Raw genomic sequence first — 288,358 nt, forward strand, 5'->3', positions numbered from 1 at the left:
TATTTTATACATAAATATTAGATCACAATAATTTTTTTTTAAAATTAGCTATTTTGTGTATGATTTCAAGCTTGATATTTCTTATCCTTTTTTCCATTTTTTTCATAGTGTTTGAATGCTTAAACTTTATTTAGTAGTTTATTTGTATTGAAAACGCATCTGTCTTTAAGCACAGAAAATGCATGTAAAACGCGGTAAAAACGTGGCAAAAACGCACAGTCTAACTGCTCCATAAAGGTAACAATGTCCCAGAGGGGAAAAAAATGATAATTTTCACTAGCCTTACCTGTACCAGTGCAGCATCCGAATTCTGTTCTAAAGAGTTTTTGGGCAATCATATGCCGCACAATGAGATTATGTCATCACCCAGGCTGCAGTGGGACACTGATGTCCTGTACATGGCCACGCTACTCTGTAATATGCAGGCCCAAAGAAGCCAAAGAACTATGAGACACGGGCTAGTAGGACTGAGAGCCCATAGATCACTTTTACAATATATTTTAAAAAATAAAGGTGGAGCCTGCTAAGGATCCTGCCAAACTCAATCATGGACGTCAGGCTTGTAAAGTGCAGGCAGCACATGGGATTCTTAGGGGTACTTTACACGCTGCAACATCGCTAACGATTTATCGTCGGGGTCACGGTGTTTGTGATGCACATCCGGCGTCGTTAGCGACATCACAGTGTGTGACACGTACGAGCGACCTACAACAATCGCAAAAGGGGTAAAAATCGTTTGTGTTGGAGAGGTTGTCCAAACACCAAATATCGTTGTCTGGTGAGTAGCGAGGTTGTTCGTCGTTCCTGCGGCTTCACACATCGCTATGTGTGACACCGCCGGAGCGACGAACATCTCCTTACCTCCGTCCACCGGCAATGAGGAGGGAAGAAGGTGGGCGGCATGTTCCAGCCGCTCATCTCCGCTCCTCCTCTGCTATTGGATGGCTGCAGTGTGACGTCGCTGTGACGCCGCACGAACCGCCCCCTTAGAAAGGAGGCGGTTCACAGGCAACGGCGATGTCGTTAGGTAGGTAAGTACGTGTGACGGGTGTTAGAGATGTTGTGCGCCCGTGACGCACAACCGATGGGGGCGGGTACGCGCGCTAGCGATATCGGTACCAATATCGGAGTGTGTAAAGTACCCCTTAGACTGATGACCTGACCCGATGATGGCACTGACTGAGCCACACCAATATTGACTCTAGTAACATCATTTGCGTATCAATTAAACTGCTTTTTATGCACATAATAAGCAAGGTGTGCTACACCAAATGCAGGAATTTTTTTTTTAATGTATTTTTATTGTTTTTTTAAGATAGCGATACAAGTGTTGAGCCAATAAAAGAAACATTTCCAAACAGTTGCAAACATATAAATTCAAACAGTGTAGGCCAAGTCCACTATATGACCATGTGGTTAGAATAAATAGTGTTTTTCAGGGGGGAAAAACTCCCTTTTAATATTCTTTCTTGCACACATGATTTTTCAACTCGTCAGTCAGCTGCAAATGATGGAACAAATCTCTCCATTAGCCAAAACTAATCACTATACCATAATATGCATGGACACAAACATACAAGTGTCCCTATCACAGACCATCTTCTGAGAGAGGGTTAAGGCAGCTTTGTTGCATTAAGAATTCAATTTTGCTACAGGATTTGTGCTGTTTGTGCGTTTTATCCACAGTTGGCTTACCTATCATTGCAGCCTTGTGTTGGGGCCTTTCAACATTATATTGATTTTCACTTAATGAACCAGGGGCCTTAGGTTGATCCACAGTTCCAGGGACCTCTGAGGACTGTTATATTGCAGTGTAAGCTTTCCATGTAACTTCTTATTTTCTAGCTTAGAAATCTAGTTAAATTAATCAATATGTTGCTGCATACAGAAAATGCTAAGTATCACTTTTATTAATCAATAGTTATTTATGTGTATTTGTGTTATTACATCTATCTATCTATCTATCTATCTATCTTCAAACATCTATCTAATCCTATATATTTTAAGAAACATAAAGTAATATAAAACAGTATAAATAAACCAGTAAAGTGATCTCTCTACCTTTTTTAAATGCAGGAATATTATTAAAAATTAAGCATGGAGAGTTGAGTTGGAAGCAATATAGACAGACTTTATACATTTTTTATAAGCTTCCTGTAGTGATGTTAAGTAACCGTACATACCAAGATGTACATACTTTCACAAATTCCAAAAACAAGCAAAAGCAACAGTTTTATATTAGTGGATGCGCATTATTGCATCTTAAAAATGCTAAAACAGAGCATGAAAGCATGACTTTTTGTATACATAAATGATTACACTATAAACACAAAAGAAACTGAAATAACCTAGGCTATGTTATTCTACATTAGGGGTGGGAACCTTTTTTCTGCCAAGGGCCATTAAGAAATTTCTCCATCATTCGGGAGCCGCACAAAATTATTAACTTGAAAATTACCTTGCTGTGTATGGATAAACAATTAACTAACTCACTCTAATGTGATGGCTGGATCTTCTTCTCTATGGTGAGGCTATTATGTTAGATGATATTTATCATGTTGCTTCTCAAAACTGCTTTTCCAGGTTTGTCAGTCACGTGCACAGTCAACTCTTTGTGATAATAAGTTAGTAGTTGATGCTGAAACTGCGGTATATACATCACATAGGAAATGCTGGGACTGCTGTTTATACATCACAGGAGACATGGGGGCTGCAGTATATACATCACAGGAGATACTGGGGCTGTTGTACCTACATCATATAGAAGATGCTGGAACCGTTTACATATCACATAGGAGATGCTGAGAATGCGGCATATATATGACATAGGAGGCGCTGGGACTGCAGTATATACATCACATAGGAGACACTAGGACTGCTGTAGACAACACATAGGAGACTCTGTGACTGCTGTATATACATCACATAGGAGATGCTTGAACTGCGGTATCTACATCACAAAGTAGACCCTGGGACTATGGTATATACATCACATAGTATATGCTGGGACTGCAGTATATACATCTCACTGGAAAACGCAGGGACTGCTGTATATACAGTATATCACATAAAAGATGCTGGGACTACTATATATATATCACATAGGAAACACTGGGACTGCAGTATATACATGACAGGAGACATGGGGCGGCAGTATATAAATCACTGGAGAAGTTTGGACCATATACATCACAGGAGGGACTGGAACATATACATCACAGGAAATGCTAGGAGCATATACATCACAGAAGGGACTGGGGCAAAAATGCTTAGGAGGGGCTGAGGCATATATATCACAGGAGATGATGGGGCATATACATCACTGGGGAAGGTTTGGAGGAATATACATTCCTGGGTTGGGGGCATAGACAAGACTGGAGAGGCTGAGGTGCACAAAAATCACAGGAGATGATGGGGGCTATACATCACAAGAGATGCTGGGGCATATACATATACCATGTATTTAATTCAATAGAAAAAGAGAACCCTTGTTTGCAAATACAGAGGTTAGACGTTTCCTCGTTTCCTATAGTTCTTTACCAAGTTCACACTGCAGCAGGGATTTTGGCCCCCTCCTCCATTCAGATCTTCTGCAAGTGTGCTGCCCCGTGCTCGGTAGCAGCCGAGCCACTTGGATCCGGACCTTCAGTGGGTGGCTCGAGGGTCTCTGGACCCGGGAATCCAAGGTCACTCCAATTTAAAAGGGGTTGGCTGTTTTTGGGGACGTAGGTGTACGGCCGGAGCCGTATTTGAGTTTGTGACGCCACCCACGGGTTGTGGTGAAGGTGGACTCCACCGCTGCAGTTATGGGGCACCCGGGGGAGATGTTGCACAGCAAGTTGTTAACCCCTCCATGGGTAGGTATGGTGGCCCCGAGACCCGTTGGGGAGAGTTGGGCGGTGCAGGGAGATGGGTGGCCGGAGGGCACTAATGTAGTCACGATTAGTAACACACACAAGTCTCTGGTAAACCAAGGTGATAGTGGTCGGTGCCCGCAGCCGGCTGCAGTCTGGTCCCCCACTCGGTTGGTGGTCTCTGCCTTTCTCCTGCACCGATTATGTGATGGTGGACTACCTGCGCCTGCAACATCAGGAGTCCGCTCCCCGGGTTGTGGTTGCTTAAGGAGCCCTTTTCCTGCAGACGCTGGCCCGTGGGATCTCTCTGCCGTGGCGATGGCTTTCTATCCCCCTCGTTGGGCTGTTGTCTTCAGTCGGGACTTGGGGTGGGACAGAACCTATAGTCCTGGCCGCAATCAGTTAATTAGCTAGCCCCCAGTAGCTTCTGGACCTAGCTTCAGGGTCTGAGTACCGACCTTTGTGCTCCGGTTTCCGAGTCGGTTCCCCAGGTCGGTACCGGCAGGCCACTACCCTGTCCCGGTTCACCACGGTTCCACTGAGTCGTCTTTACGGCTACTGCAGACTGAGGCCTCCGTATGCCTCTTAGCCAAAGGTGCCCGGGCTTCAACCCTGGCACCTGTCAGTTAATTGCAGACCTGACACACAGGCCTGCTTCCACTTTACTTCACCTCCTAAACTCATCTGACTACTTTTCCTGCCCCAGGCCATCCGAACTCCTCAGTGGGCATGTCCAAACGCCTGGCTCCGCCCCCTGGTTTGTCCATCAAGCACTGAGGGGGCGACTAGGGTTTAAATGTTTGGCTGCTGTCACCTTGTTAGGGGACTGGTGTAGTGCGGGGCCCTATCTGTGACTACCTGGCCCGGCAAGGGCATCACACAAGTCTTCCAGGTTTCGGACAACCACTGGGCAACATTGAGTTTCAGCTTCATCCAAAGATTTTCTATTGGGTTCAGGTCTGAAGACTGGTAGGCCACTTCAGGACCTTGAAATGCTTTTTACGGTGCCACTCCTTAAAGGGGTTGTCCGACATAAACTCAAAAATTTTTGGTAAGCTAATCTGTGCTGTATTGTCATATATAACACCCCTACATTGATATTTTTTGTTTTCTAACTTTTGTTCCTCTTGAATTCACCCTTTAGTCTCTGCAGCGCTCTGTTTACATTTAGCTCTAGCAAACTGACCACTTCCTGTGCAAAACCTCAGTCAGAGCTGGCACCGCCCAGTCTCACTGTCCAGCCCCTCACCAGTGTCCAGCCTCGCCCCCTGCACACCCATTCCCTGTCAGTATTCTTCCCCAGCACCTGACCTGTTATCAATTCAGCATTGCAAATAACAGTCGCACATCGGACTCTGCACCGCACCCGTACACCGGACTCTGCACCGCACCCGCACACCGGACTCTGCACCGCACCCGCACACCGGACTCTGCACCGCACCCGCACACCGAACTCTGCACCGCACCTGTACACCGGACTCTGCACCGCACCCGCACACCGGACTCTGCACCGCACCCGCACACCGGACTCTGCACCGCACCCGCAAACCGGACTCTGCACCGCACACGCACACCGGACTCTGCACCGCACATGCACACCGGACTCTGCACCGCACCCGCACACCGGACTCTGCACCGCACCCGCACACCGGACTCTGCACCGCACACGCACACCGGACTCTGCACGGCACACGCACACCGGACTCTGCACGGCACACGCACACCGGACTCTGCACCGCACAAGCACACCGGACTCTGCACCGCACACGCACACCGGACTCTGCACCGCACATGCACATCGGACTCTGCACCGCACACGCACATCGGACTCTGCACCGCACACGCACATCGGACTCTATACCACAAACGTACATCGGACTCTGCACCGCACACGCACATCGGACTCTGCACCGCACACATATGGCTCTGCACCGCACACGCACACATATGGCTCTGCACCTCAAACGCACACATATGGCTCTGCACCGCACACATATGGCTCTGCACCGCACACGCGCACATATGGCTCTACACCACACACGCGCACATATGGCTCTGCACTGCACACACGCACATATGGCTCTGCACCGCACACGCGCACATATGGCTCTGCACCGCACACGCGCACATATGGCTCTGCACCGCACACACGCACATCGGGCTCTGCACCGCACACATGCACATACACACACAGTGCTCTGTACCGACCCCCTACCCCCATAGGGAACACTTGTAGGGAATACATACTCACCCGACCTCAGTCCCCGCCGCTCCTGCACGTTTGTCCGCTGTCTGGTCTGGACATATCAGCACAGTAGTGACGTTACCGCTGTCCTGATCTGTCAGACACAGACAGCGGGACCAGTGATGAGCAGCAGCGCTGAGCTCCCTCTCATCAGCGCTTTCAAATGTACCGGCATCTGTGATCTTTGAACCCGGTATATTTGAATGTGCGATCCTGAGCAGGGGGCCCGGTGCTGGTGGTGACACCACGGCAGCCACCGCCAGGCCCCTCCCCCAGGTCACGGACCCCACAGCAGTGCAGGGGGAGGTTGCGGGGAGAGTAAGGGGTGCGGGGGAATGTGTGGGAGGGTGCGGGAAGGGTGCGGGGCTCATCGCACTGTACCCGCCCAGGAGGGCGGCAACATGCTGTTCCAGATTTGCATGCCAACATAGTCCTGCCCATGTTGACATGAAATGACCGGAAGCAGCAAAATTGCGGCAGGAGCGGTCACATGACCACTCTGAGCCGTGGGAGAGGGGCTGACAGCAGGGCAGGTAAGTGCTCTCTATCTACTTATGTCACGGGCAGGGAGGGAGCCGTTGCTGCTGCGCTCTCGCTGGCGCTCGGGTCCGGCGCTGCTGCTGCTCGGTGGCTCGAGCGGTGGGCCGGATCCGGGGACTCGAGCGGCGCTCCTCGCCCGTGAGTGAAAGGGGTGGTTTGGTTTGGGGATTTGGTCCGTGACACCACCCACGGTTTGTGGTGAAGGTGGACACCACCACTGCTGGTGACGGGGATCCCGGGAGCGTTGTTAGGGAGCAGCTGAGATGTTTTCCCCCTCCGTGGGTAGGGGGTTGGTGGTCCCGGTGCCTGGTTGAGGTGACGGGGAGGCAGGGTTGGCAAGGTGCAGGGTCGCTTGGCTGCGCAGCGCGGTGCCGGACGGCACGGTAGTACTCACTCAGCCACAAATGGATGCAAGTCTCTGGTAAAAGAAACAGATGGATGGACGGGTCCCGCAGCCGGCTGCTGTGGCTTCTCCCGGATGGTTGGTGGTGGCTGCCTTTCCTGCACCTTTTGTGTGTGTTCGGTCCCGATGGCTTCCCACCAGTAACCCGCTCCCCAGCGTGGATATGTGCCGGAGGAGCCCTTTTGCCCGCAGGCTCTGGCCCTGGGAACTCTAGCTGTGGCGGTAGCTGTATTTCCCTTGTGCCAGTTGGACGGTTGCCTTCAATCGGGTCTTGGCTGTTTGGAAACCCCTGGGGTTCCGGTCACTAACGGATTTGACCTGTTGAACGGCGACTCCAAGCCTGGTCGGGGTCCACAGGCCCTGCCGGTTTGTGCTGGCTTCACTTCGCTCCCCGGTTCGGTACCGGCGGGCCACCACCCATCCCCGTTCCTACGGTTCCGCGTTGATCTGCCTCTCCTGCAGACGGCCACCACCGTCTGCCAACCTTGCTCTCAGTGCCCGGGCCACGTACCTGGACACAGTCAGTTTGCTCCTCTGCTACCACTTCCCTAACTGCACTCGAGCTCTGTCCAAGCTGAACTAACTTCCTTTTCCGCCTCCAGGACTGTGAACTCCTCAGTGGGTGGGGCCAACTGCCTGGATCCACCCCACCTGGTGTGGACATCAGCCCCTGGAGGGAGGCAACAAGGATTTGTGTCTGACTGATGTGCCTATCTGGGGTGGGGATGTTGTGTTGCAGTACCTGTGGCGACCTGGCTAGTCCAGGGCGCCATATTCCCCCTTGGTTAAATGCAGACCGTCCGCGGGCTGCCCGTCCATCACCGGTTTTATTTTTAACTGAAAAAGATAAATAACATTTAAACATTCAACAAAGCATTTTTATGGATCTTCCCTTAACGGGAGGCATGGTACTTTAACGTTACAATACATTTTTATTAATAACGGTCGGCTTCCACTCTCTCACCCAAACAACCTGGCCCTGATGCTGCCCCTAAGAAGTGGGCAGCACCCCTTGACCCCAGTCCAGATCCAGGCTGCCCGAGCGGGAACGGGTACGATGTTTTGCACCCTACGGTCACTTCAGGGGACCCCACGTCCAGGGGGACCCCTGACCCCCGGAGGATGGCCACCAGTCCAGGTGGTGGCCGGGCCCCAGCCTACTCTGCTGCGGGCCCTTCCTCCAATCTGCCTCTCCGGAGGCGGCAATGGAAAATTGCCAACATATTTACATTTCCACTAATTTGTGGGTGCCCTGCTAGTTCTCAGGCATGTCCATAAGTAGTTTCTTATGCACGGTAACAAAGGGTCCCTACGGGGACAACTTGCCGGCAACGGCCGGGTCAATCACAATCGACAATCAGGTGACATCTTCAGTTGATATCTTTCCATTTAACAGGTAACGGTACTGGTGGTCCCAACGGGGACAATGGTGCAACGGACGGACTGCTGACTTTACTTTAGATCTACACCGCAGGCTGGAGAAGGGGACTGGGCCAGCTCTTGGGCCTCCTGGCCTCCTCTCAACTTGGCATCCAGGGCAAACCAGCCCCTCTCTCCACAGTGCCGCGTATACATTACAAGGTCGACTGGGATCAAGTTACGGCCCAGGTGGCCCTCTGGCAGATGGGCATTAACGTCCCGGCGGGCCACAAACACCTCGGCCTCCAGGCCTGGCTCGAAAATAAATCCATATCCCCGATGGATATCAAACCTTCTTACTTGCCCGTCGTGGACTGGGCCCCGTACCCGGAAGGTGGCTCTGCGGAAGCTCTCCTTTTCTTGTATGGTGCGGGCTATCAGCTCTGCCTTCCACTTCTCCCTCTCTGCAATCTCTCGGCCCAGCGGGGTCGGTTCCCTGTCCCAGTAAGGGGCAGCTGCTTGCCCCTGCGCACGGGTCAGGCCCCGTGGAATTTCCACTACACTGGCCACTACTAGCGCCCTCGGTGGAAGATCCCGCGGTGACATGGCCTGGGGTGCTGCCTTGCAGCAACGACCCGGCGCAGCCTCAGCTGAGGCGTGGGGGATGGCTACAGGGGTCCTTTCCCGCTTGACCTCTGCCTCCTCCTGCACGGAACGGATCACCAGAGCCGGAACGGGACTAGGCAAGGTCACTTCTGGTGCCACTGGTACGTCTTCGCCGACAGGTAATGCCTTCGGAAGCTTCCAGGGAAGCAGCTCGGGGCGGCTACGGGCTTCAGCTGCAGGCTGGTCCGCTTGGGCGGACAGGCAGGGTTCCGCTACCGGTTGCGGGGGTAGTGGGCCTAGTGGCGGGGCAGCAGCAGCCAACACGGGTAGTGGGGGAGGCAGCAGGGCGAGCGGGTGCAGACCGGGCCCCTCAGCCGCAATGACCGATCCGGTAGGAATACAGGGGCGTGGGTCGCTTACCCGCTCTTCCAATTCTTCCTCCACCTCGCGTCTCCGTATGGCCGCCACCACGTCCGCCATGTCGGCCTCCCACTCCTCCAGGAGGAGCTGCATTTGGACCTGCAGGCGGCTGCTCAGCTGAGCGGTCCTGATCTCCACCCACGCCGCAGTACCAGGCGCGGGGATTGCGGTGTTACTGGACGGACGGTGCATACTGGAAGCGGTATCTTCCAGGAACCAAATATGGCCCCAGAGTCCTGGCGTCCCTGCTTTTATAGCCGTGGTTTACATGCGGCCGGACGCCATCCGTCCCCCCTTGGTCTTTTCTCAGCACCTCCTCTTCAGGGGCGGGGCTTCGGCTTTCGCGCCTCCACTGCTAGAGAAGACGCTCGAGCGGGAAAATCTTTGTGCCCAAGATGGCGGATTCTGAAATTTTTCGGCCGGACACCGCCAGCGGGACACAAGGCGCACTTCTACCAGCCAGTAGAACGGTAAGATCCTGTTCGTGACGCCAAGTTGTCGCGGGCGGGGAGGGAGCCGTCACTGCTGCGCTCTCGCTGGTGCTCTGGTCCGGCGCTGCTGCTGCTGCTGCTCGGTGGCTTGAGCGGTGGGCCGGATCCGGGGACTCGAGCGGCGCTCCTCGCCCGTGAGTGAAAGGGGTGGTTTTGTTTGGGATTTGATCCGTGATGCCACCCACGGTTTGTGGTGAAGGTGGGCACCACCACTGCTGGTGATGGGGATCCCGGGAGCGTTGTTAGGGAGCAGCTGAGATGTTTTCCCCCTGCGTGGGTAGGGGGTTGGTGGTCCCGGTGCCCGGTTGAGGTGACGGGGAGGCAGGGTTGGCAAGGTGCAGGGTCGCTTGGCTGCGCAGCGTGGTGCCGGACGGCACGGTAGTACTCACTCAGCCGCAAATGGATGCAAGTCTCTGGTAAAAGAAACGGCTGGATGGACGGGTCCCGCAGCCGGCTGCTGTGGCTTCTCCCGGATGGTTGGTGGTGGCTGCCTTTCCCTGCACCTTTTGTGTGTGTTCGGTCCCGATGGCTTCCCACCGGTAACCCGCTCCCCAGCGTGGATATGTGCCGGATGAGCCCTTTTGCCCGAAGGCTCTGGCCCTGGGAACTCCAGCTGTGGCAGTAGCTATATTTCCCTTGTGCTGGTTGGACGGTTGCCTTCAATCGGGTCTTGGCTGTTTGGAAACCCCTGGGGTTCCGGTCACTAACGGATTTGACCTGTTTAACGGCGACTCCAAGCCTGGTCGGGGTCCGCAGGCCCTGCTGGTTTGTACTGGCTTCACTTCGCTCCCCGGTTCGGTACCGGCGGGCCACCACCCATCCCCGGTCCTACGGTTCCGCGTTGATCTGCCTCTCCTGCAGACGGCCACCACCGTCTGCCAACCTTGCTCTCGGTGCCCCGGCCATGTACCTGGACACAGTCAGTTTGCTCCTCTGCTACCACTTCCCTAACTGCACTCGAGCTCTCCCCGAGCTGAACTAACTTCCTTTCCCGCCTCCAGGACTGTGAACTCCTCAGTGGGTGGGGCCAACCACCTGGCTCCACCCCACCTGGTGTGGACATCCGCCCCTGGAGGGAGGCAACAAGGATTTGTGTCTGACTGATGTGCCTATCTGGGGTGGGGGTGTTGTGTTGTAGTACCTGTGGCGACCTGGCTAGTCCAGGGCACCACACTTACCTGCCCCAATGTAGCCCAATAGGGTAATAAAAAAAAAAAGTCAAAAGAAGCCGGATAACCCCTTTAATTGTCTTGTGTATGTTTCGGGTCATTGTCATACTGGAAGACCCAGCCACGACCCATCTTCAATGCTTTTACTGAGGAAAGGAGTTTGTTGGCCAATATCTAGCGATACATGATGCCGTCTATCCTTCCTTCTAAACAGTGCAATCATCCTGTCAATTTTGCAGAAAAGCACCCCAAAGTATGATGTCCTACCCTCATGCTTCATGGTTGGGATGGTGTTCTTGTGGTTGTACTCATCCTTCTTTTTCCTTCAAATACAGCGAGTGGAGTCGATACCAAAAAGTTTTATTTTGGTCTCATATGACCACATGACCTTATCCAATGCCTCCTCTGGATCATCCAAATAGTTTTAGGCAACCTTCAAACAGACCTTGACATGTGCTGGCATGAGCAGGGGGACCTTGCCCTGCATGATTTTAATCCATGGCAGCATAGTGTGTTACCAACTGTGATCTTTGAGACTGTAGTCCCTGATCTATTCAGGTCATTGACCAAGTCCCCCGTGTAGTTTTGGGCTCATTCCTGACCTTTCTCAAAATCATTCATACCCCACAAAGTGAGCTCTTGCATGTAGCTCCACACCAAGTAAGACTGAGAGTCATCTTTTGTTTCTTTCATTTTCTAATAATTGTGTCAACAGTTGTTGCCTTCTCACCAAGGTGCTTGCCTATTGTCCTGTAGCCCATCCCAGCTTGTGCAGGTCTATAATTTTGTCCCTGGTGTCCTAAGACAGCTCATTGGTCTTGGCCATGGTGGAGAAGTTGCAGTGTGATTGATTGAGTGTGGGGACAGGTGTCTTTTATACAGGTAATGGGTTCAAGTAGGTTCAATTAATACATGTAATGAGTGCAGAGTAGGAGTGCTTCTTAAAGAAAAAGCAACAGGTCTGTGAGAGCCAGAATTCTTGCTGGTTGGTAGGTGATCAAATACTTATTTCATACAATAAAATGCAAATTAATTATTTAAAAATCATTCAATGGGATTTTCTTGATTTTTTTAGGGGTGCTTCTGTCTATCACAGTTGAAGTGTACCTACAATAAAAGTTACAGACTTCTCCATTCTTTGTAGGTGGGAAAACATTCAAATTTGGCAGTGCATCAAATCTATATATATAATTGTAGTATTCTGTCTGTCTGTCTGTCTTGCTCCAAAATGATGTCATTACAGTGACAACCGTTGCATTGGCCACTCGGCTCGGCCCGGCCACGCTCCCCGCACACTTTGCATGTTCGACCACGCCCCCTGCACACTTTGCCCGCTTGGCTCGGCCCAGCCACGCCCCCCGCACACTTTGCCCACTCGGCCACGCCCCCCGCACACTTTGCCCACTCGGCCACGCCCCCCGCACACGTTGCCCACTCAGCCCGGCCATGCCTCCCGCACGCTTTGCTCGCTCGGCCACGCCCCCGCACACTTTACCCGCTCGGCCACGCCCCCCACACACTTTGCCTTCTCGGCGCGGCCCGGCCATGCCCCCCACACACTTTGCCCGCTCGGCTTGGCCTGGCCACGCCTCCCGCACTCTTTGCTCACTCAGTCACGCCCCCCGCACACTTTGCCCGCTCGGCCATGCCCCCGCACACTTTGCCCGCTCGGCCACGCCCCCCACACACTTTTGCCCGCTCGGCCACACCCCCGCACACTTTGCCCGCTCGGCCCGGCCCCCTGCACACTTTGCCTGCTCGGTCATGCCCCCGCAAACTTTGCCCGCTCGGCCACGCCCCCCACACAGCTTGCCCGCTCGGTCACGCCCCCGCACACTTTGCCCGCTGGGCCACGCCCTCCACACACTTTGCCCACTCGCCCACTCCCCCCAACCCATTGGGCACCTTTACACCTCCCCCCAGGACTACTCCACCTATTAGACACCTCTTCCCCAGGACAACTCCAACTATTAGACACCTCCCCCCCAGGACTACTCCTCCTATTATACTCCTCACCTCCAGGACTACTCCACCTGTTAGACTCCTCCCCCAGAACTACTCCTCCTATTAGACTCCTCTCCCCCCAGGACTCCTCCTCCTATTATCCTCCTCTCCCCCCAGTACTACTCCTCCTATTATCCTCCTATCCCCCCAGGACTACTTCTCCTATTATACTCCTCTCTCCCCAGGACTACTCCTCCTATTATCCTCCTCTCTCCCCAGGACTACTCCTCCTATTATACTCCTCACCCCCCAGGACTACTCCTCCTATTATTCTCCTCACCTCCAGGACTACTCCTTCTATTATACTCCTCTCCCCCCAGGACTACTCCTCCTATTATCCTCCTCTCCCCCCAGGACTACTCCTCCTATTATAGTCCTCACCCCCCAGGAATACTCCTCCTATTATTCTCCTCACCTCCAGGACTACTCCTTCTATTATACTCCTCTCCCCCCAGGACTACTCCTCCTATTATACTCCTCTCTCCCCAGGACAACTCCTCCTATTATCCTTCTATCCCCCCCAGGACTACTCCTCCTATTATCCTCCTCTCTCCCCAGGACTACTCCTCCTATTATCCTTATCTTTCCCCAGGACTACTCCCCCTATTATCCTCCTCTCTCCCCAGGACTATTCCTCGTATTATCTTCCTCTCCCCCCAGGACTTCTCCTCCTTTTATACTCCTCTCTCCCCAGGACTACTCCTCCTATTATACTCCTCTCCCCCCAGGACTACTCCTCCTATTATACTCCTTTCCCCCAGGACTACTCCTCCTATTATACTCCTCACCTCCAGGACTACTCCTCCTATTATACTCCTCTCTCCCCAGGACTACTCCTCCTATTATACTCCTTTCCCCCAGAACTACTTCTCCTACTATACTCCTCTCCCCCAGGACTACTCCTCCAACACACACACACTGCACAAAACATACCTCCCCCCAAAACACACACACGCACCCCACACACACACACGCACCCCACACACACCCACACAAACCGTGCAACACACACACACAACGCTGCAGACACACAGCGCTCCACAAACAATGCAACACACACAACACAAACAACACCGCTCTCACACACCCCCACACCCAGACAACACCCAGAACATTTACAGCGGCCTACACAAACACTTGGCAACTACACACAACAACATCTATATATATAACACAAATCATACATTACACAATAAATTCTAGAATACCCGATGCGTTAGAATTGGGCCACCATCTAGCATACATATATTAGTGGTCAGCACTGTTGCTTTGCAGCGCTGGGGTCCTGGGTTCAAATCCCATGAAAGACAAAATCTGCAAGGAGTTTGTATCTTCTTCCGTATGTGTCTGGATTTCTTCCAGGTTCTCCGGTTTCCTCCCACACTCACAGAGACATACTGATAGGGAATGTAGATTGTCAGCCCCAATGGGAATGGTGATGATCACATCTTTAAAGCACTGTGGAATTAATAGCATTGTGTAACTGAGTAATATATATATATATATATATATATATATGTATATATATATCTTACTTTTATATCACTCTGGTTATACACTGTGATATAGTATTTTGCATACTCCTGCCATAGCTCCATTAACTGGTAGTCAGGAAAGCTTTAGTTCTTTGTACATATCCTGTTTTGACTTGTAATCCTGCCAAAATGGCTGGCAATTTCTAATATATAAATTTTGGCTGCACATTTGGCAGTACCTGGACTTAAAGAAGGAAGTTTCATTTTTAAAATTAAATTAACTTCCTTATACCGTTATTCTGGTTTCTGCTTAAATGGTTTTGGCTGATGCCCATTGTACAAGAAATAGAAGAGGTTTGATGAAGTTAAATGGTAATGTATATGTTTTATTGTCTAATGTGAAGTTGTGGCATGAATTCTGTGCAGTTATCAGTAAATATCACTTAGATGGGTAGTCCGAGGAAAAAGTGACTGCCTATCCTCAGTATATTGTAGGTAATAACTTTTTGATGGGACCAGCAATGATGAGCAGAAAGAGGAATCAGTAGGGGTTTGACAACTTGCAGTTCTATTGTTCAGTTGTTACCGGCTCCGGAAGTGACGTCATCTAAACAGTGAAGAAAAGGGCCCAGGCCCATACTGTGTTTGTTCGTAGCTCCCAAGCACTGCAAATTAGTTCCTATTTAATAGATATGATCCAACCTGATAATCAATAATAATAATAATGGAGAATCCCTTTAAGAGGAAGGACAATGCTCCAATAATTTTCTTAGTATGATTTAATAAAAATACATTTCCTCTATGAGCAATATTATGCGATCTGCATGAGATTAAGTAAATGTGTTTTTAAAAAGACATCTTATTGCTACAATTATTATGATTTAATGAGGATCTGAACCAGGTCATAAGTGGCCAGGTTTTTTTTCCTATTTTGTTCCTGATGCCATAACTAGAGTTTTTCTTTTATATCTGCCATATGGTTTCAGAGATATGAGCCTTTTTAGTTAGTGCTGATTGTTATGGGGTTTTTTTTTTAACCAAGGGAGCATGGCACACAGAATGCTATGGGGGTATTTCTTTAGGCTGTTCTGTAGTAATACTCTGTGAACAATACCCCTCTGTAAGGACCATACGCATTAGCACTAAATAAAAAGATCCACTTCTTTGTTATGTGGATAACTAAAAACAAATAATAATACACAAAACCTTGGGAACAGCAGGTATAAAATAAGAACAATAAGGGGTCACTCTATGATGGTAGTCTTTGATGTTCCTGAACGCTGTTAATCTGCACACGTGTGGTTAATCTGCAGGTTAATAGTGTTCTAAAGCTGTGTGGTTGCTGCACTGAAAGCCAGCTACTGGGAGAAAATAAACTTTATTCTTCCCAGTAGCCTCGGGATTTCACTCGGCTTTCAGATGAGCGGCTGAACGGCTTCAGTCACCACTCAGTACGCATTGAGCGACGACAGTAACCCGACCTGACACTGACTGACACCTGTCTCTTTAGTGATGCACTGTGAGTCTGTGCCGGGGTGAGGTTATAGCTGCCGCTATTATGTACTAAGCATCATCACATCATGGTCATCACATCAATGATCAGGGCTCAGATCCTAGCCCTCTCCACATGTCCAAATAGACATGCATATACTTGGCGCGGGCGGAGGAGGGGACGCTGCGCTCTCCCTCTGCTCGGGTCCGGCCGCCGCTGCTGCTGCGGCCTCTGCTGCTCGGTGGCTCGAGCGATGTGCCGGATCCCGGGGACTCGAGCGGCGCTTCTCGCCCGTGAGTGAAAAGGGGATTGGTTTTGGGGATTTATTGTCCGTGACGCCACCCACGGTTGTGGTGATTGTGGGGACACCACCGCTGCTCTATATGGGGATCCCGGGAGCGGTGAAAGGGAGCAGCAAAGTTGTTAGTTCTCCCCTCCGTGGGTAGGGGGGTGGTTGTCCCGGGGCCCAGTGATGAGGTGGGGCGGATGAGAGATGGCAGGGCCGGTGCAGGGCCTGGTGAGGTGCAGGGTCGCGGGGGCAGCGCTGTGCCACACGGCACGGTGGTACTCACTCAGCCTGAGACGGTGACACAGTTCTCGGTAAAACACACGGCTGGAAAGACGGTTCCCACGGACGGCTGCTGTTGCTTTTCCCCGGTAGTTGACGGTGACTGTCACTTTTCCTGCACCTAAGTTCACTGTTGGTAGCGATGGGTTCCCACCGATAACCCGCTCCCCGGCTTGGATATGGGCCGGAGGAGCCCCTCTTTGCCCGCAGGCGCTGGTCCTGAGAGACTGGTGCCCTGGCGGTGGCGGTGTCTCTCTCCTACGGTTGGATTGTTGCCTTTAATCGGGACTTAGTTGATGGGAAACCCAGGAGCTCCCCTTCACTGACGGATTTGGCAAATTCACGGCGACTCCTAGCCTTGCCGGGATCCGAAAGGCCCCTGCCAATGGTGCTGGCTTCTCTTCGTATACCGCTCCGGTACCGCCGGGCCACCACCCGTACCCGTTGGGCTGCCCGTCCAACACCGGTTTTATTTTTCTGAAAAAGATAAAAAAAAACACAATACAAATAGAATGACATCATCCCACAACGGGAGGCACTTTTTCTTAAACGTTACGGTAACATTTAAACGGTTGCTGCTGCCGCTCTCTCCCACCCAAGTAACCTGGCCCTGATGCTGCCTCTAAGAAACAGGCAGCACCCCTTGACCCCAGTCCTGAACCAAGTTACCCGAGCGGGATCTGTCCTTCCCCTCCAGAGGGTAGCCACCGGTTCCTGTGGTGGCTGGGCCCCAGCCTGCTCCACTGCGGGCCCTCCCTCCAACCTGCCTCTCCGGAGGCGGTAACGGTAGCTGCAACAAACATATTTTATTTACATGCCACTTAACATTTGTGGTTGCCCTGCAAGTTCTCGGGCCTGTTCATAGAGAGTTCCCTATGCAAAACTTGTAAAAGGGGTCCCAACGGGGACCAGTTGCCGGCTACGACCGGTTCAATCACGGTTCAAATCAGGTTACTCCATCAGTTGATCATTTTCATTTTTAAACACTGGTGGTCCCAACGGGGACAACTTTTAGGCGGAGGACCGCCGGCTTAGCAGTCCATCCTCAATCGCGGGGCTCTAGTGCCACCTTCACATGGTGCACCGCTGTGGACCCCGATGGTAGCTCGCTGCGGTTCATCTTCCTCCATATTCAGGCGGGCATGCACATCCGCTCTACACCCCTCTCGTGCATCGATCTCCCTGCGCAGCTGCTGTTGCCGCCGCTCCCAGCCGGGAGCACTTTCTGTTTGCTCCGGTTCAGCGTGTGCGGGGGACGGACCCAGCCAGAGTCCCTCCGTGTTGGCTACGATCGACACCTTCAGTAATGAGGGACCCCGCTATGACATGGCCTGCTCTGCCTCCTGGCAGCTGCATCCCCGCCGTACCTCCGGTGCATCTTTGCTGACGGCCTCAGCCTTCGGCTTCTTCCATTGAAGCGGATCAAGGTGGTCACGAGTTTCTGCTGCAGGTCGGTCCGCCGGGGCGTATTGGCAGGGTACCACTACCGGTGGTGGTGGTAGCGGGCCTAGTGGCGGGGCAGCAGCAGCCAACACGGGTAGCGGGGGAGGTAGCAGGGCGAGCGGGTATGGACCGGGTCCTTCAGCCGTGATGACCGACCCACTAGGGGTACAGGGGCATGGGTCACTTACCCTCCCTTCCAAGACTCCCTCCACCTCGCGTCTCCATATGGCCGCCACCACTTCCACCATGTCGGCCTCCCACTCCTCCAGGAGGAGCTGCATGCGGACCTGCAGATGGCTGCTTAGCTGGACGGTCCGGACTTCCACCCACGCCGCCATGCCGGGCGCGGGGACCACGGTGTTGTTGGTCGGACTCAGCCTCTTTAGCAGCGGCCTCTTCCAGGAACCAGTCAATGGCCGCAGGGTCCTGGCGTCCCTGCTTCTATAGCCGCGGCTACATGCGACCAGTCGCCATTTCGTCCCCCTTAGCCTCTTTTTTCGGCCCCTCCTCTATCGGGGCGGGGTTTTGGCCTTCGCGCCTCCACTACTCGAGAAGACGCTCGAGCGGGAACTTTTCGCGCCAAAGATGGCAGCTTCTGAAATTTTCTGGCCGGATACCTCCAGCGGTAACAAGGCGCACCTCTACCCAACGGCAGAGTGGTAAGATCCTGTTCGTGACGCCAAGTTGTCGCGGGCGGAGGAGGGGACGCTGCGCTCTCCCTCTGCTCGGATCCGGCCGCCGCTGCTGCTGCGGCCTCTGCTGCTCGGTGGCTTGAGCGATTTGCCGGATCCCGGGGACTTGAGCGGCGCTCCTCGCCCGTGAGTGAAAAGGGGATTGGTTTTGGGGATTTATTGTCCGTGACGCCACCCACGGTTGTGGTGATTCACCCACGGTTGTGGTGATTGTGGGGACCCCACCGCTGCTCTATATGGGGATCCCGGGAGCGGTGAAAGGGAGCAGCAAAGTTGTTAGTTCTCCCCTCCGTGGGTAGGGGGGTGGTTGTCCCGGGGCCCAGTGATGAGGTGGGGGGATGAGGGATGGCAGGGCCGGTGCAGGGCCTGGTGAGGTACAGGGTCGTGGGGGCAGCGCTGTGCCACACGGCATGGTGGTACTCACTCAGCCTGAGACGGTGACACAGTTCTCGGTAAAACACACGGCTGGAAAGACGGTTCTCACGGACGGCTGCTGTTGCTTTTCCCCGGTAGTTGATGGTGACTGTCACTTTTCCTGCACCTAAGTTCACTGTTGGTAGCGATGGGTTCCCACCGATAACCCGCTCCCCGGCTTGGATATGGGCCGGAGGAGCCCCTCTTTGCCCGCAGGTGCTGGCCCTGAGAGACTGGTGCCCTGGCGGTGGCGGTGTCTCTCTCCTACGGTTGGACTGTTGCCTTCAATCGGGACTTAGTTGTTGGGAGACCCAGGAGGTCCCCTTCACTGACGGATTTGGCAAATTCACGGCGACTCCTAGCCTTGCCGGGATCCGAAAGGCCCCTGCCAATGGTGCTGGCTTCTCTTCGTATACCGCTCCAGTACCGCCGGGCCACCACCCGTCCACAGTCCTTTCGGCAACCTCCGATCAGCCTCTCCTGCAGACGGTCACCGCCGTCTGCTAACCTTGCTGTCTCAGTCCGGGGCACACACCCGGACCAACTTCAGGCTTTCTCAACTGTCACTTTCTCTGTCACTACTCTCACTGTCCTCCTTCTCCTTCCTCTCACTTTTAACTCTCCAAACTCAACCCTCTCTAACTCTGCCTGGTTTTCCTGCCTCCAGGACTGTGAACTCCTTGGTGGGTGGAGACCAACCGCCTGGCTCCACCCCCTGGTGTGGACATCAGCCCCTGGAGGAAGGCAACAAGGATTTTTGGTGTAGCTTTGGTGTACCTATCCGGGGTGTAGGGTGTGGTGGTGTCATTACCTGTGACCCCTGGCTTGCCCAGGGCGTCACATACTTATTATTGGATAAGGGGAATTTCTTAGCAGGCACATTTCTACACTTTTAGCAATAACTATGCTTGGTATTGCAGCTTGATCCACTTCATGGCAATGCAATGAAGATTTAGTTAACGATGATACTAAGAATATATTGACTGCGTCTCCTAAATAGGGAACATACATTTTATAAAGCTGGGCATCCCCTTTAAATAATATCAACTATCTTATAAGAAACAAATTAAGTAAATAATGGAACGTTCACTTTTTATGAACCTGATCTATTAACCAGATCGAAGAAGGAAAACAAAAAGAATCGCTCACTCTGGATGAATAAATATGTCGGTGCATTACATGGAAAGCACATTGATTTTAATAGAAATTGTGTAATGATTATTTTTTTTCCTGTGGAGGCACTGCAGGAAGATTGAACATCGCTGCTGAATATTACAACTGAATATTATATATTACAACTGACCTAGGGGAGCAGAGTTGCTTACTTGATTTTATATTTTTTTTTGGATGGTTTATCAAAATAATCATGAACAGTCAACATTTTTATGAACACATTGGAAAACTATAATAAATCATTAAGATTTGAAATTGGTTGTTGACTACTTGGACAATTCCTTCTCATCCTCTTTAAATAAAAAAAAAAATTATACTCACCTCCAGTGCTTTCATCATTCCAGTGGGGTTGGCACTTGCTCTTTTGGGGCTCACTTGAAGCTGTTACATCACAAGAGTCCTGTGCCCAATGAGCGCTAGCATCACTCTCCCCACTGTTGGGTGAACCAAACATCAATATCAAATGAGCAGCAGGCTGCTGCTCTGACTTCCTCTTCATGTTTGCTTTGTCCGAACGCAGGGAGAGTGAAGCCGACGTTGATTAGACGCAGGGATCTTGTGACATAAAAACTTCAAATGAGCCTCAGTAGAGTAATTGCCGACCCCACTAGAATGATGACAGTGTCAGGCTACCACCAGGGGGAGCTGGAGCCCTGCAGGAAAAGACACTACATAGAGCTGAATCAGCATGGAGGTGGGCACACAGTGTGTGCTGGAGCACTGCCCTGCAGAGTCAGTCAGAATACAGAGGCCACGGGGCGTGCGGGGGATGGTCAGGCAGGCCAGGTCATACACAATACAGTAAGAAAGAAAACTGGAGGAACGAGCAAAAGCAGGGTCGAGGTCAGGCCAAGATCAGTACCAGAGGAAGCAACTGAGTGGTGAGGTAGGAGAAGGGGGAATGACTGGGGCTATTGTGGGAAGGAAGGAGGTGGGACAGAACACAGACAGAGCACACGGGAAGGACGGATCAGGAAACACTTACAGGGACCAGCAATCACAGGCAAAGCAGTGCTAAGCTTATAGCTGGCGCAGGTTCAACAGAGATGACAGAATTTAAAGCATCCAAGCTCCGGAAGTGAGGCCCAAGAGAAGGCTCCGCCCCCTAGCCATGTGGACGGGGAGGTGGAACCATGACAGAAAGCACAGGAGGTGGGTATAAGTTTTTTAGTGTTTTTGTTTTAATGGACGCAAACACTCAGATTTGGAGATGAGCGAACCTGAACTCTTACATAGTTACATAGGTTTTAAAAAGACCTAGGTCCAACTAGTTCAACTTTCCTCCAACAATTATACATTTTGTCATTAAGTCATTTCTAACAACAATGTTGTGTGTACTGAGGAAATCATCCAACCCATTTTTAAAAGCCGTTATAGTATCCGCCATTACTACCTTTTGTGGTAGGGCATTCCACAGTCTGACTGCTCTAACTGTAAAGAACCCTTTCCTATTTAGCTGCCGAAATCTCATTTCTTCGACTCGCAATGAGTACCCCCTGATCCTCAGTAATGTCTTTGGAAGGAATAAGTCATGTGCCAGTCCTATATATTGATCACGCATTTATTTATATATATAAATGAGATCTCCTCTGAGACGTTCTTTTTCTAAGCTAAAGATAGTTAACTTTTTCATCCTCTCATCATATGGTAGGCCTTCCATTCCTTGTAATAATCTAGTTACCCACCTTTGAACGGACTCTAACGAGTTTACTTCCATTTAATGTATACGCAGCTATAGGATTACTCTGTCCTAGGTGCATTACTTTACATTTATCAACATTAAATCTCATTTGCCAAGTGTCTGCCCATTTTAACATCTTATCCAGATCGTTTTGTAACATTGTACTATCAAGGTCAGTTTTTAATATCACAGTTTGGTGTCATCGGCAAAGACTGACACTTTACTATCAATCCCAACCACAAGGTCATTAATAAAGAGATTAAAAAAAATTGATCCTAGTGTGATGCCCTGGACACCCCAGGGGTCACAGGTCACTACATCACACACACACACACACCCCCAACACTAGGCAGGTAACACCCATCAACCACAAAGACCTGATTGCCTCCCTCAGTGTTGGACAGGCACACCAGGTGGGCGGAGTCAGGCGGAAAGACACGCCCACCGATGAGTCTGCTGGCCTGAGGCAGGAAAAACACAGGGAGTTGACTTCTGCCCAGGGCAGAGAAAGGAAAGTACAGTTGAGGAGTAGTGGAGTGAAGTGCAGTTCTGCGCGGGGCCTGGGTTGGAGCCTAGGACCCCCAAACAGTAAGGCAGGCAGACGACAGGGGCCGCCTGCAGGAGACCGTGAACACGACCAGTGGAACTGTAGGGACGGGGACAGGGTTGGAGCCCGCCGGAACCGAACCGGGGAGTCAACAGTATCCCAGAGCACCAGGACGGGTACTCAGACCCTGACTAGGCCGTAGGCCACCACCATAGTCAAATAGCCATAGTCATAGCCACCATAGTCAAATTCACTGATTGAGGATCTGGACCTCCCGGGGTTCTTTCCCACCAAAGTCCCGATTGAAGGCAACAGCCCAACCCGACCTTTGAAGTGCACTCTGTCCGCATCTATTCTCCTTCCAACCTCCAAGTGGCCATCATATACAGACCCCCAGGCCCTACCACTTCCTTTATCGACCAGTTCTCTGCCTGGCTTCTACACTTTCTCTCTGGTTACATTCCCACTATCATCATGGGTGACTTCAACATCCCCACTGACACCCGCCAGTCAGCAGCCTCCAAACTCCTCTCCCTTGCTTCATCTTTTGGTCTATCTCAGTGGTCCACCTCTGCCACCCATAAAGATGGACACACATTAGACCTTATCTTCACCCGTCTCTGCTCTCTATCTAACCTCACTACCTCCCCTCTCCCTTTATCTGACCATCATCTATTGACCTTCTCTGCTCTGTCCTCCTCACCTGCCCCTCCTGCCCAGCACGTATCACACCCTCGCAGAAACCTCGCACACGTCAACATACACACCCTTTCTGACTCTATCCTACCACTGTCCTCCATATCTTCAGTGCATGACACGAACAGTGCCACCACTTTCTACAACTCCACTCTCACATCAGCTATTGATTCAGTCGCTCCTCTTGTGCATGGCAGAGTGAGACAAATCAATAGACAACCCTGGCACAACAGCCTCACTAAAAAGCTTCGGCAAGTGTCTAGGGCCGCAGAGCGGCGCTGGAAGAAAATGCACTCCCAGGAAAACTTCACCACATTCAAAAATGCAATTCACACATTTCGCTTGGCCCTTACCTCGGCTAAACAGGAATACTTCAGAAACCTCATATCCTCTTTAACACACAACCCCAAACAGTTATTCAATACTTTAAACTCCATCCTTCGCCCACCACTGCCCCCTCCAACCTCCCTCATTTCCGCAGAAGAATTTGCCACATATTTCAAAGAAAAGATCGACCAAACCAGACAAGTCTTTTCTGCTCAACCACCACAACCCCTTCATATAACAGACCACTGCTCCTCCCCCATAAATGTCCTCTCTACTATCACCGAAGAAGAGCTTGCACATCTTCTCTCAAAAGCGCACCTCACCACCTGTGCACGTGATCCCATCCCAACCCACCTCCTCCCCAACCTCACCACTATCCTAATTCCAGCCTTAACCCATCTCTTCAACCTATCTTTAACGACTGGTACCTTCCCTTCTGCCTTTAAACATGCAACAGTCACACCCATCCTAAAGAAACCTTCCCTCGACCCAACCTCTGCTGCCAGCTATCGCCCCATATCGCTACTCCCATTCGCCTCAAAACTCCTGGAACAGCACGTCCATGCTGAACTCTCCTCCCACCTCTCCTCTAACTCTCACTTTGACAGCCTACAGTCCGGCTTCCGTCCACATCATTCCACTGAAACTGCCCTGACAAAAATCACAAATGACTTACTTACTGCCAAAGCTAACAACCACTTCTCTATACTCCTACTTCTAGACTTATCCTCAGCTTTTGACACTGTTGACCACTCCCTCCTACTACAGATCCTCTCTTCCCTTGGTGTCAGAGACCTCGTCCTCTCTTGGATCTCTTCATACCTCTCCAACCGCACTTTTAGTGTCTCCCACTCCCACACAACCTCTTCATCCCGCCATCTCTCTGTTGGTGTCCCTCAAGGCTCTGTCCTGGGACCATTACTTTTTTCTATCTATACATTTGGCCTGGGACAACTCATAAAGTCCCATGGCTTCCAGTACCACTTATATGCCGATGACACTCAGATCTACCTCTCTGGCCCAGATGTCATATCTCTGCTGTCTAGAATCCCAGAGTGCCTATCTGCTATATCTTCCTTCTTCTCCTCTCGCTTCCTAAAGCTCAATGTGGCCAAAACTGAGCTGATCATCTTTCCTCCATCTCACCTACACTCTCTACCTGATCTATCTATTACAATAAATAACATCACGCTCTCCCCAGCACCCAAAGTTCGGTGCCTCGGAGTGACCTTTGACTCTGCCTTGTCCTTCATACCACACATCCAATCCCTCACCACCTCCTGTCGTCTTCAACTCAAAAATATTTCCAGAATCCGCCCCTTCATCAATTCTCAATCTACAAAACTGCTAGTGCATGCCCTCATAATCTCCCGCCTCGACTACTGCAACATCCTCCTATCTGGTCTCCCTGCTAACACGCTCGCCCCTCTCCAGTCCATCCTTAATGCTGCTGCCCGACTGATCCACCTCTTGCCTCACTACCACCCCGCTTTTCCTCTCTGCATGTCCCTCCACTGGCTCCCAATCTTCCATCGTATCCAATTCAAACTACTAATACTGACTTACAAAACCATCCACAAATTGTCTCCTCCATATATCTCTGAACTAATATCTCGCTACACTCCAAAACGTAATCTCCGGTCCTCCCAAGATCTCCTTCTCTCCTCCTCTCTCATTCGCTCCTCATGCAATTGCCTCCAAGACTTCTCCCGAACATCCCCAGTCTTCTGGAACTCACTGCCTCAACACGTCAGACTATCTACTACACTTGCAAACTTCAAACGGAACCTAAAGACTCATCTGTTCAGAAATGCCTATAACCTTCAATGACCTCACTGCTTCACCACCGTGCGGAGCTGCCGCCCCACCACCGCGCGGAGCTGCCGCCCCACCACCGCGCGGAGCTGCCGCCCCACCACCGTGCGGAGCTGCCGCCCCACCACCGTGCGGAGCTGCCGCCCCATCTACACCCCACCTACTGTCTCCTCCCCATAATCCTATAGAATGTAAGCACGCAAGGGCAGGGCCCTCTTCCCTCTGTACTAGTCTGTCTACTGTAACTTTTATATGTATTTTGTATGTAACCCCCTTCTCATGTACAGCACCATGGAACTAATGGTGCTCTATAAATAAATAATAATAATAATAATAATAATAGTAGCCACCGCCAGAGGCCAGAGATCCAAGGGCCAGCGCCTGCGGGCAAAGGAGCTCCTTCAACACACCCGCCGGGGAGCGAACCACCCGTGCTTAGGCACCGTGGTCCATTTACATTTAGGTGCAGGAGCAAGGTGGACTCTGCCAACCCGTCTAGTGGACTACAGCCGGCTGCGGGCCTCCAGTCTATCACCATGTTTGGTTTAGCAGTGACTCTGTGTGACTTAATCGTGAGTACAACAGTGCCATCCAGCACCACGCCGCACCACAGAATTGCGCCCTGCACCAGCTCCCCGCAACCGGGCCCTGGGACACACCGCCCCTACCCACGGAGGGGTTAACAGCAAAGCTGCACCCTGACACCGCTCCCGGGAGTCCCTCACCTCTACCGCAGCGGTGGTGTCCACCATCACCACGACCCGCGGGTGGCGTCACGAGCAATCACCCCGACACCCGAAATCCTCGCATCCCCTGCATGTAGCACCAGCCTCCCTTGCAGAGCGAAGTGACCCCTGGGTCCGTGAGAGGCTCGAGCCACCGACCGCAGAACGAGCACGGATCCAAGCGGCTCGGCGGTCGCAGCCGAGGCCGCGGGGCGGTACACTAGCACAGATCCCTTTTAAGTTTGGTGTTTGGACTGAACACAGACTTTGCAATAAAGTCAGTGTTTGAGTTTGGAGTTCTGGTGCTTTAAGTATACTAACCACTTGTTGGAGCATTGCGGTGCTCGGGTACGCTCGGTGCTCGGCCCAGTACAAGACCCCTGTAGTCTCTGAATGGCTTGCACTCGGGGTAAAAATAGCATTATTGGATGTAGTGTGTACAAAAAGAAAATGAAAACACCCCGCCGTCCCTTTCCCGGAAGTGCTTTGTTTATGGTTGGCTGTATGTGGGAGGATAGCCGAACTGCCCAATCAGAGACTTCCAATGGGGTTCTGGTCAAGTTCAAGTCCAGAAAAGAACTTTATCTAAAGTTTGACTGAACCCGCCAAAACTGAACTTCCATGGGTCTGCTCATCTCTACTCAGATTGAAAAGAGGTTGTCTAAGTAGTGGACAACCCCTTTTAGTGATATACAGTATGTATGCAGTCTGTAATTCTGATACGAGGTCATTACATTCACTGTAATCTGTAAAATTAGATATAATAATCTTTACAAATGTATCCAATATTAATAAATTTAAGGACACATCAAAGTTTTGGGATGGACAGGGGAAAAAAGTGTCATATTTTTGTATACTTTCCAGGAATTTCTGGATAGTTGGCAACCCTGCAGTGGACACCCTATCAACAGCTTGTTGCCTTGGGAAATTTCTAAAGAAAATGTCCACAGCGGACAACCTCTTGAAAATGATTACCGACTTTTCCTTAGTAAAGTATTAGCAATCTTGATGGGTGGACCTGGACTGTAAAAGTCCAGATCCAAGCGGGTTCAAAATAACTCAAGCACCGACTCCGGGCCTGGAGTTCCCAGAGAAATCTGGGTAATGATACGGATCCTAGTACCCTGGTAGGAAAAAATAATTTCAAAGAAAAAAGAAATAAAATAAAAATAAAGCAAATGCTTCATACTTACTATTTTCTGCTCAGCTGTAAACTGCTTCTGGGGCCGCTTACTCTACTTTCGGGGCCTCTGATTATTTTCATCTATATGGACTGCTTCTTCCACCAATCGGCAGTCCCCGTATCTCTGATTGGTTGAAGTCAGACAGTGCCCCCAGCCTGTGTGGCAGCTTGTGTGACTGCTTTCAATCACATACGCTGTCTGAGTCTAGGTTGGTGTAAAAATAAATAAATAAATTAAAAAATTGGAGTAGGGTCCACCCATACTATAATACCCAGCCATGATAAAGCATACAGCTACAGGCTGCAGCCCCCAGCTGTGCATGTTATCTTGGCTGTGTATCAAAATAAGAAGAACCGCATGCGGCTTTTTTTCCAAATTATTTAAATGAATAACTTTAAAAAACAGCTTGCGGTTCTCCCAAATTTTGATATGCAGCCTCAGGTGAGGTAATTTAGTTCAATGAGGTCACCTGCGTTCACAGGTGAAGGACCATGGGATCCTCCAGCTGTGACCACAAATAACCTGAGTGATATCACCGCACATCGCGGCAGCTCAGTCTCGGCCTGAAGCTCACAGCCGGCGGTTATAGTCTATGCCCGTGTGCTGTTACTTCAAATGTAGCAGAGCTAGAATTGTCGTGGAATATGATGTGGATTACGTCATGCCTGGGTCTTTTGGAAATTAATAAAGAGGTGGAAAACGGTGGGGTTTTGTATTTTATTTTAAATAAAGGATTGTTTTGCGTTTGTGTTTATTTGTTTTCACTTTCAGATTAGTATTGGGGGTCTCATAGACGCTTCCCATTACTAATCTAGGGCTTAGTGCCAGCTGTGAGCTGCCATTAACCCCTTGTTAACCCAATTGCCACCGCATCAGGCAATCGTGATGAACTGGGTAAAGTTCCAGGATTGTCGCATCTAATGGTTGGATGCAACAATCCTGGGCAGTTGCAAGCTTGCTATTTTTAGGCTGGGGGTCCAATAAGCATAGGTCTCCCCAGCCTGAGAATATCAGCTCCCAGCTGTCAGCTTTATCATGGCTGGGTATAAAAATTGGGGGAGGACTGCACTCCGTTTTTCTAAATTATTTATTGAAATTAAAAAAAGCTGCATGTGGTTCCTCTAATTTTGATACACAGTCATGATAAGCACACAGCTGGGAGCTGCAGCCTGTAGCCATATGCTTTGTCTGTGGTGGGTATCATAATATCGGGGAATCCTATGTCAATTTTTTAATTTATTTATTTTTATACCAATATAGATGCAGACGGCATGTGTGATTGAAAGCAGTCATACCCGCTAGCACACAGGCTGGCATTGTCTGACTGCAACAAATCAGAAACGCCAGGACTAACGCTGGGCGGGGGAAGCAGTGCATATGAATGAAGATAGTATAGTAAGCGGCACCGGAAGTGGATTGAGCAGCCCCAGAAGAAGTGCACAACCTAGCGGAGACTGGTAAGTATGAAGCACTTGCGTCAATACCCCTATCTCTTCTACCTCCATTTTTAAGTGCCTGATTCGGGTCCTCTAGACGTTTGTAGGGACTGGCATCTGGCCAGATATTCGGGATCAATACCGGGCCCAGACTGGGTTTTTTAAAAAAAAAATCCGATCCTGGGTATAGACCAATCCTGGGCAAAATAAATTGCTATGTCCTATTACTAACTGAACAATGTAGCACAATGGTCACTATATCAATAGCATTATTATGTGATTCTCAATCACTTTGATATAAAGTTCAAGAACAAAAAAAAAAAATATTCTAAGGTAGAAGATCGATTGATTGATTAATTCATTCATTTATTCAATGCAAGCTCAAAATATTGCTGATATAACTTAAGCCTAAAGCTAAATTTGCTGAATAGTAAATCAACGTAGTAGAAACTGTCTATAAATGGATTTACAATCAATCTTTACTATGGCTCTGCAGGAAGCCTTTTGATCTCTTCATTATGCACAATAAAGGCAATTTCCCTAATGCATCAAGAACTGGTATGGTAACTTCTATATAAAACAACAATAGCAATGCAATATACTGAGGCCAGTTTTACACATATTTTTTTTTCTCCTATGGAAAAAAGAGTCCAAGTTTTTTTTTGGGTGCTGGATCAATTTTTAGTCAGTTTTTACAATCCTTGCTGCATCGCATTTTCTTGTATGAAAAATGTAAGATTCTTCTATCCATTAAACAGTAAAATATGGACAGTAAATGGATGACAAATGCAGGTTGTATTATGCAGCCGAGATAAATAATAATTTACTATATTAAGTGTGATACTAGCAATTACTGTGTTAGATCACAGTGTCAATTCCTCTAATGGAACAAAAAAAAACTGTTAATAAATTAAAAAATAAATTCAAGTTAAAAAAAAAATCCCAAATTCTTTATCATGGCAAGAAAAAAAAACAAAAACAAAAAAAACAGAAAATAAAATATATATATATTTAATATACAATAAAGTAAAATGTTATTTTTCTCAAAAAGAAATATCAAATCAGTTGAGGTATAACACGCAATGTTACCTGCTCCTGCGAAGGATGGATTTAAACATTGAATTAAGCTCCTGTGTGGCTCCAGTCAAGGGCTAGATGCCGCTGTTGAGAACTGCATGCCACAGTTGAAGGGGATACGATGTGCACTGCTCGCCAGCAACCACTGTGCATTGAACAGAACTGTGCAGTGAAGCTCCGTTCAGTGGACGAGAGAACTCTCTTAAAGGGAATCTGTCAGCAGGTTTTTACTATGTCATCTGAAACCACAGAATTGTGTCACATGTCTAGTTCTTGTGCTGTTATTTACTTAAACTAAGTATTTTATCACTAAGACATTATCAATGCTGTGACTAGCCAGCTCGTGCCATGTTATCCGACTCCACCTCCTCTTGTGATAAGTGCTCAATATTTATAGAAATGTACATACAGAACCTGGCGTGAGCGGGGACAACTCCCCGGGCTCAGCTACATGACTAAATCTAAACTAAAAACTCTGACTGTGTCACAACGGCTGCGCCTAGTAAGCTAAGTGATACATTGTTGGATTCAGGGTCTCTTTGCCTACATCATGCTGCTCTAAGCTGAGGTAGTAAAAACCAGCTGACAGCTTCCCTTTAAAGCTTTATTCATGTGGCAGTTTTTGTTGTTATTGTGATGTCAGTATTTTTAACTGACAGTATACTGTTGCACACTGTGACTATTCACTTCCACTAAATGATAGCTTGCAAAAAAAAAAAAAAAGAAATGTCCTACTCTGGTCTGTTTTGCGAAAAGCACTGTCCCATTAAAATAATTAGGTCAATAGAAAAAAAAAAGGACAGCAGACTGATAACTTGTGAAGCTTGGGAAACCTGTTCTTCTTTTCTGGTTTCTGTTTTTGCAAAAGAGACAAATATATAAAACAGGGATGGTAAAAATGGATATTCAGCTCAAAAATGGATAAAAAAGATATCTCACACACTGATTGAAAAATGCTCTATATGTTACGGACGTGAATGTGTGAAAATGGTTCTAAAACTACATTTTATATCATGTACAAAACAAATTCAGAAAAAAATAATATTGCTGTTTGTTTCCAGTCCTTCAAAAAGAAATGAATAAAAGTTAATAAATTATATTTACCCTTTAAATACAATATATGTACAGCAATGAAAACTAACATTTTCCAAAATAAAAAAGTCCCATGAGACTAAGTTAATGCTAAAATAAAAAATAACTTTACTATTAACCCCTCAAAGCACCTCTCCAGCGTTTGTTTTTTTAACTGCTGAAGTGGTGCTTTAAATTTATATCTAGTAACCCCTGTCTTATACTCACCCTCTAGTGGCTTTATTTTTTTTCACTTTCTCCCTGGAAAAAGACTACACGTCGAAACGTGCGTAGGGCTCTCGGACAGGACACGTTTGGCCAGGTAATGTTTACCAAGTTTGATTAATTTATCACTTAACCTCCTTTCTGAGACCGTTTTATGCACTAGCGTCAGCAAGTACATATTGGCGTAATAGGTAAACGGGGTCCCTATGTTTACCACTACTTATAGGTATACTATCTATATACTCTTGTTTATTATTAGATATATATCATGATGCTGGGCAATATGATTATTATTCTCTCACGGTATTGGTTGTTTGCACAGCCTGTATTTACTATTGATATATATTATTATGCTGGGCAAAATTATTATATTTTCATGGTACTGTTACATCTATATAGCCTGGGAGGTTGTATGAACATATCTGGATGTCAGATTACCTTGTTTATTATATCCACTTGGAGATTTATTTTGTTGTATTTTTGGGTTTCTACTTCAATATCTGATATTGTTCATTGATTGTGTTTCCATTGTGATTTGATATTATTGTCAATGGATCATTCCATCTGTCATTATATTTACCTGTCCATATATGTGTTTTTTGTCCTTATTTTCTCTGCTGTTATCATGCTCACCTAAATTTTCAATACATTACTAATAAAAAAATATTTTTTATCTTCACTATGTTTTTTGTGCAATTTTTTTATATGATTTCTAGTGTACCTGGATGAAGACTAGAGGGATCCGGCTACAGTACATTATGCCACCCCACACCATAATCCCAGGAGGAGGACCGGTGTGACATAACCCTGTAATGGCATCTTCATGGTGCTCCCCAATTGGTCTAGAAATCACTTATTACATCCAAGGCAAAAGCGGTACTAATTGCTGAAAAGTATAGATCTTCCTATTTCCTATTATCCATTAAAGTTTTTTGTGAGGAAAGCAATGATGTAAGTTTAATGAGCGAATCAGTCCTATTCCTGTTATTATGATGTGTTGTGGCATAATGTATGGTAGTTGGAACCCTTTAAAGGGAAGCTGTCACCAGGTTTTTTCCAAAGACAATGCCACTACCAATATGCTCTTATATGCAGCATTCCATAATACTGTATATAAATGCCCAGGCCGATCTGCATAACATAAAAAAGACCTTTTATTATACTCACCTGTGGGGCGGTCGAGTCCAATGGGCGTCACTGGTCTTGATCTGGCGCCTCTTCTTTCTTCATGTGGATGATGTATCTGACGTCATCCACGCAGTGTCCATTGTGCTCCTACATATGCGCACTTCTCACTGCCCTGCCAAGAGCAGAGCAAAGTATTTTAGTGCACATGCGTGAGTGGTCTTTGACCTTTCCCCTCACCTGTGCATTACAGTACTTTGCTCTGCCCTCGGCAGGACAGAAGTGCGTGTGCACAAAAGTGCAATGGAGGATGCTATGTAGATGACGTGTAACACATGATCCACGAGAAGCAAGTAGACAGGAGTATCAAAACCAGTGATGTTCGTCAGACCGGACCACCCCTCAGGTGAGTATAATAAAAGGTCTTTTTAATGTTATCCAGATCGGCCTATGGATACACTATTCTAGAATGTTGTATATAAAGGCTCACTGCTGGTGGCCGCATGGTCTAAACAAGCTACCACAACCTTCAAAATAACCAGACTTGTCTCACATCGAGCACAATTGAGATGACATTTTTCGGCAATTGCAAAAGGAATATCTAACAGCGGACTCTGATGAACCCAGTGTATTCTGACATTTATTAAATAACCATTAATAATCTCATTAATAACATGCCAAGGAATGTAAGTGCATGTATTCCGCATGTGGCACTCATACTCAATGCTGAATAAATTGAGATGTTTAAGAAAAAATGTCACCTTACGCGTTTCACTAACATGTCTGTCTATCCTGTATTTCCATAACGCCACAACTTTTCCTTCTTGGTGTTGTAATTTCAATATAGAAGAGAATAGATAGGTCATGAATTTGTTAGTCCCTTTCAGGGTTAAAGAAAACCAAACATTGAATTTAGTCTGATTGCTCCTAAAGACAGCCTATGACACTTTCCTCTGTGTCTATATAATGCCCCACTGTTATACAGACCTGAGTATAAAAAATCATTAGACAGATCACTTAATTGACCTCTAATTCTTCATTCTGACGCTTATGTTGTATGTTGTTATTTAAAAAAAAAAAAAAAAAATTGGACAGTATACACCAAATGGGATTATCTATTATATCATTTTTCCCATGAAAAGATCATTTAAAATCTGGCATTTGCACTATCTGCCTTAAAAGTTATTAGTCAGATTATCATTTACATATAATGATTTACTGGAATAGAACATCTGTGGAGGAAAAGTGTGTAGCCAAAAACAGGGGAGATGAGAACAAGATAGAACGTCTACCAGTGACAGATTCTGAGCTATATGTGAAGTGAAGATGGGAGAAGTTTTAGGGAAATCTATTCATTACATATGTATTTATTTATTGTATATCTTTTTACTGGTTTCTTGACAATTTTGTTTGCAGTATAACACAAAAATGAGTACACCCTCACATTTTTATAACTATTTTATTATAACTTTTCATGGGACCACACTGAAGATATGACACTTTGATACAATGTAAAGTAGTCAGTGCACAGCTTGTATAACAGTGTAAATGTGGTGCTTTCCAAATAAGAGCACACATCCATCAATGTCTAAAGCGCTGGAAACAAAAGAAAGTAGACCGTTAAGTGAAAATAGCCAAATTATGCCCAAATATCCATTTTCCCCACCTGGTGTCATGTGACTCATTAGTGTTACAAGGTCTCAAATGTGAATGGGGAGCAGGTGTGTTAAATTTGGGGTTATCGCTCACACACTGTCTCATACTGGTCCTTGGAAGTTCAGCATCGCACATCATGGCAAAGAATTTTTTGAAGTTCTATAAAAAAGAATTGTTGCTCTACATAAAGATGGCCTAGGCTATAGGAAGATTGCAAATACCCAGAAACTGAGTGGCAGCACAGCGGCCAAGACAATACCAGTTTAACAAGACAGATTCCACTCAGAACAGGCCTTTCCATGGTAGACCAAAGAAATTGAGTGTACGTGCTCAATGTTATATCCAGAGGATGTCTTTTCAAAATAGATGTATGAGTACTGCCATCGTTGCTGCAGAGGTTAAAGGAGGGTAGGTGGTCAGCCTGTCAGTTGTCAACCATATGCCGCACTCTGTATCAAATTGGTCTGCATGTCTGTCATCCCAGAAGGAAGCCTCTTCTAAACATGATGCACAAGAAAGCCCACAAAAGGTTTGCTGAAGACAAGCAGGCTAAGGACATGGATTACTGGAACCATGTCTTGTGATCTGATAAGACCAAGTTAAACTTATGAGAGTCGGATGGTGTTAAGCATGTGCGGTGGCATCCAGGTTAGCAGTGCAAAGACAAGTGTGTCTTGTCTACAGTCAAGCATGGTGGTGGGAGTGTCATGGTTTGGGGCTATATGAGTCCTGCTGGCTATAGAGAGCTACAGTTCAATGAGGGAACCATGAATGCCAACATGTACTGTGACATACTGAAGCAGAGCATGATCTCCCCCACTCAGAAACTGGGCCATAGTGCAGTACTCTAACATGATAATAACCTCAAACACACCTCCAAGATGACCACTGACTTGCTAAGGAAACTTAGGGTAAAAGTGGTGGACTGGCAAAGCATGTCTCCAGACAAACCCTATTGAACATCTGTGTGGCATCCTCAAACAGAAGGTGGAGGAGCGCAGTCTCTAACATCCACTAGTTAAGTGATGTCATCATGCAGGAGTGAAGAGGATTCCAGTGGCACTTGTGAAGCTCTAGTGAACGCCATGCTCAAGGGAGTTAAGGCAGTGCTTGAAAATAATGGGGGCCACACAAAATATTGACGTTTTGGGCCTTTTTCACTCAGGGGTGTACTTGCTTTTGTTGCCAGCGGTTTAGACATTAAAGGCTGTGTGTTGAGTTATTTAGAGCAGGGTTCCCCAACTCCAGTCCTCAAGGCCCAACAACAGTGCTTGTTTTCAGGATTTCCTTAGCATTGCACTGCTGTTGGAATCATCGCCTGGGCAGGTAATTACATTATCACCTGTGCAATACTAAGGAAATCACAAAATCCTGCCCTGTTGGTGGGCCTTGAGGACTGGAGTTGGGGAACACTGATTTAGAGGGTACACAAAATTTACACTGTTATACAAGCAGGACACTGACTGCTTTACATTGTATCAAAATGTCACATACTCAATGTTGTCTCATGAAAAGATGAAAAAAAAATTTACAAAAATATGAGGGATATACTCCCTTTTATGATGTACTATATTTCAAGTTGGGTATATAGTGCCAACATATTCCACATTTCTGTACATTTGTGCTTCTAATAGAGCATACAATGAAATCTCCCTATCAATACATGGACATTAGGGCCAATTACCTATGTCCTTGGAGCACCAAATGTACCTGGTTTTGTAATCATCAATCTCTATTGCTGCCCTGTAGCTGTATTTGTAGACTGATGTGAAATTTGAAGCCAGTGATAGAGAATCATAAGTCACTGTTTCCACTTATTTATTTAGGCAAGAGTTGTAATTCTGTTATAATGTGCAGTAATGCATGTTCAGCCTACACTTTTACAGAAGGTTAGATCTTTGAGCTGGGATCCTGAGGATGGCCTCTTCAGCCTCTGCTGTTATGTTTCTGAAGAATCTCCACAAAGGTTCTAGATACACTTAATGGCCGTTACTTTTTGGAAGAAGACTTTTCATAAAACCTCTTTAAACAGAATATATTTAAGGAGTAATCTGACTATTGACTTCCTCCTTATTAGGAGTTGGCAAGTGATATCACGTCTACAGATATCTACTGTATCACACACCCATCCTATTGTGCAGCAGTCCTAGTGAATAGGACAGGTTAATGATACCTGCAACTCGCATATGTGAGCCGGTAGATCTGTACATGACACATCAGTGAACACTTCTTCAGCTAAGCAGGACCAGAGTCAGATGTTTCCTTTGCAAACGCTATACCATAGAGAAGTTGTCACAAACTATAGGCATGGGGGTCAAATGTGGCTTGAAATCCCAAACTAGAGGTCTAATGGGCATTTGCACTTGAAACTTGCAAATGTTAGCAAATTTGTGATTTCTCGTTTGTCCATATTTATCAGGCCACTACTTAATTTTTGAGTTATATGTAACTCACAACTATAACCCAAAGTTAAACATAGATCAGAAGATACAATGGGATGGGGACCTCTGGCATGAAGAGATATCTACAACTATTTAGTCCTGCACAGTTCAAAATGTGTATCCATCAAATATGATTGATTCCATAATTTTATCAATACTGTATTTTCTGGATTATAAGACCCACTTTTTTCCCCCAAAACTGGGGGGTAAAATGGGGGTGCGTCTTACAATACGGATATGGCTTACCAGGGCAGCAGTGGTGGAGTGGGATCATAGGAGGCAGGGTCGGCAATACTGAGGGCTCGAAGGAGGAGTGGAATGGCTCAGTAGGGTCACAGGAAGGGGTGTCTCGGCATTGGGTGCATTGATTTAACTGTAGACCCATTGAATCGCCTGCGTTTGATGCGCTGGACTTCAAGAAAATGGCCACTGAGTCCTATCTGCGCATGCTCCACCTACATGGCCATTTTCTTGACATCCATCTTGTCAACCATGGGCAATTCAATGGAGCCTGCAGTCAGATCAATGGCACCCGCCGCCGAGACATCTCGTTCTGTGACCCTCCTGAGTCGCTCCACTACAGTGACACCCTGCATCCCGCCAGCAGATCAATGGTGCCCACTTCCGCCGCAACACTCCCGAAGCCAGCCGACAGATCAATGGCACCTGCCACTGCCGTGACACCCCTGAGCCCGCAGTATTGCTGACCTTCCTGAGCCACAACACCCCCTCCTCCAAGCCCTGCTCCTGTGACTTTCCTCAGCCGCTCCACCACCGCCGCTTCCCCTGGTAAGCATTAAGATTAAGACGCTCTAGGATTATAAGACAGGCCCTCATTTTAAAATTAAAAGTTATTTTTTCCTATTTTCCTCCTCAAAATTTGGGGTGCGTCCTATATTCCGATGCGTCTTATAAAACAAAAAAATTGGTAGATGTAATGTTAATAATGTTTGTCCATCTATTTTATTCTTTCTCCTTCTCTAACGGTCTCACTAAGGATTAGTGACCAAAGGAAATCTGACCACAATTCGCCAAAAATCAGTGTTTTGTTTTTTCTTCTCATTTTTAGATGAAATATTTTGTCTTTTTTTATTACTACACATAATGTGAAGCATTATTTATTCATACTTTGCAGAATTCATTATGCCTTTTCTGTCTTAGTTTTCTTGATTTTGTAAATAATCCTAAATATTGTCTGAAGATATTTGCATCCCATACTGTAAATAAATAATAATCTGATTTCATTTTTTAATATTCTGCTGAAATAAACCTTGGTAAACTGTTTGCCTTCACGCTGTGATCGATTCCGGTGACTTTAACGTCTTAAGACCTTAACAAAAGTTGCTTGATCAGCTTAGATGTTGGCAAAACATGATTTTATTAAAATAAGATTTGGCAAGGCCGCTACTAGTGCTATCATTAATTTTATTGTCTACTAAATCCATTTAACCAAGCAGAAAGAAGGTCATTCAACCTGTATCCTGCAGTAGAGATGTGCTCCACTTATTACTATTTGCTCACTTATAATCTACAGATTAAACAAAATACGACTGACATATTAGAGTCGTGGGTAGAAAATCATAAGTATGACATTAAATAAAAATGGACAAGTGCACATTGCAGTATATGGAGTCAGAGGTGAATGAGGTTTAGTACCTAAGATACCAATAACATCTTCCTGCTTGTGATATCTTTCTCGTCAAAAATCCATGGAAGACTTCTCACATATCACTTAGATGATGAACTATTTTGATTGGAAAAATAGAATAAAATCATGAAATTGTTACATATTGATTTGGTAAAATTAGTGGAAACACTACTAATTATACCCAATGGTCTAAAATTGAGAAATACGTCTCTCGATTTCATAAAAGGATATAAAAAATTATGTAAAAGTATTTGCTATTACATTCATTTTAAATAGACTCCTTTCACCTGTAAAGGTGTGTTTTTAATTTTTTTTTTATCATTTTGAAATTCTTTCATCAGTTATACAAATATGAGAATATAAAAAGTAGCATCTCGTTACGTATATTACCGGCTGGCACAGGTTCGTTTTTGTATCTCCCAGTGTTGGGCTCATACCATTCCAATACATAAAGGGTGTCACAAATGTTAGTGACTGTCATGGAGCTTACTGACTACTATTAGTCCTATGGAACTTTACTGACTTCTCTACTAACTACTAATATATGTCCTATAGAGCTTTACTAACTACTCTACTGACTACTAATATTAGTCCTATGGACCTTTACTGACTACTTTGCTGACTACTAATATAAATGCTATGGAGCTTTACTGACTACTTTACTGACTACTAATATTAATTCTATGGAGCTTTACTGACTACTACCGGTAATATTAGTCCTATAGAGCTTTACTGACTACTTTACCGACTACTAATATAAATGCTATGAAGCTTTACTGACTACTCTACTGACTACTAATATTAATGCTATGGAGCTTTACTGACTACTCTACTGACTACTAATATTAGTGTTATGGAGCTTTACTGACTACTAATATTAGTCCTATGAAGCTTTACACACTACTTTGCTGACTACTAATATTAGTGCTATGGAGCTTTACTAACTACTCTACTGACTACTAATATTAGTGTTATGGAGCTTTACTAACTACTCTACTGACTACTAATATTTGTCCTAAGGGGGGTTTACTGACTACTTTGCTGACTACTAATATTAGTGTTATAGATCTTTGCTGAATAATAATATTAGTGTTATGGATCTTTGCTGACTACTAATATTAGTGCTATGGAGATTTACTGACTACTAATATTAATGCTATGGAGCTTTACTGACTACTAATATTAGTGCTATGGAGCTTTACTGACTACTAATATTAGTGCTATGGAGCTTTACTGACTACTACCGCAATGAAAAATTTCCAAAGGATGAGCAGGTTGAACAGTATGAAAGATTGTGCTTTAGGTCATGCTAAAGACCAATGAAAAAGTAAAAAATATTCTGGTTAATTCTATATTAATAATATTATAATTGTGACAGAACAGACCCACCCTGTAGACTGTGACCTCTCGCGGGCAGGGTCCTCTCTCCTCCTGTACCGGTCTGTGCCTGGTATTGTTCATGATTATTGTACTTGATTTTATTATGCATACCCTTTTCACATGGAATAAATGGTGCTATAATAAATAATAATAATTTGATAGTTTGTATAATGGCAAGACCAGCTCTTTCCCTCTGCACTATTCATTAATGTGATATTTAAGAATGCAAATATTGTTACCCTACATTATCCCAAGAAGCATATTCTAACCTCTCACCATTAGATACCCTTACAGGCAGGTCACGGCCTTCTTTCTTGTGTGTATCATGCTGTATAGTTGTGAACATTTTCCCTATTACCAATGTGAGCAGAAAACACATTGAACCATTAACTTTAGCGGGTTGCAGCTTTTTCCAATTGCTCAAGGTCATTTCTAAGGTCAAACCTGGCCTATTGTATAAAGCAAAATGAGTCTACCAAAAATGGACACATATTTTTACTGCATCATGGCCAGTTTTTGCCTATGAAATAGAATGCCAAGCAAATATTTAACTTTTATTAGGGTTAAGGAATTTTACAGTTTTAGTATATGGTACCGGAATCCAGAATAATATGGCGCTGATTTATTGTAAACTTTTAGGTAAGCAATTGTTTTCATTGGAGGTGAACTGGCTTCTGCTTGCAGTAATATAAATTGATCATTCTAATCATTATCCACTGTCAGCCACATACAGACGCATCATTCTCACATGTATTCATAGCACAGGCGTAATTAAGAACATCTATGCCCTAATCTATGGTGATAATGAATTGCATTTCGTACAGCCATAACCAGTTCCTCATGACCTGACATCACGGCTCCGATACTCATTCAAGTTCACAGGCATAAATTTCCCTTGTCAGTTCTGTCAATAGAAGTCAGGAAATGTGCATGCAAAATGTGAAACGCATTCCTTTATTTCAGCGTAAAGTTTGAGGACATCAGTGATGGGGGGAAAAAAAAATCATGTTAGGAATTAGAAAATTAACAGAATTATTCGTCTACATTTTGCTTAAAGTGTCCAAAAAAAAGTAACAAATCCAAACATCACAACAATAAAATACTCTCACTTTCAGTAAGGTTAATACACAGGTAAGAAAGACAAGGCTGAGACACGTTAAAAAATGTTTTAATACTCATGTGTAAAAAATACATATGAGATTACAGTAGAAACTGCAGGAAAATTTCTGCTTGTCTCCCTCCATCAGCTTAGATACAGTTAGATAGAATACAGTAAGGTTTCCTTTGGTTGCAAGCAATGAACTGTCTGCTTACCTAGCACAGGGTCCACTGAGAAAATCCACACAAAGGAAGAGAAAGAAAATGCTTTTTGCCTTTTAACCCCCCCAACCCCCCTCGTTACAAATATAATAGCACCAATGTGTACTTGGAATTACGACTCTGAAATTAGGATTTAACCCTCTACAATGGAATAAAATCAGAGACTGAAACAGTGGGACTAAATGACCATAATTGGCCATATTCATAAGATAATTGAATACATGCAAACCAAGGAATGAACAAGGAAGAAGACTCTGCCTTAGAGACTAATGGGATTATGTATAGCAAGGAGTCAGATTTTATTCCATTTGCACTGCGCGCACCAATACGGATGCCAAATTCCGCACATTGGAACGACGAGGACATATATAGTCATTTTAATCAAATGCAACTTCTCTTCCCACAAAACAAGACCGGTCTCTGTTTATTTGCAGGGACCCATTGCTAAGCAAAGCCAGTTATGGCAATGCGGATGACAAATATGATGTATTTGACAAGTATATGGTGACAGGGTGTTATACACAATCCGAAAGGTGGGCAGAGATCGAGGGCTTAGAAAGTGAGACAACCCAGTGTTTACTAAACAAGTAACAGTAAATATTGGATTTTCTTTTGTAACACTGACAATATATTAATGCAGAGGAAAAAAAAAATCAAAATCACTTTTAACAACCCATATTCAGCAAAGTTTAGAGAGACATGAAAACATTTCTTCCTTCCCACTTTTCATTGGGTATAACTGAGTGCAAAGGTGATGATTACAGAATTTCGTATAAATATATATATATATATATATATATATATATATATATGTATATATCTACATACATATATACTGCTCAAAAAAAGAAATGGAACGCTAAAATACCATTTAGCGTTTTTTTTGTTTAAGTGTTCCCTTTATGTTTCTGAGCAGTATATATACATACACACACATATATATATATATATATATATATATATATATATATATTTATTTATTTAGGCCAATTCACAGCTTTGGGACAGTGAATAACACTTTAGGATACAGTTTAATGTTGAGTTCTAGACTGAACTAAGGTATACATTAAGTCAATCATCTGATTCAAGTAAGTGGGAAGTTACAAGTCCATCCTTTCATGTCTCTTCAGTTAATCATTTATTTATTCTTTATTCTTATGACAAATTAAAAAACAAAATCTAAATCCCCTGGGACAAAACAAAAAAAAAAAGACACATTCATATTTACACAAAATATTTAATTAAAAATACTTCATAATTACAGTAGTCTATTAAAGCATATACTTTGTATCACTTACACTTATAGAACATCTCTATATATACAGTATGAAATGTCACTCATGTTTTCTTCTATACAATATGTAACATTCCTGCAGGGAGAAGAAAATTCCCCGGAGAGATAAAATCATCTATTTTAAACAATAGATGTAAAGACAAAATATCTACAATACTCTGGTATATTAGTAAAGCTTCATATTGAGTTCTTCATTTGATAGTATATTCTCTCTAAGACGTGTCCCCTATGCCATCAGGTCAGGGACTTCCACAGTGCATGTCTGATGATACAAGGTGGACACATGGTGAAGGATTGGATTCTCCGTGTAGTGTGGAAAAGCGAAGTGAAGGATGTTTTTCCCCCTCTTTTGTCTGGTGGCTGTTTTTCATTCCCCTCCCTTATTCTCTAATTTGTCTCTCTTCCTCTGTGCTCCTCCTGGCTCTGGATTTGCCTGCTGCACACCTGTGGAAGAGGAATGAATAGAGGGGGTGTGTGAACCATTCTGCTCCAGACTTACTGGCGCCACCAACAAAACACAAGACATGCTTGATCAACAACCCAAAACAAACCAGGTCAAACTACAAGCACAGCTCCCAAGCTAGTCCAAGCATAGGAACGCAGCTGCAGTGGACTGCTCAGTCCCTGCTCCCATACAGAGCTTTGGGCTATCATCTGTGACCCTCATCCCTCTCCAGACTCGTGATAGGAATACGAGAAGAATAATGATAGGCAGACTCTGCGTTTACCTCCTATTAGAACTGGCCATAGAAATAATAGATTTTCCGCCAATATTAGGTATAATAAGTGAGGTACGATGGGTTTATGAACAGTTAAAATCCCTCACGATGCAATTTATTACATCACAATGAAAGAAAGCTAAATATAAAAGGGAAAAAATATATAATTTCACTTCAACTATCACCATATGGTGACTATAAGGCAAATAATAAATGACCACAATATAGTCTGTATAATATCCAGTCCAATGCTTACCTTAAGGGCACACTAGCGACACAGTATACTGTCTCCTTCCTTGTTCACCACTGCCGCAGCCTGGGAAAAAAGACATAAAATATATATTAATTAGGATTGGGGATAGTACACATGAAATAATGGGGAAGCAAAGAGAGAAATAATAGAGCGATAAACAAAAGGCTCATTGGTAATGTTGCGGTCATTGGTCTTGTAGAATGGGCACTGGCTGCAGAGGCAGTGACAGGTCACACTTCACGGATCAGAATAAGACACACAAAAGACTGATCACCTTCAGGCTGCTGCTCCTAATTAAAATCTGACATACACTTAACTCGCAGGCAATTGGCCTGTAGCAGAGGGCTTCGCAGTATCAGCACTGGGGAGAGGGCGAGGGGGATAGCTGCCTATTCTCTTCAGCTGGGAAAAGGCCATCGCAGGCTGTGCGCCGGTGGATTTATGGCATTTGATAATGATGAACATGATTGCAACACATTTTCTGTGCATAAACAAGGAAGAGACAGCTGCTTTCCACTCATCAGGAACACAACTACTAAGAGGAAATGACAAGAATAAGCCATAACAGTGAACATCACCTGCCATCTGGACAGAGTCACTACATCTCCGAGTGCTATGATCCCTGTGTGGGACTGATATGAAGCAGTGGAGCGCTGTCAGGTGGATCTGTCCTTCCTCAGATGCCAGAGCTGTCATCACACTCTACTGAGATACCACGGAGTCCAGTGGGCACCAATACGAGAGAACTGATAGGACATACCAGGGGCGGACATATCATTGGTGCAACCGGTGCAGCCGCACAGGGGCCCAAGAGGTAAGGGGGCCAAATTCTACCTCCAAAGCAGGTGGAATTGTGCATTATGATGAGCTATTGGACTGCAAAGGGCCCATATATTGTTCTTGCACAGGGGCCCTCTTCTGTCTGTGGGACATACATAACAGCTAACATGTGGCATGCTTACTCAACACACGTAGAGTATATAGAAGGGGACGCCTCTTACCGGGTCTATATTGAGGTCTGTCAGAGGGGTCCGGGCAGGTGCCTGCTGCCTAAGCAGCACAGGGTGTGTGTCCAATGCCAGTTGAAGGTCCAGTATATAGTCTATAACATGCTGCAGGATCTCCACTTTGCTCACTTTCTTGTTCTGGGGGATGGTGGGCACCAACCTCTTGAGGCGGCTGTAACAGTCATTCATGTCATATTGCAGACACAAGGACTCCTCTTCTTCCATCTTGTAACGAGCTACACCAAGGCTGTGTTCAGAGAGGCAGTGCAGTGCCAGCTCCCCACACACACCCCCCGTCACTGGGGCTCTCCGGCTGTGGGGACGCACGGGGCTCACAGCTTTCATTGCAGGCAGCGACCACGTATTATCTAGTAAGACAGTGAAGAGCAGCAAATATACAGCATGCAAATGTTATATCCAAGGAGGGGAGTTCGTCTATGATATACAGGATCACTGCGTGGAGTCTTAGGTCCTTGATAGGATAGAGCCGGTACCAGGCTAGAGATAACCGGCACTGGTTCTGGGTGACAGAAGGATGGACACAGAAGGATGGACACAGAAGACGACAGCAGTGTCTCCAGTCAGCCAGTCACTCACGACTCCCTGCTCTGCAGCCTCTGTGCTCACATATTTATGGCAGGGATCTAGTAGGGAGGGCGAGAGCTGGGAGGGAGGGCGGGAGCAGTGATGGTGGGTGGAGAGCCATCCAGCATGAGCACACTGGCAGCCTCTCACTTATCACAAGTTCTCCTCTATACATAAACCAAACACTTCCTAGAAAATATGCAGCAAAAAAAGTGAATATAACCATCAACTGTATTACCAAAGCTGCCCCTACACCAAAAGGTGTTCTGTCCGGAAAAGGGAAGGCACTGGCCATCCTCATTAAGATATCCGCACCAATGCTGAGACATCTGCCAGAACAGTGAGCAATTCCAGGGACTTATCCCATCAGATTCCATTAGAATGTAAAAAGATTCTCCCACGTATGCGTTCAAAAACTATAGTATTTTCCCATATATATATAGATAGATAGATAGATAGATCTATAGACATAGCAATATACAATATTTATCTTCCCTGGAAATGTTTCTACTTTCCCTCTCTTACGACATAATTAATACAAGGACATTTCAATAGAGGACCACCATTATCAGCTGACCCTTTCAGAAAGTCTTCTTTTGGACATGTAAAATGACAGTGTGCTGTATTGTTTGTTATATTTAATTGTCCGGGAAGGTCAGAACATTACGTGTGTTTTACAATATTCATTCTGATATTGTTGCAACAGTTCAATACATTAAATATTAACAATATATACAAAAAAGTCCCAGTATTTTCACTATTAAAAGAACTATTTATTTATAAATTCAAATAGGATTTCTGTGTCTGTTCTTAACATATACACCCAGTAATGACTATATATATATATATATATATATATATATATATATATATATATACATATACATACATATATATATATATATATACACATATATATACACATATATATATATATATATATATATATATATATATATATATATATATATATATATATATATATATATATATATATATATATATATACAGACACATAATTTGCATTATTTTTTTTTTTTTTTTTGAAAAGCAAAGAATCCATGACAAGATAAAAGCAATCGAGATGAATGTTGGTGGGTTATCTTTTGAACCATGTCATTAAAGCATGCCAAAGGGAAGACTGAATGATAGATGCTCCTGTTGTCAAGCACATATCACTAAGAGGGGTTGAAAATGTAGTGTTTGGTGTGCAGGTGAAACATAATTACATAGTAATGAGACATTACTTCCCAAGGAGCAGGGGGCTGTTTAGTGCCATTTGTGGTGACACACATGTCCATGTCATGCTTTATTTACAAAAAGGTTTTTTGTGGACAGGGAAGCACCTGCCTCTTAAAAGCTCTGGTCTATATTTCATGCTTCAACGTCTTTGATATATTTAATACAAAGATAATAATTGACTAGTGTGTGTGTATGTGTGTGTGTGTGTGTGTGTGTATATATACGGATAGATACATATAGATATTATATATAAAAAATAGAATTATTATAACAAGTCCACACACCCTTTTCAATATGCCAGGTTCTTGTCATCATCTAAAAAAATCATACCAAGAAGAATAATTAAAAAAAATGTTTCTTTTATTACTGTTATCCATTTTCTGCCCGACTCAATTAAAAAACAAACTCTTTATGGGTGGAAGCAAAAAAATAAAGAACTAACATTACACCTTTAAACTAATACTTTGTTGAAGCACCCTTTACATCAAGTCTGCATTCAGTCTTTTTTGGACAACATCTATTAGCATGGCACATCTAGAATTGGCAATCTTTGCCCACTCTTCCTTGCAGTAGTGCTCCGTATCTTCCACATTATGAGGAACTCTCATATATACAGCCTTTTGCGCTCTGGCTGTGCCATTTCAATACTTTGATACTTCTCTGGCAAAGCCATTCTTTTGTCGATTTGGAGATATGCTAAGGGTATGTGCGCACGTTGCTTTTTACCTGCTTTTTACCTGCTTTTTTGCTGCTTTTTCTTCTGCGCTGTTTAATGCCAAAATGGATGTGTTCTTCTATTCAAGCAAAGTCTATGGGAATTTGGGTTTCTTGTTCACACTATGTTGTTCAAAATGCTGCCTTTTTGTGGCAGAACTTTGGTCAAAAACTCAGCTTTGCAGTGCAAAACCCAAATGGCAAAAACAATTGACATGTTGCTTCTTTGAAAAGCTGAGTTTTTGACCAAAGTTCTGCCACAAAAAGGCAGCATTTTGAACAACATAGTGTGAACAAGAAACCCAAATTCCCATAGACTTTGCTTGAATAGAAGAACACATCCATTTTGGCATTAAACAGCGCAGAAGAAAAAGCAGCAAAAAAGCAGCTAAAAAGCAGGTAAAAAGCAACGTGCGCACATACCCTTAGGGTCATTGTCATGTTGAAAGGTGAAATACCTCTTCATTTTCAGCTTTTTAGCACAAGCCTGAAAGTTTTGTTGTAAAATTGACTGATATTTGGAACTATTGATAATTTCTTCAGCTTTGATTACCCCCAGTGCCAAAATCAGCCCCAAAGCATACCTCCACCATGCTTCACTGGGAGTATAGTATTTTATTTGGTGATGTGCAGTGTAGGCTTTGTGCCAAACAGGTTTTCCATAATCCTCTTGGCAGACTTGATGTTGTTTTTTGCAAAACATAGCCAGGTTTGGATGTTTTTGTTTGTAAGGAAAGGCTTCCCGCCCTACCACAAACACTAGACATGAAAAATACAAAAGATTGTTGTCAAATGTAGTAGTACGTACCAGAAATTCTTGCAGCTCCTTCAATATTGCTGAAAGCCTATTGTCAACCTCCTAGACCAATTTTCTTCCTGTCTTTCCATCAATTTTTGAGGGACGTCCAGTTCTAGGTAATGTCACTGTAGTGGCAAACTTAAGCCACTCCTTAATGATCATCTTCACAGTGTTCAAAGGTATATCTAATACCATGGAAACTTTTCTGCATGCATCAACTGAGTTTTCTACAATGAGATCCCTCTGCTGTGTTGTATGCTGGTTAAAGACCCTAGATTTTACTGTAAAAGCAAATATATATATATATATATATATATATATATATATATATATATATATATATTTACATATATATGCTAAATGTATTCCCAATTTAAAAATATATATATACATATATACTGTATACATATAGATGGATAGATAGATAGATAGATAGGTATTTTATACTGGGCATTCAAATTGTCTCTCCAGGGAGGAAGGAGACAAACTCTAGTGCCACCTATTGGAAGTAGCAATCCTAAAAGTAAAAAGTAGCTTTTTAACAATCCTTTTCAGATGACATAGGATTTATGTCAGATCAGAACCTCAATTTGCAGACATGGTGTTTCGGGGTGATTGCCCCTCGTTAGTGCAAAGTATGGGTATCTGATCTGGCTATACTGTATATACACAGTATATACAGTATATATGCAATGAAATAGTATTACTTACAGCTACTTACCTTCTTGTGGACCGCCTAATGTCCTTGCCCTTGCAGCTGCATGGTGTTTGAGGAGCTGCAGGAATCAGGAGTGTGATAAATATACACTGTGTATACAGTCTACAGAGCACTGTCAGCCTTGTCTACTTTTTTTCTAATGATCATATGATCGCTGGGTGCGAGAGGTAACAGAAACTGCTGAATCTTAGCAGATCAATGCTGCAATGCAGGCAGGAAGCTGACTTTGCCCTGTAGCTGGGATTAATATGTTATGGAGTAAATTAGCTTCATTGTTTAAATGCTCTTAAAGGCCTTATATGATGTTATAGGCGGAATAATGTGTGCAATAAATGAAAAAGAAAGAAAAAGAATGAATGAATAAATAAACAAACAAATAAAAGAAAGGAAAAAAGTATAAATTCTCTGTCAGTCAGAACCCCCATTAAAGCTTTGCTCTAGAAAAACCTCTCTCTATATGGCCAATATATAAAAATAATTGTAACCGCACGAGAACTGTATTTTAATGTTTTTTGTGGTCTGAAAAAAATTTGAAAAAAATTTGAAAACAGACACGTATATTAGTTTATTTTCTTTATACTTCTCCCCAGAAAAAAAAGATGTAGAAATTAGACCCCATATATCATGAAAACAAGAAGCAAAAATTGATGAATGTCCAAATTAGAATGTATGTAAAATGCTGTGGAATTCATAGCGCTATATAAGTGAATAATAATAATAACAATAATAATAATAATAATTATTATGTTTAGTACTATTATTATTATCTATATATGTATATATATATATATATATATATATATATGTATATATATATATATGGATATTATCATTATCTAGATATATATTATATATATTATATATATATATATTTTATATATATATATATATATATATATATATATATATATATATATATATATATTATGTATATATATATATATTATCTATATATGATCTATATATATATACTGTATTGGACTGGTTAAATTGAAAGTTTTACCTGAAAACTTGAATTGTGGTCTTCCAAAAGAAGAAAGTATGTGTTGCTCTTGGGATTGAAGCTTAGTTCTATTCCAATTCTATTCCAGTGAATGCAAGGGAGTTTCAAGAATGGGTGCAGCACATATATAAACTCCATTTGACGCAACTGTTCAATACATGTGGTGCGCACCACCTGAGTCAGTTTTTAGGAATGTCTTGTTTTATGCCCAATGATATTCATTTCAATGGTCCCACGTTAGTATATGTGTATCTCTGCGGCATGATATTAGAATCACCGGACACAAGCTGAAGAAGACTCCAGTACAATTACAGTATAAGGACCTTTTTGTAGTCTAATAGCTCATTATAATTCACAATTTAACCTGCTTTAGGGTTGACAGTGGGTCCCCTTTACCTATTGGGCCCTTGTGTGGCAGCACAGGTTGCTCCAATGTTATGTCTGCCTTATCGTCTACATTCATAAGGTTTGCCCAAAATTGGAAATAAGGGTCTACATTTTACCAGAAACTCCACTGTAGTGCAATACCAGACCCAACCCATTGACACTTGTGGCACTGTTTAAGAATAAAAGAACTTTTTACCAATCTCAGATGACCCAAATAGCAATGGGCCTGTCTGTGAATTGCCGGATTCATTGATTTCTTAAATACAATTTCCGGCTCTAGATTCCTGTATTTTGTATTCGCGCTTACATGTAGTCACATAAATAGGGCAGAGCAGTATGGTTGCACTGTACAACAAATAATCAGAGCTACAAAAACAATTAAATGACATGTAAATGTATAATGGAATGAAGTGTGCCAGAACCAATAAGGCTGGGGCAACACGTGCATTACTGCGAGTGCATCGCATCACACTCAGCTCCCACTCTGCTGTGAGTGTAAGCCAAGTGTCAAGCCACTGTGATGCGATACTGCGATTGCAACACAGCCGCGGAGAAGAGGGAGGGACTACTCTCCCTATCTCCTCTATTGTCAGCTGATGTGATTATTGCACTGCACTCCGGTGTCATCCGAGTGCAGTGCGATGTTTCTCTTGCACCAATAAACTTGTATGGGTGCAAGAGAAAACAAATCGATTCCACCCGCAGCATGCTGCGATTACGGCTGAAAAAAAAAACGCACATGGGAGCAGCCCCATAGAGTAACATTGGTCCGAGTGGAATGCGATTTTTTATCGCATTCCACTCTCTCCGTATTACTCACCGTATGTCCTTAGTCTTACAGAACAATTATGTAAAATGAAGAATTCATGCTTGGAGAATTCCCAATGTAATGCTTTTAGATTGTAGCCTTTACATATGAATAGACAGTTTGCCAGGTACTACCATCCTTTCGTATGGACATATAGTCCCTTAATCACAACAGATTTTTTGTGGGCACTCCTCTGCTGGCATGGTAAGGCAGAATGGCATCAACAAGCAACTGCCAGGACCTCCATTTTGTCTTTTTCTGTATCTAGTTCCCCAATTAGATCAATCCAGTAATAACCTTGTAGTGTTACGGGGAATTATAATCCCCCCACCGCTGAACCTGCAGGCTCCATTATCAAAATATGGTGTCTGTATCTGAATGCACTACAGGAATATTACTGGATCAATTTCCCTTGTAAAGGAGGCATTTGTGAGAATATCACGGTATGAGGGAACGCTACATGTCTATCGCTGCTAGAGGTTTTATTTTAATTAAATCTGATGAAACTCATCAATGTTAAGATGCATAAAAAGAGAAATGTCCTTACAAAGGAATCAGAAGCCAGTGCCTTGCTTACAAGAGCCCTATACTGCAGGTACGTGGACAGGGAAATGATCGGCTACATGTGCTAATTATGGCCAGAGGCAGCACAGACAATGCGCAGGTCCCATGATTTTCTATATTGTTTGTTCAATGGCTGTCACAGAGCTGTGTGTGGAGAAAATGTATTCTGACAGACAGAATATTTATGGTGGAGAGGGGCTTTTACTGATTGTATTATGGATAATGTACAGTAATGGTAAAACACCATGCATATAAGGATCAGGAACATACATGTAAATATATATAGTATGGAGAAATACTGTATATAGTGCTGAAAATATTCCATAATATCTATATACAAAAAATGGAAAATACAGTAGAACCTTGGTTTAAGAGTAACTTGGTTTGAGAGCATTTTTCAAGACAAGCAAAGCTTTTTACAAATCTGTAACTTGGTTTAAGAGCAACGCTTTGCAAGAAGAGCAAATCATCACCGTGCACACTTCCTTTAACCATGCTCTGACCCGCTCTGGAGGTAACTTTCTGTACATATGTACTGTATACAGTATACCATTGTACAGTACAGTATATACTATATAGCATGTCTATCAATTTGCATTTGTGGATACAGCATTGTACTTTCTTATTGATAACCAGTGCAGCACATTGCTTATACTGTATCTCCCGCACACCAACAATTTTATTGTGAGCTAAAGTGCAGTTTAATTTGTTTGTATGTTTTTTACTGTATTATACAGTATTTTGTATCAGTGTACTGTAATAATTTTATATGAACACAGTACATTATTTTGTATTATTGTAATAAGTTTGTATAAATACAGTAACTATTTTTGGGTTGTGGATCGAATTGTCTGTGTTTCAATTATTATCTATGGGAAAATTTGCTTTGATGTAAGAGTAACTTGCTTTAAGAGCTCACTCCCAGAACCAATTATGCTCGTAATCCAAAGTTACACTATATATCGTTATTAAAGACTAGAAGGTGGCCCGATTCTACGCATCGGGTATTCTAGAATTTACGTATTGTGTAGTTCATGTATGATTTTTGTTATATATATATATATATAGATGTTGTTGTGTGTAGTTACCAAGTGTTTGTGTAGGGCGCTGTACATGTTCTGGGTGTTGTCTGGGTGTGACGGGGGGTGAGAGCGGTGTTGTATGTGTGTTGCGTGTGTTGCGTTGTTTGTGGAGCGCTGTGTGTCTGTTGCGCGGTTTGTGTGTGTGTGGTGTGTTTTGGGGGGAGGTATGTTTTGTGCAATGTGTGTGTTGTGCGGTATGTGCGTATATTTGTGTGTGCCGCGGTGTTTGTGTGTTGGGTGTTGTGTGTGTGCAGCGTTGTCTGTGTGTGTGGGTGTCTGTGTAGGGCAGTTGTTTGTGGTTCCCAGTGTGTGTGTGTGTGTGGTGTGTTGTGCAGTGCGCGCGTGTGTGTGTGTGTGTGTGTGTGTGTGTGCATCAGCCTCTCTTCTCTCAGCCTACCTCTCCCAGCCTCCCTCCTCCCAGCCTCCCTCAGCATCAGCTTCCCTCTCCCAGCCTCCCTAAGCATCAGCCTCCACCAGCATCAGTCTCTCTCCTTCCAGCCTCCCCCAGCATCAGCCTCCGCCAGCATCAGCCTATCTCCTTCTAGCCTCCTCCAGCATCAGCCTCCCTCTCCCAGCCTTCCCCAGGATCAGCGTCTCTCCTCCCAGCCTCCATCCTCCCAGCCTTCCCCAGCATCAGCTTTCCCCTCCCAGCCTCCCTCAGCATCAGCCTTCCCCAGCATCAGCCTCTCTCCTCCCAGCCTCAGCCTCTCTCCTTCCAGCCTCTCCCAGCATCAGCCTCTCTCCTTCCAGACTCTCCCAGCATCAGCCTCCTCTTCCCAGCCTTCCTCAGGATCAGCCTCTCTCCTCCCAGCCTCCTTCTTCCCAGCCTCATCCTCCCAGCCTCCCTCAGCATCAGCCTTCCGCTCCCAGTCTCCCCCAGCATCAGCCTCCCCAAGCATCAGCCTCCACCAGCATCAGCCTCTCTCCTTCCAGCCTCCCCCAGCATCAGCCTCTCTCCTTCCAGCCTCCCTCAGCATCAGCCTCCTGTTCCCAGCCTTCCCCAGGATCAGCCTCTCTCCTCCCAGCCTCCTTCCTCCCAGCCTCCCTCAGCATCAGCCTTCCCCTCCCAGTCTCCCCCAGCATCAGCCTCCCCAAGCATCAGCCTCCACCAGCATTAGCCTCTCTCCTTCCAGCCTCCTTCTTCCCAGCCTCATCCTCCCAGCCTCCCTCAGCATCAGCCTTCCGCTCCCAGTCTCCCCCAGCATCAGCCTCCCCAAGCATCAGCCTCCACCAGCATCAGCCTCTCTCCTTCCAGCCTCCCCCAGCATCAGCCTCTCTCCTTCCAGCCTCCCTCAGCATCAGCCTCCCGTTCCCAGCCTTCCCCAGGATCAGCCTCTCTCCTCCCAGCCTCCTTCCTCCCAGCCTCCCTCAGCATCAGCCTTCCCCTCCCAGTCTCCCTCAGCATCAGCCTCCCCAAGCATCAGCCTCCACCAGCATTAGCCTCTCTCCTTCCAGCCTCCCCCAGCATCAGCCTCCCCAAGCATCAGCCTCCACCAGCATCAGCCTCCCTCGTCCCAGCCTCCCCCTCCCCCTCCCAGCCTCCCCCAGCATCAGCCTCTCTCCTCCCAGCCTTCCCCATGATCAGCCTCTCTGCTCCCAGCCTCCTCCAGCACGCCGTGCTCCTCTGCCGACACTCACACACCCGATCGCATCCACTCACACACACCCGATCGCATCCACTCACACACACCCGATCGCATACACTCACACACACCCGATCGCATACACTCACACACAAAGACACACACACTGACGATATTGCACATACGCGCTGATACTCACAACATCCGGGGATATCACATGCTTCTGGCCATGTGATCCCCCGGCAGGTCCTGGAAGCTCACAACAGCACAGTATCGCCGCCGAGAAGCAAGCGATATCCCAGGATGCTGTGAGTATGTGGATGCGATGTGATGTGTGAGGTGTGTGTGAGTGTGATCTGATTTGTGTGTGTGTGTATGTGTGTGTGTGTGTGCTGTTATGTGTGTGTATGTTCCGCAGCTGCAGGACCTTGATGTGTGGATGCGATGTGATGTGTGTGTGAGGTGTGTGTGAGAGTGAGTGTGAGCCGGTGTACACTGGTAACTATGATACACATCGGGTAACTAAGGGACCTTAGTTACCCGATGTGTATAATGGTTACCAGCTTTCACGGCCTCCGTCAAGATCCCAGCATCGCAAGGTTATGTCTGGCGCTGCCGGGATCCTGACGGAGCCGGTGTAGAAGCAAGCGATATCCCAGCATGTTGTGATGTGTGAGGTGTGTGTGAGAGTGAGTGTGAGAGTGAGTGTGATCTGATGTGTGTGTGTACTCACCTGGGAATCGGAGCTCCGTGTCAGTTGGGCCAGAGCGAGCGTGCATTGCGTGAGGGGGGCGGGGCCTGCAGAGAGCCGGGGCGAGAGGCCAATCCGTGTGGGGGGGCGGGGCCATGGCGAGCCCAGCGGCCAATCAGCTTTGTGTCACCGTAAGGACATGTCACGGTGACACAATTTTGGAGCATGACAGACAGACAGACAGAATAAGGCAATTATATATATAGACTAGAAGGTGGCCCGATTCTACGCATCGGGTATTCTAGAATTTACGTATTGTGTAGTTCATGTATGATTTTTGTTATATATATATATATATATAGAGAGAGATGTTGTTGTCTGTAGTTACCAAGTGTTTGTGTAGGCGCTGTACATGTTCTGGGTGTGACGGGGGGTGAGAGCGGTGTTGTATGTGTGTTGCGTGTGTTGCGTTGTTTGTGGAGCGCTGTGTGTCTGTAGCGTTGTGTGTGTGTTGCGCGGTTTGTGTGTGTGTGGTGTGTTTTGGGGGGAGGTATGTTTTGTGCAATGTGTGTGTTGTGCGGTATGTGCGTATATTTGTGTGTGCCGCGGTGTTTGTGTGTTGGGTGTTGTGTGTGTGCAGCGTTGTCTGTGTGTGTGGGTGTCTGTGTAGGGCAGTTGTTTGTGGTTCCCAGTGTGTGTGTGTGTGTGTGTGGTGTGTTGTGCAGTGCGCGCGCGCGTGTGTGTGTGTGTGTGTGTGCATCAGCCTCTCTTCTCTCAGCCTACCTCTCCCAGCCTCCCTCCTCCCAGCCTCCCTCAGCATCAGCCTCCCTCTCCCAGCCTCCCCAGCATCAGCCTCCGCCAGCATCAGCCTCTCTCCTTCCAGCCTCCTCCAGCATCAGCCTCCCTCTCCCAGCCTTCCCCAGGATCAGCCTCTCTCCTCCCAGCCTCCGTCCTCCCAGCCTTCCCCAGCATCAGCTTTCCACTCCCAGCCTCCCTCAGCATCAGCCTTCCCCAGCATCAGCCTCTCTCCTCCCAGCCTCAGCCTCTCTCCTTCCAGCCTCCCCCAGCATCAGCCTCTCTCCTTCCAGCTTCCCTCAGCATCAGCCTCCCCTTCCCAGCCTTCCCCAGGATCAGCCTCTCTCCTCCCAGCCTCCTTCCTCCCAGCCTCCTTCCTCCCAGCCTCCCTCAGCATCAGCCTTCTTCTCCCAGTCTCCCCCAGCATCAGCCTCCCCATGCATCAGCCTCCACCAGCATCAGCCTCTCTCCTTCCAGCCTCTCTCCTTCCAGCCTCCCCCAGCATCAGCCTCCCCTTCCCAGCCTTCCCCAGGATCAGCCTCTCTCCTCCCAGCCTCCTTCCTCCCAGCCTCCCTCTCCCAGCCTCCCTCAGCATCAGCCTTCCGCTCCCAGTCTCCCCCAGCATCAGCCTCTCCAAGCATCAGCCTCCACCAGCATCAGCCTCTCTCCTTCCAGCCTCCCCCAGCATCAGCCTCTCTCCTTCCAGCCTCCCTCAGCATCAGCCTCCCGTTCCCAGCCTTCCCCAGGATCAGCCTCTCTCCTCCCAGCCTCCTTCCTCCCAGCCTCCCTCAGCATCAGCCTTCCCCTCCCAGTCTCCCCCAGCATCAGCCTCCCCAAGCATCAGCCTCCACCAGCATTAGCCTCTCTCCTTCCAGCCTCCCCCAGCATCAGCCTCCCCAAGCATCAGCCTCCACCAGCATCAGCCTCCCTCGTCCCAGCCTCCCCCTCCCAGCCTCCCCCAGCATCAGCCTCTCTGCTCCCAGCCTCCCCCATGATCAGCCTCTCTGCTCCCAGCCTCCTCCAGCACGCCGTGCTCCTCTGCCGACACTCACACACCCGATCGCATCCACTCACACACACCCGATCGCATCCACTCACACACACCCGATCGCATCCACTCACACACACCCGATCGCATCCACTCACACACACCCGATCGCATCCACTCACACACACCCGATCGCATCCACTCACACACACCCGATCGCATACACTCACACACACAGACACTGACGATATCGCACATACGCGCTTATACTCACAACATCCACCGCCGTGCTCCTCTGCCGACACTCACACACCCGATCGCATCCACTCACACACACCCGATCGCATCCACTCACACACACCCGATCGCATACACTCACACACACCCGATCGCATACACTCACACACAAAGACACACACACTGACGATATTGCACATACGCGCTGATACTCACAACATCCGGGGATATCACATGCTTCTGGCCATGTGATCCTCCGGCAGGTCCTGGAAGATCACAACAGCACAGTATCGCCGCCGAGAAGCAAGCGATATCCCAGGATGTTGTGAGTATGTGGATGCGATGTGATGTGTGTGTGAGTGAGTGTGATCTGATTTGTGTGTGTGTATGTGTGTGCTGTTATGTGTGTGCTGTTATGTGTGTGCTGTTATGTGTCTGTATTTTCCGCCGCTGCAGGACCTTGATGTGTGGATGCGATGTGATGTGTGTGTGAGGTGTGTATGAGAGTGAGTGTGAGCCGGTGTACACTGGTAACTATGATACACATCGGGTAACTAAGGGACCTTAGTTACCCGATGTGTATAATGGTTACCAGCTTTCACGGCCTCCGTGAAGATCCCAGCATCGCAAGGTTATGTGTGGCGCTGCTGGGATCCTGACGGAGCCGGTGTAGAAGCAAGAGATATCCCAGCATGTTGTGATGTGTGAGGTGTGTGTGAGAGTGAGTGTGAGAGTGAGTGTGATCTGATGTGTGTGTGTGTACTCACCTGGGAATCGGGGCTCCGTGTCAGTTGGGCCAGAGCGAGCGTGCATTGCGTGAGGGGGGCAGGGCCTGCAGAGAGCCGGGGCGAGAGGCCAATCCGTGTGGGGGGGCGGGGCCATGGCGAGCCCAGCGGCCAATCAGCTTTGTGTCACCGTAAGGACACAATTTCGGAGCATGACAGACAGACAGATAGACAGACAGATAGACAGACAGATAGACAGACAGACAGACAGACAGACAGAATAAGGCAATTATATATATAGATGATTATAAAGATTACAAGACCTGATACAGTGGCCACGTTGGTAGTCTATCGCTGATCACTAGCTGACCTGATTGGTAGGTCCGGTGCAATGTCATCATTGTGGCATGATGCATAGATGACATTGTGCTAGGCCTATATATTAGAAGAAACATGGGGGATGCTGGCGGGTAGGGGGAGATTCACTGAGTCCACAGGGCTTAAGTCTAGTAGCCACAGGCTATCCACATGAGCTCTAGACTTGGCTCATTTTGATAATTTCAAAGCTTTATGACTTGTAGTTACTATCCATAGATCAAAGTATAAAAATTACATGTGTGAGATATACTGTAAAAAAATATATATTATTTTATCTAAGCAGAAAATTCTAAGCGCCATTCCAGGGTTTTTTTCAGAGCTAGCGTGGTGCTTTAAATGTAAGTCCCCTGCCCCCTTCTGGCGGGTTCAGCTTTTAGCTCCGGTCCAATCTTGTGACTGTAACTGCTGATTGGCCAGAAGTCAGAAATTATGTCATAAGCTCCCAAAGTAACTTAATGAGAGCCAGAACAAGACCGAATGAGCTCTCATGGATTCACTTAGTTGTGACCTGCAGCTTGCTCCATTAAAAAACTGAAGCTGAGGTCACAAATCACTGGAGACCAACAAAAGCGCCGGTGTTAAAAAGTGAATACTGTATAAGACCGGGGACAGGGGAATTAGATTTAACCCCTTCACCACCCATCAATTTTCATCTTTTTGTGTTCGTTTGTTCAACCCTTTTTTCCAACAACCTTAACTTTTTTATTTTCCTGTCTACATAGCTATATGAGGGCTTGTCTTTTTGCAGGATGAGTTGGGCTTTTGAATGAAACCATCAATTTTACCATATACTGTACTGGAAACCATGTTCACTATATGGTAAATCTGACCTGGCCGTATGATTCTCCATGTCAGTATGAATATGTACTGTAGATACAAACATGTATAGTTTTTCTTTTATTTAGTTGGTGAAAAAAATTCTGAAGTTTGTAAAAAATAAAAAATTGCTTTTGGTGCAATTTTTCGAGACAGTAACGTTTTCATCTTTTGGGATCTGGGGCTGTGTGAGGGCTTATTTTTTGCATTCTGAGCTGCTGCTTTTCCTGATGCCATTTTGCTATTTTTGAGTAGCTGTGATATTTTAATCACCTTTTATTGTATTTTATTGTAGAGTTGTGGAAGCCAAAAAAACCCAATTCTGGCATTTTGAATTTTTTTTCTGTTACGCTGTTTACCAATCGGAATGATTTATTTAAGTTATATTTTGATATTACGGATATTTCTAAACAAAGCAATGGCAAATATGTGTATTTGTTATTGTTTTATTCTCAGTGAGGCAAAAGGGGGATTGGAAATTTTGTAGGGGTTTTTCATTTTTTTAAAACTTTTTTCTCATTTTTTTTTTGTATTTATTAGTTCTCTTAGGGGACTTAAAGCTGCAATCATCTAATCAACCATGATGTTCAGAGCAGAGCATCATCATGACAAACAAAGGGGTCATCAGCTAACACGACAACCCATTGGCACCCCGCGATCATGTCACGGGACTGCCAACAGGTGAGGGGAATGATGTGCTCCCCACTGGAGTGTGTTAAATCCCATTTTCAGAGATTGACTGTGGGATTTAACCATTTTTTACGATTAAGGACGTACTGGTATGTCCTTGGTCACCTCCCTCCTGTTACTGCAGGCTCCACCAGCAAGTGCGCTGTAATCCCCGCACAAATCTGCTGATCTGAGCCTGTTATCCCTTTAGATCACGCTGTCAAACACTGACAACATGATTTAAAGGGCCATGGCGGGGATCGCGCCGTTCCCCGCCGCCATAGGTGGCCCCGCGATATGATCACGGGTAGTGTTGAGCGAGTAGTTCACTATTCGTAATCACTATGCTATTAGCGAGTACTGTCTGCTACTCGCATATTCGTTATGAGTAGCGGGCACAATGTAAGTCAATGGGAAATACTCGCTAATTAAAAACACAAATTTTTGGAGTTTTGTGTGAAATGATCACTGATTTGATTTTTGTTTCATTCTCTTTTGTGTTTTTTCATTGCAAGCAAAATAAATGAAGTTAATAATACCAAAGAATTTGTGATTGTAATCATTTTCAAGGATAAACTGAGTATTATCTGACAGAATTGCAGGGGTGCTAATACTTTTGGCCAGCACTGTAACTTCTGCCTACAAGCAGAATTTTTATATCATTTTCTAATGACCTCTTTTACAGAATATACTTTCTATACTGGGAAGCAAATATATTTCTTTCTGATTCTTTTTATCTTCATTTTTTACAAACTGAATTTTGTTATATTATTCTGAGTATTTAATGTTAATTTTTCATGATTTCAAATCAATGAGGATTTTTCTCTTCCTTGCAGACAACATTAATAACTCCTGGTGAGGGCTCAGTCTTAAGGCCGCTTTACACGCAGTGATATCGCTAACGAGATATCGCTGGGGTCATGGAACTCGTGACTTACATCCAGCCTCGTTAGCTACGTCGTTGCGTGTGACACCTACGAGCGACCGCTAATGATCAAAAATACTCACCTAATCGTTAATCGTTGACAAGTCGTTCATTTTCAAAAAATCGTTGCTGGTGCTGGACGCAGGTTGTTCGTCATTCCTGAGGCAGCAACATCACTACGTGTGACACCCCGGGAACAGCTAACAGCAGCGTTCCTGCGTCCTCCGGCAACAAGGTGGGCATGTCGTTAATGCGGCTGGTCTCCGCCCCTCCGCTTCTATTGGCTGGCCATTGTGTGACGTCGCTCTGACGGCGCACAAACCTCCCCCTTAAAAAAGAGGTTGTTCGCCACACACACCGACGTCGCTAGGAAGGTAAGTACGTGTTACGCGTCCTAGCAATATTGTGCGCCACGGGCAGCGATTTGCCCGTGATGCACAAACGACGGGGGCGGGTGCTTTCACGAGCGACATCGCTAGCGATGTCGCTGCGTGAAAAGCAGCCTTTAAGGCAAGGAGTCTCAATCATGCAGCCCAGGGGGAGAGGGGAGCCAGCACGATCTGAAAATGGCATGCATCATATAAAAAGTGCAAATTCACAGATTTATTCCAACTGTACTGTAATATAAATGAGATTTTTAGCAAATAATTGATCAATTCTTTGAGCCACCCCTGCCAACGTCACGGCAAATCTCAATAGGGGGGTCCTACTCTATATTCTGTATTTCATGTGCCATGCAGCCTCCTAGATATGGTTAAAAGCAGAACCATAATGGAGCACACATACCTGTAACCTGTATATATAACCGCTTCTATGTTGCAAAAGAGGCAATTGTGGATAGAGGCCAGCCCAGGTCCCAGCATGTGGAGCAAGCTCTACACATACCAGGACTATATCAGAACTGATCCTCCTAGTGCCAGACAGCAACCATTGATAAAGGTGGACCAGATCCAAGTATGGTGCTGAGCAATGCCTGTGGAAAGGGTGAGGCAACTGAATGTGTACAGCTACCAACAGGAGGAATATATTGCAAACCAAGATCAGGCGTGCATAGCATGGTGGTGACCAGCCACCAGACATTTGTAGCATAACTACAACCAAACAGAGAGAGAGGGGAGCCAGCACGATCTGAAAATGGCATGCATCATATAAAAAGTGCAAATTCACAGATTTATTCCAACTGTACTGTAATATAAATGAGATTTTTAGCAAATAATTGATCAATTCTTTGAGCCACCCCTGCCAACGTCACGGCAAATCTCAATAGGGGGGTCCTACTCTATATTCTGTATTTCATGTGCCATGCGGCCTCCTAGATAACTGCACCAAACCCCTGAGGCTGTCATTAGTGGTTAATGGGGCACTGGAGCTTTTGAGACCTCCTCAGGATGACAGAAAGGAAGCCAAAGGAGGAGGAGCATGACTGCATCCCTTAAAGGGGTTTTCCCACAAACAAGGTTCATTTTTATCAATAGTTCTTGGAATAATAATAAAAATTTCCACGATTGGATGTGTTTAAAAATGTTTTCCTGTGTTGAGATAATCTTATATATATGTCCCTGCTACTGTGTAATGGACGTGTGTGACAGGGACATTGTCTGATCATGCCACATCTCCTGGGACGGGGAGAATGTAAAAAAGTATACAGACATTACAGCTGGGGATCAGAAATAATTCTTTTTTTGAGGTAAAAAAAAAATTAAAATAAGGCAGGGAATATGTTGTAACTCACAAAAATATTCAGCTGGGATCCTGTGCTGTCCTGTCCTGTCTGTTTTAAATCCTCCCCATCCCAGGAGATGTGATATGCTCAAAGCATGTTCCTGTATGGTCAGACACGGCCATTACACAGTACACAGTAGGAGCACAGATATAAGATTATCTCAGCACAGGAATGTTATTTTTTTACACATCTAATTGTGGAACTTCTAACTATTCCACAATCTATTGATCAAAATTAACTTTGTTCTTGCGAAATCCCCTTTAGTGACATCATGCCGGAGCATAGTGTGTCATAGCGTAGTGTGTCAGAGTGTGATCATCTCTTTCCTGTACTGCTAGATCCCTGGTGGTAAGTAAATACATAGGGAAGGGTTTTTTCAATCCCTTCCCAACATCCACGTTACATATACTGTACAGCATGGGGTGACCTCCCACAAACAGCCATACATGTACAGGGCGAAGATTGGCATGTGACGCTTCTCCGTCCCGTATGTGTGTGACACTCAGGGTGAGTCGTGGTAGCGGCTGATGCCCAGTTCCGCGACCCTGGGGGTCAGCCCAATAAAAAAGGGTTAAAAATACAGTAAAAGGGGAATAAAAATAAAAGTAAAAGAGTTCTCGACTACGCCACTTGCGATGTGCGGCCAGGTTATTGGAGCCGCCGCTGCAGGGTCCTGCTGGGCCTGATGGAGTGGTGCAGCCTAGGTGTTTGAGCCCTGCGCAAGCAGGGACAGGCCCCAGCAGTGAATGATGGGGATTGTAATGGGGAACCGTCTATGTGAATGCACGGGGCGATAATAAACAGTCCACACCAGTATCCCAGCTTCAACTTGCTTTTGCTTTTACTTGTGGTTCTTGGACCCGCTGGTGCCGGTTCCAGGTGTTCCCGCTCCCCTTGTTCTCCATGCCAGCTGTGACCTGGGTTGGCTGTCCTCCGTGCACACTTGTTGTGAATGGACTCCCGTGGCCTGGAGCTACTTGGGAGTCCCTTCTCTTCAGTCTTGTAATGCAAGCAGCCTGGACTATTTAAGGGGTTCAGTCCCCAGTCCCCTCTTTACTGCTTGTGCTTCAGACTTTTTGGGTTGGCGATGGACCCTGGAGATCTTCTCGCCTGGCAGAGTTAACAGCCGACCATAAAGTGTCCCACTGTCCTAGGGTCTGAACCCTGCCTTGTGCTGAGTCCTATGAGCCTTGGTTACAAACTTCCACAGGCGTCCCGTGGTTCCTGGAGTCTTACACTTCCACAGCTAACCCACGGTTCCTGTAGTCCTGGTTCCGTACTCCACAGTCCCTCAATCCTTTTACAGCACTCCGGTGTCTCTTCAGGTCTTTTCTGTACTTTTCATTTTCTACTACTTCACTCTTCTCCTTCTTGCTTCCTTCTCCTCTCCCTTCTGACTCTCAACTCCTTCAGTCTCCCCTGAACTGAACTGACTACTTCCTCCCACAAAATTCTCAACTGACCACTGGCCCATGCCCCTCGCTGGGTCTCTCCCTACATTTGGGGTAGCTACCATCCAATCAGTGTCCCCCCCCCTTTTACCTGTTACTAGGCAGTCTCTCAGTCTTGTGTTGGGGTTGTGTATGTGGCCTAAGGGTGCTGGTGTAAGTCGTGTACAGGGTGGGCTCCCCAGTATACAGCAAAACCATGCACCAGGAAAAGGACTCTAGGCAGTTGGTTGATAAATGATTGTTTTACTTTACCAAAACAAAACAAAACATGCAGAAAACAAAAAGAACAGAACAATATATTCACAAGGCCAAAAGCCTACACCCCTATGCTGCGCCACTCGTAATGGAGATTTATACCGCCTTCTCACCAACCTTTGCCTAACCAAGGGGTTGTCTAAACAATCGCCTAATACCTGGTAATCCCTCTGGGTAGCAGGAGTAAGGGGTACTTCACACACAGCGAGATCGCTACTGAGATCGCCGCTGAGTCACGTTTTTTGTGACCTCATTAGCGATCTCGCTGCGTGTGACACTGAGCAGTGATCTGGCCCCTGCTGTGAGATCGCTGCTCGTTACACACAGCCCTGGTTCATTTTTTTATTGTTGCTCTCCCGCTGATAAGCACACATCGCTGTGTGTGACAGCGAGAGAGCAACAATCCTGAATGTGAAGGGAGCAGGAGCCGGCGTCTGACAGCCTGCGGTAAGCTGTAACCAAGGTAAACATCGGGTAACCAAGGTGGTTACCCGATATTTACCTTCGTTACCAGCCTCCGCAGCTCTCATGCTGCCAGTGCCGGCTCCTGCTCCCTGCACACGCTAAGTTAAGCGGTGTGAGCTGGTAACTAAGGTAAACATCGAGTAACCATACCCGATGTTTACCTTAGTTACCAGTGTCCGCAGCTTCCAGACGCCGGCTCCGTGCAAGCGCAGCGTCGCTTGCACGTCGCTGCTGGCTGGGGGCTGGTCACTGGTCGCTGGTGAGATCTGCCTGTTTGACAGCTCACCAGCGACCATGTAGCGATGCAGCAGCGATCCTGACCAGGTCAGATCGCTGGTCGGATCGCTGCTGCATCGCTAAAGTGTGAAGGTACCCTAATTGTGTGTGTGTGAACATGCCCTACCAGTGGTGCAGCATAAAGGCCCAGTCACACACAACGACTTACCAGCGATCCCGAAAACGATGCGCCCTGATAGAGATTGCAGGTAAGTCGCTGGGAGTTCGCAGGTGAGATGTCACACAGTCAGATCTTACCAGCGATGCAGGAACAATACAGGTCGCAGTAGCGACCTGTATAACGACATCAGTAGTCACTGTGACCCTGTCACACAGTGTCAAACACAGCGATGTGTCCTGCCCAGCAGGACATAGTCTTTGAAGAAAATGGCCTGGACCATTCTGCAACGACTAGAGATCTCACAGTAGAGGCCTGATCGCTGGTAGGTGTCACACATAACAAGATCGCTAACGGGATCGCTACTGCGTCACGGAAACCGTGACTCAGCTGCGATCTCGCTAGCGATCTCGTTATGTGTAACGGTACCATTAGAGCTTACAACTTATCTATCTAAACATAAACAAAACCCTCTAACCCCCCTGAATACCCTTGATTGCTGAAGCCTCACAGATAAGGCAGATGGTAAAAGTGGAAAGGCAAACCACACAGCTAGCAACACAGTCCTGTAAATCTTCTAAAGCAACAGTCAATGCAAACAGGTGGCGCTGTACCTTTAAGGTTTTAACTGTAATTGGCAAACTGACAAGGCAGAGACAGCAAATCCCACTGTGTATATAGTCGGCCTAAGGGGTACTTCACACACAGCGAGATTTTGCTACTGAGATCGCTGCTGAGTCACGGTTTTTGTGACGCAACAGTGACCTCATTAGCGATCTCGCTGTGTGTGACACTGAGCAGCGATCTGGCCCCTGCTGTGAGATTGCTGCTCGTTACACACAGCCCTGGTTCATTTTTTTATTGTTGCTCTCCCGCTGATAAGCACACATCGCTGTGTGTGACAGCGAGAGAGCAACAATCCTGAATGTGCAGGAAGCAGGAGCCGGCATCTGACAGCCTGCGGTAAGCTGTAACCAAGGTAAACATCGGGTAACCAAGGTGGTTACCCGATATATACCTTCGTTACCAGCCTCCGCAGCTCTCATGCTGCCAGTGCCGGCTCCTGCTCCCTGCACACGCTAAGCTAAGCGGTGTGCGCTGGTAACTAAGGTAAACCTCGGGTAACCATACCCGATGTTTACCTTAGTTACCAGTGTCCGCAGACTTCCAGACGCCGGCTCCGTGCAAGCGCAGCGTCGCTTGCACATCGCTGCTGGCTGGGGGCTGGTCACTGGTCGCTGGTGAGATCTGCCTGTTTGACAGCTCACCAGCGACCATGTAGCGACGCAGCAGCGATCCTGACCAGGTCAGATCGCTGGTGGGATCGCTGCTGCGTCGCTAAAGTGTGACGGTACCCTAAGCAGAACAGATATGTGTTTTGGTACCAAAACAAAGTGTTGCATGCACGCACTCCTGGGCCCAGCCTACAGTACCCGGGTACTGTGGTGTCCAGCTGTTATAAATGGAGACTTGAAGATCCTCTCACTGTGATCAGTATAGCCAGCAACTGAAGAATGGTGATCTCTGGCACAGGATGCTGCTCACACGCGGCACGGTCTTCCTTACCAAACTCTAAGGGGTACTTTGCACACTACGACATCGTAGGTGCGATGTCGGTGGGGTCAAATCGAAAGTGACGCACATCCGGCGTCGCTGTCGACATCGTAGTGTGTAAATCCTTTTTGATACGATTAACGAGCGCAAAAGCGTCGAAATCGTATCATTGGTGTAGCGTCGGTCATTTCCAGAATTTCGGAAGGACCGATGTTACGATGTTGTTCCTCGTTCCTGCGGCAGCACACATCGCTGTGTGTGAACCGCAGGAGCGAGAAACATCACCTTACCTGCGTCCCGACTGCAATGATCAATGATCAATGCTCATCTCCGCCCCTCTGCTTCTATTGGCCGCCTGCCGTGTGACATCACTGTGACGCCGCACAACCCGCCCCCTTAGGAAGGAGGCGGTTCGCCGGCCAGAGCGACGTTGCAGGGCAGGTAAGTGCATGTGAAGCTGTCGTAGCGATAATTTTCGCTATGGCAGCTATCACAAGATATCGCTGCTGCGACGGGGGTGGGGACTATCGCGCTCGGCATTGCAGCAATCGGCTTGCGATGTCGTAGTGTGCATAGTACCCCTAACACGAGTCTTCTCACAATCCACCTAAGTATTTCTGTGGTGGCTTCTTTCTGTTATGCACACCTTTCGTTTTCCCTTCAGCTCACAACCAGCACCTCCTCCGGTCTCTCAGACCACAGCCGAAAACAGTTAGCTGCTGCTATAGTGACCAAACAGTTAAAGGCAGATGCAAAACAGCGGACCCTTGTGGCCGGTCAGCAACAATGCATACAATGGACAGTAAATAAGCATTTTGCATTCACAGTGAATAAAGGTCATTAATACACTCTTACTTTATTACATATCAATAACAATGCATACAATGAACGGCAAATAAGCATCTTGCATTCACAGTGAATAACATTCGTCAATACACCCTCACCTTATCACACTGGTGTACTTGCTGGCGCGGGTATTCCAGGGTTTGGGTTTTCCATGAGTTACATTTGTGGCACATGGTACCATAATGGTGCTAAAAGCACATGGGTACACGAGTAGATAAGAGCTTAGCTGGCAGCCTGCTGCAATGGCCAAGATCAATATTAGAACCAATCGCGGCCATTGAACCCTCTAGATACTGGTGTAAATTGTGACAGCGTTAGTTAGATATATATTTGAGCATATTGGCACTCACACAATGGTGAGGTGCCAGTGCAATTTCATCCCAGGCCCAATGCTGGATGTAGTATTAAGTGATTCCTCTGCACTGCCATGTGCTGTGCCAATGGGGTCAGGGGGGTTTACTCGTCACCGGGCCGATGTAAGGGGTTTGGGATGTCACAGTAGCCAGGCCGGGTTCCGTGACTCTGATGGTGTCAATAAAGATGGAGGGGTTATTTCCAGGGGAGTAGCGTTTGTATTCATGATGCCACCTGTGGTTTACGGCTATTTTAGGAGCCGCCGCTGCCAAACGGTTTCCTCTGAGGGCAGGTGGTAGTGCAGCTAGGTTGGTATCCCTCTCCACAGGCAGAGCTTAGGCCCACATGGAGGTTGGGAGTAGTAGTCCACGCTATTAGAAGAGCGCAGGGCACGAGAAGGATTGGACGACACAGGGGTTGCAGTTTAAGATCTTTACTCACGGAGATGTCGCCGCCCTTGGGATGCCGAACTCCACTGTCATGGGCTCCAGCTGATGCCGGATAGTTCAGAGGTCAGAACTGGTGTTTCTTGATGTGAGTCCTTCCTACTTGCGCTGTGCTGTGTGAGTCCCTGCGACTTGAAGCTACGCTGGCACCCGAGTCCTTTAATGGGCTCTGTTCCTATCCCATATGGCAGACAGCGTGAGTCCGTTACTATTGCCTCTCTTTTGTCACGACTCCTGGCTCTATATGATGGTGTGCCCCAAGCACTTTGTGTGGGCCAGAAGACTTGAATTCCTCTGCCCAGCGGATTCTGCTGGTGGGATGTGAAGTACCCACCAGCCTGGGGCTCCGCACCGTGTAGTGTGCGATCCTGAGGGAGCTATGGCGCAGCTCTCCCCTCAGCGACCGTGTTCTCCCCACGTCTCACTTGTTTCATGCCTGTCACTATCTAGTGTCAGCGTCTAACTGTCTGAATGTGCATGTGTCACCTCGCTCCCTGTGTCAAGCTCATCCCCCCCGGGTTCCTGAACTAGTGAGCAGAGGGTCCATTACATTAGTGATGGCCACCGCCCAAGTCTCTACCCTAGCCCATTCCCAGTGAGAAGGCATGTATCTGTGTGTTGTGGTGGATTGTAGTGGTTTACAAGTAAGTGGCAATGATTTCCTCCGTACCCAGGATCAATACTGCACCTCTGGTGAGGTGCAGTACTCTGTGGTGACTAAAGCCTCAGGGGCACCACACATGCATAACCAGATGAGATAGGTCCTAAAAATATTCAGAATGATGTAAGGTTATCTATGGTTTTAACTTGATGAAGAGGCAAGTGGGCCTTGAAACGCGTAGATTAATAAACTTTACAGCATTCTGAAGGTTTTTAGGATCTATCTTGTGTGGTTATTTACGGTAGCTCAGAGGAACCACTTAACACTCCATCCAGCAGTTCTTCAGACATGAAGTTCTTCAGTTTATGGATCCCGCAGCAGCCTTCCTCTATTTATCAGTAGTGATGTCCCACAACTCTATCAGGTGAGAAGCTTTCCTAGTTTTGTTACCTCTATTATAACAGTTAAAACCATATTGTCCTGTTTTTTCTGCCTTAGTCATCTTCTGTATCCCAAGCCCAAGAAATTGCCTTCAGGCCAGTCAGCCACAGTGGCCTGTAAAGCCCTGCAATAAGCAGAGTCTATCACGCAAAGTGTCCGTGTAAAATTGACATAGTGTATCTAGTGACCTGCAGTAGAGAAGTATTGCAGGATATTAGATCATCAATCAAGCAAGTACAGTCATGGCCAAAAGTTCTGAGAATGACACCAAAATTATATTTTCACATGATCTGTTGCCCTCTGGTTTTTAATTGTGTTTGTCTGATGTTTACATCACATACAGAAATATAATTGCAATCATATTATGAGTACCAAAAGGTTATATTGACAGTTAGAATGAGTTAATGCAGCAAGTCAATATTTGCAGTGTTGACCCTTCTTCTTCAGGACCTCTGCAATTCTCCCTGGCATGCTCTCAATCAACTTCTGGACCAAATCCTGACTGATAGCTGTCCATTCTTGCATAAGCAATGCTTGCATTTTGCCAGAATTTGTTGGTTTTTGTTTGTCCACCCGTCTCTTGATGATTGCCCACAAGTTCTCAATGGGATTAAGATCTGGGGAGTTTCCAGGCCATGGACCCAAAATCTCTATGTTTTGTTCCATGAGCCATTTAGTGATCACCTTTGCTTTATGGAAAGGTGCTTTATCATGCTGGAAAAGGCATTGTTGGGCGCCAAACTGCTCTTGGACAGTTGGGAGAAGTTGCTCTTGGAGGACATTCTGGTACCATTCTTTATTCATGGCTGTGTTTTTAGGCAAGACTGTGAGTGAGCCGATTCCCTTGGCTGAGAAGCAACCCCACACATGAATCGTTTCAGGATGCTTAACAGTTGGCACGAGACAAGACTGGTGGGAGCACTCACCTCTTCTTCTCCTAATAAGCTGTTTTCCAGATGTCCCAAACAATCGAAAAGGGGATTCATCTGAGAAAATGACTTTACCCCAGTCCTCAGCAGTCCACTCCCTGTACCTTTTGCAGAATATCAGTCGGTCCCTGATGTTTTTTCTGGGGAGAAGTGGCTTCTTTGCTGTCCTCCTTGAAACCAGGCCTTGCTCAAAGAGTCTCCGCCTCACAGTGCGTGCAGAAGCACTCACACCAGCCTGCTGCCATTGTTGAGCTAGCTCGGCACTGCTGGTAGTCCGATCCCGCAGCTGAAACCGTTTTAAGATACGGTCCTGGCGTTTGCTGGTCCTTCTTGGGCGCCCTGCAGACTTTTTGGCAACAATGGAAGCTCTCTCCTTGAAGTTCTTGACGATGCGATAGATTGTTGACTGAGGTGCAATTTTTGTAGCTGCAATACTCTTCCCTGTTAAGCCATTTTTGTGCAGAGCAATGATAGCTGCACGTGTTTCTTTAGAGATAACCATGGTTAACTGAAGAGAAACAATGATACCAAGCACCAGCCTCCTTTTAAAGTGTCCAGTGGTGTCATGCTTACTTAATCATGACTGATTGATCGCCAGCCCTGTCCTCATCAACACCCACACCTGTGTTAATGGAACAATCACTAAAACAATGTTAACTGCTCCTTTTAAGGCAGGAATGCAATGATGTTGAAATGTGTTTTGGGGGTTAAAGTTCATTTTCTTAGCCAATATTGACTTTGCAAGTAATTGCTGTTAAGCTGATCACTCTTTATGACATTCTGGAGTATATGCAAATTGCCATTAGAAAAACTTAAGCAGTAGACTTTGTAAAAATTAATATTTGTAGCATTCTCAAAAATTTTGGCCATGACTGTAAATATTAGACCCATATAGGGTCTCAGTAGAGTAGGGTCTGAGTAGAAAAAACATTAAAAAAATCAAAATAAAGCAAGAAAAAAGAACAGAAAAATGTTTTGCCACTAAAAATGCAGTTTCAAGTAAAAACAAAAGTAAACAAAAAAAACATGTTTTGTATCGGAAAGTCCAGAATGATCAAAGTTATAAAACGGTACCATAATTCATTTAAAAAGAAAAGTGGCTTTTCCATTATACTGACACACAAGCAATGAAATAAAAAGTGATAAAAAAGTTGTTTAGAAAAAAATAATGTCACTAAAAATGTAATCTCATCCCGCAAGTAATGTGGTCTGTCAACTGCAGATTTATTTCAATGTGTGGTCTATTTAGCCTGCCAAGTTTGAGATCCCTGCTGTAAATGTCTAGTCACTGGTAGACACAGACAGAAGAGGACCCGTGCAAAAACAGTATATGGGCCCTTTCAGTCCAATAACTCACCAAAATGCACAATTCTACCTGCTTTGGAAGTAGACATGGGCCCCCCAAACCTCTTGGGCCGCTGTGCGGTTACACAGGTTGCACCAATGATATGTCCGCCTCTGTGTCTAGCCACATTCACAGTTACCTATACTGATGTCAACAGCTATGTGTTTGAGTAAGGATTGAAATAAATTAAAGAGTATATATAAAAATATTGATGTAGCTATTATCACAGGTGTAAATGGAAACTTGTGACCCCTCTCCATAGCAACTCCCAACCCATGTTTTAGTAAGGACACGGTCAAACGTTGAGTATTTGGTGAGTTTTTACCTCAGTATTAGTAAGCCAAAACCAAGAGTGGAGGAAAAGTATAATATAACAACACGGGCACCATTTGTGCATTATTTTTTACCTACTCCTGGGTTTGGTTAACAAATACTGAGATGAGAAACTCACAAAATACTCAACATGTGCACGAGGCCTGATGTGAAAGTCTGTCTTCACTGAATACAGATTTTACAGATTTAACCCATTAGTTGAGATGGAAAGATCAAACTAGGAGCAGAAAGACGCAGATTTCTCTGATAAGATATCTTACAAAATTGCTTACTTTCATACAGTATGTACTATTGATTTATGAAGTAAAAATTAAAATGATGTTTACTCTTTTTAAGGTACATATACACTGCAAGATTATCATGAATGAGTGTTCAAATGAATGTTTGTTTCCCAGTAATCGTGCTGACTAAAACGTCTTCCAACAAACAAGCAAAATGCTCCTTCATCAGGTAAAATCATTTGGTTTGCCTCAATGTCAGCAGTGTATCATCCTTTATAAGCAGGATGTGTCCTGCCGAGAACAACTTTCTGGGTACATCCATAGAGCGGTCTGTCTGTCTATAAAGGCTGTTAGGCCACGGTCACACGTTGAGAGTTTGGTGAGTTTTTTTACCTCAGTATTTGTAGCCAAAATGAGGAGTGGTGACGGGTTTCTATTCTACTTTTCCTGTGATTGTTCCACTCCTGGTTTTGGCTACAAATACTGAGGTAAAAAACTCACCAAATGCTCAGAGTGTGACCGTGGCTTAAAACGATGATTATAAGGGAGCAAGTAGCTGATTGGCGGTCATTTAGTGTCAGGTGCAAGCGCACCTTTACCCTTTGATAGATATTTTTGGTCGCATTCAATCGTAGAACCAAATGCTGATAGCATTGGTAAATTCCATATCAGGTCACAAGTTCTTTGGTCAATGTGAAGACATGGCATTTTAAGGGTAGTTTGTATGTCAAAGAATATGTTTCTGCCATCACACACAGGACTGAATTCATGCCCACCAGATAGTATTCTTGTGCTTATTTGTAGATCTGGGAAGAGGTATCATAGGAGAGCTCACTTATCATTGATGCAATAAAGCACCTTATCTTGACCCTTACATCATATGTTTAATCAATGGCGGTGAGGCCACAAAAGCTATAGCAGATTAACTGGGGTCTGCAAAAGTTGCTGTTCTTGATATTTTCCCAGTGTTTTAAAAAGGGAATGTTTTGAACTTAATGCATGCAAGGAAGATTTTCATAAATTTTTTTTGATCTACGAAGAGAAATTTTTTGAATACTAATGTCGAAGCAGGATAGTAGAATGTTTCAGGGTCAGCTACCAGGATAGCACATATTGATTAAGAGGAAAGACAGAGGTGTAGTCAGGTCACAGTCTGGAGTCAGAATACCTGCAGGGTAGCAGATTAGAGCAAAAAGACAGGGTAAAAGGATGGTCAAATGAAGTCAGAGTTCTGGCAGTAGAAGATCAATCCACAAAGCACAGATAACTGGGGTGAACAACCCCCCCAAAAAATAGAACGCTAAGACGGGCAGTGCCCTGGGATAAACGGCTCACCTAAATAGCTGGGCAATAACAGGGAACACCTGCAGAAACCTAGCACCTCCCATTATGAGATTGGATGACTGAGCTGTCACTCAAAAAACTGACAACTTAGCACGCCCCAGCTCCAGATTGGACGACTGAGCTGTCACTCACCCAACTGACAGCTCAGCATGCCCTGATCATTGAGCGGAGGTTCGTGACAGTACCACCTCTTCAAAAGGAGGGCCACTAGACCCCAGATTCCCAGGAAACCTCCAATGGAAGACCTTGATCAATTGATCGGCCTTTGCAAAACAAGCCGGAACCCAGGATCTCTCCTCGGGTCTGTATCCCTTCCAATTAACCAGATATTAGAGAAAATTCCAGACATTCTAAGAATCCCCAATCCTCTGCCCTCATGTTCTAAACCCCATCAACAGAAACAGCAGAAGGTGAAGACGAGGGCAACAACACTGAAGAGACAAATTTCTTTAACGGGGATCTGTGGAAAATGTTAGAGGATCCAAAAAGACTCACAAAGGTTCAATCCAAAGGCAATCGGATTGACTACCTCCAAAATTTTATACCAGCCAATAAATAAATTTAGTAACCAACTTCATTGATGGCACCTTCAGTTCAATATTTTTGAAAGATAACCAAACCTTATCTCCATCTTTGAAGATGGGACCTGCCGAACGCTGAAGTTGAAGCACCTCAATATTATTTTGAACTTTCCTCCAAACATCTCTAAATGGCGATCTCTATTCCAGAACACCAAGAACTTTTCCTAGAAAATTTACCAAAATGAGATTAAAACCATAATTACAAAAGAAAGGTGAGATACCAAAGGACTGATTGACCAGACTGTTAAAGGTGAACTTAGCAAGAGGTAAATGTGTCGCCCCCGCGACAGCCGACGGGCTAGTCAAATCTGGATCCGCAGTGGCTCGAGGGGTTTCCGAACCCAAGGCAGGGTCACGCGGCCACTCGAAATGAAAAGGGGGGTTAATATTTACAAGGGGTGTAGAAAATAAAGTTCGTGACGCCACCCATGGGTCGTGGTAATGTGGGATACCACCACTGCTGCGTTTGGGGGAGTGCCCGGGAGCGATGGGATGGCAGCTTGTGATGTTAACCCCTTCATGGGAAGGGGGAAGGTGTCCCGGGGGGTGATGGAAGGTTGGGGACCTGTCGGCAGGAGAGGGGCACAACATACTCCCACAGTCCAGAGATTCTGACACAGACAGCGGGTAAACCAAAGTCTTGAATGCCCCGTAGCCGTTGTTGGAGCATGCTGGGTCCATGCCCTTTTAGCGTTGCTGGTTGGTCTGAAGCCTTGTTTCTTGGCACTGTGTTTACTCTTTGTGCATCCCTTTTGCCTGAAACTACTCATGTCCCATTCACCCGCGTGGCTAGCGGAGTGAGCTTGCTCTCAGGGTTCACGCTTGGGATTTTCTGGATGCTTTTGGGAAGTCCTTTCCCCCTCGTTGCGCTAGTACCCTGATTCTGGAGCAGGTGGAGAACGGCTCGTGAAGACTCCATCCTCGTTGGGTGAATTACTGGGCTGCGTAAAACTACTTCCCAGCCTAGGGTCCGTGTACCCCGTCGTGCCCGGGCCCCTGCCCAGTTGTAGCACAAGGCTATCAAACTGCCCTCTGTGGCAGTACCGTGCCCCCTGTCACTACCCCCTGCGACCGGGGTTCCAGCTCTTTCCAGGCCAGGCCGTCTGGCACCTGGGACGGGTACAGGAGCCCAGCTCCGCAGCGTGACCTTTCCCTGTCACTGCTGCACTCAAACTGACTTCTCACTGACACTTATGGCCCTCCTTCTACCATTCCTGCATCTAGGCGGCATTATTCCCCTCAGGCTGCCCAATGGTGGGTGTGGTGCAGAGTGTTCCTCAGGATTTGTGTATACCTGTTCTTAGCAACACCAAAGGGACAGGACCCGTAACCAAGGAGGAGCGGGTACCATGCAGAAGGGCAGATTGCACGGCACTCTTGTGATGACCTGATAGGCCAGGGCGTCACATAAATATGAGGAGCAGTCCTTCTACTGAGGACCATTCAGTCTGATTGTTTGTTTCAGGGTGATAAGCAAAAGATAATGACAACTCAATCCCCATTTTTTTTACAAAACGCTCTCAACAATTTGGAGACAAATTGCAGATACACTTTTCAGAGGGATTCCATGCAATCTTTGATTGTTAAACAACCAGAGAAGCATTGTTGTATGAGATAACTCAGATAATGGAATGAAGTGGGTTTGTTTAATGAATTGGTCGACTTAAGGCCCCTTTACACACTGCAATATCGCTAGCGATATCTCTGTAAAGTTACCCGTATTGTGACGTAATAGCGACCTCCCCAGCGACATTGCAGTGTGTGACACACATCAGTGACCTGGCCACCGCTGTGAGGTTGCTGATCGCTACAAATCTTTCAGGACCATTTTTTGGTCCTTTGTTTCCCGCTGTGCAGCATGCATCGGTGTGTTTGACACCGTTACAACGACATCGATAGCGACTTAGAACCCAGCACGCTATAGCGTCCCCTGCTGTGTGACACATCCCCAATGACCAGCGAGGTCGTTCTGCAAGTCCATATCGTTGCTGCGTTGTTGGCCAGATCTGCCTGTTTGACAGCTCACCAGCGACTTTCAGTGATCCCGGCCAGGTCGGGATCGCTGGTGGGATCGCTAGAAAGTCTCAGTGTGTAAAGGGGCCTTAACACTTAACAGTTTTCCCACCAGACAAAGGCAAATTAGTAATGAAATTCATAGACAACTGAGTCCATGGTCTTTCTGGAATTGTCAATGGAGCCAATTTCCCAGCCGGTAGGCTATGACAGACCTTAGCGTGTGTGCAAGTTTCACAAGCTGATACAAACTCTTTAAAATCATTATGCAATGATGACCGCCACAAAAGTCTAGCAATAGCTTTTTGAGTAGCTGTGACTCCAGGGTGACCACTGAAAACTAAGTCATGAAACTTCTGCAACAGTTGTAATCTCAAAAACACAGGAACAATTTGGACCCAGGAAAGAACTAACAACAGGGCTTCACGGATCTCTGCTTCCAACTCTGAAGATACCACAGAAACCACAATACCCTGAGAAAGAATGGAGTATAGAGATTCTGGAGAAGAAACAGAATCAAGGCTGCATGACAAAGCATCAGGCCTCACAATCTTAGACCCTAACCTAAACGTGATAGAAAAATTAAATCTAGAGAAAAACAAGAATCATCTGGCTTTCCTTGGGGGTCAACCGCTTGGGGCAGATTCTATCTAAGCTACATTTTTATGATCCGTCACAACAGTGATTTGATGAATAGAAACCTCCCAAAAATGTCCCCATTCTTCAAAAGCTAATTTGATGGAAAGCAATTCATGATTTACAATATCATATTTATTTCTACAGATGAGAGTTTCATTGAGAAAAAGGCACATGGCTGCAAGTTGGTCAATGTTTTGGGATCTTGAGAAAATACAGCCCCTTCCCTGATTTCAGGAGCACATACCTCCACAATGAAAGGCTTATGGAGATCTGGTTGGATAAGAACTGGAGAGGAAATAAAACCCTTTCTAAATTTATTAAAGGCCCCAACAGCATCTGGCGAGTAAACCTTAAGATCCACCCCCTTATGTGGGAGATCAGTGACAAGTTTGATGATCTGAAAAAAAAACCTAAGGCCTCTGACACACTCATGTGAAAATCACGCACGTGCCGAGAGACACGTATTTCCCCTGCGTGTTGCGTGCAGGTTAGTACGTGTCTCTGGTACGTGCGTGCCACGTGTGTTCTCCGCATGCTATCCGTGATAACATACGGAGAACAGGTTATTTACATACTCACATGGTCCTTCCTGCTGTCCGTGGTGCTGATCTTCGGTCTCCAGCCCTCCCGTCTCCCCGCTGCTGCTGCTTCCGGCCGCAGTGAAGTGAATATTACATGAGAATAATGAGCGGCGGTCGGCAGCAAGTGGCAGCAGCGGCAGAGACAGGAGGGCAGGAGAAGGTGAGTTAAGGTTTTTTTTTTTAATTTGACACGTGTGTTTTCTCCGGTGTGTGTCACACGGGACCGCATCCACACTACACCCGTGTGGTATGGGTGCGGGCCGTGTGACACCCGTGCTGCCGGAGAAAACACTGACATGTCAGCGTGTAGAAAAACGCACACACGTACAAACGCACACGGACACACGTTCCGTGTGGTTTTACATGTGTGTGCCTGCTACAATAGGGTTAGCATTGCTGAACGTGTCTCCATGCCGCCGGTACGTGTAAAAAATGGCAAACACGTACCGGCGGCACGGATGTGTGTCGCAGGCCTAATACATTTTCTGTAGTAATTGGTGAATCCTAGAAATTGTTCCAATGCTTTAAGGTCCCGAGGTTGAACCAAATCAATTAATTATGGCCTGTATTCTCCCAGGATCCATCTTAAACCCTTCAGCAGATACAATGAACCCCAGGAACAAAATGTCTTGCACAGAAAAAGTACATTTTTCCAAATTAGCAACCAAAAATTTTCTCTAGGTTTTGTAAGACAAAATCGACATGTTCATACTGTGATTCCAAATCAAGTGAAAAAATTAGAATACCATCAAGATAGAGTATGATTTTACATGACTTGATTTTACATGATTTTACATTGATTATTTCATGGCAGTCCATTCAGGACCCGATAGAATATGCAAGCAAGCTTTTAGTAATTTGGCATTATGGATAAGATTTATAGCACAGTCTTAGGCGGGCTTTACACGTTGCGACATCGCTAGCAATTGCTAGCGATGTCGAGCGCGATTGCACCTGCCCCCATCGTACGTCCGATATCTTGTGCTCGCTGCTGTAGCGCACATTATTGCTATAGCAGCTTCACAGGCACATACCTGCTCTGCGACGTCACTATGACCGGCGAACCGCCTCCTTTCTAAGGGGGCGGTTCGTTTAGTGTCACAGCGATGTCACAGCAGCGTTACTGAACCTCCGCCCAATAGAAAAGGAGGGGAGGAGATGAGCAGCCGGAACATCCCGCCCACCTCCTTCCTTCCTCCTTTTCCGGCGGACGGAGGTAAGGAGATGTTTGTCGTTCCAGCGGCGTCACACATAGCGATGTGTGCTGCCGCAGAAACGACAAACAACATCGTACCTGCAGCAGCACCAATATTATGGAAATGAACGATGTGTCAACGAGCAACGATTTTGCATGTTTTTGCGCTCGTTGATCGTCGCTCATTTGTGTTACACGCTGCGATGTCGCTACTGGCGCCGGATGTGCGTCACTAACGACGTGACCCCGATGATATATCGGCAGCGATGTTGCAGCGTGTAAAGTACCCCTTAAGGATGATGGGGAGGTAATATCCCTTCTTTTTTTCTAAGAACACATCTTCAAAGTCCTTCTGGTAACCTGGCAGACCCTTCAGACTAGTGGAGAAAACCTTTACAGAATTAAGACATTTCTTATGACAATAGGGACTCCACTTAACAATATCCTTCTGACACCAATCAATGACAGGATTGTGAATACGCAACCATGGAATTCTCAACATCAACCCAGCAGGTAAGTTATCTAATACATAACAGGAGATAGACTCCGAGTGAAGTATTCCCACTCTGAGTGTGAATACTGATGACCCCCTAGCAGTAGGAACACGATTATTTCCACCTGCTGGGACTCATTCCCTGATGACTCGGGTCGCTCAATAAAACATAGCTTGCAGCTCTCTCTGCACACCCTAAACTGTTTTTTCCCCTGAAAATATGTCAGAGAGGGTCATTACATGTTTGGGAGAATCCAACTGCATATCGGGGATGAAGGTAACACAGTCACAGCCAGGAGTGGAGTGTTATAGGGAGTTTTCATAAAGCTAGAAACCTATCCCTGCAACTGTTATTGTGATGTTTCAAGATTCCAATATTCCATCGTCAGAACCTGAATTATTTGTGTCAGCTTCGCTAACTGTTCACAAAGTATGTGAACAGGATCCATGCTGGCAACACTGGAAAAAAAGTTATGGCTAGTCTTAATATGACAGTAGTCACTGCACGGACTAGACATGAGGCAGGATAGTCGAATGTTCCGGTGTCATGTGCCTGCAGAGCACGTCAAGATTAATGTGATAGGCAGGGGCGTAGTTAGGAAAGAGTCCGCAGTCAGAATACCTAGAAAATAGATAATTGGAGCAATGGAACAAGACAGAAGGACAGTCAAAGTAAGAGGTCTGGCAGCAAAAGATCAATGCACAGAGCTCAGATAACTGAGGCCAACAAGCACCAGTAAACAGAAGGCTAAGACTGGCAGTGCTCTGGGAGAAACTGCTGAGCTAAATAGCTGGGCAATTACTGGCAAGATCTGCAGAAACCCAGCACCTCCCAGTATGAGATTGGATGACTGAGCTGTCACTCAAAATACTGACAACTCAGCACGCTTGAGCTCCAGGTTGGATGTCTGAGCTGTCACTTACCCAACTGTTGGCTGAGCAGACCCTGATCACTGAGCAGAGGAATCGTGACAGGTATACAAAATACCAAACAAATCATCAAAACTCTGCCAGAGTCCAAGGGCTTTTTCTTTAAATAATTAAAGTGAGAATACAGTTAAAAAGAGTCTATCAATATGCTATCTAAACTATTCATCCAATCATTTAGGGAACTTATCCCATATTAAAATCATTACTGTAACTATAGCATACAGAGGTTTAGTTGGTTTTAAAAACTTTTGTGCAAATTAATGGGACATAACTGTTGGTATGGCCAAATGGCTCAATGCACCATTATGTCCCATTAATTTGCACACTGAACAGTGTCATATCTGAACAGTGCTCTTTGGAACTGTGCTCACACAGTGCTATTGCCGGCACCTTTTTAGGACCACTAGAAGGTACTGTACTGCAGCCAGGGGCCAGCAATGATAGCCGGCAATGACACATTGTGAATACGATTACAAAGTGTCTTACCCAGATATGACAGTGTTTAGGGTACAAATTAAGGGGGGGCGGAATGGTGCACTGAGCTGTTGGCCATACCAAGGGTGCACCAAAGCTCCTTATCTGTACATGAAATAAATTATTTTTAAGCCAATTAAACTACTAAATGTTATATAAGAGGTATGGTTGCAATAGGCTAAAGGTCCCATCACACACAACAAGATCGCTAACGAGATCGTTACTGCGTCACCGTTTCTGTGACGCAGTAACAATCTTGCCAGCGATCTCGTTATGTGTGACACCTACCAGCGATCAGGCCCCTGCTGTGAGATCGCTAGTCGTTGCCAAAGGCTCCGGACTATTTTCTTCAAAGGTGATGTCCTGCTGGGCAGGACACATGGCTGTGTTTGACACCTAACAATGACCTCCTATACAGGTCGCTCATCATTATACAGGTCGCTCACCATTACTGCATCGTTGGTAAGGTCTGACTGTGTGACATCTCACCAGCGACCTCCCAGCGACTTACCAGCGATCCTTATCAGGTCTCATCGTTTTTGGGATCGCTGGTAAGTCGTTAAATGTGACGAGGGCTTAAGTCTACAGCTTACCTGTATAAGTAGTTTAGTTAAGTAGGTGATAGAATCCTTTTAACAAATAATATTTCCAGTACTGACTCCTTATGGTGAATGGAAACATACTATACCTGTGCAGATTACAGTTTCACAACAATAGATATATGTTGTTCTGTCAGAGTTTATTTTGGATGGACAATAGCCAAAATAGTCTGAAAAGTCAACATTTTATCCAGTAGATGTATGAAAAATATAGAATCTATAGAGAAGGAAACAAAAATGTGAAGACGAAATTAACTTGCCTAATGATAATTAACTGATTGCAGCTGTATGATTTACAATAGATAACCGAGAGCGATAATGAGAACCAAGATAATAGATGTCTGCAGGAGAAATCCATCAATCTATTGATCCCTGAAGTAGGTCTGATATCTCATTGCAAACATGACTCTTTTTTTAGGGCTGCTCCTCAAGTAAAAGATTGGTATACACTCATTCAATACCTCTGCTCATGGAAGACATAATTAAGCTTTTTCTTTCACCTTTTCCCATAATGCATCAATTTCCTTTTGCTGCTATATCGTATGTGACAAATTGTAAATAAATTACACTTGTCCTATGTATCATTCTACGGTCTCTATGTTCTCGAACATGTCCTGAGATAAACGAAGCATCACATTACATCCTCTACAGTTCCTCAATTTACATCCTCCTTTGTGCTGCTATCTTCTATGATCAGATCATCTGAACTGGTTCCTGTAGGAATTCGCCATGCACTTGTGATTTTATTTTGTGTGGTGAAATGTATGCATTTAGTATATTAGAAATGTGCCTAAGATTGTGCCCACTGGATGCAAGGATTGTCATAGCAGACCTCCAGGGCTTATACACTGTGGGTTACGAATAATATCACTAGAGTGATTTTTTTTCATTGTGCAAGTAACTACATCATAAACATATTCCGCTTTGACAGGTCTCAGTTTAATTAAGCATAATTAGTTAATAACAAATGTGCATATTGTTATATAATGCTATCGTATGCGTAGGATATCATTAACCCCAGCAAACTAGCCTCTGGGCTGGGAACCTTTTAAGGTATTTATATTGATCTCTTTGCTACACATGGGAAATAACAGAAGTAAAGTATTTTTAAAATAATGATCACATCATCAGTTGATATTGGTACATGGACCCTAGGTGTCTTCCATTAATACATCAAAGATTAGCTAAACCAACAGTATCAAGCAGATAAGTCAAATCATGGTACCACTCACTGTTATCTGCGCCATACTAGCCTGAGTGCAGGACAGGGTCTGATGTCAAAACAGGAATGGGAAGCCATTGTAACGAAACACAGACATGCACTAGAAAAGATCTATTTAGAGGTAAGCCTATATCTACTAATTGCCATTTAGATTGGAATGGCGACCAGCTAGTCAGTAAGGAGCTGACCACTTGGAATTAAAGATGTTCCTTTGATTTAATAACCATTCTTTTTTAAATATATAGATTTTTCATCTATTTTGATGATAATATCTAACAATTGATGTGTTGCAAAACCTCATTTTTCTTCCGATCTGGTTCTATCTTGAGAATCCAAATACATGCCAAATATTTTTAAAAATCATAAAAATAAAATTCTTTTTGAACAGATATTGACTTATTTTTATTGTGCTGAAAGGAATAAGATCCTTAATTTTTCTTTTCTTTTTAACAAAACATATGCACAAAAAAACCCCACTACAATACACGTAGCCTTATAATGCTGTAAAATCCCTTTCAAGTGCTATACAGCTCATAACACAATTTAATAAAACATGATTGCAATCTCCCAGCGCTGACAACGGTAAGAAATGACCCTTGTGTGGGCAATTAAGGAGAGAAGGAAATTCCGCAGCTTTAGTGTTTCTTATACATATTAGCTTGAAGATCCGTATGGGAAATCCATTCGCACTATTTGAAGGTATAGATTTTAGAATCAATCTCCGAACCATTCTGACAATTTGCTTCAGGTCAGGTAGCCGGGTATATATTTCATATGGTACTATTATCATTGAATATACTTACTGGTGCAGATGCATAGGAAAATAAGGAATTGACAAAAGATAACTAATGGCAACATATGTTTTTTAAAGTAGGGGTAGTATTTGTAAATAAAGCAGATGTTCTTGTTACACTTAATGGAAGACATACTGAGAATTTTACAGATTAATATGTAACATTTGGATGAATTAACCCTAACAATCATATAAATAAACACAATTACCTTTATATCATATATGCTATTGCTTATTATCACCTTTATATCAAATTTGCTGCTGGGCATATATGAGTATTCAACACTCCTTTCCACATATATCACATAAATTATTTTATCTTTCCAATGCATCTTTCTGAAGCATATTGGAAGACTGTAAATATATATCAGCCTTTTACAGAGCTATATTCATCATGCTCTTTGTCATACTGTGATATATAAGCAGCCTTACTCATTTTTATGGCTTTGTCACCGTAGGTAGAGTTCAGTATCCTTTGTGAAGTGGAACAAATACTACATAATTGAGTCCCATTAGAAACGGCTAAAGTGAACAGGTATCTCTACATATTTACTAGTATATTTACATGTGTTTTATGGGATATAGCAAATTATGTGCCATTATTTCTACAAAGCCCATTAGGGCTATAATTCCGGTACTACAGTATATGAACATTCATTAGCATGGACAACTGGTATAGCTGCAAAATTATCAGTATAAGATCACTCACAATTAAAGATCTGAAAAGTATTGTAACAATTTGATGGCTCCTAATTGCAAGAAGTAAGTGCACCAACAAGTACCCTCTCGATGTCACACCAAAAGAGGCTCACCAGATGAAATGCAGCCAAGAATTACGGAAACAGATTCAATCACAGTAATCATTTTACCGCAGTAAGAAAATAGACAAATATCTCCGCTTATATACGACAATAAGGGGAAACAAAAAGACTGGAAGGAGCTACTAACGTTCCAGGATGACAGGATTGTCAATTAATTTTGCGTCGGAGTGCTCAGATGAAGTCCGCCAAGGAAGACATAGATACTATGAAAAAGTAGCAAATCCGGCACATCCTATGTTTAAAAAATCTTTTCTTCTTTATTCAACACATAAACCAAAAATTAAAATATGGTGCCGAGGCACCCACCACATGTGTGGTGGGTGCCTCGTCACCAAGTTTTAATTTTTGGTTTATGTGTTGAATAAAGAAGAGAAGATTTTTAAACATAAGATGTGGCGGAGTTGCTACTTTTACATGGTATCTAATGAGGGGAAACGTTTTCCAACTAGTGCTACAGAAAAATCTTTGCCCCTGTTCACGTCATCTGTAAACGGCGAAGTCAAAGCACAATTCAGATAATGTCATTTTTTTCTGCCTTTTTTCTTTCTTTCTTTTTTTGTTAAATCAGACAGTTTGGAATATTTTATGCAAATTTAAAAAAAAAAATAACTTATATAACGTGCAATATTTCGTGCATTAATGGAGTATGAAGTACATATGCTTCCTATATACGTCGGATGAATATGTATGGAGTGCTTATACTAAAAGGTTTTTTTTCCCCCATCTTATCAGAGGACTATTAGGCCATTAGTGGCAAGAAAATTGTAATAGACATGACTGTGTCAGATAATATAAGCTAAAGAATAGACCTCATCTGCAATACCTCTTATTAAGGAGATTCAGAAACAAAGAATAAAAATATGCAAATGTTTTCAGGAGGCATCCTCATTAGCATGTTGAGACAAGTATGCCATATAGAAATATATATGTATATGCAAATGTACATGAAGCACTGTATATGTAAATGATATGCAATGATCCAGTTTAGTATTATTATTTTTTTTCAGAAATGAAAGGCAATGTAGATGCATGCTGTTTTCTTGTATTGTCTAAAGGGTAGAAAACCCTACATCACAGAAAGCAATCTATCTCCTGGCTTTTAGTGACAAATATAAATCACCTAAGTCTCGCTTGGTGGTTTATAAATGTCACCACAGTCCCTCTAATAAATTATAGCTTTTAATGCACACTTGGATGCACTTCACTTCATCAAACATATCCCTTGCACTACATCTATCTCTGCTTTTGTGATGGGTTTATGCACACAAGAGCTAGGCTTTCTTCTTTTGTTGTTTTATTTTTACATATATTATTTGCATGATGTGTACAAACGCGAGCCACAAGCAGGGAAGGAAAGCAGCAAGAGCGGCTACCTATACGCACTTCTCCTTCCTCAATTTTATAAATTTAATGATCTGGATTTTTTTTTTTTAATGATGATCATATATTCTTTTCCCCACAGGCATCTATTTCCCAGAGTCAATTCTATCATTTATTCATAAGGGTATGTCTCAAGTACAAGGTAGCATTACCAGGCTGGCTTGACAGTACCTCCATACACATGAGCAGCATTTATAATTTATGAAATTTTCTGTGGTTGTGAGGGCTGAATAAACCTGAGGTCACATCTCTGGGAAAAGCAAAGCATGCCATTATACCAGATGAGGGATAACTGCATTTAAAATGAACCCCATCGCTGCCAGAATGACGTGACGTTCATTGGAATGTGTTGGATTGCTTTGTTTTAGCACATTAGTAAAAAGCCATACGTATTCTTCTTGTACGCTGAGAATATATGCATACATTGAGTATTAAGTCCTGCAAATCTACTTCCAGCCCCCTCCTATCCTCTTTATATCCCTCTCCCCAGCCTCTTGCTTGATTTTTAATCGTTCTACAAAATCTTGTTAGGGCAGGTTAATGATTGACCTCTGAGAAAAGTACATGCCATTCATGGTTTCCTAGCAGATAGGGAGCCTGTGGAGGAGAGCAGAAAATAGGATTTAACTCCTGCTTTTGCTAGGAGAGTTGAAAATTGAGTTTCTCAAGGCATCCCTTCTCCACGCCTAGTCTACCCACCCCCAAGTATTCTGAGGCTTTCTCTTCATTTATCAGACAATTGCGCTACAATTTGGGGACGCTGTCCTGTGGTTGTGACTAATGTAGACTAGCAGTATTAGGATTTCTTGCGATGCTTTACATAACTGCTTTTGTTATTCAAATGTTTCCTTTCTAAGGAATCTGGCAGGCATCGCACCACCTCGAATGTCAAGCTAACATGTCTGTATACCTGAATGGAGCTGACTGCACCAAGGTAGTTATAAACAAGGAAATATATACAATTGTTTATTTAAATGAGAAACTTATTGGAAATATTTACTTTAAAAGCAAGACATACTCAAATAGTGTCCAACCAATATTAATGTTAAAATGTGACTTCTTTTCTACCATTAATTTAGGCGTCAGCTCTGAAATTACTTTTGGGAATTAAAAATGTTCATTATCTTCTAAATATCTAACTGTTAATTATTCTTAAAGGGAACCTGTCATGTGCAATATGCACCCAGAACCACGAGCAGTTCTGGTGCATATTTCGAATCCCTTGCCTAACTGTCCCTGTATACACTAACCTACATAAAGAGATCTTTAGAAAAAAGTAATTCTAAAGATCCTTTATGATATGCTAATGAGGCCAGAAACTAGTCGCAAGGGCATTAGTTCATTCCACCCTCTTAGCATGTTAGCATGCCCATAGAGGCATGCTAACATGCTATTCAGCGCCCACTGCCCAGCGTCATCATCAGCAGTGACGCACATACCTGTGTCCATTGCACCACCTCGGAATGCTGGGCATAGGGTCAGCACACAAGATCAGAAGTCTCTGGCACTTCAGGTCATGCGCACTACACCAGTTTGAAGCCAGGATGCGTACACCCGGCTTCATAGTGCGCATGACCGGAAGTTCGGGGATCATGCGCACTGAGCCAAAATCCAGCATCGGTGCAGGGGCAGCAGAGGTGAGCGCGACCATCCACTGACACTGCTCATGCATTAGCGTGTTAGCACACCCACAAGGGAACTAACGACCTTGTGACTAGCCGCTGGCCTCATTAGCATATAATGAACGATCTTTAGAATTACTTTTTCTAAAGATCTCTGTACCTATGCTGCTACTATAGGCTGGGACGGTTAGGCAGGGATTAGCAATATGCACCCAGAACTGCTCTTGGTTCTGGGTGCATATTGCACCTAACAGGTTCCCTTTAAAACCTTAGCTTAGGGCTAAGGCCTCGCTTTCACCCCTTTATAATTCAGACGAGCACTATCTGATGTCATATCGGACAGCAATTGGACCAGAGTTACACTATTTGGCAGTGCACATCTTTGTTTCTTTTTTCATGCCAATTCGGCATGAGAAACAAATTGCAGTATGCTATGAATGACAGTGAAATTGAATGGTGAGCACCCATTCAAATCTATGTGTGCGTGAAAATCATCGGACTGCACTCGGAGGACATCCAACGACAGTTTTATTTTCATAGACTAACAGAATGGAGAAGATGGAGACATTTTGTTCTTCATGTTCTCCTCACCTGTGATGCAATTCTCTCCTCCAAGAGCTGACAGTCATCAGAGAACAGATCAGAGTTGATTTGAGTGTTATTAACATAATTGATCCAGATTTCTTGCATGAGAGAATATACAATTGTGGGACCGGAGCCTTAAGGCCCCATCACACGCAGAGATAAATCTTTGGCAGATCTGTGGTTGCAGTGAAATCATGGACATATTGTTCCATTTGTGCAAAGCCACAAACCTGGCACTGATTGTCCACAATTTCACTGCAACCACAGATCTGCCGCAGATTTATCTCTGTGTGTGACAGGCCCTTTAGACTCATGCCCCTATTAGGGATTGATTTGGTGCAGAACCATAATAGACATTCCACAGGGATAAGCCTTCTACTGCTTGCCTACAACTTCAAAAATTTTGTGTTTATTGTTACATTTTGTAATTCCTCATAGTAGTAAATTTAGGACTAATTTTTTTGTGTTTATTTGGGGAAATATCAGAAATTTAGTGAAACTTAAACATTTTGCAATTTTCAAACTTTGAATTTTTACGCCATTAAACCAGAGAGTTATGTCACACAAATATACCATTCTAAAACCTGCAACCCTCAGTCTGCTCAAAACCACATCCAAGAAGTTTATTAACCCTTTAGGTGTGTCACAGGAACTAAAGCAATAAGGAAGGAAAAAATGAATATTTTAATTTTTCCCACAAAAATGTTAATTTAGCCATAAAATTTTCATTTTCACAAGGGTAACAAGAGAAAATGCACCATACAATGTGTTGTACAATTTCTTTTCAGTATGCCAATACCCCAAGTATGGTGGAAAGCTACAGTTTGGGCACACATGGCATGGCTAGGAAGGGAAGGGACGCCATTTGAATTTTAGAGAACAAAATTGGCCAAAGTCGATAGCAGACACCATGTCACCTTTGAAGAACCCCTAATGTGCCTAAACAGTGAACCCCCGGACAAGTGACCCCATTTTAGAAGCTAGACCTTTTAAGGAATATATCTAGGTGTTTCGTGAGCGCTTTGAAATCCCAGGTGCCTCATATATTTTTATAACATTGAGCCGTGAAAATGAAAAAATACATTTTTAGCACAAAATTGTTGCTTTAATAACAAATCTTTCATTTTCACAAAGGTAACAGAAGAAAATAGACAGATAAATTTGTTGTGCAGTACGGCAATGTCTCATATATAGTGTAAAACTACTGTTTGGGCGCATGGCAGGGCTCGGAAAGGAAGGAGTACAATTTGACTTTTTGAACGCAAAATTAGCTGGAATCGATAGCGGATGTGATGTCATGTTTGGAGAGGCCCTGATGTGCTTAAACAGTAAAAATTCCCCACAAGTGGCTCCATTTTGGAAACTAGACCCCTCAAGGAATTTATCTGGATGTTTGATGAGCACGTTTAACCCCCAGGAGATTTTCAAAATTTTATGACATTGAGCCGTAAAAATGAAAAAATACATTTTTACAGCAAAAATGTTGTTGAGCTCCAAATTTTTCATTTTTACTAAGATAACTGGAGATCATGGACCATTCAATTTGCTGTGCAATTTCTCCTGAGTTTGCCAATACTCCATATGGGGTTAAAAACTACTTTTGAGGCACATTACAAAGTGAGGAAGGGAAGGAGCGCGATATTTGAGTTTAGCGTTAGTTGCACTGGTTTGGGGGTGCCATGTCACATTAGCAGAGTCTCTAATGTGCCAAATCAGCAGTGACTCCATTTTACAAACTGCACCCCTCAATAAATTAAAATAAATTAATCTGGGGTGCAGTGAGCATATTGACACTACAGGTGTGTCAGAAAATTTTATTGTCACCAAAGTTTTGCACAAACTTCATGGACTGTCATAGCAGCATCGGCCTCTGTTCAGATTACAGATTCTGACACTGCATCTGTTGGTTTCTCTGGTGTGTGGGATCAACACAGGTAAACTCGGACATCAATCTGCTATGTGCTGATTAATTGGCAGGCTAGCAAGAGTTAGGGGTACTTTGCACGCTGCGACATCACTACTGCGATATCGTCGGGGTCAAATCGAAAGTGACGCACATCCGGCGCTGGTAACGACGTCGCAACGTGTAAAGCCTAAATGCGCCGATAAACGATCGCAAAAGCGTCGAAAATTGGTGATCTGTGTAGCATTGGTCATTTTCATAACGTCGCACCAATAGGAGATACGATGTTGTTCCTCGTTCCTGCGGCAGCACACATGGCTGTGTGTGAAGCCGCAGGAGCGAGGAACATCTCCTTACCTGCCTCCACCGGCTACGCGGAAGGAAGGAGGTGGGCGGGATGTTTACGTCCCGCTCATCTCCGCCCCTCCGCTTCTATTGGCTGCCTGCCGTGTGACGTCGCTGTGACACCGCACGACCCACCCCCTTAGGAAGGAGGCAGGTCGCCGGTCAGAGCGACATCGCAGGGCAGGCAAGTGCGTGTGAAGCTGCCGTAGCGATAATTTTCGCTACGGCAGCTATCACAAGATATTGCATGTGCAACGGGGGGGTACTATTGCGCTTGGCATCGCTAGCCAATGCTAGCGATGTTGCAACGTGCAAAGTACCCCTTAATTTCTGCTGGTCTGCTTGGTCCTTTGATCACATGCTGTGGGGAGGCCTATCACATTTGCTCCCCTGCTCTTTATTTGTGGTTGAATACTTGCACCCATGCCAGCTATAAAGAAAAGAGAGGAGGAAATCCAGCAGGCAAGGTCAAAATCTTCATTAAAATCCATGGAAAGGGTAAATGCGGCATTAACAGTCTGACAAGGAATGCAGTTGTCCAATGCTGGACTGGTCAGGAGCAGGGCCAGGAATGAAAATAAGGCATCTCCACCATCAGAAGCAGTGGCGTAACTACCGCGGTCGCAGCGGTCGCGATCGCGACCGGGCCCGGGCGGTTTGGGGCCCGCGGGGACCCGGCAGATCAGCAGCCAGCTCCTCTCAGTGAGAGAGAAGCTGCGCTGATCTATCACAGTGCACGCGCCCACTATATGACCCGCTGCCGCCCCCGACACCGGGCCCTCCTGCCCGATGTCAGCGGCGGCACCGGGGCCCCCCTCCCCCGTCACCGCGCACAGTAATAATGAAGCAAAGAGCGGCCGGCGCCGCTCTGCATCATCATTCTGCCCCTGTGCCTGTGCGGTGACCAGGGCCGGCGTCAGCACCCGGCATATGCCGGGGCCCTGGAGAGCAGGGGGGGCCCACTCGGCCTCGTCAGCTCTGGTGCACCTTGGCCGGGGCCCACTCTCCTTAGTTCTGCGGTCCCCGGGCCGAGTTCCGGGGACCTCAGTCCTCGGCAGGAATCTGCGGCGCTGTCTCTTTAAGGCGCGCAGACTTCCTGGTTTGAACTTCATCTGTGGGCGGAGCTACAGACCGGCATCCTGCTCAGTCCCACAGATGAGAGTTGCAGTGCCAGCCAGCGACCCCCAGCACAGCGTGTCCCTCCGGCGCTGTGTGGGCCCCCTCTCCACCGTGACCTGAGCGGTATGTGCCCTCCCCAACCCCGATTTATGCCCCCCCCCGGAGCCGCGCGTGTCTGTCTCTGTCTGTATGTAGCAGAGCTAGGTGTGTATGTATATAGCAGAGCTATGTGTGTATGTATATAGCAGAGCTATGTGTGTATGTATATAGCAGAGCTATGTGTGTATGTATGTAGCAGAGCTAGGTGTGTATGTATATAGCAGAGCTATGTGTGTATGTATATAGCAGAGCTATGTGTGTATGTATATAGCAGAGCTATGTGTGCATGTATATAGCAGAGCTATGTGTGCATGTATATAGCAGAGCTATGTGTGTATGTATATAGCAGAGCTATGTGTGCATGTATATAGCAGAGCTATGTGTGTATGTGTGAAGCCCCACAGGTGTTGTGTCGGTGTCGGTGCGTTACCTTCAGGGACTCCACGTTGCTGGATCTCCGTCACTGGTAGGAAATCTTCTGTTTTGATCGTGACGCCACTCTCAGTATTGCGGTCAGTGGGGACCGCCACTGCAGGTTAGGGGACGCCTGGGGCTGATGGTGTGTGCAGTTAGTTGGAATAGCCTCCTGAGAGTGAGGCAAGCCCCAGGGCCCGGTGTAAGTTTGTAGTACCACAAGGTGCAGAATGACCACACAGGCAGGAATGTCTTTCAAGGGCTTTACTCACATTTGATGGCAGGGTGAGTAGCCCGGGCGTAGCTGAGATGAACCAGGTGGGAACCAGGTATCCTTCAGGCTGACTTTATGAGGGTGACTACTGACTCGCCTTCCTTAGCCCTTGGTGGTTTGGGGTGACCCCGACTTTGAGTCCCTATGGGGGTCGCCCAGGGAAGATGCTGCAGCCTCTCTCCCCCTTTTGTTTGCCGTTTGCTTGTTCCCCGGACCAGGCCACTCCAGCTTCTTGCCTCCTGTGAGCTATGGGCCCTCACTGCGGTTACGTGGCTGCGGCTTTTGTGGTGTTGTGGTGTGGGCTTTGAGAGCCCCACACCGGCAGGTTTAGCAGAAGAAAGCTGGATCTATCTTCGCTTCGGGATCTGCCGCCCGGTTGGGCCTGGTGCTCTCTAGCAGTCTCCTTACTTCCCACTCCGTTGCACTCCCTAGCTGAAGCTGGCTTTCAGGTAGCACTCCTAGTTGACCGTTCTCCCCCGTCTGTAGCCACTGCGCGGACGCTGTCAGATTGCACAGCTCCAGGGATCTGCTCCTCACTTGAGCTCCCTGGACTCTACACTGAACTGGCTCACTGCTCCTCCTCTCCTGTTCTTGCCTACGCCACCTAGCAACCAGACTCTCCACCACACCCCTTGAGAGGAGATGGAGGCTCTACCCCCTCCACTATTCCAGTGAAGGTGAAGGCTTGCCCCCTCCTGGGATCCCCAGGGGTCCTCTCATGGGTACATGTGTGAGACCTGATCACTATGCGCCTGTGTTCCACACCCCGGTCAGCCTTCTGGATTACCTGTATTGTACTGTCCCCAGCATGGGTGCAGTACTCAGTGGTGCCTGACCAGGTCAGGGGCGCCACATTCCCCCTTAGTTATCACCAGCACGTCCTCGGGCTGCAAGACAACATTTTAAAATGCATAAAACATTAAAACATGTAAAACATTTTTAAAACCACCAGGTATCAGACATCACCACCCTCCACCCACAAGTCCGTTAACCCACCCAAAACCCTCTCAGGAGGCAGGTCACCGGTCCTGTTGGTAACCAGGTCTGGGCCATCCGTTTCCCCAGACCTTTCCTCCAATCTTCCTCTCCCGTTGGCCGCGACTTCAGCCACTTCTGGCAGGATGTAGAGGCGGCTTTCATGGGCTGGTGGTTTCAGGGTATACCTGGCCTGGTGGATCCGCGCCGTCAGCCTCTTCTGGCAGGTTGTAGAGGCGGCCTCCACAGTTGGTGCTGACCAGGTACCCTCTTTGTGGTGGTGAGCCAAGGCCCCATAAACAGGCGTGCTCTCTGGTCGCAGGTGAGCCAAGGCCCTATATACGGACGGGCCCCTCCTGGTTGCAGACGAGCCAAGCCCCTAAACAGGCTGGCCCTGGTGGTGGTGCCACTGGTGTAACTATTTACACTGCGAGAGTTTGTGGCTATAGCAAGTTCATAGCCTTAAAGTTTATTTCTCACAATAGTTTTTGTGGGCACATGCTTAAACAATAACGTTGCAAACTTTTCAACTTGTCAAACTGGTCAAACTTTCGGTACTTCTTTCTTTACTTTACTCCTCTTTACCAGGGCTTTGGCCTATTGGGCTACGGCACCTGCTGCTTTCTTGCTCCTTGTCATCCTCTGAGGTAGTTTCATCTGTAGGCTCTTTGTCTTTCCTTTCTTGATCTTCATCTGTTTCCTTTTCTGCATCTGTTTCTTTATCTCTGTCTTTGGGACATGGTGCTACGTCTAAGGCATAGTAGCCCCTTTCTCCTTGATGCAAGGTGAACTGTACTGCGTCTCCAATTTTCAAATTTCTGCCTGAATGTCCTCTGGGCAGGTGGGCTTGAACATCTCTCCGATTCACAAATATGCCCTCTTTTATTCCTCTTGCTACAATAAAGCCGTATCCGCTTTTCAAATTGAAGTCCTCTACTACTCCTCTGTAAAGGGGTCCTCTGACCTGGGCTCTAGACCTTCTCAGTAATCTTTTCTCCTGCAGGTCTCTGGCTGTGACCTCTCTCTGCTCTGGAGACTGTGGTGTTGGAGGATACTCTGCTCTGCTGCGCCGTGTCTTGCGGGCTGGGTTCTGCTGGGTGCAGCTCACAAACTCCCAGGTAAGGCTTTTGGGCAGTTCTTCATCTGCAGACGGTGTCAAATCCTCTTCATCCCAGCGGGAATAGGGCAACATCTCCGGTTCTGAGTATAGATCCACTGCTGGTGGCTCCGGAGTCAGCTCCTCAGCTTCCTGGCCTCCTCTCCCCCTTAGTTCTTCGCTGCACTCTGGTTGTGGCAGTGCTGGGGATGGGCTTTCTTCAGCTGGTCTGGGCGGTGGACTCTCCGGCGCGGCTGCAGGGGTTGCCTGAATCTCCTTGGGGGTATGCGGAGGGAGCAGATACCGATCCACCATCTCTTGTGGGAACTGGGCCTCTAGGTCAGCCTTCAGCTTCCAGTATTCGGGGTCCTCTCCTATCAGGGTCTTCCTAGCAGGGACCTCTCTGGACTGGGGAGCGGTGTCTGCTCTGGCCTTGCAGGCCGGGGTAAATGATGAGGTAATCTTTTCTTGGCGGGCCGCGCCTGGCATGGCGGCGGCCTGGTCTTGGCGGGCCGCGCCCTGGATGGCGGCGGCCTGGTCTTGGCGGGCCGCGCCCTGGATGGCGGCGGCCTGGTCTTGGCGGGCCGCGCCCGGCATGGCGGCGGCCTGGTCTTGGCGGGCCGCGCCTGGCGTGGCGGCGGCCTGGTTCAGCACCTCACTTGCGGCGCGGACGAGCGTTGCTGCGGCGGTGGGGTCTCGGCGGGCCGGGCCTAGCAGGGCGGCGGCCTGAGTCAGCGTCACACCTGCGGCGCGGATGAGGGTCGCGGTGGCAGCCGGTTCTTTGCGGGCTGGACTGGGCGTTGCTGCAGGGACCGGGTCTTGGTGGGCCGAGCAGGGCATCGCTGCGGCGGCCGGGGCTTGGCGGGCCGCACCTGGCGTGGCTGCGGCCTGCTTCAGCGTCGCCGCACCGGACGCCTCTTCGGGGACCGCGGACGTGGCAGCAGGGGTCGGGGCACTTGCACTGGCCGGGGCATCACTCGACTCACCCACCGGTGGCAGCATCGGGGTCTGCGTCATCGCCGTCCGGTCTGGCACTCGGCGCGCGGCTCTCCTTTCATAGGCCCGAACCGCGGCAGCCATCTCCAGCAGTTCCATTCGTTCTTCCCGGATCTGCTCCACAACCCGGTTCTCCAGTCGGTCGCAGAACTGGGCCAGCTCCCGATACCACCAGGCAGCGGAGCCCGGTTCTGGATTTCTGCGGTCAGACGCCATTTCTTCTGCGCCGTCTTCTGCACGACTCTCCAGCTGTGGACTCGCCGTTGCCTCTGATAACAAGCTGTTCAGTTTTTGCTCTGCTTCTTTCAGCAGCTCCTCTCCCAGCAGCAGGCTTGTGGCTCTCTTTCCTTCCCGCCGTCTCTGGACGCTTCCACTCTCATAGCTGGCAAGGTCGGAACTCTGCAGGGGATCTCTGGGTAGCCACACCTCTTCGTGGGCGGTAACTTCTTCCAGCGCGGGCTGCTGTTGTTTTTCAGCGCGCTTTTCATGGTGGCAATATGGCGGCGCTTCCAATTTTTCAAGCGGACCGCCCAGGCACATGGTCACCTGTCTGAACAGGTCTAGTCCTTATCCTGTTCGTGACGCCAGATGTGAAGCCCCACAGGTGTTGTGTCGGTGTCGGTGCGTTACCTTCAGGGACTCCACGTTGCTGGATCTCCGTCACTGGTAGGAAATCTTCTGTTTTGATCGTGACGCCACTCTCAGTATTGCGGTCAGTGGGGACCGCCACTGCAGGTTAGGGGACGCCTGGGGCTGATGGTGTGTGCAGTTAGTTGGAATAGCCTCCTGAGAGTGAGGCAAGCCCCAGGGCCCGGTGTAAGTTTGTAGTACCACAAGGCGCAGAATGACCACACAGGCAGGAATGTCTTTCAAGGGCTTTACTCACATTTGATGGCAGGGTGAGTAGCCCGGGCGTAGCTGAGATGAACCAGGTGGGAACCAGGTATCCTTCAGGCTGACTTTATGAGGGTGACTACTGACTCGCCTTCCTTAGCCCTTGGTGGTTTGGGGTGACCCCGACTTTGAGTCCCTATGGGGGTCGCCCAGGGAAGATGCTGCAGCCTCTCTCCCCCTTTTGTTTGCCGTTTGCTTGTTCCCCGGACCAGGCCACTCCAGCTTCTTGCCTCCTGTGAGCTATGGGCCCTCACTGCGGTTACGTGGCTGCGGCTTTTGTGGTGTTGTGGTGTGGGCTTTGAGAGCCCCACACCGGCAGGTTTAGCAGAAGAAAGCTGGATCTATCTTCGCTTCGGGATCTGCCGCCCGGTTGGGCCTGGTGCTCTCTAGCAGTCTCCTTACTTCCCACTCCGTTGCACTCCCTAGCTGAAGCTGGCTTTCAGGTAGCACTCCTAGTTGACCGTTCTCCCCCGTCTGTAGCCACTGCGCGGACGCTGTCAGATTGCACAGCTCCAGGGATCTGCTCCTCACTTGAGCTCCCTGGACTCTACACTGAACTGGCTCACTGCTCCTCCTCTCCTGTTCTTGCCTACGCCACCTAGCAACCAGACTCTCCACCACACCCCTTGAGAGGAGATGGAGGCTCTACCCCCTCCACTATTCCAGTGAAGGTGAAGGCTTGCCCCCTCCTGGGATCCCCAGGGGTCCTCTCATGGGTACATGTGTGAGACCTGATCACTATGCGCCTGTGTTCCACACCCCGGTCAGCCTTCTGGATTACCTGTATTGTACTGTCCCCAGCATGGGTGCAGTACTCAGTGGTGCCTGACCAGGTCAGGGGCGCCACATATGTATATAGCTGTCACGCTCCCCGGGTCCTCACCCCCGCTCCCCGGCTCACCTGCCACGCTGCCCGCTCCTCAGCCCCCGGATTCCGTCCGTCCCAGGCCCCCTGGTCCCCGATCCCGGCGCCCGACGGCTTCCCAGGACCTGGCCGGCTCTCCTGCGTCCTCCTCTCAGCCTCCTTCCCTGGCTTCTGGCACCCGGGCGGCGCGCATGCGCGTTAGGGCGCGCGCGCGGTCACTGACCCTTTCTTAAAGGGCCAGCGTCCATTAACAGGAAATGAGGTTGAACAGGTACTGGGTATAAAGGGGGTTATTGTCCAAGGGGGCGGGGCCTGATCTTCGTGTTCCCTGAGCTAGGAGTCAGGTCTCCTGGTGTTTATGTGCCTGTACTCACCTATCTCTCTTTGTAGAGCCGTACCTGCCTCGCCATCCAGTCAGCCGTATCCTGAACCCCGCACACTGTCCGTCTGCCATCTGACAGTCCGTACCATCTCGGATCCCTGCGGTGACCCGTCATCTCGCTCCTGAGGTTCCGGACCCCGCCTGATATCATCTCGGCTTCCGAACCTGAGCTACGTCACCAGGACTACCATCTGTGACTCCGTGGTCCCAGGGACTCCTCCGCTGCCTTCACTTGCACGGACTGTTCTGCTGCCCATCAGTGCTTCAGCTGCCGGACTCCCTACCACCATCTTCGAGTTCGGTCCAGTGGATCCACCTCCTGGGTCTGCCCGACCGCCCGGCCGTGACAGTAAGATCAGGCCATGGATCCCGCTGCAGCACTAGCGGCCTTGCAAGAGGAACTCCAACGTCAGCATGAAGTCCAGACCCGCATGTTGCAATTTATGACCTCCGTGGACACCCGCCTGTACACGTTACAAGCATCAATGACGCCTGCGGCACCCAGGTCCCCAGCTAGGCAAGCCATGGCTCCCGCACCAGTGGCAGCCTCTTCAGATGCTTCCCGTCTCCGTTTGGCGTCACCACCTCGTTATGCTGGAGATCCCAAGACCTGCAGGGGCTTCATAAACCAGTGTTCCCTTCATTTCACGCAGCTGCCACATCTGTTCGCCTCTGACCAAGCCAAGGTCGCCTTTATAATGTCTCATCTGGAGGGCGAGGCGCTGGCGTGGATGAACCCCTTGTGGGAGAAGGAGGACCCCATGACCAAGAACCTTCAAGACTTCCTGCAGGCCTTTCGCAGCACCTTCGACGAGCCGGGACGCGCCTCTGCGTCTGCTTCATCCCTCCTCCGCCTACGTCAAGGAACACTGACGGTGGGCCAATATGCCATCCGTTTCCGTACTTTGGCTTCTGAACTCGGGTGGAATAATGAGGCCCTGACAGCCGCCTTCTGGGAAGGACTCTCGAGTCGCATCAAGGATGAGTTGGCGGGCCGTGACGTGCCCTCCACCCTGGATGCCCTGATTGCCCTAGCCACTCGAGTGGACATTCGTTTCCAGGAACGCTCCAAAGAGCTGTATCGTGAGAGACGTGCAGTACGGCACTCCCCTCCTCCACAGAAGTCCTCTGTGCCTCACTCATCAACAGCAGGGATTCCTGTCCACGAGCCCATGCAGGTTGACCGAGTACGACAGTCTGACCAACGTAGAGCAGAGCGGCTCGCCAAAGGCCTCTGCTTTTACTGCGGAGAGGGCACTCATCTCTTACGCTCCTGTCCGGAAAGGCCGGGAAACTCCAAAGCCTAGGGTTGGTAGGAGAGGCCACCCTAGGTGCTGGGACTCTCTCAGACCCAGTTATGTGGACGGTACAAGTGTCAACAGGAGAGACGCGCTTCACGGCTGAGGCATACCTCGACTCCGGAGCAGCAGGCAATTTTATCCAGCAGGCCACGGTGGACAAGTACCAGCTGCCTGTTACTCCACTCGATAAGCCCCTAGTGATTGCCTCGGTGGATGGGAGACCCCTCTCTGATACCATCTCCTGGATCACCAAGCCGGTGGAATTGCGTATAGGTGCTCTGCACACCGAGAACATCGCTCTCTACGTCCTTCCACACATGTCCCATCAAATCCTGCTGGGACTTCCTTGGTTGCGGACACACGAACCATCAGTCAGCTGGGGTACTGGCGAAATCACTCGTTGGGGCTCTGCCTGTCATGAGAGATGTCTAAAGTCCCTACAACCAATCCGACGTCCCCCGGCTCCAGAGAACCTACCGGAACTGCCCTCGGCCTATTGGTCCTTCGCGGACGTTTTTGACAAGAAGGAGTCTGAGGTACTTCCGCCACACCGTCCCTACGATTGCGCCATCGACCTGCTCCCAGGAACAACACCACCTCGAGGACGGATATATCCGTTGTCTCCAGCTGAAACCAGGGCCATGTCCACATACATCACGGAAAGCCTGGCAAAGGGATTCATCCGGAGATCCTCCTCTCCTGCGGGAGCAGGCTTCTTCTTCGTTAAGAAGAAAGAGGGTGACCTTCGCCCATGCATTGACTACCGGGGCTTGAATCAGATCACCATAAAAAACAAGTACCCCCTACCGCTCATCCCCGAATTGTTCGACCGGCTCAGAGGAGCCCGTGTGTTCACCAAACTGGATCTTCGGGGTGCCTACAACCTAGTTCGTATCCGCTCTGGGGACGAATGGAAGACCGCGTTTAATACTCGCGATGGGCATTATGAATACTGCGTGATGCCCTTCGGTCTGTGTAACGCTCCTGCCGTATTCCAAGAACTGGTGAACGACATTTTCCGGGACCTCCTCTACCTCTGTGTAGTAGTTTATCTGGATGACATCCTTGTCTTCTCTCCGGACCTCCAGACCCACAGAGAGAACGTAAAGCTGGTTCTACAAAGACTGAGAGAGAATCGTCTCTACGCCAAATATGAGAAGTGCGTCTTTGAGCAGTCTTCTCTTCCTTTCCTGGGATACATCATCTCGGGTACTGGGTTGCAGATGGATCCAAAGAAGGTCTCCTCCATACTCAACTGGCCTCCCCCTTCTGGACTGAAGGCAATCCAACGGTTCCTGGGATTCGCCAACTACTACCGCCAGTTTATCCCGCACTTCTCCGCCCTGACTGCTCCTCTCTCCGCTTTGACCAAAAAGGAGGCTAAACCAAAGGACTGGTCACCTGCGGCCGACGCCGCGTTTTGCTCGTTGAAGCGAGCTTTCGCCTCCTCTCCTGTACTCCACCGACCGGAGTTAAACCGCCAGTTCACCTTGGAGGTGGATGCCTCCTCCTCAGGAGCCGGAGCAGTGCTCATGCAAAAATCCTCCTCCGGGAAGATGGTGACTTGCGGTTTCTTTTCTAAGAGCTTCTCAGCACCTGAACGGAATTACACCATCGGTGACCGAGAATTATTGGCGGTCAAACTAGCTCTGGAGGAGTGGCGTTACCTCCTGGAAGGAGCAGTGTACCCCGTGACCATCTACACGGACCACAAGAACCTGGAATACCTGCGGTCCGCTCAGCGACTGAACCCACGGCAAGCCAGGTGGTCCTTATTCTTTGCCAGGTTTGACTTCCAGCTCCACTTCCGACCCGCGGACAAGAATGTACGCGCCGATGCCTTGTCTAGGTCCCTCATGCCCATGGAGCAGGAGGAAGAGACTACCCAACCTATCATCCCTCCTAGCAAGATTGTTCCGGTGGCTCCCGTCACTCTGGCCCAAATACCACCCGGGAAGACCTATGTCTCGGAGACCGACAGGCTAAAAGTGTTACACTGGGGTCATGCCTCAAAAACAGCCGGCCATGCAGGCCAGAAGAGAACATGGGGTGCGATTGTACGCCATTACTGGTGGCCATCCCTTCGCACTGACGTCGCCGCCTTTGTCTCTGCCTGTTCCTCTTGTGCCAGGAACAAGACGCCCAAACACCTGCCCTATGGCCGTCTTCTGCCTCTACCGATACCCTCAGTTCCGTGGCAACACATAGCTATGGACTTTATTACGGACTTGCCATTGTCATCCGGACACACAGTCATATGGGTCGTGGTGGATCGGTTCTCTAAAATGGCCCATTTCGTCCCTATGGCAGGACTGCCCTCTGCTCAGGAACTCGCGGACGCCTATATACAACACATCTTCCGCTTGCATGGCTTTCCATTACACATCGTATCAGACAGAGGAACTCAGTTCACTTCCCGCTTCTGGAGGGCTCTCTGTAACCATCTGGGAGTGACTCTGGACTTTTCATCTGCATACCATCCTCAGTCTAATGGCCAGGTAGAGAGGGTCAATCAAATCTTGACCTCTTTCTTACGTCACTACGTCAATGCCCATCATGACGACTGGTCCGCCCTTCTACCTTGGGCTGAATTCTCCCACAACCACCACTTCAGTGAGTCGTCCTCCAGCTCTCCCTTCCATGTTGTCTACGGGCTTCAGCCTTCCATCCCATTGCCTGTATCCCCCTCTTCGGATGTCCCTGCTGCAGATACAGTAGCCCATGACTTTGCAAACATTTGGGACTCTGTCAAATCGTCCCTTGGGCGTGCTTCCCTGCGGATGAAAAGACACGCCGACAAGAGACGTCTGGACCCTCCGTGTTTCTCTCCTGGAGACCTCGTCTGGCTTGCTTCCCAGTACGTCCGCCTGAAGATACCATCATACAAGCTGGGTCCTCGCTACATTGGGCCGTTTAAAGTTCTCAGTAAGATCAATGAGGTTTCCTACAAGCTACAGCTCCCGGCCACGATGAGGATACCCAACTCATTCCACGTCTCCCTGCTCAAGCCGGTTATCCTTGGTCCCTTCTCCGATGCTGCCAGTCCGGCCCCTCCACCTATTGCCGATGACGACATCTATGCGGTAAGGGATATCGTGGCCATGAAGACTGTTCGAGGTCGGCAGTTCTTCCTGGTGGACTGGGAAGGGTATGGTCCTGAGGATAGGTCTTGGGAGCCCAGGGAGAACGTGGGCACTCCTCTTATCCGTGCCTTCATGTCCCGGTTGCGGGGTGGGGGGCGTGGGGGGGGGGGTACTGTCACGCTCCCCGGGTCCTCACCCCCGCTCCCCGGCTCACCTGCCACGCTGCCCGCTCCTCAGCCCCCGGATTCCGTCCGTCCCAGGCCCCCTGGTCCCCGATCCCGGCGCCCGACGGCTTCCCAGGACCTGGCCGGCTCTCCTGCGTCCTCCTCTCAGCCTCCTTCCCTGGCTTCTGGCACCCGGGCGGCGCGCATGCGCGTTAGGGCGCGCGCGCGGTCACTGACCCTTTCTTAAAGGGCCAGCGTCCATTAACAGGAAATGAGGTTGAACAGGTACTGGGTATAAAGGGGGTTATTGTCCAAGGGGGCGGGGCCTGATCTTCGTGTTCCCTGAGCTAGGAGTCAGGTCTCCTGGTGTTTATGTGCCTGTACTCACCTATCTCTCTTTGTAGAGCCGTACCTGCCTCGCCATCCAGTCAGCCGTATCCTGAACCCCGCACACTGTCCGTCTGCCATCTGACAGTCCGTACCATCTCGGATCCCTGCGGTGACCCGTCATCTCGCTCCTGAGGTTCCGGACCCCGCCTGATATCATCTCGGCTTCCGAACCTGAGCTACGTCACCAGGACTACCATCTGTGACTCCGTGGTCCCAGGGACTCCTCCGCTGCCTTCACTTGCACGGACTGTTCTGCTGCCCATCAGTGCTTCAGCTGCCGGACTCCCTACCACCATCTTCGAGTTCGGTCCAGTGGATCCACCTCCTGGGTCTGCCCGACCGCCCGGCCGTGACAATAGCAGAGCTAGGTGTGTATGTATATAGCAGAGCTAGGTGTGTATGTATATAGCAGAGCTAGGTGTGTATGTATATAGCAGAGCTAGGTGTGTATGTATATAGCAGAGCTAGGTGTGTATGTATATAGCAGAGCTAGGTGTGTATGTATATAGCAGAGCTAGGTGTGTATGTATATAGCAGAGCTAGGTGTGTATGTATGTAGCAGAGCTATGTGTGTATGTATATAGCAGAGCTATGTGTGTATGTATATAGCAGAGCTATGTGTGTATGTATATAGCAGAGCTATGTGTGTATGTATATAGCAGAGCTAGGTGTGTATGTATATATAGCAGAGCTAGGTGTGTATGTATATAGCAGAGCTATGTGTGTATATAGCAGAGCTATGTGTGTATGTATATAGCAGAGCTATGTGTGTATATAGCAGAGCTATGTGTGTATGTATATAGCAGAGCTAGGTGTGTATGTATATAGCAGAGCTAGGTGTGTATGTATATAGCAGAGCTATGTGTGTATGTATGTAGCAGAGCTATGTGTGTATGTATATAGCAGAGCTATGTGTGTATGTATATAGCAGAGCTAGGTGTGCATGTATATAGCAGAGCTAGGTGTGTATGTATATAGCAGAGCTAGGTGTGTATGTATATAGCAGAGCTAGGTGTGTATGTATATAGCAGAGCTAGGTGTGTATGTATATAGCAGAGCTAGGTGTGTATGTATATAGCAGAGCTAGGTGTGTATGTATATAGCAGAGCTAGGTGTGTATGTATATAGCAGAGCTATGTGTGTATGTATATAGCAGAGCTAGGTGTGTATGTATATAGCAGAGCTAGGTGTGTATGTATATAGCAGAGCTAGGTGTGTATGTATATAGCAGAGCTAGGTGTGTATGTATATAGCAGAGCTAGGTGTGTATGTATATAGCAGAGCTAGGTGTGTATGTATATAGCAGAGCTATGTGTGTATGTATATAGCAGAGCTATGTGTGTATGTATGTAGCAGAGCTAGGTGTGTATGTATATAGCAGAGCTATGTGTGCATGTATATAGCAGAGCTAGGTGTGTATGTATATAGCAGAGCTAGGTGTGTATGTATATAGCAGAGCTAGGTGTGTATGTATGTAGCAGAGCTATGTGTGTATGTATATAGCAGAGCTAGGTGTGTATGTATATAGCAGAGCTAGGTGTGTATGTATATAGCAGAGCTAGGTGTGTATGTATATAGCAGAGCTATGTGTGTATGTATATAGCAGAGCTAGGTGTGTATGTATATAGCAGAGCTAGGTGTGTATGTATATAGCAGAGCTAGGTGTGTATATAGCAGAGCTAGGTGTGTATGTATATAGCAGAGCTAGGTGTGTATATAGCAGAGCTATGTGTGCATGTATATAGCAGAGCTATGTGTGTATGTATATAGCAGAGCTATGTGTGTATGTATATAGCAGAGCTATGTGTGTATGTATGTAGCAGAGCTAGGTGTGTATGTATATAGCAGAGCTATGTGTGTATGTATATAGCAGAGCTAGGTGTGTATGTATATAGCAGAGCTAGGTGTGTATGTATATAGCAGAGCTATGTGTGTATGTATATAGCAGAGCTAGGTGTGTATGTATATAGCAGAGCTAGGTGTGTATATAGCAGAGCTATGTGTGCATGTATATAGCAGAGCTATGTGTGTATGTATATAGAAGAGCTATGTGTGTATGTATATAGCAGAGCTATGTGTGTATGTATATAGCAGAGCTATGTGTGTATGTATATAGCAGAGCTATGTGTGTATGTATATAGCAGAGCTAGGTGTGTATGTATATAGCAGAGCTAGGTGTGTATGTATATAGCAGAGCTATGTGTGTATGTATATAGCAGAGCTAGGTGTGTATGTATGTAGCAGAGCTAGGTGTGTATGTATATAGCAGAGCTAGGTGTGTATGTATATAGCAGAGCTAGGTGTGTATGTATATAGCAGAGCTAGGTGTGTATGTATATAGCAGAGCTATGTGTGTATGTATATAGCAGAGCTATGTGTGTATGTATATAGCAGAGCTAGGTGTGTATGTATATAGCAGAGCTAGGTGTGTATGTATATAGCAGAGCTATGTGTGTATGTATATAGCAGAGCTATGTGTGTATGTATATAGCAGAGCTAGGTGTGTATGTATATAGCAGAGCTAGGTGTGTATGTATATAGCAGAGCTAGGTGTGCATGTATATAGCAGAGCTATGTGTGCATGTGTGAAGCCCCACAGGTGTTGTATCGGTGCATACCTTCAGGGACTCCACGTAGCTGGTGCTGGTCACAGGTAGGGAATCTTCTGTTTTGATCGTGACGCCACTCTCAGTATTGCGGTCAGTAGGGACCGCCACTGCAGGTTGAGGGTCGCCTGGGGCTGATGGTGTGTGCAGTTAGTTGGAATAGCCTCCTGAGAGTGAGGCAAGCCCCAGGGCCCGGTGTAGGTTTGTAGTACCACAAGTCGCAGAATGACTCACACAGGCAGAACTGTCTTTCAAGGGCTTTACTCACATTTGATGGCAGGGTGAGTAGCCCGGGCGTAGCTGGGATGAACCAGATGGGAACCAGGTATCCTTCAGGCTGACTTTATGAGGGTGACTACTGACTCGCCTTCCTTAGCCCTTGGTGGTTTGGGGTGACCCCGACTTTGAGTCCCTATGGGGGTCACCCAGGGAAGATGCTGCAGCCTCTCTCCCCCTTTTGTTTGCCGTTTGCTTGTCCCCCGGACCAGGCCACTCCAGCTGCTTGCCTCCTGTGACCTATGGGCCCTCACTGCGGTTACGTGGCTGCGGCTTTTGTGGTGTTGTGGTGTGGGCTTTGAGAGCCCCACACCGGCAGGTTTAGCAGAAGAAAGCTGGATCTATCTTCGCTTCGGGATCTGCCGCCCGGTTGGGCCTGGTGCTCTCTAGCAGTCTCCTTACTTCCCACTCCGTGCTTTCTCTCTAGCTGAAGCTGGCTTTCAGGTAGCACTCCTAGTTGACCGTTCTCCCCCGTCAGTAGCCACTGCGCGGGCGCTGTTAGACAGCAACAGCCCAACAGGTCTGCTCCTCACTGAGCCCTCTGGAGTTCTGCTCTAACTGACTCACTGCCCCTCCTCTCCTGTTCTTGCCTACGCCACCTAGCAACCAGACTCTCTTACCACACCCCTTGAGAGGAGATGGAGGCTTTTGGCCCCCTCCACTATTCCAGTGAAGGTCAAGGCTTTTCCCCCTCCTGGGATCCCCAGGGGTCCTCTCATGGGTACATGTGTGAGAGCTGATTACTATGCGCCTGTGTACCACACCCCAGTCAGCCTTCTGGATTACCTGTATTGTACTGTCCCCAGCATGGGTGCAGTACTCAGTGGTGCCTGACCAGGTCAGGGGCGCCACATTCCCCCTTAGTTATCACCAGCACGTCCTCGGGCTGCAAGACAACATTTTAAAATGCATAAAACATTAAAACATGTAAAACATTTTTAAAAGCACCAGGTACCATACATCACCACCCTCCACCCACAAGTCCGTTAACCCACCCAAAACCCTTTTACGTTGGCCGCGACTTCAGCCACTTCTGGCAGGATGTAGAGGCGGCTTTCATGGGCTGGTGGTTTTCAGGGTATACCTGGCCTGGTGGATCCGCGCCTTCAGCCTCTTCTGGCAGGATGCAGAGGCGGCCTCCACAGTTGGTGCTGACCAGGTACCCTCTTTGTGGTGGAGAGCCAGGCCCCATAAACAGGCATGCTCTCTGGTCGCAGGTGAGCCAAGGCCCTATATACGGACGGGCTCCTCCTGGTTGCAGACGAGCCAAGCCCCTAAACAGGCTGACTCTGGTGGCGGTGGTGCCCTTTTGGTGTAACTATTTACACTGCGAGAGTTTGTGGCTATAGCCAGTTCATAGCCTTAAGGTTTATTTCTCACAATAGTTTTTGTGGGCACATGCTTAAACGTTGCAAAACAAAACTTTTCAAAACTTTAACTTCTGTACTTCTTTCTTTACTTTACTTTACTTTACTCCTCTTTACCAGGGCTTGAGCCTGTATGGCGGTGGCACCTGCTGCTTTCCTGCTCTCTGTCGTCGTCTGTGGTCGTCTCATCCGTAGGTTCTTTTTCTCTGCTTTGTCTTCCTTCTCTTTCTTTAGGACTTTGTGTTACGTCCAGGGCATACAATCCTCTTTCACCTTGATGCATAGTAAACTGGACTGAATCTCCCATCTTTAGATTTCTGCCAGGGTGTCCTCTAGGCAGATGAGCTCTCACATCTCTTCTGTTGACAAATATCCCTTCTTTGATACCAGGTGCTACGATGAATCCATATCCACTTCTCAGATTAAAATCCTCCACTACTCCTCTGAAAAGGGGTCCTCTGGCCTGGGCTTTGGACCTTCTCAATGCTCGTTTTTCTTGCAGGTCTCTGGCGGTGACTTCTCTCTGCTCTGGAGATGACGGTGCAGAGGATAGTTGCATTCTGTTGCGGTGTGTCTTACGGGCTGGATTCTGTAGGGTGCAGCTCACAAACTCCCAGGTAAGGCTTTTGGGCAGTTCTTCTTCTGCAGATGGTGTCAGGTCTTCCTCATCCCAGCGAGAATAAGGCAGCATCTCTGGCTCTGGGTATGGCTCTGGAGTCAGCCCCTCAACCTCCTGGCCTCCTCCCCCCCTTAGTTCTTCCTGGCACTCCTTGGGTAGCAGTGCTGGGGATGGACTTCTTTCTGCCGGCCCAGGTGGGGAACTCTTTGCCGTGGTTGCTGCGGGAGCTGTCGGGATACTCTTTGGGGTGTGCGGAGGGAGCATGTACCGCTCCACCATCTCCCGTGGGAACTTAGCTTCCAGGTCGGCTTTTAGCTGCCAGTATGCGGAGTCCTCACCTACCAGGGATTGCCTAGCAGGGACTTCCTGAACCTGGGGAGCCTTGTCTGCTCTGGCCTTGCGGGCCGGGGTAAATGGTACGTCAGCCTTGTCTTGGCGGGCCGCGCCTGGCATGGCGGCGGCCTGGTCTTGGCGGGCCGCGCCTGGCATGGCGGCGGCCTGGTCTTGGCGGGCCGCGCCCTGTATGGCGGCGGCCTGGATCGGCGTCGCAGCTGCGATGGGATCCGTGCAGGCTGGGCTGGGCGTCGCTGCAGGGACCGGGTCTTGGTGGGCCTAGCAGGGCATCGCTGCGGCGGCCGGGGCTTGGCGGGCCGGGCAGGGCATCGCTGCGGCGGCCTGGGCTTGGCGGGCCGAGCAGGGCATCGCTGCGGCGGCCGGGGCTTGGCGGGCCGGGCAGGGCATCGCTGCGGCGGCCTGGGCTTGGCGGGCCGAGCAGGGCATCGCTGCGGCGGCCTGGGCTTGGCGGGCCGCACCTGGCGTGGCTGCGGCCGGCTTCAGCGTCGCCGCACCGGGCGCCTCTTCAGGGACCGCGGGCGTGGCAGTAGGGGTCGGGGCACTTGCGCTAGCCGGGGCATCACTCGACTCACCCATTGTTGGCAGCATCGGGGTCTGAGTTGTCACCGCCCGATCTGGCACTCGGTGCGCGGCTCTCTCCTCGTAGGCCCGAACCACCGCGGTCATCCATAGGAACTCCTCGCGTCCCTCTCTGATCAGCCTTCTGACCCTGGCTTCTAGTTGATCGCAGAACTCGGCAAGCTCCCGACACCACCAGGCAGCGGAGCCTGGCTCTGGGTCTCTGCACTCAGACGCCATTTTCTCTAGCAAGCTGCTGGCTTCTCTCCTGCTCCGCCGTCTCCGGACGCTTCCGCTCTCCTCGCTGGCAAGCTCAGAACTCTGCAGGGGATCTCTGGGTAGCCACACCTCTTCGTGGGCGGTAACTTCTTCCAGCGCGGGCTGCTGTTGTTTTTCAGCGCGCTTTTCATGGTGGCAATATGGCGGCGCTTCCAATTTTTCAAGCGGACCGCCCAGGCACATGGTCACCTGTCTGAACAGGTCTAGTCCTTATCCTGTTCGTGACGCCAGATGTGAAGCCCCACAGGTGTTGTATCGGTGCATACCTTCAGGGACTCCACGTAGCTGGTGCTGGTCACAGGTAGGGAATCTTCTGTTTTGATCGTGACGCCACTCTCAGTATTGCGGTCAGTAGGGACCGCCACTGCAGGTTGAGGGTCGCCTGGGGCTGATGGTGTGTGCAGTTAGTTGGAATAGCCTCCTGAGAGTGAGGCAAGCCCCAGGGCCCGGTGTAGGTTTGTAGTACCACAAGTCGCAGAATGACTCACACAGGCAGAACTGTCTTTCAAGGGCTTTACTCACATTTGATGGCAGGGTGAGTAGCCCGGGCGTAGCTGGGATGAACCAGATGGGAACCAGGTATCCTTCAGGCTGACTTTATGAGGGTGACTACTGACTCGCCTTCCTTAGCCCTTGGTGGTTTGGGGTGACCCCGACTTTGAGTCCCTATGGGGGTCACCCAGGGAAGATGCTGCAGCCTCTCTCCCCCTTTTGTTTGCCGTTTGCTTGTCCCCCGGACCAGGCCACTCCAGCTGCTTGCCTCCTGTGACCTATGGGCCCTCACTGCGGTTACGTGGCTGCGGCTTTTGTGGTGTTGTGGTGTGGGCTTTGAGAGCCCCACACCGGCAGGTTTAGCAGAAGAAAGCTGGATCTATCTTCGCTTCGGGATCTGCCGCCCGGTTGGGCCTGGTGCTCTCTAGCAGTCTCCTTACTTCCCACTCCGTGCTTTCTCTCTAGCTGAAGCTGGCTTTCAGGTAGCACTCCTAGTTGACCGTTCTCCCCCGTCAGTAGCCACTGCGCGGGCGCTGTTAGACAGCAACAGCCCCACAGGTCTGCTCCTCACTGAGCCCTCTGGAGTTCTGCTCTAACTGACTCACTGCCCCTCCTCTCCTGTTCTTGCCTACGCCACCTAGCAACCAGACTCTCTTACCACACCCCTTGAGAGGAGATGGAGGCTTTTGGCCCCCTCCACTATTCCAGTGAAGGTCAAGGCTTTTCCCCCTCCTGGGATCCCCAGGGGTCCTCTCATGGGTACATGTGTGAGAGCTGATTACTATGCGCCTGTGTACCACACCCCAGTCAGCCTTCTGGATTACCTGTATTGTACTGTCCCCAGCATGGGTGCAGTACTCAGTGGTGCCTGACCAGGTCAGGGGCGCCACACATGTATATAGCAGAGCTATGTGTGCATGTATATAGCAGAGCTATGTGTGCATGTATATAGCAGAGCTATGTGTGCATGTATATAGCAGAGCTATGTGTGTATGTATATAGCAGAGCTAGGTGTGTATGTATATAACAGAGCTATGTGTGTATGTATATAGCAGAGCTATGTGTGTATGTATATAGCAGAGCTATGTGTGTATGTATATAGCAGAGCTATGTGTGTATGTATATAGCAGAGCTATGTGTGTATGTATATAGCAGAGCTATGTGTGCATGTATATAGCAGAGCTATGTGTGCATGTATATAGCAGAGCTATGTGTGCATGTATATAGCAGAGCTATGTGTGTATGTATATAGCAGAGCTATGTGTGCATGTATATAGCAGAGCTATGTGTGTATGTATATAGCAGAGCTATGTGTATGTAGCAGAGCTAGGTGTGTATGTATATAGCAGAGCTATGTGTGTATGTAGCAGAGCTATGTGTGTATGTATGTGGCAGAGCTATGTGTGTATGTAGCAGAGCTATGTGTGTATGTATATAGCAGAGCTATGTATGTAGCAGAGCTATGTATGTAGCAGAGCTATGTGTGCATGTATATAGCAGAGCTATGTGTGTATGTATGTGGCAGAGCTATGTGTGTATGTATGTAGCAGCGCTGTGTCTGTATGTATGTATCCAGCAGAGCTGTGTGTGTGTGTCTGTATGCATGTATGATGTGTATCTATGTATGTCAGTGTATATGACTGTATAGATGTGTCAGTTCTATATGTATTTTTGTGAGTTTGTCGTTAAATATGTATATGTATGTGTACGTATGTGTGTCTGCGTGTGGATGGGGCCCACTGGGACTCTTCCGCCCGGGGCCCACAAAAAACTGGAGCCGGCCCTGGCGGTGACGTCACTCCTGTGCGACTGCTGTGCTGAGTGCACAGAGCGCAGGGAGGGAGGACGCCGACCGCAGCACCGGGAGGACGAGCAGCAGTGGAAGGAGGAGAGCAGGGAGTACAGCATCAGTGGAACAAGGAGACGTCAGGACAGAGCAGCAGTGGAAGGAGGAGAGCGGTGAGTACTTGTTTTTTTTTTTATATATATATATGAGTACACGGTGGTCAGAGGCCTGGAGTGGGGAGGCTGCATTATACTGTACATGGAGGCCTGGGGTGGGAAGGCTGGATGATACTGTACATGGAGGCCTGGGGTGGGGAGGCTGCATCTGTACATGGAGGCCTGGGGTGGGGAGGCTGCCTGATACTGTACAAGGAGGCCTGGGGTGGGGAGGCTGCCTGATACTGTACAAGGAGGCCTGGGGTGGGGAGGCTGCATGATACTGTACATGGAGGCCTGGGGTGGGGAGGCTGCCTGATACTGTACATGGAGGCCTGGGGTGGGGAGGCTGCCTGATACTGTACATGGAAGCCTGGGGTGGGGAGGCTGCCTGATACTGTACAAGGAGGCCTGGGGTGGGGAGGCTGCCTGATACTGTACAAGGAGGCCTGGGGTGGGGAGGCTGCATGATACTGTACATGGAGGCCTGGGGTGGGGAGGCTGCATGATACTGTGCATGGAGGCCTGGGAGGCTGCATTATACTGTACATGGAGGCCTGGGGAGACTCCATTATACTGTACATGGAGGCCTGGGGAGGCTGGCAGCATTATTATACATGGAGGCCTGGGGAGGCTGGCTGCTATATTATACATGGAGGCCTGGGAGGCTGGCTGCTATATTATACATGGAGGCCTGGAGAGGTTGGCTGCATTATTATATATGGAGGCCTGGTGAGGCTGCATAATAAACATGAAGGACACCTTATACATTGAATATAGAGGTGTAATATACATAGAGGTCTATGAGGCTGCATTATACTGGAGGTCTATAGGGCTGCATTAAAATGGAGGTCGGGGGGGGCTGTATAATACAAAATGAAGGGACACCTTATACATGGAATATAGGGGTGAATTATACATGGAGGAGTATGGGGCTGCATAATACCATCTGAAGTTTTATGGGGTTGTGTTATAATACATATAGGACTATGGGGGCTGCATTATAATATATGGAGGACTATGGAGGCTACCTTATACATGGACTATGGAAGTGCATTATAAAACATGGAGGACTATGTGGTGCAGTATAATATATGGAGAACTATGGGGTGAATTTTAATACATGGAGAACTATGGGAAATGCATTATAATTGAAGGGCTACTTTATACATGGAGGATTATGGGGGTGCATTATAATATATGGAGGGCTATGTATCTGCATTCTAATATATGAAGGGTTATGTGAGACCCTTTATACAATTATTTGGAAGGCTATGTGGGGGCTGTTATAGTATTTTGAGAACTTTATACAGGGGGGACAAAGATACAAGTATGGGATGGAAATGTTTTGTGCTGAGGGAAAAAGGCTCTTTCCCTCAGCAGCCAACTTTCCCATGCTCTGCTATACATCTCTCAGCACCCAGCTTTCCCATGTTCTGATATACATCTCTCAGCACCCAGCTTTCCCATGTTCTGATATACATCTCTCAGCACCCAGCTTTCTCATGCTCTGATATGGGAAAGCTGGGTGCTGAGGACAAGATAAATATCAGAACATAGGAAAGCTGGGTGCTGATAGAGGGAATTCAGGGTGCTGTGGGTGAGAGCCAAGTGTCAGCGTCATTATCCTGTACCCCGAGTGTCAGTGTCATTATCCCTTACCCCATACCTCCCAACCGTCCCGGATACAGCGGGACTTTCACGCTTTACGTTGTTTGTCCCGTTGCCACGATCGGGACGGCCGGCTCCCGGGCTCCGCCCACCCACTCTCTCTCCGCCTCCCTGCTTTTCCCTCCTACCATCCCAGTAGACGTGGCATAACAGAGAGGAGCGCTGCCTGTGCTGCTGCTGGTACAGTAAAATCTCCCCAGCGCTGATTTCCCTCCCTCCCCTCCCTCACCCCCGGCCGGAGCCTCTCTGTGCGGTCGGCCGGCCGCCTGTCTGTGCGGTCGGCCGGCCGCCTGTCTGTGCGGTCGGCCGGCCGCCTTTCTGTGCGGGCGCCCCCCGGCCGCCTGTCTGTGCGGGCGCCCCCCTGCCGCCTGTCTGTGCGGGCGCCCCCCTGCCGCCTGTCTGTGAAGGCGACCGGCCGCCTCACTGTGGCTCCCTGCGTGTCCATGCTGGAGGCCCGCCGGCTGCCTGCGTGTCCATGCTGGAGGCCCGCCGGCTGCCTGCGTGTCCATGCTGGAGGCCCGCCGGCTGCCTGCGTGTCCATGCTGGAGGCCCGCCGGCTGCCTGCGTGTCCATGCTGGAGGCCCGCCGGCTGCCTGCGTGTCCATGCTGGAGGCCCGCCGGCTGCCTGCGTGTCCATGCTGAATGGGTGTGGATGGGGAGTGGATATGGGCGTGACTGTGAAATGGGTGTGGTTAGGGGGCGTGGCCTAAAAATTTGCCGCGGCGCGCTACGCGCGCCGCAAACTTTGTCCTTCTTTTCCTTCTTTAAAAGTTGGGAGGTATGCCTTACCCCAAGTGTCTGTGTATGTGGAGGGGGGGCCCAGGTCTAAACTTTGCACCGGGGCCCATCCAACTCTAGTTACGCCACTGATCAGAAGTATTCTAAGACTAGTAACAACATAGGGCTGCCTAGCTTAAGGGACAGCTTAGGACACCTGTTACCCGCTATTCCATAGTTATTGTGACATTTATACTTTTGGAAAGTGAGCAAAAAATAATTACAGTTTTACAACTAAAATATTGTTTTAACCTCAGATTTCCAATTTTAGCAAAGGGAAAAAATAAAAAAGGCACCATGATATGTTACACAATTTCTCCTGAATGTTGCAACGCTCCACATGTGACTGTACAGTACTGTTTGGCCACCCCACAGGGCTAAGGAGGAAAGGAGCGCCATTTGACTTATGGAGCTAAGATTTTATTAGATTATTTTGCGGACTCAATCTGCAGGACCCCAAAGTGCCAGAAAAGCAGAAATTCCCTCAAGTGATAAAATTTTGGAAATTACACCCCTCTGGGAGTTCATCTACGGGTGTAATGACGATTTAGTCTCTGGAAAATACCATGAAGTCAAATGCAGTGAATGTTGCAGAATTGAAAATTGCAAATACAGTGGAACCTTGGATAACGAGAACAATCCGTTCTGGGAGTGTGCTTGTTAACCACGTTACTTGTTCAGCAAAGCAAGATTTCCCATAGGAAATCATTGCAATGCAGACAATTCATTCCACAACTTGTTAAATATCCCATCCTGGTCCCCTGTTGTGCCATTCCACACATGCACAAACACACATAAACACACACAAACACACACAAACACACACAAACTCACACAAACACACACAAACTCACACAAACATATTATATGCTCACCTTACCTTCCGTTCCATCGCCGGCCTGCTGGGACTTGCTGTTTGCTAGCATGGGCTTTGTATTGGGTAACTATGACGACGAGGGAGGAACTTACGCACCCAGAGCGCTGACGTCGAAGGGAAGAGCTTCTGATTGGTGAGCGCGCTGCCTTTGAGTAGCATCTGACAGCGGAAGTTCCTGCCTCATCGCCGATGGTTACCCGATACACAGCCTGGAGCGGCGACCTACAGGACCCAGGAGGCCGGCGATGGAACGGAAGGTACACATATTATGCTCACCTTACCTTCCGTTCCATCGCCGGCCTCCTGGATCTTGTAGTTTGCTGCGAGGATTCCTCACTCGTCGCGATGCACCGGCGAACTACAAGAACTATGAGGCCGGCGATGGAACGGAAGGTAAGGTGAGCATAATACTGTATATGCGTGCGTGTTTGTTTGTGTGTATTTGTTTTGTGCGTGCATGTGTGTGTTTGTGTGGACTGCAAGAGCGGGTCAGAGCGTGGTGGATGTACGGAACCGTAAGTGTGTGCGGTGAATATTTTGCTCGTACAGCAAAGCTTTCTCGTAAACCGAGTTACAAATTTACAGAAAGCTTTGCTTGTTAAGCGAAATTCTCGTTAACTGGGTTACTCGTTAAGCAAGGTTCAACTGTAAGCCCTTGTAATGCTCAGAACATTGTAGTTCTCGTACATTGTGCCCAGCTTGTGTTTCTGAAGACACTCTTAAGTGGGTTCCTCATCCTCACTACAATAATGCCATACATGTGGACATTAACTGTGGTTTAAGTACATTGTGGACCTCAGAAGGGAGGAGTGAATTTGGATTTGGGGGTGCAGAATTTCCTGAATTTCTCATAGAGCTTTTCCAGAGCTTTTGTGTTATCAGTAACGTGGAAGCCCCCTATATTTCTGTTATCAGATGAAGGACCTGTGTGGGGAATTGTCTTTCTGAGGGTTGAGTTGAATGCTTTTGGTGGTGATTTGGGGTACAGAACATTTTAGATCACTTCACATTTATCCTGTGCTCTATGCTAAGCACTTACATTAGGGTTTTTATCCACATCTCTGAAATATATGATTCAAGTGAAACACCCAATGAATCCAATCACTATAATGAGGCAGCAGCATTACTCCAGACTCTGTTTGGCCTTTGTCCAGCAGGTGCACAAAACTGTTGATGACTGCACTTTTTAGGCGTGCACAAAAGATGGAGACCGCTGGACCAGAGGACAGATGGGAGTTCAAATTGACTCTGCCTCATTACAATGAATTTCCCTTTGGGAATTTTGTTTGAATCACATTTTCCAGAGATGTGCACTAACTACCGATGTAAGCCCTCAGTGTAGAGCACAGGATAAATGTGAGCCGTGTCGCACTGTGATCTTTGGAAGGCAGAATAAAGAAATCAACAGCAGTTGAAAAATTGGTTTCATTACTAGTTTTTACGCTGTACACCATGCAGTATAAGTGATTAGGCAGCTTTATTCCTCAGGATTGTACGATTACAGCAATAACAGGTTTATATAGTTTTTTTAGGTTTGACTACTATCACACTAAAAATTGTTTGTTTTTTTTACAAAATAAAGTTTTTTTGCATCACCGAATGTTGAAGGCTATAGATTTTTTTTTCTTCGGGCAAAGTCATGTGAGGGCTTCTTTTTTGCGGGAGGAGTTTAAATTTTTATTGTTACCATTTTGGCTACATAGTATTTTTTTGCCTTCTTTTCTGCTTTTTTGCAAGGCTTTTTGTGAGGCAGAAGCAAGAAGAAATTCAGGAATTGAGGAATTGTTTTTTTTATATCCTGTTTACCATGTTGTTAAAGTGATAAGACTTTATTCTTCATGTGAATACGATAATAGCAATGCCATATTTATATATTTTTTATGTTTTGCTGCTTTTACACCATATAGACAAATTTTATAGAAAAAAATAGCTTTTGCAATGCTGTATTCTAACAGCTATAGCTGTTTATTTTTTGTCGACAGAGCTGTTTTTTGCGGGACAAGATTTCGTTTTTAGTGATACCATTTTTATTTACATGTGACTTTTTGATTGGTATTTGTTTTTTCATTTTTTTGTTCATGTTTGGATTTTTTTTTTTAAATATAACTTCTTTTAATTATTTTTTTACTTAGTCCCAATTGGGACACTAACTTTTATTGCCCTGATAATGGCTATAATGAATTGTACTGCACCTGGATTGCAATACATTATAGCTAGCTGTCAATGCAGCACTGACAAAAGCCTCTGAGATCATGCTCGTAGCTGTCCATAGCTTGGCGACCCTGAGGATAATCATCACCTTGATCTGGCTTTTCCGATGTCTTCGCGGATGCACCTATTGCAGGGGAGAAAGAGTGCAATCCCCCTCCCAACCTACTAAATGCTTTAATCGATATTGATTGTGGCATTTAAAGGGACAAAACCAGGGATGGAGATGGGACCATCCCTGGCTGTTAGAGCTGAGGCTTGGCTGTCAGTCAAGATGAGTCTGTGGCGATGATCGCATGAGCACAGCTCCTGTGTCCTCGCCAACACATACTAGGTATGTCCAAGGTCAAGAAGTCTCCAACACGCAGGACAAACCCAGCACATCCAAAGTCGGGAAGGGGATAAAAGGAGTGTGTATCAGCAAATGTCCTATTATTTACATAACGTTGTTTTTAAAATTGAGTTTTTTAAATATTGTTTTACAAATAAAATTCAAAATGTTGCAATTTTCACAATGCCACTGGGACTTTTCTAGTAAAGTATAGAAGCACGGTCTGATAGAGCACTAAGGAGGCCACAGTATTAGATTAATTTTTTTTTTTTAGAATTTATTGTTTTCTATCAGCCACAACGCTGGGACTTTTCTAGACTCACATTTACTGTTGTTTCAATACACTTATTGGTAACTATCCATATCTGGCCAACCGGGTAATTAAAAAAATAAAATGAAGGAAAAAAAGAATAAAGCAATACTTACCAGTCTTCCATGTAGCTGCAACACTACTTCCATGGCTGCTCTTTACACTCCTGCATATGCACTGCTTTCCCCACCTGCCAGCAGTCCCGGCATCTGTAATTGGTTGCAGTCAGACCATGCCCCCACCCTGTATGACAGTGTGTCTGACTGCTTGAAATCGCTGTGTGCATTCCTATTGTGGTATAAAAATAATAATTAAATAAAATTATTTGTGTAGGATGCCCCATATTATGATACCCAACATAGGTAAAGCATACAGTTATAGGCTGAAGCCCCCAGTCTTGTGCTTATTTTGGCCACGTATCAAAATAAGAGGGACCCCCATGGGGTTTTTTTTTTTTAAATTATTTAAATATATTATCAAAAAACTTGTCCAGTCTCCCCCAATTTTGATACTCAGCCGAGATAAAGCCGACAGCTGCGGACTGGTATTCTTAGGCTGGGGAGACCCATGGATTTTGTCCCCCTCCAGCCTAAAAGTAGCAGCCTGCAGCTGCACAGATTTGTCGCATCCATTAGATGTGACAATCCTGGCACTTTACCCGGCTCATACTTATTGTCCTGTTGCGGTGGCAATAGGGGTAAGATGTTAATGACACGTCACAGCTGCCACTTAGCCCTAGATTAGTAATTGGGAGGGCTACCATCCGAATCAAATAAGTTTATCTTGGTCTCATGAGACCCCAGAATCCATGTCCTTAGTTTGCTTGTCTTCAGCAAATTGTTTGCAAGCTTTCTTATGCATCATCTTCACATTTTAAGGCAGTGTGCGGAGTGTGGTCTGAGCACTAACAGGCTGACCCTCCATTCTTTAACCTCACTAGCAATGCTGGCAGCACTCATACATCTATTTTAAAAAGACAACACCTGGATATGACACTGAGCACTAGAGATGAGCGAACCGGTCCCGGTTCGGCTCGAGGCGGTTCGCCGAACGGGGGGTCTGGCTCGAGTTCGGCTCGTCGAACGTTCGACGAACCGAACTCGAGCCCATAGGAAACAATGGCAGGCAATCACAAACACAGTAAAACACCTAGAAAACACCCTCAAAGGTGTCCAAAAGGTGACAAACAACTCACAACACAACACAAACACATGGGAAAGTGACAAGGACATGTACTCATGCGAAAACAAAACAGCTGGACAAGGAAAAAGAGGAGGACACACAGATATAGGCATGGCACGCCCTTCTAAAGTCATGTAAAACACCGCAAGGTGACTCCAAGCGGAGTCTCCCTTTTTTCCAAAAATTGGGCCCCACACACCCACCCCTTCAGTGGCAGCAGTTGTGCCCCAGTTGTACACTTCACAGCTAGATTTGCATCAAGCACATTCAAAAATACGCCATTCTTATCCGTCCCCAGGATAACACCGGGGTAGGTAGCAAAGTCTTTCCTGATCCCAGCTCTGTTCATCTTGGCTTCTTTTAAAAACACAGCAAGCAAGGGTTACTCCAAGCGGAGTCTCCCTTTTTTCCAAAAATTGGGCCCCACACACACCCACCCCTTCAGTGGCAGCAGTTGTGCCCCAGTTGTACACTTCACAGCTAGATTTGCATCAAGCACATTCAAAAATACGCTATTCTTAACCGTCCCCAGGATGACACCGGGGTAGGTAGCAAAGTCTTTCCTGATCCCAGCTCTGTTCATCTTGGCTTCTTTTAAAAACACAGCAAGCAAGGGTTACTCCAAGCGGAGTCTCCCTTTTTTCCAAAAATTGGGCCACACAGACACCCACCCCATCAGTGGCAGCACTTGGGCCCTAGTTGCAAACAGGATGTTTTGATTTGCATCAAGCACATTCAAAAATACGCTATTCTTAGCCGTCCACAGGATGACACCGGGGTAGGTAGCAAAGTCTTTCCTGATCCCAGCTCTGTTCATCTTGGCTTCTTTTAAAAACACAGCAAGCAAGGGTTACTCCAAGCGGAGTCTCCCTTTTTTCCAAAAATTGGGCCACACAGACACCCACCCCATCAGTGGCAGCACTTGGGCCCTAGTTGCAAACAGGATGTTTTGATTTGCATCAAGCACATTCAAAAATACGCTATTCTTAGCCGTCCCCAGGATGACACTGGGGTAGGTAGCAAAGTCTTTGCTGACCCATGACTTGTTCATCTTGGCTTCTTTTAAAAACAATGTAAGCAAGGGTTACTCCAAGCGGAGTCTCCCCTTTTTTCCAAAAATTGGGCCCCACACACACCCACCCATTCAGTGGCAGCAGTTGTGCCCCAGTTGTACACTTCACAGCTAGATTTGCATCAAGCACATTCAAAAATACGCCATTCTTATCCGTCCCCAGGATGACACCGGGGTAGGTAGCAAAGTCTTTCCTGATCCCAGCTCTGTTCATCTTGGCTTCTTTTAAAAACACAGCAAGCAAGGGTTACTCCAAGCGGAGTCTCCCTTTTTTCCAAAAATTGGGCCACACAGACACCCACCACATCAGTGGCAGCACTTGGGCCCTAGTTGCAAACAGGATGTTTTGATTTGCATCAAGCACATTCAAAAATACGCTATTCTTAGCCGTCCCCAGGATGACACCGGGGTAGGTAGCAAAGTCTTTGCTGACCCATGACTTGTTCATCTTGGCTTCTTTTAAAAACAATGTAAGCAAGGGTTACTCCAAGCGGAGTCTCCCTTTTTTCCAAAAATTGGGCCACACAGACACCCACCCCATCAGTGGCAGCACTTGGGCCCTAGTTGCAAACAGGATGTTTTGATTTGCATCAAGCACATTCAAAAATACGCTATTCTTAGCCGTCCCCAGGATGACACCGGGGTAGGTAGCAAAGTCTTTCCTGATCCCAGCTCTGTTCATCTTGGCTTCTTTTAAAAACACAGCAAGCAAGGGTTACTCCAAGCGGAGTCTCCCTTTTTTCCAAAAATTGGGCCACACAGACACCCACCCCATCAGTGGCAGCACTTGGGCCCTAGTTGCAAACAGGATGTTTTGATTTGCATCAAGCACATTCAAAAATACGCTATTCTTAGCCGTCCCCAGGATGACACCGGGGTAGGTAGCAAAGTCTTTCCTGATCCCAGCTCTGTTCATCTTGGCTTCTTTTAAAAACACAGCAAGCAAGGGTTACTCCAAGCGGAGTCTCCCTTTTTTCCAAAAATTGGGCCACACAGACACCCACCCCATCAGTGGCAGCACTTGGGCCCTAGTTGCAAACAGGATGTTTTGATTTGCATCAAGCACATTCAAAAATACGCTATTCTTAGCCGTCCCCAGGATGACACCGGGGTAGGTAGCAAAGTCTTTCCTGATCCCAGCTCTGTTCATCTTGGCTTCTTTTAAAAACACAGCAAGCAAGGGTTACTCCAAGCGGAGTCTCCCTTTTTTCCAAAAATTGGGCCACACAGACACCCACCCCATCAGTGGCAGCACTTGGGCCCTAGTTGCAAACAGGATGTTTTGATTTGCATCAAGCACATTCAAAAATACGCTATTCTTAGCCGTCCACAGGATGACACCGGGGTAGGTAGCAAAGTCTTTCCTGATCCCAGCTCTGTTCATCTTGGCTTCTTTTAAAAACACAGCAAGCAAGGGTTACTCCAAGCGGAGTCTCCCTTTTTTCCAAAAATTGGGCCACACAGACACCCACCCCATCAGTGGCAGCACTTGGGCCCTAGTTGCAAACAGGATGTTTTGATTTGCATCAAGCACATTCAAAAATACGCTATTCTTAGCCGTCCCCAGGATGACACCGGGGTAGGTAGCAAAGTCTTTCCTGATCCCAGCTCTGTTCATCTTGGCTTCTTTTAAAAACACAGCAAGCAAGGGTTACTCCAAGCGGAGTCTCCCTTTTTTCCAAAAATTGGGCCACACAGACACCCACCCCATCAGTGGCAGCACTTGGGCCCTAGTTGCAAACAGGATGTTTTGATTTGCATCAAGCACATTCAAAAATACGCTATTCTTAGCCGTCCCCAGGATGACACCGGGGTAGGTAGCAAAGTCTTTCCTGATCCCAGCTCTGTTCATCTTGGCTTCTTTTAAAAACACAGCAAGCAAGGGTTACTCCAAGCGGAGTCTCCCTTTTTTCCAAAAATTGGGCCACACAGACACCCACCCCATCAGTGGCAGCACTTGGGCCCTAGTTGCAAACAGGATGTTTTGATTTGCATCAAGCACATTCAAAAATACGCTATTCTTAGCCGTCCCCAGGATGACACCGGGGTAGGTAGCAAAGTCTTTCCTGATCCCAGCTCTGTTCATCTTGGCTTCTTTTAAAAACACAGCAAGCAAGGGTTACTCCAAGCGGAGTCTCCCTTTTTTCCAAAAATTGGGCCACACAGACACCCACCCCATCAGTGGCAGCACTTGGGCCCTAGTTGCAAACAGGATGTTTTGATTTGCATCAAGCACATTCAAAAATACGCCATTCTTATCCGTCCCCAGGATGACACCGGGGTAGGTAGCAAAGTCTTTCCTGATCCCAGCTCTGTTCATCTTGGCTTCTTTTAAAAACACAGCAAGCAAGGGTTACTCCAAGCGGAGTCTCCCTTTTTTCCAAAAATTGGGCCACACAGACACCCACCACATCAGTGGCAGCACTTGGGCCCTAGTTGCAAACAGGATGTTTTGATTTGCATCAAGCACATTCAAAAATACGCTATTCTTAGCCGTCCCCAGGATGACACCGGGGTAGGTAGCAAAGTCTTTCCTGATCCCAGCTCTGTTCATCTTGGCTTCTTTTAAAAACACAGCAAGCAAGGGTTACTCCAAGCGGAGTCTCCCTTTTTTCCAAAAATTGGGCCACACAGACACCCACCACATCAGTGGCAGCACTTGGGCCCTAGTTGCAAACAGGATGTTTTGATTTGCATCAAGCACATTCAAAAATACGCTATTCTTAGCCGTCCCCAGGATGACACCGGGGTAGGTAGCAAAGTCTTTGCTGACCCATGACTTGTTCATCTTGGCTTCTTTTAAAAACAATGTAAGCAAGGGTTACTCCAAGCGGAGTCTCCCTTTTTTCCAAAAATTGGGCCACACAGACACCCACCCCATCAGTGGCAGCACTTGGGCCCTAGTTGCAAACAGGATGTTTTGATTTGCATCAAGCACATTCAAAAATACGCTATTCTTAGCCGTCCCCAGGATGACACCGGGGTAGGTAGCAAAGTCTTTCCTGATCCCAGCTCTGTTCATCTTGGCTTCTTTTAAAAACACAGCAAGCAAGGGTTACTCCAAGCGGAGTCTCCCTTTTTTCCAAAAATTGGGCCACACAGACACCCACCCCATCAGTGGCAGCACTTGGGCCCTAGTTGCAAACAGGATGTTTTGATTTGCATCAAGCACATTCAAAAATACGCTATTCTTAGCCGTCCCCAGGATGACACCGGGGTAGGTAGCAAAGTCTTTCCTGATCCCAGCTCTGTTCATCTTGGCTTCTTTTAAAAACACAGCAAGCAAGGGTTACTCCAAGCGGAGTCTCCCTTTTTTCCAAAAATTGGGCCACACAGACACCCACCCCATCAGTGGCAGCACTTGGGCCCTAGTTGCAAACAGGATGTTTTGATTTGCATCAAGCACATTCAAAAATACGCTATTCTTAGCCGTCCCCAGGATGACACCGGGGTAGGTAGCAAAGTCTTTCCTGATCCCAGCTCTGTTCATCTTGGCTTCTTTTAAAAACACAGCAAGCAAGGGTTACTCCAAGCGGAGTCTCCCTTTTTTCCAAAAATTGGGCCACACAGACACCCACCCCATCAGTGGCAGCACTTGGGCCCTAGTTGCAAACAGGATGTTTTGATTTGCATCAAGCACATTCAAAAATACGCTATTCTTAGCCGTCCACAGGATGACACCGGGGTAGGTAGCAAAGTCTTTCCTGATCCCAGCTCTGTTCATCTTGGCTTCTTTTAAAAACACAGCAAGCAAGGGTTACTCCAAGCGGAGTCTCCCTTTTTTCCAAAAATTGGGCCACACAGACACCCACCCCATCAGTGGCAGCACTTGGGCCCTAGTTGCAAACAGGATGTTTTGATTTGCATCAAGCACATTCAAAAATACGCTATTCTTAGCCGTCCCCAGGATGACACCGGGGTAGGTAGCAAAGTCTTTCCTGATCCCAGCTCTGTTCATCTTGGCTTCTTTTAAAAACACAGCAAGCAAGGGTTACTCCAAGCGGAGTCTCCCTTTTTTCCAAAAATTGGGCCACACAGACACCCACCCCATCAGTGGCAGCACTTGGGCCCTAGTTGCAAACAGGATGTTTTGATTTGCATCAAGCACATTCAAAAATACGCTATTCTTAGCCGTCCCCAGGATGACACCGGGGTAGGTAGCAAAGTCTTTCCTGATCCCAGCTCTGTTCATCTTGGCTTCTTTTAAAAACACAGCAAGCAAGGGTTACTCCAAGCGGAGTCTCCCTTTTTTCCAAAAATTGGGCCACACAGACACCCACCCCATCAGTGGCAGCACTTGGGCCCTAGTTGCAAACAGGATGTTTTGATTTGCATCAAGCACATTCAAAAATACGCTATTCTTAGCCGTCCCCAGGATGACACCGGGGTAGGTAGCAAAGTCTTTCCTGATCCCAGCTCTGTTCATCTTGGCTTCTTTTAAAAACACAGCAAGCAAGGGTTACTCCAAGCGGAGTCTCCCTTTTTTCCAAAAATTGGGCCACACAGACACCCACCCCATCAGTGGCAGCACTTGGGCCCTAGTTGCAAACAGGATGTTTTGATTTGCATCAAGCACATTCAAAAATACGCCATTCTTATCCGTCCCCAGGATGACACCGGGGTAGGTAGCAAAGTCTTTCCTGATCCCAGCTCTGTTCATCTTGGCTTCTTTTAAAAACACAGCAAGCAAGGGTTACTCCAAGCGGAGTCTCCCTTTTTTCCAAAAATTGGGCCACACAGACACCCACCACATCAGTGGCAGCACTTGGGCCCTAGTTGCAAACAGGATGTTTTGATTTGCATCAAGCACATTCAAAAATACGCTATTCTTAGCCGTCCCCAGGATGACACCGGGGTAGGTAGCAAAGTCTTTGCTGACCCATGACTTGTTCATCTTGGCTTCTTTTAAAAACAATGTAAGCAAGGGTTACTCCAAGCGGAGTCTCCCTTTTTTCCAAAAATTGGGCCACACAGACACCCACCCCATCAGTGGCAGCACTTGGGCCCTAGTTGCAAACAGGATGTTTTGATTTGCATCAAGCACATTCAAAAATACGCTATTCTTAGCCGTCCCCAGGATGACACCGGGGTAGGTAGCAAAGTCTTTCCTGATCCCAGCTCTGTTCATCTTGGCTTCTTTTAAAAACACAGCAAGCAAGGGTTACTCCAAGCGGAGTCTCCCTTTTTTCCAAAAATTGGGCCACACAGACACCCACCCCATCAGTGGCAGCACTTGGGCCCTAGTTGCAAACAGGATGTTTTGATTTGCATCAAGCACATTCAAAAATACGCTATTCTTAGCCGTCCCCAGGATGACACCGGGGTAGGTAGCAAAGTCTTTCCTGATCCCAGCTCTGTTCATCTTGGCTTCTTTTAAAAACACAGCAAGCAAGGGTTACTCCAAGCGGAGTCTCCCTTTTTTCCAAAAATTGGGCCACACAGACACCCACCCCATCAGTGGCAGCACTTGGGCCCTAGTTGCAAACAGGATGTTTTGATTTGCATCAAGCACATTCAAAAATACGCTATTCTTAGCCGTCCCCAGGATGACACCGGGGTAGGTAGCAAAGTCTTTGCTGACCCATGACTTGTTCATCTTGGCTTCTTTTAAAAACAATGTAAGCAAGGGTTACTCCAAGCGGAGTCTCCCCTTTTTTCCAAAAATTGGGCCCCACACACACCCACCCATTCAGTGGCAGCAGTTGTGTCCCAGTTGTACACTTCACAGCTAGATTTGCATCAAGCACATTCAAAAATACGCCATTCTTATCCGTCCCCAGGATGACACCGGGGTAGGTAGCAAAGTCTTTCCTGATCCCAGCTCTGTTCATCTTGGCTTCTTTTAAAAACACAGCAAGCAAGGGTTACTCCAAGCGGAGTCTCCCTTTTTTCCAAAAATTGGGCCACACAGACACCCACCACATCAGTGGCAGCACTTGGGCCCTAGTTGCAAACAGGATGTTTTGATTTGCATCAAGCACATTCAAAAATACGCTATTCTTAGCCGTCCCCAGGATGACACCGGGGTAGGTAGCAAAGTCTTTGCTGACCCATGACTTGTTCATCTTGGCTTCTTTTAAAAACAATGTAAGCAAGGGTTACTCCAAGCGGAGTCTCCCTTTTTTCCAAAAATTGGGCCACACAGACACCCACCCCATCAGTGGCAGCACTTGGGCCCTAGTTGCAAACAGGATGTTTTGATTTGCATCAAGCACATTCAAAAATACGCTATTCTTAGCCGTCCCCAGGATGACACCGGGGTAGGTAGCAAAGTCTTTCCTGATCCCAGCTCTGTTCATCTTGGCTTCTTTTAAAAACACAGCAAGCAAGGGTTACTCCAAGCGGAGTCTCCCTTTTTTCCAAAAATTGGGCCACACAGACACCCACCCCATCAGTGGCAGCACTTGGGCCCTAGTTGCAAACAGGATGTTTTGATTTGCATCAAGCACATTCAAAAATACGCTATTCTTAGCCGTCCCCAGGATGACACCGGGGTAGGTAGCAAAGTCTTTCCTGATCCCAGCTCTGTTCATCTTGGCTTCTTTTAAAAACACAGCAAGCAAGGGTTACTCCAAGCGGAGTCTCCCTTTTTTCCAAAAATTGGGCCACACAGACACCCACCCCATCAGTGGCAGCACTTGGGCCCTAGTTGCAAACAGGATGTTTTGATTTGCATCAAGCACATTCAAAAATACGCTATTCTTAGCCGTCCCCAGGATGACACCGGGGTAGGTAGCAAAGTCTTTCCTGATCCCAGCTCTGTTCATCTTGGCTTCTTTTAAAAACACAGCAAGCAAGGGTTACTCCAAGCGGAGTCTCCCTTTTTTCCAAAAATTGGGCCACACAGACACCCACCCCATCAGTGGCAGCACTTGGGCCCTAGTTGCAAACAGGATGTTTTGATTTGCATCAAGCACATTCAAAAATACGCTATTCTTAGCCGTCCACAGGATGACACCGGGGTAGGTAGCAAAGTCTTTCCTGATCCCAGCTCTGTTCATCTTGGCTTATTTTAAAAACACAGCAAGCAAGGGTTACTCCAAGCGGAGTCTCCCTTTTTTCCAAAAATTGGGCCACACAGACACCCACCCCATCAGTGGCAGCACTTGGGCCCTAGTTGCAAACAGGATGTTTTGATTTGCATCAAGCACATTCAAAAATACGCTATTCTTAGCCGTCCCCAGGATGACACCGGGGTAGGTAGCAAAGTCTTTCCTGATCCCAGCTCTGTTCATCTTGGCTTCTTTTAAAAACACAGCAAGCAAGGGTTACTCCAAGCGGAGTCTCCCTTTTTTCCAAAAATTGGGCCACACAGACACCCACCCCATCAGTGGCAGCACTTGGGCCCTAGTTGCAAACAGGATGTTTTGATTTGCATCAAGCACATTCAAAAATACGCTATTCTTAGCCGTCCCCAGGATGACACCGGGGTAGGTAGCAAAGTCTTTCCTGATCCCAGCTCTGTTCATCTTGGCTTCTTTTAAAAACACAGCAAGCAAGGGTTACTCCAAGCGGAGTCTCCCTTTTTTCCAAAAATTGGGCCACACAGACACCCACCCCATCAGTGGCAGCACTTGGGCCCTAGTTGCAAACAGGATGTTTTGATTTGCATCAAGCACATTCAAAAATACGCTATTCTTAGCCGTCCCCAGGATGACACCGGGGTAGGTAGCAAAGTCTTTCCTGATCCCAGCTCTGTTCATCTTGGCTTCTTTTAAAAACACAGCAAGCAAGGGTTACTCCAAGCGGAGTCTCCCTTTTTTCCAAAAATTGGGCCACACAGACACCCACCCCATCAGTGGCAGCACTTGGGCCCTAGTTGCAAACAGGATGTTTTGATTTGCATCAAGCACATTCAAAAATACGCTATTCTTAGCCGTCCCCAGGATGACACTGGGGTAGGTAGCAAAGTCTTTGCTGACCCATGACTTGTTCATCTTGGCTTCTTTTAAAAACAATGTAAGCAAGGGTTACTCCAAGCGGAGTCTCCCCTTTTTTCCAAAAATTGGGCCCCACACACACCCACCCATTCAGTGGCAGCAGTTGTGCCCCAGTTGTACACTTCACAGCTAGATTTGCATCAAGCACATTCAAAAATACGCCATTCTTATCCGTCCCCAGGATGACACCGGGGTAGGTAGCAAAGTCTTTCCTGATCCCAGCTCTGTTCATCTTGGCTTCTTTTAAAAACACAGCAAGCAAGGGTTACTCCAAGCGGAGTCTCCCTTTTTTCCAAAAATTGGGCCACACAGACACCCACCACATCAGTGGCAGCACTTGGGCCCTAGTTGCAAACAGGATGTTTTGATTTGCATCAAGCACATTCAAAAATACGCTATTCTTAGCCGTCCCCAGGATGACACCGGGGTAGGTAGCAAAGTCTTTGCTGACCCATGACTTGTTCATCTTGGCTTCTTTTAAAAACAATGTAAGCAAGGGTTACTCCAAGCGGAGTCTCCCTTTTTTCCAAAAATTGGGCCACACAGACACCCACCCCATCAGTGGCAGCACTTGGGCCCTAGTTGCAAACAGGATGTTTTGATTTGCATCAAGCACATTCAAAAATACGCTATTCTTAGCCGTCCCCAGGATGACACCGGGGTAGGTAGCAAAGTCTTTCCTGATCCCAGCTCTGTTCATCTTGGCTTCTTTTAAAAACACAGCAAGCAAGGGTTACTCCAAGCGGAGTCTCCCTTTTTTCCAAAAATTGGGCCACACAGACACCCACCCCATCAGTGGCAGCACTTGGGCCCTAGTTGCAAACAGGATGTTTTGATTTGCATCAAGCACATTCAAAAATACGCCATTCTTATCCGTCCCCAGGATGACACCGGGGTAGGTAGCAAAGTCTTTCCTGATCCCAGCTCTGTTCATCTTGGCTTCTTTTAAAAACACAGCAAGCAAGGGTTACTCCAAGCGGAGTCTCCCTTTTTTCCAAAAATTGGGCCACACAGACACCCATCACATCAGTGGCAGCACTTGGGCCCTAGTTGCAAACAGGATGTTTTGATTTGCATCAAGCACATTCAAAAATACGCTATTCTTAGCCGTCCCCAGGATGACACCGGGGTAGGTAGCAAAGTCTTTGCTGACCCATGACTTGTTCATCTTGGCTTCTTTTAAAAACAATGTAAGCAAGGGTTACTCCAAGCGGAGTCTCCCTTTTTTCCAAAAATTGGGCCACACAGACACCCACCCCATCAGTGGCAGCACTTGGGCCCTAGTTGCAAACAGGATGTTTTGATTTGCATCAAGCACATTCAAAAATACGCTATTCTTAGCCGTCCCCAGGATGACACCGGGGTAGGTAGCAAAGTCTTTCCTGATCCCAGCTCTGTTCATCTTGGCTTCTTTTAAAAACACAGCAAGCAAGGGTTACTCCAAGCGGAGTCTCCCTTTTTTCCAAAAATTGGGCCACACAGACACCCACCCCATCAGTGGCAGCACTTGGGCCCTAGTTGCAAACAGGATGTTTTGATTTGCATCAAGCACATTCAAAAATACGCTATTCTTAGCCGTCCCCAGGATGACACCGGGGTAGGTAGCAAAGTCTTTCCTGATCCCAGCTCTGTTCATCTTGGCTTCTTTTAAAAACACAGCAAGCAAGGGTTACTCCAAGCGGAGTCTCCCTTTTTTCCAAAAATTGGGCCACACAGACACCCACCCCATCAGTGGCAGCACTTGGGCCCTAGTTGCAAACAGGATGTTTTGATTTGCATCAAGCACATTCAAAAATACGCTATTCTTAGCCGTCCCCAGGATGACACCGGGGTAGGTAGCAAAGTCTTTCCTGATCCCAGCTCTGTTCATCTTGGCTTCTTTTAAAAACACAGCAAGCAAGGGTTACTCCAAGCGGAGTCTCCCTTTTTTCCAAAAATTGGGCCACACAGACACCCACCCCATCAGTGGCAGCACTTGGGCCCTAGTTGCAAACAGGATGTTTTGATTTGCATCAAGCACATTCAAAAATACGCTATTCTTAGCCGTCCCCAGGATGACACCGGGGTAGGTAGCAAAGTCTTTCCTGATCCCAGCTCTGTTCATCTTGGCTTCTTTTAAAAACACAGCAAGCAAGGGTTACTCCAAGCGGAGTCTCCCTTTTTTCCAAAAATTGGGCCACACAGACACCCACCCCATCAGTGGCAGCACTTGGGCCCTAGTTGCAAACAGGATGTTTTGATTTGCATCAAGCACATTCAAAAATACGCTATTCTTAGCCGTCCCCAGGATGACACCGGGGTAGGTAGCAAAGTCTTTCCTGATCCCAGCTCTGTTCATCTTGGCTTCTTTTAAAAACACAGCAAGCAAGGGTTACTCCAAGCGGAGTCTCCCTTTTTTCCAAAAATTGGGCCACACAGACACCCACCCCATCAGTGGCAGCACTTGGGCCCTAGTTGCAAACAGGATGTTTTGATTTGCATCAAGCACATTCAAAAATACGCTATTCTTAGCCGTCCCCAGGATGACACCGGGGTAGGTAGCAAAGTCTTTCCTGATCCCAGCTCTGTTCATCTTGGCTTCTTTTAAAAACACAGCAAGCAAGGGTTACTCCAAGCGGAGTCTCCCTTTTTTCCAAAAATTGGGCCACACAGACACCCACCCCATCAGTGGCAGCACTTGGGCCCTAGTTGCAAACAGGATGTTTTGATTTGCATCAAGCACATTCAAAAATACGCTATTCTTAGCCGTCCCCAGGATGACACCGGGGTAGGTAGCAAAGTCTTTCCTGATCCCAGCTCTGTTCATCTTGGCTTCTTTTAAAAACACAGCAAGCAAGGGTTACTCCAAGCGGAGTCTCCCTTTTTTCCAAAAATTGGGCCACACAGACACCCACCCCATCAGTGGCAGCACTTGGGCCCTAGTTGCAAACAGGATGTTTTGATTTGCATCAAGCACATTCAAAAATACGCTATTCTTAGCCGTCCCCAGGATGACACCGGGGTAGGTAGCAAAGTCTTTCCTGATCCCAGCTCTGTTCATCTTGGCTTCTTTTAAAAACACAGCAAGCAAGGGTTACTCCAAGCGGAGTCTCCCTTTTTTCCAAAAATTGGGCCACACAGACACCCACCCCATCAGTGGCAGCACTTGGGCCCTAGTTGCAAACAGGATGTTTTGATTTGCATCAAGCACATTCAAAAATACGCTATTCTTAGCCGTCCCCAGGATGACACCGGGGTAGGTAGCAAAGTCTTTCCTGATCCCAGCTCTGTTCATCTTGGCTTCTTTTAAAAACACAGCAAGCAAGGGTTACTCCAAGCGGAGTCTCCCTTTTTTCCAAAAATTGGGCCACACAGACACCCACCCCATCAGTGGCAGCACTTGGGCCCTAGTTGCAAACAGGATGTTTTGATTTGCATCAAGCACATTCCAAATCCACAAGCATTTACTCTCCCCAGGATGACACAGGGGTAGTAAATTCCTTCTGGATCCATGACTTGTTCATTTTGATGAACGTCAGTCTGTCCACATTGTCACTGGACAGACGCGTGCGCTTATCTGTCAGCACACACCCAGCAGCACTGAATACACGTTCAGAGACAACGCTGGCAGCTGGACACGACAAAATCTCCAAGGCGTAAGTTGCGAGCTCTGGCCATTTTTGTAGGTTTGAAGCCCAAAAGGAGCAAGGCTCCAGTTGCACAGTCATGGCATCGATGTTCATTTGGAGATACTCCTGTATCATCCTCTCCAGCCGTTGACTATGTGTCAGACTTGTTGTCTCTGGTGGCCTTGCAAAAGAGGGTCTAAAAAAATTATGAAAAGATTCCATAAAATTGCTGTTACCGGCACCAGAAAAGGTCCTACTGGTACGGGTAGACTGTTGAAGATGACGAGACCGTCCCATGTTTGTCAAGTTACAACTGGGAGATTCACTCCCTGCACCTGCACGGTTGTTTGGTGGAAAAGCCGAGCTAAGATCTAGTAACAGCTTCTGCTGATACTCCTGCATACGTGCGTCCCTTTCTATGGCTGGAATTATGTCACAAAATTTGGACTTGTACCGGGGATCTAATAGTGTGGCAATCCAGTAGTCATCATCACTTCTAATTTTGACAATACGACTGTCATGTTGGAGGTAGTGCAACAAAAAGGCACTCATGTGTCTTGCGCAGCCATGCGGACCAAGTCCATGCTGTGTTTGTGGCATAGAGGTGCTACCCGTTCTTTCTTCCTCTGACATCTGACCCCAACCTCTTTCAACTGAAATTTGACCAAGGTCTCCCTCATCCGCTGAGTCTTCCATGTCCATGGACAGTTCGTCCTCCATTTCTTCATGTTCTCCTGCACCTTGCTCAACATTTCGCCTGCTACTATGCGCCCTTGTCGATCCCTGTCCCCCATGGTCCCATGCCTGCTGCGTTGGTGATGATGAACGTCTGGACCTTCGTGATGTTGTTGTCCCTTGCGCATATGAATCCTCCTGTAGTTCCTCCCCTTCATGTTGTCCCACCCCCTGACTCCGAATAGTGTTTAGCGTGTGCTCCAGCATGTAAATGACTGGAATCGTCATGCTGATAATGGCATTGTCAGAGCTAAACATATTCGTCGCCATGTCGAAACTGTGCAGAAGGGTGCATAGGTCCTTGATCTGAGACCACTCCATCAGGGTGATCTGCCCCACCTCTGCATCTCGTTGGCCCAGGCTATACGTCATGACGTATTGCACCAGGGCTCTGCGGTGCTGCCACAGTCGCTGTAACATGTGGAGAGTTGAATTCCAGCGTGTCGCCACATCGCATTTCAGGCGATGAACCGGCAGGCCGAAAGACTTCTGGAGCGATGCAAGTCGCTCTGCTGCGGCGCTTGAACGGCGGAAGTGAGCTGACAGTTTTCGTGCCCTGTTCAGAAGGCCATCTAGGCCGGGATAGTGTGTTAAAAATTGCTGCACGACAAGGTTCAACACGTGAGCCATACAAGGTACGTGTGTCACCTTGCCCAGGCGAAGTGCCGCACCCAGGTTTGCAGCATTGTCGCACACGGCCTTACCAGGCTGCAGTTTGAGTGGAGACAACCATTTATTAAACTCGGACCGCAAAGCTGACCACAACTCCTCAGCTGTGTGACTCTTATTACCAAGACATGTCAAGCTAAAGACCGCCTGATGCCGTTGCGCTCTGCTGCCAGCATAGTAATGAGGGGTGCGTGATTCCTTCTGCGCAGTGAGAACGCTGGTGGCCTGACCAGGCAGGCTTGGGGCGGAGGTGGAGGACCCAGATGAGGTGGAGGATGCAGAAGCAGTGGCGGAACTTGGACAGACAGAGGATTGACACACAAGTCGTGGGGACGGCAAGACTTGTGCAGCAGACCCTTCACCATCTATCACCATAGTTACCCAGTGCCCAGTCAGCGACATGTAACGTCCCTGTCCATGCTTACTGGTCCAAGTATCGGTGGTGAAATGCACCCGTTCACACACAGAGTTTCTCAAGGAAGCGGTGATGTTGTGTGCGACATGCTGGTGTAGCGCGGGCACACCTTTCTTAGAGAAGTAGTGGCGACTAGGCATCTGGTACTGGGGCACAGCGACAGACATAAGGTCTCTAAAATCCTGTGTGTCCACTAGGCGGAAAGGCAGCATTTCGGTAGCCAACAGCTTACAGAGGGATAGAGTCAACCTCTTAGCTTTGTCATGGGTCGGAGGAAGTGGCCTTTTATTTGACCACATCTGAGGGACAGAGATCTGGCTGCTGTGTGTAGACGGTGTTGAGTAGGGTGTCCCTGGAAAAATGCAGGTTTGTGAGGAAAGTGCAGGCGGAGACATGATGTTGCCTTCATCCAACGTTGGTGCTATCGATGTCTGAGAGAGCTGTACACACTCACTTGTTTCCCCTTCCAAACCAACTGACGACCTTACAAGCAAACTGCCTGTTGCGGTTACAGTGGTGGAAGTTTTGCGTGGAAAAACAGGTGTGGCAGCTGTCCCCACAGTCCTAGAAGATGAAGAGCGCGCGGATGCAGTGGAAGGGGCGGGCGGTGGATGGTTCGCTCCGCTAGGCCGCATTGCAGCACGGTGAGCTTCCCACCGGGACTTATGATATTTATTCATGTGACGATTCATGGAAGAAGTTGTCAAACTGCTGAGCTTTTGACCTCTACTAAGAGAATCATGACAAATGTTACATATCACATGAGTTGGGCGATCTTTTTCGATGTGAAAAAAGGACCAGGCTAGGCAAGGCTTAGAGGCCATGCGACCTGTTGATCCACCCCGAATAATGCTCATAGGCAGAGTGGTGGCTGAGGATGCAGTTGTAGACGTGCTACCAGTGCTCCGACTCTGTCCAGGAAGGCGCAAGGTAACTTCGTCGTCGGTTGCATCCTCCTCCACCGCCTCTGTTGACCTCCTCGAGTGCCTGACTGGGGGTTGACAGTAGGTGGGATCTAGAACGTCATCATCAATTGTTGTGTTTGCACTCCCCTCCCCCTCAGACCGAGCCTCTTCTTGCCCTGACGGAATATTTAAGTTGTCATCCCAATCGGGTATCTGCGTCTCATCTTCATCAGTATGTTCCTCATTGTCTATAACCACAGGTGTTACAGTTTGTGACAAAGGGTCAACATTATGCTCAGAAACTTGGTCCTCACGGCCTGAATCTGAGTCACAAAGGTTCTGGGCATCACTGCAGACCATTTCCTGTTCTGTACTCACTGTAGCTTGGGAGCAGACCTCTGATTCCCAGGCTATAGTGTGACTGAACAGCTCTGCAGACTCAGCCATCTCAGTTCCACCATACTGTGCAGGGCTGATGGAGACTTCAGAGCTGGGAGAAATCAAGTGTGATTGGGATGACAACTCAGAGGACTGGTGTTTTTTGGATGCGGTACTTGAAGTGGCTGAGAGGGCACTTGTTGGACCACTTGAGATCCATTCAAGCATTTTCCTTTTTTGCCCATCATCTACCTTTCTTCCTGTTGTTCGTGTCCGTAAAAAAGGGAGCACATCGGATTGTCCACGGTAAGTAGTAGACATCTTACTTTTGCTGGTAGATGGTCTATCTTCAGCAGATGATAATGGAGCTTTGCCACCTTCCCCACGGACAAAACCTTTTTTGCCTTTTCCACCACGCCTCTTCCCCTTTCCACCAGCATCTGTCATTTTGCCACTCATGTTGATTGCGACAAGATTGTGGACTGAAAATGTGGTAGTAAAAATTGAGAGGTGGTGAAGATTGCAGTGGTGGTCTAGCTTTATTAACAGCAGAATAATAAAGAATAAATATCCCTGACAATGCAACTTAGTTATAATTAGTTGGAGTGTGCAACGCAGGCAGACGTGCTGCAAATGTCTTTGCACTAGTGGGACTATAGCAAAGTCCAATAGCCACGTATAGGATGCCACTAGGTACACTGAGTGTTTGCTAGTATAATGGCTTGGTTAGAATGAGTTGTAGTGTGCAACGCAGGCAGACGCGCTCTGCAAATGTCTTTGCACTAGTGGGACTATAGCAAAGTCCAATAGCCACGTATAGGATGCCACTAGGTACACTGAGTGTTTGCTAGTATAATGGCTTGGTTAGAATGAGTTGTAGTGTGCAACGCAGGCAGACGCGCTCTGCAAATGTCTTTGCACTAGTGGGACTATAGCAAAGTCCAATAGCCACGTATAGGATGCCACTAGGTACACTGAGTGTTTGCTAGTATAATGGCTTGGTTAGAATGAGTTGTAGTGTGCAACGCAGGCAGACGCGCTCTGCAAATGTCTTTGCACTAGTGGGACTATAGCAAAGTCCAATAGCCACGTATAGGATGCCACTAGGTACACTGAGTGTTTGCTAGTATAATGGCTTGGTTAGAATGAGTTGTAGTGTGCAACGCAGGCAGACGCGCTCTGCAAATGTCTTTGCACTAGTGGGACTATAGCAAAGTCCAATAGCCACGTATAGGATGCCACTAGGTACACTGAGTGTTTGCTAGTATAATGGCTTGGTTAGAATGAGTTGTAGTGTGCAACGCAGGCAGACGCGCTCTGCAAATGTCTTTGCACTAGTGGGACTATAGCAAAGTCCAATAGCCACGTATAGGATGCCACTAGGTACACTGAGTGTTTGCTAGTATAATGGCTTGGTTAGAATGAGTTGTAGTGTGCAACGCAGGCAGACGCGCTCTGCAAATGTCTTTGCACTAGTGGGACTATAGCAAAGTCCAATAGCCACGTATAGGATGCCACTAGGTACACTGAGTGTTTGCTAGTATAATGGCTTGGTTAGAATGAGTTGTAGTGTGCAACGCAGGCAGACGCGCTCTGCAAATGTCTTTGCACTAGTGGGACTATAGCAAAGTCCAATAGCCACGTATAGGATGCCACTAGGTACACTGAGTGTTTGCTAGTATAATGGCTTGGTTAGAATGAGTTGTAGTGTGCAACGCAGGCAGACGCGCTCTGCAAATGTCTTTGCACTAGTGGGACTATAGCAAAGTCCAATAGCCACGTATAGGATGCCACTAGGTACACTGAGTGTTTGCTAGTATAATGGCTTGGTTAGAATGAGTTGTAGTGTGCAACGCAGGCAGACGCGCTCTGCAAATGTCTTTGCACTAGTGGGACTATAGCAAAGTCCAATAGCCACGTATAGGATGCCACTAGGTACACTGAGTGTTTGCTAGTATAATGGCTTGGTTAGAATGAGTTGTAGTGTGCAACGCAGGCAGACGCGCTCTGCAAATGTCTTTGCACTAGTGGGACTATAGCAAAGTCCAATAGCCACGTATAGGATGCCACTAGGTACACTGAGTGTTTGCTAGTATAATGGCTTGGTTAGAATGAGTTGTAGTGTGCAACGCAGGCAGACGCGCTCTGCAAATGTCTTTGCACTAGTGGGACTATAGCAAAGTCCAATAGCCACGTATAGGATGCCACTAGGTACACTGAGTGTTTGCTAGTATAATGGCTTGGTTAGAATGAGTTGTAGTGTGCAACGCAGGCAGACGCGCTCTGCAAATGTCTTTGCACTAGTGGGACTATAGCAAAGTCCAATAGCCACGTATAGGATGCCACTAGGTACACTGAGTGTTTGCTAGTATAATGGCTTGGTTAGAATGAGTTGTAGTGTGCAACGCAGGCAGACGCGCTCTGCAAATGTCTTTGCACTAGTGGGACTATAGCAAAGTCCAATAGCCACGTATAGGATGCCACTAGGTACACTGAGTGTTTGCTAGTATAATGGCTTGGTTAGAATGAGTTGTAGTGTGCAACGCAGGCAGACGCGCTCTGCAAATGTCTTTGCACTAGTGGGACTATAGCAAAGTCCAATAGCCACGTATAGGATGCCACTAGGTACACTGAGTGTTTGCTAGTATAATGGCTTGGTTAGAATGAGTTGTAGTGTGCAACGCAGGCAGACGCGCTCTGCAAATGTCTTTGCACTAGTGGGACTATAGCAAAGTCCAATAGCCACGTATAGGATGCCACTAGGTACACTGAGTGTTTGCTAGTATAATGGCTTGGTTAGAATGAGTTGTAGTGTGCAACGCAGGCAGACGCGCTCTGCAAATGTCTTTGCACTAGTGGGACTATAGCAAAGTCCAATAGCCACGTATAGGATGCCACTAGGTACACTGAGTGTTTGCTAGTATAATGGCTTGGTTAGAATGAGTTGTAGTGTGCAACGCAGGCAGACGCGCTCTGCAAATGTCTTTGCACTAGTGGGACTATAGCAAAGTCCAATAGCCACGTATAGGATGCCACTAGGTACACTGAGTGTTTGCTAGTATAATGGCTTGGTTAGAATGAGTTGTAGTGTGCAACGCAGGCAGACGCGCTCTGCAAATGTCTTTGCACTAGTGGGACTATAGCAAAGTCCAATAGCCACGTATAGGATGCCACTAGGTACACTGAGTGTTTGCTAGTATAATGGCTTGGTTAGAATGAGTTGTAGTGTGCAACGCAGGCAGACGCGCTCTGCAAATGTCTTTGCACTAGTGGGACTATAGCAAAGTCCAATAGCCACGTATAGGATGCCACTAGGTACACTGAGTGTTTGCTAGTATAATGGCTTGGTTAGAATGAGTTGTAGTGTGCAACGCAGGCAGACGCGCTCTGCAAATGTCTTTGCACTAGTGGGACTATAGCAAAGTCCAATAGCCACGTATAGGATGCCACTAGGTACACTGAGTGTTTGCTAGTATAATGGCTTGGTTAGAATGAGTTGTAGTGTGCAACGCAGGCAGACGCGCTCTGCAAATGTCTTTGCACTAGTGGGACTATAGCAAAGTCCAATAGCCACGTATAGGATGCCACTAGGTACACTGAGTGTTTGCTAGTATAATGGCTTGGTTAGAATGAGTTGTAGTGTGCAACGCAGGCAGACGCGCTCTGCAAATGTCTTTGCACTAGTGGGACTATAGCAAAGTCCAATAGCCACGTATAGGATGCCACTAGGTACACTGAGTGTTTGCTAGTATAATGGCTTGGTTAGAATGAGTTGTAGTGTGCAACGCAGGCAGACGCGCTCTGCAAATGTCTTTGCACTAGTGGGACTATAGCAAAGTCCAATAGCCACGTATAGGATGCCACTAGGTACACTGAGTGTTTGCTAGTATAATGGCTTGGTTAGAATGAGTTGTAGTGTGCAATGCAGGCAGACGCGCTCTGCAAATGTCTTTGCACTAGTGGGACTATAGCAAAGTCCAATAGCCACGTATAGGATGCCACTAGGTACACTGAGTGTTTGCTAGTATAATGGCTTAGTTATCAGTTGGAGTGTGCAGAGGACAAGAGGGTACAGTGGCAGGATTGTGGTGCTCTGGGTAGAGGAATGGAAGACTGCCTTTCTATTCCCTCCTAATGGTGAAATGCAGGTAGGAAATCCCTGACCTGGGCTACACAGACGCTGTTGCTGTTTGCAGGACCTGTCACCTATGGCTCTCTGACCCTGCCGGTTGGAGCCCTTAAAAGGACTGCTATAAAGTGCTCTCCCTAAGCTGTCTAACGCTGTGTATGCAGCGCATACAGCTGTATCGGCTATAGGACTCAGGAAGACGGAGCTGCGACAGTGATGTCTGACACCAAAGACGCAGAAGGCAGATAATGGCGTCCGTGAAGAAAATGTCCGGTTTTATAATGCAGGGACATGTGACATGCAGATCCTATCACACATGCCGTTGCTTCTCTGGCTCAAAGTCCACTTAGCTGTGTGTGTGTCTGGGATTGGCTGACATGCTGGCCCGCCCCACAAGACGCGCGCGCTTAGGGAAGGAAGACAAGAAAAAAAAAAAAAAAAAATGGCGATCGCCATTATAGAAACAGCAGTGATCTGAAGGCGCTGTTCACGCACACTATACACTGAAATGTGATAATAGTTTGATTCACAGAGTGACTTACACTATTACAGCAGAAACCAAGCTATGATTTAGCTGTTTTTTGGCTGCTAGAACCGTTCTCGAACGTTTCTAGAACTACCGAGCTTTTGCAAAAAGCTCGAGTTCTAGTTCGATCTAGAACATGCCCCAAAATCACTCGAGCCGCGAACTGGAGAACCACGAACCACGAGCCGCGCTCAACTCTACTGAGCACATACACTCAACTTCTTTGGTCAACCATGACAAGGACTGTTCTGAGTGGAACCTGTCTTGTTAACTGGAGTATGGTCTTGGCCACTGTGCAGCACTTCAGTTTCATGGTGTTAGTATGGTGTTGCTACTTTGGTCTAAATGGAGTCAGCTCAACCATACACACTATAAGGCCTTGTCTACAAGTTCAGTATTTGGTCAGTAGTTTATATCAGATTTTGTAATCCAAAACCAGGAGTGGGTGAAAAATACACAAGTGGTGCACATTTTTTGATCACACTTTTCCACTGGTTGTTCTGGTTTGGCTCACAAATAATGGTGTAAAATACTGACCGAATACTGAACATGTAAACATGGCCAAACAGGAGTGATTTTCCCAATTGTCTTTTCTGTCTTTGATGGAAAAATTATACACATAAACATAAAAATACCAACAAAGTAAAACATATTAAACAATACACATACAATAACTATTCCAAATAGACAACACTTCTATGAGGAATTGTCATCAGTTACCCTAGGCATAACACAATTTCTCTTAACCAGCTATGCAATATATCAGATGATACAAAGATAACATACAATGATGGTACAAAATTACAAACACACCAAACAAATCAGATAAATAAACTGGAATGTTACAAATATTGTTTTAATAAAAAAGTAAATATTGTGCATTTATGTTTATATATAAACAAAGAGAGAATGAGAAATCTTTACTTGTCAGAAAAAGCTGCAAAAACCTCGTCATCCCAGAATATAAAAAATTATAATAATAATAATCTTTATTTACATAGCGCCAACATATTCCGCAGCGCTTTACAATTCAGTAGGATCATATACAAGCAAGTAACAGTTATGAAAAATACAATATTTAGATGGGATAAAAAGACAACCCTGCTCGTGAGAGCTTACAATCTACAACGAGATGGGGGGGGGGGTTAAGGTACAAGTGCTTATTTACCATGACAATCCAGCCATCTCAAGGAAATGGAGGATAGATAATGGTTTCCTGGACCAGTTGCCCAAAACCTTGAGATGCATTTGGGTGCCATGGAGTTTGACGTGGAGTTATGTTATGAGAAGTTGTAGAGGGACTATGTGAATTTAGTTTGGCTACGGAGTGTGATAGGCCGCCCTAAAAAGATGCGTTTTTAGGGTGCGTCTGAAGCTGAGTAAGTTGTGATTTGTCCTAACTTCTTGGGGTAGAGCGTTCCAGAGGGTTGGTGCAGCTCGGGAGAAGTCTTGGATCCGGGAGTGGGAGGTTCGAATTAGTGTGGATGTTAGTCGAAAGTCATTATAGGTATTAAATATGGACTAAAATAAGCAAAAATGTTTGGCACTGTAGACACAAAATTCCCGGACTGTACCGGCACCAGTGAAAATACATAAAAAATACATCAATGACTATACTTATGTAAGATGTTATTTCAGAAGATACTTTTCATACTTAGAGCAAAACATATAACATCCTTAATAACTGCAGTGACTGGAGCTACCTAGATACTATATACCAGCTGAAGCCATAGGCAGTTTGCAGCTGGCTCTTTCTTTGCTATTTTTGCCTGAACTTCTACCAGCATGCCACCTGATTATCCTTTTGTTAAAGAAAGTTCCTTAGAGAAAAACTGGGGTAAACAACAATCTTGTTTGTTGGCAGGTTGCCATTGGATTGGACATTCGTTGACCTGGTTTCTGATCCTATGTACTCTTGGTTTCCTTGATTTCCTAGTTACCTATTCAGACTGTTCAGAATTCTCTCTCATTCACTCCTCCTTTTTTTCTGTTTTATTGGATCTTTTGTTCCCGACCCAGTTTTGCTATCTACTTGGAAGTCTCTCTATGACTACTTTGCTTTTTCTTCCTTTTTGTCCTTTTTTCTAGCAGTTCCTGGTTTTTTTTTCCACTCAGTAATGCATTGACTTCTTTCATAGTTGTTCATTTTATGAGAACTACATACTACTGTATGAAACATTTCTGTCTTATAGAATAAGTTTATTTCATAAGGATTATAGAAACACTATTGTTTTTTATGTACCATATTTTTCGGTTTATAAGATGCCCCGGATAATAAAATGCACCCCAAATTTATAGGAGGAAAATAGGAAAAAATAATTTTTAATGTTAAAATTAGGGCCTGTCTTGCAATCCTAGTGTGTCTTAATGCTAATGCTCATTAGGGGGAGCAGTGGTGGTGGAATGGCTCAGGAAGGTCACACGAGGCAGGGTCAGTGATGCTGCAGGCTCAGAGGAGGTGGTGTTGCGTCTCAGGAGGGTCACTGAATGGAGGGTCAGCGATACTGCTGCTTCGGGGGTGATGCGGCTGCGGGGGTGACATTGCAGTGGAGCGACTCGGGAGGGTTACAGGACAGGGTGTTGGGGTGTTGCTACGGCGAAACGGAGCCTGATCTGGCAGCAGGCGCAGAAAGGCCTCTGCGACCATTTTCTTGAAGTCCATCACTTCAATCTGTGCACATGCCACCTCCGCAGCCATTTTCTTGAAGTTCATCGCATCAACCAATTCAATAGAGCCTGCAGTCAGATCAGGTGCCCACTGCCGCCGCAATACTGCAGCGACACCCTCAGTATCGCCGACTCTGCCTCCTATGACCCCATTTCACCACCGCCGCCTTGGTAAGCCATATATGCATTGTAAAACGCACCCCCATTATACCCCCCAGTTTTGGGTGAGAAAATCCGGAAAATCCGGTATAATAGTCAGAACCTGAGACCTGTCGAGAGACAGTTTAGTACTAGAGATGGGTGAATTTATTCAAGGGTAATTGAATTCTACAACAATCTGTGCTCTCCAGAATATGGATTATTTGTCATTTGCTCCCCACGAATTTATCAAACTAGCGACCACCATGCCACCATTTTCTGAAACATAACAAAAGATAAAAACAACTAACCCTTAATCTGCAACAGACCCCAAAGCATAATAGGGAACAGTCAATGCACTGAGAATAACTTCACTATAAATTAATTTCCTGAGAAAATATGCTCAATAGAGTGAATTTGCCAGATACACTCATCTTCACTTAGTATTAATGGAGAACAATGAGATTTTCCATGTTTTCTGGAAATATTACTGTACGGAAAGCTTATTTTCTGCCATTTTGCAGTCAACATTTTCATTAATGTCTTCCGGAACTGAAAAGTGATAATATTTGTATTCAAGTTTATGTAGCTGACTTATGTAAAATAATTTAAAGATTTATTAGCGCTCATTATATCATATGTACAGGGACTTAAAAAAGTATTTATACCCCATGAACTTTTCCAATTTTTTTCACTATATGCCCAAAAACGTAAATGTATTTTATTGGAATTTTATGTAATACTAGAAGGTGGCCCGATTCTAACGCATCGGGTATTCTACAATTTACGTATTGTGTAGTTGATGTATGATTTGTGTTTTTTTATATATATATATATATATTATATATATATATATAGATGTTGTTGTGTGTAGTTACCAAGTGTTTGTGTAGGGCACTGTAAATGTTCTGGGTGTTGTCTGGGTCTGGGGGTGTGTGAGAGCGGTGTTGTATGTGTGTTGCGTTGTGTGTGTTGCGTTGTTTGTGTAGCGCTGTGTGTCTGTAGCATTGTGTGTGTGTGGTGCTGTGTGTGTTGCGCGGTTTGTGTGGGTGTGGAGTGCGTGTGTGTGTTTTGGGGGGAGGTATGTTTTGTGCAATGTATGTGTTGCGCGGTATGTGCGTATATTTATGTATGCCACGGTGTTTGTGTGTTGGGTGTTGTGTGTGTGCGGCGTTGTCTGTGTGTGTGTGGGTGTCTGTGTAGGGCGATGTTTGTGGTTCCCAGTGTGTGTGTGGTGTGTTGTGTGGTGCGTGTGTGGCGGTGTGTGTGTTTTGGAGGGAGGTGTGCACCCCCATCGTGCTGCATCCCCAATGCTGCGCACCCCTCATCGTGCTCCATCCCCCATGCTGCGCACCCCTCATCGTGCTCCATCCCACATGCTGCGCACCTCCCATCGTGTTCCACCCCCCGTGCTGCGCACCCCCCATCGTGCTCCATCCCCCATGCTGCGCACCCCCTATCGTGCTCCATCCCCGATGCTGCGCACCCCCCATCGTGCTCCATCCGACATGCTGCGCACCCCCCATCGTGCTCCATCCGACATGCTGCGCACCCCCCATCGTGCTCCATCCCCCATGCTGTGCACCCCCCATCGTGCTCCATCCCCCATGCTGCGCACCCCCCATCGTGCTACATCTCCCATGCTGCGTACCCCCCATCGTGCTCCATCCTCCATGCTGCACACCCTCCATCGTGCTCCACCCTCCATGCTGCACACCCCCCATCGTGCTCCATCCCCCATGCTGGGGCCGCCGGGGGCGGTTCCGAGCGTGGCAACATGTGCCGGGGGCGGGGCTGAGCGGGCAAAGTGTCAGCGTATGCCGGCTCCCTGCACATGTGTACTGGGAGCCGGTGTACGCTGGTAACCATGATACACATCGGGTAACTAAGGGAAGCGCTTCCTATAGTTACGCGATGTGTATCATGGTTACCAGCGTACACCGGCTCCGTCACGATCCCAGGATTGCAAGGTTTTGTCTGCCGGGGGCGGGGCCGAGTGTGCCAACGTGTGGTGGGGGCGAGCGGGCGAGGCGTCAGCGTATCTCGGCTCCCTGCACATGTGTACCGGGAGCCGGTGTAAGCTGGAGCGGGCGATGTGTGCGGAGGGCTGGGGCGAGCAGCCAATCCATGCGGGGGGGGCCAGGCCGAGGCGAGCGGCCAATCCGTGGGGGGGGCGAGGCCAGGCCGAGCCCAGCGGCCAATCCGACAGTTGTCACTCTAACGACACTGTCACGGTGACACTGTCACGGTGACACAATTTTGGAGCAAGACAGACAGACAGACAAACAGACAGACAGAATAAGGCAATTATATATATAGATAGCAACACAAATAGCAAGTATTGTGTGAAATGTAAAGGAAATTATACATGATTTTACAAATATTTTAAAAATATAAATCTGAAAATTGTGACATGTATTTGTAGTCATCCCCCCTGACTCAATACTTTATAGTATTGTACCGCCCCGGTGTTGGTCGGGCTGCTCGGATCCGGGATCGTGGTGGCTCGAGGGGCCCGGACCCGGCTTGGCGGACACTTTGATCCGTGAAAGGGGATATTTACAGGGGATTAGTTCGTGATGCCACCTGCAGGTTGCGGTAATGGGAGTACCGCTGCTGCTGGAAGGAGTATCGGGGCAGATGGTGTCAGTCCCTCTGCAGGTAGGGAAGGCCCCGGACTCAGGGTGTTGGTGCTTTGGGAGGACAGGGTGCAGGGGACCAGGGTACTCACTATGGGTAGTCATAGTCGTGGTTCTGGATGAGGTTTAGAAAGGAGACACACACACTGCAGGTAAACGAAAATCTCTGTGTACAGCTGCCGCTGCCGGGAGTCCATCCAAGTACCCAGTCCCACCGATGTCACTTAGTGATCCGGAGCCTGCCTCCGTTCACAATTTGTGGTCCGTTAGTGGTCCCCGTGACTTGAAGCTGTTGGGGGCCCTGCTCACTATTTGTAGTGTAGCTGTGCTCTTGAGGGCTGGCACGCGGGATTTTAGTGGATTACTGTGTCTGGATACACCCCTATCCCCCTCGTTGTGCTGATGCCCTTAACCTCTAAACTCATATGGAAGTCCTTGGAGGTCCTCTCCCTTATAGGTGAATTGCCAGGATGTTGAATCAGCTCCTGACCTAGGGTCCTGTACCCAGTCGTGCTCGGTACCGGTCAGTTCTTTTGGGCCTTCTGGTGCCGACAGTCCTCCAAGACTATGTCCATCACACCATCGTCCAATGTCCCTGCTAAAGGTCCCCGACTCATCTGGACCCGAATCACCACTTGCGACCCAACCTGTGTTCTAGCTCCCAAGGAGCTCACTCTCCCAGCTCCTCTCTCTTTGGAGCCTACTTCCCTTCTCTGTCTCCTTCTCACAGTCTGCTCAGTCCCCCAGTGGCTGGCCCATTTCCAGTTTGTCCATCCCCCTGGTGTGTCTGGCAGTGACTGCTGTGAAGTGATTGGGTTTTGTGGTGCAGATGGGAGTGACCGGCTGCTTGGATACCTGGAGCCATGGGGGGTGGGCCCTGCACCCTGGGTAAGGATGCAGTACCATGTGGCACCCTGATGTATTCAGCGTTGCCACAGTATCACCTTTCACTGCAATTATAGCTGTAAGTCATTTGGGTTATGTAGCCATCAGTTTTGCACATCTAGAAGCTGAAATTTGTGTTCAAATCTCAGTGAGATTGGATGGAGGTGTTTATGAACACCAATTTTCAAGTTTTGGCACAGATTCTCAATGGGATTTAGGTCTGGACATTGACTTAGCCATTCAGACATATGAATATGCTCTGCTGTTGAGATAGTTTTCTTTAGCAGGGACAGGGAAGCTGGTCAGAGCTGAGGAAAGATGGAATAGAGCTCAATACAGGACAATCCTGGAGAAAAATCTGTTAGAGGCTGCAAGATCTTAAGTTCACTTTCCAGCATTACAATGTAACACTTGCAGCTGAAGATGGTAAGGCAACAAGCAGGACTAGACCCAGTGGACCACAGGGAGAACCCAGGCTTACCCTTTAGAGGAAGGGGCTTAACTACACACCCACTGCAAGGAAGATGCCAGGTGCCACTCCCAGGGCAGAGATTGGGACTGTGGCAGCTGATTTCCAGGGGAAGGATGGACTCAGATGCAGATAGGCAGAGTCACAAGTGTAGCAGATACAGCCGGGATCCCGAAGGCAGATATTATGGCCAGGCTGGATATACAGAGTCACTAGTGTGGCTGGTGAAGCCAGGATGGTTGAGGCAGATGGGTCGGCCAGGCTGGATGGACAGAGTCACTAGTGTAGCGGGTGCAGCCAGGATGGCTGAAACAGGTGAAACAACTGAAACAGACCAGTAACAAGGGAAAAGGAAAGGTAATACACACTGAAACAATGATGCAAAGTGGACAAGGGGACCTGACAACTAGCTGGCTAGGGCACAGACCACTAACTAACTTAACACATTGATCAGGCTCCTCCCCTAGTTGGAGGGTGCCTTAAGTACCCAGTGCCTCTCAGCGATAGGTTGAGAGGCACTTCCAGGAAATAGCACGCTGGCCCTATAATAGAAAGGCAGCGGTGAGCGCACATGTCCTAGGTGCACTCCCGGAGGATCTGTGCAGCGGGTACAGGCCCTGGGAGTAGAAAGCTGGGAAGACCCACTTGGAGGACTGCTGAGAAGCCATGCAAGGCAGAGTGGCTGGGCGCGGCAATGAGTCGGCATCCCTGCAGGGAAGAGGGTAAGGAGTGCAGGCATGCCCGCGCTGCCTATAATTCCCCTAACCATACTGCCAGAGATACAATGGAATGGTGTAGATCAAAGCTTATTGATGTGTTTGAATGACCCAAAGTGCAGACCTCACACCCATTGAGAATCTGTGATAAGATTTGAAAATTGCTGTTCACAGACGCTCTCCATCGAATCTCTTTGAGCTAGAGCTATTTTGCAAAGGAGAGTGGGCCAAAATTTCCGCCTCTAGATGTATAAAGCTGGAAGAGACATAACTCGAAGGGGTACTTTACATGTTGCGACATCGCTAGCATTTGCTAGCGATATCCAGCACGATAGCACTCGCCCCCATCATACATGCGATATCTTGTGATTGCTGACGTAGCGAACATTATCGCTACAGCAGCGTCACACGCACATACCTGGTTGGTGACGTCACTGTAACCGCCAAACAATCCCTCCTTCAAGGGGAGGTGCGTATGGCGTCACAGCGACGTCACCGCGACATCAATAAGCGGTCAGCCAATAGAAGCGGAGGGGCGGAGATGAGCAGGACGTAATATCCCGCCCACCTTCTCCCTTCCTCATTGCTGGTGGACGCAGGTAAGGAGATGTTTGTCGTTCCTGCGGCTTCACACACAGCGATGTGTGTTCCTGCAAGAATGACAAACAACATCGTCTCTGCAGCAGGAGCGACATTATGGAAATGAACGACGTGACACGGATCAGCGATTTTTTTACGCTTCTGTGCTCGTTCATCGTTGCACTTAAGATTTACACGTTGCGATGTTGTCACCGGCGCCGGATGTGCGTCACTAACGACGTGACCCCGACGATATATCGGTAGCGATGTGACAACGTGTAAAGTACCCCAAAGACTTGCAAATGGAATTGCAGCAAAAAGTGGTCCTACATATTGACTCAGCGGGCTGAATACAAATAAGCGTCACAATTTTTATATTTATATTTTTTAAAAAATTGAGAAAACCATCTATCATTTTCTTTACACTTCACAAATAATTGTTACTTAGTTTTGGCATGTCACATCCCAATAAAATATATTTATGTTTGTGGGTGTATCGTAGAAAAAAATTGGAAAAGTTCAGGGGGTATGAATACTTTTTCAAAGCACTGTAATTGTCCCATAGACAAATAGTAATTTTGCATTGGGTAAGACAGATTTTAGCCAAGCAACAACTTTAGCTAACAATTACCCACAGGAAAGATCACCACCTATGTAGATGACTATAATCCCAGAAGATGTTAGGTTTTGTATCAATGCCATTTGCTGTTGTTTACTGTTATTTTACCTTCACTTGTTACATATATTATCCCTTTATTGGGTCTGCAGTGTGATGATACCTTGTAGACACCCTGCATGGTCTTCTGACTACTAAGTAACTACATGTATCAATAACTATATGGGTCTGATATTTTTCATTGTACAGTGGAATTATTCAGTCAAGGTATGTTGGTATTGTTTCAACACTCTATAGTTCTGTTATATTAAGAGTACAATAGAGTCAGGGGCGGACATAAAATTTGTGCAATCTGCATTATGATGAGCCACTGGACTTGGAGTACCCTGTGGCGATACACAAGTGACCCCCACCGTCCCAACGGCACAACCCTGTCCTCACCACCGAGTCCCGGGGCATTTCCTTCCTATCCGTGGAGGGGTTAAACACCTGGCCGCTCCAAATCACAGCGGTGGTACTCCATCTTACCACGCACCACGGGTGGCATCACAAACTCTTCACACCATCCCCTGTAAATAGCCTCCCCCCCTTTATTATTCGAGTGGCCGCATGACCCCCGGGTCCGGAGACCATTCGAGCCACTGCGGATCCGGATCCGAGCAGCCCGGCTGCTGGCACGGGGGAGGTACAGTGGTGTTTTTAATAGTAACTTACAAATATGAGTGCATTATATCAATGCCCTTTAAGAGCACTTGCTGCCAGAAACGTATCATATGTATGTGTCGTGCCCTGGAGCAGCCAAGCTGCTCGGATCTGGGTGGTCCGTGGCTCCAAGAATCCCGGACCTGGGGGCACCATTGAACAGTTTTTAAATGAAAAATAAAAAGAATATAAAAGTCCAACTACGCCACTTGCAGTTTGCAGCCAGGGATAGTAGGGCCGCTGCTGCAGGTTGCCACTGGGGATAATGGATGGGGGCAGCTTGGATGGTGGAGTCCTCCACGAGCAGGGCTTTTCCCCAGGGAGATGAAGGGTTAACATGGAGGCGCGCAGTAATGAAGCAGTCCAGACAAAGAGGGCAGTTTGATGGTGTTTACACACTGATTCGACGCCCTTAGATGTGCTGGATTCCAGGTGCGCCCTTGTCCTGATGGCTGTGCCTCCAAACCTGGTGCCACTCTCCACCTGTGGACTCTTGGGTATGTGGGTCCTCCCTGGCATGGAGCACTTGGAGGTCCTCCTGGTGTCTGGGTCCTGCTGCAGGCAGCTTGGACTATTTAAGAGTATATGTCCTGGTCCCGCTTTGCTGCTAATGCCTCAGATGTTAAAGGGTGGCAGATGAGTCCTGGAAACCCACCCGCCTGGCAGAGTTAACAGATGGCTTGAAGTCCGTGTCTGTTCTGGGGATCTGCACCCCTGCGTGAAAAGTACTGTGAGCTTTGGATGTCCACCCCACAGGGTCCCTCTGTCCTTGGAGCTTGCTCTCTCACTTCACAGCTACTTTCCCCCTCTGAGTGGCACTTCTTACTACTCAGATTCTTTGCAGTCTCTTTACTACCACTCAGCCAACTTTCTTAATTCTCACTTTCCTTTCTGTGTCTCAAGAGTCTATGGTCTGTCTTGACACCCTTCCTCTTTCACTGTCTACTGCAAACTGACTACACTTCCTGTCTTCTGCAGACTACCCACACTCCCAGGTCACTTTCTCCTCCCCCAGGTCTGGCCTCTTCTTCCCAGTTGGCTGCCTGTTATCTACAGTGCCCAGCCCTGTCATCTGGCTAGGTGAGGCTCCCAGCCGGGTACAGCGAGTGTAAATGTCCTGGTGTGCCAGTGTGTGTGTAGCGGCTGGCACAGTTATGCTGGACTTGGTCTGTTACCTTAATTGTTACCTTATTTTTGTGACACCTGGTTACCGCAGGGCCATCACATATGTATTTCTGATCTAGTTAAAAGTATAGACTTTGTTATTTTTCTGTGCATATACTAAAATATCTCTTTTTGTGTTGATTCTGGAATGTTTTCTTTTCGCCTGTGTAATCTAACACTGCATGTGCAGTATGTATGCTTTTTTGTTTTTTTAATAAATATATATATATATATATATATATATATATATATATATATATATATATATATATATATATATATATATATATATATATATATATATATATATATATATATATATATATATATATATATATATACAGTGCCTACAAGTAGTATTCAACCCCCTGCAGATTTAGCAGGTTTGCACATTCGGAATTAACTTGGCATTGTGACATTTGGACTGTAGATCAGCCTGGAAGTGTGAAATGCACTGCAGCAAAAAAGAATGTTATTTCTTTTTTTATTTTTTTTTTAAATTGTGAAAAGTTTATTCAGAGGGTCATTTATTATTCAACCCCTCAAACCACAAGAATTCTGTTTGGTTCCCCTAAAGTATTAAGAAGTATTTCAGGCACAAAGAACAATGAGCTTCACATGTTTGGATTAATTATCTCTTTTTCCAGCCTTTTTTGACTAATTAAGACCCTCCCCAAACTTGTGAACAGCACTCATACTTGGTCAACATGGGAAAGACAAAGGAGCATTCCAAGGCCATCAGAGACAAGATCGTGGAGGGTCACAAGGCTGGCAAGGGGTACAAAACCCTTTACAAGGAGTTGGGCCTACCTGTCTCCACTGTTGGGAGCATCATCCGGAAGTGGAAGGCTTATGGAACTACTGTTAGCCATCCACGGCCTGGACAGCCTTTGAAAGTTTCCACCCGTGCCGAGGCCAGGCTTGTCTGAAGAATCAAGGCTAACCCAAGGACAACAAGGAAGGAGCTCCGGGAAGATCTCATGGCAGTGGGGACATTGGTTTCAGTCAATACCATAAGTAACGTACTCCACCGCAATGGTCTCCATTCCAGACGAGCCCGTAAGGTACCTTTACTTTCAAAGCGTCATGTCAAGGCTCGTCTACAGTTTGCTCATGATCACTTGGAGGACTCTGAGACAGACTGGTTCAAGGTTCTCTGGTCTGACGAGACCAAGATCGAGATCTTTGGTGCCAACCACACACGTGACGTTTGGAGACTGGATGGCACTGCATACGACCCCAAGAATACCATCCCTACAGTCAAGCATGGTGGTGGCAGCATCATGCTGTGGGGCTGTTTCTCAGCCAAGGGGCCTGGCCATCTGGTCCGCATCCATGGGAAGATGGATAGCACGGCCTACCTGGAGATTTTGGCCAAGAACCTCCGCTCCTCCATCAAGGATCTTAAGATGGGTCGTCATTTCATCTTCCAACCAGACAACGACCCAAAGCACACAGCCAAGAAAACCAAGGCCTGGTTCAAGAGGGAAAAAATCAAGGTGTTGCAGTGGCCTAGTCAGTCTCCTGACCTTAACCCAATTGAAAACTTGTATATGTATATATACATATATATATATATATATATATATATATATATATATATATATATATATATATATATATATATATATATAAAATAGGCCTCTTTTAATGCATCCCATGATTTTATTTGCCTTGGCAGCAGCTGCCAGGCACTGGTCAATGAATTTGTTGCCATCCACCCATATATCCAAGTTTTTATCAGTGACAGGTTTACCCAGTATTTTACCATTTAGCACGTAATCATACTTTTTATTTCTTCTGACCAAATGCATGACCTTACTTTTGCTATTTCTCAGGTCAATCCTCCAGCTTATATAAATCCCTCTGTACCATTAAATTAGCCTCCTATGTGGTGATTACCTTGCAGAATTTAGTATCATCTGCAAATAACAAAATTCCACTCTGTATGTCTTTTTTTAAATGAAAAGGGCCCAATAAGGACTCCTGTGCTACCCGACTGTTAACCCAATCAAAGTATGTTCCAGTAATCGCTACCCTCTTGTTCCTATTTTTGAGCTTGTTGTTAACCCATTTACACATATTTTCCCTTAGTGGCACTGCACTCATGTTATGTACCAACCTTTTATTTGTCACTATAACTTTGAAAAGTCCAGATACAGGACATTTATAGCCATACCCAGGTTCAGTCTGGTACTTAGCTCTTCATAAAAATTGTTCATATTAGTTTGACAAGATTGATCCCTCAAGTTAATGTTGGGTTATGAGGTTAATCTTATTAAGACACTACAGGATAGCAACTCTTAGAAAACTCTCAAAGATTTTGCCCACAGTAGAGATTAAAGGGAATCTATAGTCCAGCATATTCATTAGTTTTTTATAACTGCTAGATCTGCAGCAGAGAAAACATTGATTTTATCAAAATGACAGCAATTGACACATTGCTGGAATCAGGGTCTCTGTCTCTACATTATTCTGCTCTCAGATGGGGCAGCAAAAACCTGGTGACAGATTCCCTTTAAATTTACCAATCTATAATTTCCAGTCTCAGCATTGGTTCTTTTTCAATATTGGCACCACATTTGATATGTGCCAGTCCTACAATACAGGATCACTGAATATTACAAATAATGGTCTATGTTTATTAGTACTTTATTCTTGCTCTGCTTAGGCCAGAATGCCGTCTGTGCCTGGTGATCTGTCTATTTTAGTGTTTTTGAGGCGGTACCAGACTTCTTGCTGGGTTATGAAGTTGACATTTAATCGAGAATATATGGTATCTCTGATCATGTCATCAATCATGGGATTTTCCTGTGTAAATACAATAGAGAAGGAGACATATAGTACTTGACCTTTCCCTCAACCTCTTCCACTGGTTAACCCAGATTATTTTTGAGTTTCTTAGGCGGGCTTTACACGTTGCGACATCACTACCGATATATCGTTGGGGTCACGTCATTAGTGACGCACATCCGGCGCCTGTAGCGACATCGCAATGTGTAAATCCTAGGTGTGACGATGAACAAGCGCAAAAGCATAAAAAATCGCTGATCTGTGTCATGTCGTTATTTCCATAATGTCGTTACTGCTGCAGATACGATGTTGCTTGTCGTTCCTGCAGCACCACACATCGCTATGTGTGAAACCGCAGGAACGAAAAACATCTCCTTACCTGCGTCCTCCGGCAATTCGGAAGGGAGAAGGTGGGCGGGATGTTATGTCCTACTCATCTCCACCCCTCCGCTTCTATTGGCCGGCTGCTTAGTGACGTCGCGTGACGTCGCGGTGACGGCGAACGCACCTTTCCCTTGAATGAGGGATTGTTTGGCGCTCACAGCGACGTCGCTGACCAGGTATGTGCGTGTGAAGCTGCTGTAGCGATAATGTTCGCTACGACAACAAGCACCAGATATCGCATGTACGACGGGGGCGGGTGCTATCGCGCTCGACATCGCTAGCAATTGCTAGCGATGTCGCAGCGTGTAAAGCCCGCCTTAGTGTTTATGTAGTATGATATGCAAAATATTTTCACTTCCTTAGGCAATGTGCTTCTATTACTCAATGTTTGCTACCTTGATATTTTTTTTTAAATAATTTATTTTTCTCTCTATAATGATTAAATGGATCATCCCACCCCCTTGCTTTAATTCCCTGAACACTTTATTTTTGTCATTTATTGAACCCACTTATTTTTTTTTATGCTAGAGCCTCTAGCATTTCAGAGAATGCTACTTTTCGAGATCCATGCCTTAAGCTTTACACCTAATGCCCTAAAATAATTTTTAAGGACCTGACACTTACCTCTAACTTTGTCATTGGTGTTGATGTATACCATGACCACAGGATCCTCACCAACTCCTTCCAGGAATCTGTCAACCCGATTCGCAATTTTTGAACTTGAGCTCCAAAAATACAACACTCTGTCTGACTATCTCAGTCTTTGTGACAGATTGCCTTGACTGTTTCTCTAATATAATTAACTAACATTACTTGAACACTGTAGAATTGGTGGAGGAAGGTTGAACTAGATGGACCTAGGTCTTTTGTTAACCTATGTAACTATGTAACTGCGCATCAGTTCACAATATACTAATAATCTTTATATAGCACTATTAATTTCATAGCGCTTTACCTACATTAGAAACTCTGTCCTGTTGGGCTCACAATCAAATTCCCTATCAGTTTTTGGAGTGTGGAAGGAAATTAAAGAACCCAGAAGAAACCCATGCAAACACATACTAACTCCTCTAGATGTTGTCCTTGGTGAGATTTGAACCCAAGCACTGGTGAGATTTGAGCCCTAGCACTGCAAGACTGTAGTGCTAACAGTAGTTACAAGACTGTAGTGCTAACCCTAGCACTGCAAGACTGTAGTGTTAACTAGGGATGATCGAATACCTCAAATATTCGGCTACGCCCATATTCGACAAATAGGTCGCCGCTATTTGATTGTTTGCGAATATTCGATGCAGAATGTAAGTCTATGGGAAACCCGAATAGTTGCCGAATAGCAACTTTTCGAGCTTCCCATAGACTTAAGGGGGCTTTACACGCTACGACATCGCTAATGCGAAGTCGTTGGGGTCACGAAATTGGTGACGCACATCCGGCCGCATTAGCGATGCCATTGCGTGTGACACCTATGAGCGATTTTGCATCGTCGCAAAAACGTGCAAAATCGCTCATCGGTGACATGGGGGTCCATTCTCAAATATCGTTACTGCAGCAGCAATGAAGTTGTTCCTCGTTCCTGCGGCAGCACACATCGCTCCGTGTGACACTGCAGGAACGAGGAAGCTCTCCTTACCTGCCTCCCGGCCGCTATGCGGAAGGAAGGAGGTGGGCGGGATGTTACGTCCCGCTCATCTCCGCCCCTCCGCTTCTATTGGGCGGTGAATCAGTGACGCAGCTGTGACGTCGCTGTGACGCTGAACGAACCGCCCCTTAGAAAGGAGGCGGTTCGCCGGTCACAGCGACATCGCCAGGCAGGTAAGTACGTGTGACGGGTCTGGGCGATGTTGTGCGTCACGGGCAGCGATTTGCCCGTGTCGCACAACAGATGGGGTGGGTACCCACGCTAGCGATATTGGTGCCGATATCGCAGCGTGTAAAGCCCGCTTTACATTGCGCATCGAATATTCGCATAGCGGCGACCTATTTGTCGAATATTCTCAAAGTCAAATATTGTCGAATATTTGAGATATTCGATCATCCCTACTGCTAACCACTGAGCCACCGTGCAATGGAAGGATTCCCTGCTCATACTTTGATGGCATTATTTGATCACTTTTTTGATGTTTTATTTAGTCATTATACAGCATGATGGTGTTTTTGGTTACATTAAGCATATTATACTTGAACCTATATATCCAAACATCTGTGTTGGGAAATTGGTATTGTGCCCTCATAAGAGCATCCTTACCAAGAACAGTGCTATGTTACTATGTAGCCTCCATTTTGATACAAGTAAAATATATCTTTGTACCGTGTTAGCCAGTAGAGATAAAAAAATTGTTTAAAAGAACAGAAAGTCCTCAGTGGTTGATACCTTTTAATGGCTAACTGAAAAGATGGTAATAGTTTGTGACTCTTCAGATTTTGTGTTATACCATGCCTGATGAAGAGACCTGAGTAGTCTCGAAAGCTTGCAATTATTACCATCGTTTCAGTTAGCCATTAAAAGGTATCAACCACTGAGGACTTTCTGTTCTTTTAAACAATTTTTTTATGTAGCCTCTCTAATCCACAGTACAATGCTCTGCTCCATCAGTACTGGTAGAGTCTTAGGAATGCCCTAATTCAGTGCCCATATGTGTAGTTTCAACAAGGTCTATGATTTAGTGCATAGATCTTTATCCATTGGATCACTATATATGAACAGGGCAGCCAAAATGTCTTATCACCATTGGATTTTCTACTCAATGCACGTACAGACATGGTGGAGCCTTCTACCCCTGCAGAATCGGCAACAACAACTGTATCATTGCTTTTTATAGGTGTCGTGTCCTCCACACAGCAAGGGGACTCCCACAAAGCACTGATTATGATTTAGGTATATTGACTATTAACATATATTTCGCTTTAGATCTCCTTTTTTTCCACACAGTAGTATCTATTTGTACTGTATTGTAAAAATAATAAAACAGCTATGAGGCTAGAGGATTTTATTAAGTAATACTGTACGTTCCAATTCTTGTATAACAATGTGTATGTTGGCGGTGTGACTGATCAGCAGACTCGTGCATCTGCACTAACTGAATACATGTGTAATGTAAATTTATATTGCAACTGACAAGAGCTTGATACAAGGTAAGCGGGAGCTTATGGCAGACAGGTCAAGGGACTTGATATAATTGATGAAGTCTTCGGGAATGCAATCATTGAATTATATTGTTTAACCCCTTCATAGCTTTAGAGTCAAGAGATAAATTGCTGTACAGTTAATAATCTAGCCTATGGCAAGAGAAGAAAGTCTGCTACAGTCTATGCTAACAAATAAAAAAAGCAAAAACAAAATAGAATACTTTCAAGTTAAAAGGATTCAGTCAATAGGTCAAAATTTGCCGCTTTTGCTCTTATTTTACTCCCTGAATATGCCATATTTTCCTGCCATACGAATATAGAAATATAAAGATTTTTATTGAATGCTAATTTTTATGCTTTTTCCAATGTGAAATGGCTCACAGGGTATCATATTTTTTGTTTCATAAGGCACACTGGATTATAAGGCGCACCCCAAATTTAGAGAAAAAAAGGCGGTCCATCTTACAATCTTGTGGTGTCTTACCGGGTAGAGGGGACGTCAACGGTGGTGGAGCGGGGTCACAGGAGGCAGGGGTGGTAGTAGAGCAGGGCAATGCTGTCAGTGGTGCGGCGGGAATCCCTGATGCTCTGTACGGGTGCTCTGAATCAGGCTGGCAACATCCAGAAACTGTCAGTAGTGTGGGCTTTAAAGAAATGGTGCCTGGGGCCAGCGAGTGTGCAGATTGAGGTATCAGCTCAATGACAAGCCGAGATCTCATCTGCGCACGTGCCACCTCCAGGCGCCATTTTCCTTAAGTCTGCTGCTGGAGATCAGACGGACAGAGGCAGCGCATGCGCAGATGAAATCTTGAGCTGAGAGCTCCATCTGTGCATGCGTCGGCTCCGCACTACCGCCATTTTCAGGATGGCCCCTGCCAGTGCCTCACCGCCCACAGCCAATCAGCACGCAGCCCCAGTAGCACAGTGCCCGCAGCCCCAGCAGCACAGCACACACTGCCCCAGCAGCGCAGCACCCGCAGCATTTCCGCTGCCTCCTGCTACCTCTCTCCAGCACCCCCCGGTAAGCTCCATTCGAATTATAAGATGCACCCATCATTTTCCTCCCAAATTTTTTTTTGAGAAAATGCATCTTATAGTGCGTAAAATATGGTAATTATGATAGAAAACTGAAGACACCGTAACATCCTCTTGGTAAAGACAATAAAATTAGCATTAAAGAACTCTGGAACCGCATGGCAGATTTTTTTAAATGGCAGATTTATGGGAAAAAGTTTTGACGAGGTGACAGATCAGCTTTAACTTGAAACTTTATATGAATACCAATTTAAGATTTCATACGTAAAGCTGCATTGGAGCATATAATAATAATAATAATCTTGTAGTGTGCCAAATTTCAAATTATCCATGGCCTTTATAGCACAGACTACACAGGGAGGCAACATATTGCAGCACTCTTAGCTATCTATTTACATTGTTTTCAAATTGTAAGTTTGTTGCAACCCTTTTCATATGGTGGCGGGAGAGTAGATGATGGCGGAAGAGTAGATGGTGTCGGGAAAGTAGATGGTGGCGGAAGAGTAGATGGTGGCGGAAGTGTAGATGGTGGCAGGAAAGTAGATGGTGGCGGAAGAGTAGATGGTGGTGGAAGAGTAGATGGTGGCGGAAGTGTAGATGGTGGCGGGAGAGTAGATGGTGGCAAGAGAGTAGATGGTGGCAAGAGAGTAGATGGTGGTGGGAGAGTAGATGGTGGCGAAAGAGTAGATGGTGGCGGAAGAGTAGATGGTGGTGGAAGAGTAGATGGTGGCGGAAGTGTAGATGGTGGCGGGAGAGTAGATGGTGGCAAGAGAGTAGATGGTGGCAAGAGAGTAGATGGTGGCGGGAGAGTAGATGTGGCGGAAGAGTAGATGGTGGCGGAAGAGTAGATGGTGGTGGGAGAGTAGATGGTGGCAAGAGAGTAGATGGTGGCAAGAGAGTAGATGGTGGCGGGAGAGTAGATGGTGGCGAAAGAATAGATGGTGGCGGAAGAGTAGATGGTGGCGGGAAAGTAGATGGTGGTGGAAGAGTAGATGGTGGCGGAAGTGTAGATGGTGGCGGGAGAGTAGATGGTGGCAAGAGAGTAGATGGTGGCAAGAGAGTAGATGGTGGCGGGAGAGTAGATGTGGCGGAAGAGTAGATGGTGGCGGAAGAGTAGATGGTGGCGGAAGAGTAGATGGTGGCGAAAGAGTAGATGGTGGCGGAAGAGTAGATGGTGGCGGAAGAGTAGATGGTGGCGGAAGAGTAGATGGTGGCAAGAGAGTAGATGGTGGCAAGAGAGTAGATGGTGGCGGGAGAGTAGATGGTGGCGAAAGAATAGATGGTGGCGGAAGAGTAGATGGTGGCGGGAAAGTAGATGGTGGTGGAAGAGTAGATGGTGGCGGAAGAGTAGATGGTGGCGGGAGAGTAGATGGTGGCAAGAGAGTAGATGGTGGCAAGAGAGTAGATGGTGGTGGGAGAGTAGATGGTGGCGAAAGAGTAGATGGTGGCGGGAGAGAAGATGGTGGCGGAAGAGTAGATGGTGGCGGAAGAGTAGATGGTGGCGGAAGAGTAGATGGTGGCAAGAGAGTAGATGGTGGCGGGAGAGTAGAATGCAAACAGCCTCTTCAGAGTGGATGAGCACATGAACTCTAGTGCCACCTACTGGAAGTATCAGTCATAAAAGTCAATATGGACTCTTTAACGAGCCATGTCACATGGTTAGGATAAAGTCAAACCAGAATCACTACTGGCATGTCAGGCATGTCACGTTACTCCATAGACCCCAGGGAGGGTAGTGCTACATGGCAGCCATTTTACATGAATGGTCATCAATGTACTACATTGTCCGCCATAATGGGAGCAACTCTCTATTTTGACTCACTGTGGGGAAGGGGGTCACCAAGAACCCTCTATAAGATATTCATGTGATCTAAGAAGGGGTTATCTTCATGAGACAATATTTTAAATTCCCAAGTACGGTACAAAACAGGAACGAACATGATATTTTATAACGTGTATTTCACATGAAGTCCTGTGATCTGTGCAGAAAACATAAATATTTTCAAATATGCAAAAGTATAATCTTGTGATGCAAATGCTGCTCTTAGTTTTTTTCCATGTTTTAGTTTCATGATGTCACATGTTTAGCTTTTTAGAGAAGCTGTGCACAAGGCAGTTTAACAATGCCAAGTTATATGTCTCTATGATCTCCGAACCAAATCTTAACATTAAATAATAAGTATAGTGGGAGTCTGATTGTCTCCCAGCATCTGCTTATCTGAAAGCAGCATGATATAGGCAAAGAGATTGTGAATCCAAAGATCTATCACTTAGATTACTGGGTGCAGCTCTTGTGACACAAAGCGTTTTTAGCTTAAGTCATGTAGCAGAGTCCAGAGGGCTTTCAATAGAGATTCTACCTTTGACTGTGTGGTGTCAATCACAGCAGGGGGGCATGTTATACTGCCATGCACTTGAGTTGATAGTCCTGTAATGATAGGGGTCTTGCTGCTTAAACAAAAATAGCAAATAAACAATAGATCGGACTGTAACAAGACAGGCATGCCTGAACTTTTTGTGTTAACCCTTGCAGCCTGCTGTCTTTAGCTTCATAGCAAAAACCTGCTGACAGATTCTCTTTAAAGGGAAACTATCAATAGAAAATGATGTATTGTTTAAATCAGGTTTTTGTTACACATGTATGCTTATTTGGCAATGTTTTTCTTTTTGATATCACAGTTGGGAGATATTTTTTTTTGTAAATCAGCAGTTGAGATAGAAGAAAAGTCCAAATTAGCATTGAGGGGTTTAATACTGTCCTCCTTGTTTACAGTGAAGAATACAAGAAAGCTGTTATTAAGGTACTGTTTATGCAGTATATAACAAATCAGTCAAGTCAGTCATATTGAGTGACTGTGCAGGCAAAGACCCTCCCTATATTACTTGACTCTTTGGATAAGTATTCACAGATTGAGACCACCATTCCCATTTTCAAAGTGGTTTAGCACTGTGCTGTAGTAGTACCCCCAATATCAGATGAGAACTTTTTCTTTCCCGAGGGGGAATGAGGTATGCACTCATAAATTGGCACTCCTTGGTTGGCTCCTACCTTTGATAAGGACTGCGATAAGCCTGGCTGTATTACAACCATGTGATGCCATAGCTGTGGGGCATTAAGGGATGGTCTGCATGGCCATGCAATTCACATTATTTGCTTTTTTCTTTGTTATACCAAAGTGTTTGAATTACCAGGGACCTACAAATTTCAGAAAATTCAACTCGTAGTTAATTCTCCGCTGATCAGTCCGCTCATCACTAATCACAATCTTTACTGGAGAGACAATTTGAATATTTCCCAGAGGGGCGTGGCAGCTATAAGTCCCCTTACGGGCAGCCAGACTGGCTTGCAAAGTCTCCTTAAGGAGAATAGTGTTCCCCCGTGGTCCCCACATAGCTTTCTCATGAGCCAGATCAGACACCTCATACTTTGCACTGACGATGGGCAAGCACCTCAAAACACCATGTCTGCAAATTGGGATTCTGATCTGGCATATACAGTCATATGAAAAAGTTTGGGCACCCCTATTAACCTCTTCAGCCCCCGGTCACTTTCCGTTTTTGCGTTTTTGTTTTTTGCTCCCCTTCTTCCGAGAGGCGTAACTTTTTTATTTTTTCATCAATCTTGCCATATGAGGGCTTATTTTTTGCGGGATGAGTTTTACTTTTAAATCAAACCATAAGTTTTACCATATAGTGTACTGGAAAACAGCAAACAAAATTCCAAGTGCGGAAAAATTGCAAAAAAAGTGTGATCGTACAATAGTTTTTGGGATATTTTATTCACTGTGTTCACTATATGGTAAAAACTGAGGTATCTATGTGATGCCTCAGGTCAGTGCAAGTTTGTAGACACCAAACATGTATAGGTTTACTTGTATCTAAGGGGTTAAAAAAAATTCACAAGCTTGTCCAAAAAAAGTGGCGCACGTTTTGCGCCATTTTCCAAAACCCGTAGCGTTCTCATTTGTCGGGATCTGAGGCTCAGTGATGGCTTATTTTTTGCGTTGCGACCTGACATTTTTAACGGTACCATTTTTGCGCAGATGCTACGTTTTGATCGCCTGTTATTGCATTTTGCGCAAAATTTTCGGTGACCAAAAAACGTAATTTTAGAGTTTGGAATTTTTTGCTGCTACGCCGTTTACTGATCAGATTCATTGATTTTATATTTTGATAGATCGGGCATTTCTGAACGCGACGATACCAAATATGTGTGTATTTTTTATTTTTTTAACCCTTTAATTTTCAATGGGGTGGAAAGGGGGGTGATTTGAACTTTTAGGTTTTTTTATTTTTTTTTAATTTTTTAAAACTTTTTTTTTAATTTTTTTTTATTTTACTAGTCCCCCTAGGGGGCTATAGTGATCAGCAATCCGATCGCTCTGCACTATCTGCAGATCTCAGCTACAGAGCTGAGAACTGCAGATTTGCTGTTTTACTTTCAATGCCGGCTGTATTCTGGCATTGAGAGGAAGTGAGTCATGTTAGCTGCAGGCATCATCACATGACCCTGTGCTACCATGGCAATCACCGAAAGTCACATGATCATGTCACGTGACTTCCGGTTGGGGCGGGGTAAGTGACTGTCATGGCGGCGCCCATATACATCTCGCTGCCAGATTTTGGCAGTGAAATGTAAGGGGTTAATGGCCATGGGTGGAAGCGATTCCACCCGCGGCTAGCAGGCACACATGTCAGCTGTTGATAACAGCTGATATGGGCGCGGATCGCCGCTGCATGCCGGCGGCAGGGGGCGGGCCTTACCGGCACATGATCCATGACATACCCAGTACGTCATGGGTCGTTAAGGGGTTAATGTTAACATTTTTCTTTATAACTATTTGGGTTTTTGCAACAGCTATTTCAGTTTCATATATCTAATAACTGATGGACTCATTAATATTTCTGGATTGAAATGAGGTTTATTGTACTAACAGAAAATGTGCAATCCGCATTTAAACAAAATTTGACAGGTGCAAAAGTATGGGCACCTCAACACAAAAGTGACATTAATATTTTGTAGTTCCCCCTTTTGCAAAAATAACAGCCTCTAGTCGCTTCCTGTAGCTTTTAATGAGTTCCTGGATCCTGGATGAAGGTATATTTGACCATTCCTGTTTACAAAACAATTCCAGTTCAGTTAAATTTGATGGTCGCCGAGCATGGACAGCACGCTTCAAATCATCCCACAGATATTCAATGATATTCAGGTCTGGGGACTGGGATGGCCATTCCAGAACATTGTAATTGTTCCTCTGCATGAATGCCTGAGTAGATTTGGAGCGGTGTTTTGGATCATTGTCTTGCTGAAATATCCATCCCCTGCGTAACGTCTACTTCGTCACTGAATCTTCCACATTCTTGTCAAGAATCTGCTGATACTGAGTTGAATCCATGCAACCCTTAACTTTAACAAGATTCTCGATGCCAGCATTGGCCACACAGCCCCAAAGCATGATGGAACCTCCACCAATTTTAATTTGGGTAGCAAGTGCTTTTCTTGGAATGCCGTGTTTTTTTGCCTCCATGCAGAACGCCTTTTTGTATGACCAAACAACTCAATCTTTGTTTCATCAGTCCACAGGACCTTCTTCCAAAATGTAACTGGCTTGCCCAAATGTGCTTTTGCATACCTCAGGCGACTCTGTTCGTGGCGTGCTTGCAGAAATGGCTTCTTTCGCATCACTCTCCCATACAGCTTCTCCTTGTGCAACGTGCGCTGTATTGTTGACGGATGCATATTGACAACATCTGCAGCAAGATGATGCTGCAGGTCTTTGGAGGTGGTCTGTGGATTGTCCTTGACTGTTCTCACCATTCTTCTTCTCTGCCTTTCTGATATTTTTCTTGGCCTGCCACTTCTGGGCTTAACAAGAACTGTACCTGTGTTCTTCCATTTCCTTACTATGTTCGTCACAGTGGAAACTGACAGTTTAAATCTCTGAGACAACTTTTTGTATCCTTCCCCTGAACAACTATGTTGAATAATCTTTGTTTTCAGATCATTTGAGAGTTGTTTTGAGGAGCCAATGATGCAACTCTTCATAGGGGATTCAAATAGGAGAACTACTTGCAAGTGGCCACCTTAAATACCTTTTCTCATGATTGGATACACCTGCCTATGAAGTTCAAAGCTCAATGAGGTTACAAAACCAATTTAGTGCTTTAGTAAGTCAGTAAAAAGTAGTTAGGAGTGTTCAAATCAAGAAATTGATAAGGGTGCCCATACTTTTGCACCGGTCAAATTTCGTTTAAATGCGGATTGCACATTTTCTGTTAGTACAATAAATCTCATTTCAATCCAGAAATATTACTCAGTCCATCAGTTATTAGATATATGAAACTGAAATAGCTGTTGCAAAAACCCAAATTGTTATAAAGAAAAAAGGTTAACATTAATAGGGGTGCCCAAAATTTTTCATATGACTGTATCCTGAGTCATATTGCAAAGGATTGTTAAAAATCCACTTGTGACTTTTAGGATCGCTACTTCCAATAGGTGGTGCTGTGCTAGAGTTTGTCTCCTTTAATGGAGAGACAATTTGAATATTTCTCAGAGGGGCGTGGCAGATATAAGTCCCCTTACCGGCAGCCAGACTGGCTTGCAAAGTCTCCTTAAGGAGAATAGTGTTCCCCCATGGTCCCCACATAGCTTTCTCATGAGCCAGATCAGACACCCCATACTTTGCACTGACGAGGGGCAAGCACCTTGAAACACCGTGTCTGCAAATTGGGATTCTGATCTGGCTTATATCCTGAGTCATATTGCAAAGGATTGTTAAAAACCCACTTGTGACTTTTAGGATCGCTACTTCCAATAGGTTGCGCTGTGCTAGAGTTTGTCTCCTTTACTGGAGAGACAATTTGAATATTTCCCAGAGGGGCGTGGCAGCTATAAGTCCCCTTACCGGCAGCCAGACTGGCTTGCAAAGTCTCCTTAAGGAGAATAGTGTTCCCCCGTGGTCCCCACATAGCTCTCTTATGAGCCAGATCAAACACCCCATACTTTGCACTGACGGGGGGCAAGCACCCCGAAACACCGTGTCTGTAAATTGGGATTCTGATCTGGCATATATCCTGAGTCATATTGCAAAGGATTGTTGAAAATCCACTTGTGACTTTTAGGATCGCTATTTCCAATAGGTGGCGCTGTGCTAGAGTTTGTCTCCTTTACTGGAGAGACAATTTGAATCTTTACTAAAACACTTTCAGTAGAAGGCTTTTTTCATTTTTGAACTTTCATTTTTTCTTTCATTTCTTCTAAAAATCATCACTTTTTTATTTTTTTTATATAACTCTATTGTTTTCCTATTGTTGTAGCTTTGAAGGACACTGTTACTGTGCAAAGTATTGAATAATGGAAAAAATTAAAGTGCGATGAAATGTTGAAAAATATGCAATTCCAACATTGTTTTTTGGGTTTTGTTTTTACAGCTTTCATTGTGCGGTACAAATTACCTGAAAAATTGATTGTACAGGTCAGTATGATTACGTCAGTACCAAATTTATAAAAAAATTAAAAAAAAAATATTGGTTTGTGTCTCTATTTTCCAAGACCGGTAACATTTTTACTTTTTCATCAATGAAGCTGTGTGATGGATTGTTTTTTTGCATTGCGAACTGACATTTTCATTGATACTATTTTAGAATATGTACCACACTTTGTTTGTTTTTTATTGCTTTTAATATATGTATTTTTTAGAAAGGTTTGGTGATCAAAAAAATGTAATTCTAGAGTTTTGACTTTTTTCCTCATTACAACATTTATAGATTGGTGTTTTACGAATGCAGCAATATCAAATATGTTTATTTTTTTATTTATTTCTAATTAGGAAAATAGGGTGATTTTGAATTTTTTAGATACAATTATTTTATATTTTTATAACTAATTTTTAAATTTGTTTTTTTAGGTCACTTAAGGGAATTTAACCTGCGATCATCTTATCGATTATAGTACATATTGCAATACCATCGGAACCTTGATCTTCCTGTAGATACTTAGCTAATGATGACAATGCCTCTGCAGTGCTATTGGAGCTTTATTCCCCCAATCCATAACCTTAGGCGAAAGCATGGTAGATAGATTTACCACGTGTCCGAAAAGCCCTTTTCATCAGTTTCTTCTTGGCAGGACAACCCATCTGTGTTTCTATGGTCCTTACTGATTTTATGTTGAATAGTAAGGTAATACTTTTGTAAAGCTAGGAAGGGGTGGAGTACTTTGTGCATCTAGGCTTTCTGGCCTTTTGTAAGCTTTGGTTAAAGGGACCCTGTCAAGTGTAAAAATGAAATTAACCTCTAGATGTGGGGTTAATCTACAAATTAATGGCATTTGAAACCTGGTTTATGCCTACACCCTCAACCCCACTGCCAGGAGTAAATGAACTTTAATCCTCCCGGCAGTGTTTGGGTTTCAGTCATCGAGGCGGCGTCAGCGCAAAATCAGTCACTGATCTGTGTATGTAGAGTGGTGGCTGTATCTGTGCCCCACGAACTGACTTACAGCTGATTTTAATGCTAAACAGCTGTCAGTCAGTGTGAAGGATAGGCACGTTTGCAGCCGCCACTCACTATACCGAGACTAGTGTCTGAACACATGCCGGCTCCTGACTAAAACCCAAAAACTGACACTAGGATTAAAGTTATCAACATCTCCAAGGAGTTTATATGTTCTCCCTATGTTTCCGTGGGTGTAATCCATTTTCCTCCCATACTCCAAAGACACATACTGATAGGAAATGTAGATTGTGAGCTCCAATGGGGACAGTAATGATCACATTTGTAAAGTGCCTGGGAATTAATAGCACTATATAAGTGAGTAAAATAAATCTATATATATAATTGCCTTATTCTGTCTGTCTGTCTGTCTTGCTCCAAAATTCTGTCGTTACCGCGACAAGCTTCTCATTGGCCGCTCGCCTCGCCTTGGCTCCGCCCCCCGCACGGATTGGCCGCTCACCCAGGCTCCGCCCCCCACACGGATTGGCCTCTCGCCCCGACCCCTGCACGCATTGGCAACTCGGCCACGCCCCGCCCCCTCACGCATTGCACGCCCGCCCTGGCCCCGCCCCCTACACGCATTCCCCGAACCGACACGGAGCCCCGACTCCCAGGTGAGTGCTGTACCCCCAGGAGCCCACACCAGCGTACGCCGGCAACCCAGCCGACACATACCCTCTCATTGCTGGGGTTGCCGGCATACGCTGGTGTGGGCTCCTGTGCGTGCGGGGGGCGGGGTATGCTGGTAACCATGGTACACATCGGGTAATATTGTGTAGCATGGTTACCAGCGTACACCGGCTCCCGGTACACATGTGCAGAAGAGAGAAGACAGAAGAAAGAAGACCCCCGATCATACTCACCAGAAGCCGACCGGGAGCAAGTGAGCGCATCAAGGTCCTGCAGCGGTGGAACACACACACACGCACACACATAAGAACAGACACACACACACACACATCAGATCACACTCACTCTCACACACACCTCACACACACATCAGATCGCATCCACACACTCACAACATCCAGTGATATCGCTTGCTTCTCGGCAGCGATACTGTGCGTGCAGTGACCTTCTAGGACCTGCCGGAGGATCACATGGCCGGAAGCATGTGGTATCTCCGGATGTTGTGAGTGTGTGAGCGCGTATGTGCGATATCGTCAATGTGTGTGTGCGTGTATGCGATCGTGTGTGTGCGATCGTGTGTGTGCGTGTATGCGATCGGATGTGTGCGTGTATGCGATCGGGTGTGTGCGTGTATGCAATCGGGTGTGTGCGTGTCAGTAGAAGGCAGAGGAGCATGGCGTGCAGCACAGCTGCTGGGACCGCCCAACGGAGGGCACAGGCAGAAGTGGGGTGTGAGTGTATGCGATCAGATGTGTGCGTGTATACTGTCTGATGTGTGACTGTGCAGCACGATGGGGAGTGCGCAGCATGGGGGATGGAGCACGATGGGGAGTGTGCAGCATGGGGGATGGAGCACGATGGGAAGTGCACAGCATGGGGGATGGAGCACGATGGGGGGTGCGCAGCATGGGGGATAGAGCACGATGGGGGGTGCGCAGCATGGGGGATGAAGCACGATGGGGGGTGCGCAGTATGGGGGATGGAGCACGATGGGGATGCGCAGCATGGGGGATGGAGCACGATGGGGGTGCACACCTCCCCCCAAAACACACACACACACTGCCACACGCGCACTGCACAACACACCACACACACACTGGGAACCACAAACACCGCCCTACACAGATACCCACACACACAGACAACGCCGCACACACACAACACCCAACACACAAACACCGCAGCATACACAAATATACGCACATACCGCGCAACACACACACATTGCACAAAACATACCTCCCCCAAAACACACACACACACCCCACACCCACACCCACACAAACCGCGCAACACACACAGCACCACACACACTACAGACACACAGTGCTCCACAAACAACGCAACAAACACACAGCGCTCCACACAAACAACACCGCTCTCACACACTCCCACCCAGACAACACCCAGAACATTTACAGCCCCTACACAAACACTTGGCAACTACACACAACAACATCTATATATAGATAACAAAAATCATACATTAACTACACAATAAATTCTAGAATACCCGATGCGTTAGAATCGGGCCACCTTCTAGTTAAATATAAATATCTGCAGGCTAATAGCATATTTACACATGACAGCCAGGTTCCCTTTAAACTACTCCTCTTCCTGCAAACTGTGCACTTACAGGGCACTGACTTCTTTGTCATAATGGAGCTTTACTATATAGAGATGGAAAACCGTCATTTTTTTTCCTTACATGATGATGAGTGATCACATACAGTGCCTTGCGAAAGTTTTCGGCTCCCTTGAATTTTTCAATCTTTTCCCACATTTCAGGCTTTTCCCACATTTCAGGCTTCAAACATAAAGATAAAAAAAAAATTAATTTTATGGTGAAGAATCAATAACAGGTGGGACACAATTGTGAATGTGAACGATATTTATTGCTTATTTAAAATTTTTGTAAAAAAAAAAATCTGAAAATTGGGGCGTGCAATATTATTCAATATTGAATAATATTGACTTAATCAAGTCTCCATATAAATGCACCTGATCTGTGATAGTCTCAGTGTTCTGTTTAAAACACAGAGCGCATCATGAGGACCAAAGAACACAACAGGCAGGTCCGTGATACTGTTGTGGAGAAGTTTAAAGCCAGATTTGGTTGCAAAAAGATTTCCAAAACTTTAAACATCCCAAGAAACACTGTGCAAATGATCATATTGAAATGGAAGGAGTATCATACCAATGCAAATCTACCAAGACCCGGCGGTCTCTCAAAACTTTCATCTTAAACAAGGAGAAGACTGATCAGAGATGCAGCCAAGAGGCCCATGATCACTCTGGATGAACTGCAGAGATCTACAGCTGAGGTAGGAGAGTCTGTCCATAGGACAACAATCAGTCGTACACTGCACAGATCTGGCCTTTATGGAAGAGTGGCAAGAAGAAAGCCATTTCTCATGGATATCCATAAAAAGTGTCGTTTAAAGTTTGCCACAAGCCACCTGGGAGACACACCAAACATGTGGAAAAGGTGCACTGGTCAGATGAAACCAAAATCAAACAATTTGGACACAATGCCAAACGATACGTTTGGTGTAAAAGCAACACTGCTCATCACCCTGAACACACCATCCCCTGTTATGATCTGGTATTTGTGGATGATTACAAAAATCCCATTAGCAAAAAAACACAAAAAAACACAAGAGTATTTGGATCCTGAGCTGACCGCAATTTCCTATCTGTCAGGCCACTGTAGAAGTAGCCGTGGAGCATTCCTAAAGACACCTAGATATCTCGTCACAGCCAGAGAAACTTACTGCACCTCACAGATAGAAATGAGGAAACCTATCTTGCCTCAGAGCAGTCCTCAAAGGAATAGCAAGCCCCCAACATATAGAGCCAACGGTGATGTAAGAAAACACAATACACAGATAGGAAATATATATTAGTAAAGGTGAGGCCTGACTTCCCATGTGAAAAGAAACGGAAGGCACTCACTAGATATATGGTAAAAAGAGCTGTTTTATTCGACCATCAGGTCAGGGGGAAAGGCGTGAGGGAGGTGGGTACACACAATCTGTCGGACGATGGCCGTTTCACGTCTTTACAACCGACGCTTCCACGAGTCCATACAAACTGACATGAGTGTACTATTCTTAAGCACATTCAGGATACACCAGATCAGCAATGCCAATTAGTAAATTTAAAACCAGTGTTTTAAAAACAACCAAACATACAGAATGCAATGATAGAAGTAAAGTTGGACAAACCAAAATACTATATATTTAAGTTCAATACATTTATCTGTAATATCCACAATGCTATAGCACTTAGATATATTTTAGACATTGTTTTTACCATGTGCAGCCACAAAATAGAGAAAGGAAGGGAAGACCTTCTAAGCTAAAAAAAAAAAATAAAAAAAACTTTTTTCCTTTGATTATAGTATGAGAGAGAATTTTTTCCACAAGGAAAAATGTATATATATTCAAAAGAGGATAATTATACCTCAGAGGAAGACTGTCAGGTCATTCCTCTCATTCAATCCTAGTGGTCCCAATGCACCTTATTTCATAATATACTGAGATTCTCTCTGTAAAAGAAATTTATGAAGGTCTCCTTGCTCTATTTTCTGCTCCACTCACTCCAAACCCGCAAATCTTAGAACTGTACTATCTGCCTGATGTGCCTCTCTAATATGATTGATCAATTTTGTTGCTCCTATTCCAGTTGTTATTGAATTTTTATGCTCTCTAAAACGAACAAACATGGGACGAATGGTCTCCCTATGTAAAACATCCCACAGGGACAAAAAACGATATATACTACCATTCTTGTCCTGCATGTAATTAATTGATTTACCACATGCCAATTTCTCCCCACCTTGAAACCTCTGGCCAGCACACCGAACCTACAAAAGGAACAATGTCCACATCTGTGGTTACCTTTGGGGCTAAAAGAATGCAGCCAAGTTTGAGGGGGTATATATCGCTTTTTGATTAAAATGTCTCCCAAATGTTTGCATCTCCTGTGTGATATAATGGGTTTCTGTTTGCCTAGTTCCATGAGATCTTTATTCCTTTCTATTAAATACCAGTTTTTATTAATGATGGTACGAATTTGACTATCCATTGGACCAAACCGAAAATTAAAAAGATACCTGGAGGGACCCTCTTTATCCTTCTTATTAACTGTACTACCAATACTCGTGGCACAAGCCAATTAGCTCTTTTACTAGCCTCTTCTATATTCTTTCCTGGGTAGCCTCGTTCTAAAAAATGATTTTTTAATTCAGTGGTCTGTTCACTCAGTTTTAATGGGTCATTAGTAATTCTATTTAACCGTAAAAACTGGCTGAAGGGGACTGACTTTTTGACATGTTGTGGGTGTGCACTTTTAAAGTGTAGGAGCATGTTCCTAGCGGTCGGCTTTCTGAAGATTTCCCTAATGATTTTACCTTCTTTGACTGACAATCTTACATCTAGGAAGTCTATGGTTTCCATATAAAACTCATGTGTAAATAACATGTTAAATGTATTAACCGTGTTGAGATAAGAAATAACAAACAAAACAAATTCCTCCTCTGTCCCATCCCAAATAATCAGGACGTCATCCACATATCTAATGAATTTTTTAATGTGTCTGATAAAGGGATTGGTGGGGCTATACACTAATTCCATCTCTAGTCTTGCCAGAAATATATTGGCTAATGTACATGCCACCGGTGTACCCATGGCCACCCCGCTTTTTTGTCTGAACCAATCATGTCCGAATTTGAAGGCATTGTGCTCCAGAATAAAAGAAAGAGAGTCACGTACAAAGTCAATTGTCAGTTTTTTCTCACCTAATTTTTCTAAAGTGTCCACCACTACATTAACCCCCAATTTTTGCGGGATCCATGTATACAGGATCTCTATATCCAGAGAGGCCCATCGGAACCTCGTTTGCCAATTAAAACCCTCCAGATGCTTTACCAAGTCCCCCGTGTCTTGCACAAAAGACGGAATAGATTTTAAAAGCGGGTGTAAAACCCAATCTAAGTATCTAGAGAGGGGCTCGGTCAAAGAGCCCACCCCTGACACTATGGGGCGACCTGGTGGCATCTGCAGAGACTTATGTATTTTGGGCACGAAGTACCAATGGGGCCTCTTTGGATATGATGGTAGCAGTTTTTCCGCTTTCTTTCTTGTTAACGCTCCTAAAAGCACTGGTTTATTTAAAAGGCTCCGCAGTTTTTCTTTATAGGAATTAGTGGGGTCACTTTTTAAAGGATCATAAACTAATGTATTATTTAATTGCCTCTGAGCTTCCTTTAAATAATAGTGGGTATATCTAGCAGCACTGTACCTCCCCCCTTATCAGCATTTCTGATCGGTACATTTTTAAGTTTTTTAATTCTTTGCAAGGCTTGTTTTTCTGCTGTGGACAGATTGTCAGGTAAGCTTGGATAATGCAGTGCTTGCACTTCACGTAGAACTACCTCCTGGAACAAGTCCACATTATTACCCGCTACCACTGGTGGGCAAAAAGTAGAACTAATGCCTCCTGTGAATGCTGGTCTACTGACATCAACCCCACTGTCAATGTTCGTAACATCTTCAATGAGGTTGAGCAGTAAAACCGCATCCTGTCTGACCGCATTCAATGTGGGCTCACTATGATAAAAACTTAAGGGACCTATATTTTCGAGGGGTCCGCCCTGCACCCCAGATGTTACTTGCTCTATTGTTTGTTTGTTATTAAAAAATTTACGCAGATGTAACTTTCTACATGCCTTAAACAAATCTATTTCAAATTCAACAGGATCAAAATGTTCTGGAACACAAAAGTTTTAACCTTTTTCTAATACAGAAATCATATCACTATCCAATGAATGTTCTGTCAAGTTGAAAACTTTACAGGTATTAGGGGGGCTCAGGCTCTCTATGACACTTGTTTTCTCTTTCCTGCAGCCATGGTGCTTATGCTTGCCTCAACCCTTTCTTGTTCTCGACCTAAAGGGGCAGCCTCCTGTAATATAACCTCTGACTCCACGCTTAGTCTCCTTTTCTGAGAGGGAGGCTCGTCCATGCTACTCGAGTCAGAATTCGTGGTCCACCCGTTCTTTGCATTCCTATTTTTATTCTTATTTTTGAAGGATTGCTTAAACGGACCCTTCTTGGATTTATATTTATTAAAAACTGGTGGGCCATCCACATTGTTACTCCAGTTAAAGATTTTACTCGAGTTATAATCTGACTTATCTTTGAGGAATTTTTCCTTTTTTCGTTCCTTTATAGTGGCTTGCAACAGAATTAACTTCTTGTCAAGATTTTTTACAAACAATTTCCATTGATCTGACATTAATCTGGACTCCAATTCTCCTCTAAGTCGTATAACTCTTTTGTGACCACATCATGTTCCAGTTCATTCTTAGACAATACTAGATGTAAAAATCTCAGTGATCAATCGGCTTGTACTGATTCCCATTTCTGTTTAAAAACTGGGTTGTCCTGGTAAAAGGAGATTTTCTTTAGGATTCTCAGTCCCCTAGGGATGCGATTACAGTCATTATATGAACGTAGAGACTGCACTGACTAAAATAGTCCCACTTCTTTCTCTGCCAGGTTAGAGATTCGATGTTTCAAATTCTTAGTGCTCATAACATCTATGTCCTTCTTCACATTGCACTCTGTAAAAAATGTATCGGCGTCCAACCTCCCAGCCAAAACGCCTGTATCTCCCCCGCAGGTATCTCCTGCTGCAACAACTTCCATTTCTGCCATGCGTTTGATTTACCACCTGTCTTGAGGCCTGACTTCCTAGATACAAAAGGAAAGGAAAGAAAATGGATTGTGGTAAGTGCAAAACCCTGTGGAAAAATACCAATCTCCTGATATACAAAACCCTGAGACCACACGGTCTCTCCCCCACTATATCAGGTACTCTTGTAAATAATGGGAGACACAAAATACAAAAAAAAACAAGAAATACAAAAGTGCAAACAATCAAGTAGAACAGGGAGAATCTCCCTTTTTTTACGGTGGGGCTTGCAGAGGGGGAACCCCCATCCTCATCAAAACAGAAAAGACAATTCCTTTCCTGCAAGAAAATAGACCTTAAGCAAAATGAAAAGAAACACTAACACCCTTAGGTGTGGATCAGGCAATAAAGCAAAGAACTTGCAACTTATCTGGAATGGTACTTGAACAGGATAAATGGAAGGACAAACTCAAAGCCAATTCAGAGACTGAGGAAAAACATCTATCACCGGCCCAAGCCAGCAGACACTACTCCTCTATATAGCCCAGGCTGATCTGCAATTGGACTTCCCAAACTCCCAATCAATTCCCACATCTGTTGAGTCACAGTCAGCTTCACATATCGTTCACATTCACAATTGTGTCCCACTTGTTGATTTTTCACCATAAAATTTTAAATTTTTATCTTTATGTTTGAAGCCTGAAATGTGGGAAAAGGTTTAAAAATTCAAGGGGGCCGAATACTTTTGCATGGCACTGTAATTGACGAAATATGGAAAATTGAGAGTCCACAAGGGTTGATACTTTTTAATGGCTAACTGAAAAGATGGTAATATCAAGCTTTTAGGACTACTCAGATGTAATCATCAGGTATAATGTAACAAAATCTGAAGCGTCACATATTGATACACAACAGGAGCGACATCGCAGCGTGTAACACTAATTAGCGATCAACGATCACAAAATTGTTCCAAAATGGTGATCGTTGACACGTCGTTAATTTCCTTTATATCACTGCTACCACCGGTACAATATTGTTCGTCGTCGTTCCTGTGGCATTACACATCGCTATGTGTCACACCGCAGGAACGACGAACATCTCCTTACCTGCGTTCCACCGGCAATGTGGAAGGAAGTAGGTGTGCGGGATGTTACGTCCCGCTCATCTCTGCCCCTCCGCTTCTATTGGCCGGCCGCTTAGTGACGCCACAGTGACATCATTATGATGCCGAACGCACCTCCCCCTTGAGGGAGGGATTGTTCGGCGGTCACAGCGACTTTGCTAACCAGGTATGTGCGTGTGACGCTGCCGTAGCAATGATGTTCGCTACGGCAGTGATCACGAAATGTCGCACGAACGACGGGGGCGGGAGGTATCATGCTTGACATCGCTAGCAATCGCTAGCGATGTCGCAGCGTTTAAAGTACCCCATAGAGTAGTGCAGTAAATAAGACAAGTGATCTGAAACTAAATGATCAGTATGAGAAGAGGAGAAACAGTTGTGGCAGGAAATATATTGGAGTAATTCATGGATAAGCAGTGTGAAAGTTTTATTGTCCACTAAAAAAAATTGTTTAAAAGAACTGAGAATCTGATAATGTGTTGAAGCTTACAAAATTCATCCTCACCCATAATTACATTGCATTTGATAACAACATATATTTACAGGAGACTGGAACAGCAATGGGAAGCAAAATAGCACCACAATATGCAAATCCTTTCATGGCCAAGCAAGAATTGACCTTTTAGGCTCTTGTCCTATAAGGCCTCTAGCCTATTACCAGTACATTGACAATATTTAAATCATCTCGACAGTCTGCGCAGCAGCTGAAGTCATTCTCTGAACACTTTAATTAGTTTAATCCAACCTTAAACTTAACACTCAACTACTTTGCACTGAAATCAACATTTTGGATACCATGATCAAGTTACAGAACAATGAAATAAAGATATCCCTGTACCAGAAGCCAATTGACCATCCAATTATACCTTAAATTAGACAGTTTTCATCCAAAACACATAAAAAAAACCTATTGTGTACAGCTAAGACATCAGATACAATCGGATATGTTCCAACCCTACAGATAGAGACAATCATCTTCAGGGCCTTATAAAGACCTTTTTGATTCAGGGCTACCATCCAAGAGCAATTGAAAACCAGATTACAAAGAGCCACCAGAATATCAAAAAACATCTTCTACATTATAAACTAAAGAAGAAAACAATAGGGTACCTCTTGTGATCACCTACAATCCAAATCTACAGGTGTTAAGAGGAGCTGCACAGAAACTACAAACATTACTGCAAAAAGATGTCTGATTAAAATCTATTTTTTCAGACACCCCACTTCTGTGTTTTAGGCAGCCCCCAAATCCAAGAAGTATCATTCTCAGACGCTCACTGTCCTGTTGTGAATATAATGAGATATGGTGCTGTTCCCGAGAGTGTTTCTGGGCTCCCTCTGGTGGCTAGTGCTGGTAGTGAGTCTGATTCTGCATCTGTCGCTCAGACAGGTGCAGGGGATGTTTACTGTTCCAGGAAACCTATGGAATCCAGACTGGGGGAATAAAGAAAGGCAATTTATGTCTAGCCTTTGCCGGTGATAATTGTTTCTGCTTCATGAGAAAATGTCCTGAATTTTGTTCTCCAGCTTTGAGGCTTTTGCCTTTTCCTGTAGGTTCTGTTTTTTCATTTTTTTCTGCTCCTTTTTGGATTCTCTAGGAATTATTTCTGCAGTTTTTTTTAGTTCTTTTGCATTGGTTTTGTTTCCATGTCATCCTGGTCTGCAGCTATGCCTGATAAGTATTTTTGATTTTTCCTTCTGAGATTTAATTAGTTATCATGCACCTTTTTGTTTCTTGCATGTGAATAAGAGCTCTCCCTGCACTTTGTTTGGAGGATGATTTATTCCCAGCAAGAAAGGGAGTTTTGCTCCCAGTCTGATCTAGTGTTTGTATTTTTTGTATCTCATGTATTTGCACACGCGTTCCTGATATAGTGGGAGGAAAGTTTGTGTGATCTTTTATAGGAATTTGTGATTATCAAGTGTTGGCTTTTTTTAGGGGTTTTACTGGCTGCAACCAGCAAATCCATCCTATCCTTTTGTATCTAGCTAGTAGGGCCTCAATTTGCTTAACCCTATACTTTCCATCTGTGTGTTGTTTTTTTTTTTTATATCACCGTCGTTATATGTTGGGGGATTGTCTCTTTCCTTTGGGGCTATTCTGAAACAAGTCAGGATTCCTCATTTCACCTTTGAGTTTAGTTAGTTCTCCGGCGCTGACGAGGCATCTAGGTCGGTTAGGAACGCTCCACTGCTACTTCTAGCTGTGTTTTTGTAGTCAGTAGATTGCAGCCAGCTACATTTCCAACTACTCTTGTGCATTATCTTCCATCATTTTTTATGTTTTTGCAAGATCTTTAGTGGTCTCCTGACCATAATACTGTCCCCTCCAACAACAGGAATGTTTCCCTGCAACGAGAAAAAATGTAAAAACTGTCCATTGATACTGACAACTGACAAGATAAAGATTCCCAGCTCACATCAAGACTACAAGTTCCCAGGCACCTTTTGCGGCAGTAAAAAAAATCAATGGGGTGTACTTAATTATATGTACCAAATGTCCACTGGTGGTCTGTATGTAGGAGAGACAGGACAAAAGCTTAGAACAAGGATTAATTCTCATAGCCATACAATTAATCAAAAAAGGATAGATCTACCTGTGGCCAAGAATTTTTGGAACCCTGGCCACAGAATCATGGACATGAAAATGTTGGTATTGAAAGAAAACTCCCAGAGAGATAGAAGAGTCTGGGAGTGAAAACGTATGATGGCCTTTGATGGATGAGATGTGTGCCCTCCCATGCAGCCTGCAGCTTATTTTGGGTCATGGGGAGCATCACCCATACTTTCTGACCCTCTTCATAATTCGTTCTTATGCGATTATAACTATGCTTCTGGCTGGCTTGGTATTGTACCATGATCTTCTACACAAACCCAGACAGAATATACATCTTTTCTCTGAAACTCATGACATATTCTATCACTGATTCCACAGGAGTGGGCAGTTCTACGTCCCAGGATTCCTTAATCGTTTTTAGGTTTCCTCTATATGTAGATCACATATCAACTCAAAAGAGAAGAAAATTCTTGAGGCCTGCGGTACCTCTCGGTAAGCAAACTAAATGTGTTGGAGATACTGCTCAGAGTTGCCTCCCTGAGACAAGAACAAGATTAAGATCCCATTACATCCCATTATATCGCCCACACAGATCTTTAGTGTGTAGATGTGAATGGTAAATGTAAGGCCATCCCACCGCGACAAGGTGTACACAAACTGGGATGGTACCTAACTCCCTCTAGTATTAAAACCTCACCATGTGTCAACAGACATCAATCTGAATAAGGGCAAAGAGTGACTGGGTCCTGACTATGGACACACAGCCATGGGAGGCACTATAGATGAAATGTCTCGCTCCATGAAAAGGGGGCAGCACCCTATTTGTTCTGAATACAAGAAACTAAAGAAAATAACAAAAAGCTTAAACATGAGTAGGTATACATGCAACGTATAAGCGCATGTTCAGACTTGCCATTAGATAAAGAAAACCCAAGATGAAAATATCAATGAAACATACCCTGCTGTAAATAAGTAAAGAGCAAGGTTTTGTACATGCAAACTTTTAGAGAGGCACTGCATCAAGTTGAACATAAAGTGGGTACCTCCTTCGGAAATTCTACATAAGGAAATTATACACTGTGTGCATAATTACTCAAGTGAGTATTTTGACCATCTCAAAAAGACTTACAGAAGGATGCAGTGCTCTAGAAACTGCTAAAATATTGGGCATGATCACATAAACATCAAAAGCTTTGCTGTAAATAGTCAATTGGGTTGTAAAAATGTTTTGAAAAAAAAGATGCACATAACTGACAAATATTTGAGAAGAATGAAACATGAAGCAACAAGGAACCCATATGCTCCAGTGCTGCTTTATTCCAGGACTGCAAACTCTCTGAAGTGCCCAGAAGCTCAAGGTGTTCAATGCTCAGAGACATGGCCAAAGTAAGAAATGCTGAAACCTGACCACTAGCAAGACACATAAGTTGAAACGTGAAGACTGGGCAAAACAAAAATATAAGATAGATTTTTCAAAGCTTTTATGTACTCATGAGATTGTGGATCAGATGGATGGGCCGATAAGTAATGGGGACATACCTCCATTTTATATGCCAAAAAGGTGGCAGTGGGGTATTGCTATGGGCTGGTATTATTAAACATGAGCAAGTTACACCTTTTTGGGCTGGATGTGGACTCAAAATCAATTCCCAAACTTATTGCCAGTTTTTAACTTACTTTGAACATTTTTACATGTTCAATGAAGAAGTGACAATGTTAAACATAAAAAAAATAAAAATATACAGGGGAAAAAGTGCTATGTGATGGATAGAATCATAAGGACCACAGACAGAGAAAAATGTTGATGAAGTCCCATATACATCAAATTAAACAGGGACTGCAGTACCAAACACCTACATATCAATTGTTTACATGGAGTGAGGGGTCACAGACGGTTTTTCTACCACCTACCATACTGGTAAATATACTATCAGAATTATGTGTTATTGCCTCCCTATGTACCATTATATTGGCATGCTGTTTTCTTGAGATTGGCTGTAACCCATAAAATGATCATTTTAATATTTATCTTATTATTCTTATACTATTTATTTATTGATTATTTTGGGTGCCCCTTTGAATTATTATCGTTTCAGCACATTAATTGTGGAATTTCCTAAGGCATTTAACCCATGTAAACAATTGATATGTAGGTGCTTGGTACTGCAGTCCCTGTTTACTTTGATGTATATGGGACTTCATCAACATTTTTCTCTGTCTGTGGTCCTTATGATTCTATCCATCACATAGCACTTTTTCCCCTGTATATTTATGTATTTTAATATTTATTAATAAAATACTGCTTTTAAACTCTTTAACATTGTCACTTCTTCATTGAACATGTAAAAATGTTCAAAGTTGGTTGAAATATGGTACCGAAGTGCGGTTAAATTATTTGGACAATTGGTTGAGTAACCAGTTTTTAACTTAGAAGATATTTTCTTCAAGCAGTAGTGCAACAAAAATCTTACATCCTTCAAGAAAAACATTATTTTTATGAAGGACAATGCTTTATTACATACATCAAAGTACTCCACTGCTTGGCTACCTAGTAAAATGCCTTAAATATTAAGGAATAATGACATGACCCACTTCCTCACCTGATCTAAACCTCATTGAGAATTATGTTCCCTTTTTAATGGGAGATTTACTGTGAAGGAAAAGGGAGCCTGTGGTTGATGTTGTCCAAAAAGTTGATTATCAACAGATTAAGAAACAAATTCAACAGCTGAAATCTTTACATGTCTCTAGAGCATTGCTGACTGCAAATTACTAAATGTTACCTTAATGCAGAGGCACAGAACCTATTTTGGCCAAGGGCTACATTATCATATTGAACCAATTCCAATGTCCGCAAGTTTTAAAGAGATATTTAAATGAATACATCACCAAAATGACCATCAGTTCATGACTGCAGTACATCACCGGAACCCAGTTTTGAAAAGTTGTGAGATTATATTTCTGCTCAAGTTTTGCTTTAAAAATGCAACATGAACATACCCTAACTTTCATTACGTTTTAGAGCAGATACTGTGCATAATCCTCCTCATAATATAAAAAAAAGTTTTGATTTTTAATATAGCACATCATCTGACAAATTATGAATTGCTACATCTATAAGAGATCAGAACCACCATAAGAACATGAATGCAGAACTACAGAAGGTACGTGAACACAGCCCTAGAACCATCAGCAGTACATGATGGTAGTACCAAGCTTAATATAGTAATCAATTGCATTGTTAAGTCAGCAACATATACACTTGTATTGCATGAACCTACAAGTCTCAGTATGTTTTTAACAGTGGTAAAAAGATACTGGGAGTTATTTTTACCAGCCATCATCACACTGCAGAGCATATAGGAACCACAGTATTGATGAGACAGTCTCTTTCACAAATAAACATTTTCATTCAGGTACTTTATAGGTGACATTCTCTGATTAAAGTAATTCCCATCCCTTTTGTCTCCAGACACAATGATGATTTTACATATCTGCAACTCATCTCTCCAGATTTTCCTGTTTTCTGGTCTTCTGAAACACATTCCAACACAATGCCATTAAAAATAACAGTGTATTACAATGCTCCATGCATACAAATAACTGCTCTTCACTACCCCCCTGATTAAATAATTGCCTCCCAAATACATATACACACACACACTGCTCCATTCTATAATATCCTCCGTTGCTGTCCATCACCATAATGTCCCCCCATGTTGCCCCTCTCCATAAAATCACCCCTTGATGTCCCTCTGCATTGTATCCTTCCACACTGTCCTTCTGTATAATATCCTCCCACACTGCTTATTTCCATAATATTCTCCCATGGTGCCTCTCCCCATAATATCCCCCCCAGCATCCCTCTCCATAATATCCTTCCACACTGCTCGTTTCAGTAATGTCCGCAGTAGAGTTGAGCGCGGTTCGCGGTTCGAGGTTCTCCAGTTCGAGGCTCGAGTGATTTTTGGGGGTGTTCTAGATCGAACTAGAACTCGAGCTTTTTGCAAAAGCTCGATACTTCTAGATACGTTCGAGAACGGTTCTAGCAGCAAAAAGCAGGGCTTTTTACAGCTACAGTGTGCAGGAGCAATCGCTGGCAGCCTGCCACAAGCTGGTAACCAAGATAAACATCGGGTATCCAAGCAAAGCGCTTTTGTTAGTAATCCGATGTTTATCCTAGTTACGTGCAGGAAGCCCACACTTCCCCGCTCAGCTCACTCCACCCCCTCCTGCCCGCGGCATGTACACACGTACACACACACACACACACACACACACTGCACTCTGCACACATGGTCCCGCTCGGCTTACCTGCGGTGATGAAGTCCCGCCATCCCGACCTCAGCGCTGTCACTGTCCTCCATGGCCGCCGCTTGTCACATCACCTTCTCTCGCTTCCGACCCGAGACTGACTAGAGGTGACGTCACGGGCCTCTCGCGATGCTTGGCTGTGAAGGCAGCGGTCATTGAACTCAGTGACAGGTGCTGTTAGCAGTGCTGGAGATCAGCGCAGGTAATGTACCTTGCTGACAGCAGCACTTGTCATGCCCTGCAGTGACCTGGGCTGACCCATTGATGTTAGCTCAGGTCACTGCACTGCTCTCCCAGCCAATGGGGAACATCCTGCTCTTCATTGACTGGGACAGTGTGGATCGTCATGGCAACCCCTTGGATTACACCAGACCTGGATTTGTTTTTCTTTCTAATAAATTGGTTAAAGAGGGAATGTTTTGGGGAGTGTTTTTTCAAATAAAAATGTGTTTGTCGTCTATTTTTTTTTATTACTGACTGGGTTGGTGATGTCGGGTATCTGATAGACGCCTGACCTCACCAACCCCAGGGCTTGATGCCAGGTGACATTACACATCTGGTATTAACCCCATATATTACCCCGTTTGCCACCGCACCAGGGCGCGGGATGAGCTGGGGCGAAGCACCAGGATTGGCGCATCTAATGGATGCGCCACTTCTGGGGCGGCTGCGGCCTGCTATTTTTAGGCTGGGGAGAGTCCAATAACCATGGACCTCCCTAGTTTGAGAATATCAGACCCCAGCTGTCTGCTTTACCTTGGCTGGTGATCCAATTTTGGGGGGACCCCTACGTGTTTTTTTTTTTTTAATTATTTATTTAATTTAAAATAACAGCGTGGGGTGCCCTCAGTTTTGGATTACCAGCCAAGGTGAGGTTGCCAGCTGTGGTCTGCAGGCTGTAGCCGTCTGCTTTACCCTAGCTGGCTACAAAACTAGGGGGAACCCTACGTCATTTTTTTTTTTTCCATTTTTTTGGCTAAATACAAAGCTAAGCACCCCTTAGTGCCACATGAAAGGCACCAAAGGGTGCAAAATTACAAAATGCAGGAGAGTGGGACATTATGTGTCTTTCTGCCATTATAATGACAGAAAAGACTGATATGAAGTGCACAAGCACAAGAAAATCACCAGAGCGCTCTACGCTGTGAAAAGCAGTAGAAAATGGCACTGGAGTGAACATGTGACCGCCTCATGTAGGATGAAGCTATGGATCCTGGGTAAATTTATGCATTTACCCTCCTTCAGTTTTTTTGCAGTACACAAAAAAAACGGAAGGCACATGGATGACAAACAGATGACATACGGACCGTCTACGGAACGGAAACGGATGCCACACGGATGCACCCGTGAAAAAAAACGGACTGTTTTTTGCAGACCGCAAAAATGGATCGGTCGTGTTAATGTAGCCTTATTCTGATCTGCCGTTTATAAACAGCAGGCAGAAATAAGTGAATAACGCCCCCCGGCGTCAGAAAATCTCCGGGGTTTCAGGGCTAGCTAAGACCATGGATATCATGATTCAGGACAGTTTTTCCGGTCCCCGCTCACGTGATCACAGGTATACACCGTACACCGATGATCACGTTACATTAAATGACAGTGCCGGTAAAAAATTATTTATCTCCCATTTGGCATGAACAAACACTTCTTCGCCACTTCTTCTCCACTTCTTCTCCACTTCTTCTCCACTTTTTCTCCACTTTTTCTCCACTTCTCCATTTTTTCTCCATTTTTTCTCCACTTTTTCTCCATTTTTTTCTCCACTTTTTCTACACTTTTTCTACACTTTTTCTCCGTTCTTTTTCTATGGTCGGTCTACCCATTAGCTCTGCCATGCATAGTGTAGCTCTACACCTACTGCACATGTTACTTTATGATTGACATCTCTTTCGTACCAGAGCTGTCTAAGCCTACTCTGACCCCATATTTGTCATTACTATATTGTCCTTGTACTGTATTATGACATTTGTATCATGTGTTTCATTTCTTGCTGTGTTGCAATTTTTTTGCTGCATCCCAATTGTACCTCTACATTGTTCGAGTTTATGCTATTGTTCTCTCACTCTTATGTGATACTGATTATTGTCATTTTTCAGGATTACATGCAGATAAGTCCAATCTGACGAAGGCTCAGGCCGAAACGTCATTTGTAACTTGTTTTGGACAAAAACATATATGCTTATGAAAAAAAAAATTTTCTTAATACGGACCAATAAAGAGTGATTTTGCATTACTATCCGTTGTGACTTACTGACTTAGTCTGGGAGATTTAGAGTGCCGAGGTTACTCACTAATTTTATCTATTATTACCTCTGAGCACCTATATACCAGTGAGCAGAGCTTCCTCTACAGTAGTTCTCCTGATTAGGCATGCCCTTACCTCATAAGCAGGGCATTGCAGCTTTGGTAGCAACCATTACGACATGGACTCTGCTGCTGTGGATCCGGGGAGAGTGAGTGCAGATTCATTGCACCCACACTCCTCACATAAAGGGTCCGCACTCCTAGAAAATGGGGGATACGTTCCCTGAGTGTCTCCCCCCCCCATATTCTAGACGATCCAGAGTCGTCGTGGGACCCCTTTATTTTTTTTCTTACAATAAATTGGTGAAAGAGGAAATGTTTTGGGGACTGTTTTTTCAAATAAATTTCTTTTGTCGATTTTTTTTTTTTGTTAGTACTGACAGTTTATAATGTTGGGTATCTAATAGACGCCATGACATCACAAACTGCTGGGCTTAATCTCAGGTGACTTTACAGCTAGTATCAACCCGATTTATTACCCCGTTTTCCACTGCACCAGGGCACGGGATGAGCTGGGGTGAAGCGCCAGGATTGGCGCATCTAGTGGATGCGCCACGTCTGGGGTGCCTGCGGCCTGCTATTTTTAGGCTGTGAAGGCCCAATAACTATGGACCTTCCCACCCTGAGAATACCAGACCACAGCTGCCCGCTTTACCTTGGCTGGTGATCCAATTTGGGGGGGACCCTACTTTTATTGTGTAATTATTAATATTTATAAAATAATTATAAAAAAAGAGCCTGAGGGGACCTCCACATTGGATCCCCAACCACGGTAAAGCTGCCAGCTGTGGTTTTCAGGCTACAGCCGTCTGCTTTACCCTAGCTGGCTATCAAAAATGGGGGGACCCAACGTCATTTTTTTTTTAACTATTTTTTAAATAGAAAAAATTAATGGGCTTCCCTGTATTTTGATTGCCAACCAAGGTAACGGCAGGGAGATGGGGGTGGCAACCCATAGCTGTCTGCTTTATCTGCGCTGAGAATCAAAAATACCGCGGAGCGCTACGTCATTTTTTTTTAAAGATTTATTTTTACAGCACTGTGATGTCCAGCAATCAAAATACAGGGAAGCCCATTTTGTTTTTAGGTATTGAAATAAATAATTAAAAAAAAATATATATGGGCTCCCGCTGCATTTTTTGTATTGCTAGCTAAGGGTAATCCAAGCAGCTACTGGCTGCTAACCCCCACTGCTTGGTGTTACCTTCACTGGCAATGGAAAATCCAGGGAAGCATTTTTTATTTTTTTTGCCAAAAAACTACAAAAAAAGGACGTGAGCTTCGCCATATTTTTGTATGCTAGCCAGGTATAGCAGGCAGGTGCTGGAAGAGTTGGATACAGCGCCAGAAGATGGCGCTTCTATGAAAATGCCATTTTCCGAGGCGGCTGCAGACTGCAATTCGCAACAGTGGGGCCCAGAAAGCTCAGGCCAACCTGTGCTGCGGATTCCAATCCCCAGCTGCCTAGTTGTACCTGGCTGGACACAAAAATGGGGCGAAGCCTACGTCATTTGTTTTCTAATTATTTCATGAAATTCATGAAATAATAAAAAAAGGGCTTCCCTTTATTTTTGGTTCCCAGCCGGGTACAAATAGGCAACTGGGGGTTGGGGGCAGCCGTACCTGCCTGCTGTACGTGGCTAGCATACAAAAATATGGCGAAGCCCACATAATTTTTTCAGGGGGCAAAAAACTTCTGCATACAGTCCTGGATGGAGTATGCTGAGCCTTGTAGTTCGCAGCTGCTGTCTGTCTGTATGGAGAAGAGCAGACTGTAGCTGCAGAACTACAAGGCTCAGCATGCTCCATCCAGGACTGTATGCAGAAGTTTTTTGCCCACCAAAAAAATGACGTGGGCTTCGCCATATTTTTGTATGCTAGCCAGGTACAGCAGGCAGCCACGGGCTGCCTCCAACCCCCAGTTGCCTATTTGTACCCGGCTGGGAACCAAAAATATAGGGAAGCCCGTTTTTTTTAATTATTTCACTTATTTCATGAAATAATTAAAAAACAAATGACGTGGGCTTCGCCCCATTTTTGTGTCCAGCCAGGTACAACTAGGCAGCTGGGGATTGGAATCCGCAGCACAGGTTAGCCCGAGGTTTCTGGGCGCCTCTGCTGCGAATTTCAGTCCGCAGCCGTCCCAGAAAATGGCGCTCTAATAGAAGCGCCATCATCTGGCGCTGTATCCAACTCTTCCAACAGCCCTGGAGCCGGCTGGCTTGTTGGGTAATCATGAGTTAATACTGGCTTTGTTTTACTAGCCAGTATTAAGCCAGAGATTCTTAATGTCAGGCACGTTTGACCCGGCCATTAAGAATCTCCAATAACGGGTTAAAAAAAAGACACCACACAGAGAAAAAATACTTTAATAGAAATAAATACACAGACACATTAGAGACTCCATCTTTATTACCCCCTGTCAGCCCAATAAATCCCCAATAAACCTTGATGAGCTGGGGCACCTCATCCTCACTACAATCCTCACTAGTGTAGTAGTAGTGATGATTGTAGTGAGGATGAGGTGCCCCAGCCCATCACTTGATGGGCTGGGGCACCTCATCCTCACTACAATCCTCACTAGTGTAGTAGTAGTGACGATTGTAGTGAGGATGAGGTGCCCCAGCCCATCAAGTGAAGGGCTGGGGCACCTCATCCTCACTACAATCCTCACTACAATCGGGAAGCAGCGTGCAGCCTTCACTCCGTGAGTGATCAGTGCTGCTAGCGGTAACAGCGGTAACGCTGACAGACGCATTACCATAGCAACGGTGCTCCCGGAGCCGCGGTTAGCGGTGACATCACCGCTAACTGCGTTGCTATGGCAACGGTGATCTCCGTTAATGACCGGCTGTGTCAGCCGGTCCCTAACGGAACAGGGAGTCGACCGTGTGCTAGAGCATATCGCCGGTACACGGCGATACACAAATGTGCACCGTGTACCGGAGAGATGCACTCGCAGGTCCTACATGACGCGTCATAGTCATGTGACCAGTCTGTAGCCAATGAGATAATAGCCACGTGACTGGTCACATGGCTATTTTGACGTCACGATAGGTCCTGCTTCTCTGCTGGCAGTGCCGGTCACCGGGAGGATTCAGCGATCATCGGATGGAATAGCGGCAGGAGACAGAGTGCAGGAGGGATCGCGGGGACCGGTAAGTGTTATGCCAATGTTTATTTACTGTATGTGTACATTTATAATGCATTTTTGTGTGTTTGTGATTGCCTCCCATTATAGCCTATTGGTTCGAGTTCGGTTCGTCGAACGTTCGACGAATCGAACTCGAACGGGAGCTCCGTTCGGCGAACCGCCCTCGAGCCGAACCGCGACCGGTTCGCTCATCTCTAGTCCGCAGCACTGACCCTCTCTATAATATCCTCCAAGATTGCCTCTCCCTATTATCCCCCACTGCCCCACTCCTTGATATCCCCCTACACTGCCCTTCTTCATAATATCCTCCCACTCTGCTCCTGCTCTCACAATTTTCCCCTCAATTTCCCATAGTGTGTCCAAACAGTAACACCCCCTTTACAATAATTATACAGTGAATACATGGCGCGTTTACCCCTGCTATTTTTCTGCATCCTTGTTGCCTCTCTGGTGACAGCAGCAGTGTGATGAAGTCAGTAGCATGATGACCTCATCACACTTGTAAATTGGGGAGAGAGCTGATGAGAAGTGATCAATGAACGTGTAGATACCTGGGATCAGCGAGTCTAACCAGATTGAAAAGAAAAAAAAAAAAGGTTCAGACCCGGACTTAATTATGGATATCTGCCCAAATACTGATCCCTGTAACATTCTATGGGCACCCGAATCATGTGCTTTAAAATGTTGGTAGAAAAGGCTAGGGGAATCAGAGAAGGCATGTTATACTTAGAAGTCTCCGTTTGGCTGTAACACTACTTCTGTGGCTGCTCATTATCCATCATGCATATGGACTGCTTCCCCCGCCCAAAGGCAGTCCTGGCGTCTGTGGTTGGTTGAAGTCAGACAGCGCCCCCAACCTGTGTGACAGCATGTCTGACTGCTTGGAATCACAGACGCTGTGTATAGTGGCGTAAAATTAAATAAATAAATTGGCATAGGGTCCCCCTCATATTATGATATCTTGGCTGTGTATCAAAAGAGATCCCATGTGGCTTTTTTAAAATTATTTAAATAAATAATTTAAAAAAATGACATGCTGTTCCCCCAATTTTGATACTGAGCCATCATAAAGCCGACAACTGGGGGCTGATATTCTCATAAAAAATAGTTTGCAGCCACCCAGAATTATCGCATGCATAAGACTTTACCCAGCTCATCCCGATTGACCTGGTGCAGTGGCAATTGGGGTAATATCAGGAATTTATTACAACTTACAGCTGCCTCTAAGCCACAGAGGAGTCTATGAAATTTTCAGTTTTTCAGATTTTTCTATTTATAGGTATATTTTTGATTGAAATGTAAATTGTTCTTTTATTCTATAAACTACTGACAACATGTCTCCGAATTTCAAAGCAATACATTTTGTATTTATTTTCTGAAAATGAGAAATGGTCAAAATAACAAAACAATGCATTGCTTTCAGACCTCAAACAATGCAAAGAAAACAAGTTCATAATTATTTAGAAACAACAATACTAATGTTTTACCTCAGGAAGAGTTCAGAAATCAAATATTTTGTGGAATAACCATGATTTTTAATCACAGCTTTCATGCATCTTAGCATGCTTTCCACCAGTCTTTCACACTGCTTTTGGGTGACCTTATGTCACTCCTGGCACAAAAATGTAAGCAGTTCTTATTTGTTTGATAGCTTGTGACTATCCATCTTCCTCTTGATCATTCCAGAGGTTTTCAATGGGGCTCAGGTTTGGAAATTGGGGCGTGACAGAGTTTTAGTGTGGTGTCCTTCATCCACTATGGGTACCCCCGTATCTTGTGCTATGGCAAATTTTTTTCTCGACATCCTTGAGAGCCGGTACATTTTTGCGAATGCCAATCCATTTTTGAAATTCATCAAACACTACCTGAGATATGTGGATGATATATTTATCGTGTCGGATGGATCGGAGGATAAGTTCTCTGAATTTGTATCCCATTTGAATAACATCAACACGATGAATATGACCTTCACATCTCTTTTTGGTGGAGAATCTTTAAGTTTCTTGGATGTTGAGGTTACCATCCAGAATGGGAATATTAATCACAAAAGTTTTTAGAAAGCCAACCGCTTCAAATTCTTTGTTGCACTTTCAAAGTGCTCATACCATGCACACAAAAACCGCGTTACCGTATGGCCAGTTTCTGAGGCTTCGCAGGATCAATAATGATGAGAAAACTTTTGTTGAACAAGCCTGTGTTTTGAAATTAAGACTAAGAAATAGAGGCTATCCAGACTCTATTATTGATGCCACATATGAAAAAGCTGTCTCCAGATCTTCATGCTCTGTTCCGAGAAAATCTAGGAGTGAACCTATAAAAAGATTCATTTTCAATTTCAAATTTGGCCCCCTCGAGGACACCATAAAAAAAGTGCTTTACAAAAACTGGCACATTTTGGAAAGGGATACTGACTTAGAGGACATGACAAGTTTAAAACCTATGGTTACTTACCGTAGGTGTAATAATCTAAAAGATATGCTGGTTAGAGACAGATTGAATAGCCCTAGTACATGGCTGGATAAATATTGTCCAACAGGCAATTACCTTTGTGGGAATTGCAGATTTTGCAATCTGCATCTAACCAGTGATCCACTTCGGATTGGCCAGTATTCACACTCTGTCAAACAGTTTATCTCTTGCAAAACGAAATTTGTCGTTTATATCATTTACTGCCTGTGTGGCCGGTTTTATATCGGCAAAACAATAAGGTTTCTTTATATACGCTTCAAGGAGCATTTCAACTCTACTTTGACAGGCAAAGGCTCTCCCCGGTTGATTGAGCACATTAGGGCTTGTCATGAGGGCAATCCTGAAACATTACATTTTGCTGGTCTACAAAGGGTTAAGGCCACTTTACACGCTGCGACATCAATAGCATCAGCGATAGCACTCGCCCCTGTCGGTGGCACGATATGTGGTGATCGCTGCCGTAGCGAACATTATCGCTACTGCAGCGTCACACGCACATACCTGCTCTGCAATGTTGCTGTGACCGGCTAACCGCCTCCTTTCTAAGGGGGCGGTTCGTTCAGCGTCACAGCGACGTCACAGTAGCGTCACTAAACCGCCGCCCAATAGAAAAGGAGGGGCGGAGATGAGCGGCCGGAACATGCCGCCCACCTCCTTCCTTCCTCCTTTTCCGGTGGACGCAGGTAAGGAGATGTTTGTCATTCCAGCGGCGTCACACATAGCGATGTGTGCTGCCGCAGGAATGACAAACAACACCGTTACTGCAGCAGCAACAGTAATTGGGAAGAGGGGGGCATGTCACTGATGAGCGATTTTGAACGTTTTTGCGACGATTCAAAATCGCTCATAGGTGTCACACACAACGACATCGCTTTAGCGGCCGGATGTGCGTCACAAATTCCGTGACCCCAACGAGATCGCTTTAGCAATCTCGTAGCGTGTAAAGCCACCTTTAGTCTTCCTCCACAAGGCGGCAATCTGCACAAACTGTTGTTGCAGACCGAAGCACGCCTAATTATAAAATTTAGAGCTCAGGGTGATCTGGGTCTGAATGACAGGAACGATCTTTCTGTGTTCATATAGTTCATTGCCCTGCTTCTGTATTTCAAGTGTTTTGTTTTTCTTTTGTAATGGATTTTATTGGGTCTAAAAAGAATTGTTTGGACATTTTATATGTATGTTGCACTTTCTTTGAGATTATTGCATTTCTTTCATGTTTTTAATGGTAGTGACGTGGACTGGGTGCACTGCTTTTAAGGAGCCGTTTCCTGTCTCTCCATGTGGACCAGTCGAAGCGTAATCAGTAGTGATAAGCGAGTACTAAAAAGCTCGGGTGCTCGAGGCTCGGGCCGAGCATCCTAAGATACTCGTGTACTCAGCCCGAGCACCGAGCCCAATGTTATCCTATGGGAGACCCGAGTATTTTTATGAAATGACCCCCGGCAGCATGTAGAAACCCTAAAAATGTCACAAAAGTCTCAGAAGAGTGCTCAAATGACATGGCAACAGCATGGGGAAGACCCCTTGAAGCATTTATCACTCAAAAGTCACAGCTGTGAACAATTTTGTCCGCGTTTTACGCCATTTTTACGGACTCACCAGAAAACCTTCAAAAATGACACCAAAATGAATTTACATGGCGGAAATGTTAGGGGGACATACCCAATAGTGAGATACAGCTGGTGTATGTTACTTTTTGAGATTACATGAAAGATTTTACGTGAAACATTGTGTGTCACTCCGATGTCCCTGAGAAGAGACGTACATGAAGGCCTCTTGAGTCTAATGTGCCCATTTTGAGGAAGTGAGTCTTTGTAGTATTTTCCTTTGCCAGGGCAGTCCAAAATTGTGAGGTTCACCAATGCCCCTGCATACAGACGTGCATGAGGGCCTGTAAGCCTGAAGTGCCCATTGTAAGGAAGTGGGTCTATTGTAGTATAGCCCTTTGGCAGGGCAGCCAAAAATTGGGAGGCTCCACGTTGTCCCTGGATAGAGACGTGCATGAGGGCCTCAAAACATTAAGTGTCCATTGTCAGGAAGTGGGTGTATTATAGTATAGCCCTTAGGCAGGGCAGCCAAAAATTGGGAGGCTCCACGTTGTCCCTGGATAGAGACATGCATGAGGGCCTCAAAACATTAAGTGTCCATTGTCAGGAAGTGGGTGTATTATAGTATAGCCCTTAGGCAGGGCAGCCAAAAATTGGGAGGCTCCACGTTGTCCCTGGATAGAGACGTGCATGAGGGCCTCAAAACATTAAGCGTCCATTGTCAGGAAGTGGGTGTATTATAGTATAGCCCTTAGGCAGGGCAGCCAAAAATTGGGAGGCTCCACGTTGTCCCTGGATAGAGACGTGCATGAGGGCCTCAAAACATTAAGTGTCCATTGTCAGGAAGTGGGTGTATTATAGTATAGCCCTTAGGCAGGGCAGCCAAAAATTGGGAGGCTCCACGTTGTCCCTGGATAGAGACGTGCATGAGAGCCTCAAAACATTAAGTGTCCATTGTCAGGAAGTGGGTGTATTATAGTATAGCCCTTAGGCAGGGCAGCCAAAAATTGGGAGGCTCCACGTCGTCCCTGGATAGAGACGTGCATGAGGACCTCAAAACATTAAGTGTCCATTGTCAGGAAGTGGGTGTATTATAGTATAGCCCTTAGGCAGGGCAGCCAAAAATTGGGAGGCTCCACGTTGTCCCTGGATACAGACGTGCATGAGGGCCTCAAAACATTAAGTGTCCATTGTCAGGAAGTGGGTGTATTATAGTATAGCCCTTAGGCAGGGCAGCCAAATATTGGGAGGCTCCACGTTGTCCCTGGATAGAGACGTGCATGAGGGCCTCAAAACATTAAGTGTCCATTGTCAGGAAGTGGGTGTATTATAGTATAGCCCTTAGGCAGGGCAGCCAAAAATTGGGAGGCTCCACGTTGTCCCTGGATAGAGACGTGCATGAGGGCCTCAAAACATTAAGTGTCCATTGTCAGGAAGTGGGTGTATTATAGTATAGCCCTTAGGCAGGGCAGCCAAAAATTGGGAGGCTCCACGTTGTCCCTGGATAGAGACGTGCATGAGGGCCTCAAAACATTAAGCGTCCATTGTCAGGAAGTGGGTGTATTATAGTATAGCCCTTAGGCAGGGCAGCCAAAAATTGGGAGGCTCCACGTTGTCCCTGGATAGAGACGTGCATGAGGGCCTCAAAACATTGTGTCCATTGTCAGGAAGTGGGTGTATTATAGTATAGCCCTTAGGCAGGGCAGCCAAAAATTGGGAGGCTCCCTGTTGTCCCTGGATAGAGACGTGCATGAGGGCCTCAAAACATTAAGTGTCCATTGTCAGGAAGTGGGTGTATTATAGTATAGCCCTTAGGCAGGGCAGCCAAAAATTGGGAGGCTCCACGTTGTCCCTGGATAGAGACGTGCATGAGGGCCTCAAAACATTAAGCGTCCATTGTCAGGAAGTGGGTGTATTATAGTATAGCCCTTAGGCAGGGCAGCCAAAAATTGGGAGGCTCCACGTTGTCCCTGGATAGAGACGTGCATGAGGACCTCAAAACATTAAGTGTCCATTGTCAGGAAGTGGGTGTATTATAGTATAGCCCTTAGGCAGGGCAGCCAAAAATTGGGAGGCTCCACGTTGTCCCTGGATAGAGACGTGCATGAGAGCCTCAAAACATTAAGTGTCCATTGTCAGGAAGTGGGTGTATTATAGTATAGCACTTAGGCAGGGCAGCCAAAAATTGGGAGGCTCCACGTCGTCCCTGGATAGAGACGTGCATGAGGGCCTCAAAACATTAAGTGTCCATTGTCAGGAAGTGGGTGTATTATAGTATAGCCCTTAGGCAGGGCAGCCAAAAATTGGGAGGCTCCACGTTGTCCCTGGATAGAGACGTGCATGAGGGCCTCAAAACATTAAGTGTCCATTGTCAGGAAGTAGGTGTATTATAGTATAGCCCTTAGGCAGGGCAGCCAAAAATTGGGAGGCTCCACGTTGTCCCTGGATAGAGACGTGCATGAGGGCCTCAAAACATTGTTCCCATTGCAAAGGAGCGGGTCTCCTGTCGTTGTAATGTCCATTCTGCAAAGAATGGGCGAAAAAATTTACCACTGGGGGTATACCTGAAACAAAGGCCTAACTATTGTAATGGTCATCATGGTGGCGCATGAGGAGAAGGAGGAGCAGTCCAGCGATTATCCAAAGTCCAGAAGTGTGTACCCATGGGTGAGTGGAGGTACATGGCAAATTCCCGTTACAAACTTTAAATTCCGCTCTCATTTGCTGGTGGTGTGGTGAAGTCTGGCCCAATCCAACCCTTGTTCATCTTGATCAGAGTCAGCCTGTCAGCATTTTCAATTGACAGGCAGGTGCGTTTATCTGTAATGATTCCACCTGCGGCACTAAAAACACGACAAAACGCTAGCGGCAGGGCAGGCCAGGACTTCCAAGGCGTAGAGAGCCAATTCATGCCACGTGTCCACCTTGGATACCCAATAATTGTAAGGCACAGAGGAATGTCGGAGTACAGTTGTTCGATCTGCAAGGTACTCCTTGAGCATCTGGGCAAACTTAGGATTTCTTGTGGCACTACCCCGCACCTCAGGGGCTGTGGTATGTGAGGGGCTGAGAAAACTGTCCCACATCTTAAAGACTGTTCCCCTACCTCTGGCGGATTGGACTTGTGCCTCTCTCGGCTGTACGCCTTGGTTGTCCACTGATTCCTGACCTATGCCGCTAGCGTTTTGTGAGGGGAATGCTTTGCCTACTTCCGTGACTATGGCCTTCCGGAACTGCTGCATTTTGGTTGACCTCTCCGCCTTGGGAATAAGAGACATAAAGTTCTCTTTGTAGCGTGGGTCTAACAGTTTTACCAACCAGTAATGATTGTCGGCCAAGATGTTCTTAACGCGAGGGTCACGAGACAGGCAGCTTACCATAAAGTCAGCCATGTGCGCCAGACTCTTAACAGCCAGGACTTCAGTAGCCTGACCAACACGATGACTGAACATGCTGTCCTCCTCCTCCTCCTCCTCCTCCTCCCCATCTACCCTGTCCTCTGGCCAGCCACGCTGAACCGAGGATATGACTGGTGTGCATGTCATATCCTCAATTTGGCCGGAGAGTTGCTCCATGTCTTCATCCTCCTCCTCGTCATAGTCCTCCACTGCACGTTGTGATGAGACGAGGCTGGGCTGTGTGTTATCACCCACACCCACTACTGTTTCTTGCTGCAACTCATCGCGCTCCGCCTGCAATGCATCATGTTTGTTTTTGAGCAGAGACCGTTTTAGAAGGCAGAGTAGCGGTATGGTGACGCTAATAATGGCGTCATCACCACTCACCATCTTGGTGGAGTCCTCAAAGTTTTGGAGGATGGTACATAGGTCGGACATCCATCTCCACTCCTCAGGTGTTATGTGTGGAGTTTGACCCATTTAGCGACGGCTTAGGTGATGTAGGTACTCAACAACTGCCCTCTTCTGCTCACATATCCTGACCAACATGTGCAGAGTTGAATTCCAACGCGTGGGGACATCACACACCAGTCTGTGAGCCGGAAGATGCAAACGGCGCTGAAAGCCGGCAAGGCCGGCTGAAGCAGTAGGTGACTTTCGAAAATGTGCAGACAGGCGGCGAACTTTTACCATCAGATCAGACAGCTCTGGGTATGACTTTAGAAACCGCTGAACCACGAGGTTGAGCACATGGGCCACGCATGGAACATGTGTCAGCTGGCCTCGCCTCAAAGCCGCCACCAGGTTCCGGCCATTGTCACACACGACCTTTCCTGGCTTTAGGTTCAGAGGTGTGAGCCAGTGATCTGCCTGCTGTTTCAGAGCTGTCCACACCTCTTCTGCATTGTGGGGTTTGTCACCTATGCAGATTACCTTCAGCACAGCCTGTTGCCGCTTCGCCGAGGCAGTGCTGCAGTGCTTCCAGCTTGGGACTGGTGTGGAGGGTAAAGTGGATGAGGATGCGCAGGAGGAGGAGGAGGCTGAAGAGCATGACATTCCGGAGCTGTAGAGTGTGGGTGAAACCCTGACTGAGGTAGGGCCTGCAAACCTTGGTGTGGGAAGGACGTGTTCCGTCCCTCGCTCAGACTGGGTCCCAGCTTCCACAATATTAACCCAGTGTGCCGTCAACGAGATGTAGCGGCCTTGCCCACAAGCACTTGTCCACGTGTCTGTGGTTAGGTGGACTTTGGGTGAAACAGCATTGTTCAGGGCACGTGTGATGTTTTGTGACACGTGGTTATGCAATGCGGGGACGGCACACCGGGAGAAATAGTGGTGGCTGGGGACCGAGTAACGTGGGACAGCTGCCGCCATCAGGTCGCGGAATGCTTCTGTCTCCACCAGCCTAAAAGGCAACATTTCCAGCGCAAGCAGTCGCGAAATGTTAGCATTTAGAACTGTGGCATGTGGGGCGTTGGCAGTGTATTTGCGCCTGCGTTCAAAGGTTTGCTGAATGGATAACTGAACGCTGCGCTGGGACAAGGACGTGCTTGATGATGGTGTTATTTCTGCGTAGGCAACTGCAGGTGCAGGACCGGAGGAGGCTTGTTCGCAGGCAGCATGGACAGGGGATTGGCTCGCATGCACAACCAGCGAAGACGTAGCAGTGACATCAGCAAGCACTGCTCCTCGACTCTGTTGTACTTCCCACAAAGTCGGGTGCTTGGCTGACATGTGCCTGATCATGCTGGTGGTGGTCAGGCTGCTAGTTTTGGTACCCCTGCTGATGCTGGCACGGCAGGTGTTGCAAATGGCCTTTTTAGAATCATCTGGAGCCAACTTAAAAAACTGCCAGACTCGGGAAGACCTAACATTTGTACAGGCACCTTGTGTCATGTTGTTGTTCCGGGGAACGGTTGCCTGACTTCTGCCTGGAGCCACCACCCTGCTTCTTACTGCCTGTTGGGATGCTACGCCTCCCTCCCCCTGTGCACTGCTGTCCTCGCTCTGCATATCCTCCTGCCAGGTTGGGTCAGTTACTGGATCATCCACCACGTCGTCTTCCTCTTCCGCACCCTGCTCCTCCTCCTGACTTCCTGACAATTGTGTCTCATCATCGTCCACCCCTTGTTGAGACACGTTGCCAACTTCGTGAGAATGTGGCTGCTCAAATATTTGGGCATCTGTACATACGATCTCCTCATGACTCACTTCAACATGAGCTGGCGAGAAGCCAGAATGTGCGAATGGAAACGTGAACAGCTCTTCCGAGTGTCCAAGTGTGGGATCAGTAATGTCCGAGGACGTGTACTCAGCCTTGTGGTAGGAAGGAGGATCAGGTTCTGAAATGTGCGGTGCAGTATCACGGCTACTGACACTTGACCGTGTGGAAGACAGAGTGTTTGTGGTGGTGCCAATCTGACTGGAAGCATTATTCGCTATCCAACTAACAACCTGTTGACACTGGTCTTGGTTCAAGAGCGGTGTACTGCTGCGGTCCCCAAGAATTTGGGACAGGACGTGCGAGCGAGTAGATGTGGCCCTTTGTTGTGGCGAAATTAGAGCTTGCCCACGACCTCGGCCTCTGCCTGCACCACCATCACGTCCACTTCCTTGTTCCTTGCCAACGCCCTTGCGCATTTTGCAATACTGTGCTGACGTGTATTCACTAGACTTGTGCGTTATATCCCAGTTTGTGCAAATCGTGCACCTGTACGCTGCCACCGACAGGCACACACGTGCAGTTTTTAAATGCAAGCACGGACGCACTAAGAACCTAACAGGTTTTTAGGAGCGACAATTACTGAGAAGTCTGACACTATCAGCCACTGCTGACTGACGTGTATTATACACTACACTTGTGCGTTATATAATAGTTTGTGAAAAACGGACACAAGTGCACCTGTACGCTGCCACCGACAGGCACACACGTGCGGTTTTTAAATGCAAGCACGGACGCACTAAGAACCTAACAGGTTTTTAGGAGCGACAATTACTGAGAAGTCAGACACTATCAGCCACTGCTGACTGACGTGTATTATACACTACACTTGTGCGTTATATAATAGTTTGTGAAAAACGCACACAAGTGCACCTGTACGCTGCCACCGACAGGCACACACGTGCGGTTTTTAAATGCAAGCACGGACGCACTAAGAACCTAACAGGTTTTTAGGAGCGACAATTACTGAGAAGTCTGACACTATCAGCCACTGCTGACTGACGTGTATTATACACTACACTTGTGCGTTATATAATAGTTTGTGAAAAACGCACACAAGTGCACCTGTACGCTGCCACCGACAGGCACACACGTGCGGTTTTTAAATGCAAGCACGGACGCACTAAGAACCTAACAGGTTTTTAGGATCGACAATTACTGAGAAGTCTGACACTATCAGCCACTGCTGACTGACGTGTATTATACACTACACTTGTGCGTTATATAATAGTTTGTGAAAAACGCACACAAGTGCACCTGTACGTTGCCACCGACAGGCACACACGTGCGGTTTTTAAATGCAAGCACGGACGCACTAAGAACCTAACAGGTTTTTAGGAGCGACAATTACTGAGAAGTCTGACACTATCAGCCACTGCTGACTGACGTGTATTATACACTACACTTGTGCGTTATATAATAGTTTGTGAAAAACGCACACAAGTGCACCTGTCTGCTGCCACCGACAGGCACACACGTGCGGTTTTTAAATGCAAGCACGGACGCACTAAGAACCTAACAGGTTTTTAGGAGCGACAATTACTGAGAAGTCTGACACTATCAGACACTGCTGACTGACGTGTATTATACACTACACTTGTGCGTTATATAATAGTTTGTGAAAAACGCACACAAGTGCACCTGTACGCTGCCACCGACAGGCACACACGTGCGGTTTTTAAATGCAAGCACGGACGCACTAAGAACCTAACAGGTTTTTTGGAGCGACAATTACTGAGAAGTCTGACACTATCAGACACTGCTGACTGACGTGTATTATACACTACACTTGTGCGTTATATAATAGTTTGTGAAAAACGCACACAAGTGCACCTGTACGCTGCCACCGACAGGCACACACGTGCGGTTTTTAAATGCAAGCACGGACGCACTAAGAACCTAACAGGTTTTTAGGAGCGACAATTACTGAGAAGTCTGACACTATCTGGACTGTTTTAGACTGTGTACACCAGCCCCAGATATGATGAAGGCTGGTATACGGTCACCACTAGGAATGGCTATATACCCTGCGTGCCTGCCTGCCTGTATACTGCTACAATAGTCCTGACAAGGACTCTTCTGGTCACTAGCCTGTATTCCGACCTGGCTATACCCTGCCTGTATATAGCAACAATAGTCCTGAGAAGGACTCTGCTACTGTACTCCGACCTGGCTATTCCCTGCCTGCCTGTATACAACTTATTGTATGTCCTGAGAAGGACTTCTGGTCACACTGTTTGCAGCCCTGCTACGGAAATAACTATAAAGGGCCGCAAACCTTTCCCTGAAGCAGCAACACTCTCCCTGCACTGACTGTCTGGATGGCTGTGTGCAGAGCACAGCGTGCCCGCCGGTATAAAGGCTCGGTCACGCTGTGCAGGCCGGCCAATCACTGCAATTCCACAACTAACAGGGCTGTGGCATTGCAGTGGTCTGCCAGCCAATCCCTGCATGAGGGCTGGCTCTCAAAAGAGCGCCAACATGCAGGGATGAAGACCACGAGTACAGCACGAGTATCGCGAGATTACTCGGTCCCCGCCGAGTAGCCCGAGTACAGTGATACTCGTGCGAGTACCGAGTAGTAACAAGCATACTCGCTCATCACTAGTAATCAGACGTGAAACGGCCGTCGTCCCTGCGAGGACCCTGCACCCAGCTTCTTCCCTGCCTTTTATGCTACACCATGTGAAATAAAGAAGAATCACTGGCTTTGAGGATTGTGCGGTCCCTTTTTTCTTTAAGAATGTCCTTCATCCACACATTGATTGACCTAGCTGTGTGGCATGGCGCATTGTCCTGCTGGATAAACCAGTCCTCAAAGTTGGGGAACATTGCCTGAGCAAAAGGAAGCAACTGTTTTTCAGGATAACCTTGTATGTGGCTGGATTTATATGTGCTTCGAAAAGTTTCATCTGCCCAACTCCAGCCTTGCTGCAGCATCCCCAGATCATCACCGATCATCCACCAAATTTCACAGTGGGTGCAAGACACTGTGGCTTCTACGCCTTTCCAGATCTCTGTCTAACCATTAGACGATCAGGTGTTGGGCAAAGCTGAAAATAAGACTCATCAGAGAAGATTACCATACTCCAGTCCTCTATGGTCCAATCCTTATGGTCTTTGGCAAGCTTCTGCCTGGCTTTCCTTTGCTTCTCATTGATGAAATGCTTTTTTTCTAGCTTTACATGACTTGAGCCCTGCCTCTAGGAGCCTGTTACGAACTGTTCTTGCCGTGCACTTCACCCCAGCTACCATTTGCCATACCTTTTGTAGGTCACTTGCTGTCATCCTGCGGTTGCTGAGTGACATTCGAATAAGATGACGGTCATCCCGGTCAGTGGAGAGTCGCTTTCACCCTCTGTCAGTCTGTACTCTGGTTAGAATTCAACTGACACTGGAATAAAATGGCTGTCAGACATGTAGAAAAGCTGATTTTTATAAAACTGTGCAGTGGTCTCTTAATTCAGTACAGACCAAAAGTTTGGACATACCTTCTCATTCAAAGAGTTTTCTTTATTTTCATGACTCTGAAAATTGTAGATTCACATTAAAGGCATCAAAACTATGAATTAACACATGTGGAATGAAATACTTTACAAAAAAAGTGTGAAAAAACTGAAAATATGTCTTATATTCTAGGTTCTTCAAAGTAGCCACCTTTTGCTTTGATTACTGTTTTGCACACTCTTGGCATTCTCTTGATGAGCTTCAAGAGGTAGTCACTGGAAATGGTCTTCCAACAGTCTTGAAGAAATTCCCACAGATGCTTAGAACTTATTTGCCCTTTTGCCTTCACTCTGCGGTCCAGCTCTCCCCAAACCATCTCGATTAGGTTCAGGTCTGGTGACTGGAGGCCAGGTTATCTGGCGTTACACCCCATCATTCTCCTTCGTAGTCAAATAGCCCTTACACAGCCTGGAGGTGTGTTTGGGGTCATTGTCCTGTTGAAATATAAATGATCATCCAACAAAACGCAAACCGGATGGAATAGCATGCCGCTGCAAGATGCTATGGTAACCATGCTGGTTCAGTATGCTTTCAATTTTTAATAAATCCCCAACAGTGTCACCAGCAAAGCACCCCTACACCATCACACCTCCTCCTCCATGCTTCACGGTGGGAACCAGGCATGTAAAGTCCATCCGTTCACCTTTTCTGCATCGCACAAAGACACGGTGGTTGGATCCAAATATCTAAAATTTGGACTCATCAGACCACAGCACAGATTTCCACTGGTCTAATGTCCATTCATTGTGCTCTTTAGCCCAAACAAGTCTCTTCTGCTTGTTGCCTGTCCTTAGCAATGGTTTCCCAGCAGCTATTTTACCATGAAGTCCTGCTGCACAAAGTCATCTCTAGAACAACTGTTAAGAGAAGTGTCTGCTGCTAGAACTCTCTGTAGTATTGACCTGGTCTCTAATCTGAGCTGCTGTTAACCTGCGATTTCTGAGGCTGGTGACTTGGATAAACTTATCCTCTGCAGCAGAGGTGACTCTTGGTCTTCTTTTCCTGGGGCGGTCCTCATATGAGCCAGTTTCTTTGTAGCGTTTGATGGTTTTTGCTACTGCACTTGGGGACACTTTCAAAGTTTTCCCAATTTTTCGGACTGACTGACTCTCATTTCTTAAAGTAATGATGGCCACTTCTTTTTCTTTACTTAGAATTTGTATTATGGCAAGAAAAAACTAACTGTCAATTCAGTAGGACTATCAGCTGTGTATCCACCAAGACTTCTGCACAACACAACTGATGGTCCCAACCCCATTTATAAGGCAAGAAATCCCACTTATTAAACGTGACAGGGCACACTTGTGAAGTGAAAACCATTTCCGGTGACTACCGCTTGAAGCTCATCAAGAGAATGCCAAGAGTGTGCAAAGCAGTAATCAAAGCAAAAGGTGGCTACTTTGAAGAACCTAGAATATAAGCCTTATTTTCAGTTGTTTCACACTTTTTGTTAGGTATTTCATTCCACATGTGTTAATTCATAGTTTTGATGCCTTCGATGTGAATCTACAATTTTCAGAGTCAAAGTCAACTTTTGGTCTGTACTGTGTATATATATATATAGATAGATAGACACCCTAAATACAGTCGTGACATATGGAGACATGATATAAAGTGACTATATATCCCTTGTAGACTGAGCCCTCGTGGGCAGGGACCTCTATCCTCCTGTACCAGTCTGTGCCTTGTATTGTTTATGATTATTGTACTTGTCCCTATTATGTATACCCCCTTCACATATAAAGCGCCATGGAATTGATGGCGCTATAATAATAAATAATAATAATATAGACACATTGTTACGAACCGGCGCCGCCATAGCCGCAAGCAGCCTGCTGCGATTCCTGTTGCGCCCAGGTGCCGGCTGCCGTTCTTGGCCATGCCTCGGGTCGTCTAGTTGGCTGCTCCTTCCACCACGTCTAGGTGTGGAGAGGCAGCTAGTGCGCATGCGCGCTCAGATTGACCTCAGCCAGAGTCTAAGCCCGGTGTTTTGCCTAGTGAGCATGCTCAGCCTGATTGTGTCATTTCTGAGACTAAGGGCGGCTTTGCACGTTGCGACATTGCACGTGTGATGTCGATCGGGTCAAATCGAAAGTGACGCACATCCGGCGTCGCAGACGATATCGCAACGTGTAAAACCTTTTTGATACGATGAACGAGCGCAAAAGCGTCGTTATCGTATCATCGCTGCAGTCTCCGACATTTCCATAATGCCGGTGCAGCGACAGGTGCGATGTTGTTCCTCGCTCCTGCGGCAGCACACATCGCTGTGTGTGAAGCCGCAGGAGCGAGGAACTTCACCTTACCTGCCGCCGGCTGCAATGAGAAGGACGGAGGTGGGCGGGATGTTTACATCCTGCTCATCTCCGCCCCTCCACTTCAATTGGCCGCCTGCTGTGTGACGTCGCTGTGACGCCGCACGACCCGCCCCCTTAGGAAGGAGGCGGGTAGCCGGCCAGAGGGATGTCGCACGGCAGGTATGTGCGTGTGAAACTGCCGTAGCAATAATAATCGCTACGGCAGCTTTCACTAGATATTGCACGTGCGACGGGAGCGGGACTATCGCTGCAGCATCACATTGTTACCGATGTCACAGCGTGCAAAGCCCATCTAAGTCTTCAGTTCAGGCTACTGAGCATGCTCCCATAATTAATCCTAACAGCCTCTTTGCACAGGTACTTGGACTTGGTGCTGTGTCTAAGTTCTTGGATGTGCCTACTGAGCATGCTCAGGCAGATAGTCTGATTTCTGAGTCTGTTGTTCAGGCTACTGAGCATACACAGGCACATAGTGCATCAGAGGCTAGGTCCTGTAAAGGACCTCACTGAGCATGTCCGTAAGGTGGCAGGCCCTGATAGCGCAGAGGGTGTCAGGTGTCCTGATGACGTGGCCACTCCGGACTGGCTCGCAGAGGCCCGCCCCTATGATCTGGCACCTCACCATTGGTCGTCAGACGATGACTGGTGAAGTGTTTGGGGCGTGGCTGCCATGAGGTCATCTATGACGTGGTGGTTCCGGATAGGCCGCTGGTGACGTCGCTGATGACATGGCACTCTGCTATTGGACCTTGGTGGTTCCACCCTGGGTTTGGGGCGGATCTAGGTAATAAAAGGGGATGGAGACAACATGGAGGGGTGCAGTCTTCACTCATATTCACTTAGAATTCATGGTTGCATAAGCCTTGTTGGAAGCGGTAGGTAGGGCTAGGCGAACGGTGCCTTTTACGCCAAGATTCGTGGCTCAGCACATGAGAGTCAGGCGCCGTGCTTTCTTGCTACCGTTCCTGTTGTGCAATAGCAGTCCAGTGGCATTAACTGGGCTGCGGCTGCTGCGTCACCTGTCCAGTTGTGCCTCCTACACACACAGACAGCATACCTGCTGCGTCACCTGTCCGAGAGTGCCCTCTACGCACACGGACAACGCACCTGTTGCGCCACCTGTTCGGTTGTGCCTCCTACGCACATGGACAGCATACCTCAGGACCCCTGTGGCGTTAACAGGGTGTTCCAGGATTGGGTGTGTGAACCTATTATCCTCCTTGGCTTCCCAGTCAACGCTACTGGTGTGATGCCTTGGCCTGTCATGTCCTATACACACGTGGCCATTCGATTAGTGACCAGAAATGGTAATCGAAGGAACGCTCGGCCTGTCGTGTCTGACACACGTGGCTGACAGGGCGCTGTCGCAGCGGTCTTCTCGGTCAACGCTACCTGGTCACCATCCGGCCTGACGTGTTCCCTGCACACGTGGTCGGAGTTGGGCCAATTACACTGAAACGCTAACTGGGTTGTCGTCCGGTCTGACGTGTCACTACACACGTGACCGGTTCCCTGGGTTATCTCTGAGTCATCAGTCCTACAGTCTCCGCCTAACCCACAGGGTGCCAGCAGCTCCATTACCATCTGGAGCACGGTGGGCCCCGACTGACGATTGGGATATATACCCCCTGGTCCTAATCTGCCGGTTCCCCCGTAACACACATGATATACAGTAGACATATATACTAATATATATATATATATATATATATATATATATGACACATCCTGCATACAGTATGACACCTCCTGCATACGGTAGTGATGTAAGGACAAATTATACACAGTAGATCTATATATATGTAGTGCCCCTGAGACCATCAAGGTGCTACAAGGTTCTGCATCCTCACAAGGATGCAGGGCCTACCCCCTTAGGGACCCAGAACCCTAGTGTCGGTAAACAAAAACCCAGGTAATCCCAGTTTTCCCCAACAATCCCCCATACAATGGTACCCAGCTAGGGTGGGACCAATGGATGGCCGCCTAGAGGTGGAGCCACTCCAGTCCACTAGTTGACCAGGTGGGAGGGGCAGACTGTGAAGAGTAGTCAGGAAGACAGGACACAGAACGGGTGTGACTGTTGAAAGTGTCAGACTGCAGGAGTGTGAAGCTGGAAGCGAAGTGACGACCTGACTCGGGTTGACGGTGACCAGGTACCCAGGAGAAGTAGTTGCCAGTGGAGTACTCTCAGAACTATGCACCGACGGGGTACAGGACCCTAGGAGAGTAAAGAGCTTCAAGCTGACCGGTTAACACCTGCACAGCAAGGGGATCATCAAGGACCTTGCTGACCCTAAAGAATCCGGAGATTCAGTAGCAAAGGAAAAACTGGGGACAGGACCAGAGACTCCAACCCCACAGGGTTCACGCTTCCGTCAGGCAGACAGAAGTGGACAAACCACAGAACGGGGACCCCAGTTGTTCTATACCACAGGGACCCACTTACCAGAGACAGGTGCAGGGGAAGAAGGTACCTGAGATACAGACTGGCACTGGGACGAAGGGGACCTGGAGGCGAAACCAGACACCCTCGGGCAACCAGTTAACATCTGCAGAAAGTGAGTAAACCAGTTGCACTGAACATCTGTGTGGACTACCTTCTTCCGACGCCCACTACACCATACAACCTCTGGGGCAAAACCCTACTTGCGGAGGGACTACCATACTAGCTGCCAATACCATTAGCCCCAGTGGAGACATTCTGCAGTGGCGGCTCCCTACACTTAGCCGCAACACCGCAAGTGGCATCACATGTGAACATTATCATAATTCTCCCCAGTAAATATCCTCATTACAAAAAGGGCCCAGGGCACGGAACCAGGTAACGGTCCCCAGTGTGACATCCCCAAGAGAGACACTGCTCGGAACTGAGTACCCCATATCCCTGGGTGTGACATATACATAGATATATAGATATATACTGTACAGTAGATTTTATATATATATATATATATATATATATATATATATATATATGACCAAATCCTCCATACAGTAGTGATGTATGGGCACATTAGTAGATATATAGGCATCATATTCAGTAGATATATACGCATCCCACATACAATAAATATGTATACACACGTCCAACATACAGTAGTGAAGTATGGACACATATACAGCAGATATATACTGTATATGCACGCATCCCACATACGGTAGATATGTATACACACATCCCACATACAGTAGTGATGTATGGACACACACACATATATATATATATATATATATGACACATGCTATAGATATATATATATATATATATATATATATATCTATAGCATGTGTCATGTATATATATACAGTTAGGTCCAGAAATATTTGGACAGTGACACAATTTTCGCGAGTTGGGCTCTGCATGCCACCACATTGGATTTGAAATGAAACCTCTACAACAGAATTCAAGTGCAGATTGTAACGTTTAATTTGAAGGTTTGAACAAAAATATCTGATAGAAATTGTAGGAATTGTACACATTTCTTTACAAACACTCCACATTTTAGGAGGTCATAAGTAATTGGACAAATAAACTAAACCCAAACAAAATATTTTTATTTTCAATATTTTGTTGCGAATCCTTTGGAGGAAATCACTACCTTAAGTCTGGAACCCATGGACATCACCAAACGCTGGGTTTCCTCCTTCTTAATGCTTTGCCAGGCCTTTACAGCCGCAGCCTTCAGGTCTTGCTTGTTTGTGGGTCTTTCCGTCTTAAGTCTGGATTTGAGCAAGTGAAATGCATGCTCAATTGGGTTAAGATCTGGTGATTGACTTGGCCATTATAGAATGTTCCATTTTTTTGCACTCATGAACTCCTGGGTAGCTTTGGCTGTATGCTTGGGGTCATTGTCCATCTGTACTATGAAGCGCCGTCCGATCAACTTTGCGGCATTTGGCTGAATCTGGGCTGAAAGTATATCCCGGTACACTTCAGAATTCATCCGGTTACTCTTGTCTGCTGTTATGTCATCAATAAACACAAGTGACCCAGTGCCATTGAAAGCCATGCATGCCCATGCCATCACGTTGCCTCCACCATGTTTTACAGAGGATGTGGTGTGCCTTGGATCATGTGCCGTTCCCTTTCTTCTCCAAACTTTTTTCTTCCCATCATTCTGGTACAGGTTGATCTTTGTCTCATCTGTCCATAGAATACTTTTCCAGAACTGAGCTGGCTTCATGAGGTGTTTTTCAGCAAATTTAACTCTGGCCTGTCTATTTTTGGAATTGATGAATGGTTTGCATCTAGATGTGAACCCTTTGTATTTACTTTCATGGAGTCTTCTCTTTACTGTTGACTTAGAGACAGATACACCTACTTCACTGAGAGTGTTCTGGACTTCAGTTGATGTTGTGAACGGGTTCTTCTTCACCAAAGAAAGTATGCAGCGATCATCCACCACTGTTGTCATCCGTGGACGCCCAGGCCTTTTTGAGTTCCCAAGCTCACCAGTCAATTCCTTTTTTCTCAGAATGTACCCGACTGTTGATTTTGCTACTCCAAGCATGTCTGCTATCTCTCTGATGGATTTTTTCTTTTTTTTCAGCCTCAGGATGTTCTGCTTCACCTCAATTGAGAGTTCCTTAGACCGCATGTTGTCTGGTCACAGCAACAGCTTCCAAATGCAAAACCACACACCTGTAATCAACCCCAGACCTTTTAACTACTTCATTGATTACAGGTTAACGAGGGAGACGCCTTCAGAGTTAATTGCAGCCCTTTGAGTCCCTTGTCCAATTACTTTTGGTCCCTTGAAAAAGAGGAGGCTATGCATTACAGAGCTATGATTCCTAAACCCTTTCTCCGATTTGGATGTGAAAACTCTCATATTGCAGCTGGGAGTGTGCACTTTCAGCCCATATTATATATATAATTGTATTTCTGAACATGTTTTTGTAAACAGCTAAAATAACAAAACTTGTGTCACTGCCCAAATATTTCTGGACCTAACTGTATATATATATAATTCACACACATCATATGCAATATACATAGACACATCTTATACCGTAGATACACTGTATATTCACATCCTGTATACAGTGGTGATGTATAGGCACATTATACAAGGTATACTAGCTATATATAGTGTGTGTATTTATATATAGACACATTATACATATTTCATATATATATATATATATATATATATATATATATATATATATATATATATACACACACACATCATATACAGTAGTAAATATATAGACTCATCATAGACAGTAGATATAGACATTCTTCGTGAAGTAGTGATATATGGACACATATACAGTAGCTATATATAGTGTGTATTTATATATAGACGCATTATACATGGTAGATATATATAGACTCATGATACACAGTGGATATATATAGACACGTCCTGCACACAGGGCTATCCCCCTCTATCACACAGGGACCCCTTGCAGGCAGCAGCTCGCCCTCCCTGCTCTCCAGCTGTGTATGTGGGGCACATTCCGTGGTCTCCTCCTTTCTCTCTCACACATTGCAGTACATTGCAGTGCACTCAGCCCTTCGCCCTGACAGCTGATTCATTGGCTCTGCAGCCCAGACTGCCTGGCGCCGGCCCCGTGATGTCACCCATTCACAGTGCGGTCCAGCTGGTGCCGGCAGGGCGGTCTCCGGAGCAACGAAGACGCCAATCTCACAATGACTTCCAGCTGGATACACAGAGCAGCGCTGAGCACATCCACCCTGTGCAGGCAGAGGAGAGCCTGGGAAGAGACGCCAGCCATTCTCAGCCCTGCACACCTGCGAGTGAGACCAGTGCCAGAGAAGCTACGGGGGAGGGGAAACCTGTCAGAGCAGTGCTGCAGCTATGTGGGCGAGGCCGCCGGGGCAGCTCTACCTGCGGGCATGGCACGTGGGGCAGAGGCACTGAAAAGCACGAGCTATTTCTGAGCTATTATGAGGGGAAAAAGTGCAAGTCTGGAGCTCATCTTCGACAGAACCGCGACAGTCTGAGGAAGCACTGTGGAAATCCACAGTGATAGGGAAAGCCGGCTGTGGAAATCCACAGTGATAGGGAAAGCCGGCTGTGGAAATCCACAGTGATAGGGAAAGCCGGCTGTGGCAATCCACAGTGATAGGGAAAGTCGGTTGTGGAAAACCATAGTGAATGATAGGGGAAGCCGGCTGTGCAAATCCACAGTGATAAGGGAAGCCATTTGTGGAAATACACAGTGATAGGAGAAGCCGGCTGTGGAAATCCACAGTGATAAGGGAAGCCATTTGTGGAAATACACAGTGATAGGAGAAGCCGGCTATGGAAATCCACAGTGAAAGGGAAAGCCGGCTGTGGAAATCCACAGTGACAGGGAAAGCCGGCTGCCTAAATCCACAGTGATAGGGAAAGCCGGCTGTCTAAATCCACAGTGATAGGGAAAGCCGGCTGTGGAAAACCATAGTGATATAGGAAGACGGCTGAGGAAATCCACAGTGATATAGGAAGACGGCTGAGGAAATCCACAGTGATATGGGAAGACGGCTGAGGAAATCCACAGTGATATGGGAAGACGGCTGAGGAAATCCACAGTGATATGGGAAGACGGCTGTGGAAATCCACAGTGATATGGGAAGACAGCTGTGGAAATACACAGTGATAGGGGAAGCCGGCTGTGGAAATCCACAATGATAGGGGAAGTCGGCTGTGGAAATTAGTGATGGGCAGTCTGGCTCTTTTTGGTGATCCGGTTCCCATGGCTCCGCTCACCAAAAAGAGCCGGCTCTTTCAGCTCGTTTTCGGCTCCTTATTAGGACACATATTTAAGATTATAGTAATGCCGCCAAAGCCCCGCCCACCTGCAGCTAAACCCCACCCACTTACAAGGGGCCAATTAGATTGCCGAGTAGGCGGAGTTTAGCCACGGGTGGGTGGGGTTTTGACGGTGAAAAGAGCCATTTAGATATTTTAGTGGCTCACACTAGTGATCCGGCTCCTGTCGTTCACAGCAGGGAGCCGGATCTTTGTGTCGGATCGTTCGCAACCGACACATCACTAGTGGAAATACACAGTGATATAGGAAGATGGCTGTTGAGATACACAGTGACAGGGAAAGCCGGCTGTAGAAAACCATAATAATAGGGGAAGTCAGCTGTGGAAATACACAGTGATAGGGGAAGTTGGCTGTGGAAATACACAGTGATATGGGAAGCCAGCTGAGGAAATACACAGTGATAGGGGAAGTTGGCTGTGGAAATACACAGTGATAGGGGAAGTCGGCTCTAGAAATACACAGTGATAGGGGAAGTCGTCTGTGGAAATCCACAGTGATATGGGAAGACGGCTGTGGAAATATACAGTGATATAGGAAGACGGCTATAGAAATCCACAGTGATATGGGAAGACGGCTGAGGAAATCCACAGTGATATGGGAAGACGGCTGTGGAAATCCACAGTGATATGGGAAGACGGCTGTGGAAATCCACAGTGATATGGGAAGACGGCTGTGGAAATCCACAGTGATATGGGAAGACGGCTGAGGAAATCCACAGTGATATGGGAAGACAGCTGTGGAAATCCACAGTGGTAGGGGAAGTCGGCTGTGGAAATACACAGTGATAGGGGAAGCCAGCTGAGGAAATACATAGTGATAGGGGAAGTCGATTGTGGAAATTAGTGATGGGCAGTCCGACTCTTTTTAGTGATCCAGTTCCCATGGCTCCGCTCACCAAAAAGAGCCGGCTCTTTCAGCTCGTTCTCGGCTCCTTATTAAATATGTGTTCACCCCAGGTGAACACATATATAAGATTATAGTAACGCCGACAAAGCCCCGCCCACCCCCGACTAAACCCCACCCACTTACAAGGGACCAATTAGATTGCTGAGTAGGCGGAGTTTAGCCGCAGGTGGGTGGGGTTTTGACGGCGAAAAGAGCCGTTTAGATATTTTAGTGGCTCACACTAGTGATCCGACTCCTGTCGTTCACAGCAGGGAGCCGGATCTTTGTGTCACAAATACATAGTGATAGGGAAAGCCGGCTGTAGAAAACCATAGCAATAGGGGAAGTCAGCTGAGGAAATGCACAGAGATGGTGGAAGTCGGCTGTGGAAATACACAGTGATATGGGAAGCCGGCTGAGGAAATCCACAGTGATATGGGAAGACGGCTGTGGAAATACACAGTGATAGGGGAAGTCGGCTGTGGAAATACACGGTGATAAAGGAAAATGGCTGTAGAAATACACAGTGATATAGGAAGATGGCTGTAGAAATACACAGTAATTGTAATGGAAATAAACAGTAATAGGAAGCCGGGTACCCAACATATTGAACACATATATAAGATTATAGTAACGCCGCCAAAGCCCCGCCCACCCATGACTAAACCCCACCCACTTACAAGGGGCCAATTAGATTGCTCAGTAGGCGGAGTTTAGCCGCAGGTGGGCGGGGTTTTGATGGCGAAAAGAGCCGTTTAGATATTTTAGTGGCTCACACTAGTGATCCGACTCCTGTTGTTCACAGCAGGGAGCCGGATCTTTGTGTCGGATCGTTCGCAACTGACACATCACTAGTGGAAATACACAGTGATATAGGAAGATGGCTGTGGAAATACACAGTGATAGGGGAAGACGGCTGTGGAAATACAGTGATAGGGAAAGCCGGCTGTAGAAAACCATAGTAATAGGGGAAGTCGGCTGTGGAAATACACAGTGATATGGGAAGTCGGCTGAGGAAATACACAGTGATAAGGGAAGTTGGCTGTGGAAATACACAGTGATAGGGGAAGTTGGCTGTGGAAATCCACAGTGATATAGGAAGCCGGCTGAGGAAATCCACAGTGATATGGAAAGACGGCTGTGGAAATACACAGTGATAGGGGAAGTCGGCTGTGGAAATATACAGTGATATAGGAAGATGGCTGTAGAAATACACAGTAATTGTAATGGAAATACACAGTAATAGGAAGCCGGGTACCCAACATATTGAACACATATATAAGATTATAGTAACACCGCCAAAACCCCGCCCACCCGCGACTAAACCCCACCCACTTACAAGGGGCCAATTAGATTGCTGAGTTGGCGGAGTTTAGCCGCAGGTGGGCGGGGTTTTGGCGGCGAAAAGAGCCGTTTAGATATTTTAGTGGCTCACACTAGTGATCCGACTCCTGTCGTTCACAGCAGGGAGCCAGATCTTTGTGTCGGATCGTTCGCAACCGACACATCACTAGTGGAAATACACAGTGATATAGTAAGATACCTGTGGAAATACACAGTGATAGGGGAAATCGGTTGTAGAAATACACAGTGATATAGGAAGCCGGCTAAGGAAATCCACAGTGATATGGGAAGACGGCTGTGGAAATACACAGTGATAGGGGAAGCCGGCTGTAGAAATACACAGTGATAGGGGAAGTCGGCTGTGGAAATACACAGTGATAGGGGAAGTCGGCTGTAGAAATACACAGTGATAGGGGAAGTTGGCTGTGGAAATACACAGTGATATGGGAAGACGGCTGTGGAAATCCACAGTGATATGGGAAGACAGCTGTGGAAATACACAGTGATAGGGGAAGTCGGCTGTGGAAATACACAGTGATATAGGAAGACGGCTGTAGAAATACACAGTAATTGTAATGGAAATACACAGTAATAGGAAGCCGGGTACCCAACATATTGTGGGATTTTTTTTAGTTTCCTTTTTGTCTTTTTATTTTAGTTTTCAACATTAATAGGAATTTGGGAATTCTAGTTTTTACAATTTACCATGAATAGAAGGGAACACAGCAGAGCTCTAATAGCAGTTTTCTGTTATTGTTTCACAACAATCATAAAGATAATTTCTCAGCATAAGGTCTCATTCAAAGAGCAGGAATTTTTCTTGTAGGCAAACCACCTGCGTGGTGAGACGTGTTCCACACGGAGACTAACATTTTTTTACGGCAGCACAGATCAAATACGGACATCACACCGATGGCATCTGAGTGACATCTACCAAAAAAAATACAGCCATATGAGGGCTTGTTTTTTTGCGGGATGAGTTGTAGTTTGAATGACACCATTCATTCTGCCCCATATTGTACTATAAAACAGCAAAAAATTTCCAAGTGTGTTGAAAAGAAGGTACAATTACACAATTGCTTTTTGGGTTTTTTATTTACCATGATCACTATATGTTAAAATTGACCAGGCATTATGATTCCCGAGGTCAGTATGAGTTTGTAGATACCAAACATGCATAGTTAAACTTTAAGCTAAGTGGTAAAATAAAATCAGAAGATTGTAAAAAAAAAAAAAAAATTGCGCTTTTGTCTCTAATTTCCGAAACCTATATTGTTCTCGTTTTATGGGATCTGGAGGTCGGTGATGGCTTATTTTTTGCATCTTGAGCTGGCATCTTTAATTATACCATTTTTGTGTAGATCCACTGTTATTATTGCAAGTAATTGCTTTTTAATGCAATGTTGTTGCGACCAAAAGACATAATTCTGGCGTTTTGATTTTTTGTCGCTATACCCTTTACCGATCAGATTAATTGATTTTATATTTTGATAGATCAAGCATTTTTTTTAATTGTTTAATTTTCAATGGGGCAAAAGGGGGTGACTTAAACTTTTAGTTATTGGGTTGTTTTTTCACATTTTTAAAAACTTTTTTTAACATTTTTTAAGGATTTGACTAGTCCCTCCCCAAGAGACTTTATGCCTACACACTCCGATCGCTTCTCCTGACTAGAGCGATACTTCAGCTTCAGACATTTGAAACACGCACTGTAGGTGAGTTTACGCAGTGTAAATAAAAAGACTATTGGGTATTAGATTTCCATAAATCTCGTCCACTTTGCTGAAACTGTAAGGCACTGCAAAAATATACAGTGTCAAAAACGTATCGTGAGTAGTGATGAGCGAGTATGCTTGTTACTGCTCGGTACTCGCACGAGTATCACTGTACTCGGGCTACTCGGCGGGGACCGAGTAATCTCGCGATACTCGTGCTGTACTCGTGGTCTTCATCCCTGCATGTTGGCGCTCTTTTGAGAGCCAGCCCTCATGCAGGGATTGGCTGGCAGACCACTACAATGCTACAGCCCTGTTAGTTGTGGAATTGCAGTGATTGGCCGGCCTGCACAGCGTGACCGAGCCTTTATACCGGCGGGCGCGCTGTGCTCTGCACACAGCCATCCAGACAGTCAGTGCAGGGAGAGTGTTGCTGCTTCAGGGAAAGGTTTGCGGCCCTTTATAGTTATTTCCGTAGCAGGGCTGCTAACAGTGTGACCAGAAGTCCTTCTCAGGACTATTATAGTTGTATACAGGCAGGCAGGGTATAGCCAGGTTGGAGTACAGTAGCAGAGTCCTTCTCAGGACTATTGTTGCTGTATACAGGCAGGGTATAGCCAGGTCGGAATACAGGCTAGTGACCAGAAGAGTCCTTGTCAGGACTATTGTAGCAGTATACAGGCAGGCAGGCAGGGTATATAGCCATTCCTAGTGGTGACCGTATACCAGCCTTCATCATATCTGGGGCTGGTGTACACAGTCTAAAACAGTCCTGATAGTGTCAGACGTCTCAGCAATTGTCGCTCCTAAAAACCTGTTAGGTTCTTAGTGCGTCCGTGCTTGCATTTAAAAACCGGACGTGTGTGCCTGTCGGTGGCAGCGTACAGGTGCACTTGTGTGCGTTTTGCACAAACTTGGATATAACGCACAAGTCTAGTGAATACACGTCAGCACAGCATTGCAAAATTCGCAAGGGCGTTGGCAACGAACAAGGAAGTGGACATGATGGTGGTGCAGGCAGAGGCCGAGGTCGTGGGCAAGCTCTAATTTCGCCACAACAAAGGGCCACATCTACTCGCTCGCACGTCCTGTCCCAAATTCTTGGGGACCGCAGCAGTACACCGCTCTTGAACCAAGACCAGTGTCAACAGGTTGTTAGTTGGATAGCGGATAATGCTTCCAGTCAGATTGGCACCACCACAAACACTCTGTCTTCCACACGGTCAAGTGTCAGTAGCCGTGATACTGCACCGCACATTTCAGAACCTGATCCTCCTTCCTATCACAAGGCTGAGTACACGTCCTCGGACATTACTGATCCCACACTTGGACACTCGGAAGAGCTGTTCACGTTTCCATTCGCACATTCTGGCCTCTCGCCAGCTCATGTTGAAGTGGGTCATGAGGAGATCGTATATACAGATGCCCAAATATTTGAGCAGCCACGTTCTCACGAAGTTGGCAACGTGTCTCAACAAGGGGTGGACGATGATGAGACACAATTGTCAGGAAGTCAGGAGGAGGAGCAGGGTGCGAAAGAGGAAGACGATGTGGTGGATGATCCAGTAACTGACCCAACCTGGCAGGAGGATATGCAGAGCGAGGACAGCAGTGCACAGGGGGAGGGAGGCGTAGCTTCCCAACAGGCAGTAAGAAGCAGGGTGGTGGCTCCAGGCAGAAGTCAGGCAACCGTTCCCCGGAACAACAACACGACACAAGGTGCCTGTACAAATGTTAGGTCTTCCCGAGTCTGGCAGTTTTTTAAGTTGGCTCCAGATGATTCTAAAAAAGCCATTTGCAACACCTGCCGTGCCAGCATCAGCAGGGGTACCAAAACTAGCAGCCTGATCACCACCAGCATGATCAGGCACATGTCAGCCAAGCACCTGACTTTGTGGGAAGTACAACAGAGTCGAGGAGCAGTGCTTGCTGATGTCACTGCTACGTCTTCGCTTGTTGTGCATGCGAGCCAATCCCCTGTCCATGCTGCCTGCGAACAAGCCTCCTCCGGTCCTGCACCTGCAGTTGCCTACGCAGAAATAACACCATCATCAAGCACGTCCTTGTCCCAGCGCAGCGTTCAGTTATCCATTCAGCAAACCTTTGAACGCAGGCGCAAATACACTGCCAACGCCCCACATGCCACAGTTCTAAATGCTAACATTTCGCGACTGCTTGCGCTGGAAATGTTGCCTTTTAGGCTGGTGGAGACAGAAGCATTCCGCGACCTGATGGTGGCAGCTGTCCCACGTTACTCGGTCCCCAGCCGCCACTATTTCTCCCGGTGTGCCGTCTCCGTATTGCATAACCACGTGTCACAAAACATCACACGTGCCCTGAACAACGCTGTTTCACCCAAAGTCCACCTAACCACAGACACGTGGACAAGTGCTTGTGGGCAAGGCCGCTACATCTCGTTGACGGCACACTGGTTTAATATTATGGAAGCTGGGACCCAGTCTGAGCGAGGGACGGAACACGTCCTTCCCACACCAAGGTTTGCAGGCCCTACCTCAGTCAGGGTTTCACCCACACTCTACAGCTCCGGAATGTCATGCTCTTCAGCCTCCTCCTCCTCCTGCGCATCCTCATCCACTTTACCCTCCACACCAGTCCCAAGCTGGAAGCACTGCAGCACTGCCTCGGCGAAGCGGCAACAGGCTGTGCTGAAGGTAATCTGCATAGGTGACAAACCCCACAATGCAGAAGAGGTGTGGACAGCTCTGAAACAGCAGGCAGATCACTGGCTCACACCTCTGAACCTAAAGCCAGGAAAGGTCGTGTGTGACAATGGCCGGAACCTGGTGGCGGCTTTGAGGCGAGGCCAGCTGACACATGTTCAATGCGTGGCCCATGTGCTCAACCTCGTGGTTCAGCGGTTTCTAAAGTCATACCCAGAGCTGTCTGATCTGCTGGTAAAAGTTCGCCGCCTGTCTGCACATTTTCGAAAGCCACCTACTGCTTCAGCCGGCCTTGACAGCTTTCAGCGCCGTTTGCATCTTCCGGCTCACAGACTGGTGTGTGATGTCCCCACACGTTGGAATTCAACTCTGCACATGTTGGTCAGGATATGTGAGCAGAAGAGGGCAGTTGTTGAGTACCTGCATCACCTAAGCCGTCGGGAAATGGGTCAAACTCCACACATAACACCTGAGGAGTGGAGATGGATGTCCGACCTATGTACCATCCTCCAAAACTTTGAGGACTCCACCAAGATGGTGAGTGGTGATGACGCCATTATTAGCGTCACCATACCGCTTCTCTGCCTTCTAAAACGGTCTCTGCTCAAAAACAAACATGATACATTGCAGGCGGAGCGCGATGAGTTGGAGCAAGAAACAGTAGTGGGTGTGGGTGATAACACACAGCCCAGCCTCGTCTCATCACAACGTGCAGTGGAGGACTATGACGAGGAGGAGGATGAAGACATGGAGCAACTCTCCGGCCAAATTGAGGATATGACATGCACACCAGTCATATCCTCGGTTCAGCATGGCTGGCCAGAGGACAGGGTAGATGAGGAGGAGGAGGAGGAGGACAGCATGTTCAGTCATCGTGTTGGTCAGGATACTGAAGTACTGGCTGTTAAGAGTCTGGCGCACATGGCTGACTTTATGGTAAGCTGCCTGTCTCGTGATCCTCGCGTTAAGAACATCTTGGCCGACAATCATTACTGGTTGGTAACACTGTTAGACCCACGCTACAAGGAGACCTTTATGTCTCTTATTCCCGAGGCGGAGAGGTCAGCCAAAATGCAGCAGTTCCGGAAGGCCATAGTCATGGAAGTAGGCAAAGCATTCCCCTCACAAAACGCTAGCGGCATAGGTCAGGAATCAGTGGACAACCAAGGTGTACAGCCGAGAGGGGCACAAGTTCAATCCGCCAGAGGTAGGGGAACAGTCTTTAAGATGTGGGACAGTTTTCTCAGCCCCTCACGTACCACAGCCCCTGAGGTGCGGGGTAGTGCCACAAGAAATCCTAAGTTTGCCCAGATGCTCAAGGAGTACCTTGCAGATCGAACAACTGTAATCCGACATTCCTCTGTGCCTTACAATTATTGGGTATCCAAGGTGGACACGTGGCATGAATTGGCTCTCTACGCCTTGGAAGTCCTGGCCTGCCCTGGCGCTAGCGTTTTGTCAGAGCGTGTTTTTAGTGCCGCAGGTGGAATCATTACAGATAAACGCACCCGCCTGTCAACTGAAAATGCTGACAGGCTGACTCTGATCAAGATGAACAAGGGTTGGATTGGGCCAGACTTCACCACACCACCAGCAAATGAGAGCGGAATTTAACGTTTGTAACGGGAATTTGCCATGTACCTCCACTCACCCATGGGTACACACTTCTGGACTTTGGATAATCGCTGGACTGCTCCTCCTTCTCCTCATGCGCCACCATGATGACCGTTACAATAGTTAGGCCTTTGTTTCAGGTATACCCCCAGTGGTAAATTTTTTCGCCCATTCTTTCAGAATGGACATTACAACGACAGCAGACCCGCTCCTTTGCAATGGGAACAATGTTTTGAGGCCCTCATGCACGTCTCTATCCAGGGACAATGTGGAGCCTCCCAATTTTTGGCTGCCCTTCCTAAGGGCTATACTACAATAGACCCACTTCCTGACAATGGACACTTCAGGTTTACAGGCCCTCATGCACGTCTCTATCCAGGGACAATGTGGAGCCTCCCAATTTTTGGCTGCCCTGCCTAAGGGCTATACTACAATAGACCCACTTCCTGACAATGGACACTTCAGGTTTACAGGCCCTCATGCACTTCTCTATCCAGGGACAATGTGGAGCCTCCCAATTTTTGGCTGCCCTGCCTAAGGGCTATACTACAATAGACGCACTTCCTGACAATGGACACTTCAGGTTTACAGGCCCTCATGCACGTCTCTATCCAGGGACAATGTGGAGCCTCCCAATTTTTGGCTGCCCTGCCTAAGGGCTATACTACAATAGACCCACTTTCTGACAATGGACACTTCAGGTTTACAGGCCCTCATGCACTTCTCTATCCAGGGACAACGTGGAGCCTCCCAATTTTTGGCTGCCCTGCCAAAGGGCTATACTACAATAGACCCATTTCCTCAAAATGGGCACATTAGACTCAAGAGGCCTTCATGTACGTCTCTTCTCAGGGACATCGAAGTGCCACACAATGTTTTCACGTAAAATCTTTCATGTAATCTCCAAAAGTAACATACACCAGCTCTATCTCACTATTGGGTATGTACCCTTAACATTTCCGCCATGAAAATTCATTTTGGTGTCATTTTGGAAGGTTTTCTGGTGAGTCCGTAAAAATGGCGTAAAACGCGGACAAAATTGTTCACAGCTGTGACTTTTGAGTGATAAATGCTTCAAGGGGTCTTCCCCATGCTGTTGCCATGTCATTTGAGCACTCTTCTGAGACTTTTGTGACATTTTTAGGGTTTCTACATGCTGCCGGGGGTCATTTCATAAAAATACTTGGGTCTCCCATAGGATAACATTGGGCTCGGTGCTCGGGCCGAGTACACGAGTATCTTGGGATGCTCGGCCCGAGCCTCGAGCACCCGAGCTTTTTAGTACTCGCTCATCACTAATCTTGAGTGCACAGTCTTACGCCTCCTTCACATGTCAGTGATTCTGGTACGTATGTTACTGTTTTTATACAGTGGGTAGGGAAAGTATTCAGACCCCTTTACATTTTTCACTCTATTTCATTGCAGCCATTTGGTAAATTCAAAAACATTTTTTTTTCCTCCTTAATGTGCACTCTGCACCCCATCTTGACAGAAAAAAACCCAGAAATGTTGAAAATTTAGCAAATTTTTTTAAACAAGAAAAACTGAAATATCACATGGTCATAAGTATTCAGACCCTTTCCTCAGTATTAAGTAGAAGCACCCTTTTGAGCTAGTACAGCCATGAGTCTTCTTGGGAATGATGCAACAAGTTTTTCACACCTGGATTTGGGGATCCTCTGCCATTCTCCCTTCCAGATCCTCTCCAGTTCCGTCAGGTTGGATGGACGTCGGTGGACAGCCATTTTCAGGTTTCTCAAGAGATGCTCAATTGGGTTTAGCTGTGTGCTTAGGGTCATTGTCTTGTTGGAAGGTTGGAACCTTCGGCCAAGTCTGAGGTCAAGAGCACTCTGGAAGAGGTTTTCTTCCAGGATATCTTTGTACTTGGTTGCATTCATCTGTCCTTCAATTGCAACCAGTCGTCCTTGCTGCCACCACCATGTTTCACTGTTGGGATTGTATTGGGCAGGTGATGAGCAGTGCCTGGTTGTCTCCACACATACCGCTTAGAATTATCACCAAAAAGATCTATCTTTGTCTCATCAGACTAGAGAATCTTATTTCTCATAGTTTGGGAGTCCCTCATGTTTTTTTTTTTTTGCAAATTCTATACGGGGTTTCATATGTCTTGCACTGAGGAGAGGCTTCCGTCGGGACACTTTGCCATAAAGGCCCGACTGGTGGAGGGCTGCAGTGATAGTTGACTTTATGCAACTTTCTCCCATCTCCCTAATGCATCTCTGGAGCTCAGCCACAGTGATCTTGTTGTTCTTCTTTACCTCTCTCACCAAGACTCTTTTCTCATGATTGCTCAGTTTGGCTGGACAGCCAGGTCTAGAAAGAATTCTGGCGGTCCCAAACTTCTTCCATTTAAGGATTATGGAGGCCAGTGTGCTCTTAAGAACCTTGAGTACTGCAGAAATTCTTTTGTAGCCTTGGCCAGATTTGTGCCTTGCCACAATTTTGTCTCTGAGCTCCTTGGACAGTTCCTTTGACTTCATGATTCTTATTTGGTCTGACATGCAAATCAAGTACTATCAGTTTAATTAAACACAGCTGGACTACAATGAAGGAGTAGAACCATCTCAAGGAGGATCACAAGGAAATGTACAGAATGTGACTTAAATATGAGTGTCTGAGCAAAGGGTCTGAATATTTATGACCACGTGATATTTCACATTTCTGGGGTTTTTCCTGTCAAGATAAGGGGCAGAGTGCACATTAAGGAGAATTTTTTTTAGTTTTTAAATTTAGCAAATGTCTCCAATGAAACAAAGAGTGAAAAATGTAAAGGGGTCTGAATACTTTCCATATCCACTGTACGTACCAGAATCACTGACATATGCAGATCCATTAAAATCAATGGGTCTGATATTTCACTGTAGTGTTTCCAAGCGGCGCACACGCGTTTCCGTGTGTTCCGCACGGAGACAAGTCTGTTTTTTTTTTGGCATCACTGATGTCCCATAGTCCACACTATGGTGTGATCCATGAAACATGTACCAGAAAAACACGTACATTTTAAAATAAAAAATTTTTTAAACTCACCAGTGTCCAGCGATGCTATCTTCAGTCGCTGTAGGCTCTGCTTCTTGGACAGCTAATTATGCTCATATGTATGCATTGCACAGCTGACCCGGAAGTAACAGCAGGCGGAGGGGAGACAGAGGCGGCCGGACACAGCATCACGGGAGACTTCAGCACCACTGAATGCAGCGGCATGGATAGGTGAGTATAAGGGCCTGATCTCCATGTATTATCACGGATAGCACACGGAAAACACACATGTGCCAAAATCACGGCACACAGAGGGACATATGCACTTTTATCACATCAGTAAAAAAACGTGTTTTTTCACTGACTTGTGAAAGAGTCCTTAGGCGTTGTGCGCACTACAAAAAGGATTTTCTCAAGAAATTTCTTGAGTCTGAAAGATTAGCGCACTTGCAGTCAAAAAACGCAACTATAACGCACCTGCGTTTTTACCACGTTTTTATGTGTTTTTGATGCGTTATGGATGCGTTATTTCCTGCAGGCTGGTCCCTGTGTTTTTTTTACCATTGTCTATGGCAAACAAAACACAGGTACCTGCAGAAAAGTGACATGCTCATTCTTTTTCTCAAGAAATTCTGCAGAAAGAATGTTCTTGAGAAAAAAAACGCAGCGCGCACACAGCTAATTTTTTCCGCATAGGTTTTGCTGGGAAATGTCTGCAGAAAGATTACAACCATTTTCTCAAGAAATTTCTGCAGCAAAATCGCAAAAACAAGTGGGTAAAAATGCAGTGTGCACAAAGGGCCTTATGCGGGCTTTACACGAGACGATAGATTGTGCGATATGTCGTCGGGGTCACGGTTTTCGTGACGCACATCCGGCATAGCGCATGACGTTGTCTCGTGTGACACATCTGAGTGACGCAGTATCGCTCACAAATAGTGAGTCGTGTACTCGTCGTTAACTTTCATAATCTCGTTTATTTTCATGGGTACAGGCTGTTCATCGTTTCCGTGGCATCACATGTTGCTCCGTGTGACACCACGGGAATGATGAACACAGCATACCTGCGTCCCACGGCACCCGCCGACTTAATGGAAGGAAGGAGGTGGGCGGGATGTTTATATCCCGCTCATCTCCGCCCCTCCGCTTCTATTGGCCGGCTGCTGTGTGACGTCGCTGTGACGCCGAACGTCCCTCCCACTTCAGGAAGTGGACGTTCGTCGCCCACAGCGAGGTCGTCCGGAAGGTAAGTGCTTGTGACGGGGGTTAAACGAGTTTGTGTGCCACGGGCAGCGATTTGCCCGTGACGCAAAAACGACGGGGCGGGTACGATCGATTGTGAAATCGCACAATCGGTCGTCCCGTGTAAAGCAGGCTTTAGTGTGTTCCATGAAGTTTGCAAAAATATATGGAAATGTGAAAACCCCCAACCCCATTGACTAATACGTACGAGATTTATGCATTAAAAAAATATATGAATGAGCCCTAAGCAGTACATGTATTTGGTCAGTGTTTAACAGGCAACACACTGACCAATGACAATCAATACCCCAGTGTGAACATCAGTGATTTTCCACACAGTTCTGTCCCCCCCCCCCAAAAAAAACCCAAAATGCAATATGCACTAGACTTGTTTTTGGCTGAGGGTACAATTACCATATGAAAAATTCTCTTTTACTCTGGTTTTGGAAATGAAACAGTCAAGTTGCTTATTGTGTGTGACCAGTGAGATAAAATCCAACACATTTGGAAACATTTGTGACTCTGTCTCATCATGTTGCTGGTTGCAATGCAACCATGTTAGAAATCATTCCATTCCATTTTGTGTCTCTGCAATTTCATTGTCACATCACACTTAACCATGTAGCTCCAGTCTTAATATGTGGTTGTTTTTTTAAGATGAGGGTGTGGCGCCCTGGACTAGCCAGGTAGCCACAGATAAAACACACACCCACCCCCACCCCCCAGACAGTTGCATTAGTCAGACAAAAACCCTTGTTGCCTCCCTCCAGGGTCTGATGTCCACACCAGGTGGGGCGGAGCCAGGCGGTTGGCCCCACCCACCAAGGAGTTCACAGGCCTGGAGGCGGGAAAAGCAGATGAGTTCAGGAGGTGAAAGTGAGAGGTCACGTACTGCGAGTGTCTGGGTTGGAGCCCGATAACTGAGAGCAAGGTTGGCAGACGGTGGTGGCCGTTTGCAGGAGTTGGTGGAACTCCGCAGAGCCGTAAGGACCGGGGCTGGGCGGTGGCCCACCGGTACCGGACCAGGGAATAGAGTGAAGCTAAGCACACAGGCAGGGCCATCGGACCCCAACCAGGCTTGGAGCCGCCGTCAATAGTCAAATCCGAATGTGACAGGGTTTCCTAACAACTAAGTCCCGATTGAAGGCAACTGCTCACACCGTGAGGATATACAGCCACCGCCAGCGGCTAGAAATCCGAGGGCCAGCACCTGCGGGCAAAACGGGCTCCTCCAGTATCTATACACCGGGGAGTGGACTACCGTTGGGAAGCCATTGGAGTCATCACAGTACACAAAGGTGCAGGGAAAGACAGTCACCATCACTTGTCCGGGGAGAGACACTGCAGCCGGCTGCGGGACCCATCCATCCAGCCATTTGATTTACCGGAGACTTTGTGCATCAATTGCTGAGTGAGTACACCCGTGCCATCCGGCACCACGCCGCGCTGTCCCTGCAACCCTGCACTTCACCGACCCTGCCTCCCCGTCACACCACCGGGCCCTGGGACCACCAACCCCTACCCACGGAGGGGGAAAACAATATCCCAGCTGCTCCCTACCATCGCTCTCGGGATCCCCGTCACCAGCAGCGGTGGTGCCCATCTTCACCACAACCCGTGGGTGGCGTCACGGACTAAATCCCCAAACAAACCACCCCCTTTTCACTTACGGGTGAGGAGCGCCACTCGAGTCCCTGGATCCGGCCCACCGCTCGAGCCACCAAGCAGCAGCCGCAGCGCCGGACCTGAGCATTAGTGAGCGTAGCGCCCCACCGCCCGTGACAAGGGCAAAGAGTTGGAGACCTGAGGGTTCAAGCCTAAAGGGGGCTTTACACGCAACAACATCGCTAACGAGATGTCGTTGGGGTCACAGAATTTGTGACACACATCCGGCCTAGTTAGCGACGTTGTTGCGTGTAAAACGCACAAATGACCGCTAACGATCAAAATTACTCACCATATCGTTGATCGTTGACACGTCGTTCTAATCTCAAATAACGTTGCTGTTGCAGGACGCAGGTTGTTCGTCGTTCCTGCGGCAGCACACATCGCTATGTGTGACACTGCAGGAACGAGGAACAACATCGTACATGCGGCCGCTGGCAATGAGGAAGGACCGAGGTGGGCGGGATATTCCGGCCGCTCATCTCCGCTTCTATTGGGCGGCCGCTTAGTGACGCTGCTGTGACACCCAATGAACCTCCCCCTTAGAAAGGAGGTGGTTCGTCGGCCACAGCGACGTTGCTAGGCAGGTATGTGTGACGGAGACTAATGATGTTGTGCGCCACGGACAGCGATTTGCCCGTGACGCATAACCGACTGGGGCGGGTGCTTTCACCAGCTAGCAATGTTGCTGTGTGTAAAGTGGCCTTAAGACTACATTGATAAATAGCGCCCCTGAAACCATCAGGGTGCTACAACGTTCTGCATCCCCACAAGGATGCAGAGCCTACCCCCTTAGGGACCCAGAACCCCAGTGCCGGTACGAACAAAAACCCAGGTAATCCCAGTTTTCCCCAACAATCCCCCATACAATGGTACCCAGCTAGAGTGGGACCATGGATGGCTGCCTAGAGGTGGAGCCAATCCAGTCCACTAGTTGACCAGGTGGGAGGGGCAGACTGTGACGAGAAGAGAGACTAGTGTCAGACAGGCGAGGAGTGAAGGTGGAAGCGAAGTGACGTCCTGACTTGGGTTGATGATGACTTGGTACTTAGGAGAAGTAGTTGCTGGTGGAGTACTCCCAGAATTACGCACCGACGCGGTACCGGGACAAATCACAGAACGGGGACCCCCAGTTGTTCTATACCATGGGGACCCACTTACCAGAGACAGGTACAGGGGAAGAGGGTACCAGAGAACCAAACTAGCACTGGGACAAAGGGGACCTGGAGGTGAAACCAGCCGGCCTTGGGCAAGCAGTCAACACCTACCAGCAGTGAGTAAACCAGTTGCACTGAACACCTGTGTGGACTACCTTCTTCCGACGCCCACTGCACTATACACCCTCTGGGGCAAAACCCTACTTGCGGAGGGTCTACCATTCTAGCTGCCAATTACACCAGCCCCAGTAGAGACATTCTGCAGCGGCGGCTCCCTACACTTAGCTGCAACACCGCCAGTGGCATCACAAGTGAAAATAATCTTATTTTCCCCTATAAATATCCCCATTACAAAAAGGGCCCAGGGCACGGAACTGGGCAATGGCCACCTCCATGACATTCCCAGTAGAGACACTGCCCGGGACCGAGTACCCCATATCCCTGGGCTCGACAGATACACATACATTTATACATGCATATCTTTTTTCTGGTGTTTTCCCATTCAGTTAGACCACTTGAAACATAAACCCCCTACAAAGCTGCTTCTGTTCGTCTGTCCGGTCTATAGTTTACTGGTGGTCCTCCGGAGTGGTAATGGAAGCAATTTGCAGATCAACATTGTCATAAGCATAATTCACCTGATGTGAAGTGTTTTTTCTTTTGCCAACCACATAATGTAAGTACATTTTTAATCTTGTAACACTAAGGCCATATGCCCACGGGAGCTTGCTCCTGCGAATTTTGCCGCGGAAAACCTGCGGATTTATCTGGATTTTCCAGATAAATCCGCAGGTTTCAGCATGTACAGACACTCCCCATGTTATCCTATGGGACATGGGGAGTGTCTGTGTCCACGTTGCGGAATGTGCGGCTGCGGAATATCCCGCGGATGTCCCGCAGCTGCACATAACTGCATGTCAATTATTCCTGCGGATTTACCTGCCTAAATCCCGGCACTCCACTATGGAGATAGAGGCTTACCTGCCTTGATAGCAGACCCCCATCACTTTCTTCCGGTGCAGAGGACCTCACGGCAGTGAAGCTAGGAGCAGGAAGCAGGAGGTGGGCGGGGCCTGCATGAGCTCCGGTCATGTGACAGCCAGATCTAGTTCAGGCCCGCCCACCTTCTCCTGCACAGTGCTGATGCTGACGGCTGGACAGTGAAATGCTGCGTGATGGAGGTAAGTATGAACGCCCCGATCACTGCAGCACTTGTTCTGCATTGAGGATGCAGTGCCGAAGCCATGGTACTGTATCCTCAATGCAGAATGCCCGCACCATATCCGCAGGACATTCCGCAATAAAACCGCAGCATGGAAACAGACAAAGTTTTTCTGCGATTTTCTGGGAGATCCTGCGGAATGTCCTGCAGATATAACCGCAGGACACTTTCCCCGTGGGCACATAGCCTAAATGTTTTTTTCATACGCTCGTCACCACATGTATTTGTAACACCCCTGCACTAGTCAGGGTGTCACAGGGAACTGCACTCCTGTCCTTATAGTGCAGAATCCACCCTCCTTGGTTCCAGGTTCCGCCCAGTGGTATTTCTACAAACCACATTCATACCCCCAATCCACACTCACACCTGTACAGGACAGACAAGTCAGTGGGTAGGTCTAGAGAGGAAAGGGCCGCTCACCGAAGGGTTAAGCAGACTGGTGGGAGGTGACAAGTCAGTGAGCTCCAGGGGAGCAAAGGGAGAGGAAGGGTAGTAGAAACTCTCAAAGGGAGAGGGAACCGGGGGTTGGAGCCCCCAGGAAAAGTGAAGTAGTGGCCCCCAAAGTGTGAGGGGCTGAGGAGTCGAAGCTCCCGAGAGGTCAGACTAAATTGGGACACAGCAAAGCAATACTATTGGGAGCAGATACCTGGATGTGCTCTCCTTCCCAAGCAGCAGTGGTGCACTGGGACTTTTGGCTCACCTGCAGCATGTGTGTATAATGACTTTACAAAACATCCAGCACCACGATAACCGGCCTGAGTGAGTACACGGTCATCCCCTGCTACCACCTAGCCCTGCGCTCCCCTGCACCCCACCATTCAGAGTCCCGGGGCCTTCCCTACCCGTGGAGGGTAACATCATCTGGCTGCCCCCATTCCATCACCCCGGGTACTTCCACAGGCAGCGGCAGTACTCCCTGTTACCGCACACCACGGGTGGCGTCACGAACTATATCTTTCCTGTAAATAGCCCCTTCTTCATTTGAGTGTGGCCCCTAGCCCCTGGGTCCGGAGACCCTCGAACCACGAGTAATCACCCCCGGATCCGAGCGGTTCGACCGCTGCAGGGGGCGGCACATATTTAGTCTGTTTCAATGCTCTTCACAAACGGAAAAGATGGAAGGTCAACCCACTATCTCTATGTAAAGTTGCCTTTCATATTTCAGTGTGTAAGGCTTGAAGAGCAAAAAAGCATATGTAGGGTTCAGAAATGGATGCACACTGTTACTTGTTTCTGAACCCTCCATAGACTTCATTGGAGAGTATCCACACCTACAGAGATGTCTGTCAGTAACATTGGACCAGTCATCCATGAGTGGGATTTTTGTGACCGAATAATAGGTTATTATGATATGATTTTTCAGACTCGTTTTTTTTCTTCTTGTGCAGAAATTCTGCGCTTAACTTTTCTACAAAAAATCTGCAGCTAAAAGCAACAGAAAAAAAATGCAGCATTAATATGAACACGACCTTAAGGGGTTTTCTGACTTGCAAAAGTCTGCAAGAGTCAGTGTGTCACAGTCTCGGCAGCACAGCTCATACTTTGACAGTACTGTGAAGAACTCCTCTCTATGACTTCTCTATGGCAGCAAAATCCTATACTAGATTATCTGGAAAGTTTCACTCGCTTGCTGCCTACCATTCTTAGGGCTCTTTTCCACTAGCGTATAACTTCCGGTGCGAGAACATCAGAAGCAATATGCTAATGACCCTCTGCTGCCACTGTCAGCCGAGGCGGGTCATGCGACTGTGATGCGATCTTGCGAACGCATCACAGGTGCAGAGAAGAGGGAGGGAGCACTTTCTCCCCATCTCCCCCGTTATCTGTCTCTGTGTGCACCGCACTGCAGTTGGATAACATGCGAGTGCAGTGCAATGTTCACACGCTCCCATAGACCTGTATAGGGGTGCGTGAGCTGAGTCTCACTGCAAAACGCAGCATGCTGCGATTGCACCGAGAGCACGATTCGTGTCGAGAAAGAACAGGAAAGAGGACACTGCCCCATTGACTAACAGTGATGTTAGTGCAATCCAATTTTTTTATCGGATTGCACTCCCACAAGAAAATCGCAGGTGGAAAAGAGCCCTTAAATGGTTCTCTCAGCACAGAATGACTGTTCAAACAAAGAAAAGCCGCTCAGTGCTTCATGGCGCTGCCAATCATTTATATATACCTTTCACCTGCCTGTTTTCCATCTGTCTCCACCCTTCTCTGGCTCCACAAATCCAGATCCATCAATGAAAGAAGGGAGGTTTGAGATAGAGGGAAATTGAGCAGATGGGAAGTTGTATTTATATAATTGTCCCTGACATCATGCACAAGTGCCTGTACTTGGTTTGAACAGTCATTATTTGCTTTAAAGGAGCCAATTACTTAAAATGGACTCTCTCCCCACAGGATAGCTGGTCAAACCAAGTACAGATGCTCGGGGCGTCATGACTTGGCCAAACGTATAAGTTCTTTGGCTCTATGAGGTCAGAGCTGTCAAACAGAAAAGAGGGAGGAGATAGAGGAAAAACAAGCAGGTGAGAAGGTGTACTTTAATAATTGGCCACGTTATGAGGCACCAAGCATCTGTACTTGGTTTAAACTGTAATTCAGTGCTGACAGCCCCTTTAATTTTAATTACCTAATAATAGGCTCTTATACAAAGGTTTTTGTCTTCTGGGCTTAAGAGAAGGGAGACAAGTCGTGGGACACACAAAGAACTAACAGTTATCACCTATCCCGTGTATGTGTCAGTTTGGAATGGCTGGACATAGGCTAATGGAGATTGATTGAAAAAGCACAAAATCACTGTTCAAGCAAAGTAAAGGAGTTTGGTGCATAATGGCATGGCCTGACATTTGAGTGCACCTTCCAAACTGTTTGTTTTTCCTCTATCTTCCCATTTTCTGGCTTTATGAAGCCAGAGCTGTCAATCAAAGAGGGAGTGGAGTGTGGAGCTAGAGGGACTACACGTAGGATGTGTCAACGTGCACTTAAATGTTTGGCCACACCATCATACACCAAGTGCTTGTACTTGGGTTGAACAGTCATTTTGTGTTGACAGAACCCTTTAAGGGAGTTTGTCAGCATGAAAATGACAGTTTAAGCCAAGTACAGGTAGTCAGTAGTGATGAGCGAGTACCAAAAAGCTCGGGTGCTCGAGGCTCGGGCCGAGCATCCCAAGATACTTGTGTACTCGGCCCGAGCACCGAGCCCAATGTTATCCTATGGGAGACCCGAGTTTTTTTATGAAATGACCCCCCGGCAGCATGTAGAAACCCTAAAAATGTCACAAAAGTCTCAGAAGAGTGCTCAAATGACATGGCAACAGCATGGGGAAGACCCCTTGAAGCATTTATCACTCAAAAGTCAAAAGCTGTGAACAATTTTATCCGAGTTTTACGCCATTTTTACGGACTCACCAGAAAACCTTCCAAAATAACACCAAAATGAATTTTCATAGTGGAAATGTTAAGGGCACATACCCAATAGTGAGATATAGCTGGTGTATGTTACTTTTTGGGCTGCTTCTCACTTGCGAGTTTCTCGCAGTAGAGCAATGCGAGAAAATCTCGCATTGGAATCGGACACATGTTAGTGAATGATTCAGCTCTCATTTGTGATTTTTTTTTCTCAGTCCAAATCGGACTGAGAAAAAAATCGCAGCATGCTGCTTTTTTGCGAGTTTCTACTGCGAGTCTCTCCAATGCAAGTCTATGGGAGCGTGTAAAAAATCGGATGTCACGGGATGGCACTCACACCATCCTAGTGACATGCGATTTTCTAAATATATTTCTCGCATGTTTCCTAAAACACTGGAAACAAGTGATGTCTCACAATGTCTGTCAATCACTATTCTCTGTCAGTCGGTCTCTCCCTCTCGGTCTCTATTCTCTCTCTATCGGTCCGTCACTATCTCTGTCCCTCTCTCACAGTCTGTCGGTCATTTTCACCTCCTCTCTCATACTCACCGTTCCCCAATCCCCGGTGCCGAGCTGCACGGCTTTCTCACTGCTGCGACGGCTTTTACTATTTTGAAAAAGCCGGCCGCTCATTAAACAATGTCGTATTCCCTGCTTTCCCCGCCCACAGGCGCCTATGATTGGTTGCAGGGAGACACGCCTCCACGCTGAGTGACAGGTGTCTCACTGCACCCAATCACAGCAGCCGGTGGGAGTGTCTATACTGTGCAGTGAAATAAATAATTAAATAATTAAAAAAACCGGCGTGCGGTCCCCCCAATTTTAATACCAACCAGATAAAGCCATACGGCTGAAGGCTGGTATTCTTAGGATGGGGAGCTCCACGTTATGGGGAGCCCCTCAGCCTAACAATATCAGTCAGCAGCCGCCCAGAATTGCCGCATACATTAGATGCGACAGTTCTGGGACTGTACCCGGCTCTTCCCGATTTGCCCTGGTGCGTTGGCAAATCGGGGTAATAAGGAGTTAATGGAAGCCCATAGCTGCCACTAAATCCTAGATTAATCATGTCAGGCGTCTCCACGAGATACCTTTCATGATTAATCTGTAAGTTTCAGTAAATAAACACACACACCCGAACAAATCCTTTATTAGAAATAAAAAACATGATATTGTTAGGCTGGGGGGCTCCCCATAACGTGGAGCTCCCCATCCTGAGAATACCAGCCTTCAGCCGTATGGCTTTATCTGGCTGGTATTACAATTGGGGGGACCGCACACCGTTTTTTTTAATTATTTATTTTAATAGTCCTGAGAAGGACTTCTGGTCACACTGTTTGCAGCCCTGCTCCGGAACTAATTATAAAGGGCCACAAACCTTTCCCTGAAGCAGCAACACTCTCCCTGCACTGACTGTCTGGATGGCTGTGTGCAGAGCACAGCGCGCCCGCCGGTATAAAGGCTCGGTCATTCTGTGCGGGCCGGCCAATCACTGCAATTCCACAACTAATAGGGCTGTGGCATTGCAGTGGTCTGCCAGCCAATCCCTGCATGAGGGCTGGCTCTCAAAAGAGTCCCAACATGCAGGGATGAAGACCACGAGTACAGCACGAGTATCGCAAGATTACTCGGTACCCGCCGAGTAGCCTGAGTACAATGATACTCGTGCGAGTGCCGAGTAGTGACAAGTGTACTCGCTCATCACTAGTAGTCAGTACATCCTTGCCATAGCCAAATATTTTTAAGTGCACCTTCCCAACTACTTGTTTTCCTTTTGTCGCCATTTCTCCTATTGCTCTTCTTTGATTGACACCTATTGCTTTGTAGAGCCAAGATGGACAGAGGAAGATGGAAAACAAATAGCTCTGAAGGTGTGTTTAAAGGGGTTTTCTCACAAACAAAGTTAATTTTAACCAACAGATCTTGGTGTAATGCTGGCATCCCTGTGCCATACTGCCTCTCCACTGCAGCAGGGATGTCAATGTGACGCCCTTGGACTATCAGGTCGTCACAGGGTACTGCACAAGCTGCCCTTCCATGCACTATTCCGCCTCCCTCTTAGTTCTGGGTCCCTACTTAATTTGCTTCCAACAGCAAATCAAACCCTAGAGACACCCTGCACCACACCCACCTGACACACCAGTGGACGGCTTGAGTGGAATAGAGTCGCCCACCTGGGGGGTCAGGGAGGGGAGGAGAGGGGTGTAGTTAGTCTGTCTGTGAGTGGAGGGAGAGTTGCAAGTAGCCCTTGAGCTGAGAGGAGCTCAGAGGAAGTCGGGAGTTGTCACTCCTGAAGTAATTGCCTAGGTTGCAGACGGTGGTCTGGGCCTAGAGGAGTAGGACCCCCGGTCGCAGGGGATTGTGGCGAGGTGCTCAGATCTGTCAAGGAGGACAGCCGGCAGCCTAGCACTTTCACCGGTCCGGGACTGAAGGCACGACGGGGTACACGGACCTTAGGTCGGGGAGTAGCTTCAGGCAACCCGACAATTCACCTGAGGAGAACGGAGCCTTTACGATCCGTTCCCACCCGCTCCAGAAACGGGGCATTAGTGCAACGACTGGGATAGGACTTTCCAACCATAACAGTCCAGAAAATTCCAAGCGTGAGCCCTGAGAACAAGCTCCCATACTTAGCCATAGTAGGGAGCGGGGCCCGGCTAGTTCCATGCTACCGGGACATCACGTTAAAGTCAAACTAAGTGTCAGGAGGCAGGTCACGGATCACCAGACAATACCACTTGGGGACGAGACCCAGACAAGCTCCCCTAAGCGGCAGCGGTACCCAGAGACTTAGTTTACCCAATTGTCAGTGTCTGCTTATGGACTGAGTGAGTACGAGAGTGACCCCTGCACCCCACGGCACCCCTCACCGAGTCCCGGGGCACCCCCTACCCGTGGAGGATTACAACACCTTGCTGCCCCCGCTCCATCATCGCCGGATACTCCCAACGGCAGCAGTGGTACTCCCAATTATCACACACCACGGGTCGTGTCACGAACTATAACTACCCTGTAAATACCCCCTTTCACTCGAGTGGCCGCATGACCCCCGGGTTCGGAGACCCTCGAGCCACAGCGAACCCGGATCCGAGCAGCTCGGCTGCTTCCACGGGGGCGGCACATCAACATACTCAGTCACGGCTGGCCTGCACCCTCCCCCACCTCTCCACTGCCGTCCATGTGTGCTCCTGCTGTTTCCTGTTCCCGGGGCCTGCGTATGCTGCACAGGTCTCCCGGGAGTGCGGTTTTGGCATGCGCACATGTGGCACCCCTCCGGCTTCAGGCGCCACAGGGTACTGCACCTCATCCGGGGTGCAGTATTAATCTCGGATACGAAGGAGGTCATCACCAGTAAAACCACCACAAACCACCACAACACACAGTTAGATGCCCTCTCACTGGGACTGGGCTGGGGTAGAGACATTGGAGGGTGGCCATCACTAATGTAGTGGACCCTCTGCTCACTAGTTCAGGAACCCTAGGGGGAGGAGTTTGACACGGGAAGTAAGGCGACACGCATACACAGCCATTCAGTCAGTTGTCAGGAAGTGACGTATAGGGTAACAAGTGAGATGTCGAGGACACGGTCCTTGAGGAGAGAGCTATGATAGCTCCCTCAGGACTGGGAGCACAGAGATCAGGGTGAGGAGCCCTAGGCTGGTGGGCACTGCAGGTCCCGACAGCAGAATCTGCCGGGCGGAGGATTTCAAGTCTCCTGGCCCACACCAAGTGCACGGGGCACAGCAGCATATAGAGCCAGGGGTCGTGACCATAAGGATGGGACCAACTACGGATTCGCACTGCCTGCTATATGGGACAGGAATGGAGCAAATACAAAGGCTCGGGTCCCAGCGAAGCTTTAAGCCGCAGGGACTCACACCACATGGCACAGGAAGGAAGGACTCAAACCACCGGTTCTGGCCTCCGAGCTATCCGGGATCGGCTGGAGCTCATAACAGCGGGGACCAGCCGTCCAAGGGCAGCAACATATCAGTGAGTAAAGAACTTTGACTGCAACCCCTGTGTCACTCCCTTTCTTCATCACCCTCCAACCCTGCGCTCCTTTAATAGAGTGGACTACTACTCCCCACATCCTCCCTGGGGCCTGAGCTCTGCCTGCGGAGAGCTATACTATCTGAGCTGCATTATCATCCACCCTAGAGAAGACCTCACGTAGCTGCGGCTAATACTTGGCCACACACCACAGGTGGCGTCACGAGTAACTATTACCCCCATCCCCATTTATTGACACCGCTGGGGTCACGGAACCAGGCCCGGCTGCTGCAACAACCTGAATCGACAACGGCCCGGTGACGAATAACCCTTGAGACCCCATGGGTGCATCACGCGCAACTTTCCTTCTTTTAAAGTGACAGCGCACTATAACCCGGAAGTGCCTTTTAGCCTATGGCTAAGAGGCACTATGTACTTAAAGCATCCTCTCCCTAGTGGAGGTTCCTGTGCAACATTCTCAGTTAGTGTTTGTCTTGTAAGCTAGTTGTCAGATCCCATGTCATCCAGTACCCGCTACCCATACCTACCTGTGCCTGCCTTCCCATACCTGTCAGCATCTGCTGTATCCACCTGTACCAGCCATTCAGTCCACCTCACCCGTTCCCGCCTGCACCTGAGTCCATCCCTTCCCTGGAGTCAGCTACCACAATCCTCGACATTGCCCTGGGAGTGGTAGCAGGCATCTACTGGCAGCCAAGCCCATCCTCACCATCTGAGGCTCTGGCACTTAGTTTAGACCCTCCCACATCTAAGTATGTCCGGGTTTCCTCTGTGGTCTAGTGTGTCCACTCCTGCTTGTCGCCTCAACACCAGCGAGCATTTGTTATAATAATAAGTTGCACAATTTGATATGTTAAAAAAAAAATGTTCCTGTGCTGAGATAATCTTATATATGTGTCACTGCTATGTACTGTGTAATGGCCGTGTCTGACTGTACAGGGACATGGTCTGATCATACAACATCTCCTAGGCATTGGAAGACACAAAAGAGTATACACACATTACAGGACAGGATCACAAATAATGCTTTCTTTGAGATAAAATATTTTTTTAAAAACAGGTAGAGAAATGTTTTACATCACAAAAAGAATCACCCGTGCTGTAATGTTTTTATACTGTTTTGCTGTATAAGACACGTCCATTACACAGTACATAGTAGGGACACATATATATAAGATTATCTCAGCACAAGAACATTTTTTTTTAAACACAACTTATTATTATTCCAAGATCTATTGACTAAATGAATTTTAAAATTATTTTTCTTTGTGGGGAAAACACCTTTAAATGTTTGGCCACACCAAAGGTGCACTGAGCACCTCTACTTGGTTTTAACAGTTATTCTATTCTGATAGTGTCCCCTTAAGCGCTGACCACATGTGGTACTAGTGTCCCACAAACCACTTGATATTTCATGTGTTATATCTAGGGATGATCGAATACCACAAATATTCGGCTTTGTGAATTTTCTCTGACTAGATCACCGCTATTCGACTATTCGCAAATATTCGATGCGCAATGTAAGTCTATGGGAAACCCGAACGACAACTATTTGGCCTTCCCATAGACTTAAGCGGGCTTTACACGCCACGACATCGCTCAAGTGATCTCGTTGGGGTCACGGCATTTGTGACGCACATCCGGTCGCTTTAGCGATGTCGTTGCGTGTGACACCTAGGAGCGATATTTCATCGTCGCAAAAACGTGAAAAATCGCTCATCGGTGACATGGGGGTCCATTCTTAAATATCGTTACTGTAGCAATAACGAAGTTGTTCCTCGTTCCTGCGGCAGCACACATCGCTCCGTGTGACACCACAGGAACGAGAAACCTCACCTTACCTGCGTCCCGGCCACAATGCGGAAGAAAGGAGGTGGGCGGGATGTTATGTCCCACTCATCTCCGCCCCTCCGCTTCTATTGGGCGGCGGTTCAATGACGCTGCTGTGACGTCGCTGTGACGCTGAACGAACCGCACCCTTAGAAAGGAGGCAGTTCGCCGCTCAAAGCGACGTCGCAGGGAAGGTAAGTCCATGTGACAGGTCCGGGCGATGTTGTGCGACACGGGCAGCAATTGACCCGTGTCGCACAACCGATGGGGGCGGGTACGCACGCTGGCGATATCGTTACCGATATCGCAGTGTGTAAAGCGGCCTTTACATTGCGTATTGAATATTCGCATAGCGGCGACCTATTCGTCAGATATTTGCGACGCTGAATATTTTTGGTATTCGATCATCCCTAGTTATAACTCTCGGATATTAATTTCTATCGCCTCTCAGCTCATTAGATCATGTTAGAAAATGTTACAGTTATTGTATTCCTCAGATATATGCAGTTAGAAACAAATGCTGCTTTAACAACAATAAAATCAAAGAACTGATGAGAAATATTCACCAATCAAGCAGGCCAAACCAACAATATAGTTTGAGCTTTTTTCCCTCCATAGGACAAAATGTTACCACTTATTAACACAAGTACAATGCACTGTGTGAACCTGATCTGTGTCCTTTCTCATAACGTTTTCAATTCATTCTACTTTTGTAACACATCGCTATAGTGCATGTACTGAATGGTATAAGCTGCATGTGCTGCTCTACAAGACAAAACTTCAGTCATTATTTCTGACTAGTAATCTCTGCTTTAATGTCTGGGAAACTGAAAGATAATGTGACTTGTCCAAGGTTAAAAGGAGTTCCTCCCACTTCAGATGACCATGCATTCTTTTGTATGTGACTCTGTTACTGGGAAGAAAACAAAGGGTGACAAGTAACCTTCAAGGGCAACACTCTTGGGATGAGTTTTGGGGATTTCTTTTCTTGATTTCAACGTGACATTTATGAGTAGATGTTTCAGAAAATATATTTTTATGCCAAGATTTTTGTGAGTACTTACAAAGACATTAAAAGTAAACATTTTAAAAACTTTTAACGCCTTATAGCCACATCTCAGTTCTTGGGTTTCTAGGGCGTAAGTGACCAGCAGATGGCAGAAACAAAGGGGCAGAATAGTATATGGGATAACTCCCCAGGAAAGAGGAAGAGGGAACGACATCCCACGTGGTTTTATAGAGGCAATGCATAGGAGAGACTAGCATCACTTTAGCCATTGGAAGGGGTCCGATTACAAGGGAGCAGGCCAATATCACGTCTGCTAGGAGGGATGTATACGGAGATCTCATTGAAATGATTCATGTTCCCTAATTGGCTATTAACTACTGCATTGCCAGATGTTGACTTTGGAAATCGCCACCAGACCATGAATTGGACATGTGATGATTGTATGCGCTTGAGGCAACCCGCTGTATCATACCCTTAGAGTCACTATTTGATGTAGAGTGGTCTCTTGTGAGGTGAAAACAGAATGTACCTTGGCCTAACAGCACTATCCTTTGAGGGGCAGCAACTAACATAACACTAAGTCCAGGGCCACACGGGGGACTAATGCGATCCTCGCATGACACTCGACTCGCGCTGGCAGCACAGCAGGAGTCGAGTGTCATGTGAGTGTCACTGCGACTGAGGTCCGATCGTGCGATTGGACCTCAGTTGCGGGGGGGGCGGGCAGGCTCTGAAGAGGGGAGGGATTTATCTCCCTCTCTCCTCCGTTGCTGGCTATTGCCATTCTCGCCCTGCACTTTGGGGTACATCAGTGTACTGCAAGTGCAGAGCAATTTTTCTCTCACCCAATAAACTTGAATGGATGCAAGAGAAACCTGGAACGCATTACAGTCGCAGCATACTGTGATTGTTTTCTCGGTCCGATTATGGTGAGAAAATAATTGCTCATGTGCCACCCCCGTGGAAGCAGCCAAGCTGCTCGGATCCGGGTTCGCTGTGGCTCGAGGGTCTCCGGACCCGGGGGTCGTGCGGCCACTCAAATGAAAGGGGGTATTTATAGGGGAGTTGATGTATAGTTCGTGACGCCACCCCTAGTGCCTTCGGTCCCGGACCAGTGATAGTGCTAGGCTGCCGGTTGTCCTCCTCGACAGGTCCGAGCACCTCGCCACAATCTTCTGCGACCGGGGTTCCAACTCTTCTAGGCCCAGACCACCGTCTGCAACCTAGACAGTTTCTTCAGGAGTCACCACTCATGACTTCCTCCGAGCTCCTCACAGCTCGAGGGCTACTTCCCAACTCTCTACACTCCTCACCTCCCTTTCCTGACCCCCAGGTGGGCGACTCTATTCCACTCAAGCTGTCCACTCATGTATCTGGTGGGTGTGGTGCAGGCTGTATCTAGGATTTGATTTGCTGTTGGAGGCAACATTATTTGGTAGGGACCCAGAACCAAGAGGGAGGCGGAATACTGCACGGGAGGGCAGCTTGTGCAGTACCATGTGACGACCTGATAGCCCAGGGGCGTCACACTCATGGGTGCTGACACATAGGCTAATATTGGTCCGAGTGGAATGCGATGTTTTATCGCATTCCACTCGCTCCGATTTTCATGCCGTGTGTCTTAGGCCTAACCGCAAAACTAACCGTTTGTTTCCTCTGCCTCAGTCCATGGAATTTGTATTATAATTATTAATTTTTGTCATAACACATTGGACCACCTGCAACTAATTTGTTATTGATTTTCAACAAAGTTGGAGGATACTACATGTTGACAAAGTGATTTATATTATACACCATGTTATGTTATTCAATTTATTCTACAAACAACCCCTGAGGAACCTCCCTTTGGGAGGAAAAACGCGTCGGGTCAGTTAGGGATACATGGGTTGTTAGATGAGCGACCCTATGGTTTATGGTGTAATAAGCAGCTATGACATATATCAGTACCCTTTTTATTATCTGAGGATATAAACTTTGGATGTCCTTTAGATCCTTGACTATAGGACTATTAACTACCGGACGGATTAGGGGTTGTTCTTACTGCTATATTCACATTTCGGGGAAACTATCCCCTTTCTCTGTTAGAAGTCCCTCTTAATAGTCATATCCAATGACTCATATTTGCATTGTCTAGAGTCACAAACTTGAGGGGTAATGCTGATAATGTATCTCAATAATATGTGATATCTTCTTGGAAAGGGGTTTCATATTGTCTTTTGTGTCTACAGCACATCTACATGAGTGTAGCATTTGTTTTTGACGTGTTCTGTAAGCTTTGTCTTACTTTTAATGATATAGAATAAACATTTATATTTTAGGAGTTGTCTTTGTCTGAAAAATATATGGGATAATAGAAAATCTTTGAGTCCATAGAAAATCTATGGTTCTTCCTGTGGTCAACATTTGTCTATATACCATGTTAAATGTTTAATTACTGTTGTCTCATCATCTTAAAATGGGTGTACAAATTACAAAGTAGTTTTAAAATCAGTGCTGCAGGCTATTAGTGGTGGTTACCCCCTAGTCAAGGGGCCTGGCACTTGCAATCTCTTGTAAGTAGTGATGGATTAATGTGCTTGCCACTGCTCGATACTTGTTTGTGCATCGGGGTACTCGCGGTGCTCAGGCAATTATCGCAGGTGCTTGGAGGTGTCGTCCATGAACCAAGAAAACAAAGAGCCGGCTCCCTTCACTTAATGATGGGAGCTGGCACCCCAATGCAAGCCATTTGCAATGTCTGAGTATTGTGCTCATGTTCATGATGAGGCAAGTGCTGTAATGCTGATAATTATGGGCAGAATTACACATACACTACAATTCAAAGGTTTGGGGTCACCCAGACAGTTTGTATTTCCATGAAAAATCATACATTTATCTAGCAAATCAGTTGCAAAATTAATAGAAAATATAGTCCAGACATTGACTAGGCTGGAAATAATGATTTTTACTTGAAATAATAATTTTCTCCTTCAAACTTTGCTTCCGTCAAAGAATGCTCCTTTTGCAGCAATTGCAGCTTTGCAGACCTTTGGCATTCTAGCTGTTAATTTGATGAGGTAATCTGGAGATATTTCACCCCATGCTTCCAGAAGCCCCTCCCACAAGTTGGATTGGCTTGATGGGCAAATTTTGCATACCATAAGGTCAAGCTGCTCCCACAACAGCTCAATAGGGTTCAGATCTGGTGACTGGGCTGGCCATATTATATTACAGATAGAATACCAGCTGCCTGCTTCTTCCCTAAATAGTTCATGCATAATTTGGAGGTGTGTTTTGGGTCATTGTCCTGTTGTAGGATGAAATTGGCTCCAATCAAGCGCTGTCCACAGGGTATGGCATGGCGTTGCAAAATGGAGTGATGGACTTCTTAACCAAAATCCCTTTTATCTTGTACAAATCTCCCACTTTACCAACACCAAAGCAACTCCAGACCATCACATTACCTCCACCATGCTTGACAGATGGCATCAGGCACTCTTCCAGCATCTTTTCAATTGCTCTGCAACTCACAAGTGTTCTTCTGTGTGATCCCAACACCTCAAACTTCGATTCGTCTGTCCATAACACATTTTTCCAGTCTTCCTCTGTCCAATTCCTGTTCTTTTGCCCATATTAATCTTTTCCTTGTATTAGCCAGTCTCAAATATGGCTTTTTCTTTGCCACTCTGCCCTGAAGGCCAGCATCCCGGAGTCGCTTCTTCACTGTAGATGTTGACACTGGCGTTTTGTGGGTACTATTTAATGAAGCTGCCAGTTGGGGACCTGTGAGGCGTCAATTTCCCAAACTAGAGACTTCAATGTACTTGTCTTGTTGCTCAGTTGTGCAGCGGGGCCTCCCACTTCTCTATCTACTTGGGTTAGAGCCTGTTTGTGTTCTCCTTTGAAGGGAGTAGTACACACCATTGTAGTAAATCTTCAGTTTCTTGTCAATTTCTCACATGGAATATCCTTAATTTCTAAGAACAAGAATAGACTGTCGAGTTTCACATGAAAGTTCTCTTTTTCTGGCCATTTTGAGAGTTTAATGGAACCAACAAATGTTATGCTCCAGATTCTCAACTAGCTCAAAGGAAGGTCAGTTTTATAGCATCACTAACCAGCAAAACTGTTTTCAGCTGTGCTAACATACTTGCACAAGGGTTTTCAAGGGACTTCTAAACATCCATTAGCCTTCTAACACATAGCTAGCAAACACAATGTACCATTAGAACACTGGAGTGGTGGTTCTTGGAAATGGGCCTCTATACACCTACAGTATGTAGATATTGCATTAAAAACCAGACATTTGAAGCTAGAATAGTCATTTACTACATTAACAATGTATAGAATGTATTTATGTTTAATTTAATGTTAGCTTCATTGAAAAAAACCTGTTCTTTTTTCAAAAAAATAAGGAAATATCTAAGTGACCATAAACTTTTGAACTGTAGTGTAGGTCAAATATTGGAAAACTATTTTGAAATGACTGGTGTTAATATTTCCAGTAAAAATAGTAGCATTTCCTTATGTAAATATAATATGATGGTACATATATCCATTATGTTGATGGGGAAGGTTTTCATACTATGGGGGACATTAACTGAGATAAATGCCCCTGAAGTTTGTTTAACTCCTTCACTGCCTCTCCTCAGCTTCCGCGGGCTCCCGTGTTGAACCTGGATTAACTGCTGCAGTTGTCTGCTGATCTGATCAGCAGACATTCATGGCTAACAGGTTCAGGTGGATCTTTAATCCACCCGCACCTGTTAACACCTTAGATCCCGCTGTCAAACGCTGACAATGCGATCTAATGTGCTCCGGCAGGGACCACACTGTTCCCCACCACCATCAATGGCCCCATGACGCATTAATGGGGCACCAATGTGTTTACATGACAGTTGATGAGCCCTGCGCTGTTATAACTCCCTTCCTGTGAATGTCGTCAGAGTGCCGGCACTCACAGGAGAGCAGCATTTCTGCTGTTGAGAGCAATGATGAAGCATCGCTGTGATCAGCACAAGCGATCATAGTGTACAGCCATAAAGTCCCCTAGCACTAGAAGTCCCAGAAATTTTCAGCTCCCCCCTGAAGTCCCGAAAGGGGGTCAAATGACAAATACAATAAACTAAATAGAACTAACTAGAAACTAAATGGCTAAACTCAATGGAAAACAACAACCTCCTGTGGTGCTACAGTAATGGCCTTAATTACAGAACAAAAGACGGTAATGATAGGATGTTAGCTAAAATCCTTCAGGTCATTCTGGGTTCCAAAGGTAGAAATGTTAATGGTATCTTTGAACTTGTACCAACCTGGAGAATCCTAATGCCAGGTCAGTTTTACCATATAGTGAACATGGTAAATAAAAAAACTCCAAAACAATCATGCAATTGCATTTTTTTTGTAATTTCACCGCACTTGGATTTTTTTGCCGTTTTCCAGTACAATCTAGGGAAAAATAAATGGTTGTCATATGGCTATATTGACCAAAAAATAAAAAAGTTATGGCTCTTGGAAGAAAGGGAGGAAAAAACAAAAAAACGGAAAATCGCCGGGGGGCTGAAGGAGTTAGAATTATGGTACACATGCCATGTACTATATTTATTAAGCATTTTAGACACTTTTATGCCTTACTAGAAGACCCTTTTGGAAACCTTTTTAGAATAAAGGTATGACTAAGCTAATAACACCAAATTTAATAAGTGTGCTACAATGTGGTCTAAAAGTAAGCCAACCAATAGGTGGTCAAAACGTAGGTCTTAGGCCTCATTAAGACGTCAGCATTTTTCATATATTCAAAAAAATGGTATGTGTGTCTTCAGTATTTTGGATGCATGTGTCATCAATACATATGGACAAATTAAAAAAACAAATAAAGTTTCTCCTATCTCCAATGTTAAACACAGACCCATAGGGGTACTTCACACACAGCGAGATCGCTACTGAGATCGCTGCTGAGTCACGTTTTTTGTGACCTCATTAGTGATCTTGCTGTGTGTGACACTGACCAGCGATCTGGCCCCTGCTGTGAGATCGCTGCTCGTTACACACAGCCCTGGTTCATTTTTTTATTGTTGCTCTCCCGCTGATAAGCACACATCGCTTTGTGTGACAGCGAGAGAGCAACAATCCTGAATGTGCAGGGAGCAGGAGCCGGCGTCTGACAGCCTGCGGTAAGCTGTAACAAAGGTAAACATCGGGTAACCAAGGTGGTTACCCGATATTTACCTTCGTTACCAGCCTCCGCAGCTCTCACGCTGCCAGCGCCGGCTCCTGCTCCCTGCACATGCTAAGCTAAGCGGTGTGTGCTGGTAACTAAGGTAAACATCGGGTAACCATACCCGATGTTTACCTTAGTTACCAGTGTCTGCAGCTTCCAGATGCCGGCTCCGTGCAAGCGCAGCGTCGCTTGCACGTCGCTGCTGGCTGGGGGCTGGTCACTGGTCGCTGGTGAGATCTGCCTGTTTGACAACTCACCAGCGACCATGTAGCGACGCAGCAGCGATCCTGACCAGGTCAGATCGCTGGTGGGATCGCTGCTGCGTCGCTAAAGTGTGACGGTACCCATAGACTTGTATTGGTACTTTTCATCTGTTCTGTTGGTAACAAATGGACATGTCTCCTTGAGTTTTGCTTGGACATAGGGTCTATGAAAAATCCTGAACAATTGAACAACCCCATAGACTGTTATGGGTTCGTGTTATATCATTGAAAAGCAGGAATAGAACATGTACATGCAATACGGATGTCTGAATGAGGCCTAAGGAGGATATATAGATACTGAGTATTTTTGCTGAGTTTTTGTGATGAAACTGGAGTACAAACTCCACGTTTTTGAGGAGTAGTTGGAGACATCACTCAGTGGCTATGTGCATCTGGGTTATTTTTTGCTTAGTTTTCAAAGCTGAAACTGAGTGGAAGCTCAAAGTTTTTGAGGGGTTTTGAGATTCGGATAGCTTCTTCTCCATTTCTACTCCAAATATGCCATTTTCAAATTGCCAGTTTCTGCTTCACAAACATATCAAAAATGCAGTGTGAATATACCCTAAAGATGCCACAAATTTTTGATCCTGCATTAGTCAGAAATAATTTGATACTCTTTAAGGCCTCTTTCACACGTCCGTGAAAATCACGCACGTTTTTCACGGATGAGTCAAAGATGCGTATTGCCCACCGTTTGCTGTGTTTATGGCACACGTGTGTTCTCCATGTGTTATCCGTGATAACACACGGAGAACGGGAATTTTCTGCTCACCTGTCCCTGGCATTGCTGTCCGTGGTGCTGATCTTTGGTCTCCGGTCCTGCCGACTCCCCGCTGTTTCTGCTCCCGGCCGCAGTGGAGTGAATATGCGATAAGCATAATGAGTGGGGGTCGGAAGCAAGTGACAGCAGCGGCAGAAACAGCAGCGCTGGAGAAGGTGAGTATAGAAATTCTTTTTATTTCACAGGCACGTGTGTTTTCTCCAGTGCGTGTCACATGGATCACATCCATGTGGTCCATGTGCGGTCCGTGTGACGCTCGTGATGCCTGAGAAAAACGGACATGTCTACGTGTGGTGCACATGGGCACACGTATGCTCCACACGGGCACACGATCCATGGTAAAATATGCACGTGAGCGCAGACCCATTGATTTTAACCCTAGAACACACAACTATAGAAATCTATACTTTCACATGTGCAAATAATATGGAGTAACTCAAATAGAAATACTTTTCAAAGTTTTTTTTAGATGTGAATATTTCAAAACATTATAATTATGTGCATAAAACAAAAAAAGTAATTACATCGGCTTGCAGAAAATAGAAAACAAGTAACCTAGGAGGTCTGCGAGGCCCCAGTTATGCGTTCTAGGATTAATGGGTCTACGTGTGCCCGTGTCTCCGGCACGTCAGGAAACGGACCAAACACGTATCGCAGACACGGACGTGTGAAGGAGGCCTAAGACTGTCTACAGTTAGTTTATTCCCAGAAAGATGAATAGAATGGTGGACACCACTTACTGGTTTCAGCCACTATGCGCAGAATTCAGAGGGCATATCACAGCAATTTCTCAATAGCATGGTTGTGCTCTGATTATATGAATCAGCGTATACTAATCCAATATGAAGATAGTGATGCCATGATTTTAAAAATTATTTTTTTATTACATCCAAAGTGCAATATAGGGATAAAAGAAGAAAGGGCTGCTTCCTCTCTGCTTTTATTCTTGTATCATACTTTGGTTATAATAAACATATTTTTATTATTGGGTAAGTGCCATGGTACTATCTTCATAATAGGCTGTTTATGTTGTCTGAAGCACCAGATTAGTAATTCTGCCCATATGAATACTGAAAAACAGTGTTATGCAAAGTCATTTTCTACAATGTACAATGCAAGAAAGTTAGCTGGTACTTCTAATACAATATGGAATAGATGTGCAGGGTTGTGGTGTTTGAAATACTTATTGTTTTTAGAGTGCTATTGTATTATTGTAATTGTTTGCTGTTGCATTACCGCTACAGTAGTTGATTTATTTAACTTTGGATGTTCATTCTGGTTATCTTATATTATCACTTTGGCTGTCACTGCCAAGGCCAGTGCCAGCACCTGAGGTTTTAACCCACTAAAGGCCATTATCAATAGTGATTGCAGCATTTAGGAGTCTAGGAGAGGAAGGAGACTCCCTGTTCCACTCGATCAGTACCCCTGCTATGTAATGGCATTCTGCCGATTATTGTCTTGGCAACCCGAGGTCAACTAATGATTTCCAGGTATTATAACTACAATGGCCTCTTAGACAATACCAAAAGCATGGTCTAAAAGGCATTCTGCCAGTGTAAAACTGACAGGTGTAATGCATTACAGTAATGCAGTACATGTGTATTGCAATATATTGGACCATTGATTGATCATAGTATTATAGTATTAAAGTTAAAGTCCCATAGAGGGACTAAGCAAAAGAGAAAAAAAAGGAAAAAAACCCAACTGTAATATATATATATATATATATATATATATATTACATAATATATATAATATAATATGTAATATATATAATATATATAAAAATCTGAAAAAAATACTATGCCAATAAATACTTATATTTGTATAAAAAGATAAATAAACAAACAAGTACACATTTGGTATTGCTGCGCCAGAATAATGTGAGCTATACATTATTTAACACACCATAAAAAAAAAATCTAGCAAAAACTGTCTTCATCATGGAGCCAGCAAAAAAGTTGAATAAAAATGCTATCAAAAAGTTATATGGAAATAGAAATGGTATCCCTGAAAATGTCATCTTGTACCACAAAAAAAAGAGCAAAAATGCCCCTCTAGACCTCTGTCAGCGGAAAAATAAAAAGCTATAGCTGTCAGGATAAGGCCATGAAAATTGGTTTTGTTGTGTGAAAGCAACAAAAGTACTAGTTCTTACTCCAAAAATAGAGCTGTCTTACTACTTTAATGAAGCGTAAATAAACCCATCTCCTGATTTGCAGTTTCTTCTTCATTCTGCCCCAGAAAAAATAAAATAGAAAGCGATAAAAAAATGTGCCAAAAAAGATACCAATGAAAACGTATCCCACAAAGAATAAGCCATCACATGACTGTTGGCAGAGATATAAAAAAAACCTGTAACCTACAAAATATAGTGATTCAAAAAACCTTACTTTTGTAAAAAAAAGTTTACTGTAATAGTAGCCAAACTTAAGAAAAAAACAATATTCGAGTATGTGAACACAGTGCGTTTCAGAGCATTTTTATGCTTTTTATAGTGCAGTTGTCAGGCTTCCTCAACCGAACTTGAGAGTTACTTTAATTTCTTAATCCATTAGCCCTTTTTTCCCTTGTGGCGCATGACGTGACACAACACAACACAATGAGTACACCGGGGACACTTAAACAATGGTTGGCCCGAGCTTTCTGGGCGCCTCTGCTGCGAATTGCAGTCCGCAGCCGCCCCAGAAAATGGCGCTTTCATAGAAGCGCCATCATCTGGCGCTGTATCCAACTCTTCCAGCAGCCCTGAAGCCGGGGGGCTTGCTGGGTAATAATGGGGTTAGGGCTAGCTGTATATTATCAACTGGCCCGAAGCCCGAAATTCATGGTGTCACGCCAATATTAGACATGGCCACCATGAATTTCTAGTACAGATAAAAGAAAACACAACACACAGAAAAATATTTTTATTAGAAATAAAACACAACACAATTAGTGACTCCATCTTTATTGAAATAAAGAACCTTCCGCCGCAATAATCCTGGGTCAAGGGTCCCGCGCCGTCCAATCCAGATCCAATATCATCTGATCGGTTTGCTGGAAGGCAAAGCGATCAGATGATGTGTCAGGTTCAAGGGCCTGAATCACATGACACAGCAGCTGATTGTATAAACGGCTTTTATACAATCAGCTGATGCATCAGTGCAAAAAAACCCCCCAAAACTACACACTTCTGTGCAGACTCCTGTCCGACAGCATCAGCTGATAGTTTAGCCGGCCGGGCGGTAAAAAGCCGGCCTCACCGCTCGACGTATAGTGTCAGCTGATTCCGTCAGGTGACCGCATCAGCTGATCATCGCCAGGTCTGAGACAGAGAGAGGAGAGAGAGTGAGGGAATAAGAGAGAGAGAGGAGAGAGAGAGAGAGAGGGAGAGAGAGAGAGAGTTAGAGAAAAAGATAGAGAAAGAAAGAGAGAGAGGTTCCTCCCAAAATGGTTCACCAGCCAAGATAAAGTGGAAAGCTGTGGTCTGGTATTCTCAGGGTGGGAAGGTCCATAGTTATTGGCCCTTTCCAGCCTAAAAATAGCAGGCTGCAGCCGCCCCAGACGTGGCGCATCCATTAGATGCCCCAGTCCTGGCGCATCGCCCCAGCTCATCCCGTGCCTTGGTGCGGTGACAAACGGGGTAATAAATGGGGTTGATACCAGATGTGTAATGTCACCTGACATCAAGCCCAGCAGTTGGTGATGTCATGACGTCTATCAGATACCCATCACCAACTGTCAGTAATAAAAGTAGAAAAAAAAAATAGATGACAAAAAAAAATTTTATTTGAAAAAACACTCCCCAAAACATTCCCTCTTTCACTAGTTTATTGTAAAGAAAAAAAAATCCCCTGTAATCCATTTTGGAAGTCCCACAACGAATCTGGATCTTCCAGAATATGGGGAGGCACGCTCAGGGAACGTGTCCCTCATTTTCTAGGAGTGCAGACGCTCAATGTGAGGAGTGTGGATGCAAAGAATCTGCACCTACCCTCCCCGGGTCACAGCAGCAGGGTGCGTGCAGCCAGCGCAGCTCCACAGCCGTTCTCAGTGAACGCAGGAAGCTGAGCTCATGTATTGTGAAGGAGGAGGGATGCAGGGGATAAACGTTGCAAAAAGGTAAAAACACGGGGGAATGCCCGTTAAACACCAGGAGGGTATGGGGGGGTGGGACCTAGCTACACCCATGGAGTAGTTTTCTGTCACATGTGTCATGGCACATGCGACAGAAATCAGAGGAAGAGGGTGAATATGGGTGGCGCATTTGTGTGCGTCCTGTCATCTTGGATGAATCGGGAGGGGGCAGAAATGCAGTGAGGCACCTTCTAAAGGCTGTGCCCATACTGTTTCTGCCTTTTCCCATCTATTTCAGCCTTTTCCTCAGTCACCACAGCTCACCGACGGGTCCAACATGAAATTATTCGAGTTTCCCATAAACTTACATTGGGTGTCGGATACCCGCGGATACTCTGATATCGGCAACCTATCCGGCGGATAGCCGTTGGATCGGATAATACGGTATCCGCTCATCCCTAGTAACTAATACAATAGGTTTTGAAAATTTTGTTGGAAAAAATAAAAATGGCTTCTAAACTTTAAAGATAAATTGTCTGCAGGTTTTTGCTACCTCTTCTGACAACAGCATAATGTAGGGAAACAGACTGATTCTAACATTATATCACTTAGTTTACTGGGTGAAGCAGTTGCAACACAATCAGAATTTGTAGATTTAGTAGAAAGCAAAGCTGAGAAAGCTAATCTTACCCACACCAGGTTCTCTATGTACATAGTCTATTGACAGAGAGCTGCTAATCACTGAATGGGCGGAGTTGGACTAGAATTCATAGAATGAGACTAGCACTCCAATTTTCAATCTTTCTCAGCTTTGCAGTAGTTTACCACAATCAGATTAGGCCTTTTTATATCACTATGTGGAATGATCTGTCCGGTCTGGCCTTCTATCTCTACACTGTAAAAGCATGAAGTGACTCTACTTGGCCAGATCACATCTTTTATACTGGCTGCTATATTCCCCCTGATTCGCTGCACTATGCTATGTTATCTCTTAGCTGCAAGACATTATGGGTAAGCCCATGCATTAGCACTTGATGTCATTAGCTATTCTGTATGGCAGGTCAGCAGCTTTTTTTGAGGAATGAGCCAATTCTTATGAATCGAATCGGATTTGATGAGATCTGCAAATCTCTTGGAATTTAAATGAAACTTGATCTTTCACAGATTGATCCGGCCATTTCTAATGGGCACTAACTGCAGAGCCCCAGACGTACCAGAAAATGAGAAACGCCTGAATAGTGAACCCATGTTGGGACTGCACACCTCCAGTAATTAATCTTAAGGGTTTAATTTTTGACAACACAGGTATCTTACATCATTTTATAATGTTTGCCTATGAAAACAAATCTCCTAAAATGTTATTTTCACCCAAATTTTTCATCCTCACAGTGTATAGTAGGAGAAACTGACCCTACAATGTATTATGCAATTTCTTCTAAGTATTGCAATTTTCTATATGTGGCAGGAAACTGCTATTTGACCACAGTAGGGATGGAGCTCTATTCTACTTTGCATACCCAATATAAAAAAAGCAACAATAAGAGGATAATGTCCTCTTATTGTTGCTTTTTTTATATTTAGTGTAGGGACCTACAGACATGAGGTCCCTTGACGAGGGTGTAGGCTTACGTTTTATGGCCATAAATACCAACAAAAACCTCATATTTTTTTGTTTGTACAGGATACAGCCAGGCCCCTTTCTGTTGGGCCTTGCATTGTAGAGTGTCTGTCCGTGCATGATATACAGTGGAGTACGGCTTGGCAGCCCGCCTGATCTAATAGAAGGGCGTTACCTAATAGGCTGCGGGTTTGTGACTGTGTCATCTGCATGTGAACAGCGCTCTATGCAAGCCACTTGTGTGCAGTTTTATCATCTAGCAGTCACCTCCCCTCCATTCCATGAAGGTGTGTGTGTGATCTGCTTCTCCTGCACCTGTGAAGCCTCCACTTAGTGGGGGTTTAGCTGTATCCTGCTAGAGCATCAGTTTTTGGCCAGAGCGATGTACACACTGCAGCCCAACTTGCTGTGAGTAATACTTTGCATACCCCCAGAAGAAGAGAAGAAGTGTGGAGAAATGAACGTCGGGGTGAAGGAACATGGACCCTGATACATTTTCCACTGTAGAATTATGTACAAAGTATTTACCGGCTTTAACACTTAGGCTGTCTGTTACAGGTGGCAGAAAGTCATGTGGTTTCTGGCAAGAGAAGGTCACAGCATTTGGCTGCACAAAAAGCTTCCTGACTTTCTATTGTTTCTGCTGTTATTATTCATTGTATGAGGTAGCTTTCCTGCTGGGTTTTCAGCTCTTCCCCTTTAAGACCCAGTGGAGCCCTCCTTCTATCCAGCTGCTGATTATCAGTATTCTCCTTGTGTTTAAATACTCACTTCTTCCCTGGACTTGTGCTGGTGATATTATTCAGTTCATTCAAGCTCTGGTTGCTAGCAGGTGGCTTGTACTCATCTGTGGTATCGTCGCTGACACTTTATTGAATTTCTACCTGAGTCATTTGTGGATAAGTAGTTCATGCACTTTTACCCTGTGTTTTCTCTTGTGTTTAGTGGGGTTGACGAAGAGTTCAAACCAGCCATTCCCTATTTAGGGTCCAGCACTAGGGATATATAGGGTCAGTTATCCAGCTCGGAGCATAGGTGCGGAACTTATCTAGGCTGGTGAAAGACCCGAGGGATCAGCGGTAGGTTTGGTCAGGGGTCACCATCTCCCCTTTCCCTAGACACAGGGTTTCCTTTCCCTTTCACCATGGTACTTTCCCATACCTAGCGTGACACTCCCCCTGTGTACTATGACTGTCACACTGCTCCCTAATAAATTAAAACACCACACTGTCCTCCCTTATAAATTATACCCAGCCCTCCTTCTTCAGTTATGAACTATGACCTCCACACTGTTCTCACATCATGTTGCCCCTTCACTGTCCCATGGATGCTGTTCTGACTCCATACTGTACTCTCACACTGCCTCTTTCCATTTTGCGCCCTCACAGTGCCCCTCTCTATACTGAACCCCCCCATACTGCCCCTTCTCCATAATAAGCTCACAATGTTGTACCTTTTCCATAATAAGACCCCTCATGCTGCTCCTTTCCAAAATAAGACTGCCACTCTGCTTCTCCTCCATACAGAGGCCACCATGCTTTCCCACTCATCATACGTAGACCATCACGCTTCCGCACACCTAATGCTGAGACCTCCCATACTGCACCACTTTTCATACTGAGTCCCCTACATTGCTTTACTCTATACTGAGTCCACTCATGCTGCCCGGCTCCATATTGAGCCCCCCACACTTTCCCCCACCATAATGAGTCCTTTTACTTCCCCACATCTATTTTGTCTTTGGCACTATCCCTCAATCTGTAAGCCACCCTAAACTCTAGTCTATTGTAATAGCTTCCCTAAACCCCAGTCTACAGTAGTAGCCCCTAATCCCAAGATTACATTAATAACCCTCCTTACCTCAAGACTACAGTAGCCCCCCTAAACCCCAGTGTATACAAATAGACCCCTGTTGTGAATATTATTAGAGATGATGCTGTTCCCGGGAGTGTTTCCCCCTGGTGGCTCCTGCTGCTAGTGAATCTGATTCTGCATCTGTTGCTCAGACATGTGTGGGAGATGATTGCTGTTTCAGGTAGCCTATGGAGTCCAGCCTGGGGGATATAGGAACCAGTGTCTGTCTAACCTTTGCTGGTGATAATTGTTTCTTCTTAATGTGAAGACGTCCTGAATTTTGTCCTCCAACCTTTTGGCTTTTTGCCATTCCCTTTAGGTTTTGGTTTTGCCTTTTGTGAGCCTTTTGGATTCTCCAGGAATGATTTCTACAGTGTTTTTTTTGTTCCTTTGCATCGTTTTTTTTCCCCATGTCATCCTGAGTCTACAGCTATGCCTAATAAGTATTTTGTCTTCTTAGTATGGACTTGGTTAAAGGCTGAATTTGCACTTAAGGGAGTTTCTGCTTAATCTATGTGTCTTTTTCTAAATCTGTGTTTGAGAATATTTATTTTGTTTCTTGCAATTGAATAAGTGTTGTTCCTGCACTATTTTTAGAGGGCGATTTATTCCCAGCAAGAAGAGGAGTTTTTACTCCCTGTTTTTATCAGGAGTTTTGTATTTTTGTATCTCATGGTATTTAGTGTATTTGCACAAGAGTTCCTGATATAGTGGGTTGAAAGATCGTGCGATCTTTAAGGGAATTTTTTTATTATCAGGTGTTGGTCTTTTTCAGGGTTTTGACTGGCTGCAACCAGCAATCTATCCTATACTTTTGTATCTAGCTAGCAGGGCCTCACTTTGCTTATTTCTATATCTACCATCTGTGTGTTCTTTTTTCTTATATCGCCGTCGTTATATGTTGGGGGCTTTTGACTTTCCTTAGGGGCTGCTCTGAGGCAAGTCAGGATTCCTTATTTCATCTGTGAGGTTAGTTAGTTCTCCGGCGGTGATGAGGCATCTAGGTTTGTTAGGAACTCTCCACTGCTACTTCTAGTTTTGTTTGTGTAGTCAGTGGATTGCTGCCAGCTAAGTTTACAACTACTCTTGTGAATCATCAACAATCTTTTTATGGGATTTTTGCAAGATCTTTTGCGGTTTTCGGACCATAACAGTCCCCCATGAACACCAGCCTATTGTAATTGTCCCCATCTTATTGTAATTGCCCCTCTAAAAACAATTCTATACTAATGGCCCCCCAACCCCATGTATAGTAAATGGCCCCCTAATCCACAAACTACAATAATAGGCCCCCAATCCCCAGTCTTTAGTAATAGGCCCCCTAATCCCTAGTCTATAGAATTAACCTCCCCCAATTGATAGCATTGGCCTCCCCTTCCAATCCCCAGTCTGTAACATTAGCTTTCCCCTTCCACCCCCTATTCATCAGTCTATATCATTAAAATTCCCCCCGATCCCTAGTCTATAGCATTAGCCTCCCAGTCCCCTGTCTATTGAATTAGCCTCCCCTCCAACCGCCTAATGCCCAGAGTATAGCATTACCTTTCCCCTAATCCCCAGTCTGTAGCATAAGCCTCCCTCTCCTACCTCCTAATTCACAGTCTATAGCATTAGTCTTCCCTTCTCCATTCTTAATCCCCAGTCTATAGCATTATCTCCCCTCCCCTCTGAGTTTTCAGCTCTATGAGTACTTATGTGCTCCGGTGCATGTCCTCCTTCTGGCTTCCATGTCTGTCCTTCTCCATGGTGCCCTGCTGTGACATCTGCAGCGTGGAGAGTTGACCTCATTGTGCTGCAGATAAGGCAGCAGCGCTGGATGCAGTAGCACGATGGAGCAGGGAGCTGAGTAGCACTCCTTTGACTCTGAAAGTGCAGGTACTGGTACTGTGCGAATACAAAGTATTTTTCTATATATACTTTTTACTGTGAGAATATATATATATATACTGTGTGCAGAACTATTAGGCAAGTTGTATTTTAGAGGATTTTTTTATTATTGATCAACAAATATGTTCTCAATCAACCCAAAAGACTCATAAATATCAAAGCTTAATATTTTTGGAAGTTGAAGGGGTATTTTTTTAGATTTGGCTATCTTAGGAGGATATCTGTGCAGGTAACTATTACTGTGCAGAATTATAGAATTATTAGGCAACTTAATTAAAAACCAAATCTATTCCCATCTCACTGGTTTATTTTAACCAGGTAAACCAATATAACTGCACAAAATGTGGAAATAAACATTTCTGACATGCAAAAACAAAACTCCAAAAAATTAGTGACCAATATAGCCACCTTTCTTTATGATGACACTCAACAGCCTACTATCCATAGATTTTGTCAGTTGCTTGATCTGTTTACGATCAACATTGCGTGCAGCAGCCACCACAGCCTCCCAGACACTGTTCCGAGAGGTGTACTGTTTTCCCTCCCTGTAGATCTCACATTTTATGAGGGACCACAGGTTCTCTATGGGGTTCAGATCAGGTGAACAAGGGGGCCATGTCATTATTTTTTCATCTTTTAGACCTTTACTGGCCAGCCACGCTGTGGAGTAGTTGGATGCATGTGATGGAGCATTGTCCTGCCTGAAAATCATGTTTTTCTTGAACGATACCAACTTCTTCCTGTACCACTGCTTGAAGAAGTTGTCTTCCAGAAACTGGCAGTAGGTCTGGGAGTTGAGCTTCACTCCATCCTCAACCCGAAAAAGTCCCACAAGTTCATCTTTGTTCATCTTTAATAATACCAGTCCATAGCAGTACCCCACTTCCACCTTGCTGGCGTCTGAGTCGGAGTGGAGCTCTCTGGCCCATCCATCTGGTCCATCAAAGTCACTCTCATTTCATCAGTCCATAAAACCTTTGAAAAATCAGTCTTAAGATATTTCTTGGCCCAGACTTGACGTTTTATCTTATATTTCTTGTTCAAAGGTGGTCGTTTTTCAGCCTTCCTTACCTTGGCCATGTCCCTGAGTATGGCACACCTTGTGCTTTTAGATACTCCAGTAACATTGCAGCTCTTAAATATGGCCAAACTGGTGGCAAATGGCATCTTGGCAGCTTCACGCTTGATTTTCCTTAATTCATGGGCAGTTATTTTGTGCCTTTTTTGCCCAATATGCTTCTTGCGACCCTGTTGGCTATTTGCCATGAAACACTTGATTGTTCTGTGATCACGCTTCAAAAGTTTGGCAATTTCAAGACTGCTGCATCCCTCTGCAAGACATCTCACAATTTTGGACTTTCAGAGACCGTCAAATCTCTCTTCTGACCCATTTTGCCAAGAGAAAGGAAGTTGCCTAATAAATAAGCACACTGTTACGGGGGTACCGGCAGATTATGACCAGGGGGTATATATCCTAATCGCCAGTCGGGGCCCACCGTGCTCCAAATGACAAAGGAGCTGCTGGCACCTGAGGGTTAGGCGGAGACTATAGAGCTGGATGGCTCTGAGATAACCCAGGAACTCTGAGAACCGGTCACGTGTGTTGGGACACGTCAGACCGGACGACAACCCGATTAGCATTTTGGTGCACCTAGCGCTACACCAACCACGTGTGCAGGAAACACGTCAGGCCGGGTGGTAACCAGATAGCGTTGACCGGAAGACCGCCACGAAAGCGCCCTGTCGGCCACGTGTGTAGGACACGTCAGGCCGAGCGGTCCTCCAATTAGCGTTTCTGGCCACCTCTCGACTGGCCACGTGTGTGTAGGACACGTCAGGCCAGATGGGTACACCAGTAGCGTTGACCGGGAAGCCGAGGAGGATAAGTAACACCCTGTTAACTCCACAGGGGTCCTGGGATACACTGTCCGTGCGCGTAGGGGGCACAACCGGACAGGTGGCGCAGCAGGTGCGTTGTCCGTGTGCGTAGGGGACACAATCGGACAGGTGGCACAGCAGGTGCGTTGTCCGTGTGCGTAGGGGGCACAATCGGACAGGTGGCGCAGCAGGTGCGTTGTCCGTGTGCATAGGGGGCACAATCTGACAGGAAGCACAGCAGCCACAACCCAGTTAACGCCACTGGGCTGCTATAGCAAGACTGGAATGGCAGGAGGGAAGCACGGCGCCTGACCGAGCCACAAATGTGCCGAGCCACAAATCTTGGCGTGACAGGCACCGTTCGCCTAACCCTACCTACCGCTTCTCAACATAGGCTTATGCCGCAATGAGGCTCTAACATGGAGGTGTGCTCTGACTGAGCAAATGTGAAGACTGCGCACCTCCATGTTGTCTCCTGCCCCTTTTATAACCTGGGTCCGCCCCAAACCCAGGGTGGAACCACGAAGGTCCAATAGCAGAGTGCCATGTCATCAGTGACGTCACATGCGACCTATCCGGAACCGCCACGTCATAGATGACCTCATGGCAGCCACGCCCCAAACACTTCACCAGTCATCGTCTGACGACCAATACTGAGGTGCCAGATCATAGGGGCGGGCCTCTGCGAGCCAGTCCGGAGTTGCCACGTCATCAGGACACCTGACACCCTCTGCCCTATCAGGGACTGCTACCTCACGGACATGCTCAGTGAGGTCCTTACCGGACCTAGCCTCTGGTGCACTAAGTGCCTGAGCATGCCCAGTAGCCTGAGCAACAGGCTCAGAAAGCAGACTATCAGTTTGAGCATGCTCAGTAGGCACATCCCAGCACTTAGACACAGCACGAAGTCCAAGTACCTGTGCAAAGAGGCTGTTAGGGTTAATTGTGGGAGCATGCTCAGTAGCCTGAACTGAGGACTTAGTCTCAGACATAACACAATCAGGCTGAGCATGCTCACTAGGCAAAACACCGGGCTTAAACTCTGGCTGGGGTAAATCGGCGCACGCATGCGCACTAGCCGCCTCTCCACACTTAGATGTGGTGGAAGGAACAGCCAACTGGACGACCCGAGGCACGGCCAAGAACGGCAGCCGGCGCCTTGGTGCAACAGGAACCGCAGCAGGCTGCTTGCGGCTATGGCGGCGCCGGTTCGTAACACACACCTTATATAGGGTGTTGATGTCATTGAACCACACCCCTCATCATTAGAGATGCACATCACCTGATTTACTTAATTGGTAGTTGGCTCTCAAGCCTAGACAGCTTGGAGTAGGACAAGACAACATATCTAAAAATTATCATGTGATCAAAATACTCATTTGCCTAATAATTCTGCACACAGTGTGTATGTGTGTATATATATATATATATATATATATATAATCAGTACAGACCAAACGTTTGGACACACCTTCTCATCTCTAGAACAACTATTAAGAGGAGACTTTGTGCAGCAGGCCTTCATGGCAAAATAGCTGCTAGGAAACCACTGCTAAGGACAGAAAACAAGCAGAAGAGACTTGTTTGGGCTAAAGAACACAAGGAATGAACATTATACCAGTGGAAACTGTGCTTTGGTCTGTTGAGTCCAAATTTGAGATCTTTAGATCCAACCACCGTGTCTTTGTAGAAAAGGTGAACGGATGGACTCTACATGCCTGGTTCCCACCGTGAAGCATGGAGGAGGAGGTGTGATGGTGTGAGAGTGCTTTGCTGCTGACACTGTTGGGGATTTATTCAAAATTGAAGGCATACAGAACCAGCATGCCTACCACAGCATCTTGCAGCGGTGTTCTATTCCATTCGGTTTGCATTTAGTTGGACCATAATTTATTTTTCAACAGGACAATGACCCCAAACACACCTCCAGGCTGTGTAAGGGCTATTTCACTAAGAAGGAGAATGATGGGGTGCTACGCCAGATGACCTGGTCTCCACAGTCACCAGACCTGAACCCAATCGAGATGGTTTGGGGTGAGCTGGACTGCAAAGTGAAGGCAAAAGGGCCAACAAGTGCTATGCATCTCTGGGAACTCCTTCAAGACTGTTGGAAAACCATTTCCGGTGACTACCTCTTGAAGCTCATCAAGAGAATGCCAAGAGTGTGCAAAGTAGTCAGGAAAGCAAAAGGTGGCTACTTTGAAGAACCTAGAATATAACACATATTTTCAGTTGTTTCACACATTTTTAAGTATTTCATTCCACATGTTTTAATTCATAGTTTTGATGCCTTCAATGTGAATCCACAATTTTTAGAGTCATGAAAATAAAGAAAACTCTTTGAATGAGGACTATAAATATATATGCTTTTCTATAACCAAACTTTCTTCTTTATATGAGTAAGAAGGAAGAGTCTGTTTTTTGATTACTGCTGGTCTCAGGAAAGCAAGTATGTCTACACCAAGGTCAGCAGCTGAAGACTGATAGAAAGAAATGGAATGCAGATGTGATAACAAAGACTGGCTATCTGTGCAAGTCTAAATTTATCGCCTGAGGCGCTACATGCCAAAAGCTCTGCAAGATATGAAGTTGGAGACACAGGAGGGGTTGGAGGGGAAGTCCCAAAAAATGGATAAACGTCACAGACTTTTTGCATATGTTTTAATATAGCCAATGGTATACTTAGGAATTTTACTAATAGATTAACTCATTATGGCTCTATAAAAGGCTTGTAAAAAAAAATAAAGTACTCTCTTGTGCACTTTCACTGAGAAGGAATTTATACCATCTAATTTGTATGGTCTGGATTTTTCCGTCGGCACTCAGTGACTATTAATCAGAGATTTCAGCAGGCATTTGCTGTTAAGATGATTTCCGAAACTGGAATTTCTCCTTGACAGTACTTCCGGGGTCAATCAGCTCACTGTACCCATGATTTATTTGTCTTCACGTCTTAAAGACACAAATAAAAATGCATGGAGATGCATGCTCTCCGTTCTGACGACAAGACAGCGGATGCTTTTCTTCCCTCTTTTGGGCCCTTGCAGCCTGCACCCTAGGCACCGGACCTCAGGTGCCTAGTGGCAAATACGGGCCTGATCTAGGTCCCTACCTGTGTTCTCAGTTTTAATAATCAATAATGATCTAATACTAACATCCTCCTTAATTTTAACCTCCTAATCCTGTCTCTAACGCTTTTTTTTTCTACCCCAGTACTAGTTTCCACAGTTTTAGGAGTGACCTAAAACAAATATATTTAGGCAATTACTACCTCACTAGTGTATCTTTTCTCCAGTTTTCCTTACTTACAGATTCTCCCATACTTTATGCACTTTGTAGCATCTCAGATCTGTACACACACTCAGATACTGACTGGTTCATGGAGCTTTATATTGCGATCCTTCTTTAATTTAAAACATGGCTAGACTATGCTGTATATAAACGTTTTATATTTTAAGTATCCCTTATATCTTTATAGAATGTAAGCTTCCGAGCAGTACCTATCTTGTTCAAATTGTTTACTTATATAATGTGTAATATTGTTTGTACTTGTTCCCTCTGAAGTATGCAGGATATTTGGCGCTAAATAAATACAAAATAAAATTATTATCTCCATTTACCTACAGAATTATGCAGTCTTTGGAAACCCAGCCTTAGTATAGGCCTACTATATTGACATTTAGGATATAACCGTGCTAAATAAACTATTATCATAGGACAAAATCACATGGTAAATAGTTTCACAAACATTTCAAGTGTCAGTATATTTGTCCAGTAGCTAATTTCCTCTGTTTACATGAATGACTAATGATTTTTAATTGGTTAGCAACAACGTTAATAATCTATTTACTATAATGTACTTAGTTTTTCCAAGCTGAATAATCAATTTTAGATCATTATTATTAATTGCCCAATATAGGATCATAGCTGCCATCTTTTCACCGAATATTTTACCAGGAATGGGATTCGATTTAGATTTTAATACATTATTTAACTTTAATATGTGGAGGAATCGCTGCAAGCTCCTATCAAGGTGTGGGTGGGACAAATTAAATGGCAAATAAAAAGATAGTTTATGAGGTTGAACTGGAAAAATAAGCAATATAGGAACCCGTAATATCACAAGTCTGTCATGGCCTGATGTGATCTCGAGGGGATTTGGGATCAGAAGGTCACAACGTATTGTTGCTCGCAGATACGCCTCTGTGTCTGTTTGTCATTTAGCCTGTGTTGGACCATATTTAATTCCATTCTGTCCTGAAGGGGTTAAGGTGCATTTCTATCTTGCAGAAATCTAACAGGTAGTTGTAACCTCAGCTACAGCCCCTCCCTTCTGCTATAAATATCTTCTCTTTACTCCATCCTATATCAGCTATAGCTCAAACCTTAGCTGTCTATGTTGTAGAAGCTTGTCTCTTCAAGAGCTGTGGTGTTGCTACAGTTGCAGCTGTGAAGCTCCTACTGAAGAAACCTTGGAGAACTCATTATTCTGTATTTTCCCACCTTTTCTCTTAGATACCTTGTGTTGTCTTATTGCGATGGCGAGACTAGCTTCTCATTGGACATCACTAGTCAGGATGAGTTCAAGGCCAGCGAGGGAATAGGCACATGATCGGCAACTGAGGGAAGGACCTGTATAGGAATGTTAGGGAACATAGGGATCAGCTCCAGGTGAGATTAAGGAGGTGACCCTGCTCCCCTCTTACTAGACCCAGGGCCATGCATTCTATCATTTCACCAGTGTACCCCATGTGTTGTGGTGCTCGCTGGGAGTCCCATCTACATCTGAAACATTAGATCAAAACCAAATTATGTGTTTGAATTAAACTATATTGAACAATCCTTCAGTTTACTAATGATTATCCTTGTAGTTGCTCAAAAACACGGTCACTCATGTTTGATTTTTTTGCCCAATGACTTCTACTGGCTGCGTCAACAGCAAAATAAATCCAACATTGCTCACTGTAGTCAGGAATGTGTTTAATTCATTGCAAATGAATATTTGTACATCAGTCCATTTTCATCACGTTTATATGATACGCCCGTGGGGTCGTGGGAATTACTCCTTTCTAGGCCGGTGTTGGGGGTTTGGGTTGTCACAGTGGCCTAACCCGGCTCCGTGATCCCACGGTGTCAACCAATAAAGATGAGGGGGTGATAGTGGAAGTAGTAGTAGTCATCGTGACACCACCTGTGATATGCGGCTATAAGGGGAGCCGCCGCTGCGGATCGTCTCACTTGGCTGAGGCAGATGATGACGCAGCTCAGATGTTGCAGCTCTCCACAGGCAGAGCTATGCCCCAGGAATCATGTTGGGAGTAGTCGTCCACCCCAGTGTGGGAAGTGCGGGGCGCAGAAAGAATCAGACGACACAGCGGTTGCAGTTTAAGGTGTTTATTCACTGAGTTGCTCCTGCCGTTGGACTGCCAGTCTCCGCTGTGTTGGGCTCCATACGATCCTGGATAGTTCTGGGGCCGGTATCGGAGGGTTATTTCGTGAGTCCTTCCTCCCTGCTGTTAGGGCCAGGTGGACGGGGAGACCCAGGAGGTGGATCCACTGGGCTGAACACCTCACCGAGGGCAAGGTGCCCGGTAGCCGGAGCACTACGGATAGCAGGACAGTCCGTTCAGAGGAGTGGAGTGAAGAAGTTCCTGGGACCACGGAGTCTCTGAAGGTAGTCCGGGTGACGGAGCTCAGGTTCGGAGGCCGAGATGACGTCAGGCAGAGTCCGGAACCAACGGAGCGAGAAGATGGGTCACCACAGGGATCGGAGATGGTATGAACTGACGGGATGGCAGACCGTCACCGTTCGGGGTTCGGGTATCGTCAGGACCGGTTGGCGAGGCAGGAGCGGCTCTATGAGAGAGATAGGTAAGTATACCACAAGACACAAGGAGACCTGACTCCTAGCTTAGCAAAACACGAAGAACAGGCCCCGCCCACTTGGAAAGGATCCCCCTATATACCCTGTACCTGATTCTTCAATATTCTGTTGGAGGACACTGGCCCTTTAAGAGAGGGTCAATGACCGCGTGCGCGCCCTAATGCCCGGGTGCCAGAAGCCAGAGCAGGGAGCGGTGCACAGGAGGCAGGAGTGCCGGGCTGGAGCAGAGTTGCCGACGGGCGCCGGGAGCGGGGACCGGGCTGCCTGGGGACCGCAGGTGATGGGGCATGGAGGCTGTGGAGCGGGGGACGCCTGGCAGAGGAGCCGGGGAGCGTGGCAGGGGAGCCGGGGAGCGTGGCAGGGAGCCGGAGAACGTGGCAGGGGAGCCGGGGAGCGTGGCAGGGGAGCCGGGGAGCATGACACCTGCGCTATGTTGTGTGAGTCCCTGTGACTTAAAGCTACACAGGGACCTCTGTCTATTGTGGTGGGTATGTGCCTCATCCTATCTAGCAGGCAGTGCGAGTCCATTGGTGGGCCGCCCTATGGTCATGGCTCCTGACTCTATATGCTGCTTTGCCTCAGGCGCTGTTGTGAGCCAGACGACTTGTAATCCTCTGCACTGCAGATTCTGCTGACAGGCCTTGAAGTGCCCACCAGCCTAGGGCTCCGCACCCTGAGATGTGCGCCGGTCCTGATGGAGCTATGAGCACTCTCCTCAGCAACCGTATTCTCCTGTGTCTCACTCCATTCCCGGTGGTAACTGCACTGACTAAGTGTGAGTGTGGCTCCTGCTCCCAGATCAGTCACCCCGCCCATTCGAGCCTCAGAGTTAGTGTGTGGGAAGCCCCAGACAATATGGTGAGCATCCTAAATGACCCTACCCTAACCCCATCCCGGTGAGAGGGCAACTGGCTTATGTGTTGTGGTGGATGTTGTGAACCGGAACCGACTTCCTCCTTACCCAGGATGAGTACCGCACCTCTGGTGAGTTGCAGTACCCTGTGTCGACTGTAGCCTCTGGGACGCCACATATATAAAGGCTTTAATGGGCTTTTGCCATGAACAAAGTTCATATTAATCAGTAGATCTTGTAAAAATAATATTTCACAATAGGGTGTTTATACAAAAAAAACGTTCTTGTGCTGAGATAATCCTATATATGTGTCCCTGCTATGTACTGTGTACTGGCCGCGTCTAACCATACAGTAACATGGTTTGATCATACATCTATAGGGCCAAAAAGTAAGTCATCACTTAGCTCCAGGTCTCAATAAATAAAAATGTTATGCTTATCGGAAAATGGTGCTAAAAGTGAAAATGTTTTTAAAATCTCCTGAATATTTTTACTTCACTTAAAAACCCTATAAATCTTTGATATCTACATACTCATACTGATGTGGAAAATCATACTACCAGGCCAGGTTTACCATATATTTAATAATGTAGACAAAAAAAAAATCAATTCTGAAATTGCACTTTTTTGCAATTTCATCGCACTTGAATTTTTTCCCCGTCTTCCAGTACACTATCTGGTAAAACAAATGGTGTCATTCAAAAGTACAACTTGTTCCACAAAACAACTCCTCATTATGGCTATGGTGACGGAAAAATAAAATTATGGTTCTTAAAAGATAGGGAGGAAAACTCCAATGTTCAAGAACAGAAAATATGTTTAAGATATAGGCCTGCACACGATATATAAGGGTGGTGATGGAGGAGTGTGAGTAAGGCTAGTTTCACACATCAGGCTTATCACTGGTTTGCCAGATTCGGCGGACTCCAGTACAGTGTGATACAGTACAATGGCAGCACGGCATCTTCCGGGTCACATGCTCCGGTCACATGACAGCATGTGACCGGAGCTTGTCGCGCTGCCATTGTACTGTATATGTGACGCCCTGGCCTATCAGGTCGTCACAGGGTATTGTGCAATCTGGCCTTCTGCACGGTATCCGCATCCTCCTTGGTTATGGACCCTGTTCTTTGGTGTTGCTAAGATCAGAACCCGACTAGTTCCACACTACAGGGTCCAAATAGTGAAGAAGGTGCCACGGAAAAGGTCACAGGCTAACAAGCAACACCAAGGGCATGGATCCAGGCAAGCTCCCTTCTTGCTGCAGCGGTGCTCAGAATTCTGGTTTACAAGCTGTCGGTGTCAGTATTTGTGGACTGAGTGAGTACACAGAAACCCTTTCCTCCCCAACGGCACCCCTTCACAACCATCACCCGGCCCCCGTGGCAAAACCCCCTACCCACGGTGGAGTTAAACATCTTGCTGCCATACTACCGCCACTGGGCACTCCCAACAGCAGCAGTGGTACACTATCTTACCACGCACCGTGGGTGGTGTCACGAACTTCCAAGTCCCCTTGTACATATCTTTCGCCTTTTTATTCGAGTGTCTGCACGACCCCCAACACACGGGTCCGGAGACCCCTCGAGAGACCGCGGTTCTGGATCCGAGCGGCTTGGCCGTTGACACGGGGGTGGTACATATACACTGTACTGGAGTGCACTGAATCCGGCAATCCGGCGAATAGCCAGATGTGTAAAACTAGCCTACAGGCGGCTTTACACGCTGCAATATCGTTACCGATATCACTAGCATGCATACCCGCCCCCATCGGTTGTTCAACACGGGCAAATCGCTGCCCGTGGTGCACAACATCGCTCAGACCCGTCACACTACTTACCTGCCTAGCAACGTCGCTGTGACCGGTGAACCGCCTCCTTTCTAAGGGGGCGGTTCGTTCGGCATCACAGCGACATCACTAAGCCGCTGCCCAATAGAAGCGGAGGGGCGGAGATGAGCGGGACGTAACATCCTGCCCACCTCCTTCCTTCCGCATTGCCGGCGGCCGCTGGTAAGGTGAGGTTCCTCATTCCTGCGGTGTCGCACATAGCGATGTGTGCTGCTGCAGGAACGACGAACAACATCATACACGCAGCAGCAACGATAATTGGGAATAGGGGGGTATGTCGCCGATTAGCGATTTTGAACGTTTTTGCGATGATTCAAAATCGCTGATAGGTGTCACACGCAACGACATCACTAAAGCGACCGGATGTGCGTCACAATTTCCGTGACCCCATCGAGATTGCTTGAGCGATGTCGTAGCGTGTAAAGCGGCCTTAACCCAATAATGTCCAAATGAGAAAATTCACCACACTCTCGGTAGTAATTGTGAATGCTTGATTAAAGTATATTCATAAAGGTCGCACACAAGTGAAGATTAAAGTTTTTTTGAGGTATCAGAGCGACGACGTTTCATCCTAGCCAAGGTCTTAATCATTAAGTCGCTGACTTGGCACAAATTAACATAGATAGAGTTTAGGGGGACTGTGTCCACCAGTAGGGGCTGAGGAATGTCTATAATGAAATAGAGGTGATGCCCAGCTGTGCAGACTGATAATGTCTTTAGTAGAATACAGATGTATACTGTAGATAGGCTTGTGGACAATTGAATGCAGGCACTCCCGCTCTGATGCAAATGACATTGCAATCCATAGAAAAGCTAAAATAGTAGCAATTGCTTAAAAAAGATAATGCTAACAATACTATAAACAATACTATAAACTTGTCAGGACACATGTAGCTTGTCTGTAGCTACGCAGCTTGCAGCGTAGTAACAGACTGTTTACAAATTATGTATCCTGCCATGCTACACAAATTGTTTAGGATTAGTGTCCAATGCTCATATCTGAAAATGGACATTTCACGGAAGTACGTGATGTAATTTGGATGCTGATCGGACGCTGAATAAAGTTTGTTTAAAGGCTGCAGTGCAGCCAATCAACAAAGATTTTGGCTGTTGGCACATCCGCAGTTATCACAACCATGTTGAGTAGTGGCATGGCTATGATTGGCTGACGCGACACATGACTCAGCCTGTATAAGCGCTGGATCACGGGTGGCGCTGCCATTTTGCTCTAACTATATAGGGAAATGATGCGGCTTGAGTGAGGAAAAGTGTTAGGTTACTCCTCTTACTCATCTCTCTGCATACTCATAAAACAGGCTCTATATGGGCACCCTGCACCAAACTCTGTGGAGGTGCTTTTAAAAAAGATTATGTGGGGGTACTCTGAAAAAAGGCTCCTTGAATGTACTTTTAAAAAAGGCTCTGAGGGGGTATGCATAAAATTGGCTCTGTGGGGGTACTCTGAAAAAAGGCTGTGTGGGCGAACTCTGCAAAAGGCTTTTTGGGGGTACTGCTAAAAAGACTCTGTGGGGATATTCTTTAAAAGGCTTTCACTAGGTACTTGGAATAAAAGCTTTGTGGGGGAACTCTGCAACAGGCTCTGTGAGGGTACTCTTAATAAAGGCTCTGCGTGGGTACTCTTAAAAAAGGCTCTGTGTGGGTACTCTTAAAAAAGGCTCTGTGTGGGTACTCTGAAAAATGGCTCTGTGATTAAATGCTGAAAAAAAGGATCTGTGTGGCCACTCTGCAACAGGCTCTGTGGCGGCACTCATAATATTTTGGCTCCGTGGGGCACTCTTTTAAAATTTTGGGTCTGTGGGGAATGCTGAAATCAGGCTCTGTGGCAGCACTCTTCAAATTTGTATTTTATGCATTTACTTCCTATTTAAACATGATTGCTATGGTGACAGAACCCCCTTAAGTAATTTCCTAATTTTCCTATGCACAATATTTTGCAGGGCAATTGTCCTGCTCTAACCCCAATTTTTCTTCCTTTTGCAGCCCCCAGCCTTTACTACGACCATTTTAGAGCACAAAAGTTTGGGTCCCCATTGACTTCTATGGGGTTTGGTATCAAGTTTGGGTACTGGACTAAACTTTTAACTACAGTTTGGCTGATTCCGTTGAACCCGAACATCCACGGGTCCGCTCATCCCTATTCCGGAATGGTTTGAGCAACATGACAATGAGTTTAAAGGCCCCATCACATGCTACGATATATCTAACGATATGTCGTGGGGGTCACGGAATTTGTGACACACATCCGGCATCGTTAGAGATGTCGTAGCGTGTGACACTTCCGAACGACTGTTAACGAGCAAAAATACTCACCTTATTGTTGCTCGTTGACACGTCATTCATTTTCATAATGTCATTCCTCCTTCTGCGCGCCGGTTGTTCGTCATTCCTGAGGCAGCACACATCGCTACGTGTGACACCCCGGGAACGACGAACACAGCTTACCTGCATCCCGCCGGCAATGAGGAAGGAAGGAGGTGGACGGGGTGTTCCGGCCGCTCATCTCCGCCCCTCCGCTTCTATTGGGCGGCTGCTGTGTGACGTCGCTGTGACGCCGAACATCCCACCCCCTTCAAGAAGAGGATGTTCGCCACCCACAGCGACGTCGTTAGGGAGGTAAGTACGTATGACGGGGTTAACGACATTGTGCACCATGGGCAACTAATTGCCCGTGACTCACAAACGACGGGGGCGGGTGCGATCGCTCATGTGATCGCATGATGTATCGTAGCATGTAACGCCGCCTTAAGGCTGGACTCACACGAACGTATGAAAAAACAGTCCCAATCTCATCCAGGAGAGTAGGACGATTTTTTCTCACTTGTCATCCGTGTGCACTCCGTGTGCTGTCCGTGTGCAATCTGTTTTTTTTTTGCAGCAGCTATTTGTCCTTTGCAGTCATTTGCAGGACCATTTACAGTCCTGTACAGGAGCATTTAAAGTGTTCTGTGCTAATGATAGAATTTTATCTATAAAAAAAGACGTCACTAGGATGGTCCGTGTACTGTCCGTGTGGCGTCCGTTTTTTTTCCGCACCCATTGACTTGTATTGGCGAGTCTTGGATGTTTTCAGGATACAATCGCAGCATGTTGCGACTTTTCTTGCATCCAGAATCTGGATGCGAGAAAAGCTGACAACTGCTCTGCCCCATTGACTAACATTGGTAATTGCACTCATTGCATTGCACTCATCCGATTCATACGCTCGTGTGAGCATACCCTAAAGGCCGTTTTACATGCTGCAACATTGCTTAAGCGATGTCGTTGGGGTCACGGAATTTGTGACGCACATCCGGCCGCTTTAACGATGTCATTGCGTGTGACACCTATGAGCGATTTTGAATCGTCGCAAAAACGTTCAAAATCGCTCATCGGTGACATGCCCCCCTATTCTCGATTATCGCTGCTGCTGCAGCTAGCGATATAGTTCCTCGTTGCTGCGGCAGCACACATCGCTATGTGTGACACCGCAGGACCGAGGAACCTGTCCTTATCTGCATCCCGCCAGCAATGAGGAAGGAAGGAGCTGGACGGGTTTTTACTACCCGCTCATCTCCGCCCCTCCGCTTCTATTGGGCGGCGGTTCAGTGACGCTGCTGTGACGTCGGTGTGACGCTGAACAAACCGCCCTCTTAGAAAGGAGGCGGATTGCCGGTCACAGCGACGTCGCTAGGCAGGTAAGTAGTGTGACGGGTCCGCGCAATGTTGTGCGCCACGGGCAGCGATTTGCCCATGTAGCACAACCAATGGGGCGGGTACGCACGCTAGCGATATCGGTACCGATATCGCAGCGTGTAAAGCGGCCTTAAGGAGCTGACTTGGATTCAGAGCTCAATCTGACTTTTGTGGTATGTATTTCAAGAACTACTGAGATACACAAGGACCACAGCTAGTTAAGGGTGCTTTACACGCTGTGACATTACTAGCGATGTCGAGCGCGATAGTACCCACCCCCGTCGCTCGTGTGACATTTGGTGATCGCTGCCGTAGCGAACATTATCGCTACGGCAGCGTCACACGCACATACCTTGACAGCGACGTCGCTATGACCACCGAACAATCCCTCCCTCAAGGGGGAGGGGCATTTGGCGCCATAGCGACGTCACTGCGGCGTCACTAAGCGGCTGATCAATAGAAGCGGAGGGACGGAGATGAGCGGGACGTAACATCCCGCCCACCTCCTTCCTTCCGCATTGCCGGTGGATGCAGGTAAGGAGTAGAGATGAGCGAACCTCTGGAGGCTCGAGTTTGACTCGGTTCGTCAAACGGAGGCCGCGTTCGAGTTCGGTTCAGCGAGCCGTTCGACGAACCTCTCGAACCCCATAGAAAACAATGGGAGGCAATCACAAACACATAAAAACACCTAGAAAACACCCTCAAAGGTGTCCAAAAAGAGACAAACAAATCCCAAGACAACACAAACACATGGGAAAGTGACAAGGACAAATACTCATGCGAAAACTAAACAGCTGGATGAGGAAAAAGAGGAGGAGACACAGATATATGAGTATATGCAAGTGAACATCGATGCCATTACTGTGCAACTTGAGCCTTGCTCATTCTAGGCTTCCAATCTGGATAAATTGCCTGAGCTTGCCACTTACGCCTTGGGGATCTTGTCGTGTCCCGCAGCCAGCGTTCTCTCGGAACGTGTATTCAGTGCTGCTGGGTGTGTGCTGACAGATAAGTGCACGCGTATGTCCAGTGACAATGTGGACAGACTAACGTTCATCAAGATGAACAAGTCATGGATCCACAAGGACTTTTCTACTCCTGTGTCATCCTGGGGAGGTGAAAGGCAGGTGTATTTTTGAGAGTGCTTCATGCAAAGCAACTTTGTAAGATTGCAACTGGGGGACAACTGATGCCAGTCAAGTGGTGTGTGTGGGGCCAAATTTTTGGAAACGAGGGAAACTGTGGTTGGAGTCCCCTCGCTTTTTAAACAATGAACCAAGATGAACAAGTCATGGATCACAGAAGACTTTTCTACCACTTTGTCATCCTGGGGAGGCGAAAGGCAGGTGTATTTTGCAGAGTGCTTCATGCAAAGCATCTTTGTCAGATTGCAACTGGGGGACAACTGATGCCAGTCAAGTGGTGTGTGTGGGGCCTAATTTTTGGAAACGAGGAAGACTGTGGTTGGAGTCCCCTCGCTTTTGAAAAAAGGAACCAAGATGAACAAGTCATGGATTACAGAGGACTTTTCTACCCCTGTGTCATCCTGGAGAGGCGAAAGGCAGGTGTATTTTGGAGAGTGCTTCATGCAAAGCATCTTTGTAAGATTGCAACTGGGGGACAACTGATGCCAGTCAAGTGGTGTGTGGGGCCCAATTTTTGGAAATGAAGGAGATTGTGGTTGGAGTCCCCTCGCTATGTTTTACATGATTTTCGAAGGGCATGACATGCCTAAGAGGTTGACTTTCAGCATCTGCAGATGGTTGGGTACCGAAATGCTGCTTTTCCAAACTTTTTTACAGAGGATTTTCGAGACCATTGCAGTGCCCCAAGAGCCGATGCCCAGTCGCCACTCCTTCTCCAACAAAGGCGTGCCCGCACTACACCAGCATTTCGCACAAAACATCACCGCTTCTTTGAGAAACTGTGTGTGTGACAGGGTGCATTTCACCACAGATACTTGGACCAGTAAGCATGGACAGGGGCGTTACATGTCTGACTGGGCACTGGGTTACTATGGGGAGAGATGGAGAAGGGTCTGCTGTACAAGTCTTGTCATCCCCACGAGTTGTGTGTCAGTCCTTCCTCTGTATGTAGATGTTCCTACACTGATTCTGCCTCCTCAACCTCATCTGGGTCCTACACCTCCGACCAAACCCTGTGTGGTCAGGCCACCCGCGTTGTAACTGCGCACAAGGTATCCCACACACCTCCTTACTATGCTGGCAGCAGAGCTCAATGGCATCAGGTGGTCGACTCTTTACTTTGAAATGTCTGGGAAATGTGAGTCACACCGCTGAGGAGTTGTGGACGGTAAGCTCTGGAGAGTGAGACCGAGTTTCATCAATGGTTGTCTCCACTCAACCAGCAGCCAGGGAAGGCCAGGTGCGACAATGATGCAAACTTGAGTGCGGCCCTTCGCCATGACAATGTGACACATGTGCCTTGTGTGGCTCACGTGTTGAACCTGGTTGTCCAGCAATTTTTAAACCACTATCCCGGCGTACATGGCCTTCTGCAGAGGGCACAATGTTACGCCTGCCTGGATCCACACACTCAGACGGGCTGTAAAGGATAGGCTACAGGGAAGCCACTCACCAACCAGGACCCACAGAACCCTGAAACCCTTTAACCCCTATAAAGGGATTTGGAATTACACAGGGCCCAAGGCGATCAATACCTGTGGAAGGCTGCAGTCCTGGAGGGTAGTAGTCAGGCAGGGTCAAACCATGAATTGAGGAACAGGAACAGAATGGGACGGCCAGGACTTAATCAGAAAACAAGCAGAGGTAAAATGCGGATCGGGCAACGAGGTACATAAACAGCAGGCAGGAGACGTAGTCAGGAAACAAGCACACAGAATCACAAAACAGAACTGGGCGGAACAGGAACCAGAGGTTCAGAGCTATGTCTGGCAGTGATCAGCAGACCGGCTGTGCTAAAAAAGGGTGTGGTCTTCCCATTGGTTGTAGCTGAATGATGGTACTTCATCTGTGAGACACCCACCACCTACATTCAGCCAGTGGTTCTGCATATCTCCAGGTAACGCAGTCCAGTGGGTGAGCATAACCTGCGTCCACCGGCGCCGTTGGCATCGACTCCTCTCCCATCATCAGCACTATGCACGAAAGGAACACGGTGTCACCTGGCAACCGGAGTACAAGTTGATGGAGCGGACTCCGGTGGTGTCTTAACAGCCGTGTGCGGCAATGATGCAAACCTGTCTGCGGCCCTCCGTCAGGGTAATGTGACACACGTGCCTTGTATGGGTCACATGTTGAACCTGGTCCTCCAGCAATTTTTAAACCACCATCCCGGCCTACATGGTCTTCTGCAGCGGGCACGCTTACTATGTGCTCACTTCCACCATTCACACCCAGCAGCTCAACAACTTGCATCGCTCCAGAAGTCTTTTGGTCTGCCCGTTCACCGCCTGAAATGCGATGTACTGACATGCAGGAATTTGAATCTGCACATGTTGCAGTGTCTGTGGCAGCCCCGCCGACCCCTGCTGCAATACGTTATGACGTATAGCCTGGCTACCTAGATCCAGATGTGGTGCAGCAGATCACGCTGCTGGAGTGGTGTCAGATCAAGGAAATATGCACCCTTCTTCACAGTTTACAAATGTCGACGAAGATGTTTAGCACTGGCGATGCCATTATCAGCATGACAATTCCGGTCATCTACATGCTGGAGCACACTGTAAACATTATTCGGAGTCAGGTGGTGGGACAAGCGGAAGGGGAGGAAGTACAGGAGGAGTCATATGCGGAAGGAATAACAAGATCTACAAGGTCCAGACGGTCAGCGGCACCAAGGCGGCAGGCATGGGACGGTGGGGGAGAGGGATTAACAAGGGCGCATAGTATCAGCAAAACTGTTAAGGAAGGTGCAGGAGCCCAGTAAGAAATGGAGAATGAACTGGCGATGGGCATGGAAGACTCAGCAGATGAGGGAGAGCTTGCTCACATTTCGGTTGTGCGAGGTTGGGGGGAGAGGGCAGAGGAAGGAGGCATGATACTCACCTCTCCGCCACCAACACAGCAAGGACTTGGTCCTCCTGGATGCGCAAGACACATGAGCGCCTTCTTGCTGCACTACCTACAACATGACCCTCGGATTGACCGAATTCGAAGTAATGCTGACTAGTGGGTTGCCACACTGTTAGATCCCTGGTACAAGACAAAATTTGGCGAAATAAGTCCTGCCATAGAAAGGGACGCACGTATGCAGGAGTATCAGCAGAAGGTGGTACGCAATCTTAGATCTGCTTTTCCACTAAACACCAGTGCTGCACAGAGTGAATCTCAACGCTTTGTCATGGCTAGGAGGAAATGGTCTTTTACTTGTCCACATCTGAGGGACCAAGGGCTGGCTGCTGTGCAGAGACAGCGTTGAGTAGGATGTCCCTGCAGAGTTGCAAATTTGGTCATATGCAAAATGAGTGGAAAAAGGACAGATGCTGTTGGAAAGGGGAACAGGTGTGTTGGAAAGGGGGAAAAAGTTTGTGTCCGTGGGTGTGGTGGTTAAGCAACAGTAACATTTGCTGAAGAAACACCATCTGTTACGGGGGACTGGCAGATTAGGATTAGGTGGTATATATCCCAATCGCCAGTCGGGATCCACCGTGCTCCCAGATGGAAAAGGAGATGTTGGCAACTCGAAGGTTAGGTGGAGGATACAGAGCTGGGTGGCTCTGAAACTAATAGTAGCCTGAACCGAGTTAGACGACACTCGAATCTGGAGACTGGGATCCCTGTGAGCGTCACAGGGTCCACACACACACCCAGCCCAGGAACTCCCTGTTAACAACACAGGGGCCATTGGGTACGCTGTCCGTGTGCGTATGGGCCACACCTGTGGACAGCAGTAGCATCAGCAGTAGAAGCCCAGTTAATGCCACTGGGCTGCACTAGCAGGACTGGTAGGACAGGAGCTGGTCTTAACCGTTCTGCATTACCAACTGTGGTGGCGGCCTGCACCAACGCCCTATCCCTGCCTACCTCTGGCCTAACGCCGCAATGGGTTCAACATATGGAGGTGTGCTCTTTCAGAGCATAATAGAAGACTGCGCACATCCTTGTTGGCTCCAGTCCCTTTTATAACCTGGGTCTGCCACAACCCAGGGTGGACCACAATGCACCTCCTGGAGACAAAAGCAGAGTGACACGTCATGAGTGGCATAACTAGCGGCCTATTCGGAACCGCCACTTCAATGATGACCTCATGGCAGCCACGACCCAAACACCTCACCAGTCATCGTCTGATCAACAATAATCAGGTGACAAGTCATAGGGGCGGGCCTATGCAAGCCTGTCCGGAGTGGTCTGGCCACATTGTCAGGACACCTGATGCCCTGTGGTCTATATGGGCCTGCCACGTCAGGGACAGGGCCAAAGAGTTCATTACCGGACCTAGCCTCTGATTCAGTAAGTGCCTGAGCATGCTCAGTAGCATGAACAACAGTCTCAGAACAATGTCTATCTGCACGCTGTCTAGGCACAACAGGAGTTAGTAGACACGGCACGGAGTCCAAGTACCTGTGCAAAGAGGTTTTTCGCAATAAGTGTGGGAGCGTGCGCTGTAGCCCAAACTGAGGACTTTGCCTCAGGAATGGCACAGTCAGGCTGAGCATACTCACTGGGCGAAACACTGGACTTAGGGGTACTTTGCACGCTGCGACATCGCAGGCCGATGCTGCGATGCCGAGCGCGATAGTACCCGCCCCCATTGCAGCAGCGATTTCCTTCTGATAGCTGCCGTAGCGAACATTATCGCTACGGCAGCTTCACATGGACTCACCTGTCCTGCGACCATCGCTCTGGCCGGCGACCCGCCTCCTTGTTAAGGGGGCGGGTCGTGCGGCGTCATAGCGACGTCACACGCCAGGCGGCCAATCAGAGCGGAGGGGCGGAGATGAGTGGGATGTAAACATCCCGCCCATCTCCTTCCTTCCGCATATCCTACGGGAGCCGCGGTGACGCCGGTAGCAGATGTTCCTCGCTCCTGCGGCTTCACACACAGCGATGTGTGCTGCCGCAGGAGCGAGGAACAACATTGGACTGTCGCGTCAGCATAATCATGGATTACGCCGACGCTGCACCGATGATACGATTACGACGCTTTTGCGCTCGTTAATCGTATCATCGAGCCTTTACACACTACGATGTCGCATGCGATGCCGGAAGTGCGTCATTTTCAATTTGACCCCACCGACATCGCACCTGCGATGTCGTAGTGTGCAAAGCCCGCCTTAGGCTGTGGCTGGGGTAAATCGGCACACGCATGCGAACTAGCCGCCTCTCCACACTTAGACGTGGAGGATAAACCAGCTAGCTGTACAACCCGAGGCACAGCCTAAAATGGCAGCTGACGCCTGGGCGCAACTGGAATCGCAGCAGGCTGCTTGCGTTTACGGCGGCACCGATTCATAACAATAAATAGCAGCCAAAATAACAGGTGTACTTCTTCCCGTGGATAATCTATGATCACTTTTTTCATGGACACGACCATCGCTAACAAATGTAGATGAGGCACCAAAAGAGCAGCTGCTTCAATGGATCTCAAGTGCTCCACAAAGTGGCCTCTCCTCCACCTCAAGTTCAATATCCCAAATACTAAATGCCTCTGTGGTGTCAACCCAATCGCACTTGCTTCCTAACAACTCTCAAGTTTCCACCAGCCCTGATGAGTGTGGAGTAACAGAGATGGTTGAGTTTGCAGAGCTGTTCAGTCACACTATAGCCTGGGAATCAGAGATCTGCTCCAAAGCTGCAGTGAGTACAGACAAGGAAGTTATTATTATTATTATTATTTTTTTTTATAGAGCACCATTGATTCCATGGTGCTGTACATGAGAAGGGGGTTACATATAGAATACATATCCAAGTAACAATAGACAGACTGGTACAGAGGGAAGAGGGCCCTGCCCTTGCGGGAATACATTCTAAAGGATTTTGGGAGGAGACAGTAGGTGGGGTGTAGATTGGGTAGTAGCTACGCACGGTGGTGGTGTCATTGAAGGTTATAGTCATTTCTGAACAGATGAGTTTTCAGGTTCCGTTTGAAGCTTGCGGGTGTAGCAGATAATCTGACGTGTTGAGGCAGCGAGTTCCAGAAGATAGGGGAAATGATCTGCACAGATGCCCTGAAGCTTTGTGAGTCGGATCCAGGCCCCGATGAAGAAGGTTCTGAGCATAATGTACACCCTCATTCACAAACTGTAAATCCTCCTGGTGGAGACAATGGGGAACATGCTGAGGATACTCAGATACCTGATTGGAACAACAACTTTACTATTCGGTCAAGGCAGGAAGAGGTTGTCTCGGAGGACTCAGGACGAGGGGAATGAAAACACACAGGATGATGATGAGATTGGAGACCCCACTTACTGTCAAACCAAAGTCACCCAGTCGATAATGTCAGCAGAGGAGGTGGAGGAGGATGCTACTGACGATGAGGTTGCGTTGCGTCTTCCTGGACAGAGACAAAGTACTGGAAGCACGTCAACAACTGAATCCTTGTCCACAACTCTGCCTCTGAGCAGAAGTCGTGTTGGCTATGCAGGTGGCATGGGCTCTAAGCCTTGCCTAGCCTGAGGCGTTTTTTGACATCGCAAAGAATCACCCAATTCATGTAATCTGTAAGATTTGTCAACAATCTCTAAGTAGAAGGAAAAAAGTCATAACTTTGAGTACTTTGTCCATGAAGTGTCACGTGGATATGAATTGATAGAGTGAGGGTGTATTGCTCAGCTTTATCAACTGTCAATGCAACATGCTTATTTGCCGTTCATTGCATGCATTGTTGCAGACTACACACAAGGGGCTGCTGTTTTTTGCATCTGCCTTTGTCTGTTTGGTCACTATAGCAATAGCAAAACGGTCTTCGGCTGTGGACTTGGAGATGCTGTCTATGAACAGAAGGAAAAGCTAAAGGTGTGTGTTACAGCAAGGAGCCACAGCGGAAACACTTCGGTCAATTGTGAGGGGAGTCGTGTTTTAGTTTGGTGAGGAGGACCGTAATGCCTGTGAGCACCATCCTGTGCCACAGACCGACATTCTTCCAGTGCTCTCTATACTGTTTACCGTGAGAGGAGCGTAAAGTCTGTATTTATGGCAACTGGACACCACAGTTCCCGGGTACGGTAGACTGGGCCCAGACAGTAATGCGTGCACACAACACTTTGTTTTATTAGCAAAACACATATCTGTTCTGGGTAGGCCGACTATATAGACAATACCTGCTGCCTCTGCACTGTCAAATTGTCACTTACAGTTTAAATCATAGAGGGACATCAACAGATGTTTGCATTGACTGTTGATTTACAAGATTTCCAGGACTGTGTTGCTGAGCTGTGTGGTTTGCATTCACACTGTTATAATCTTCCTTATCTGTAAAGCTTCAGCTAACAAGGGTATTCAGGGGGGTAATGGGTTTTGACTATGTTTAGGTAGATAAGTTGTAAGCTCTTGTGATAAGCCACTGGTAAGTCGTGTTCGAACACACACTCACACACACACACACACACACACACACACAAAATTACTCCTGCTACGCAGAGGGATTACCAGGTAGTAGGCAACTGAATAGATTGTTCTATTCTTTCAGTTTTATGCATGGTTCTTATTGTTTGTTTTGGGAAAGTTAAACAATCATTTATCAACCCAACTGCCTAGAGACCTTTTCCTGTTGCGTGGTTTTGCTGCATACTGGGGAGCCCATCCTGTACACGACTTTAAATGAAGCATAAGTCGCAATGGGAATTTCACTGTGCTACAATGCGGCTTAGCGGGGCTGTGCAACCACCGCCTGCCCCATCAAGTGCATGCTCTTCACTCTCTGTGACTGTGGAGACAGCAGTCACACATGCTTTTTCACGCTGAACTTCCACCCCTTTACCCGCAACAGGGAGTGTGATTGGCAGGTCGTCACTTGTTTTGGAAGTGGAGTGGATGGTATTGTTGAGCTCTGTCAGACATCGAGAGTACCACCATTGGATGAATGCAACATTATATCCACGTCTTCACCTTCGTCCCAGATTGGCTGGACTACCTGCAATTTATAATTGCGTAGCAGAAATGGAGGAGTGTAGAATGCACATGTGGTGTACCTTGCTTGTCAGCAAAGGAACACTAACTTAGTATTCCAAACACTTTTAGGATGGCAGAAAAAGTGTCAGCTCTTTGTGCAAATAAAATAGCGTAGCAAAAATGTGCAGGAGGGTAGAAGGCTGAGGTGGTGGAACTTGCACCAGTGGGACACTAATTTAGTATATTATGAGATTAATTCCCAATAGAAGAGCCATGAGGTAGACCACGCTGCCGGCATATGTATACCAGCAGCGTGTAGGCACTACTCACATTTACCACAAAAAAACAGGAGGAAGGCGAGTATATATGCAAATATGAAAATTCTTTATTAATTAGAAAGGTGCACACATAAACAACAGCAATTGATCAAAATTTAAAAACAACTACCAGTTAATCATGGGGGCATATGGCATTGAAAACAGTGGGGTGTTTACTATCTGTCACGGATAGCCATGGGAGAGGTGACACAGACCACAAGGGAGGAGTATATAGTAATTTAGCAAAACATGAGGCAGAAATATGATAATATATTATCTGTCTGTCTCAAATAGCCGTGAGAGAGGTGACACAAACCAAAAAAGGGGAAAATGGTATGTAGTAAATTGGCAAAATATGAGGCAGGCATGTAATGAAATATTTTCTATCTGTCTCCAGTAGCCGTGGGAGAGGTGACAGTAAGCCACACAAATGGTAATTGGCAGGGCGTGAGACAGAGGCGTAATGATATGGTCAAACTTCACCTGTCTATATGATAAGGTGTGAAGGCACCCGTATAGCCAGAAGGATCCCAGATTAACAAATACAAATAAAATACTGCACGGCAAATTTCATGTGGTGAATTTATCAAAAAAGTGTGGGACCACAAACTGACCGGGTGCAACAAGAGGGGTAAATCTCCAGTCAACTCAAAGGGAGTTGTCTGAGGAGACTGGAGTATCAGGGGAGTTAAACCACAATCATTAGCATATCAAAAACATTATGCATGCTTTAGAAAGAGTAATGAAATGCAAATTAATATAAAAGGCCTAAATTGACAGGTATGATACCACAAAGATCCCTAAGTCCATCATAGCAGCATATAAGTAAAGTTAAAGTGCAAGTGCATTTAAACTAGGCTCAGGTCCGAGTGGCATCATGCATATGGAATGCACAAGTAATCATAAAGTGCTACGGTCAAAATGAGGAAACCCTCCTTGAGAAAGCAATAGTACCTCCGCGAAACGCGCATTGGTGGTGATCCTGCTCCCCTTTGGGTATGTACATTTGGTATTGAACATGTTTCAGTTTTCTTCCTCTGTCACATTTTGACCATAGCACTTTATGATTACTTGTGGATTCCATATGCATGATGCCACTCGGACCTGAGCCTAGTTTAAATGCACTTGCACTTTAACTTTACTTATATGCTGCTATGATGCACTTAGGGATCTTTGTGGTATCATACCTGTCAATTTAGGACTTTTATATTAATTTGCATTTCATGACTCTTTCTAAAGCATGCATAATGTTTTTGATATGCTAATGATTGTGGTTTATTTCCCCTGATACTCCGGTCTCCTCAGACAACTCCCTTTGAGTTGACCGGAGATTTACCCCTCTTGTTGCACCCGGTCAGTTTGTGGTCCCACACTTTTTTGATAAATTCATCACATGAAATTTACCGTGCAGTATTTTATTTGTATTTGTTAATCTGGGATCCTTCTGGCTATATGGGTGCCTTCAAACCTTATCATATAGACAGGTGGAGTTTGACCATATCATTACGCCTCTGTCTCACGCCCTGCCAATTACCATTTGTGTGGCTTATTGTCATCTCTCCCACGGCTACTGGAGACAGATAGAAAATATTTCATTACATCCCTGCCTCTAATTTTGCCAATTTACTACATACCATTTTCCCCTTTTTTTGGTTTGTGTCACCTCTCTCACGGCTATTTGAGACAGACAGATAATATATTATCATATTTCTGCATCATGTTTTGCTAAATTACTATATACTCCTCCCTTGTGGTCTGTGTCATCCCTCCCACGGCTATCCGTGACAGATAGTAAATACCCCACTGTTTTCAATGTCATATGCCCCCATGATTAACTGGTAGTTGTTTTAAAATTTTGATCAACTGCTTTGTTTATGTGTGCACCTTTCTAATTAATAAAGAATTTTTATATTTGCATATATACTCGCCTTCCTCCTGTTTTTTTGTGGTAAATGTGAGTAGTGCATACACGCTGCTGGTATACATATGCCGGCAGCGTGGTCTACCTCATGGCTCTTCTATTGGTAATTAATCTCATAATATACTAAATTAGTGTCCCACTGGTGCAAGTTCCACCACCTCAGCCTTCTACCCTCCTGCACATTTTTGCTACGCTATTTTATTTGCACAAAGAGCTGACACTTTAATAAAGAATTTTCATATTTGCATATATACTCCCCTTCCTCCTGTTTTTTGTACTAATTTAGTATAGCAGACACTTTTTGGATGCCACTAAGTTTCAGCACTGTTTGTTATAAAAATAGTGTAACAAAAATGTGCAGGAGGGTTAAAGGCTGAGGTGGTGGAACTTGCTTGGCACCAGTGGGACACTAATTTAGTATAGCAGACACTTTTTGGATGCCACTAAGTTTCAGCACTGTTTGCTATAAAAATAGCGTAGCAAAAATGAACATATGGGTAGAAGGCTGAGGTGGTGGAACTTGCTTGGCACCAGTGGGACACTAATTTAGTATAGCAGACACTTTTTGGATGCCACTAAGTTTCAGCACGGTTTGCTATAAAAATAGCGTAGCAAAAATGGGCAGGAGGGTAGAAGGCAGAGGTGGTGGAACTTGGTTGGCACCAGTGGGACACTAATTTAGTATAACAGACACTTTTTGGATGACACTGTCACGCTTCCCGGTCCCCGTGGCCCGCTCCCCGCTCCCCGGCGGCGTCCCCTGCTCACCACTCCGGTTCCGGCCTCCTCTTCCCTGCCTGCGGCCTCCATGCGTCCAGCTCCCCGCTCCCGGCGCTCCTCTGCGACGTGGGACTCCCAGCCGGGCACCCCTGCTTCCTCTGCACCGCTCCCTGGACTGGCTTCTGGTACTCGGGCCTCGCGCATGTGCATTAGGACGTGCGCGGTCATTGACCCTTTCTTAAAGGGCCAGCACCTAGAAACAGGAAATTGCATAGACAGGTACAGGGTATATTAAGATTCACTTTCCTGGTGGGCGGGGCCTGTTCTACGTGTTTAGCAAGCTAGTGTTCAGGTCCCCGTATTGCTTTGCCCTGTGCTTTGCCTTGTATTAACCCTGTCCTGTCTCGTAGAGCCTGCCCTGCCACGCCAGCCGCTCCGAACCAAGTCCATTCCTGGACCCTGACGGTGACTTCGGCGGATGTCCCACCACCTCTGCAGCTCCGCCAGTCTCCAGTCCCTGGCTCCGTTCGGTGACCCGTTCCATCGCTCAGCAGGTTCCGGATCCCGCCTGACCCTACAACCCGGCCTCGGACCCTGAGCTTCGTCACCCGGGCTACCGTCCTGAACTTCGTGTGCTCAGCGCCATCCACCTTTCCTGCTCCTCTACGGACTGTCCAACTACCTATAGTGCTTCGGCTGCCGTGCATCAGGACCCTCTGGCGGGGTGACCGGCCTGGCTGCCTCCTCAGGGGAAATCGGTGTACGGTCCAGTGCTTCCACCACCCGGTCGTAACAGCTAGAACAGGCCATGGATCCCGCCGAAGCACTAGTGGCCTTGCAGCAGGAACTCGTACGCCAGCGCGAGACCCAGACCCGCATGCTGACCTTCATGTCTTCTGTGGATACCCGCCTGAACACGCTACAAGCGACGGCCACATCTTTGGCATCTCAGGTTTCCACTGTACAATCCACGGCCACAGCTCCCATGGCAGCCTCCTCGGATGCTTCCAAACTTCGTTTGGCCTCACCACCCCGGTACGCCGGAGATCCCAAGACCTGCAGGGGATTCATCAATCAATGCTCTCTCCATTTCAAGCTGCTGCCGCACCTTTTTGCCTCTGACCAAGCCAAGGTCACGTTCATGATGTCCCATCTAGAGGGAGAGGCACTGGCCTGGATGAACCCCTTGTGGGAGAAGGAGGATCCGGTAACCACCAACATCCAGGAATTCCTGCAGGCATTTCGTGGCACCTTTGACGAGCCCGGACGCGTCTCCGCGTCTGCCTCATCCCTCCTCCGGCTACGTCAGGGGACTCTGACGGTGGGCCAATATGCCATTCGTTTTCGCACCTTGGCTTTGGAACTCGGGTGGAACAATGAGGCCCTAACCGCCGCCTTCTGGGAGGGACTCTCGGGTCGTATTAAAGATGAGCTGGCTGGTCGTGACGTGCCGTCCACCCTGGATGCCCTGATTGCCCTAGCGACTCGAGTGGATCTTCGCTTTCAGGAACGATCCAAAGAAGTGTCCCGCGAGAGGCGTCCAATACGGCACTCCTCCCCACCACAGAAGTCCATTGCTCCCCAGTTGGCGTCACCTGGCGCGTCTACCTCCGAGCCCATGCAGATTGACCGCCTGAGGCAGTAGGAGCAACGCCGAGCAGAACGACTAGCAAAGGGTCTCTGCTTCTACTGCGGTGATGGCACACACCTGCTACGCTCTTGTCCCGAGAAGCCGGGAAACTCCAAAGCCTAGGCTTAGTAGGAGAGGCCACCTTAGGTGCTGGAACTCTCTCAGACTCCGTTACCTGGACTATTCAAATCACTACAGAAGAGACCCGGTTCACGGCAGAGGCGTATCTCGATTCCGGAGCAGCAGGCAACTTCATCCAGCAGGCCACTGTGGATAAGTACCAGGTGCCTGTCCTCCCACTAGAGAAACCGCTGGTGATCGCCTCTGTTGATGGGAAACCCCTCTCTGACACCGTCTCACTGATCACCAAGCCTGTGAAAGTACGGATCGGTGCTCTGCACACCGAGAAGATCACCTTCTACGCCCTCCCGCGCATGTCTCATCAGATCCTGCTGGGACTCCCATGGTTACGGACACACGAACCATCGGTCAGCTGGAGTACAGGTGAAATCACCCGATGGGGCTCCTCGTGTCACGAGAGATGTCTGAAATTCATCCAGCCCGTCCGACGCCCTCCGGTTCCAGAGTCTCTACCAGGACTGCCTTCTGCCTACTGGTCCTTCACGGACGTGTTTCATAAAAAGGAGTCAGAGGTACTACCGCCTCATCGTCCCTACGACTGTGCCATCGAGTTACTGCCAGGAACTACGCCTCCTCGAGGACGGATATACCCCTTGTCCCCTGCTGAAACACGCGCTATGTCTGCCTATATCACCGAGAGTCTGGCTAAGGGGTTCATTCGGAGGTCCTCGTCCCCTGCCGGAGCAGGGTTTTTCTTCGTCAAGAAGAAGGAAGGTGATCTGCGCCCTTGCATTGACTACCGGGGATTAAACCAGATCACCGTAAAAAACAAATACCCTCTGCCGCTTATCCCCGAACTATTCGATCGGCTCCGAGGCGCCCGTGTATTCACCAAGTTGGACCTCCGTGGGGCCTATAACCTGGTTCGCATTCGCTCTGGAGACGAATGGAAAACCGCATTCAACACTCGGGATGGGCACTACGAGTATTGTGTCATGCCCTTTGGTCTGTGTAATGCTCCGGCAGTCTTCCAAGAACTGGTGAACGACGTGTTCAGAGATCTCCTCTATGTCTGTGTCGTGGTGTATCTGGACGACATCCTGGTCTTCTCTCCGGATCTACAAACCCACCGAGAGAACGTGCAGCTAGTTCTCCAGAGGCTTAGAGAGAATCGTCTGTACGCCAAGTACGAGAAATGCATCTTTGAAAAGTCGTCTCTTCCCTTCCTGGGTTATGTAATCTCGGACACTGGCCTGCAGATGGACCCAGAGAAAGTGTCTGCCATCATCAACTGGCCTCCTCCTTCCGGACTGAAGGCTATCCAACGCTTTCTCGGCTTTGCGAACTACTACCGTCAATTCATCCCGCGTTTCTCTGCCTTGACTGCACCTCTCTCTGCCTTGACTAAGAAAGGAGCTAATCCTAAGGACTGGCCCCCGGCGGCCGATGCCGCGTTCTGCTCCTTGAAACAGGCGTTTGCTTCTTCCCCGGTTCTCCATCGCCCTGAATTGAACCGATAGTTCACCTTAGAGGTGGATGCCTCCTCCTCAGGAGCCGGGGCAGTGTTGATGCAGAACTCCCCCTCCGGAAAGATGGTCACTTGTGGATTCTTCTCCAAGAGCTTCTCGGCACCCGAACGCAACTACACCATTGGGGATCGGGAGCTACTGGCCGTGAAGCTGGCCTTGGAGGAATGGCGCTACCTCTTGGAGGGAGCTGTATACCCTGTAATCATATACACGGACCACAAGAATCTGGAGTACCTGCGGTCTGCCCAAAGACTGAACCCACGGCAAGCCCGCTGGTCCTTGTTTTTTGCTCGATTTGATTTCCAACTCCATTTTCGGCCTGCGGATAAGAACGTGCGGGCAGACGCTTTTCCAGATCCTTCGTGCCCGTGGAGTTGGAGGAGGAGACATACCAGCCCATCATCAACCCCAGTAAAGTCATTACGGTGACTCCTGTCGCTCTAACTCAGATACCCCTTGGGAAAACCTATGTCTCAGATACTGACAGACAGAGAGTCCTGCACTGGGGCCATGCTTCTAAGATCGCCGGCCATGCTGGTCAGAAGAAGACTTGGAGTACGATTGTCCGTCACTACTGGTGGCCGTCCCTCCGTAAAGACGTCGCAACCTTCGTCTCAGCCTGTCCATCCTGTGCCCGAAACAAGACACCCAAGCACCTACCCTATGGACGTCTTCTGCCTTTGCCCATTCCTTCCGTTCCGTGGCAACATATCGCAATGGACTTCATTACGGACTTACCCTTATCCTCCGGACATACGGTCATATCGGTTGTGGTGGATCGCTTCTCAAAGATGGCCCACTTCGTTCCCATGGCAGGGCTGCCCTCTGCCCAGGAGCTAGCTGACTCCTTCATACAGCACATATTCCGATTGCATGGCTTCCCCGCACACATAGTGTCCGACAGAGGATCTCAGTTTACCTTGCATTTCTGGGGGGCCCTCTGCAAACATCTGGGAGTGTCCTTGGACTTTTCTTCGGCCTACCATCCTCAGTCGAATGGCCAAGTGGAACGGGTCAATCAGATCCTGACCTCCTTCCTGCGCCACTACGTCAACGTCCATCATGACGTTTGGTCCACGCTCCTACCTTGGGCTGAATTCTCCCATAACCAGCACATCAGTGAGTCCACCACCAGCTCTCCCTTTCAGATCGTTGATGGACTGCAGCCTTCTGTCCCGTTGCCAGTATCCTCGGCTTACGACGTCCCCGCAGCAGATGCTCTGGTTCGGGACTTCTCAGCTATATGGAACTCTGTCAAGTCATCCCTAGAACGTGCTTCATTGCGGATGAAGAGACATGCGGACAAGAGGCGCCTGGATTCCCCGTGTTTCTCCCCAGGTGATCTGGTCTGGCTTGCATCCAGATATGTCCGATTGAAGTTACCCTCGTACAAGTTGGGTCCTCGCTACATCGGGCCGTTTAAGATCATCAGCAAGATCAATGCAGTCTCCTACAAGCTGCAGCTCCCGGCCACGATGCGGATACCCAACTCCTTCCATGTCTCCTTACTCAAGCCTGTTGTCCTTGGTCCCTTCTCCGCTGAGGTCGGTACTGCTCCCCCTCCTATTGCTGACGATGACATCTATGCGGTGAGGGATATCGTGGCCATGAAGACCGTGCGAGGTCGGCAATACTTCCTGGTAGACTGGGCGGGTTATGGTCCCGAGGATCGGTCCTGGGAACCCCGGGAGAATGTTGGCACTCCTCTGATTCGTGCCTTCCTGTCCCGCTTGCGGGGAGGGGGGCGTGGGGGAGGGGGTACTGTCACGCTTCCCGGTCCCCTGGTCCCGCTCTCCGGTCTCCGTCGCCCGCTCCCCGCTCCCCGGCAGCGTCCCCTGCTCACCACTCCGGTCCCGGCCTCCTCTTCCCCGCCTGCGGCCTCCATGCGTCCAGCTCCCCGCTCCCGGCGCTCCTCTGCGACGTGGGACTCCCAGCCGGGCACCCCTGCTTCCTCTGCACCGCTCCCTGGACTGGCTTCTGGTACTCGGGCCTCGCGCATGCGCATTAGGGCGCGCGCGCGGTCATTGACCCTTTCTTAAAGGGCCAGCACCTAGAAACAGGAAATTGCATAGACAGGTACAGGGTATATTAAGATTCACTTTCCTGGTGGGCGGGGCCTGTTCTACGTGTTTAGCAAGCTAGTGTTCAGGTCCCCGTATTGCTTTGCCCTGTGCTTTGCCTTGTATTAACCCTGTCCTGTCTCGTAGAGCCTGCCCTGCCACGCCAGCCGCTCCGAATCAAGTCCATCCCTGGACCCTGACGGTGACTTCGGCGGATGTCCCACCACCTCTGCAGCTCCGCCAGTCTCCAGTCTCTGGCTCCGTTCGGTGACCCGTTCCATCGCTCAGCAGGTTCCGGATCCCGCCTGACCCTACAACCCGGCCTCGGACCCTGAGCTTCGTCACCCGGGCTACCGTCCTGAACTTCGTGTGCTCAGCGCCATCTACCTTTCCTGCTCCTCTACGGACTGTCCAGCTACCTATAGTGCTTCGGCTGCCGTGCATCAGGACCCTCTGGCGGGGTGACCGGCCTGGCTGCCTCCTCAGGGGAAATCGGTGTACGGTCCAGTGCTTCCACCACCCGGTCGTAACAGCCACTAAGTTTCAGCACTGTTTGCTATAAAAATAGCGTAGCAAAAATGGGCAGGAGGATAGAAGGCTGAGGTGGTGGAACTTGCTTGGCACCAGTGGGACACTAATTTAGTATAGCAGACACTTTATGGATGCCACTAAGTTTCAGCACTGTTTGCTATAAAAATAGCGTAGCAAAAATGAACATATGGGTAGAAGGCTGAGGTGGTGGAACTTGTTTGGCACCAGTGGGACACTAATTTAGTATAGCAGACACTTTTTGAATGCCACTAAGTTTCAGCACTGTTTGCTATAAAAATAGCATAGCAAAAATGAACATATGGGTAGAAGGCTGAGGTGGTGGAACTTGTTTGGCACCAGTGGGACACTAATTTAGTATAGCAGACACTTTACGAATGCCACTAAGTTTCAGCACTCTTTGCAATAAAAAATAGCGTAGCAAAAATAGGCATTAGGGTAGAAGGCTGAGGTGGTGGAACTTGCTTGGCACCAGTGGGACACTAATTTAGTATAGCAGACACTTTTTGGATGCCACTAAGTTTCAGCACTGTTTGCTATAAAAATAGCGTAGCAAAAATGGGCAGGAAGGTAGAAGGCAGAGGAGGTGGAACTTGCTTGGCACCAGTGGGACACTAATTTAGTATAGCAGACACTTTTTGGATGCCACTAAGTTTCAGCACTGTTTGCTATAAAAATAGCGTAGCAACAATGTGCAGGAGGGTAGAAGGCTGAGGTGGTGGAACTTGCTTGGCTCCAGTGGGACACTAATTTAGTATAGCAGACACTTTTTGGATGCCACTAAGTTTCAGCACTGTTAGCTATAAAAATAGCGTAGCAAAAATGGGCAGGAGGGTAGAAGGCTGAGGTGGTGGAACTTGCTTGGCACCAGTGGGACACTAATTTAGTATAGCAGACACTTTTTGGATGCCACTAAGTTTCAGCACTGTATGCTATAAAAATAGCGTAGCAAAAATGAACATATGGGTAGAAGGCTGAGGTGGTGGAACATGCTTGGCCCCAGTGGTACAGTAATTTAGTACAGTAGACACTTTATGGATGCCACTAAGTTTCAGCACTGTTTGCTATAAAAATAGCGTAGCAAAAATGGGCAGGAGGGTAGAAGGCAGAGGTGGTGGAACTTGGTTGGCACCAGTTGGACACTAATTTAGTATAGCAGACACTTTTTGGATGCCACTAAGTTTCAGCACTGTTTGCTATAAAAATAGCGTAGCAAAAATAGGCATTAGGGTAGAAGACAGAGGTGGTGGAACTTGCTTGGCACCAGTGGGACACTAATTTAGTATAGCAGACACTTTTTGGATGCCACTAAGTTTCAGCACGGTTTGCTATAAAAATAGCGTAGCAAAAATGGGCAGGAGGGTAGAAAGCAGAGGTGGTGGAACTTGCTTGGCACCAGTGGGACACTAATTTAGTATAGCAGACACTTTTTGGATGCCACTAAGTTTCAGCACTGTATGCTATAAAAATAGCGTAGCAAAAATGAACATATGGGTAGAAGGCAGAGGTGGTGGAACTTGCTTGGCACCAGTGGGACACTAATTTAGTATATCAGACACTTTTTGGATGCCACTAAGTTTCAGCACTGTTTGCTATAAGAATAGCATTGCAAAAATAGGCGTTAGGGTAGAAGGATGAGGTGGTGGAACTTCCTTGGCACCAGAGGGACACTAATTTAGTATAGCAGACACTTTTTGGATGCCACTAAGTTTCAGCACTGTTTGCTATAAAAATAGCGTAGCAAAAATGGGCAGGAGGGTAGAAGGCAGAGGTGGTGGAACTTGCTTGGCACCAGTGGGACACTAATTTAGTATAGCAGACACTTTTTGGATGCCACTAAGTTTCAGCACTGTTTGTTATAAAAATAGCGTAGCAAAAATAGGCATTAGGGCAGAAGACAGAGGTGGTGGAACTTGCTTGGCACCAGTGGGACACTAATTTAGTATAGCAGACACTTTTTGGATGCCACTAAGTTTCAGCACGGTTTGCTATAAAAATAGCATAGCAAAAATGGGCAGTAGGGTAGAAGGCAGAGGTGGTGCAACTTGCTTCGCACCAGTGGGACACTAATTTAGTATAGCAGACACTTTTTGGATGCCACTAAGTTTCAGCACTGAATGCTATAAAAATAGCGTAGCAAAAATGAACATATGGGTAGAAGGCTGAGGTGGTGGAACTTGCTTGGCACCAGTGGGACACTAATTTAGTATAGCAGACACTTTCTGGATGCCACTAAGTTTCAGCACTATTTGCTATAAAAATAGCGTAGCAAAAATGGGTAGGAGGGTAGAAGGCAGAGGTGGTGGAACTTGCTTGGCACCAGTGGGACACTAATTTAGTATAGCAGACACTTTTTGGATGCCATTAAGTTTCAACACTGTTTGTTATAAAAATAGCGTAGCAACAATGTGCAGGAGGGTAGAAGGCTGAGGTGTTGGAACTTGCTTGGCTCCAGTGGGACACTAATTTAGTATAGCTGACACTTTTTGGATGCCACTAAGTTTCAGCACTGTTTGCTATAAAAATAGCATAGCAAAAATGGGCAGGAGGGTAGGAGGCTGAGGTGGTGGAACTTGCTTGGCACCAGTGGGACACTAATTTAGTATAGCAGACACTTTTTGGATGCCACTAAGTTTCAGTACTGTTTGTTATAAAAATAGCGTAACAAAAATGTGCAGGAGGATAGAAGGCTGAGGTGGAGGATCTTGCTTGGCACCAGTGGGACACTAATTTAGTATAGCAGACACTTTTTGGATGCCCCTAAGTTTCAGCACTGTATGCTATAAAAATAGCGTAGCAAAAATGAACATATGGGTAGAAGGCTGAGGTGGTGGAACTTGCTTGGCACCAGTGGGACAGTAATTTAGTATAGCAGACACTTTATGGATGCCACTAAGTTTCAGCACTGTTTGCTATAAAAATAGCGTAGCAAAAATGGGCAGGAGGGTAGAAGGCAGAGGTGGTGGAACTTGGTTGGCACCAGTTGGACACTAATTTAGTATAGCAGACACTTTTTGGATGCCACTAAGTTTCAGCACTGTTTGCTATAAGAATAGCATTGCAAAAATAGGCATTAGGGTAGAAGGATGAGGTGGTGGAACTTCCTTGGCACCAGAGGGACACTAATTTAATATAGCAGACACTTTTTGGATGCCACTAAGTTTCAGCACTGTTTGCTATAAAAATAGCGTAGCAAAAATGGGCATTAGGGTAGAAGACAGAGGTGGTGGAACTTGCTTGGCACCAGTGGGACACTAATTTAGTATAGCAGACACTTTTTGGATGCCACTAAGTTTCAGCACGGTTTGCTATAAAAATAGCGTAGCAAAAATGGGCAGGAGGGTAGAAGGCAGAGGTGGTGGAACTTGCTTTGCACCAGTGGGACACTAATTTAGTATAGCAGACACTTTTTGGATGCCACTAAGTTTCAGCACTGTATGCTATAAAAATAGCGTAGCAAAAATGGACATATGGGTAGAAGGCTGAGGTGGTGGAACTTGCTTGGCACCAGTGGGACACTAATTTAGTATAGCAGACACTTAATGGATGCCACTAAGTTTCAGCACTGTTTGCTATAAAAATAGCGTAGCAAAAATGGGCAGGAGGGTAGAAGGCAGAGGTTGTGGAACTTGGTTGGCACCAGTGGGACACTAATTTAGTATAGCAGACACTTTTTGGATGCCACTAAGTTTCCGCACTGTTTGCTATAAGAATAGCATAGCAAAAATAGGCATTAGGGTAGAAGGCTGAGGTGGTGGAACTTCCTTGGCACCAGAGGGACACTAATTTAGTATAGCAGACACTTTTTGGATGCCACTAAGTTTCAGCACTGTTTGCTATAAAAATAGCGTAGCAAAAATGGGCAGGAGGGTAGAAGGCAGAGGTGGTGGAACTTGCTTGGCACCAGTGGGACACTAATTTAGTATAGCAGACACTTTTTGGATGCCACTAAGTTTCAGCACGGTTTGCTATAAGAATAGCGTAGCAAAAAAGGGCAGGAGGGTAGAAGGTAGAGGTGGTGGAACTTGCTTGGCACAAGTGGGACACTAATTTAGTATAGCAGACACTTTTTGGATGCCACTAAGTTTCAGCACTGTTTGCTATAAAAATAGCGTAGCAAAAATAGGCATTAGGGTAGAAGGCTGAGGTGGTGGAACTTGCTTGGCACCAGTGGGACACTAATTTAGTATAGCAGACACTTTATGGATGCCACTAAGTTTCAGCACTGTTTGCTATAAAAATAGCGTAGCAAAAATGGGCAGGAGGGTAGAAGGCAGAGGTGGTGGAACTTGCTTGGCACCAGTGGGACACTAATTTAGTATAGCAGACACTTTTTGGATGCCACTAAGTTTCAGCACTGTTTGCTATAAAAGTAGAATAGCAAAAATGGGAAGGAGGGTAGAAGGCAGAGGTGGTGGAACTTGCTTGGCTCCAGTGGGACACTAATTTAGTATAGATGACACTTTTTGGATGCCACTAAGTTTCAGCACTGTTTGCTATAAAAATAGCATAGCAAAAATGGGCAGGAAGGTAGAAGGCTGAGGTGGTGGAACTTGCTTAGCACCAGTGGGACACTAATTTAGTATAGCAGACACTTTTTGGATGCCACTAAGTTTCAGCACTGTTTGCTATAAAAATAGCGTAGCAAAAATGGGCAGGAGGGTAGAAGGCTGAGGTGGTGGAACTTTCTTGGCACCAGTGGGACACTAATTTAGTATGGCAGACACATTTTGGATGCCACTAAGTTTCAGCACTGTTTACTATAAAAATAGCGTACCAAAAATGGGCATTACGGTAGAAGGCTGAGGTGGTGGAACTTGTTTGGCACCAGTAGGACACTAATTTAGTATAGCAGACACTTTTTGGATGCCACTAAGCTTCAGTACTGTTAGCTATAAAAATAGCGTAGCAAAAATTGGCAGCAGGGTAGAAGGCTGAGGTGGTGGAACTTGCTTGGCACCAGTGGGACACTAATTTAGTATAGCAGACACTTTTTGGATGCCACTAAGTTTCAGCACTGTTTGTTATAAAAATAGCGTAACAAAAATGTGCAGGAGGGTAGAAGGCTGAGGTGGAGGATCTTGCTTGGCACCAGTGGGACACTAATTTAGTATAGCAGACACTTTTTGGATGCCACTAAGTTTCAGCACTGTATGCTATAAAAATAGCGTAGCAAAAATGAACATATGGGTAGAAGGCTGAGGTGGTGGAACTTGCTTGGCACCAGTGGGACAGTAATTTAGTATAGCAGACACTTTATGGATGCCACTAAGTTTCAGCACTGTTTGCTATAAAAATAGCGTAGCAAAAATGGGCAGGAGGGTAGAAGGCTGAGGTGGTGGAACTTTCTTGGCACCAGTGGGACACTAATTTAGTATGGCAGACACATTTTGGATGCCACTAAGTTTCAGCACTGTTTGCTATAAAAATAGCGTACCAAAAATGGGCATTACGGTAGAAGGCTGAGGTGGTGGAACTTGTTTGGCACCAGTAGGACACTAATTTAGTATAGCAGACACTTTTTGGATGCCACTAAGCTTCAGTACTGTTAGCTATAAAAATAGCGTAGCAAAAATTGGCAGCAGGGTAGAAGGCTGAGGTGGTGGAACTTGCTTGGCACCAGTGGGACACTAATTTAGTATAGCAGACACTTTTTGGATGCCACTAAGTTTCAGCACTGTTTGTTATAAAAATAGCGTAACAAAAATGTGCAGGAGGGTAGAAGGCTGAGGTGGAGGATCTTGCTTGGCACCAGTGGGACACTAATTTAGTATAGCAGACACTTTTTGGATGCCACTAAGTTTCAGCACTGTATGCTATAAAAATAGCGTAGCAAAAATGAACATATGGGTAGAAGGCTGAGGTGGTGGAACTTGCTTGGCACCAGTGGGACAGTAATTTAGTATAGCAGACACTTTATGGATGCCACTAAGTTTCAGCACTGTTTGCTATAAAAATAGCGTAGCAAAAATGGGCAGGAGGGTAGAAGGCAGAGGTGGTGGAACTTGCTTGGCACCAGTGGGACACTAATTTAGTATAGCAGACACTTTTTGGATGCCACTAAGTTTCAGCACTGTTTGTTATAAAAATAGCGTAGCAAAAATAGGCATTAGGGTAGAAAACAGAGGTGGTGGAACTTGCTTGGCACCAGTGGGACACTAATTTAGTATAGCAGACACTTTTTGGATGCCACTAAGTTTCAGCACGGTTTGCTATAAAAATAGCGTAGAAAAAATGGGCAGGAGGGTAGAAGGCAGAGGTGGTGGAACTTGCTTGGCACTAGTGGGACACTAATTTAGTATAGCAGACACTTTTTGGATGCCACTAAGTTTCAGCACTGAATGCTATAAAAATAGCGTAGCAAAAATGAACATATGGGTAGAAGGCTGAGGTGGTGGAACTTGCTTGGCACCAGTGGGACACTAATTTAGTATAGCAGACACTTTTTGGATGCCACTAAGTTTCAGCACTGTTTGCTATAAAAATAGCGTAGCAAAAATGGGCAGGAGGGTAGAAGGCAGAGGTGGTGGAACTTGCTTGGCACCAGTGGGACACTAATTTAGTATAGCAGACACTTTTTGGATGCCACTAAGTTTCAGCACTGTTTGCTATAAAAGTAGAATATCAAAAAT

General features: G+C 46.5%; 1 protein-coding gene and 1 long non-coding RNA gene across 2 annotated transcripts; one reads left to right on the forward strand and one right to left on the reverse strand.

The window, feature by feature from the left end:
• Positions 1 to 40,317: 40,317 nt before the first annotated feature.
• On the reverse strand, positions 40,318 to 44,589 carry ID4 (inhibitor of DNA binding 4). Its single transcript, XM_075314702.1, has 3 exons — positions 43,970 to 44,589; positions 42,972 to 43,031; positions 40,318 to 42,440 (listed from the first exon to the last, which is right to left on the reverse strand). The coding sequence occupies exons 1-2, from the start codon at positions 44,318 to 44,320 to the stop codon at positions 42,984 to 42,986; spliced, it is 399 nt and encodes a 132-aa protein (XP_075170817.1). The 5' UTR covers positions 44,321 to 44,589; the 3' UTR covers positions 40,318 to 42,440; positions 42,972 to 42,983.
• Positions 44,590 to 50,591: 6,002 nt separating this feature from the next.
• LOC142243111 (uncharacterized) lies at positions 50,592 to 163,566 on the forward strand. Its single transcript, XR_012724302.1, has 5 exons — positions 50,592 to 50,826; positions 82,365 to 82,441; positions 84,965 to 85,041; positions 162,187 to 162,230; positions 162,663 to 163,566. It is a non-coding gene; the product is annotated as an uncharacterized LOC142243111 (long non-coding RNA).
• Positions 163,567 to 288,358: the final 124,792 nt, after the last annotated feature.

This window comes from Anomaloglossus baeobatrachus, chromosome 6, assembly GCF_048569485.1.
Source record: "Anomaloglossus baeobatrachus isolate aAnoBae1 chromosome 6, aAnoBae1.hap1, whole genome shotgun sequence".
Classification (NCBI taxonomy): Eukaryota; Metazoa; Chordata; class Amphibia; order Anura; family Aromobatidae; genus Anomaloglossus; species Anomaloglossus baeobatrachus.

Excerpts from the sequence above, each read along its gene's own strand:
- ID4 (XM_075314702.1), bottom strand. The coding sequence starts at position 44,320 with ATGAAAGCTGTGAGCCCCGTGCGTCCCCACAGCCGGAGAGCCCCAGTG. Across the intron at positions 43,032-43,969 it reads CAGACCTCAATATAGACCCG|GCTGCGGCAGTGGTGAACAA; the intron begins GTAAGAGGCGTC and ends CTTTTTTCCCAG.